The following is a 288,358-nucleotide window of genomic DNA, read 5'->3' as shown; positions in this document are numbered from 1 at the left end:
GAGTTGATTGTTAAATGTTTTACTGTGAGCATTTACATGCCAGAAATCAGCAAACAATTAAATTTCACAATGCTTAAATGTTTTTCTGATTGTCTAGACTTAAGAGTTTTAGCAGAAATTTTTAATAATGCTGATTCAGTTTTTTCCCTCTTTTAAATCATAAAAGTATTTTATTACTTTCCAGTTATGTGTAAAGATAGTTTTCAACATTTGCTTTCATAAGATTTTTAGTTCCAAGTTTTTCTCCCTCCTTCCCTTCCCTCCCTCCTCTCCAAGACAGAAAGTAATTTGATATAGGTTATGGATGTACAATCACATTAAACATTTCTGCATTAGTCATGTTGTGAAAGAAGAATCAGAACAAAAGGGAAAAATCTCAAAAAAAGTAGAAACAGTATGGGTCAATCTGTATTCAGAAGCTACAGTTCTTTTTTCTGGATGTGGAGAACATTTTCCATCAAGAGTCCTTTGGAATTTTTTTGGATCATTGCATTACTGAGAAGAGCCAAGTCTATCACAGTTGATCATCACATAATGTTGCTGTTACTATGTACAATGTTCTCCTGGTTCTGCTCACTTCATTCAGCATCAGTCCACTTATGTTTTTCCAGGTTTTTCTGAAATCTGCCTGCTTATCATTTCTTATAGCACAATAGTATTCCAATATATTCATATACCACAACTTGTTCAGCCATTCCCCAATTGATGGGCATTCCCTTGATTTCCAATAATGTGGATTAAAATTAAAAGTGTATGTGCATACATTGTCCCCCACAACCCCCTCTCTGCCCAGTTGTTAAACATTTTCCAGCACATTCTTGCATTTCACTATAAGGGCCTGGTTCAGCAGGTGTATAGACTTAGGAAATAAATTATCACCAGATTACAGTCTTGATGGTTGATAATAATAATAATTAGTAATAATAATAATTTATATGGTGCTTTAAGGTTTGCAATGAGTTTTGCTCCCATTATCTCATTTGAGCCTGTAGTATGCTTCATCATCAATCCTTTAGAATCATGGTTAATCATCGAGTTGATCACAGTTCTTAAATCTTTCAAAGATTTATGTTTAGCATGTTATTGTTATTCTTTAAGTTGTCCTCCTGGTTTTTCTCACTTCACTCTTTTTCAATAAATACTAGCCTTCCAAGGTTTCTTTGATAACATATATCCCTTTCATCATTTCTTACTGCACAATAATATTCCATTACATCCACGGTACTGTATTTGTCCAGCTATTCCCCAAATGTTAGAGCTATACATGTCTGCATAATTAAGTGTTGGCTATGTTGCTATCATTTCAATGGACAATTTTTTTTTTTTTGCTGGGCAATGGGGGTTAAGTGACTTGCCCAGGGTCACACAGCTAGTAAGTCAAGTGTCTGAGGCCGGATTTGAACTCGGGTACTCCTGAATCCAAGGCCGGTGCTTTATCCACTGCGCCACCTAGCCGCCCCCTCAATGGACAATTTTTAAAATTGTAATTACAGAGATGTTTCAAAGAAAGTGAAGGAGACTAGGACCACTTGAATAGGACCACCATCTTGCCACATGGCTGTATTCCACTTTTAATGGCTCCACAATGTCCACTAAAACAGGAAGATGTTCCATCTCTTTGTGAATTCCTTGCTCTAATAATAGCTTGGCTTTACCTGCAGCTTGACTTTTCTGTGACGTTACTACAAGTATTGGCTGGGAAGGTTCCAATTATCACCTTTTACAGTCAGGATTTAATTAAAAGACAGCCTAAGATAATTGTCTTTTGGTTTGTTTTTGAGGAATTAAAGTCTTTCCTTTTTCTGCCCTCACTCTAAATCCCTGTTGGCCAAACTTCCTAGGCTAGGATTTTTCAATGTTCATTTGAACTTCTTCATAGTCAATGATCCATTAAAAAGTGTACTCACACCTTGCATTGCAAACACCTGACTGGCAAGTATTTTAGACTCTGAACAATGCATGACATCAAGCAGAGAAAGATATTCATATTTTTACAAAGTGAAATAAAGAGTGACTTTTAAGTAAGTCCTGGTTATAGTATAATGTTATATATAATTATACCATATATTGCCTAAAGAGATATTTAGGATTCATGGACATGTAGGAGTTTAAGTAGAATAGGGGTTCTTAACATGTCACTGGGTCTATGAACTTGCATGGGGGAAAAGTTGCATCTTCATTTTCACTAATCACTAAAATTGTGAATTTCCTTCAGTTATGAATGTAGGCAGGGGCAGCTAGGTGGCACAGTGGATAGAGCACTGGCCCTGGAGTCAGGAGGACCTGAGTTCAAATCCGGCCTCAGACACTTGACACTTACTAACTGTGTGATGCTGGGCAAGTCACTTAGCCCCAATTGCCTCACTAAAAAAAAAATGAACGTAGGCAACAAATTATAGTAGTATTCAGCTTCACAAGACTCCTAGAGGTGTCCATGAAAGAAAAGATTCAGAACTTCTGATCTAAAATAAATAAATCTCAATCTTCAGTAAATATACTAGTGGTTGCAAGGAATCAGGAATAGGTATATAAAAAATCATAGAGGAATAAAAAGTCCCTAGGGGTATGCCTCATATTCTGGGAAATGAGTTTCTATTAATCAATTCCCATTTTCCTATTTATTACCATTATATATGTATATGTATGTGTATATGTATGTATATGTATAGTTAGAAAGTTCTTAGAAAGTTTTTGAAGGGTAAGTTTTTAAGCATTGTTTATGGGTTAGAAAGTTTTGAAGACTCATTTTCAAATTCAGACACTTGACACTTATTAGCTGTGTGACCCTGGGCAAGTCACTTAACCCCAATTGCCTTACACACAAAAAAAGTACTATATAGATACTACTACTACTACTACTACTACTACTACTACTACTACTACTACTACTACTACTATAGTTCACTTAAGGGAGCCTGGGTCCAATGTGTTGTGCCTCTCAGAGCTATAGTTTCACAGGACATCAATCAAGAGGGAAATCCCAGAGCAATGTAATTGAGGGCACTGAACCAAAGCTGGACACCAAGGTCTAGGGTGGGCAGTGAAGAAGTCCCTTGGTCCCTGGCCCAGGCAAAGGACTTCTGAGAACATTTCCCTCTCTAACTGCAAGGAAAACCAGAGCAGTGAGGGGACCAGACTGAGACATTGTCTAGTAGAGAGGAGTGGAAGGAGACAATCGAATTCATTAAAGCAGAATCATGGAATTTCAGAGTTGAAAGAGACTTTAGTGGCCAACTAATTGAGCCCATACATAAAAGGAATCCTAACATATGCAACAAGTAGGCATCCAGCCATTACTTGAAGACCTCTATCAAGGAGGCACCCACCACCTCCTGAGGCATCCCATTCCACTTTTATCAAACTGCTCTTGTCTGGAAAGTTATGTTTCTCCTTGAAATCAAGTCTAAACTAGCCTCTTTACAACTTCCACTCTTGTGCCTGCTTCTTCCCCCAAGAGCAAAATAGAACAAATCTAATGCCCCTTCAAAGAACCGCTTTTCAAACACTTAAAGACAGATATCATGTCCCCCTTGAGTCTTCTCCTCTTGTGGCAAACAACTTCCAGTTCCTTCAAATAATAAGAAGTTGAGGTGAGCCTTCAGGACACATTTCATTGGATGAGAGCTGAGGAAATCAGGCTGAGGAAGTAGATGGAGGAAAGACAACTGGAAAACAGACCATGATACCTAGAGAGGAGGCATTTTCAGTGGGAGCCCTACCCATTGTGGGCTGTAGGTGCCTGGGACTCTACTGGATGCTGAATGAGGGTTGCTCTTTTCCTATTATGCTATTTTTGAGGGGCTCTGATGGGACTTTATTTGCTTTCCATCACCACCACCACCACCATCATCATCATAACTTTAAGGCCAGATTTGCACTAAGGTCTGTCTTGACTCAAGTATAAGCACTCTATCCACTGAGCCACCTAGCTGCTTCCCTTATGGCTGTCCATTTATTTGGCCTTGTGAATCTGTATGCTTATACAAGGCACTGGTGAAGTTCTTAGGTTATCTGTGTGGGAGCAAATGAGCCAGAGAGAGAAGTTCCCCAAAGTGTATCTGGGCCCTATGTCTCATAGGATGCTGCTGACACAGGGTACATTAGCTATGGAAACTCCACCTCCAGTGCCTCCTGGAACATGTAGAGTTCTCCAACAATAGTCTAAAATCTGGCAATGACCAACAATGAGGAGATCTCTGCTCTGCACTGTGTTTCCACCCTAATGATAGTTAATGGATGATTGATATCTTCATTAAGGCATATCAAGTCTATCCTTGTTGAACCCTACCGAATGTCTGTTATTGTTAGACACAGAATGCCCAGACGTAGGGTCAATTGAGATATGGGCAGCACAGACAAGTTTGAGTGGATGATAAAACTGTACCATTTTATTATTTGCCCCACAAATCTCCTAAGATATATTTTGGTTAAGAGCGGTATGTGGCAATTGTCAATTCATATAAGTCTTAAAGTTGACTCACTCTGCATCTCACTTCCTAGCATGATAAACAAGTGTGTCTGAATTTAGGCAAAAACATATTCAAATTCTCTCAATGTTCTCTTCTCTATTCAATAGGGTTAATAAGTTGGTAAGTTCCTTTAAAGAATAAACAAGTGCGGGGGCAGCTAGGTGGCACAGTGGATAAGGCACCAGCCTTGGATTCAGGAGGACCTGAGTTCAAACCCAGCCTCAGATACTTACTAGCTGTGTGACCCTGGGAAAGTCACTTAACCCCCATTGCCCTGCAAAAAACAAAAACAAATGAATGTTGAAAATTATCTTTACATGTAATTGGAAAAAATAAAAATACAAAAGGCCATGATAGAACTTAAAACAAAAAATAAACAAGTGATAGCAATTGAATAAACAAGAAATTTTTTCTTGCTTTTAATAAAGTGAGGTCAAGACTAGGAGCATATTGCCTACTATTTCTCAATTTTTCTCTTTTTCCACTACTTCTCTTCTCCTGCTGTTTCTTAAATATGAAAGAATCCCTGAGTCCAAGCATTATCTCTTCCTTCTGGCATAGCCTTTTGAAAATCCATTTACTCTTAGAATACTATTGTGCTATAAGAAATGATGAGGAGACAGATTTCAGAGAAACCTGGAAAGACTTATATGAACTGCTGCTGAGTGAGATGAGCAGAACCAAGAGAACATTGTACACAGTATCAATAACATTGTGTGATGATCAACTGTGATGAACTTGACTCTTCTCAGCAATACAATGGTCCAAGATAATTACAAAGGACTCACGATGGAAAATGCTCTCTACACCCAGAAAAAAAAGAACTGTGGAATCCGGATGCAGATTGAACCATACCGTTTCTACTTGTTTTTGTTTTTTGAGTTTTTTTCCCTTTTTTCTGATTCTTTTTTCACAATATGACTAATACAGAAATAAATTTAATGTGATTATACATATATAACATTTCAGATTGCTGTCTTGGGGAGGGGAGAGGGAAGGAAGGGCAGGAGAAAATTTTGGAGCTAGAAATCTTACAAAAACAAATGTTGAAAACTATCTCTACATATAACTAGAAAGTAATAAAATACTTTCATGATAAAAAATATCCATTTACTAAATTAAGTCAACTGTCTATAAATAAAACACACTCACTCATCCCTTCAGAGCCTGAACTACAAGAGAGGGGATTTGCAATTTTTAAAGCTTACATTCTTTAAATAATTTAGACAAAGTTCACCAAATCTGGTGAATGGTCTACTCCATACATACAAGTCATTCCGTATGGAGGCAATAAGACATGAGGGCTGGAATATTGGACTGGGAGCCAAGCCTTTGTCTTATGTTTTCTAGATGTCTAACCCTGGGGGAGTCACTTAACATCTTTGTCCCTCAGCTTTCTCATCTGTAAAATGGGACAATGGTAGTATGTCTGTGTGTGTGTGTGTGTGTGTGTGTGTGTGTGTGTGTGTGTGTGTCTCCTTATCTCTCTCTCCTCTCTCTCCCATCTCTGTGTCTCTGTCTCTCTGTTGTTGTGAGGAACAAATGAGATAATAATAGTGAGGATGGGTGATAGCTAGCATTTACTTAGTACTTTAAGGTTTGTAAGTAGTTCTTATAAAATATTTATCTCATTTTATCCTTATAATAGCCCTTGGAGGTAAGTGCTATAATTATCTCCATTTTACAGATAAGGAAATTCAGTCAGACAGAATGATTGACCCAGAGGCACAGAGGTATTAAATATCTCAGGCATTATTTGAACATGGATCTTCCTGATCTTAGGTCCAGTGGCCTAACTCCTGCACTACCTTGTTACCTGTAAAGTACTTCAAAACCACATCAATATAGTAACTATTTTAAATTATTATAGCAACAAACATGGTGTGATGAGCATGTGGCATTTAATATTGGTGATTTTTTACAATTCAATATGTTGCTCATTTCTAAAAGCTTCTTATAAAATTGTTCCCAGATATTGAACTTTTCATGAAAGAGGTAATTTTTTAAATCACCAGATAACTGAGTCAATATGAAAACAAAACTTGAAATAACTGGGAGTTTCTTGATGATACCCCAATAAGAAAACTCTGATGATACCCAAATTGTAAGAATATCATGGAGTACTGGCAATTCTTTTCCTATAGAAAAAGGAAAAATTAAATAATACCAGAAGATGATAGATAGATAGATAGATAGATAGATAGATAGATAGATAGATAGATAGATAGAAAGAAAATTAGTGGATGGATGGGTGGGTGGAAGATAAATAGATGATAGATATAAGTAGTTTTATATATATATATATATATACACACACATGAGATAGATACATGATAGATGGATGGATGGATAGATGGATGGATTTGATAGATAGATAGATAGATAGATAGATAGATAGATAGATAGATAGATAGATAGATAGATACAATGTATATAAATGTGTAGTTATTCTACACACATTTTTTTTTTGAGCAACAAAACAAGTCCCAGTTCTTATAAAAAAAACCCGTCAAACTTGGCAGGTCATAAATATCCCTTCTTTGAGTAAAGGAAGTCAACCCAGAAATGTCCTCACTTGTCTAACATTGTTTCTCTCAACCATAACAACCAGGCAGGAGGGCTATAAAAGAGTTCACTTCCCTTGTGCATTCCCTATCCTGTGGCACCTCAAAGCAGCAGCTGACCAAAATTTACGTGAAGAGTATTAAGTCTTGAGAAGAAGCCATTCCCACAGGTAGGCACAGGGCAATCATCTTCAACTTGGGTTCTTGATCCTTAACAGTGGTGGGGGGGGGGTTGTTTCCTGTCACATTTGGATTTTCATAAGGAACACTCCTCAACAAATGCCCAAACACATCCCCCTTTACAAAGAACATTCACTCCCAAAGAGCTTATCAATTGTTAACTGACTAAAGGAGGGTACTCTTTAACTTGCACAGCATAATTTCTAGTAGGACTTTTATAAAAGGATTCCTCATAACTAGACAGGCACCAAATTTCAGAGTTCTAGGCTTGGAATTGGGAGACCCGGATTCATGTGCAGGTTTTGCCTTTACTAGCTGCGTGACCTTGGGCAAATCCCTTAACCTCTCTGAATTTCCGTTTCTCCATCTGCAAAATGGGGAAATGGAGAAATTGATACTTGCTTTCCAGGGAGGAAAGTGCTTCATAAAACTTAAAGCACTATAGAAATGAGTTCTCTCTGTCTGTTTTAATAGCAAAATTTGGAGCATAATCTAATGGATTTTGCTTTTAATCTTCAAGTTATCTGTAAAACAGAATATATTGAAGAAAAGCATTCATGATGGATTTTGAGGCATTTTTACTAGATAGCTTTGTCAAGATTATATTATATCACATACAGACTTCTGGTACTACTCATATTCTGAAATATTTGGTTAAAAAGAAAATAGGCAGAGGGCAGCTAGGTGGCACAGTGAATAAAGCTCTGGCCCTGGATTCAGGAGGACCTGAGTTCAAATCCAGCCTTAGACACTTGACACTTACTAGCTTTGTGACCCTGGGCAAGTCACTTAACCCTCATTGCCCCGCAAAAATAAAAAAGATAGTAGGCAATGATAGACACAGATCCTAAATCCTTTTAGGAGTCAGTCAGTCAACTAGCACTTATTACTCTCCTATGTGTCAGGCATTGTGCTGGAGGCAACAAAATTGAGTAAATTGAGTGCTAAGCCAGACATCAGGCAAAGAGAGGTTGAAATCCATCTCTAACACTAACTACCTGTGGCCCAGACGAGCCACTTCACCTATTAGAAGATCATTTGCTTTAGCCATAAAGCAACAATGATCATGATCATGATCATGACAAGAGCTAACACTTTAAAGTTTGCAAAATGATTACAAATATCATCTCATTTTATTCTCACAATAATGCTAGAGGTAATTGCAATCATCAAGGGTGAATCAAGAAATAAGTCAACTATTTGTTAAGCTCCTACATGATCATTTTCTTACTCCATATATTGTTTTAAGTCACAACCTAATCAAGGAATAGGAAAAAAAATCTGTCAGTTTCTCAGGGCAGCTAAGTGGCTCAAGTGGATAGAGTGCCAGACCTGGCATCTTCCTGGGTTCAAATCTGGCCTCAGACACTTACGAATTATACGACCCTGGGCAAGTTCTTTAACTCTACTTCACTTTCCTCTTCTATGAAATGAGCTAGAGAAAGAAATGGCAAACCACTCCAGTATCTTTGCCAAGAAAACTACAAATGATGTTACGAAGAGTCAGACGACTGAAATGGCTCAACAATCACATCACTCTCTCAGCTTAGATAGTCATGGCAATAGGGGAAGCTTAAACTGAGAATCTTGGAAAGGCTCCAAGAGGGGACACTTTAGTAGATTCTGTCAAAGGAAGGTCACCTTTATGTGACTCTGACCCCACAAGACATGATTAGGAAGAGAGTTACTTGTCTCCTCTCTTCTAGAAGGATGGCTCTACTGTCCTGTAAGGTGAAAAGCTGTCTTCCATTTCATTGGAAGGCATGGAGCTGTTGACATCCATATCATTCAAACCTGTAAGGAGTCAAACAGCCCAGGCAGGTAGGAAGACCCCAGTGGAAGGACGGCTGCTGCCCAGGCACCTTGGGTGAGTTCTAAGAGAGCTCAACCCGCTATGGGGTTGGGAAGAGTAAGGAGATTAGGCACTGCCCCCAACCACCCACCACTTCCTGGGCATTTGCATCATCCTGGGATGGCTTAGCCCCAAGAGGAGAAGAAAAAAAGAAGCTACAAGTATAGTTGGTACATTGTAAATATTTGGAAGCTATATAACTGTGAGCTGTTGCTAGTAAACAATAATTGTTTAAATGGAGAACCCAGATTGTGAGTTTATCAGTAGAAGAAATATTTTTCATATGGAAATTCCTTTTATCGATGAAAATCAGCAACTTGTCTATACCTTAGAGGCTCAGGAAATTGCTTGGGGACTTCAGAGGGTAAATGCTTTTCCATGGTCCCATACCACAGAGGTGGAATTTGAACCTGGGTCTTTCTGCTTCCAAGGTCAGTCACTAAAAATTATGCCACACTGCCTCTGTCCTCTAAAAAGAACCTTATTAGTGATAATAACATAATAATTTGCTTTCACTATCTTGTATAAGAACTTAAATGAATTAGGGAGAAAATTGTCTGTTAAAAGTTTCCAGGGGCAGCTAGGTGGCGCAGTGGAAAGAGCACCGACCTTGAATTCAGGAGTACCTGAGTTCAAATCCGGCCTCAGACACTTAACACTAGCTGTGTGACCCTAGGCAAGTCATTTAACCCCAATTGCCTCACCAAAAAAAACCCCACAAGAAACAAACAAAAAAAAGTTTCCATAAATATCTCTAACCATGAATAATCTGTGTACTGGATTTCAGGGAGAGGGGGAAATGAAGATGGCATCATCACTGATTGTGGTCATTGTGACTCTTGCTGCTTGCTTCTTGGTATGTACTATCCATTCTAATTATTTGTTATCTTAGATCATCTTAATACATGTGATATGATCCTTTATATAAAACAGTTAATAGGTCACCCTAAATATTTAGTCTCACTTTTTTACATTGAAATCAAATGTATTTATCCAGTAAATTAATTGATTTATAGTATTATAATCTCATTTTTAAAAAATATGGAGCTTTTACTCATTTGTCTCAAGCAATCTAGCCAACATATTTTGTGTTTGAAGCATCATTTTCCAATAATAATAACAACAGCTAGCATTTACAGAGAACTTTAAGGTTTGAAAAGTGGTTTACAGGCATTAACTCATTTTATCCTCACATCCACTCTGGGAGGTGGATGCTGTTATTATCATGATTTTACAAGAGAAGAAACTGAGGCAGACAGAGGTTAAAGTGACTCACCGAGTATCATACAAGTAGGAGGTCTCTGAGGCCAGATTTGAACTTAGGTCTTCCCAACTCTTCACTAGATAAAAGCCAAGGAGGCAAGATTCAGAGAGAGTTCCCCATCAATTAATGAATACACATTTATTCAACACATACTATGTGCCAGACACTGTGCTAAGGGCTAGTTCTCAGACGAAAGTGGGCAAACTTTCCATGAGGGAGACAGAGGGGTAGAGTGGAATAGAACTCCTTTTTACTCAGACCTACCTTGTCCTTTCTCTTTTGCAAAAGTTATAAACATCGGAGGGCAGCTAGGTGTCATAGGGGATAAAGCATTGGCCCTGGATTCAGGAGGACCTGGGTTCAAATCTGGCCTCAGACACTTGACACTTACTAGCTATGTGACCTTGGACAAGTCACTTAACCCCCAAAACCCTACAAAAACAAAAAACAAACACAAAAAAGTTACAAACATCAAATATTCACAGGGTGGGGCAATGTGTGTCAATGGAAGAGCATGTTTTCTTAGGATTTTCTTAATTTACTTCAAATCTTTCATGTTTGAAGCCAATGAAACATTAAAATTGAAAAAGCATGCTTTTTTGAGAAAGATAATTGATTCATATGAATATATTAATATATGTTCCTTAAGGAATAAGAGAGACGTGATCCTGAAAATTTTCTCATAAAAGGGATTTCTGTAAAACAAGTCATATATTTTTTTTCATTGATTCATACTATAATTTCCAAGGCAGTGAGGTGAAGTGGATGAAGCTCCAGGCCTGTGGTAAGAAAGACTCACCTTCATGAGTTCAAATCGTTTCAGACACTTATTATCTGTGTGATTCTGGGCAAGTCACTTAACCCTCTTTTCGTCAGTTTCCTCGTCTGTAAAATGAGCTGGAGAAGGAAATGGCAAACCATTCCAGTGTCTTTTCCAAGAAAACCCAAAATGGGGTCATGAAGAACTAACTGGCCACGACTGAACAACATACTATAATTTCAGAAAAATTTGGCCCAGGAGAAAACATCTAAAATACATTGCTTGCTAATAAAATAAATTACTGTAGGAAGTAATTCCACTAGCCTTTCGAGATCAGGAAAACATCTGCATGCAATGGTATGGATTGGGGATCATCACTACATACAGGGGTTATCCTGAAAAGCTTTGTCTGGGGCACAGATGGCCTCTCCAACCTATATTTCCTTATGTATTATCCTACGCCCCACGCTTTTCTTCAGATTATCAACGTCTCGGGGGGTGTACCCACTGCAGAGATATCTCAGTATGTAGGGAGGGACATCCTAGTCATGAATCTCTCCTGTAATTGAGAGATTCTCCCTAGGCTTCTGACCAAGGCATACATGGTACTTTACGGCATGCCCACAATGACCTATTAAACTGAACATATCAGTAGATTCGCCAATTCCTGAATGAACCTGTAGTTTTCTCCCAAGATGTACTCATGGACTGAGATGACTTGCTCAAATAATAACAACAACAACAACAACAACAATAAATAATATTAATACAGCACCTACTTTTGCCAAGTACTTTCTAAGCACTTTACAAATGTCGCCTTTTATCCTCACAACACCTTTGTGAGGTAGATGTGGTTATTTCCCCTCTTTTATAATTGAAAGAACTGAGGAAGATATAGTTTAAGTGACGTGTCCAGGGCCACAGTATCAGTAAGTGTTAGAGACTTAATTTGAACTCAGGTCTTCCTGACTCCAGGCCCAGCTTTTTAAAAAAATTTTATTTGTGATATATAATTCAATTTTATACATATATCAAACATAGATAGAATATACACATATATGACATATAAAATGTATATTTTCTATGTTATTACATTTAGATATAACTAGATATATTCTAATAAATATAACTTAGTAAATTGTATCTTTCCTCTTCCTTTTTTTTTTATAAACAGGCAGTTTTCTTTTTTTTAAGTAGGTAAATAACTGTTTTATAAATAACTTATACATATCAATTTATATAAACAATATATATGACAAATTTGTTTAAATATTATTACTATATAAATAATACCTAAATAACTCATATGCATAACATATATATTTATGTGCGTATAGAGATACATCCTGTACCCTTCCCAGCAACCACCTCCCCAACCTTCTTTTTTTTCAGATTAAACATTTTTGTTGGGTTTTTTTGTTTGGTTTGGTTTGGTTTGGTTTGGTTTTTTGTGGGGCAATGAGGGTTAAGTGACTTGTCCAGGGTCACACAGCTAGTAAGTGTTAAGTGTCTTAGGTCAGATTTGAACTCAGGTCCTCCTGAATCCAGGGCCGGTGCTTTATCTACTGTGCCACCTAGCTGCCCCCCAGATTAAACATTTTTATTTCTATTTTTCTATTCCAATCTCTGTCCCTCCTTCCCTTGCAGGATCATATATGTATAACCCATATTGGATTGTTTGCCACCTTGGGAAGGTGGGAAGGGAGGCAGGCCCAGCTTTCTCATATCGAGTTTCTCTTAATGCAAGGGCTTTGTGAATCAGAAGACTTAGAAATATACATGACAGAATACTTTGCTTGACAGCTTTTTCTGCCACTACCAAAAAAAATTTAACACTTTCAAGACCAGCATACTTGTCTGCATTCAAAAACATTAAATGTAGAGAAGGGGTTTGTTTTTTTAAAATAATCCCTAGATTTGGATCTCCATATTTCATATTGCCATCTTCTTCTTTCAGAGATTATCTTCAAGGGAAATAAGGAAGGGAATCTCAATTTTCAAAAAGTCCATTCCCAAAGGTCTCATAGCAACTAACATTTCTTCAGTACATTAAGGTTTTCAAAACAATTTACCTGCATTATCACTACTGATCCTAAAAACAATCTTGTGAAATTGGTCTCTATTGTCAATTCCCTTTTATAGATGAGGAAACTGAAGGTCAGAGAGGCCCAATGACTTGCCAAGGGCCATACAGTTTTCATGTGAATTAAACTTTCCTCAGTGTCATCAAATTTAAATCTCAGAATTGGAAGAAACCCGAAAAGCCATCTCATCTGACCAAAACACCTGCCCTGAAATCCCCTCTATCCCCAACATTCCCACAAAGTAGTCATTTGATCTGTACTTGGAGACCTCTATAGATAGAAAACCCATTATTCCTGAAGACAGCTCCTTATGTTTTAGATAGAACTAATTAGGAAACCTTGGTTTTCTTTTTTCTCATATTGAATCAAAAATCTACCTCTGGAAATATGACCCCATTCCTCCTATTTCTGTTCTCTGGGACCAAGCAGAACAAAGTACAACACTCTGCCACCTTTTTGTTGTTGTTCAGTCATTTGAGTCATGTCTGACTTTTCTGTGATCCTATTTGGGTTTGTTTTTTTTTTTCTTTTTTGCAAAGATACTGCTTGCCATGTATTTCTCCAACTTATTTTATAGATGAGGAAACTGAGGCAAACAGGGTTAAGTGACTTGCCCAGGGTCACACAACCAGGAAGTGTCTGAGGCCACATTTGAACTCAGGGAGATGTCTTCCTGATGCCAGGCTTCAAGCTCTATCCGCTGCAACCTAGCTGCCCCTTTTCTATCTTATAGTCTTTCAAATACTGAGGGTCAGAGTTTATATCACCTTAGGGGCAATAAATCATTGTGGCAAGAGACTTTGTGCTCCCTCCATCTCATCTCATGAGCTGGTAGGACTCTCAAAAATTTATAGTCTTGCAACTCCAGCATGTGTCTCCTGCAGATGTGTCCCACGCCAGCAGCATGGACTTCCATAGTGCTGCCACACCTGCTACAGGTCTGAGTTGTAGCTCTGGTCCATGCTTCCCCACCCCCCTGAGTATGGAATCACTTATCTATCAGATTTATGGGCAGAGTAAGAATTTAGTACTAAAGAAAATATAAAGAGCAAAACAAAATGTAAAACAGATCATTTTGATTATATAAAAATAAAAAGCTTTTGCACAAATAAAACTAATGTAGCCAAAAATTACAGGGGAAACAGAAAACTGTGAAAGAATTTTTGAAACAAATATCTCTGATAAAGGCCTCATTTCTCAAACATATAGAGAACTGAGTCAAATTTATAAAAATACTAGTAATTCTCCAATTGATAAATGGCCAATGTATATGAACAGGCAGTGTTCAGACAAAGAAATCAAAGCTATGAATAATCATATGAAAAAATGATCTAGATCACTACTGATCAAAGAAATGCAAATTAAAACAACTCTGAGCTATCATGTCACCTATAAGAGTGGCAAATATAACAAAAATGGAAAATATTGGATGTTGGAGGGGATGTGGGAAAGCTGGGACACTAATCCATTGTTGGTGGAGTTGTAAAAAGATCCAACCATTCTGGAGAGCAATTTGAAATTATGCCCAAAGGGCTATAGAACTGTGATCCAGCGATAACACTGCTGGGTTTATATACCAAAGACACGCTCAAAAGAGAAAAAAGACCTATTTGTACTAAAATATTTCTAGCAACTCTTTTTGTGGTGGCTAAGAATTGGAAGTCAAAGGAATGCCCATCCATTGGAGAATGGCTAAACAAACTATAGTATATGATGGTGCTCTAAGAAATGACAAGCAGGATGACTTCAGAAAGGCCTGGAAAGACATGTATGAAATGATGTATAGTGATGTGAGTAGAACCAAGAGAACATTGTGCACAGAGACAGCAATATCGTTTGATGAAGAACTGTGAATGACTTGACTTTTCTCAACATGACTATAGAAAGGGTCATAGAAATATAAGAATTTTCTACCATATAACTTTAAATAATCACGTTATCCTTGATGGATGATTTTCTTTTTCTTTCAACAGTCCAGTGAATGTCACAGAAGACATGGGGGTCCACACCACCATGGGCCTCGGGGCCCATTTCCACCACCACCAGGAGGAAGGCAGCCACCAGGATCATTCCCCTTTCATTCCCATCCTCCTTTCCATTCTCCTCCCAATGCACCTTTCCCAGACAGATTCCCTCCCTTTCATCGGCCTCCCTTTCCTCCTTACCCTTACCCTAATCCCAATGGGCCTTACCCTCCAAGACCAGGCCCATTTCCATACCCTGGACCTCCTGTCTCTCCTCCTCCTAATCCTCTTGTTAATAACACTTCTCCACAACCCTCCAACAGCACCACCGCTGCCAACAGCACCACCGCCGCTAACAGCACCACCGCCGCTAACAGCACCACCGCCGCTAACAGCACCACTCCTGCTCCCACTAACACCACTTCTGCTCCCACCCCAACTACTTCCTCCATTAATAATCTAACAATAAGCCAAAATGAAACGACTACTGCCACCCAAACTATAGCAAATGCCACTACTATTAACCCTTTTGTGGATTTCTGGAATAAGCTAAGTGCCCTTTTTGGAAAATAATGAGTCAATAAAGTGAAGGAGGATCTTATCTCTTAAGATAAATTATCTGCAAAGGAAAAGTACAAAACAATCACCCTTTCTCCAAACATCATTCCTAGTAATTGCAAAACCAGATCTGCTTTGTAACCGAAAAAATTTATTCATCAGCATTGCTATTCACAACACTATCACAGAATGCTAACTGATATAAATTGTAGACAAGGTTTCACTCCTACAGTTACATGAACGCATATAGCCAGATCTCTGGGGGAAGCAGAATGCCAAGAAATGACCACCAAAATGGAAGTTGTATCCAAGGCTTAGATGTGGGGCAAAATAGCATCCCACTTCAATTTATCTAGTTTCTCCCTAGTTCTCCAAGAAATTACCCATATTTTGGCAAAGACTATGCAACAAATACAAAATATCCTTGTGGGTAATGTAATACGACCTTTGAATTTAAAAAAGTTTAAATTTTATTTTAAAATATAAGAAAGGTAATTCTAAAAGGATGAAAACTTTAAAAAGAAAATGGATGGAATTTTGTGTCATGTCAAAAAAAATCTGCATTTTATAAATAAGTGATGGATTTTGCCATATTGGATAGAGTTCTGGCATCAAAATCCAGAAAACCTGTGACAAATAATGGCAAAGCTTTTAATCTCTTAAGCTTTGGGGACCTCTAAGATGGAACCTCCTCTCTTCTTGATATAAGGAGGAACCCTATATCAATAAAACCACAGATCTAATTCCTACCCCTATCCCTAGTGAACCCTGAATGCGATCTCACTTTTTAGAACTGAAAGTTATTCTAGCTAATCTAAATGAGAGAGGAAAAATGATAGCTTTTGGTTCATTGCAGTGCAATTTGATCAACAGAACAAACAGCTCTACAAATCTCCACTCAGGAGAAATAGATCTGTGATTGTCTTAGACATCAATAATGGTACCCATGTTGATCCTACTGCAAAGTTGCATTTGTTCCTAAACCTGAAGAAACTCTTTCAGAGGAGTACTACAAGTGCTCATGTATGACTGAGAAATTATACCCTTGTAGAAACAAATGTATCACTGAATTCTCTGTCCCAAAGCATATTACATCACGGTATACCACCAAGCAATGAAAACTGACCTGTTGAAATTGACATTTACCAATGATAAATCATAAAGTAAACCTTGATTTTGCATTGTACGATAAACGCAATCTACCTTTGATGTAAGGATAATACTGAATTGAGGAACTTGACACCATTTTTCCTTTCTGTCAATACATCTAACAATTGTGGTAAAGGCTGTCTTGATTATTCCTACCTAATAAATGTTTAAAGCATCTACTTCTTTCCTTTTTTTTTTTTTTTTTTTTTTTAGTGAGGCAATTGGGGTTAAGTGACTTGCCCAAGGTCACACAGCTAGTAAGTGTTAAGTGTCTGAGGCCGGATTTGAACTCAGGTCCTCCTGACTCAAGGGGCGGTGCTCTATCCATTGCGCCACCTAGCTGCCCCACATCTATTTATTTTCACTTGACATTTCAGTGGTGATAGGCTCTAGGAAGGAGATATTTACATATTTCACTACTTGAACATTTGGGTGGATTTGGATGAAGTGCCCACAGATTAGAAAAGCAGTTTAAAAGTCTTCATGAAGGACTCCAGAACCTGTAATCTTTTACAAACTGAGAAAAAGACTTCAACTGACCCAGAAAAGTCGGGACTGGTTGAACTCATACCAAAAGTGAGCCATCAGCTATGGTGGCAGCAGGAACAAGCAGCCATGGAAGACATTTTTCCTTAGAAGGATTGACCATGAGTCGTGAGCAATTGCTAGCTGCATGTCTTTGTGGTATATCTTAAAAAATCAAACTAATAACTGACATTTATCTGTAAGCTTCCATAAATAGGAATATTCTGGACAGACAGTTCTCTTCTCATAGGGAAATTGAGTGACTACATTGAGTAGGAGAATCAGGGGAATAGAACAGAAAAGAATGAACCTCACATTAAAACCATATAACCTTTAAAAGAAAATGCCAAGACAAATGAGACACCTAAATAATGGATACCCAAAATCATTCCACTGAATTGATCAGATCTAGAGTCTCACTAAGGATAATTGTGGATTTTTTTATAGCTAGAAGAATCATAATTTTCGAAGAACAGCCTGACATCCTTGGACAATCCTGAAATGTTTTGAAACAGTGTAATACTGAAAAGGATAGTATTAATAATAATAATAGAGGGGCAGCTAGGTGATGCAGTGAATAAAGCACTGGCCCTGGATTCAGGAGGACCTGAGTTCAAATCTGACTTCAGACACATGAAACATATATCTATGTATAAATCTCATTTGATCCTCACAACTCTGTTATGTGTAAGATTATCATCCCCATTTTAGAGATCATGAAATTGAAACTCAATGAAGAATGTCACACAAATCCTTTTAATAGTATTTTATTCTTTCCAATTACATGTCGAGAAAATTTTCAGCATTCATTTTTACAAGATTTTGAGTTCCAAATTTTTCTCCCTCCATTCCTCCCCTCCTCTCTTCCAAAAATGGTAGCCACCTTGATATGTTATACATGTGCCATCATCTAAAACATATTTCCATATTAGTCACAGTTATGAAAGAAGAAACAGATCAAAAGGGGAAAAAATGCACAAAAAAAGAATAAGGTAAGTGAAAAAAATGTGCTTCAATCTGCATTCAGAGTCCATCAGTTCATTATCTGGACATGGATACCATTTTCCTTCATGAAGTCTTAGTACTTGTCTTGGATCACTGTGTTGCCAAGAAGAGCTGAGTCATTCACAGTTGATCATCATACAATCTTGCTGATACTGTGTACAATGTTTTCCTGGTTCTGCTCATTTCACTTTGCATCAGTTAATGCAAATCTTTCCAGGTTTTTCTGAAATCTACATGTTCATTATTTCTTATTTCACAATTGTATTCCATTACATTCATATACCACAACTTGCTCAGACATTTCTCAATTGAGGGGCATCCCCTCAATTTCTCATTTTTTGCTGGCACAAAAAGAGCTGCCACAAATATTTTTGTGCATATGGGGCCTTTCCCCTTTTTTATGATCTCTTTGGGAAACAAACCTAGTGGTAGTATTGCTGGATCAAAATGTATGCACAGTTTTATAGCCCTTTGGTCATGGTTCCAAATTGCTCTCCAGAATGATTAGATCTGTTAACAACTCCACCAACAATTCATTAGTGTACCTATTTTCCCACATCTTCTCCAACATTTATCATTTTCCTTCTTTGTCATATTAGCCAACCTGATAGGTGTGAGTTGGTGCCCTAGAGTTGTTTCAATTTGCATTTCTCTAATCAATAGTGACATATGTTAATTTATTTGATCTGATTATATATTTGGTTGTTTTTAACACTCACAGACTTACTAATTGAGCCCTCAGCTCTGATCTAACTTCATCTGGTCTAGCTGAACATCTCCAGCTAGATTCCTCATCGGTGGTTCAAACTCATTGTGTACGAATAAGAGTTCATTCTCTTTCCCCCTCTTCCTAACCCCACTCTTATTCCTAACTTCCTTATTTATGTACATTTGCAACTTTAGAGTTATCCTTGACTTTTCCTTTATCCCTATATGCAACCAATTGGTCATTCTTGATAAAGTTACCTCCACAACCAATCTCACATCTATTACTTTCTCTCCCCTGGGGAAATGGAACCTTGTCTGAGCCTCAGATACTACTTGGTGAGTGGTGTATGTCGGTATCCCTTCCCTGGGGGATCCAGGAAGGTAGGGCACATGAGGACTAAGAGATCTAGGAACCAAAAGATTCAGAAAGTCAGTGTTGAGTAGGACAAAAGAGGGTTTAGAATCAAGCTGTGGGGGGGCAGCTACATGGTACAGTGGATAAAGCACAGACCCTGAATTCAGGAGAACCTGAGTTCAAATCTGGCCTCAGACACTTGATACCTACTAGCTGTATGACCCCCTGGGCAAGTCACTTAACCCTCATTGCCCCACAAAAAAAAAGAACCAAACTGTGGCCTGATTTCAAAGTTTAGCATCATCTCTCCACTGCTCCAATGTATGAGTCCATTCAAGTTGCTGTATGATATGATTATGGATTTGAGTCAGATTAAACTCTGAGGATGGGGTCTGGAAGGTACCCAGCCCTGACCCAATATAGTTGTTTAGAAGTTTATTGCTTGTCAAATTCTCACTGTCTCCTTTAAGTTTAATTGCCAATTATTTCTTTGACTTCCCAACATAGCCGAAGATAAATTTTAACCCTGTCATCCTTATCTTTAGAGACAGGGGCCTGGAGAGGGGAGTCAGTGGGAACTGTGAGCTTTGAAACATCTGACTCTCACTCCCCTGTTTCCTTTTCCTTCGGTTTGACCTTGTTCCCCCTCCCCTTTTCCCCCTTGCTCCTGGAACACGTATGCATGTCTCCATACATTGATCACGAGCTGAACACGCACCTTGGATGAGACAGGATTGGATGTTAGATTGTGAGCTCATCCACCCTAGGTGTACGTGGGGACAGTCCTTTTCAAGATTACTATAAAAGCCTAGAGGATTGGGCATATCTTGGCAAGACTTCAATGTGTAATTGGGTTTTGCCCATCCTCATGAGGATGTAATAAATCTGTCTCTGCTTGACTTTGTGGTCTCCTCGAGTTATTTGGGTAAACTGAGGCAGTTTGCTCCATACAGATGGGGGCGCGTCCGGAATCTCTTTGGGGATCTTTGGAGACTCCCAGGAGCCTGTCCTTCTGAACAAGGACGTCCCTGCTGAGTTCAGCAGGTTCAGGGGTCTGGCTCTTGGTGAGGCTTCTCAGCATCCATGCCCGGAAAGAGAGAGAGACTTAAAAGTCAACCAGACACAGGGATGCCAGCTAAAGTAATGAGGAGTATCCGGATTGGTTCGGTCACAACGTGTGCACAGACCCAGACTGGTGAGTAACTGGGTGACCATTCAGGGGGATTTCTAGGAAGAAATCGGGAACCCCTAGTTATCATCCTAAGGTCTGTTGAAGTTTTGCAGGGTTGAACAGGTCACTAGGACTGAATAGACACCCTGATACGAGATACAGAATTAACCTTAGGGTGCCCTCTAGGTCCTATTGAGTTTGCGGGGTTGAAAAGGTCTGGGGACGCCCAACCAACAATAGACACCCCGAACAAAATATAGGAACGCCCCTAGGGGGGGTTTAGTACCTGTTGTTTGTGGGATTGAAAAACCAGCTAGATGGTAGAGACCTTTTAAAGGTGGAGGTCCATGCTGAGCCAGGGTTGAATAGACATCCCGAGCAAAAACAGGAGCCCGGTGAGTTCAGGGTTAAAAAGTCCAGACCAGGCTAGGATCTTGAACAAAATATGGGTAGAACATCTAGAGTAGGGCAAGTTTAAAGAGCCAGAGGAGGCTGGAAAAAATCCTGGATTAGATAATTGGAAGGAGACCTTTTCAATTGAAATTAAAAGTAGAGGTCCAGGAGCAAAAATTCCATCAAAATAACTGTATTGACAAAAGAAGAAGAAAGGGAAATTGATCCTTGCAGTCTGGGTTAGAGAAGGGACTGAGAAGGGGATTGTAGAATTGTAAATTACTCAGAATTTGAATTGAGCCATTGGAATGTGACCTGTCTGCAGCCTTAGGTAAAAGGCTGCTGACCACAAAGGAGAAAGAGTGAGTGTGAAGTCTGTTCTTAGGGAACACCTAAAGTTTGTAATAGGAGATTAAAGAAGAGAATCCCCTGGGTCTATCTTAAAATAGATAAATGGGGTTATTTGGTGAGATATTGGCTAAGCTGCCACTTTGCTAGTTTCAGATGGTTTAAGTATGTTGAGAAGGTACGAGGAAGTTTGATTAAGTGAGAAGGAGGAATGAATGGTTAGGAAGTTGTTTGCTAGCCTACATGGTCTACCCTGTCTGCATTGACTGTGATCAGGGGTATGAGAGTGAATAGTTGGGATTTTTGAGAGAGAGAAAGAGAGGAAAGTAGAAGGAAAGAGAGAGAGAGAGAGAAAGAAGAAAGAAAAGAAAGCCCCCCCCCTTTTTTTTTCTCTTTTTCTGCTGTGGGGGAGGAGAGAGCATAAGTCTGTGCTTGGAATTTAGAAGGAAAAGTTTTGTTTAATTGAAGAAGCTACCCTTAAAAAAAAAAACTGGCTAGGTTAAGGAAGTGGGGGAAGAGCAGAGGGAATCTTGCTGCTCTGGCATTGTCTTTCAGATTGAATTGGAGGACTAAATGTGGCATTAAAATATTCCTTTAAACTAGCAAAAGAAAAGTTTGTGTTATTAGGGAATCAAGAAGGGTAATTGAATTTGATTGGGCTATCTATTTAAGAAACTTTGGGAATCATACAAACTATATACTGCCACTTTAAAAATTTTCTTTTGTAATGGAACTGTTTAAGGAGAAACAAAAACAGGAAAATAGGAAGTGTTTAGATTAAGTGATTATGGGATGAATTAATACTAATATGAAATTATCAATGAGGTTCTATATGATACCATTCAGAAAACAAATTGAGGTTTAATTGAATTAATTCTGATTTAATTCTAAGTGAAATATATACTGTTCTATTTGTGTAACTTTAAGCTGACTACATCAAGGTGATTTGCAATATGTAAAGGAAAAGTGCCCAATAGTTTAATAGTCTATTGTATTAGAGATATGGTCAGATTTGGATTCTCTAAATTACTTTGGGTTATGAATTTAATTGAATGTGATAATGGTTTTTTGTGAAGTGGGCATAGTAAGAATATTCTTAGCTGTATATTAAGGCTTTAAGATCTAACAGATCCTCAGTAAAGTAGAGTCATTTGCTTTTTTCTAAAAGTTAGAAGCTTGATGGGATCTCTTTGTGAAATGTAATTTGGTATTACAGGGGGATGGGACTTGAAATCCTTAGTGCAGTCTCTTACCTTGAAGGACAGAAAGAAATGAAATCTAGAGATAAAAAAAAAAAAACTGGCAAAAGAAACTGCTGGATTACTTTAAGTTGTATTGTGATCTGGTATACTGTTAGTTTGAAAGAACAACAACTACAACTACAACAAGAGATAATGAGAGGATTTAAAAAGGGGCCTTTAAAAAGGGGCCTAGTAAAATTTGTTATTATAATTGGAATGGGTTATTTGAATATTTCCTCTTTGGTTTGGAAGAAGCTGAAATTCCTCCCCACTGCAAACACTTTAGATGAGAGAGAAGGGGAGCAGAGATAAAGTTAAGCTAATTTGTTGCAATGGTGATTTGATATTGATAACAATCATGTTCAAACTTACTGTGATTTGTGAAATTGTGTTAATTAATGGAAAAAGCTTTTCTGGAATCCTGAATATCTGAATATTTGAGTTTCATTCTTAAGGTTTGGTGTATATTTCTATTATGAGAATGGACAAAGTAGAAGTTTGTCATTGTAACATTGAATTAATTGGTTATTGAATTAATACTAGAACATCTAAATAATTAGTAAGCTATGAGAAAGATCTTGCTGTTTTGATCTGGATTTATTGGTGCCTGAACTTGTCATGTATGACATGTTAGTGAACAATAAGTAACTTATGAGCTATCTTGTATCATCTTAATAGGGAATCTGAAGTTTACTTATGTTTTTAATTAATTGGAATTAGAACATGTGTGTAGAAACACATGCAAACTAGTTGTCACTTTAAAGATGTTCCCATTGTTTAGGGGAATTCTGAGGACAGTATCTTATGTTTAACATCTAAACCCATTTTACCATGTGCTATTGTGTGGGGCATTTTCTAGTTTGTTCCCAGTATGCAATTTGGGATTGCTTACACTTATTTCAACCATTGCTTGTTATTGAGCATCTCAAAGCAGATTCGTTTGTGTAGTGCTAATCTGGGGATGAAAAACCTATTTAAGCACAAGAATAGTTAATACTTGCTGTCTAGGATATGTGATCCTTGAGAAGTGAATTCACTTTTAGTGCTGATTGTTGGGACTTGCTATTTAAGATGTTATGGGACTATTAATTATTATTGTTCTGAGTTTGACTCCAGTTATTACTATTAAGGAATGGTGAGCCATATGATTCATGATACCAGCAACCCTATAGGGTTTTACATGTGTGCACTGCAGGTGGAGTTCTCTTGGGAAAGGATGGGAGACCGACTGTTTGGCAAAGGCTGAGGTAGGTGTCTCCTGACTCGGTTTCCCCGAATATTACATATGGAATGTAAACTCTCCCACCTGGCTGATGTTAAGTCTGACATATTGCATTGGTTGTCTATAAAACTTCTACTGGGAGTTGGGAAGTACCTTTCCCCCAGAGCTTTGTTCTTTTTCTTTTGTGGCAAGTTCCTATAATCATGTCACTTGATAAGCATGAACACAATATTGTCTCTTCATCCCTAGATTAATACTGTAATATCTGGGTGAGATGCAGGTTTAAGATTCAAGCTATTTGGCTTAGAAATTCTAGTCCCTTTCAGAATCCGAACAACTAGAATGTATAAGCATTTAGCCTTGTCATCTGTCTGTTATTAGTTATGTATGTTAAAACTGAACCAGAGACATCTCAAGCCTGTTTCAAGAAAACAGAGAAGAGTAAAATATAGAATGTTTTGTTATATAAGTTTATTGTGTAATGTAGAGATAATATCTGTCTATAGAGCATGTCCTGTAATACAAACATGGTTTATTATGGACAACTTATTTGACATGCACTGTTTTGAAATTAATTGGTTAAATGTCATCCTAAGTCTTTTATTAGAATTGAAGTTAACTTGGTAACTCTTATGTAAGTTCATTTGTGGTCATCTTCTTACAAAGGTATTTTGTAACCTAAGTTTTACGTGAGGATTACATCTTAAACAATTGAGTGAAAACTTTTGGAGAAATAAAGTGAAATGGATATAGATGTAATTTGGAAAGATTTAAGGGTTCTGCCTTCAGTGGCATTTTGAAACATTTAGATTGTATGGCTTGCATGTAGCAAGATAGTGGTAACCCTTTGATTTGTTGTTAATAATGTCTGTCAGATACAGAACTAGGTAAAGCTTTGAACAGCACGGGGCATTCATGACACCTTTCACTGGATGAAGGACATTTGTGAACAGCTTTTTGCTCCTGATGCAGGATCTGGGGGTTCCTGGATTCACTCTTTTGGTTTGCCCCTTTTCCCTATTGTTGTCTTTTAAAATTTTTTGTCTTTGTCTCTTTAACCTCTTGATAGTTTGTTTTATCTAGGCTCAAGGCTTTCAATTTTATGTTAGCAATTCCAGACTATATACACCCTTCACCATCTGGACCAGGCCTGCAAGGATTTCTGCACCTTCCACTGTCAACTCTACACACATATTCAGCTTGAAGCAGCTACAAAAGAAGAGATCTTCGCCCTCTTTTCCCTTAGCTATTGGAAGGAGGGGTGGGGGGATGTAGTGGTAGCCTGGTGAGCCTGAGTCTAGTTGGGGATACTCAGGCCTAGAAGGGGCCAATTAGAAATTACTCTTTCCTTGGATGAAATGGGAAAACAGTTGTATTTGCTATTTAAATTTGTTTTGTAAAAGGTTCTAATAGGGGCATCTGAGATCAAAGATGAAAATTGCTAAGTGAATGGACACTGGGAGCACATCACTGAAATTATAAAGAGGTTTTAAATCATATTTGTTGTTATAATATTGGTAGTTATTGACATGTATATGGTATATTAGGATAATTAATTAGACCCCAATTTACCTCCTGAAAGATGCCTATGGGACAGGATTAGGTATTCATTTATAATTTTGGAGTTCTCCTTATACTTGTCCCTGTTTAGTCCCTTGCTTTATAGGTTTGATACAACGTGCAGTTCAACAGATGCAGCTGATGGTGACTCAGCAGTTCACTGAGAAAAGATTAAAGACCATGATTCTGAAACTTCACGAAGGAGAGACTGGTGATGAGTTGGACTTGGACTGATGGGCTGAAATCCTGCATGGCTGAAGGGCTCAACGACAGTGACTCAAATCCAGAATATGCTCTCTGAGCATAAAAGAAAAATGGAGGATTGTATGATATGATTATGGATTTGAGTCAGATTAAACTCTGACCATGGGGTCTGGAAGGTACCCAGACCTGCCCCAGTATAGTTTGTTAGAAGTTTATTGCTTGTCAAAATTCTCACTGTCTCCTTTAAGTTTTATTGCCAATTATTTCTTTGACTTCCCAACATAGCCGAAGATAAATTTTAACCCTGTCATCCTTATCTTTAGAGACAGGGGCCTGGAGAGGGGAGTCAGTGGGAACTGTGAGCTTTGAAACATCTGACTCTCACTCCCCTGTTTCCTTTTCCTTTGGTTTGACCTTGTTCCCCCTCCCCTTTTCCCCCTTGCTCCTGGAACACGTATGCATGTCTCCATACATTGATCACAAGCTGAACACGCACCTTGGATGAGACAGGATTGGATGTTAGATTGTGAGCTCATCCACCCTAGGTGTACATGGGGACAGTCCTTTTCAAGATTACTATAAAAGCCTAGAGGATTGGGCATATCTTGGCAAGACTTCAATGTGTAATTGGGTTTTGCCCATCCTCATGAGGATGTAATAAATCTGTCTCTGCTTGACTTTGTGGTCTCCTCGAGTTATTTGGGTAAACTGAGGCAGTTTGCTCCATACATTGCCATAAGAAACTATGGAACTGGGGGCAGCTAGATGGCACAGTGGTTAAGCACCGGCCCTGGATTCAGGAGTACCTGAGTTCAAATCCAGCCTCAGACACTTGACACTTACTAGCTGTGTGACCGTGGGCAAGTCACTTTACCCCCGTTGCCTGCAAAAAAAAAAAAAAAAAAAAAAAAAAAATATATATATATATATATATATATATATATATATATATATAAAAGAAACTATGGAACTATAGTAGCCAGAGAAAACAGCATCTGTCCCTTTGAATACAAGCACAGCATAAGCCCCCACCCTTAGAACTAGTAACCTAGAAAGGCCCCTAACAAATGCCTCCAGCTGCAAGACAACTTTGAGCACCTTGGCTTCCCAATATTGCTTTAGGGATTAGATCATGGTTGCAGATAGCCTATATTATTGTCCAGTCATTTCAGTTGTCTCCTACTTTCTGCGATCCCATTTGAGGTTTTCTTGGCAAAGATACTAGAGTGGTTTGTCATTTCCTTCTCCAGCTCATTTTTCAGGTAAGGAAACTGAGACAAATAGGGTTAAGTGACTTGCCCAGGGTCACACAGCTAGGAAGTGTCTGAGGCTGGATTTGAACTCAGAAAGATGAGTCTTCCTAACTTCAGGTCCAGCACTCTATCTACTGAGCCACCTAGCTGCTGCTATTTATCATAGCCTTCTTTGGGCCAACTTTGGGTAATACTCCCCCTGACCTTTGTTTCTAGAATGACTTTGACCCTCCATTATACAAGGCTTAAGGAGCACCTTTGGGACATAGTTCAGATGACATCCCTAGCTTGAAACAGCCATCTCACATACACGTCCTACTGGTCACAAGGAAATTTGGGAAAGAGAGGATAGAAACACATTAAAATTGATGGGTCACCACAATTGAGAAAAGGAATAAAAAGGAGAGAGAGAAAGTCATTCAGCAGCAACATGACCAAAACTTACACTGAGATACTGGAAGGGGTCAGTAACAGATAGATGAAACTGATGAGGGAAATGGCCCTAAAGACCTCCAGTCTAAGGAAAGTACAGGGAGCAAACCACCGATTCATCCTTCTTGTCATTATTCCTGACCCTCTCTAAATCCCTGAGGAAACTGAGAAATGGGGGATGATCCCTGCAAGGAATGTTTCAATTAGACATGTTGGGCATAGATTTCTCCTGCAATGACTTTGACCCAAAGAATCCAGGTGAAAGGAGGGACTAACATAAAATAATGTTGAAAATCAGGAGACCAAGGTTTTGCTAGAGCAGAATAAGAAATTAATAACAAAGGCAAAAAGAAATTCTAATTCTAAAGCCTGAAACTATTTTACAAATACATAGCAAAGCTCAAAAGCATGTAGAATTCCCCCAACCCAAATAACCTCCTTCCAATTTTAACCTTGAAAAATTTAAGTTACAGCTCTTCATAAGAGCATTTCTGTTTAAGCCAACAGAGAAGTAAAATTTACTGAGACAGACTGAAAATCCCAAATGAGCCATGCCCTTCAAGTTATAAACTGTTTGCCTAACCTTACCCATGATCCATAGGGTGACAGATAGTGAGATGGTTGCAATGTTAACATTGTATTCTGTTAATCCCCTGACACTGCTCTTAACAAAGAGGCACTAAGAAGAGGTTTAGCAGTTGCCCTTGGGGTCTGGAGATGAGGTTATACTCCTTCTTGTGCCATACTAACATAGTAATTTGACCAATTTACTTCCCCCAATTTAGTCCCCATTTTCTTTATTTATAAAAGAGCTGGAATAGAAGAAAGGCAGAATGGAATAATTGAGACAGCTGCACTTAGAATCAGAAAGACCTGAATTCAGATCCCACCTCAGACACTTTTTAGCTGCATGTCCTTTCCCAGTTCTTTTAACCTCTCTGTGCCTTAGTTTACTCATATGTAAAATGAAGAGGCTGAACTCAATGGCTTCTTTGGTCTCTCCTAACTCCGAATCTATGATCGTATGACCTCTCAATACCTTAATGGTTCTAAAGTTCTGAGACCAGAATGTTGCATTTGATAACTACAAATTTACTGAGAACCGACTGATCCCCACTTATTCCCCCTTCCCAGGCCAATGAATTGCCTGGGGCTAACCAATCTTTGTCAATTCCAGACTCTTGATTGATTTTTGGATCTCCCCTAAGAAAACTATACCCTCCCAATGATTCCCCACCATACTCCCTGGACTTTCTGTTACTATGACATTAAGTAGTTTCTATTTAGAGTTAAGTAGCATCTATACTTAACTCAAGAGCAGTTTACATTTACATTTACATTTACATTTACATTTACATTTACATTAAGTAGTTAGTAGTTTCTGTATAGGACTCTGGAGCCCTCTTGGCTCCCTCTTGTTCTGTTACCCCATAAAAACCCTGTCCTCAGTTCCCATCTTTGGGTATTCCTAGCTTCTTGCTTTGCAACACCATGAGCTATAGTTCCTCTGCCCTGACTAAAGACCTTATTTTCTCCTATATTGATTATTTCCTTAATTTCCAGATTAACACACTCTATAAAATTACGTTGGCTCAGCATGTCTCACCCCGGTCCCATGTCACCCTTACTTCTAATTGCTTCATTTGAATTTTATCTAGCTTCTGATTAATAATATAATATTATATTATTATATAATTACATGCATAGTAAATTTGTGCAATTACAATTCATCGACGAATGTTTTGTTGTTGTTGTTCAGTAGTTTAGTTGTGCCTGACTCTTTTTGACCCCATGGACCATTGAATGCCATGTTACAGGATGATATAATTAGATTGGAGACAGTAAGTGCTTCTACCTTTGTGGCTTTCAATTCTCTAAAACTATACATAGGCTAGAAGGAGTTTCTTCACCCAGGAATTCCCTATATCAATGGAACCACAAGTCTAATCTCTATTCCTATAATATCTGCTATATTTATTACAGAGAGAGACATATAGACACACACATAGCCTGATTCTCTCTCCCTCCCTCTTTCTTACCCTCTCTTCCTTTCTCTGTGTCTCTCTCCCTTCTTCCCCATCTCTGTCTTTCTATGCCTGTCTCTCCCCCTTCTCTCTCCCTCATTCTCTCTTCATCTCTCTCTCTCTCCATACACAGAGCCCATTTATGCATGCATATACAGAATATATGTGTCTATAGCCAATGCACAGCCATATGGATGGTGTGTAAGTGTGTTGTATGTGTGGATTTATGGAAGAAGCATCACTAAAATTTTCATCCTCTTTGACACAGAAATCCTATGCTGGCCACAGAGCCTGAGAAAGTCAAAGACCAAAGGAAATAAATAGATGACAAAATATTCATGGAAGGACTTTTTCTGGTACTGAAATCTGGAAGCAAGCGAGTGCACAGTGAGTGGGGAATGGTCTCCAGGGACGTGGAGCTGGGCCTTGTGCTAGTTTTTATTTTTGTCAATGTTGTGGTATAGACACAGGTAAAATGTGTATCAGCCTTGTGATGGCTCCAAGCTGGGCACGAAGGCTCATATACATAATAGATGGCAAAGGCAGGATCCAAAAAGACCTTGAATGGCTGCTGTTCATCTCAATCTAATAAGACTGAATTCAATTGGGAAAAATATAAAATCTCCTACTTGGATTGAAAACATCAACTTCATAAGTTGAAATTGAGAGGCAGCTGGGTGGCGCAGTGGATAGAGCACAGGCCCTGGATTCAGGAAGACCTGAGTTCAAATCCAGCTTCAGACACTTGACACTTACTAGCTGTGTGACCCTGGGCAAGTCACTTAACCCCAATTGCCCTGCAAAAAATAATAATAATAAAATAAAATATGTTGAAAAACTGGGGTTATTTAGCCCATACAAGATTCAGGAGCTGGGCATAATAAATGAACCCTAGAATATGATGGGCTGCCTGTAAAAGAGTGATTAGGCTTGTTCTATTTGGATCCAAAAGCAATGCATGAAAGAGAAGAGGGACAAATGTGGGCTTATTAGGGAAGACATCCTGACATTCAGCACTGTTCACGGTAGAATGGGCTTCCTAAGAAGCTTCCCCAACACTGGGAGCCTTCAAGTAGACACTGGATGATCCTGTATTGGGCATGTCATAATGGGCATTTCTTTACAAGTATGGGCCAGACTATGTGGCCACAGGAGTCCGTTTAAACTTTAAATTTTGTGATTCTGCTAAACTGTGGTACATCGATAAGAAACACACATGAGGAATTTGGAGAACTATAGGACGACCAGACTTAAATGAACTCATATTAGCTAGTATTTATATAACACTTTAAGCTTTGCAATATAGTTTACAAATTTTATCCTCACAAGAGCCCTGGGAATCAAGTGCTGTTATTAATCCCATTTTGCAGTTGAAGAAACTGAGGCAGACAGAAGTTGACTTGCCCAGGGTCACACAGCTATTAAGTGTCTGGAGCAGAATCTGAACTTAACTCTTTCTGATTGTAACTCTGGTGCTCTATCCATAGCACCACCTAGCCTCATTTACCTGAACTGATGTAAAATGAAATGAACAGGACTAGGAAAGCAACATTCACAAAAATTACAATAATATAAGCAAAAGGAACACAAAAATGAAGCAAAAAAGCTACACAACTGCAAGAATCAATCCTGGCCCCTCAGATGAGTTGAAGAAATTAACCTCATTTCTTGCAGAACTGGGAAACTACAGGTATGGAATGTTATATACCTTTTCTTTGTTCAGTAGCCACACATAACAATTTTCCTTAATTAGAAAAGAAGATTCTCTTGGTGGATAATATATATATATATTTTGCAGGGCAAAGAGGGTTATGTTACTTGCCCAGGGTCACACAGTTAAGTGTCAAGTGTCTGAGGCCCAATTTGAACTCAGGTCCTCCTGAATCCAGGGCCAGTGCTTCATCCACTGTGCCACATAGCTGCCCCTGGATAATACATTTTAAAAGGACTACACTTTAAAAACAAAAGGCATTATTAATTTTTGTTTAAAAGTAACAAAGGCTTGAAGTTTGGAGGGTTTTTTTTAGCTTTTTAACTTCTACTAGTTGAAAGAAGTTAATTTAGTCAACAGAGAATTTCCATGAATAAAAGAGAATGCGCATAAGATGAATAATTATAAAATGTGTGAGAAGTAGGAAAGTTGAACTTAGGAAACCCCCATTTGTGAGCAACCCCCATATTACCTGAAATCAAGAAAAAGGTAGAAATCAGAGAGCTGGAATCATAGAAACACTGATTTTGAGAATTCTAAGGTTCTTTAAAGATCACCTAGTATAACTCATATGTTTTGTAAATAAGAAGACTAAAGGTGTATAAAGATTAGTAGTGGAAAAGTTAGTACTAGGATTCATTTCTCAACTCTCAGTCCCAGGTACTTTCAATTAACACTGTAAGGGCCAAATTTATTATGGAAGAGTTAATTGGGTGGCTCACCATAATATTGGGGTTCAGAAAATAATGAGGGACCTCTAGGTCCAAAGTTTCCTCCCTTCCAAACTGCCTTTGTAAGTTATTTCTCCCAGGACAATAAGAAAGGAGATTAACAGCCTCTTTTTCACAAACACATCAGGTTTTATTAATGGGAATAAAATATACAACAAAGATGAAGTTAATAAAGCCCAGCAACAAGGGAATAGGGGATCAGAAAAATGGATAAGATCCCTGGCTCTAGCAAATACTGACTCAGTCCCCAAACTTGCTTCCATCTCAGCTAATTCGAGGAGCTGGCCTTGTTTCTATTAACTCACCACCTGGGGTCCGTAGTTTCTATGAGAGTCAGCTGTGCAGCCCCTCGCCAGTCCGCTCTTAGAAGCTCACCAACAGGAAAGAGAGCTCCCTGCCTCAGTGTTCTCTTTTCTACCTTTTCTCTCCCTCCCCCAAAAGGGAGGGCCTTCAAGTTGAATGGCTGAGAGTGGTCTCCCTGCTTACATCAGCAGTATACGTCACTCAGGGCAGGCCAGGTTTGGCCTATATCTAATCATTCCTAAGTAGGTACTTAGTTTCTCAAACAATACTAAATCAATCAGATGGGACCTCTGAGCATCTGCCAAATTCCAATATTTTATCACAATACTATATATAACAGGCACATCAGATAATATTATCATCAATTTAAAAATAAGAATGTTGACACAAAATTAATGTCTTTTTGTTAAATTTATTTCTATTTTTGTTGCTTTTACATAGTCTAGGTTTCCTCTATATTTTCCCCCTCTTCCTTCCCAGAGAGCCATCCCTTATCACAAAGAATGAGAAACTGTCTTAAGGAACATCCGTATATTTGAATGAGTAAATCACGGAACAAAACTTTTCTTAAGCACCTACTCTGTACAAAACACTCAAATTAAGCCAAATGTAATGATTTGGTGATGTTGTCAAATATATTGGCATAAATTGGACTGTAAATAACAGATACCTGCACTCTTGTGGATAATATTTCAAAGTTCCATGAGACCACATAGCAAGTTAGGGGTAGAGTAAGCCAGATCTCATGATTCCAAACTCCACTCTTCTTTCTACACTTCAAAAATACAGTATGACATCCCAGTATTCAATGACCTTAAAATCTTGCATACGTAAGATAGCTTCAAGCCAAATCCCTAAGAAGAAAACATATCCCATAGAGCTAAAGTGTGGGTTCCAGACTCATGGGGCAGCTAGAACTTGATCTCATTCTGGAATCCAGACTCATGGAGTAAGTAAGATTTTAGGTCATTCTGGAAGGATGATTAGACAAAGACAAGTTGAAAAGGGGCCAATGAGGATAAGAGGTCCAAGGTCCCCCAGCCCAGTGGGTATTAGTAGCCCTATATGACAACTCTTCCCAAATACAATTTGAATAGAGGTCCAAAATCTATATTCCAAGTATTTCCTGTTTCTCATTCCTTAGAGCAGTGGTGAGAGTTCAAGATTTCAGGGAATCCATGAACTTGGATGAGAAAAAATTATGTCTTTTCTACTACCCTGTACCTGGGGGCAGCTAGGTGACACAGTGGATAAAGCACTGGCCCTGGATTCAGGAGGACCTGAGTTCAAATCCGGCCTCAGACACTTGACACTTACTAGCTGTGTGACCCTGGGCAAGTCACTTAACCCTCATTGCCCAGCGCAAAAAAAAAAAAAAATCTACTACCCTCTACCTGAAATGAACATTTCCTCAATTATTTGAAGAATACTATCCTGAAAAGGAAGGGGCCCTTAGACTTCACTAGATTGTCTAAGAATGATCCATGACACAAGTAAGGTTAAGAATGCCAAACTTAGAATCAAAATTAAATGCTACCTAGGAGTGCTGGGTTGTGTTTGGGATTGGGCAGGGGGGGCTTAGTGACCCATCTGTACAATGGAGTTAAAGTAGATGACTTCTGAGGCCCCTTGCAACTCTAACTCCTATGGTCCTAAACATGTCATTAATTTTTCTAAAGGGAAAATAAGGTCTATTTGAGCTGAAAAAAGAAGCAAGGTGGAAAAGGCATCACAATTAGACTTCAAAGTGATTATATTATTAAAGCAGGAATCAGAGAAAAGCATGAGATCAGTTTCATGTGTATGCTATGCATATATCCATGCACACCTGTATATGTGTATATGTCGGTGCATACCTTATCTAATCCTCACAAATATATGGGAATTTATTTTTTTCAAATTTCTAAAAGAAATAATACATATTGAGCTAGATTTTTTCATGTAAATCACACCTTGGAGAAATTTAGCAACAAGAACATAGGGCTACTCAAAAGAGTTAATATATCTACCAAAGCATGCTCTGAGGGAACACACAATTGAAGATTCTGCCTCATTGAGTCAAGGTCTTCTTCAGGAAGAAATTGACATATAAGGATCAGTGCCAACTTTAGCAAACTGCCACTTTATTCCTTTGTTTGAGTAAGAACCCAGAAGTGACATTATTTTCCTTCAAATTGTTTTCCGGTCTCCAGAAACAATCAAGTAAGAGACTATAAGAAATGCTACTTCTCAGGTGGGTACTTCCTATAAGCCTCTGTCTTACCCATCAGTTATCATCCTTAGGACATCACAGCACAGAAGGTGACCAGGATAACTGACAATTTGACCAGACTACAAAAGAAGGTTCCTCTACCAGGGTAGGTACTTGAGAATTCTCATCTTACATCTCCTGAATATTGACATCTAATAAGTTTCTTGAGCTTTGCACTTTCGTGGGCTTTTAATGAATATGGAACTTTAAGTATATGTCTGAGGAAGGATTGCAATATCAGATGTTGACTTTAAAGTCAGCATTCAGTCCACCATGTAGGCTAGCTGCTTCAGATTAAGAACTTCATAAGGAGAGAGGGATCTGTATTATTATTTTTTTCTTCTTTGTTTTGGGGTTTGACATCAATGCATTACATGGACCCAAATCAGAATGCATGGAAATAAAGTGTAAACCACTCTTTGGGCAGTTTTTTTTTTAGTACAAAAGGGAAATTAGATACAAGATCAATGATGTTCTGTCTTTTGTCTGTCCAGGGAGCATCCCAGAACCTTAAGAGGGCCCTTGGAAATGTTTCCACACTGTAGAAATTGAAAGGATGTGACCATTCACTTAATAGATTTTCTAGAAGCCTAACCTGTTATCTCTTATAGACTTCTATGGAAATCACCACCACTCCTCACCTTTCATGCAAAAGTACATCTAAGCCAAGTGAACATGGGACATCTCTTAGTTGATTGATTGAATGAATCATCCTTCAAACAGTGATAATAATAGCACTTACTTCTAGGGTTGCCTTGAAGATCAAATGCGATATTTGTAAAGCATTTTATGAAACTTAAAATTCCATAATCATTTAACTAGCGTGGATTAGGCCCCTTTGTGTCAGACACCTCTCTCAGCTTCAATTCTTCAACAGTTCAGTCTAATGAGACTGTGAGCTCCTTGACTGGTGGCCTCCAATTTATCCTGTATGTATCTTATCTGTGGGTACTTGTTTGCATGTCATCTCCATCATCAAACTTGGAGCACGGACTGACTTTTTGCCTTTCTTTGTATCCCCAGTGTCTGACACAAAGAGGCCTAATCCATGCTAGTTAAATGATTAAATGAATCCTCCTCCAGGGTTGCTCTGAAGATCAAATGAGAGAATATTTGTAAAGCACTTTGCAAACCTTAGAGTTCCATATAAATGTTTCTTGTTGCTGTTATCTGCAGTTAGGTCTCTAACAGAAATGTCTTGGTAAATAGGTGACCTGAAAGAATAAAAAGTAGTAGAGAAGGCACACTAAAATGGGAATGTTTTCTCTGCGATGATAATGATGTTGCTTGTGTCACAAAATCTCCATTCTACATGTAACATCTCAAGGAAAGAAAATACTTAATAAATAGATGGTTAATACAGTATAGAAAGGGGAGAGGGGACTTCCAAGATACTGGATTATGTTGATTTTATTGTTCTGGCTCAATACTTTCATGGGAGTGAGGAACTCCTGGCATGGGAATTTCCTCCCCTGAAGCAGATCCGCCACTCTGGAACTCATAGTCTTGGGAAGTACAAGGGGTACTGAGAAGAAAAGGGTTACCTATGACCACAGAGCTAATACGGGCCAGAGTTAGGGTTTTAACCCCTCTCTAAAGTGACTCTATAGTCAGTTCTCTACCCCCTAACTCTTTCTCTCTATATATGAAGAAACCATTGAAATACATTACTTTCCCAACTTCATACTTAGAAAATTTGGGGATTTCTAATTCACAAAACAAAAGGCTTTTTAAAATTTCTAATAATGGAAAGTTATTTGATATCAAAACTACATTAATCATATTATGTTTCCAATAGTTTATAATCCTAAAGTTGGAAGGAACCCCCAAGGTCCTCCAGCTAACCCTACCCCACCTCATTTTACAGAAGACAAAATTGAGACCTAGAGAGGCTAAGTGACTTCCCAAAGTCAACTAAGTAAGGGTCAGATGTTGGATTAGACCTCAGGATCTCTGACTCGGGAGGCAGTCTGCTATATCACACTGCTTCTCCTGGCATTTACTTAGAAGGTTTAGAACATCCCCAAAAGCTTTGCACCTTCATAGTAATGTTGCTTTCCCACCATTCAAAAAACTACCTTTCATGGCTAACTCTTTTGTAAATTGCTCCTTTCACAAAGAAAATGCTACTTGATCAATGTAGTGCTCAGTAATGGAACTAACAGTCGGAAATCATTCTGCCTGCTTCCAGGGAACACCAAGCACATAAAGGATGAACCCACTGTGCCTGACCTTGGGTCTTTTGGCTCTTATGACTTACTTCCCGGTAAGCATCCTTGAGGATAATCACTCTGCTTTCTGCCATTGTGTCTTATTCAAACTTATAAAAATCTATTTTTTAAAAATCTATTTCAGAGATTTTAAAAATCAACATATATATGTGTATGCATATATATACATATACATGTGTATGTGTGTATACATATATCCATATGTATGTACATGCATGTATGCATGTGTGTAAATGTCCTTCTTGACATCAGAACAGCCTGACCAAACTACTTTCAGCTCTGGCCAATATATTCCTATTCTCCTTCATTCTTCATTTGACAAACCTTTCTTCACCTTTGCTGTTTAGCATTGCCCAAAGATCCCTGAAATTGACTGGGACCAGGCTCTTCCATCCTACTGCTTACATGGGCGTGTATGAGTTCCTCTGTTGAAAAGCCTCAGTAGTTTTTTGTTCTTCAGTCATGGTCAGTTGTGCAAGACTCTTTGTGACTCCACTTCGGTTTTTCTTGGCAAACATACTGGAGTGGTTTGCCATTTCCTTCTCCAGCTCATTTTACAGATGAGGAAACTGAGGCAAACAAGGGTAAGTGACTTGCCCAGGTTCACACAGCTAGTAAGTATCTCAGGCCAGATTTGAACTCAGGGAGAGGAGTCTTCCTAGGCACCTAGCTGCCCTTAGTATTTATGGTATATTTTCTTAGGTATATTCACCCTTTCCCCCTTTCATTGTGACTTAGGTACAGTGGATTTAGGTACAATGACTCAAATTCAAATTTTAAAGGTGGTTTTTAGAGCAAGAAATCCGCTCTTTGACCAAACTAAGTTTTGGAAGGCTCTCAGATTGACTTAAAAAGTCCATAATATCTTTAGTAAAGGGCCAGAGATCTGTAAATTTAGACTCCCAAAAGTTATTTGTCACCAGAAATAAAACTGCTGTGACATTGCTCAATTTCTGGTTCTGGTTCTATCAGCATGGGAGCATAGGATTTAGACATTAGAGGTCCTTCTCTCTGACAAGGCAAACCCCTTGTCAGTTTGTGAGGGGCGACGTAGTATAGTGAAAACATGACTGAATTCTTTATCAGAGAACCTGAGGTTTGTTTTTTTAATGGCAGAAAGGAGAAAGAAGCATTTACTACTTGCTATGTGGCAGGCACTAACTGCCAAAATTAAGTGACTTGCCCAGGGTTACACTGCTGGCAAATGTCTGAGTCTGAATTTGAACTCAGATCTTCTTGCCTCCAGGCTCAGTGCTCTATTCACTATACCACCTAGTGGGCACTGTTTTTCTCCCAGCTTTGATACTCATTTCTTCTGTGACCTTGTGAAAGTTGCTTTAAATCTCTGGGATTCAGTTTCTTCACAGATCAAAGTGAAAATGGTGGATGAGCATTGATTAAATACCTACTGTTTAGCATTTAGCACAAGCGATTCCATTCCATCCCACCTTCTCCAGCAGATTGCCCTTTCTATATGCCCACTTCTCCCTTATTATCAAGCTCTCCTTATCTCAAGTGGATGCTTCTCTACTGCCTACAAACATACCAATGTATCCCCCAGCCTTGAAAAACCTCTCTTGATCTGTCTATGCCCACTAGCTCATATCTTGCCTGTATTTCCTGGCTAAACTCCTTGAGAATGCCTTCTACAATCAATGCCTTCATTTCCTCTCCTCTCCCTCCCATCTTAACTCTGTGTGGTCTGGCTTCCCACCTTACCATTTAATTGAAACTCTTCTCTCCAAAGTTACCATCGATATCTAGATTGCCAGATCTCACACTGCAACACCCTAGTACACTAGGCCCTCATCAGTAGTTATTTGCATGTTGGCTTCTCCATTAGACTGTGATTTCTTTTGCCTTTCTTCATATTCTGAGTTCTTATCAAGGTGCCTGGTAAACAGTAAGTGCTTAATAAATGTTTCTCCATCCTCTTCATTTTTATCTATAAAGAAATCAAGTTCCAGAAAAGTTAAAGTTATTTCCACAAAGTCACGCAAGAAATAAGAATCAGAGCTGGGCTTTGAATCCAAGAAATAAGATAGTTAGTCTGGGTCATTTAATCCATGGGATCTTCATAAAAGGTATGAAAGGTTCAATGATGTTTCCATTACACTCTACTCCCTCCCACAACCACAAAGAATGAAGAAGCACCTGGCCCCATTTCTCCTTCTCTCTCTCTCTCTCTCTCTCTCTCTCTCTCTCTCTCTCTCTCTCTCTCTCTCTCTCTCTTGTTTGTTTTTTGTTTGTTTTTTGTGGAGCAATGGGGGTTAAGTGACTTGCCCAGGGTCACACAGCTAGTAAGTGTCAAGTGTATGAGGTCAGATTTGAACTCAGGTCCTTCTAAATCTAGGGCCCATGCTTTATCGACTGCACCACCTAGCTGCCCCCCTTTTTGGTCTTCTTACACATTACTCCCCCCCCCCATGCACTCTACAACTCTATTTGTTCTTCTTCAAACATGCTATAACATACAGTCTCTCTGCCTCTGAATTGGCCTCCTCCATGTTTGGAATGTTCTCCACCCTCACCTTGTCTTTTGAGTTTCCCTGACTTCTTTCAAGCCTTACGCTATATTTCACCTTCTTTGGGCCTTTCCTGGTCCCCCAGGATGCCGGCGTATTCCCTCCTTACTTTGCATTTGTTCTGTGTTTATCTCATATGTGCCTAGTTATTTCAAGGTGTCTACCCCTGTTTGAATGGGAGCTCCTTTAAGCAGAGAATGCTTTGGCCCTTCTTAATCTACCCAGTGCTTAACGTTACCATGCTGATTGTTAAGCACATAGTAAGTTCTTAATGAATGTTTATTGAGTGAATCAGTGATCAGAGAATACCAATATCAAGGTTTCCACACCTTCATTTACACCTATACATCCCTCTTGGTAATATTCAGTGTGCAGTGCTCCATTCCTGAACTTGTACATGGTCACTCTAGAATTTGGGGATATACAAATGCAACATGAAACTGCTACTTTGTCCAGTCATACGATATGGTAAGAATTAAGGGAGCAAGAAAGAACAATGATGTTTTATAGACCATTTGGATACACAGAGAAATTAATGAGGAGTTTGGTCAATATACCACCAATCTGTCACCAAGACATGTTATTGTAGTGTTGGGAAACCTCATTTCTCCAGCTTCAGAGCTTGAAAGGGTCTCAGAAGTAATATAGCTCAACCTGCCCATTTTACAGATAAAAGAACTGAGTTCCAAAAAGGACAAGGAACTTGCCCAAGATCTTAGGGATAATATGATTTGAAGTCAGGTTTCCATCCTAGATTCTCTCATTCCAAACCCAGCATTTCTTCCCCTATACCATGCAGATGGAATTCCCTTTCTGCCCAAAGCAGAACAGATAGTTAAAGTGTGTATTTCTTTAATGGTAGTTTCATTCTTTAAAAGGTGGAGGAAGCAAGAAAGGACACAGGTTTACTGAAACTCCGTAGGTGCAACTATGGTTCTTTGTCTGCTGGTGTGAAAATAACAGGAAACAGTGGAGTAAGTAATGACCTCATCATACATTTTTTGTGGTAGAAAAGGAGAGCTGGAAAGTATGGCATTTGGGGAACACACACTTTAAAGGGTTGAGAGAGGGGATAGGAAGGCTCCAATGGTATAATATTTCACAAGTAAGGTCACACAAGAGTCAGTCAACAAACATTTATTAAGAATCTGTGTTGTATAGAGATATATAGATATAACCTATATCAGATTACCTGCTGTCTAGGGGAGGGGTGAGGGAGGGGTGGGAGGGAGAAAAATCTGAAATTGTAAAGCATGTATAAACAAAAGTTGAGAAGTATCTTTACATGTAATGGAAAAAATAAAATACCTCATACATAAAAAAAAAAGAATCTGTGTGTCAGACTGTGCTAAGCACAGGCAAAAAGCAGTCCCAGTTCTCATGAAACATGTATTCTAATGGGAAGATGACATGTAAATGACTACATGGATTATGCAAATAACTTAGCTATTTATATAAGTTATGTAAAACTTACATAACTAAATAAGGTACATGCCAGATAAAGATAGATGGTAGTTGATATAAATGAGGAGAGAACAATTTGGGGCAATGGGAAAGTCTTGAGGAAGGTGGGGCTTGAACTAAGTCTTGAAGCAAGCCTGGGAAACTTAAGAATCTGAAGTGAGGGGACAGAGCATGGGAACAAGCAGTGTTATGTGTGAGAAACTACAAGCTGGACCGTAAAGTGTGCCGAGAGAAATGAAGTGTAAGAGCATTGGGAAGGTAGAAAAGGGCCCATGATGAAGATCTTTAAATGCCAAACAAGGGACTTTAAATTTGATCCTGGAAGAAACAGGGCACCACAGGAAATCACTGGGAGGGTTGAGAGGCCACATGGCCAGACCTACAAATTTTTTTACCTATGGGAGGAGCAAAAGGAAGATCAGAAAAGGTTCTAGGACTGTTCCTACAGGTCATCCAGGTGATGTTAATGAATGACTTTTGTGAAAGCTAAACTACTAGGTGGATCAGTGAGCAGGGCTTGGAGTCGGGAAGACCTGAGTTCAAATCCAACCTCTGACACTTACTATCTGTATGACCATGGACAAGTCACTTAACCCTGTTTGTCTCAGTTTCCTCATCTGTAAAATAAATGAGCTGGAAAAGGAAATGGCAAACAACTCCAATATCTTTGCCAAGAAAACCCCAAATGGGGTCAGAAAGAGTCAGACACAACTGAAATACTATTCAACAACAAAAACTAAACCCTTATCTGACTTCAGTTCTTTTCCAACACTGGCTCCTTTCTCCTTGCTTTCCTGTTTTGACACTTTGGTGAACCATTTCAGCTCTACATCATCATCTACGCTCCTCTATACTTTACCTTTTTCTTACCATTAATTTTAACTTCCCAGGACCCAACATTGGATTATTCCCATCATCCACTGCTTTTGCTCCTATTCATATGCTGTAGGACAGAATTGAATAAAATAATGAAAGAATACCTACCAATTCCACTACAAATTTATATTAGAGAAGCAAAAGTCTGCCCTCACTACAGCAAAGAAATTTTTTTATTTCCCTCTCTCCCCAACAAAAAATTTCCCTCTCCCATTTACCACAGTGGCTCTTTCAAAGCTATTCCTCCCTCCTCGGCACCATCTCTATCTCTAGTGGTATTTTTGGGTTAAAAGGTATGCACAGTTTTATAGTTCCAAATTGTTCTTCAGAATGGTTAGAGCAGTTCACAGCTCCAACAACAATGCATTAATGTATCTATTTTTCCCTAAAACAAACAAAGATTAACAAATCAGATTCATCTCTCCCTAAAGAGGGAATAAGAGGAGGGTAGAAGGGGCTTAGAATAGAAATGTGGAATTCACTAGGTTCTATCTCGAAGACACAGCAAGCACAGCATTCTAGATCACTGTCTAGCTCACATTCTGTCCTGATCACACAGTGCCAGCACCTATATGGAATGAAAATATCCTTCTCTCTTCACTCCCCTAATATTGTAACCAAAGCTGCTTAGCAGTAGATGGGTCTACTGTCTCCCTTCCTGATGATATTGGTCACTAAACTCCCCCTTACAACATTCCTAGAGCTCCTGATGTGGTTCCCCTTCTTGAGAGATTCCTGATCTCCCCTTCTCTTTTAGGACGAGAAGGGGGGCATCTGCCCTTTAAGACAGCAATCATTGCTTTATTCCTTGAGTTAGAATACACTGAGGACACAAGCATCTGCCTTGTGTCTGCTCCAATTCTTTTGCCAAAGGGCACTACACCAACTTTGAGTTTTAGTTACTCTTTTTATTCTATTGGGAAATGACTGGGAACCATATGCTCAATAAGACATGGAAAGGTTAGCACTTCTTCAGAATGGAATAACCAGCATAGCTGAAAGCCTGGAGAACACGCCTCATCAGGATGAGTTGAAAGACCTAGGGACATTTAACTTGAAGAAGAAAATATAAGAGGTGGCATGATAGTCATCATTTAGTGTTCAGATGGCTGTTGTGTAGAAGGGGATTAAATTTGTTTTTCTTGGCCCTACCCATCAGAATGAGGATAATGTAGTGCTTCAGTGTAAAGGGGAAAATCCTACCCATAGGAGCTGTTCAAAAATAGAGCTACTTCAGGAAGTAGAGAACAGGGCTCACTCAAGGTCTTTAAGCAGCAACTAGGTGAGCACTTTTTTTGTCACATACAAGTTAAAATAAATCAGTTCTTAACCTGCTGCCCATGAATTTGTTTTCAAGATATATATTGTTAATTATTTTGATATTATTGGATTCATTTGCAATCCTGTACATCTTATTTTTGCACTTTAAAACTTTATTCTAAGAAGAGGTCCATAGGTTTCCCTAGTCTGTCAAAGGAGTCCATAACCCCATCCCCCAGAAAAAGGTGAAGAAGCCCTGGACCACATGCTATCTGAAGTCCTTTCCAACTCTTCAATTCTTTGACTCAGTGAAGTATGTGCAAGGGCTGAGGTGCCCTTAGTACTTTAGTGCTCCCTAAGTGAGGTGACCAATATGGCGGTCAGTAGGCAACCCCTGCTCTCTACTTCCTGAAGTCACTTCCTATTGGCTGAGAAAAACACTAGATTTCATGAAAGAGCTTTCCCTATCCCAGGAGAATAATGCAGCTTTGGTGATGATAGACACACTGACCAAGATATTTCATTTTCTCTGCTATGTTGGATCTCCCATAGCAATCTAATTCATCTACCTCTCTCTGTAGCATAGTTTGGGGGCTCCATGATATTCCCTTTCATGCCACTTTCTGATGTGGGCCACAAATTTACCTCACATTTTGGGAGTAATCTATTCACATCCCTCCAGTTAAAGACTGATCATTTGACTACATATTGCATCCTGTCTAGTAGGCAGATAGACCATATAATCTGAACCCTGAGACAGTATCTTTGATACCACTACACCAATAGCCAGGATAATTGGGCCACACTACTGTTCATTCCAGATTTGCATCATAATATCTCAGGACACTTTTTCATCCAGAATATGCCCTCAGTCTTTTTTTTTGCCCTTATTCTCACTATGGATACCACAGTTTACAAAGTCAGGGACTACCTAGGGCAATTTGCAGTACTGCCTTATAAGCAGCCAGTGGGATGTCAATCAAACAGGAGATCAATCATAATCACAACCACAGAGAGTCATCAACCTCTACACCAAAAGAATCACCCCAAAACTGGCAGAAAGGGGACTGTTCCCTAGCAGTAACTAAGCCTTAAAAGCTATATTCACTTTGTATTCCAATTTTGTTTTGTAATAATTAACTCACTTCAACCATAAATTATGCTATTTGAAGCCTCAGGTATCACTATTAATTAAGGATAGGTAAAAAATACAAATAGTTCATAAGTTTTTTTATAAGTATAGGGAATACAAGCACATGCAGTAGAAGACTAAGGCATTAGGAAAACTTAATTACACAAACATTCAGCTTCTTCTACATGATCTAATCTTTTTTCTTTTTTTTAAAATTTATTTTATTTATTTTTTTGCGGGGCAATGGGGGTTAAGTGACTTGCCCAGGGTCACACAGCTAATAAGTGTCAAGTGTCTGAAGCCGGATTTGAACTCAGGAACTCCTGAATCCAGGGCCGGTGCTTTATCCACTGCACCACCTAGCTGCCCCCTCTAATCTTTTTTCTTAATCCAAAAGGGAACTGGAATGGTCTTGGCCAGTCATGTGTAAGATAGCAGGGGAGCAAAGCAAAGAGTTTCTATGAAATCCTACCTGATCTTGGTTCTGATCTCAGTGGTCATAACGAATGGTAAGGATACTGGATAATAAAGGAGATCAGGAAGGTATGAGATCAATGCTGGCAGGATTATTGTCAAAGTCTTCATGGAAAACATGTCCTATTGTGGGCTAGAAGTATAATCCCGTGACCCTACTTCATAAGTATTGGGTTTGGTGGCAAAGTTAACAGTCTCCTTTCTGAAAAGAAAAATTTACTTGCTGACCCCTATCTGGGGTCACCTGGAATGGAAAAAGGGAAAAAGGGACAACCCAGGGATTCCTTTTAAAGGTTTCCTTACTGATGCATCCCCAGAACACCTCTACTTAAAATGTGCTTGGCCTTCTAAACTGCACCATCAACCTTCACTTGGGAGCAGCCATTAGACAAAGGTATTTTCTGGAAGAGGAAGGATGAACGCTAAAACTGGGGCTATTGGGTAGCATCAGAAACATCCCAGGAAGGTCCCAGTATCATTTGGGACCTAAAAGTAAACCTGTGGAGATCCATGGTCCCTCCCACTGTGGCCAGCAGATGAGGCCACCTTCAATTCAACTTAATTCAACAAGCAGTGATTCATCTCCTACTATGTGCAAGGCAGAGTGCTAGAGTCTAGGGATTAAAAACAGCAACTAAAACCATCCCTGCCTTCAGGAAGCTTATGTCATTTTGCCGCAAGGGGTGTGGGGTGAGAGTGCAAAATCTAAACAGATAAGGACAAGATAATTTAAGGATGAAGAAATCACCAAAGTGAGGGTGATCAGGAAATCTTTCCCATAAGAGGAAGTGTCCTGTTGAGCCCTAGAGAAAGCTAAGTAATGTATTCTAGGCTTGTAGAACAGCTAGTACAAAAATATGGAAATAGGAGATACAATGCCAAGTTCATAAAATAGAAAATAGGTCTGGATCATAGATTGTGAATGGAAGTCATGTTAAATGTCTAAAAGGATATTCTATTGTCAGAATTTGAAAGGTGTTAAATGTCTTCTTGTTTCTATTTTCTTCTCAATCTAATAGGAAGCCTCTAAAGGTTCTTTAAAAAGGGAGTGACTTGGACAGCCATGTATGCTTAGTAATATTATTATGGAACTTTTGTGAAGGATAGGTTGGAGAGAAGAGAGACCGAAAATAGCAATAAAATTATTTAAAATATCCCCCAAGTTCAAACCCTTGGATTTAATTTGTTAGCAAGTGTTTAGATGCAAATAAAGCAGAGTTTATGTACCTCCCATAATTCAATAGTACTGAGAGTGTCATAAATCAGGAGATGGCATTTTTTATTTAAGGTTTGAAATATTAGTCTGTTTTATTTTTATGTGATAAAATTTAGCCCCAGAGGGTTGACCATCTAATTTTAATACTGATTTTATATATATACACATATGTATGTGTATGATCCTATGTGTATATGTTTACATATATCTAATTCTTTATTTCTACAGTCAAGTATAATGCAAAAAAGACAAGACAGTACAAAATCTAGACCAAAGACATCTTCACATCAAGCTTCATCTTCCAGCACATCTTCTCAGATAGTAATTGATCTAAATTCATCAGGTCAAAAAAACCCTAAGCCATCCAAATCATATGTTCAACAAAATCATGGTGAATCACATTATTCAACGGTGATTCTTTACCCACCTGATCAAAGGCAATCACAAGAAAATGTAGCTCCTCAACAGAGAAAAGGAATGTCAAAATTTTCTTCAAATAAAATGTCTTCAAAAGGACATGATTCAGCCAAGTCTACTATAAATACACCTCAGAATGAAGGTGAGGGAAGATTGAACCAAATTCAAACAATATTTGGGCTATCAAAATTTCACTCAAATGCAGCTGTTCAAGGAAAAGGTGTGCAATCTACAAATGACCACAATGTTCCACAAATGTCTGGTCAACCTCAATTCGGTTCAAGATTATCAGCTCAAAAGAAATTTGAGTCTATCAAATCACAGCACTTTGGTCAGTCAAAATTCCAGTTGGATGTACCCAGTCAGCAAAAGCTGAGTAACCAAAAACTGCAACCAAAGACTCTGGCCAAAAGGAAAATTTGTCAACATAAAGCCCATCCCCAGATACCTACAAATGGAAGACTAAGTCAACAACATAATTCCCCCCAAATTATATTACAGAAAAGAATTAATCAAAGAAAAATGCATAAAAAGACATTTGGTCAAGTACCTAGTCAAGGAAAACAGACTCCACAAAAATCTTCACAAAGGAAACAAGGTCAAAAAAAACTTCATTCTCAGAAACCTACACAGAAAACCCTAAACCAACACAAAAAACAGCCCCAGACTTCTGCGCTATCAAAAGTTTATCGACTCAAACATCAGACAAATGCAATCTATCAAAAAAGACCCAGCCAACCAAAGATTCATTCAAATATAATTGGTAAGCAAAGACCCAGTCAAGGAAAATCACATCGACAAATCCTTGTGCAAGGAAGTTTTAACCAACACAAAGGTGGCCCACAGATTGGGACAAAAAGAAGAACCCACAAACACAAATATTACCCAAAGAAGTTTGTGAAAGGGAGAACTGATCAACCAGCACTTCAGCGAAAAAGACCCAAATTTAAACTACTCAGCCAGCATGGATGTCACCCACAGAATTGTGTGCCAAAAATACAGAACTCTATCCATTTTTCTCCCCCTCAAATCTTTCCTGACTCATATGATTTTGGTGAAGCTTCATTGATGGAGCGGAGCAGTACCTCTCACCATTATGATCCAAAGCCAAGTGTTCATAATCAGCCTAATTCATATCATCCAAGAGGAAATCCTGAAACCCCTAAGACTAATGAAACTGCTACCACCCCATCTTCTGCCACTGAGACTGCTATTAATACCGCTGCTGCTGTCACATCTGCTTCCCCTGTCACAGCAGCTGGAGATGCTATACATTATATCCCCACATCTAACCCCACTAGGCCTCCAGCTAACATCCCTGATGCCCTAAGCACATCTGCTTCTTCTCATCCAACACCTGGAGAAGCCATGTTTTCTCTAATCTCACCTACCCCTTTCATTCTTCCTGCTTCTATCTCTACTGATGCTCTTAACACTGCACCTGCTTCTGGAGTCACTAACTCCTCATCTGATCCTTCCATACTTGCTGCCACCAGAAGGATCCTTCCTGGCGCCTTACATGCTGACCCCAGCATCATGTCTTCCAGCTCTAATGAATCAGCTTCATCCAACTCAGGGTATTCTGCTAGAAGATACACCTCTAATGTGCTTGCTCCCTCTAACATCACCTCTGATGCCTCTGACATAACATCTGCAGACACATCTCTTGCCATTACCACAGTCTTTACAACTACCACTCCTGGAACCTCAGTAAACTCTGCTGACACTAGTGATGATGATACCACCAACACTATATCCGTATCCGGTGCCTCTACAGATAGAACTTCAGGTGCCCAATCAGCTGCCATCCTTAATTTAACAAAATCTGATGAGGTTAGTACCATGTCTGTTACTACCATACCTTCCTACACCAAGCAAAGTGGTACTACCTCACTCTAATCCCTACCAAACAAGCTGACACAATGATTCATCTTCCTCTGCCACCATTCCTGTAGACATTATGTCCATTATCACCAAAGCTGATCCTCCACACCTATAGCCATTAATTCTCTAGCTTCCTTAACAAAACCTTTTGTTACTGCCTCTTTTGTCTCACCTGTTACTTGTATTTGTACTGCTTGATTCCACTGCCACTACTAAGCATTCTCCTACTGTCCCTACACTTGATAACACACAATTGTTGAAATAACCTTTTGGTTACCATTGGAGAAAAGGCCATATCTCAGGAAACTACCTTGACTGATGAAACAAGTATTAGCAAAACAACCAGGGTCATCAAAATTGATTTGTTTGCATCCAATCCTCATGAAATTACTAAAGTTAATACTTACTTAATAGTTAAGTTACTTAATATTAATTTAATTGATAGTTATAGAAGTTACGATTATGGGTCTACCATAGCTGATAGAATTTACTGCATCTTTGCCACAAATGCCAAAAATGCCAATATTATATCAGGCACCGCTATACTCTAGGACTGTGTTCCTTTGGCCACATCTATACCACAACCATACCTGACATGATCTTCCCATTATCATACCTCTAAAATAGAACTGCTCCACTGGACCATTCATTATTATATTAATTACAATACTGCACCTCTCAGTATGGATATCTAAATACTACTAACTCCAAGATCAATATTTTGCCCAATTCTAGATCCCTCACAGTTCCTTTCTCTCCTAATATACTAGCTTTCTTGTCCAACTTCAATAACTTTCATTTCTAATGTGAATATCCTTGGAATTTCGTGGTATGGGCTAAAGGTTTTCATGATTTTAGAAGAAAAGAGCTAATTAAAGAAAAAGAAAGGAGAGCATCACCAATCTTTTAATTCCCCCACTATCTGTGAAATCATGAGTGGATGCACAATGATATTTTAGAACTGCTCTAGTTACTACTACCTTTACATGGTCATCACAATCCAGCAAAACAATTCAAGGCCTCCACAAAGAATTTCAAAGAGTGAAACACTCTGCAATGACTCATATCTTTCCTAGCTTCTTGGGGAGCTCAAATAGTGTAAGGCCAAGATCTAACTAAGCAACCATTATTCTTCCAATCTCCACCTGTTCTCCCCAACCAAAGAGACAGAAAGAGAGAGAGAGAGAGAGAGAGAGAGAGAGAGAGAGAGAGAGAGATTTTGCTTTCCAAGTAAATGTCACAAAGCCTTATCAATTAAGATAAGGATCATAAAACTAATAAAGAGGGTCCTGAGAAGACAGGCAAAACAAACCCTACTGGAGCTTGAATTCATGGAGGAAAGTTGAGATGACTGGTCATCAGTTATAGTTTTGAATAATTAATGATGCATTCATAAACTAATTATTTAGAGGATCTTTTCCATCATCTAACAAGTAAAGTTACATGCTTAGAAGTCTGGGAAAAATGAAAGATAATTTCTTTTGTTTGGTGGTTAAAAGAAAGGACTCTGCCTGAGGGATATGTCACGTCCACAATTCTACTCTATGAAACTAGACCATAAAAAGACTAATGGCATATGATGATGGCTTACAGAGAAGATGAGACTGATATTTTCAGAGACTTAAATACAAGAGTGTTTTCCAGATAGGCAGAGCAAGAAGCAAGAGGGTGTGAACCAAAAATAAGGAATGATCATAACAGTTTGGAAGAGGACAGAGAATTTACCTGCCATTTTCCAAAATCATTGGCCTTTGAAATAATTTATCCTGGCCTTTTGAGACAGAAATTTCCACTAAGTGATCAAGGATTGCTCTGGAGGATTATGTGAATTATGTAAGAAATGCACATTTGTTTCAACAATTATAGGTAGCCAGCTTTACACAATCAAGGTATTCCTAGTTTGCAAGTAAATTGACATTGAAAACCCTCTAATCATAATTGTCATTTGAATTAATCTCATAGCAAAGAGAATAATTGTCTTCTATTTTATTAGCTTGTAAAAATCAACTTTCATAGGCTTAAAGTCAAAGTGTTAAACAGTACAATTATGAATAAATGCACAAATATACAGCACGGCTTCTGATTTCTTTCAATGAATTGCTTTCTCAAAACATGTACTGGTCTAGGGGCAGCTAGGTGGCACCCTAGATTCAGAAGGACCTGAGTTCAAATCCAGCCTCAGACACTTGACACTTACTAGCTGTGTGACCCTGGGCAAGTCACTTAACCCTCATTGCCCTGCAAAAAAAAAGAGCAAAAACAAAAATAAAAACATGTACTGATCAGGTTCTACACAATTCATACCCAAATCACAATTTCTTAAAGAATCCCTTGGAAGTGAGCATAAATTTCCAACTGCTAGACCATCCACTCTGTCTAACTCATTAGTAGAGGACATGAGTGGGCATGTGGTCATATTTCTTTTCACTCAACACTTCCAACTACTCTCAACAACCGCTTTGATATGTCTGCATTTAGTGTTATTGATTCTACATTTTCATTGTATGTGTAAATATAGAGGAGAAAGATATTTAAATATTCCTTTATCAAATACCCTTAAAATCAAATGCATCTTATAGAAATATCAATTTTTACATTAAAAAAATCATATTGAATGCAATGTTTAGTACTCACAATATTAACTTTTAAGTTCCATGAAGCAAGGGCTGTGTTTTTACCTTTGACTCATCCCTAGCACCCAACTCAGATCTCCATACATAGAAGATATTTAATAAATGTCTATCAAACCTCAAACAGAGAAATAGAGCACCCTGAGAACACCTCATTCAGAAATACCTGTATTTAAATGGAAGCAAAACAATACCACAAAATTGAAAAGAACTTCTTTTGTGATGGGTGGGTGATGGATGGGTCAGCAACAACTCACTGTTTTGAATTGTCCACATCCCTTCCCCTTTCCCTTTGTGTACATTATCAAGAGTTTGACATACAATCTGCAAGTTTGTGACTTGACATTATATTTCTATTAATGCAACCTAGGATTACACCAGGTTTTTGGTAACCAAGACACCTGACTGACTCACATTGAGTTGGTAGTCAATTGAAAGCCGTATTTCTTTTTCACATTAACTACTACCCCAACCAAACTCTGTATTTATTTGATTAACCTCTAAATATCTAAATGGAAGACTTAAAATTCAACTTTATTAAAAATGATTTTCTTTAGTTTGGATTGATGGTTCCTGCTTGTAGAGAGATTTCTGAATATTTCTTTTGTCATATAGTGCACTATTTCTCCCAGCTTTGTGTCAATTAGATTTGGTTAGCATTGTTTTGCCATTTTAACATCAAAGGGATCAAAGGGGAAACTTCATAGCACTCTTTCCAAGCTGACATCAATCAACTAGTTAAAACTTTAGATGTGTTTACTCAATCATCAGTTCATCACACATTTCTCCACCCTCTACCTAGGATATAATAAGAGAGAATTTATAGTATATCTTGCTAAATCCAATATGTACTGTTTGCCACATTCATTCATATACTAGTGCAAAACTCACTGGTTTTATGATTTCAGCAATTCCCATCAATGCCCCAATGCAAGTCACAAACACAGGCAAATCATCTTCATGAAAGGCTCTGGGTAAAATAAACTCATCATAGCTCCCTTTTTCCCACACACTCTCAGCTCAAAATCTTCCATGAGAAAATTGAAGCCACCATCTATAAATTCCATTTTCTTGCCCCCCACTCCATGAAAAGGTCTCAAAGCCCCTTGATATCACCATTTTCTCTTTCTTTAGAGTGGGTCCTCTTTCCTTTTCCCCCACTATCTCACCTAATGGTCTCATACATTCCCATAGACTCAATGATCATCTTTCTGCAGGTCATTTCCATTCTATATATCCTGCCTTATCTTTCCTGAACTCTGGTCCCTCATCACCAAGTGCCTATTTGACTGTTGGTGGCAGTTGGCCAGCTAGAGTTGATGGTATTGGTGAAGGTAATGAAGAAGGTGGGCCCCATCTCCACAATTTTTTCTCCCCTTGGTGATGGCTGTGGGAGCTGGACTACAAAGCAAGTTGGTCTAGTGGCTTAGGGAAGGGGAGAGTGTCACTGCTACTCCCAAGGCTCTTGGGTTCAGAATCCTGAACCCTTCAAGGTCTGAGAGGGGATGGTGGTCAAGGTAGTTGTGGTAGTTTGACTTCCCTAACACATGGTATTTCCTGTGTCTCCTTCAAAGTGCCTTGTTGCTTTAGCTAGGCTGGTTTGCCTGCCCAGAGTTCTTCATCAGCCATAACACTAGGTAAAATGAATGGTGATTAAAAACAGAGCTGGCAAGATTAGCTAAAATGATTTTGAACTTATCAAGAAAATTATTCAATATATGCATGCACCTCCACTCTCATGAACAATGAGCTTTACTCCAAACATATAATATATATATACATATATATATGTATGTATGCATGTGTGTATATGTATACGTATGTATATTTTATTCAGGGAGATATTAATGAAAATACAAAGCTATCACCAGTAGAAAGACAATTAAAAATAAATGTCTAAAATCATATTTTTTTATCTATAAAAGTTTCCTATCAAAATAGCTTATTCTTTCTTTCTTTCTTTCTCTCTCCTTCCTTCCTTTCTCTCTTTCCTATTATAAAATGATGGTTATCAGCTCCTGCTGTTTGTAGCAGTCAGATGCATGGAGTAAGAATGAGAGAGGAGAAGGAAGAACCTATAAAAGGGAAAGGTGGCATTTTCCCAGTGCTTCTTGATCTGACAAACAAGGGCATCCTGGGAGAGAAGCTGCAGAAAACTGCCTCTCTGTTGTTTTTCATGAGCTACTCTGGCCTGGTAATAAGATCAGCACCAAGGATTCAGGAAAAATGAGGGTAGGTCAGAGACTTAAATAAATGGCAGGCTGCAGTGTTAACACTGAAAATCAGTAGATGTATGTTTGACCAGGTCAGAACAAGAAATGAATGACAAACAAAATGGAAAAACTCTCATTCTAAAGTATACAAAATTCCCAAACTAAATGACCTCTGTACCTTTAACCTTGTAAAAACTGAAGCTATCACTCCTCATACAACATAAGAGCATATCTATGTCAACCAACCGTGAGACCAGCTTTCATGAGAGAGACTGAAAATCCCCAGTGAGCCACATCCTGCCAGGTACACACTGTGTCTAACCTTCCCATGAGCCACCAGGTGGTAGTAATTGAGGTGGTTGCCCTGCCAACCCTATACAGGGCATTCCAGAAGGCTTAGTGAAGTCTTCAGCTTTAAAATGCACTAAGATATTTGGGACACTTCATATATTATTAATCCCCCAATACTGCTCTTAACAAAGAGACAGCAAGAAACAACACAGGTATGTAGTGGAAAGAACACTGGATTGGAATTCAGGAGACCTGCGTTCTACTACTAACTGTGCTACTAACTAGGGCTGTGATTTAACCAAACCACTCCCCAAATTTAGGTCTTAGTTTTCACTTCTGTAAAATGGTTAGACTAGATCATCTCTAAGTGCCTTTCAGCTTCTGAATTATTGTGACCCCAAATTGATTTCCACATAGTTGTCGATTGTCCTACTCCCACATCATACTCATTTCTAATGTTTTCCTTTGAACTTCAAATCATGACTTGATAGTAACTAATTAAGGGAAAGGTATCAAAGCATAGTGGAGAGGGAGCCAGCTGCAATTAGGAAGATCTGAGTTCAAATCCTGCCTTTGACACATACTGGCTGTGGACCTGGACAGGTCACTTAACCACTTAGTGCTCCACATAACTCTAAGATTTGATTGTTCAATTGTTTTTCAGTCATGTCTGACTCTTCATGACCCCATTTGGAGTTTTCTTGGCAAAGATACTAGAACAGTTTGCCATTTCCTTTTCCAGCTCATTTTACACATAAGAAAACTGAGGCAAACAGGGTTAAGTGACTTGCCCAAGGTCACATAGGTAGTAAGTCTGAATCAGGATTTGACCTCAGGAAGACAAGTCAGGCTTGGTGCTCTATCCACTGTACCAATTGAATTACTAATTAGAAAGTGATATACATTTGTAGGAGGAGTTTCCTCACCAGTTCCTTTTACCAATAAAACCATGTCTGGTTCCTCTATCCCCAAGTTGTACACATACACATGTACATACAGACATCCCTCCTAAAGTAATAACAATATGAGAAGACATTTAATTTGGGCCAAATGTATATTCATTTACAGAAGTTACATGCTGACATTGTCTGGCTGGTAGACAGGGAAAACTTTCACCAAACTGTGACATTTGCAAGGTTATGCCATCTGGGGAGTCATGGACATTGGGCACAGTGATTACTGTGATGCCATAGAAAGAGTCCAAGATTTTGAATTCCGGGACCTAGGTTCAAGTCTCGGCTCACTAATGACACATGTGACCTTGGATGATACTTTAACTCCTATTACCCATAGTCTCATCTATACAATGAGAGTTGGATACTGCATACCTTCTCCAAGCCCTTCTATCTCTAAATCTAGACTTCCACGACCCATCCAAATCACTGGGTCTTTCTGGTTCTACCAGAAAGATCTGTTGATCCACCATTTCTTTGGAGAAGAAACATCTGTGTTCTCTGGAAAGGGAGTCTCGAGGTCAGTCTGTGCTATGCTCTTCCATCCTGGGCCTAACATAACTCAGTGGGTAGCTGACAAGAGCCAATGGATGCCCAGTCACAATAAAAGAATGAATAGGCATTGAGCCCAGAAACAGCTGCCAGCTAAGAGAAGCCAACTCCTCCTTTAGCCAAGCTAAAGGAATGCCCATGAATATAAAAAAGGCAATAAGTTTGTAGGGATCAAAAATGGCTGAGAAACTTGAAGGCAACAGCTAGATGTCTCCTGTTGGTAAGCAGCCCCAAACTTCCTCCAAATGAAGAAATGAGAGAATCACAAAAATGATCAATTTTGAGAACACAAAGGGACTTTTAAAATTATAATAACCAGGGGGCAGCTAGGTGGCGCAGTAGATAAAGCATCGGTCCTGGATTCAACAGGACCTGAGTTCAAACCCAACATCAGACATTGACACTAGCTGTGTGACTCTGGGTAAGTCACTTAACCCTCATTGCCCCGCAAAATAAATAAATAAATAAATAAATAAATAAATAAATAAATAAATAAATAAATAAATAAATAAATAAATAAATAAATAAATAAATAAATAAAATAATAGTAACCAGAATTTATATGGCTCTTTAATGTTTGCAAAATGTTTTACATATATAATTTCATTTGGTCATCTAGTCCAACTCACCCAGTTTCTAGATGAGGAATTTTAAGAGGTAGAGAGTAAAGAGGCATGTCCAAAGTAATTGTGGGAAAGGTATGGGAAGTGCCAGGATAGTTAAACCTAAATAACTCCCAGTGCAGGGTCAGGTAGTCAGTCATTCAATGTACTTTTATTAAGTGCCTACTATATACCAGGAATTATGTCAAACACTGGGATTACAAATACACCTTCTCAACCCTTTCAGTTGTTTCTCCCCTTTGGTTAGAGGGCTGGAGGGTGGAGCAGTAAATGCTTCTCAAAGCCTCCCTTTGTAGAGGGCTCAGAACTTTCAGAATTGTCCATTTTCCTTCAGCAACTCACCTTGGATTTAACTCCATGAAACATTGTGCCCCTCACTGGGCTCTCTCTGGTGAGTTCCCTCTCCCCCTGCTTTTTGTGTGTTGTCTTCCTCCATTAGATTGTAAATTCCTAGAGGGCAAGTATTGTCTTTCTTAAACAGAGACTTTTGCCTCTTTTTGTGTGCCCAGCACTTGGAACAGGGCCTGGAACATAGTAGGCCCTTAAATAAATGTTTATTTAATTGACAAATATGAAAAAACAACAGTCTCTGCCCTTAAGAAACTTATGATCTAACTAGGGAAGACAACACATGAAAGGAAATACATGAGGGTTAGGAATATGGAAGGTACCTGGCCCAGAGGCATGATAGAAAAACCCAAAGGAGTACAGCCAAGTGAGAAATGAAAAGATGGCTGAATATCCTTCTCAAATGGGAGGTTTGGGGGAGCAACTCTTCCTAAATTCTAACTGCATCACATGAAATAAATAAAGCAGATCCTTGTTTCATGAATGAGACGCCCAAGAAAGATTTTATTAAGTAACACACACACACACACACACACACAGAGCAAAATTAGGCTAAATGCAAAATGATTTGCTGATGCTTATATGTTGGCATAAACAGGACTACACCCCTAAAACACTTGTACAATTATAGACAGCAAGCCTTTATAAAGCACTATACTTATATTATGGCATTTGATCATGGTTACTTCCAAGTTATCCATGGCCACTTAGCAAATTAGTAGAGTAAACCAGATCTCATGGTCCTTAACCCATTGGATTCTCCATACTTGAGAAGCATGAAACCTCATCCCAATATTCAATGTGTTATCTGGTTAGAGAAAGACAGACAAACATACATGAAAGAATGGCAAGAAAAGTAGAGAAGTATCACCAAGAGCTAGATTCATGGAGAACGTAGGATGAACTCAGTCTAGAATGATGGGGTAACAACAACATCAAGTTGCAAGGCCCAGTGGGGACAACAGGTCCATGAACCCCAACATGTGGATTAATAGTGCTATATGGCAACTTTTCAGAAAGGTAATATAGTGATGATTTCATAGCCTTCACTACAATTATTTTTCTAAGCCTCTCAAAAATATCAGTATTAGAGTAAAAGATAAGTGCAGTGAGTGGGATATTGTGGGGGGGGTTTTGTTTTGCTTTTTTTTATCATCTGTCCAGTGATAGGGTTGGGAGGAATACTCCTAAGGCCTCTTCCAACTTTAACTGCCATGATCCTAGGCCTCTGATTTGTTAATCCAAAGGAAAAATAAGATCTATATTATCTGGTGCTTAAAAGAATAACAATATGAAAAAGGTACCATTGTGATACTTCAAGGTAATCATACATTTAGCAGAAATTATAGAAAGGAATGAAGTTAGTTCTGCAGGGAAATGTTTTAGATATATGAAGGCACTTATGTGTATATATATATATATATATACATATGTATGTACATACATACATAATTACTTTTCAAATACTTAAAAGTAATAATAAATATGGAGTCATATTTTCCCAGTGTGTAAGCAATTTATCCTGAAGCAATATATCAATAAGACCACTGGGCTACTCCAAAAAATAAAGGTTATCTTGGTGATAAGTATCCCTAGAATGCTAAAGAATGAATGAACTTATTGAAGCACACTCTGAGCAAACAACATACACTTGGAGATTCTGCCTCACTGAGTCAAGGTCTTCCTCAGGAAGAAATTGACTTGCAAGGATCAGTATCAGCTATGGGAAACTGCCCCATCCTCCCTTTGTTTAAGAACTCAGAGGGACCATTGTCTTCCATCAAATGATTTTCCTAAACCCAAAAGCAATCAAGTAGAAGATTATAAGAAGTGTCCCTTTTCCAGTGAGTCCTTCCAATCAGTGTCAGTCCCGTCAGTTACCATACTGAAGATGTCAAAACACAGAAGCTAACCAGAATTACTCTGAGGAGCAAACCAACCAGACTTTGGAAGAAGGGTCTCCTACCAGGATAGGATCTTGGAAATTCTCACATTAAAACTCCTGAATCCTGACTTCTGCTTGGATCCCGGAGATTTGCACTTTCATGGGCTTTTAATGTGTCTCCATCATGGATCCACATGGTTTAGTTGTGCCTATGGAGGAAAATATGGAGAGGGATGGTAATTTTTCAGAGAAGTCTATAAAATAAAAGCTATTCACGTTAAGCTCTTAGCTGATTTGTTAAATGAATGGCCATGACCCAAGAGTGTTCTACAAAGTGGAGTATCCTCACCCAGGATCTCTTAATACCTTTTTTTTTTTTTTTGGTGAGGCAATTGGGGTTAAGTGACTTGCCCAGGGTCACACAGCTAGTAAGTGTTAAGTGTCTAAGACTGGATTTGAACTCAGGTGCTCCTGACTCCAGGGCTCTATCCACTGCACCACGTAGCTGCCCCTCTTAATACCTTTTGATGATCACTTGAACAAAGGGCATTATGCCAATTGTATATTTAGAGGAATTTCCCCTCAGACCTAAAATACAACTTCCCAAAGAACGGTCTGCTCTTTATTTCTGTCCACTATTCTGAAAACATTCATGTTCTATATCATAGGGAAACCCCAACTCAAATTTTTTAAAAAGCAGCAGTACTTGTCTGTCCTTATGCAGTCATTAGAATACAGTCACATCTCTCACCCAAGTATTTTGATGTACAGATGGCTCTGGAAAAAGGAAAGAGTAATAGAAAAGACACATACATTCCCAAATCTATGCTGTGTCCCAATTTGGTACAGAAATGGCCAATACTATACATAACTGGGCACTTCCATCATACTCTACTATGTTGTTGTTCTAGACCCAAGCTTTCTTGGCTCTGAGGAGCTTCTGGTGCGGGATTTCCCTTCATCAACGAATATCAGCCCCTCTGGAACTTACTTAAGGGGTCATCTGGGGCACAGAGAGTGTTAGAGACCTGTCTACAATCACACAGCTAATAAATACCAGGGCTAGGACTTGAAGCCTGGGCCATGTTGATTCTAAAGCCACCCCTCTTTTTCCCAAGTCATTCTTCCTCTTTCTATACTGTATACATGGAACAAATCTGAAAAATACATTACTTACTCAACTTCATTCTTACTGAATTATTGGATTGGAGTCTTGATTTACCTCCCCCTCTCCCCCCAAAAAAGTCTGTTTTTGAGGAATGGAAAATGACTTGATGTCACATTGACATTGTACTCCAACAGTGCTACCTGGTATTTATTTAAAGGAGCACAGGCCTCCCTAGAAACATTCAAACTTCTTGCTTCATTGCAGCAATATTCATTGCAGCCATCATTCAAAAAGTCACCCTTCCTAATAAACCTTTTTTTAAAATTGTCCTTTCAGTAAAGAAAATTCTTTTTCCAAACCATGCTTCTCATTACTGGAACTAACAGTGGCAAATCATGTTACAAGGAACACAGACAATGGAAAGGATGAAATCATTGTACCTGACTGTGGGCCTTCTGGCTCTCCTGACTTGCTTCCCAGTAAGCCACCTCTTACACAACCACTCTGCTGTTATGTCTTATTCAAATTCACAAAGAACTGGTTCAGATATTTTTGAAATATTTATAACTTATTAGCTGCTTTTAAAAATCAAAACTGTCTGACAACATGGTTTATATTCCATCCAGTCTTTTATTTTTCTCGACCAGCCTTGATAATTGATATTTTTATTTTCTTCACATTTGGTGTTTGCAGTAGTCCTTGAAATAGGCTTGGACTGGGCATCCGAGTCCTGGTGCCTGCAAGGACATTTCCCCCTTCTTTAGGATTGAAGAGTCTCTGGGTAAGGTGTTAATAATTATAGTATACTTTCCTGGGGTAGCTAGGTGACACAGTGGATAGAATGCCAAACCTGAAGTCAGGAGGACTCATCTTTGTAAGTTCAAATCTGTTCTCAGACATTTATTAGCTGTGTAATCCTGGGCAAGTCATTTGAGCCTGTTTGTTTCAGTTCCTCATCTGTAAAATGAGATCCTGGAGAAGGAGTTCAAACCACTCTAGTGTCTTGGCCAAGAAAACCCCAACAACAACAATACATTTTCATAGGTATATTCACCACATCCTTCTTTCAAGGATTGTATACTAAAGCAGAATTGAAGGTGCTCAAAAGAAAAGCAAGATGAACTAATTTAGAGAATCCAACCCAAAGTTTCACATGAATTATTTGTGCCCTACCTGTAGTAGAGCATTCCTATCTCATTTTGGTCTGATCAGCCATAGTTAGACACACTGTAATTTGACTCTAACACAGTGATGTCATTTTGGTCCTTTTGGAGAATGAAGAAAAAAACAATTGGCATCTGGGTAGGATGGCTCAGGTCCAAATTATAAAGGCAGTATTAGCTCAAGGGATCTGCTTTTCATCTTAACAGCCTACAAAGAGTCATTGATAATGGAGGGGGGCAAGTATCAGAAGGTCTTCGATAGGTGCATCAATTTAGACTCTCAACCAAGTAGATCAAGAAGATGCTATTAATCACCAGTAATAAAAGAGTAGTGACCATGTTCACCTTCCCAGGTATAACTCTATTACTATTGGATCATAGGGGTTAGAATTTAGACATCATCTCCATGCTCTTCTTTTTTGTCTGTGGGAAAGCTGAATCCCTAAGAAATAAAGTCATGTACACAAGGTCACATCCTATGTAATTAGGTAAGTAGCAGGGGCAGCTAGGTGGCACAGTGGATAAAGCACTGGCCTTGGATTCAGGAGGACCTGAGTTCGAATCCAGCCTAAGACAATTTACATTTACTAGCTGTGTGACCTTGGGCAAGTCACTTAACCCTCATTGCCCTACACCCCCCCCCCAAATAGTATATAGGTAAGTAACAGAACTGGGATTCCTTGATGACATATTCCATTGTTTCCATTGCACCACATTGCCTCTCACAGAGAATGTGGGAGAATTCACAGAGAAAGAAAAAGGCCCTGTCCCCTCCATCTCCTAAAGTACACATACCACAGGCAATAGAGGAGATATAAGTCATGGCATGGATTCAAGGGCACCTGGGTGAACTGAGCTGAACGGAAAAACAACCAAGACTACTTAACAAAAACATACAAAAGCAAAAAAAACCCAACAACAATAACAACAACAAAAAAAAAAACAGACAGAGCAGGGCACAACTTGCTTTTGTCTCCTTATAAAGCATTAAAATATCTTAATCAGCTGTGTGACCCTGGGCAAGTCACTTAACCCCAATTGTGTCACTAAAAAAATCTTAATCAATTGAGACAAAGCTGAAAGTCTTGGATATTATTTCTTTATTTGTTGTTCCTTTAAGGATCCGTAAAACTAAGATTCCAAGGAGACACTTTTTCAAAGGTTGCATTGAAGTAGGAGAGGAAAATATAAAATTATTCTTGCACGAAAAAGTAAAACTGTGTCAGTGAGCTCAAGGTCAGCATTAGCTAATGTTAATACATGTGAAACACTTCATTTAAGGAAGAGGAAGCTTCTGGTCTTACAAGTATTGCTTGGCACTCTTGCTATTTCTGAACATAAGTAGAAAAGCAATGAAAAAAGGGCATGAAAATTTGTGCCTTTTGGAGCACATGTGGGGATTTGTATTGCTTGACTATGCATATTTAATACAAGGATTTTGTTTGTCTCTTTTTCTTTTAAATTGGGAGGTTGTTCATTTAAAAATAAAATTTATAGGGGGCAGCTAGGTAGTGCTGTGGATAAAGCACTGGCCCTGGATTCAGGAAGACCTGAGTTCAAATCCAGCCTCAGACACTTGACACTTACTAGCTGTGTGACCCGGGGCAAGTCACTTAACCCCCGTTGCCTTGCAAAAAAAATGAATAAAATTAAATATATTTTAGTGGTTGTGATTTTATTAATAGAAATGACACCAAAAATGATAGTATCTGCTTTGCCCCTGCAGTCTAAAGGACCATGGAACCTTTTCATATGACTTGTAAATGAAGTCTCCTATGTGAATTGTCATCTCCACTACAAAGTGAGGTCCTTGAGAATAGGAACTACCATATTTTCCTATTCATAATCTTCAGTACTTGGGATTATGCTTTACATATAGTAGGTAACTGCTTTTCATTCATTCATTCATTTATTCATTCATTCATTCATTCATTCATTATTCATTTTTTGTAATCAACCCCAAAACAATGCCAGGCCTCCACAACCACACTGATCCCATCCTAAATCATGTTCTAAGTAGCTGGAATGGTGTAGGGCCAAGGAATGAGAAGCAGCCATCCATCTCTTACTCCTCCAGTATTCCCTCTCCCTTCCTTCATCCCAAAGGAATAGCTAAGTGCTCTCCAGTTCTCCAAATAAATACCCTATGTTTTCTGAATTAGCATAGTGCTGCCTAGAAACTTAGAGAAGTTTTTAAAAAGCCAATCAGTGAGAAGATACAAATTGGGAAAAATCTTAATTTTCATATTCTCTATTTGGCTGAAAATAAAGTCAAAGAGCTAAACAGTAGAATTATGATTAAGTATACAATGATGTAGCATTTCCCTCAATTCTCTCATTAAATTTTCCTCATAAAACATCTACTCCACCAGCATTCTACCACTGACTCTACACCATTCAAATCCAAATCAGGGGCAGCTAGGTGGCGCAGTGGATAGAGCACTGGCCTTGGAGTCGGGAGGACCTGAGTTCAAATCCAGCCTCAGACACTTAACACTTACTAGCTGTGTGACCCTGGGCAAGTCACTTAACCCCAATTGCCTCACTAAAAAAAAAAAAAAATCCAAATCAGTTTGTGAAAGAACCCCCTGAAAGTGAGCATCCAACTTTAAAACTGTAAGACTATCAATGCTGTCTGCTTTGGTAGTAGAGGAAGTGAGGCACACCCATTTTGCTTTTCTCTCAACACTTGCAGTTACTCTGGACAGCTTTGTTTCGATATTTATACATTTAAATTGACTACATGTTTTCAATATGTTTTGTTGTATGTATACACATGGAGCAGTGAGACATTTCAATGTTTATAGAGCACTTGTAAAAATCAAACCCACTACACAGAAATCTCAATTCTTACATGAAAAAATTTCATGCTACAAATTAAATTCAGTTCAGTGTTTAGAACTACCAATCATCTCCTAGATTATAAGCTCTGTGAGGCACTTTCCATGCTTGAACATGAAGCTGGACCGACTTTGAGAGATAGTGAAGGATAGAAGGGTCTGGCATGCTCTGACCCATGGGGTCACAAAGAGTTGGCCACGAATGAAAAATGACTTAACAAAAACAAAAGCCTATGCAAAGAGGATTGTCCAGTAAGAGACCAAAAAGCTTTTCCATCAAGAAAAGTTCTCTCAAAGATCCTTAGGACCTTGGTGCCATGGGATGGTATATAATAGGATCATTATCCACCACAATTGCCCTCCTTTCCCTTCCCCTTTCAAAATGGATTTGACATTTTTTTTCCTAAAAGGTGACAAAACTGGGACTTTACTGGGCTTAGAGGAGGGGAGTAAGGTTTGAACTGTGCCTCCCTGTATTGTTTCCCAGTAACCTCTCATTTTTTTTTTTTTAGTGAGGCAATTGGGGTTAAGTGATTTGCCCAGGGTCACACAGCTAGTAAGTATTAAGTGTCTGAGGCCAGATTTGAACTCAGGTCCTCCTGACTCCAGGGCCGGTGCTCTATCCACTGCGCCACCTAGCTGACCCAACCTTTCATCTTAATAAAGTACCTTCCTTTTCACTTAAGGACATAAAAACACCTACACACATCGATTCATTTCGTGGATATTCCAAGACCATAGGAATCATTACACTCTGCCTTGTTGACCAGATACATTCACATGGGAGCTAGAGGCACCAAGTCCACCTGAGCTAAGTGCTACTGTATCTTTGTTGAATACCTTTTCTATGTTAGGGTTGCCAACCTACTTTTGTGCACTGTTGAATAAAAGTAATTAAGACCAGATGTATTTAAAAATGAATGACTTATAGGGGGCAGCTAGGTGGCACAGTGGATAGAGCACCGGCCCTGGAGTTAGGAGTACCTGAGTTCAAATCCAGCCTCAGACATTTAACACTTACTAGCTGTGTGACCCTGGGCAAGTCACTTAACCCCCATTGCCCCACAAAAAAAATGAATGACTTATGACTCCTTTCATCATAAGTTATAATCACCAACATCATAATCAATCACAAATCAGAATTTGGGTTTAACAACCTAAAGGGCATAGGTAGCACTATTGCATACCCCTGCCCCAGAGAAACTCATGCATCATCTTGATCTTGGATCATGGCTGAGATTGGCTCCTGCTTTCCCTGGAAGTGAGACTCGAGCATCTCCATGTTTGTGTGAGGTAGTACTGATTGACTGATGGGCATTTTATGACTTTCTAGGCAACTAACTTGGAGGGAGACATATAGCCTCTGCTTGGGCAGATGGAGAACCTTATCGCTGAGTACCAGTACAAGACATGTTTTCTGGGAGGCCCTAAGAAATTACACTGGCCGTTTGTTCCTGATGGGTTTAATGTTAGGATTGTCTAACAGACAATATAAACTAATGGTTGTACACCCTTGATTATAAAGTTTTATTGCTAACATTAAGAAGAGTAAGTCTATTCATGTTTCCATCATACTTTTTGCAGGTTGACTATGGTTAGAGCTAAATGGAAAACTTTGGAATTACCTCAATAACTTGTATAGTTAGTATCAAAAAATACAAGTCCCTATGGGACTAAAAGAGTTTCTTCTCTACTGATGTAGATGACGGAAGCTGGAGGAATTCCTCACACCAGTTCTTACAACAATACAATGTGGCTCATGAGGAAGTCAGACAAATGGAAGCTTTTATTTCTCTATTCCTGTGGTCAATACTAATGAGAAGCACTTTGCTTTCACCTGAGAATAAGTCCTGTATACTTTCATTGTCCTTCCCCAGAGCTACCTGAACTCTTCTTTGTACTATTACATTATGATGAACAGGGACCTGAAAGAGGCTTCTCTTCCTCAGTGCATTAATGTACACCACTACAGAGATGGCAAAAGATTGACTGATCTGGGGGCAGCTAGGTGGCACAGTGGATAAAGTACTGGCCCTGGATTCAGGAAGACCTGAGATCAAATCCGACCTCAGGCACTTGACACTTACTAGCTGTGTGACCCTGGGCAAGTCACTTAACCCTCATTGCCCTGCAAAAAAAAAATTAAATTAAATAAAAAAAATTTTTAAAAAGATTGACTGATACAAGTGAGGGCACAGTAGCTGAAGCCCTGCTACATTACATGGTGATCCATATGAGGGAAAAGGTATATAAAAGCAACCCTAGGAAATTCAAGATCTAGCCCACTCAGTCATTTTGGGGGGAATATATTGAGTGGGGAAAACCCAAAAGATTCCAGGCACAGTCTGTAATAAATTGTGGACATGGGCAGCTAGGTGGTGCAGTGGATAAAGCACCAACCTTGGATTCAGGAGGACCTGAGTTCAAATCTAGCCTCAGACACTTGACACTTACTAGCTGTGTGACCCTGGGCAAGTCACTTAACCCTCATTGCCCTGCAAAAAAAAAGGGGGGGGGGCAAAAGTAGTAAAAGATCTTAAGCAGGTTGCCCACCATTCTTTCCTCTTTGAAAGAAGTCAGTCAGGCACAGTGCCTGGCATGAATAGGCTTTTGATAAATGTTTATTGACTGACTGATTGACAAGAGGCTTCTACAACTAAATGGAAAGAATGAAATAAAAATGACCCTTGCCTGGTTCTCTCCAGAGTTACTGCCTTTTGCTAACAGATTGTGACTATGCCAGACACTGAGGACTGCTGTCTAGGCACTGGAACTCTGCTTCCTTTGTTAACCCAATGGGTACCTAGCTCCTAAGGACAGCCATTTTGTTACTTTACCAATGGCTCCATCTGCTGCAAAAAAGAGGCATCAGGGCTAAAGTGGTAAGACCTACGTTCACTCCTAACAGCCATCCTGGATAGCCTCAGTGAAATCATCCTCGGTGCAAATGCAGATCCAGACACAATGACAGGGACAACAGCCAGTTAGTTCCACATGATTTCCATCTCCTCTGCCAGATTTCTGTATTTTAAGCACTTGGAGCCGATGAAATTTGGAATTTGGAGATCACATAGATATGATTTTTTCTACATCAGTGATACATGATACAAATGTGGGCAACAGTTCAGACTGTGATAATGGCCTGGTGCCAGTACAGTTTATTCATTGAGTCCTCAAGGATATTTTAAGGTCTTTATTTGTAGTATGCCAGCAGAAGCTCTTCCGTTAGATATTTCTCAATCAACATTTCAAACATAAAACATTTCTCTCAACATTCTATCTTCGTTCATTCTCTTAAATGGACAATAACAATTTGTATAACTTCTATAGGAGAGGGTATTTTGAATCAGATTATAGTTGTAAAATATAGGATGATCACTAAGTTTGGGCTCCTTACAGGTATTCCTTCTGTAGTTTATAACTTGATCCTAAATTGTCATCATAAATCCCTCTCTTTCCACGCAAAAAAAAATCACACAAGTCGGTCACTTTTCATACTTCTTCAACATCCAGGAGATCTTATAAAATAACTAAAAACTAAGGCCTCCCAAGAATGACAACATGGCGTAGATAGAGCACCGGCCCTGGAGTCAGGAGTACCTGAGTTCAAATCCGGCCTCAGACACTTAACACTTACTAGCTGTGTGACCCTGGGCAAGTCACTTAACTCCAATTGCCGCACTAAAAAAAAAAAAAAAAAAAAAAAGAATGACAACATGACATTGAAGAAGTATGAAAAGTGACAGACTTGTATGATTTATATTTTATCTTCCCCAATTCAAATGTAAGCTCCCTGAAGGTTAAAATTATATTATTTCCTTGTATCCGTATTTCTCAGCACTTAGCAAGTATCTGGTACAAAAAAAAAATAGTGCTTAATAAATAGCCTGGCTAGCTGGCTATGTCTATCTTTCTAAATACCTACCTACCTATCTCATATGTGCCAATTTATACATCTGTCGTCTCCTCCATTGTATGGGTGGATCCTTTTGATTATTTGATTATTTGATCTCTTAGGGGTATTGGTTTGTTGTTATTTGCAGTTTTGGGCCTCCCTTCTCAGAGTCCCAAAGACATCAGGAAGGCAATGTCTCGACTTGTGATCCAATTCACTAGTACTGTTATTGCTATGTCAAGGGATATGAACAATTTAGTGACTTCAGGGACATAATTCTAATTGTTCTTCACAGTAACTAGACAGGCTCACATCTTGACAAACAGTGCATCAGTGTGTCTATTTTCCCACAGGTTTAAGTATGGAGACCAGATTTGCATCATAGAAAAATTTGATAGAATTCCTACTTTTGCTACTTTCGCAAACAGCTTTGCAGTATCAGAATTTATGGTCTTTTGGTTCTAAAATAGAATATGTTTCTAAATCTAACTGGTCCCTTTTTTTCTTCTTTTTTTGAGGGAGATAAGTTATGGCTTGATCAATTTCTTTTTATGGGATTGGGTTGTATAGATTCTCAATTTCATGTTCTGTTAATCTGGGCATTTACATTTTTGTAAATATGCATCTATTTTGTTGGTTACCTGTTAGTATATAGTTCAGGAAAATAATAATAATATCATTTTTGGTGGGGCAATGAGGGTTAAGTGACTTGCTCAGGGTCACACAACTAGTAAGTGTCAAGGGTGTGAGGCCAGATTTGAACTCAGGTCCTTCTGAATCCAGGGCCAGTGCTTTATCCACTGCACCACCTAGCTGCCCCCATATCATTTATTTCTTCTTCATTTGTCTTTAAATCCAAAATCAAAGGGGCTTGGGACACTGTGGCTTATTGTGTGCCCATGTGTAGACATGGACAAACATGTTCAATGTTTTCCATTCTAATGCATCTGGACAAGAGTGACCCTAGGATTGCATCTATATATGTGCATGATTATAAACTTTTTAGAGCAGGAAATATTTCAATTTTGTCTTTGCTAATGCCTAGGATTTGACCAGCGAAGGAATCCCAGGAGAAAAGCCTCAGAAATCTGCCCAGCAACTGCCTCTCAACACAGAGGGCTTAAGAATAATATGGGGATGGGGGCAGCTAGGTGGTGCAGTGGATAAAGCACTGGCCCTGGATTCAGGAGGACCTGAATTCAAATCCAGCCTCAGGCACTTGACCTTTACTAGCTGTGTGACCCTGAGCAAGTCACTTAACCCTCATTGACCTTCAAAAAAAAGAATAATATGGGGAAAACACTTATATAAATGGTAGGCTGTGTTTTTAATGCCAAAAATCAGTAGGTAAAGACTGAACCATAACAATAAATGAATGACATAATGGGAAATTTCTAATTCCAAAGCATACAGAATTCTAATACCCAAATACCCTCTATACGTTTAATCTTAGAAAATTGAGGCTACAGCTCCTCACATGACATAAGAGCATATCAGTATCAAGCAACTGTGAGGCAAGTTTCAGTTAGAGAGATTGAAAATGTCCAATGAGCCAAGTCCTGCCAGGTACAAACTGTTTGGCTAACCTTCCCATGAGCCAATGCCAATATTCTATATTACCACTGTCCTGACTTTGCTAATAACAACTAACAGAATGAAAACTAGGAGTGTAGTGCCAGAGGGCTGGCCTTGGAGGCTAGAGGATGGGAGTTCAAGTGTAGCTTCTGACACTGATTGGCATATCAACCACTCAGTCAATAAGCATTTATTAAAACCTAGGGTGTATGGGGTGTTCAGGGGGACTAGCACCTCTGATGTTAGGGGTTGCCAAGTCCTTTTTAGGGTTGCTTATCCACCTTTGGTGTCCACCTGATTCATGCAACTCTCACCTGTGGCTCCAAGAAGCTGTAACATGAACAGCAGCCATACCCCAGTAAAACCATTTGGCAGACTGGCTAAACCAGGTTGAGAGTAACTGACAGGCCACAAACACATCAGTGAGTTAGGGTGGTGCCTTCCCCAAGCATGTGAAGACTTCTCCCAGAAAAAATGGGTGAGAACAATTTGTTCCAATGGCCATGGAGGCAGCTGGAGGAGGCACTGTGGCATACTTAGAGCTTGGCAAGGCATCTTTGATGCCAAAGTAATCCATTGCATCCTGAACCATCAACAGTTGTCCTGACTTTTGTTTTGGCCTGGACTTCCAAGACATTGATGATTTCATGCAACTCTGCCTCAATGAAATCCAAATCATGAGCAAGTCATAGCAAACAACAACACAACAATATTAAAAGCCTACTATGTGCTAGGCATTCTGCTAAGTGCTAGAGACGAGCACTTAGTAAGTCACCTAACCTGAAGGAGTCTGTTTCCTCATTTGTAAGATAAGGATAATAATAGAACCTAGATTACATAGTTGTTATGAAGCTCAAATGAGATAATGTGCATAAAGCACTTTGCAGACCCTAAAGGAAGATATAGATGTTTGTAATTGTTATGACATATTATTAATCAGGTGATACTTGTCTTAAAAAAGAGATAGCAAGAGGAAGCGCATATGGAATATGGAATGAGCACTCAAGGAGAATTCAGGAGATCCAGGTTTTTGTTGCTAAGAAGCTCTGTGATTTGACCAAGTCACTTCCCCAGCTTAGACCTTAGTTTTCTTATCTGTAAAATGCTTGGAATAGTGAAATGAGCTGAGGAAGGGAATGGTAAACCACTCCAGTGTCTTTGTCAGGAAAACCCCAAATGGGGTCACAGAAAGTCAGACACAATAGAAAAATAACTGAACACAACATACACAACAACAAACTCCCTACTGCCACTAAAGTTCTAGGACTTCATGATCATGTTCCACATTGTTTTCCCAATAGAAAATGTCTTATTCTATTCTTACATCATTCTTACTTGTATTTATTTCATTTGAACTTTGGTAATTAAATAATAAGTACTTTGTTGTTGTTGTTGTTTCATTTCAGTTGTGTCTTATTCTTCATGATCCTGTTTGGGGTTTTCTTGGCAAAGATACTGGAGTGGTTTGCCATTTCCTTCAACTTATTTTACAGATGAGGAAACAGAGGTAAACAGGGTTCAGTGACTTGCCCAGAGGCACACAGCTACTAAGTGTCTGAGGTCAGATTTGAACTCAGTTCCTCCTGATCCCAGGCCCAGTGCTTTATCTACAATGCCACTTAGCTGCCCAATAATCACAATATTCATTAATTAAGGGAAACCTTGTGAACCACCCCGAAGAGTCAGAAAGACTTGAGTTAAAGTCTTGCTTCTGACACATAATGGCTATTTGATCCTGAACATGTCACCTAACCTCTAGAACTGAAATGAAATGCATTTGGAGAGAGAATTTCCTCATTAGCAATCCCCTAGGCTAAAGAATCACTGGTCCAATCCTCCACACTTCCCCTCCCCCACACACACACATAGACACAAATTTAAAAATTGGCAGGATAAATATCTATTTGAATTGGGCTCAAGGTACATTCATTAACAGAAGTTACAGGCACTTTTACCATTGTGATTCCTCCAAGCTTCTGCCATTTAAGAAGTCACAGGCATTAAGCATAGTTGTTGTTTCTCCTTCCTTCTCAAAGAGGACCATGACATTAGGTAAGTGATGTCATGGCTAGCAGTGAATTGGATTTAAGTGAGACAGAGCTGTACAAAGTCACAATGATCTGTAAGAAGTAACTGTCCCACTGAGGACCAATTGGCTAGCTCCAGTTAGGCAATGCAACTCGCTCTTTCCTTCCTTCCTTTCTCCATTTCCTCCTTCCTTCTCTTCCTCCTTCCCTCCTCCTCTCCCTCCTTCCTCTCCCTCTGTCCACATAGGGAATTATGCTCAGTCCAAAGGAATATAAATTTGGGTCATTGAAACCTCCCACGATATCTTGGGGCTTATGGATCAGATTTCTTTTGTAAGGATCATGCCTTAAACCCAAAACTGAGCACAGTGGTCAAAATGATGCAGTGGACAAAACACTGGACTTGGGAGCTTAGGGCCTGGACTCAAAACCCAGTTCTTCCACTAATGACCTACATGATCTTGGGAAAGTCTAAAGACAGAATGTGGTGAATCATATTATTTAGGAGAAATTCACCAAGTCTGAAGGGCCCTGATCCTCAGGAGGTCATTGATTTTTGCCCTTAGTTGACCAGGTAGCCATATCAATATGGCAAGAGGCTACTTGGCAACTGTGCCCAGGGGGGCACAGCTTGAGCCTTTCTCTATCCCCAGTCAATCCAACCCCCTGCTTTGTCACCTCCAGATGGAGATATCTAGATGGATAGATGGGTGGATAGATAGATAGATAGATCGATAGATAGATGATAGATAGATAGACAGATAGATCGATAGATAGATAGATCGATAGATGATAAACAGATGGATAGATAGATAGATAGATAAATAGATAGATAAGCTGACTCAGTGAATAGAGTACTACTCCTGGGTTCAAATCCAGCTTCCTAAACTTAATAGCTGTGTGATTCTGGAAAAGTCGCTTAGCTTCTGTCTGCCCTAGTGCCCTCCTCTATAAAAACTGGACAATATTATCACCTACCTCCTAGAGCTGTGAAGATAAAATAAGATAACCTTTGCAAAGATTTTTCAAGCCTTAAAACACTATAGAAATATTATTGTTTGTGATCTCTGTGGTCTTCAGTCTCTTCATCTGTAAGATGAAGAGGTTGAGCTGCAAAGTTTCTAAGGTCCGTTCTAACTCCAAATCTATGATTCCACAACCCATCCAAATCAGCAGGTGTTTCTTGTTCCATTTAGTCTGTAAACCCATTATTTGTTTAAGGAAAGTGCAGCTACATTCTCTGTAAAGGGAGCCTCAAAGTCAATATGTGCCATGCTACTTTGTCCTGGATCTAACTAAACCCAATGGGGAACTGACAAGGATGCCCATCTACAGCGAAAGAAGAAATAGAGGATTGTAGATTTGTAAGCCTATGAATATGCGCTAACTACAGAAAGCCAGGTCCTCTGAGGATGCCCATGAATGGTAAAAAGGCAATGCCATACCCCAAGTGTGTGCAAGTTGGTCAACATGATGATTGCATACCCTGTCTCCAAATATTTCCTTAACTTTCTAAAAAATTACTAGTAGAATAAAAGATAAATACAGCCCCCAAGAGTGCTTTGTTATGGATTTTTATGTTGGGTTTTTCTTTTTCTCCTCAGTTTGCATACTTTATTCTTGGTAAATTTTCAGTCTTCTGATTTAAAAAACAAACCCCAAAATGGGACAGAAAAGGCCCTGACATCAATCAAATGGATAGTCAGTGCTCCCAAGAGTGCTGCCTAGCATTTATTGAAAGGGGCAGAAGCCTCCCTAGAAGATTTTGCAGCAATTCACTTTGCGATAATTCACAGAATCATCCTTCATAACAAACATCTTTATAAAATCTTTCTTTGGCAAAGAAAATGCCACTTCATCCAAAAAGTACTATTTTCACTAGAACTAACAGTGGGAAGTCATGTTGTTTATTACTGGGAATGCCAGCAACCTAAAGGATGAAACCATTGTAGTTAACCTTGAGCCTCCTGGCTCTCATCTCTTACTTCCTGGTAGACCTCCTCTTACACAATCATTCTGCTGTTGTCTTACTGAAATTCACAAAGAATGATTTCAGATCTTTAAAAAAAAGTTTTCATTTCTACGAAGTCTTGAAATCAAGACATTCTGACTGACTGTTTTACATTTTGGCTGATCTCTTCCTTTCTCTGCCCTTCCTCATTTAACCAAGGGCAGCCAGCTCTCATATCTTTTCTTCACATTTGATATTTAAGGTACTCCCTGAAATATATTAAGGCAGGACATTTCAATCCTCCTGCTTTCAAGAGCAATCCATGGGCTCTTCTGTTGGACTGAATGATCCTTAGAGAAGGCCTTAGTCATTACAGCCACTTTCCTAGACATATTCATTAATTCCACCCATACACACACACACTTCAAGGCATGAACACTGAGATTTGGGTACAAGGGATCAAATGCATAAAAATGGCACATGGGAAAAGGAATCTTTGCTTCATCCTAACTGAGTTTGGGAAGGATCTCTGATAGGTTTGGGGTGTCCAGAAAATCTTCAAGGAGGGCCAGAGGTATCTAAATTTAGGCTCTCAAACATAGCTCTCACAGTGGTTCATGGAAATGTCAAATGATATTAATCACCAGAAATGAAACAGCATGGCTGCCATTTTTATTTTTCTTGTCTAACTTATTACCAAAAGATCATAAGATTTGACCATGGACATCATCTCATGCAACCTCTTCATTTTTATGAAACGGAGTCCAATGGAGGGGAGAAATAACTTTCACAAGATCACACAGGTAGAAAGTAGCTAGGTGGCACAGTGGATAAAGTACCAGCCCTGGATTCGGCAGGACCTGAGTTCAAATTTGGCCTCAGACACTTGACACATACTAGCTGTGTGATGTTGGGCAAGTCACTTAACCTTCATTGCCCTGCCAAAAAAGAAAAGAAAAAAAATGAGCAGAATTGTGTCAACTAGCTGCTCCTAATATATACTTTCAAGAAACTGGGTACTGGGAGACTGGGTTCTCTTTCTGATTATAGCACTGTCTCCACAACCCTAGAGAAAGTTCTTAACTTCTTTTGGTGTCAGTTTCCTTCCATTATATTAAACCAAATTGAACTAGAAGATTTCAGCATTCTCTCTTCAGTTCTCTAATGCTGTGAGTCTCCCAAAAGGATTATACCTACCAGGATAAAGATGCTGGAGTGATTTAGCTATTTCCTTCTCTGGCTCACTTTACAGATGAGTAAACTGAGGCAAACAGAGTTAAGTGACTTGCCCAGAGTTATACAGCTAATAAGTGTCTGAGGCTGGATTTGAATTCAGGAAGATGAGCCTTTATTATTCTTAGCTCAGTGTTCAATGCATTATGGTGCCACCTATCTGCTCTTCTATTAGGTCTAATGGTTCATTTAAATAGCCTGAGGATGAGAAGAGAACATCAATTCTGTTACCAGACAGTCCTTTCCCCCTTTAATTTGTGTGTTGAGTGGTAAGGACACTCAACACATAAATTGTGACATTATGTCCTATGTAAAGCTATGGAAAACCTAACAAAAAAATGGCAAAGTTGCTTGTATTCATCTCAACAATAATGTATTCCAATTCTATATTTTGCAAAGAGGCACATTCTCCTTTTAATTCTATAGCATGTTTTCAATTGGTATGGACAACATATTAAAGACAGAATAGCTCCTACATAGACAGTGATTTTTTAAATGATTAAAGTAGTACTCATTGCAAACAGTCTAAGATTTTCTTTCTAGCATACAACTTCCTGTCAAGATGGAGGAGTGAGTGGGAGAAGAGCCCAGCTGTCACACAAATTCCCCAGCAAAAATCAGAAAAAGAGTCCCTATTGACTGAATTGTTGGGAAAGTCTTTTTGGAGAACATGGAAGTTAAACTTCCAAGATGAGAAGTATTGGGACAAACAGGTAAAAGAAGTAGGCAAAGGTTATCAAAAGGCAAGGGGAGAGGCAGCTAGGTGGCACAGTGGATAAAGCACCAGCCTTGGATTCAGGAGTACCTGAGTTCAAATCTGGCCTTAGACCCTTGACACTTACTAGCTGTGTGACCCTGGGCAAGTCACTTAACCCTCACTGCCCCACAACCCCCCCCCAAAAAAAAACAACAAAAAGGCAAGGGGAACATCTCAAGCAAAGGTAGAACTAAATATTGCAGATATAGGGAGAGTGAAGAGAAATTTGTGTTTTAAATTGTCCTTTTAAGTCTTTAATTTAATTTTATTTCATGTAAACTATTTTGATATCAAAATTCTTTTTAAAAGAAAATCTATTTGCTAACTTATTCCCTTAAGCCTGTATGAGATCACTTGGGGCAAATGGACCAAACAAATGAATAAGGAACCGATAATTTGAGGAGGGAGAGAGCATTAACAACTAAGGTTAATTAGGAAAGCCTTCTCATCGGAGGGTGCACCTGAGGTAAGCCAGGGATTCTAGGCGAAAATGAATATCAGTGCACTCTAAACATCCAGGATGTACAAAGTCATCAATGGGGATATGAACTATCAGGTTTGGGTAACAGTAAGTAGGTCTGTTTGGCTGGAACACAAAGCATTATCCAGAGAAATATGAAGTAATCCAGAAAATTTGTCTACAGGCAGAATGTTAAGTGGCAAGCTAAGCAGTTTATATTTTATTCTGGAGGCAATAAGAAGTCAATGAGACTTCATGAGCATGGAAGTGGCATGGTCATAATTGTGATTTAGGAAGATTAATCTGGCAGATATAGGAGGATGGATTGGAGAGGGGAGAGACCTTTGAGCTAGAGCAGTTATGTCTAGAAAAATAAAAGTGTACATATGAACAACTGGGTTCTGCTGAATTAGGAAATGATATTTCCTATTGGAAATGATGAAGAAATTTGGGGCCCTGAGAGTTCATCCTGCAACTCTAAAATCTGGTTTTATACCTGTTTGATGTATGTCGAACTCTTCATATTTCTTTATTTATGCAGTTAAGTAGGACAGAACGAAGACAGGATGAGTCAAAAAAAGAAACCATTCCTGAACACTTTTGTCCCTGATATAACTGATCCAAGTATAATTGATGATATGGACACACCTGATTACAATTTTGCCTATGATACTTCCACTCGGACAGACACCTCCTTCTCTACTGACACTTGACTTCAGCCTTGCCACTGGACTCTGATGACTCTGGCTGAGAGAGGGAGACTGATGACTTCACTCAGCTCTGCCTCACTTAAATCCAATTCAAGCACAGATGAACACATCACCCTTATGGTGTCATTGGTCCTTTTTGAGAACAAAGGATGAATAATAAAAACAACAAACAACAATCACACATGAGACCCACGCACATCCTTCTATTCTAGCACCTGCTGCAATTATATATTTTGAACCTATCACCTCCACACTTTGTTGTCCCCAACCCTTTCCCTACTGCTTCTATAACTCCTGGAACCTCTGCTGCCACAGCTGCTGTCCCTGACACCACTTCTGTTGCCACTATTAATTTTATTACCACCACTACTACTTTACTCATCACTGCATCTGGTGCCACAAAGACATGTGTTTCATTAATGACATCTGTTGCTTCAACCACAGAACTTGCCACAGTGATATCTACCCCTGCTAAATCTCCTTTTGTTGCCACAAAACCTGCTGCCACCACTGGTGCCACTAGTCCATTTGCTTCCTCTACCGCAACCTCTTAAATAAATCACCTCTACTCCTTCCATACCTACAGCCATTAACAAATCTGTTTTCTCTACTGCTGCACCTATTACCACTATCTACTATAGTTGCTCCCACCCACTTCTGCTGCCTTGAAAACAACAATGGCAGGCACCAAATCTGCTACCATTAATACCAACTGTCATAAAACAACCTCTGTGATAGTGAGGACCAATCTGCTATTCCCACATGTACTGCTGCCACTACCTCTTCTGACACCTCAACCACCACACCTGCTTCCACTAACACTACTCCTACTGTAACCACCTCTGCTACTATAGAGCTGCCATTTCTACAACTAAAGCATCTTCTTCACATACCACAGCTCTTTCCTCTACCACAACACCTGAAAGCACCATGTCTATAGCCCGACCACATCTATTGCCACTATCACATCTGCTAGTACATCTTCTGTCATTAGCACAATTGCCCCTACCACACCTAGATCCACTGATTCTCCATCCTCTCCAACAATTCATTTTGCACCTATATTTCTGCCACTGTCACCCTTGCTACTCTTACTTCTGATGACATTTCATGCACTGTCCTACATGTGATGTTACTATCACCCCATGTTAACACGACTACATTTGGTGAAGTGGCCACCACTGATGCATAATACACTACTGATGAAATGACCACTGATCTTGACACAAGCATACCTGATGAAATGGCTATCACTTAGAAAATGGTCACATATAATGAAACCACCATCTTTGGTGATATAGACCCTACTGGGAAACCATCATCACTGAAGAAGTAGTCAAATCAGATGAAACCACCTTCCCTGGGAAAACAAGTACTACTTAAACTGTCATCACAACTGATTTCATTACATCTAATGCCAATTAAATTGAAGTTAATATGTAACACTGAAGTTAATACAGTGACTTGTGACTGTACCAAACCTGATAGAATCAACTGTATCTTCACTGCTACCACTAGACCTGATGCTACGGCATCATCCGCTACTATATCCTAAAAGGGACTTGGTTCTTTCTACCACTCCTGTACCTGACCCAATCAGCACAATTAGTACAAGTTCTTCACTTTATATTCAATCTGAGTTCTGTTCTAAGACCAATATCTTAGCCAACACTAGAATCTTTTCAATGATCATTCTTTCTAACAAATAAACTGGGTTCCCTCATGACTAGAATAATGTTTGTAAAGCAGTAAAAGGGGGTCTTGGTTAAAAGATAACCATAATGAACCCTATTGAAGTCTAAAATAATACTGAAAAAATGAATGTGACTCTAACTAGGAACAGGTATTTTTTGTTTGTTTGTTGGTGAGGCAATTGGGGTTAAGTGACTTGCCTAGGGTCACACAGCTAGTAAGTGTCAAGTGTCTGCTTCCAGATTTGAACTCAGGTTCTCCTGAATCTAGGGCTGGTACTCTATCCACTGCACCACCTAGCTGCCCCAGGAACAGGTATTTTTTAAATTAATTATGAATTAGCTAATAAATGTCTTTAATGATCATCTCAGCTGTCCTACCAGCAAAGTTGTATTCTTATATGTTTATGCAAAATAAGAGAGAATTCTTTTTTGTTGCAGCTGTTTTTGTTGCTGAAAGGGACTCTACCTAGGAAGTATATCACAACCAGAATTCCACATCATGAGAATAGATTGTTAAAAGAAAAAAGATTACTGTGCCTGACATGGCAATGGGTCATCAAAGGAAAGCAAGTGATATCTTCAAAGAGTTAGCAACATAAATGTTTTCCATTCATGTACAGCATAAAACAAAAATGATAATTTGCAGCTTGCAGGAACCCAGTGGGGACGTATTAAGGCTATTTTTATTATTCCCAATGTCATTTGGCTTTGAAATAATTGATCCTGGCCCTTTGACTCAGAAGACTAGTAAGCAACTTTCCATTAAATGACCACATAATACTCTGAGAGACTATGTGAATGAAATAACCAATGTACATTTGTTAGAATCATTTCAAATATACAGTATCTGGCTTTAAATACAAATTCCTAAACTGTTACATGATAAATTGACTTTAAAAAATAAAATCATAATTGTTATCTAAATGAATCCTATGGAGAGAACATCCCTATTCTCTGTTTTATCACTTAGGTAAATCTAAATTTTCACAAGTTGAATTAGCTGAAAATGAAGTCAGAGGATAAAATGGTAGATGTACAAATTCATGCGGGCATACAAATATATGCCACTGGTTTCTGAGTTCTTTCACTGGATGTCTTTCACAGCATTTTCAACCCACCAGAATTCCATCATGTCCTAAACAATTCATATCCAAATCACATTTTGTTTAAGAGCCTCCTAAGAGGGTATCAGGGGCATATGGTCATTTTTCTCTTCTCTCAACACTTCCAACTACTCTGGACAGTTATACTGTTATTTTTTATAGTTAATGATATTGACAACAATCCTATCTATTTTCTTTTTTTAAAATAAAAGTATTTTATTATTTTCTAGTTACATGTAGAGATAGTTTTCAGCATTTGTTTATATAAGATTTCCATTTTAAAATTTTTCTCCCTCCCCCCCCCTCCCCTAGACAGCAGGCAATCTGATATAGGTTATATATATTCCTATCTATTTTCAATTCAACTAACAAGTTAATCATACCTCTCACTTCTGTTCAATAAAAACTTTTCTTGTTCAGTTGTTTAAGTCATGTCTGACTCTTCATGGCCCCATTTGGGGTTTTCTTGGCAAAAATAGTGAAGTGGTTTACCATTTCTTTCCCCAGCTCATTTTACAGATGAGGCAACTAAGGCAAATGGGGTGAACTGACTTGCCCAGGGTCACCCAGCAAGTAAGGGTCTGGGGCCATATTTTAACTCAGTTCCTGATTCCAAATCCAATGCTCGACCCACTATACTCTACCTCTTCTTCAATAAATATTAGCAGTTCCCTATTACCTCCAAGATCAAACAAAATCTGTTTGGCTTTCAAAGCCCCTTATAACCTGACCTCTCCCTACCTTTCCAGTCTTCTTATACCTTACAACACTCTATATACTGTGCAATCCAAAGATACTGGTCTTCTGGCTGTTCTTTGCATACAAAACTCCATTTTCTCCCAACTCCAGGTACTTTTCACTGCCTGTCCTTCATATCTAAAACCCTCTCCTTCCTTATTTCTGCCTTCTAGCTTCATGTTCTTCCTTCTCTTTCCCAGCTAAAGTCCCATATAAAGTATCTTTTTCCCAGTCTTCTTTAATCCTTCTGACATTTTCATCAATTTATCCTGTATATATCATGTTTACACACAATTATTTTCATGCTATCTCCCTCATGAGAATGTGAGCTCCTGGAGGACAAGCGTGGTCCTTGGCCTTTCTTCATTTCCCCAACACTTAGCCCAATTCCTGCTACATGGCAGTTGCCTAATAAAAGCCAGCTGAGCTCCTGACTGGCTGATTAATAGATAGAGAGGAGCCCAGAAGGGCTGGGTTAAAGTCTCAGCTCTTATTCATACTGACTGTGTGACCATGGGCCAATAACACAATTTCTCAGTCACTAGATATTCTCAAAGCCGATGAGTTGTAAAGAAAAGGCTGGCCTGCATTTCACAAGCTGCCCCTCTGCTATTCTGTGTGCACAATTAGCAATTTGGAAGAGACCCTAGCAAATGCCCCAGCTTCAACACAGCTCTCAAGCATCCTGCTTTCTAAATATTGCTCATGGTTGCACTCAGCCTAAACACTCTACTGCTGTTTAAAATAACCCTTTGGAGGCCATATTTTGGGTAATATTCCAGTGGATCAAGAAGCCATTCATGCCAAGGATTTCGAGATGGCCTTTGGGATGGACCTCTGAGGACATTTCTGTCTTCAACCAGCCTTCAAACAAATATGGAGTGGAGTCGGAGAGAGAAAATGGGAATGGATTGGAATCAATGGATCATTGTTACTGGAAAAAGTAAGGAAAAGGGAGGAAATAAACATTTATTAAGTGCCTTTTATATGCCAGACACTGTGCCAAGCACTTTACAAATATAATTTAATTTGATAATAAAATATAATAAATTGTAAATAAATTGTAAAAGGGACTAGGGAAAGTCATTCATTAGCATCATCTAAAACCTTCATTGAGGTATTAGAAGGCACAGGCAACTGGTAGGCAAGAAGGATGACAATTGAAAACAGTGTCCCAGGATCTCCAGCCCAAGGAAAATGCAAGACCCATAGCCTCGGTTCATCCTTCTTATCACCCTTTCTACACCACTGAAGATAGAGAGCAAGGCATCTGTGAGGATTTGACTCTGCCTCTGAAAGCTTGGGCAAATGGAGTTTTCAAGAGGATGATCAAGATGAACTCTGCCTCTGTGTTTGGCATGGGTTTCTCTGGCAATGACCTTGACACAGAGAGTTTGGGTAAAAGAGTAGGGAAAACTTATATAAATAGTGGGCTGTGTTTTTAACCTTAAAAATCATTAGTTTAGGGGCAGCTAGGTGGTGCAGTGGATAAAGCACCGGCCCTGGATTCAGGAGAACCTGAGTTCAAATCTGACCTCAGACCCTTGACACTTACTAGCTGGGTGACCCTGGGCTTAACCACAATTGCCTCACCAAAAAAAAAAAAAGAAAAAATCATTAGTTTTATTGGACCTGACTAAGAAATTAATGATAAACATAATGGAAAAAGATTAATTCCAAAGCATACAAAATTCCAAAATCCAAATAACCTCTATTTAACTTTAACCTTAAAAATTAAAATTATAGTTCCTTTTATTACATGTCTGTATCAACCAAATGTGAGGCAAGCTTCAAAGAGAGAGACTGAAAATCCCAAATGAGGCATGTCCTTTCAGATACAAACTGTTTGTCTAACCTTCCCATGATCCACAGGGTGACACACATTGAGATTTTATGAATACCAACATTATATATTATTAACAAAGAAGCAATTAAGAAGCAGCATGGTGTAGAGGCAAGAGTCCTGGCTGTGGAATCTGGAAAATCCAAATTCCAGTACTTCCCCTGATAATGACTGGGCATGTGACATTCAGGAAGTCACTTAACCTCTCAGTGGCCTAGACAACTCTCTAAGACTATGCTCATTAGGTACTTGTCTGTTTCTTCACTAGAAGTTCCTACTGAATTCACAGATCTTCTTCCTCTCCATCTCATCCCTTCCCCACTCCCTTTAAAAAATTCATAATATGCATACATTTGAATTAGGTAAGATGTTACATGTTGCCATACACTGGACTCTAGAAAGTAACTTACTGTAACTATTATCACTATTTATAAGTTGCTGATATTGAGGAAGTCATGGACATTGGGCACAGCAGATAACAGGATGCCCTGGAAGGAGAACAAGGTATAATGCTAGATTGGCATTTAGGTTTATGACCTGGGTAATCTTGAAAAATTCCAAATGAGAGTCTCAGTTGTCTTCCATCTCCTTATCTATGAAATCAATCAACAAGTATTTATTAGGCACCTACTGTGTTCCAGGCACAGTACTAGGCTCTGAGGATACAAGTACAAGACTAAAATGATTCACATTCATAATGAATTTACATTCCAATGGAGGAGCCCACAACTACACCTAAAATATATAGCATGAATTGAAAATTAATAGATTTAGATGTATACAAAAAAATTTGAAAAGTTAAAATAAGAGGGTTTCTCTGTAAGATTCCTAAAGTCTCTTCTGACTTTAAGCCTATGACACTAAGACCAATGAAATCATTGGTTCTTTCTGCTTCCTCTACTCCCAATAGAAGCATCATTTGTTTAGGGAAAGCAAAGTTAGAGTTTCCTGGGATCAGTCACTGCCATGTGACTGATTGGGCCTATGTCAACCCAATGAGAAGTTGACAATAACCAATGGATGCCCAACTCAATAAAATGCAATTTGTTATTCGGTCATATCAGTCATGTCCAATTCTTCATGACACCATTTGGGGTTTTCTTGGCAAAGACACTGGAGTGGTTTGCCATTTCCTTCTCCAGCTCATTTGACAAATGAGGAATGGAGGCAAACAGGGTTAAGTGGCTTGCCCAGGGTCACTCAGCTGGTTTCTGAACCCAGATTTGAACTCAGGGAGATGAATCTTCCTGACTCCAGGCCCTTCACTCTATCCACTGCACTACCTAGCTGCCCTGGGAAACAGTACAACAGAATAAACTAAGGAAGCAACTGAAGTGGTAGAGCCATGAATGTGTCCAAAAGAAAAACAGAAAGAAATTTAGTTTTATGCAAGAAATCTCACTGAAATGTTCCTACTTTTTGACCCAGAGATTGTGATAGTTGGCATATACCCCAAGGTGGTACATACTTATTATTTGCAGTATTTTTGTGACAATAAGAAAATGCAAAGTCAAGTTAAACAAAGTGGGTACCAATGCATTGAGGAATGGTTGAACAAATTGCAGCATATGGATTTAAAACATGTATTATTATCTTGATTATGTAAATGAGGCACCCAAGAAATATTTTATTAAGGCACATGCATGTTCTTGAATTAAAGAAAATACAAAGTGATCTGTTAATTTTATATGGTGGCATAAAGTGGGCTTTAAACAAGAAATATTTTCACAGAAAGCTAAAGATGTACAAAGTTTTCCATTAAGTAAGTCAGTTGTCATGGTTCACAGCATTGGTCTTTGCACAGTTGAGAAGTGTAGGGTGTCATTCCAATGCTCAAAGACTTTGGAGTCTAGTTAGAGAAAAACAGAAAAGCAAGCAAAAGCAGCAAGGAATATAGAAATATATTACTAAGAGCTAAACTATGTGTTCCAGACCTATGGAGGAGATAGGACTTGAGCTTGGTCTAGAAAGATGGGGAGACAAAAATATGAAGTTGTGGGGACCAAAAAGGACCCCAAATGTATGTAACATAGTCAATATCAAACATGGTTTGAAGATGATGTCATATCCTATGCTCCAAGTATTTCCCTAAGTTTCTCAAAAATATGCTACTGGTATAAAGAGTCAATATAATCCAAAAGTGGTATTGTTGTTGTTGTTGTTGTTGTTGTTGTTGTTGTTGTTGGTTTGTTGTTGGTTTTTTTCAGGGCAATGAGGGTTAAGTGACTTGCCCAGGGTCACACAGCTAGTAAGTGTCAAGTGTCTGAGGTCATATTTGAACTCAGGTCCTCCTGAATCCAAGGCCAGTGCTCTATCCACTGTGCCATCTAGCTGCCCTGTGTTGTTGTTGTTTTACTTTATTTCCCCTCTGTGTGTTCATTGGGCAGATAGGATTTGATGATTTCTAAAGTTCCTTCCAGTTCAAATTCTGATGATTCTAAGTCCCAAAGGCTATTGTTTGAAATCAAAATAGATTTATTTTAGCTATAGCCACAAAAAGTAGCAATATGAAAAAGGCATCATTTATGAGATTTCAAGGTGACTTTACCATTCTAGAAGAATTTTTTTAAATGAGGGAAATTGGTCCTGGAGAGAGAGAAAGAGAGAGGGGGGGGAGGGAGAGAGAGAGAGAGAGAGAGAGAGAGAGAGAGAGAGAGAGAGAGAGAGAGAGAGAGAGATGTGTAACTATTTTTATTTTTTTAAATGATAAATATGGAGTAAGGTTTTTTCCACTTTGTGATGTCCTGATGCAATTTATTAATAAGACCACTGAACTACTACAAAAATAAAGTTTGTCTTAGTGGTATTTAGTGAAGCAGGAACACAAAATGGTAAATACACCTACCACAGTGCACCCTGGGGAATATAAACTTGGAGATTCTTTTTCATCTAGTCAAGGTCTTCTTCAGGAAGGAACTGAAACTCAAAGATCATTGCCAACTTTAGCAAACTGCCACCATCATTCCTTTGTTTGAGTAATAACCCAGGAGTGACATTATCTTCAATCAAATTGTTTTCCTATCTCCAGAAGCAATCAAATAGGAGATTATAAGACGCCCAGCTTCCTAGATTTGTTCTTTCCTATCATTTTCTATCTTAGTATTCAGTTACCATTTTCAGAATGTCAAGACACAGAAGCTGACTGGAACTACTCTGAAAGGCAGTCACACTTGAATTTGGAAGAAGGTTCCCCTACCAGGGTAGGTACTTGGGAATTCTCACTTAAAACTCCTGAATATTCCCTGGAGCTTTACACTTTCATGGGCTTTTTAATAGTAGATGTCTTTGCCCCAGATCCACCTGGTTCAATGTGCTTTTTGGATGAAAAAGTAGAGAATGGTGGGGATGTGTAGTGGAACCAGTAAGAAATAAGCTATTCAGGGATTTTCTAACGAACAAACATTCTCCATTCTAATGTACGATGTGGAGGCTTGTTTTCTGGGCATCTCTTAATGCCTTCCGAGGCTCACTTGGACAGAAAAGGGCATTATTATAGTGAATGAAAGGAATTCTCCCATTATCCTAAAATATAGCTTCCTGAAGAGTGGTTGGCTTCTCACTTCTGCCAATAACTCTGATTTCTGTGTGCATGTTATACTTCACTGTAGAAACCCAAATCCAAACAAGAAAAAGCAGCTTTATTCGTCAGTCAGTCTGCAAGAATTTATTAACCACCTACTATGTGTCAAGAGCAGTGATAAGTGCTAGGGACACAAAGAAAGACAAAAGACAGCCCTTAGTCTCAAGGAACTCATATTCTAATGGGAGAGACAACAAACAACTATGTTCAAAGCAAATACATAGGTGTAGGTAAATACGTGTGTGCCTATACACATATATGTCTATATACATAGATAGACACACAAAAGATGCATTGGCCAGAATGTCAGAGTGAAGGCACTACAATTAAGGATGATGGGAAAGGATTCTTGTAGAAGATGTCATTTTACCAGGAACTTAAAGGAAGCCAAGGAGGTTAGGCAGCAGAGACAAGAAGGGAAAGAATTCTAGGCATGAGGGCAAAGCTAGTGAACAGGTACATAGTCTTGTGCAAGTGATAGAGAGGTCAGTGTCAACATGACTAATATGGAAATATGTTTGACATGATTGTACATATATAACCTATATCAAATTGGTTACCATCTTAGGGAGGAGGGAGGGGAGGGAGGTAGGCAGAAAGAAAATTTGGAACTCAGAATTTTATAAAAAATGAATGTTTAAAATTGTCTTCACATGTAATTGGAAAAAAGAAAATACTATTTAAGGGGTAAAAGGGTCAGTGCCACTGGATGAATTATACAACATGTGTACATTATTAAGGTGCAAGAAGATTGGAAAGGTAGGAGGGGGTCAAGTTGTGCAAGGCTTTGAACACTAAACAAAGAATTTTATGTTTGATTCTGGAGGCCACTGGAGTTTATTGAATTAGGAGATGATATGGTAAAACCTGAGTTTTAGGAAGATCAATTTGCTTTTTGGGTTTTTTTTGGGGGGGGGTGGGTTGGGGTTTTTTTGTTGTTGTTGTTGTTGTTTGTGAGGCAATTGGGGTTAAGTGACTCGTCCAGGGTCACACAGCTAGTAAGTGTTAAGTGTCTGAGGCCAGATTTGAACTCAGGTACTCCTGATTCCAGGGCCAGTGCTCTATCCACTGTGCCACCTAGCTGCCCCAGGAAGATCAATTTGACAGCTGAAGGGAGGACAGACTGAAATAGGAAGAGATTTGAAGAGAGAAGCTAACTGAAATGCTATTGCAATAGTCCAGGAGTGAAGTGATAAAGGCTGCAGCAAGGTGATGGTAGTGTCAGGGAAGAGAAGGGAGTATATGAAAGAGATGCTATAAAGATAAGAAGAACAAGACTTGGCAACAACAGATTGCAGATGGAAGATAAAGAAGAGGAAGGAGTTAAAGATAACACCTGGGCAGCCAACCCAATATGACTGGGAAGATAGTGGTGTCCTTAATAGTAACAGGAAAATTAAGAACAAGGGAGCATTTTGTGAGAGATGAAAATGAGTTCATTTTTGAACATTTTTGAGTTTAAGTTGCCTGTGGGACATCCAGTTGAAATTGCAAGACTGTAGATCAGGATGCTAGTTATGGCTAGATAAGTAGATAGATTTGAGAATCATTTGCATGAAGATAATAACTGTATCTAGAGGAAGCTAGGTGGTACAGTGGATAAAGCACCAGCCCTGGACTCAGGAGGATCTGAGTTCAAATCTGGCCTTAGACACTTGACAGTCACTAGCTGTGTGACCTTGGGCAAGTCACATAATCCTCATTACCCTGCAAAAAAATAGAAATTTAATAAATATTTAAATTTAAAATAAATATAAATAAATAACTGAATCTGGGGTAGATAAGTGTCTCAGTGGGTAGAACTTCAGACCTGGAGTCAGGAAGACCTGAGCTCAAATCCAGCCTCAGTCACTTACTAGCTGTGACTCTGGGGAAGTCTTTTAAGCCTGTTTACCTCAGTTTCCTCAACAATAAAATCAGCTAGGGGCAGCTAGGTTGTTCAGTAGATAGAGCACTGGCCCTGGATTCAGGAGGACCTGAGTTCAAATCTGGCCTCAGATACTTGACACTTACTAGCTGTGTGACCCTGGGCAAATCACTTAACCCTCACTGCCCTGGAAAAAAAATGAGCTGGAGAAGGAAATAGCAAACTACTCCAGTATCTTTGCAAAGACAACCCCAAATGGGGACACAAAGAATCATATAAGACTGAAACAAGTGAACAACAAAAATCATTAAATGCATGAAAGCTGAGGATATCATGAAGTGAAATAGTACAGTGGCCATGACAGAGCCTTGTGAGAAACCCATCGATAGTGAGTGTGATCTAGATGCAAATCCAGCAAAAGTGACTTATAGGGGGCAGCTAGGTGGCACAGTGGATAGAGCACCGGCCCTGGAGTTGGGAGTACCTGAGTTCAAATCCGGCCTCAGACACTTAACACTTACTAGCTGTGTGACCCTGGGCAAGTCACTTAACCCCAATTGCCTCACTAAAAACAAAACAACAAAAAAAAGTGACTTATAAAGTGATGTCATGGAAACCTATTGAGAAAAGAGAACCAAGAAGATTCAAGGGACTCAAAAGAAGAGACCAGTGCGGGGATCAACTGATTGACCAAGGGGGTAAGATAAGGAAGTAAGGAGAGTGTAGCCAGTGCAGGGTGATGGCCTGGGACAGATCTGATGGAGCAAATGGACTGGATGTCTTAGAGAGGATGAAGAATAGGGTCTGGGATTGCGAGGCATAGGGAGAGGTGGAATGAGAAGCAAATGAGATTAGATCAAAGAAATTTCAAAGTTTATGAGTGTGGAAGTGGTACATTTGTGGGTGATAAAAAAAATTCAAGAGTCTGACCATTTCTATGCATCGTTGAGGTGGGATGGAGTAGAAGATTATAGGAACTGAGTAAATGGAAGGGTTAGGAGATTGTGGTGTTGGAGGGAGTATTAATATGTCTGGTAGAGTCCTCTACTGAGTAGAAAGGAGTTGGGGAGGAAAGGCCTTAAACCAGGCTCTGGTGGTAGAAAAGAAAAAAGCATGGGTCCTTAATATTCAGTCAAATCTCTCCTTCTAGAAGAAGGAAAAAGTAGTTAGATAGGATGCCTTGCAATGGAATTATTCTGTCTGCAACAAAAATTGTACTTCATGTGTTCCCAAACCTCCGATCCGGAAAGATGCACCTGAATTTGATCATTAAATGGTTAATACTATGCATAAAGCAGCACTTCCACAATATTGGATTGTATGTTTCTGGATCTGGACTTTCACAGGTTGGAGAAATCTCCCCCAATGATGCACATCAGCAACTCAGGAATTTACAGACTCAAGGCACTGTCTGAGGCACTGAGAGGGCAAGAGATTTACCCATGACCACCTAGCTAATAAGTGCCAGTGGTAGGACTTCAGTCTTGAGTCTTCCTGACACTAAAGCCACATCTCTACCTACTAAGCCCTATATGTGTGTGTGTTCGATACATGAGACAAACATGAAAATATATTCTTTTCCAACTTTATTCTTGGTAAATTTTCAAATTTCTGATTTTTAGAAGTGGACTAGAAAAGACCCTGTCATCAAATCTACATGAAATGCTTCTGAGAGTAACATGGAATTAAAGTCCCCATGCCTCCCTAAAAGCATTCAAAGGTCTTGCATCTTTATATCACTTAACCATCATTCAGTCATCCTTCATGATAAACCTTTTTGTCAATTTTTCCTTTGGAAAAAAAAATGCCACTTCATCCAAAACATGCTATTTATTACTGGAACTGACAGTAGGAAATTGTGTTACTTGTTACAGGGAAGACCAACAAGATAAAGGATGAAACCACTGTACTTGACTTTGGGCCTCCTAGCTCTCGTCATTTATTTTCCGGTAAGCATCTTCAAACACAATTACTCTGCTGTCATTTATTATTCAAATTTATAAATTACCATTTGAGATTTTTTTTGTAAAAACAAAATCAGTTTAAGCTTATATAAAGTTGTGCGTCTTGAATTCAGAATGATTTGGCTCATCTCTTTCTTTTCTCTGTTCTTTCTCATTTAACCAAGGGCAACTGATCTTCATATTTGAAATTTTAATTTTCTTCACATTTAATGTTTGGAGTAGTCCTAAGGGTCTTGAAATGGAGTGGAACATGGCATTTCCATCCTCCTGCTTACAAGGAAATGTATGGGTTCTCTAAGAAGGCCCAAGTAACTTTGCTGCACTTTCCTAAGTATATCCACCCCACTCCACTTTCTTTTTTTGTTTGTTTGTTATTGTTGTTTTGTGTGTGTGTGTGTGTGTGTGTGTATGTGCACACGCATTTGAGGCAATTGGTGTTAAGTGACTTGCTTAGGGTCATACAGCTAATAATTGTCAAGTGTCTGAGGTCAGATTTGAACTCAGGCCCTCCTGAATCCAGGGCTGGTGCTTTATCCGCTGGTTCCAGTGCCAGTGCTCTATCCACTGTGCCGCCTAGCTGCTCCCCACTTCACTTTCTTTTTTTTTGTTTGGTTTGGTTTTACAGAGCAATGAGCATTAAATGACTTTCCCAGGATCACACAGCTAGTAAATGTCAAGTGTCTGAGACCAGATTTGAACTCAGGTCCTCCTGAACCCGGGGCTGGTGCTTTATCCACTGCACCACCTAGCTGCCCCCCACTTCACTTTCAAGGAGTATACACTGGTTTCTGAGTATGATGAATCAAGTTCAAGACATATAGAGAGGAATAAAAGAAAGGGACCTGCTATTCTTCCTAAGTTTTGGAGGACTTTCCAAAAGGTTTGGCTGGTTCAGAAGATTTTCAATAAAAGACAAGAGGTGCATAAATTTAGACTTTCATTGAAATGCTCACAGTGGCTCAAGGAGATGTCAAATGACATAAGCGGCCAGTAGGCAAAGAGCAATGACCTTTGCCATCTTCCTGGTTTTGCTCTATTGGAATAGAATCATGGGATTTAGACTTTAGACATCAGTTCATCTACTCTCTTCATTTTTCTCCATGAAGAAATTGAGTGACTTCCACAAAGCCACACAGATAGCAGGGCTCAGTTCCCTGATGACAGATTCAATTATACTTCCATTACATCACAGTCTCTCCCACAGCCACTGAGAATGAAGAAGCCCCTGGTCCCCCTCTCACCCTGAAGTACATAGACCACCAGCAATGGGCCATCACAAAACAATAGAGGAAACATAAAGAGTGATATGGGTTCAAAGGCAACTGATGAGCTGAGATGAAGAACAGAAAGTCAACCAGACACTATCGAAAAAAACTACACCACAGCCAAAGGGAAGACAGAGCCCAATGCAACTGTCTGTACAAAAACCTATTTCTTGGTGTGTGGTTTTTTTTCTTTTTGAAGATCACTGAAACATTTTCATCAACTGGAACAAAACTGGAAGTCTTGGACATTATTTCTTTTTTGTCTTTTCTTTATATGTGGGCCTTGAAGGTTGGACTTCAAGGGCAATGTTTTAGAAAAAGTTGCATTGATGTACAAGAGGAAAATTTAAAATTATTCTTTCACAATAAAATAGTGAAATGGATTCATGAGCTCGAGGTCAACTTTAGCCAACATTAAAACAAGTTAAATACTTCATTTAAAGAAGGAGGAAGCTTCTGGCCTTACAAATGTTACTTGGCACTCATTCTAATACTAAAAAAAGATAGATGGGGCAGCTAGGTGGCACAGTGGATAAAGCACTGGCCCTGGATTCAGGAGGACCTGAGTTCAAATCCGGCCTCAGACATTTGACACTTACTAGCTGCGTGATCCTGGGCAAGTCACTTAACCCCCATTGCCCTGCCAAAAAAAAAAAAAAAGATAGAAAAATAATGAATTGAAAGGCATGAAAACTTGTGTAATTAAGGGATACCCAATGTTCTCTATCTAGAAAGTATTGTTACTTTGGAATTTATTAAGCAACTAATATTTAACTGACAAGAATTGTTTTTAAGTGACTATTCATGATAGAAATCATTGTTACATTGGATTTTATTAAACATCCAAAATTTAACTGGTTAGAATTACCTTAAAGTAACAAGTAGCAATTCATTATAGAAGCTGCTGTTACATTGGCTTTTTACTAAATATCTATAATTTAACTGGGTAGAAATTATTTGAAGTGGTAATTCGTGCTACACTATGAAGAAACCCTGGACTTGGTGATAGGGCCCCTAAATTCTAACCCTGATTCTACTACAGACTACCCACACAGCCCTGGAGAAAATGTTTGCCTTGAGTTTAAATTTCTTCTTTGTACACAAAAAGAAAGTGAAAGAAGGGACATAAACTAGAACAAGGGTTCTTAACCTTATAGCCATAGCCTTGTTTTTTAATGTTTTGACAAATGTATTTCAATAAAATTGGTCTCTTTGTAAGCCCACATATTTTATTCCATGCATTTAAAAATATAATTTTGAGAAGGATTTCATAAGCTCCACCAGACTGTCAGGTGGTCCATACCCTTGAAGAACAAGAACAAGAACAAGAAAAACAAGCAGAACAAGAACAAAAACAAGAACCCAAGCTAGAAGATTGCAGTGGTCTCATCTAGCTCCTCAATCCTGTGTATCTGCCCAAAAAGGATTGTCGCTTGTACAATCTATCTATTTCTAGGGAAAATCTGGATTTCATTGCAATCACCCTTTTGAAAATTCACAGAAGTTACTCAGTAGATCAGCAAGCATTTATTAAGTGCTTACCATGTTCCAGGTACTTACTAAGCAGTGGGAATGCAAAGAAAGGCAAAGTAAGTCCCTGCCCTCAAGAAGGTTAAATTCTAAAGGGGAGATAACAAGTAAATAACTAGATATATACAAGCTATATGTTAGGTAAATGTATAATAACCTTCGAAGGGGTAGCTATTGCAGCTGGGGACCAAAAAAGCCTCTTGAGGCTTCCTCTGAGTTTTGAAGGAGATCAGGAGTTCTGAGTAAAAAAGTGAGGAGAATTCTAGACCTGGGGTAGGGCTAGAGCACAAAGACAAGTGATGGAATTTTCTGTGAGAGGAACAGCCAGCAGCTCAGTATAACTGGAAAGCAGATGGTGTGGTGGGATGGATGTGACATGTAAAAAGACTGCAAGTGTAAGAATGGACCAGGCTGTAAAGAGTTTTGAATGCCAAATGAAAGATTTTACAAGTGATACTGAAGATAACAGAGAAATCATTGGAGTTTCTTGAGTAATGTATAACATGGTTGGACTCAGAGACTGATGATAGGAGGGGCAGCAAATAAATTCAGACTAGAAAAATACACGAATCATTTCTTTTCAGCTCAGTGGTGCAGATTTTTTACTTATTCTTGCTTCTGATATACATAAATTCCAAACACTTCAAGCCAAAGAATGAAGCTGCATTGTTAAAACTAACTGGAAAGCTGGTGCTCCACACTTCCTCCCTGTTCCCAATCCCATTCTTAGTACATGCAGTAAATGTCCTCATCTGTATCAAAAGGTTGGGGTTCTGTTAAGGAAATTATTAAATGGCTTGTTTTAAATAGGCTGAAAATGAGAAAGAAATCTCAGTTTTGTTTCCTGGTAGTTCTTTTAACTCAATGAATATTTGAATAAAACTAGTCAGAGAAAGGTATCATGACAACAACACTGTTGAAAAACCTAGCAGAACATTGCCAGCAAGATTCTGGCCAAAGACCTCCTTAACTGACTGTTGGAAGATGGTCATCTTTCAGAGAGCCAGGGTGACTTCAGAAAGGGTTGAAGAATGGTTGGTATGGTGTTTGCTGACCAAATTTCCAGGAGAAATGCCAGGTTCAGAATAGAGGTCTGTACACAACATTCATTGATATGACCCAGGCCTTTGATACTGTCAGTCATGAGGACTTGTGGAAGAAAATGGCAAAATTTGGTTGCCCCAAGAAGTTCGTCTGTATTGTACATCAGTTTCATGATGACATACTCTCAGTGAGTTCTGGTTAATGGTCAATGCTCTCACACTTTCCCAGTCACCAATGGAGTAAATGTTTGCTCCCATGCTTTTTTAGCATGATGGGTGTTTGTTTTTTACCTTTTTTTCATATAAATAATTTATTACTTTCCAGTTACATCTATAAATAGCCCTCAACACCCACTTCTATAAGATTTCCAGCTTCAAATTCTTCTCTCTCCCTCCCCTCCCTCCCCCCTGCCCAGGACAGCAAGCAATCTGATATAGGTTATACATGTACAACCACACCAAACACCTCACTACGCTAGTCATGCTATATAGCATGATTAGTGTAGTGATGTTGTCAGACGCCTTCAATGAGGATGAAAACAGCACCAAAATCAGCTACCACTCTGATGGTAAATTATTTATTCAAAATGGATACAAGGCAAAACTAAAGTGGAGGGAGTGTTAGTATGTAACGTTTTGTTTGCAGATGGTCATGCACTCAATACAGCCTTTGAGGCTAAGATGCAACAGAGTATAAATTGATTCTCTACTACTTGCACTCATTTTGGCCTTACAATTAACAAACAACAAGAAGACAGAAGCCCTCCACCAGCCAGTACCACAGCATTCATACATGGAACCATCAGTTACAGCAAATGGATAAAATGTTAATGCTGTGGATAATTCATCCATGTTGGCAATATACCTTCCAGGGATCTGCACAAAAATTAGGAGGTTGATACATGCATTGCCAGAGCTAGTTCATTGTTTGAGAAGTTCCAAAGGAAAGTGTGGGAGAGAAGAGGTATTAGGCCACCTGCTAAACTGAAGGTTTATAGAGCTGCTGAGATGACCCATTGTTTTATGCCTGTGAAACCTGGACAGTATACCAGCACCATACAAGCAAATTTAATTGCCTCTATTTGGATTGTCTTAGGAAGATTCAAAAGATCACCAGGCAAAATAAGATCCCAGACACTGAGGTGAATTTTGAGCCAAGCATCCAATGGACTGCCACATTGTTTGAATGTCAAATGTACATTTGACTATTTTATGGAGAATTTGCACAAGGCAAGAGTTCACATGGAGGTCAGAAGGAGCAATGCGAGGATACTCTCAAGGTCATACTGAAGAACTTTGGAATAGATTGTAAGACCTGGGAGACATTGGCACAGGACCACCCAGCATGGCATGCCTGCATGAAAGGTGTGTTCGATGACCAAAGCTGAATTGCAGTAGATAAAAAGAAAAGAAATGTGAGATGCACAAATTTAGATGTCTCCATTCCAAATGTTCATATGGATTACTTATGCCTGACCTGAGACTGTGGTCTAATGAGCCACAGCCAGATGCATTATACATTGACCCTAACATAGTGATATCACATTGATCCTTTTTGAGTACAAAAGACAAAAACCAACCAACCAAACACCAATGATATCAAATGGCTTGCCTTCTCAAAAAAGGGGTGGGGAGGAAGGGAAGGAGAGAATTTGAAACTCAACAAATTTTAAAGAGTATTTAAAATTGTTTTATATGCAATTGGAAAAAATAAAACAAAAAAATTCACATTAAAAAACCTAGCAGACATGATCACGCTTTGAGAACCAATTCATTGGTGAGAAATATCAGCAAATTGAAAACTGGAGAACTCCCTGACAGAAAATTACAGAGTTATCTTTACACATATGGTCAATAATATACTTTATTTTGAAAGTCTCCATAGGAGGCACATTTTTCTTCTGATTCTATACCATTGATGCAAGTGACATAAGAAAAATTAACAATATCTAGCATTTATATTTAGCACTTTTGCAAAGCACTTTACATGTTATCTCATCTGGTTCTCACAATCCCTCTGTTAAGTAGGTGCCATCATTATTTCCATTTACAGTTGAGGAAACTGAGGTAGACAAGTTAAGTGATTTGCCCAGGATCAAGCAGCTAATGTCTAAGGCAGAATTAGAACTCAGGTCCACCACTTCACCCACTTCACCACTTAGCTGCCTAAAAGCATAATTTATCAAAGACAGCACAGCATCATGGACAGGTAATAAATATGAAGACAACTAATGTGATATAACAATCTGCAGCACAGTAACACTACATGGTAGCTGAACTCCTTAAGAAGGCTATCTGGGGCAGCTAGGTGGCTCAGTGGATAGAGCACAGGCCCTGAAGTCAGGAGGACCTGAGTTCAAATCCGGCCTCAGACACTTAACACTTACTAGCTGTGTGACCCTGGGCAAGTCACTTAACCCCAATTGCCTCACTAAAAAAAAAAAAACACAGAAGTCTTTCTACCATTGATGCCTCCCCTTCCTCTCCTCACAATCCCTTCTTAACTTTCTACAGTATAGCTTCTGACCTCATCTTTCAACTGTCTCCAAAGTAATAATTTTATAGATTTGACAAAGTTCTTTATATATTTGAAATATGAGACCTTTATCTAAAAAACTGTCTAGAAAAAAATTTCCCCAATTTTTTGCTTTCCTTCTGATCTTAGATACATTTGTTTTATTTTTATAAAAAAATTTAATTTAATATAATCAAAATTATCCATTTTAAACTTAACAGCTCTCTTGCTTATTCATAAATTGTTCACCTATCCTTAAGTCTGATAAATACTATGTTATGTATCCTAATGTTCTTGTAAAATCTCTATATCTAGATCATGTATATATTTTGTCCTTATTTTGGTAAATGACATAAGAGATTGGTCTATACCCAGTTTCTGACATACTGCTTTTCAGTTTTCCCCATTCTTACCAAATAATGAATTCTTGTCGTAAAATCTTGTCTTTACACTTGTCAAATACAAGGTTACTATGTTTATTTGCAGCCGTAAATTGTATGCCTACTCTATCCCATTGATTTACTTAGCCAGTACTAGATAGTTTTGATAATTAATGCCTTAGAATATAGTTTAAGATCTGATACTGTTAATTCTCCTTCCTTTATACTTTTTTCATTGTTTCCTTTGATATTCCTAACTTTTTGTTTTTCCAAATGAATTTTATTATTTTTTTCTAATTCAGAAAAAAATTTTTGTTAATTTAATTTGGATGATATTGAATATATAAATTAGTTTGGGTAAAATTGTCATTTTTATTACACTGACCCTGCCTACCATGAATAATTAATATTTCTCCAGTTATTTAAATCTGATTTTGTTTGTATAAAATTTTTTTTAAACAATTTTGTTTATATAGTTCCTGGGTTTGTTTTGTCAAGCATACTCCCAGTTATTTTATACTGTGTAGAAGTATTTTAGGCAGGGCATTTTTTTACTATCTTTTTTTAGAGTTTTGTTTGTGACATAAGAATGCTAATGATTTATGTTGATTTACTTTATATCCTGTTACTTTGCTAAAAATTTTTATTATTTCAACTAGCCAAAATTATTGTTCCAAAATTTTAGTTGAGCCTTTGAGATCTACCAAGTATATCATCATATGATCTGCATGAGATCATCTAATTACTTCATTCCCTATTCTGATTCCTTCTATTTCTTTTCCTTCTCTTATTGCTATTGCAAGGATTTCCTACACAATAATGAGTAATATTGATGACAGTAAGCATCCTTGTTTCACACCACATCTTACTGGAAAGGCTTCTTCTAGATTATCCCCATTACCAATAATGCTTGCTGATGGTTTTAGGTAAATGTCTTTTTGTTTTTAATCAATTTAAGGAGAAGTCCATTTGTAACAATACTTTCAAGTATTTATATTCTTTTGGGGGGAGGGTAGGGCAATGAGGGTTAAGTGACTTGCCCAGGGTCACACAGCTAGTAAGTGTCAGATGTCTGAGGCCAAATTTGAACTCAAGTCCTCCTGATTCCAGGGCTGGTGCTTTATCCACTGTGCCACCTAGCTGCCCCTCAAGTATTTTTCATAAATATGAGTGTTGGACTTTATAAAAAGCTTTTTCTGCATATATTGATATAATCATTTATATGTATATTATCATATATACAATATCATATAGACATATAGACATGCACAGACACAGAGAGAGAGAGATACCTACATTCCTGATATAAATTCCAGTATCATAATGCATAATGCTTGTAATATTTTGTTTTAATATTTTAGCTAGGATTTTATTTAGGATTTTTAGACTTACATTCATTAATAAACTGGTATATAATTTTTTCTGTTTTTACTCTTCCTGGTTTAGGTATCAGCATCATTTTTGTTTCATAAAAGGAATTTTATAGGATCCCTTCTTTACCTAGTATTCCAAACAATTTATTTAATATTGAAATTAGTAGATCTTTAAATGTTTTATAGAATTCACTTGTAAATCTATCTGATTCTGGTGCTTTCCTCTTATGAAGCTAATTTATGGACTGTTGAATTTCTTTTTCTAAAATAGATATATTTAGATATTCTATTTTTTCTTCTGCTAATCTAGGCCATTTATATATTTGTAAATATTCTTCCATTTCACTTATATTGCAAAATTTATTGGCATATAATTGGGCAAAATAATGCCTTATGATTCCTTTAATTTCATCTTCATCAGTAGTATATTCATCCTTTTCATTTTTTATATAAGTGATTTGGTTTTCTTCTCTCTTTAAATCAAATTAAACAATTGTTTATATATTTTTTCATAAAGCCAATTCCTAGTTTTCTTTATTAATTCTATGGATTTTTAATCCAAATTTTATAAATCTCACCTTTAATTCTGAGGATTTTTAATTTAGTGTTTAATTGGGGATTTATAATGCATTCTTTTTGTTTTTTTAATTGCATACCCAATTCATTCATCTGCTCTTTCTCTATTTTATTGATGTAAGCATTTAGAGATATAAATATTCCCCTAATCAGTGTTTTTGCTGTATCCCATAGGTTTTGATATGTTGTCTCATTTTTGTCATTCTCTTTAATGAAATTATTGATTGTTTCTATGATTTGTACTTTAACCCACTCATTTTTTAAGATTAGGTTGTTTTAGTTTTAATCTATGTTTCCTTGGTCCCATATTAAATATAATTTCATTGCATTATGATCAGAAAAGGATACTTTTAATATTTCTGCTTTTCACTACAAAAAATTTATGCACTAGGGGCAGCTAGGTGACACAGTGCATAGAGCACCAGCCTGGAGTTTGGAGGACATGAGTTCAAATCTGGCCTCAGACATTTAAGACTTACTAGCTTTGTGACCCTGGGCAAGTCACTTAACCCATTTGCCCTGCCAAAAAAAAAAAAAGTATGCATTACTATATGATCAATCTTTTTAAATATACTATAAACCACTGAGAAAAAGATACATTCCTTTCTATTTCTATACAATTCTCTCCAGATATCTATCATATCTAGTTTATCTAAAATTCTGTTCATTTCCTTTATTTCTTCCTTACTTATTTTTGGGGTTGATTTATCTAGTTCTGAGAGGGTACAATTAAGTTTCCTACTATTATAGTACTACTATCTTTCTCCACCATTTAACTTTTCTTTAAAAAATTTAAATGCTATAGTATTTGGTGCATATAAGTTCAATATTGATGGTGATTCAGTGTCCATGGTACATTTTATTAAAATGAAGTTACCCAATTTATCTCTTTCAAATCAAATCTATTTTAGTCAGACTTTGTCTGAGATCATAATTTTTATCCTTGGGTTGTTATGGGTTTTTTTGGCATCAACTGAAGCATAATAAATCCAACCCTTCTTTTTAACTCTCTTTACATTTCTCACTCTTAAATGTGTTTCTTGTAAACAACATTGTTGGTTTCTAATTTTTAATCCATACTGCTACCCATTCCCATTTTATGGATGAATTCATCCCATTCATATTCAAAGTTATTATGCTATTTGCAAATTTCCCTCCATCTTATTTTTACTCACTATTTTCCTCCTCAGCCTCTTTTTATCCTATTCCTGTTTCCTTATCTTCTCCCCTTACCTTCTTATTCCTCATTTTCCTCACCCCTCTAAAAGTCCCTCCCTTATCTTCTCTCCTCATCCTCACCCCCACTTATTTCCTCTGTACTAGTTCTTTATTTCATGCCCTGTTTTTAAGAGATTATTGCTCCTTTTTACCTTTTCTCAACCAATTTCATTTTTTAGAATCATTGTTCTATACAACTTGGCTCCTACCTTTCTTCAAACTACACTAGCAATGATAACAGGTTTTTTGTTTTGTTTTGGTTTGGTTTGGTTTTTTAGTGAGGCAATTGGGGTAAGTGACTTGCCCAGGGTCACACAGCTAGTAAGTGTGTGTTAGGTGTCTGAGGCCAGATTTGAACTCAGGTACTACTGACTCCAGGGCTGGTGTTCTATCCACTGTGTAAGAAAGAAAGAAAGAAAGAAAGAAAGAAAGAAAGAAAGAAAGAGAAAGAAAGAAATATACTCAACTTTGCTGGGTAAGTTATTCTTGGATTCAACCCAAAATCCTTTTCCCTTTGAAATATAAAGTTCCAAGACTTAGAGTCTTTTAGTGTGGAAGTTGGTAGGTGTTATGAAGTACTGATTGTTTTCCTACAGTATTTAAACTGGCTTTTTTTCTTGTTGCTTATATGTTCTATTTAACCTGGGGATTTTGAAATTTGGCAAGATATTCCAAAAAGTTTTCTTCCTGGAATCTCTTTCTGGTGGTAAACAGTAGATTTTTTTCTATGTCTATTTTACCTTTTGGTTCTATAACTTTAGAGCAATTTTCCTTAATAATTTCTTATAATATTGTATCCAGATTCTTTTTTAACATAACTTGCAGGTAGTCCAACAATTCTTATATTGTCTCTATTCGATCTGTTATCCAGATCAGTTCTTTTTTCTAATGAGATGTTTCAGATTCTCTTCTATTTTTTCTAGTTTTATTATTTCTTGGTATCTTATAATGTCATTTGATTCCACTTGTCCAATTCTAGTTTTTAAGGAGTTATTTTCTTTCTTAAGATTTTATATCTTTTTTCCAATTGGTAAACTTTCTTTTCATAATCTTCTTGGATTGCTTTTATTTGACATTTTAATTCCTTTTTAAATTCTTCTGAAAGTCCTTTGTGGATACTCTTCACATTTAGAAAAAAGATCTATGTAGTCTGAATGCAAATTGAGGCATACTATTTTTGCTTTTGTTGTTACTTTTTTGTTATTGTTCTTATTTATTCTTTCTTGCATTTTTTCCTTTTGTTCTGATTCTTCTCTTACAACATGACTAATGTGGAAATATGTTTAACAAGATTGTAATGTATAACTTATAACAAATTGCTTGCTGTCCTCAGGAGGGTTGAGAGAATGGAGGGTGGGAGAAAAATCTGGAACTCAAAAAAAAATTTATATGTAATTGGAAAAAATAATTAAAATAAATAAGTTTTTAAAAAACAAAAGTTAGAAAAAAATTAAGTTCTTTTTGGGTTTGTGACCATTTGATGTTATTCTTTGGGGGTAAGAGTGGCTTCTTTTACCTCACTATCTTCCTCTGAATATGAACCCAGATCTTTTTTTAAAACCAAAGTAGGTATCTATGGTCAAGTTCTTTTTCCTTTGATTACTCATTTTTATTGTTTTTTTTTCTTTTTAGCAGCTTATCATCATCAAGTTTTAATCCCTAGTTGTAGGTAATGTTATCCTAGGCTTCTGATCCTCCTTACTGTTGTTTTCTAAATTCTGAAGGGATGCTCAACCTGAGGGACTCCTCTCCTCTTCCAAGCCACAGCTAGGACTCCAACCATGCTGTCCTGAAAATGTTCTTGTTCCTTGTGGTACTGCACTCACTGGTTTTATGCTTCTTCTTCTTCACCCATAGCCATAGCCAGGGATTATGTCTGCTCAGCACTACTAGACCTGACTTTCAGAAACAGCAAAGGGTCTTTCAATCTTCCCCCACTCAGCCTCTGCAGTTTCTTAGATGAAAGTTCATGAGGTAAAAGTTGCAGAGGTCATTGTATTTCTGTGAAGAGTTAAGTTATTCACAGTTCTTTATTAAACAATATTGCTGTCATCATGCACAATGTTTTCCAGGTCCTCAAATAACAATTCTAACAATCATCAATATTGCTTTACCAGTGCGTGATCTTACTGGAAAAGTCTCTGCTATTTCTCCATTACAGATAATGCTAACTTTTGGCTTTATATAGATACTATTTAGAGTATCTATATACTATATAGATACTATTTATAATATTATGGAATCGTCTATTTATTTTTAATGCCTATCTTTTTTTTTTTAATGAGGCAATTGGGGTTAAGTGACTTGCCCAGGGTCACACAGCTAGTAAGTCTTAAGTGTCTGAGGCCGGATTTGAACTCAGGTACTCCTGACTCCAGGGCCAGTGCTCTATCCACTGCGCCACCTAGCTGCCCCAATTCCTATCTTTTTAAACATAAATGAGCATTGTATTATGTGAAAGTCTTTTTCTGCATCTATTGTTATACCCATGTGACTTCATTGTTTTGTTAAATAATATTATCTATTATGGTTAAATTTTTTTAAAATATTGAACCAGCCCTGAATTGCTGGTATCAATCCATCCTGACGTTAGTGTATAATCTTTTTCATTTGTTTTGCTATAGTCTCTTTGCTAGTATTTGTTCAATAATTTGCTTTGATATTCATTAAAGATACTAATACACCATTTTCTCTTTTGCTTTATCTCTCTTTGGTTTAGTTATTAGGACCATATTTGTCTCATGGAAGAAATTTAATAGAATTTCATCTTCCCATATTTTTTATAATTTATGATAAATTATAATTGTGGTTTTTTAGTATTGATAGAATTCACTTATAAATTGATCTGGTTCTGGGTATTTTTTTCTTTGGGGGGGGTCCTTTATGGGTTGATTTTTTTTCTGTCAGTTTGTTATTTATACAGGATATCCCAAAAGGCCTGGTGCATTTTTGAGCTTTAATAATCTTTTTGCCCCAACAAAGGGTATATACCAAAATGTATAAAATAAATTTATATCTATATTTATATATCTATGAGCATATTCTAGATAGATGATAAATAGTGTCCTATGATTTAATGAACATCAATGTTACTAGAAAACCATTAAAAGACATCAATAACTATTTAAAATGTCAATTGTGAGAAAAATCACAGCTAAAGTTACCTTTGACCATCATAGCTGCTGACTTTTCCTCAAATCTGCAAACATGCCAATTAATTTCTACCCTCAAGATTCCTTTTGGGGGGAAGCTAAATGGCACAGTGGATAAAGCACCCACCCTGGATTCAGGAGGACCTGAGTTCAGATCTGTCCTCAAACCCTTGACACTTACTAGCTATGTGACTCTGGGAAAGTCACTTAACCATCACTGTCCTGCAAAAAAAAAAAAAAGAAGATTTCTTTCCAAGTTTCTTCCTATGATAACAAATTTGATTGTCACTGAACATAAGTTCCCTTGATCCTTCCTTAGCCACCATAGTTAAAAATGTCATGCAAATGACTGTTGAAACTTGCAATCTGTTCAAACTCCTTACAGAAGATACTTAAACTATTTTTGGACAGTATTTGATACCCCCAATAAAATGGTTGATTCTGGCTCCATTCCCTCTGGCTCAGGCCTCATACATTTTAATTTGAATAAGATGGAGAATTTTACATCTTCCATCTACTTGAACCCCCACCAGCTGTCTGTTCCCACATTTCAGGGGGTCATAACCAGTAGCCCTTTTCCATTTAACCATTTAAACATCTGATTAGTTTTTATACAGAGAAATTTGTTTCAAAGATATAGCTAAAATAAAGTACAAAATTTCCCCAACATCACAGTGGCATAACCCCTTTCTAGTACATCACTGAAAGTTAGGGGGAGAGGTAAAGGAAAGGAGAAAGAGATGAGGCAAAAGAAAAGGTAGAAGACCCCTGTCTTCACATGCACAGACTTTATCAGGTTATAAGTGTTTTAGAAAAATAAAACAGCACATAAATTTCCCTAACCCAAGAGAAATGAAATGAACTAGGAAACAGGGCAAATTAGGAAATACCATTTCCTTATTTAAGATCTAAAATATTGGGGCAGGTAGGTGGCACAGTGGATAGAGCACCAGCTCTGGAGTCAGGAGTACCTGAGTTCAAATCCGGCCTCAGACACTTAACACTTACTAGCTGTGTGACCCTGGGCAAGTCACTTAACCCCAATTGCCTCACTAAAAAAAAAAAAAAACCCTAAATAAATAAATATATTTTTTAAAAGATCTAAAAGATTAGTCCTGCCCTCTTATTTTTAGATTAAAAAAAAAAAACCTTTAGCCCTGACAGTTGATAGTCATCATGATAGTCATTGCTGTTGTTGTTGAGTCATGTCCAACTCTTCATGACCCTAATTTGGGGATTTCCATTTCCTTCTCCAGCTTATTTTACAGATGAGGAAACTGAGGCAAACAGAGTTAAGTGATTTGCCCAGGTCACACAGCTAATAAGTGGCTGAGGGCAGATTTGAACCCAGGAAGATGAGTCTTCCTGATTCCAGACCTGGCTCTCTATTCACTGCTAACTCTAAAATCTGATTTTAAAAATGTTTAACTCTACATGTGTCTTTCTCTACATATTTATTTCTGCAGTTAAGTAGGACACAGCAGAGACAGGCTGAGTCAAAGAAGAGGCCAAGGGCATATTCACCTCAGTCATTGTCTCCTAGTTCATCTTCTGCTACAGCAGTTCATCCAAATTCTGCATTTCAACAAAGAAATAGTCCATCAAAATCACTTGATAAGAAAAGGGTTAATCAGTCACGACATGTTCAAAAGCCTGGCCAAAAACAATCACAGCAAAATTCCCCTATAAAACAAACATCTAGCAAGTCCTTGTCTCCTTCCAATTTATCTACTCCAAAAAGGTATAGCTCCACTCAATTTCATTCAGTTCCACTTAAAAATCAAAATAGACAGTCAAAAGCTCAGGGGATTGCACAAAAACAGAGTCAGCAAAAAAACCAGTCAAGACAACAAAAACAGAGAAGCAAACCAGCAAAACAAAAAAGACGTGTCCCACCAAAAGCCCAAACCAAAACAGACCCAAAAGGAGGGTCGACTCTACAAAAACCTCCAAGAAAAACAGTAGCACAAGAGAGAACTCTTCAACAAAATCCTCAGCCCAAATCAGCCCCCAGAAAGAAGCCTGTTTCACAAAATTCTCAGACCACAAAAGCCACCACAAAGAAGTCTGTTCCACAAAATCCTAAGCCCAAATCAGCCCCCAGAAAGAAGCCTGTTTCACAAAATTCTCAGACCACAAAAGCCACCACAAAGAAGTCTGTTCCACAAAATCCTAAGCCCAAATCAGCCCCCAGAAAGAAGCCTGTTTCACAAAATTCTCAGACCACAAAAGCCACCACAAAGAAGTCTGTTCCACAAAATCCTAAGCCCAAATCAGCCCCCAAAAAGAAGCCCGTTTCACGAAATTCTCAGACCACAAAAGCCACCACAAAAAAGTCTGTTCCACAAAATCCTAAGCCCAAATCAGCCCCCAGAAAGAAGCCTGTTTCACAAAATCCTCAGACCACAAAAGCCACCACAAAGAAGTCTGCTCCACAAAATCCTAAGCCCAAATCAGCCCCCAGAAAGAAGCCCGTTTCACGAAATTCTCAGACCACAAAAGCCACCACAAAGAAGTCTGTTCCACAAAATCCTAAGCCCAAATCAGTCCCCAGAAAGAAGCCCGTTTCACAAAATTCTCAGACCACAAAAGCTACCACAAAGAAGTCTGTTCCACAAAATCCTAAGCCCAAATCAGCCCCCAGAAAGAAGCCTGTTTCACAAAATCCTCAGACCACAAAAGCCACCACAAAGAAGTCAGCTCCACAAAATCCTAAGCCCAAATCAGCCCCCAGAAAGAAGCCCGTTTCACGAAATTCTCAGACCACAAAAGCCACCACAAAGAAGTCTGTTCCACAAAATCCTAAGCCCAAATCAGTCCCCAGAAAGAAGCCCGTTTCACAAAATTCTCAGACCACAAAAGCAACCACAAAGAAGCCTGTTCCACAAAATCCTAAGCCCAAATCAGCCCCCAGAAAGAAGCCCGTTTCACGAAATTCTCAGACCACAAAAGCCACCACAAAGAAGTCTGGTCCACAAAATCCTAAGCCCAAATCAACCCCTAGAACGAAGCCTGTTTCAAAAAAACCTCAGACCACAAAAGTCACTACAAAGAAGTCTGTTCCACAAAATCCTAAGCCCAAATCAGCCCCCAGAAAGAAGATTGTTACACGAAACCCTCGACCCAAAACAGCAACCAGAAAGAAGCCTGTTTCAAAAAAACCTCAGACCACAAAAGTCACCACAAAGAAGTCTGTTCCACAAAATATTAAGCCCAAATCAACTCCCAGAAAGAAGCCTGTTTCACGAAACCCTCAACCCAGAACAGTCACCAGAAAGAAGCCAGTTACACAAAAACCTAGACCCAAAAGAGTCGTCAGAAAGAAGCCTGTTACACAAAAACCTAAACCCAAAAGAGTCATCAGAAAGAAGCCTGTTTCACGAAACCCTCAACCCAGAACAGTCACCAGAAAGAAGCCTGTTACACAAAAACCTAGACCCAAAAGAGTCGTCAGAAAGAAGCCTGTTACACAAAAACCTAAACCCAAAAGAGTCATCAGAAAGAAGCCTATTACACGAAACCCTCAACCCAGAACAGTCACCAGAAAGAAGCCTGTTACACAAAAACCAAGGCCCAAAAGAGTCGTCAGAAAGAAGCCTGTTACACAAAAACCAAGGCCCAAAAGAGTCGTCAGAAAGAAGCCTGTTACACAAAAACCAAGGCCCAAAAGAGTCGTCAGAAAGAAGCCTGTTACACAAAAACCAAGGCCCAAAAGAGTCGTCAGAAAGAAGCCTGTTATACAAAAACCTCGACCCAGAAGAGTCATCAGAAAGAAGCCTGTTACACGAAAACCAAGGCCCAAAAGAGTCGTCAGAAAGAAGCCTGTTACACGAAAACCAAGGCCCAGAAGAGTCATCAGAAAGAAGCCTGTTACACGAAAACCTAGGCCCAAAACAGCCCCTGGACGTAGGCCTATTCCAAAGAAACCATCACCCAAAAGAAGACCCAAACACAGACCTGGTTCACAAAAGCCTCCCAAAAAAGGACCTGGCCAACACCATTGTGAACCAAATCCAAATGTGCACCATAAGCCTAAGCCAACAACCAAACCTTATACTGATACCACCAAACAAACCACCACAACTACCCAAGAACCCACAACCATCAGCTCTACCATCATTATTAAACCTACTACCACCACTACCACCAAATATACTACCCATAAAAAACCCATTACTGCTACCCTCAAACCTGCGAATATCACCAGTTCAACTACTATCAAAGCTACTCCCACTAAACCCAAACCCACGACTTCCATATCTTCTACCTCAAAGAAAACCAACATCACCACCAAACCTTCTCAGGTCACCAAATCTACCACAAAATCCACTACCACAAAATCCACTACCACAAAATCCACTACCACTACAACCACACCTACCACTGTCATGAAAACCACTAGCACCAAAAAACCTACATCCAAAACAAGTACCTCTGTAAAATCTACCACAACTAAAAGGTTTACTTCTACAGCATCCAGTACCACAACCAGCAAGTCTACCACTATAATTAAATCCAATAGCACCACTGGTACCAAATATACTAGCCAAAAAATACCCATTACAACTACTACCAAACCTGCTAAAATCATCAGTTCAACTACTATCAAATCTACTACCACTAAATCCAAACCCACTACTTCCATATCTTCTACCTCCAAGAAAACCAACATCACCACCAAACCTTCTCAGGTCACCAAATCTACCACAAAATCCACTACCACAAAATCAACAACCACTACAACCACACCTACCACTGTCATGAAAACCACTAGCACCACTCCCTCTGTAAAATCCACCACCACAACTAAAAGTCCTGCTTCTACTGTGTCCACCACCACAAGCAGCAAACCTACGATCCCATCTACTACTACCACTGTATCTGTTGCTCCTACCACGAGAGTTTCATCCACCCTAACTGACATTACTCCAGCACCAATTGTTGCCACATCTGCTGCCTCTACCACAAGACCTGCTCACACTAGCACCACAGCAGCCACTGTTGCTACATCAGCAAGGACTACCTCTGCCTCCACCTCATCTACTACTCCTACAACTCTGGCTACTTCGTCCACTATACATGCTGTTAGTAAGGGTACTATCACAAGCACTATATCTACTACCACAAGACCTGCCTCTACCACGACTGCTTCCACTGGCAGCACATCTACTATTTCTAACACAACATCTGCAAGTACCAAGTCCCTTACCACTACCAGAACTGTGGCAACTACCACTTCTGCCACCCCTACCACCACCCCTCTATCAACCACCTCTGTTACAAGTACCACATCAGTTACTTCCACCACCCTTACCACTGGGTCCACAACTACTTCTCCTATATCTACCCCCACCACACAAGATGCCACTACCACTTCTGCCTCCCTGACCACTATACCTGCTTCCACAACCATTACAACCATTCCTGATACTTCCCCCCTGGATACAACTACATATGATTATTCCACCACCTCTGGTGAAGACACTGACACTACCACTCTGACTGACACCTCCTTCCCTACTGACACCACCATACCTGATGTCACTACTTCTATCCCAACTTCTTCTGCCACCAAGCCCTCATCAGCTACTTCTACCACTTCTGCAACATCTGTGACTACATCTGTGGCTGCTACCACTGATGCCTCCAGCTCATCAGCTTCCTCTACCACAGCCTCCTCAAAAACTATTTCTACCAGTCCTTCCACAACTACTGCTACTTCTATCACCACTTCCACAAGCCCTACATCTACAGCTGTTAACAAATCTGTTTCCTCTACTACAACACCTGTTACCACTGCATCTTCCTCTACTACCTTAAGCACAACTCAAGGAACCACATCTCCTGCCACTACCACAACTGTGGCAACTACCACTTCAGCCACCTCTACCACCACCCCTCTATCAACCACCTCTGTCACAAGTACTACATCAGTTACTTCCACCACCCTTACCACTGGGTCCACAACTATTTCTCCTACACCTGCCCCTACCACAAAAGATGTCACTACCACTTCTGCCTCCCTGACCACTACACCTGCTTCCACAACCATTACAACCATTCCTGATACTTCCCCCCTGGATACAACTACATATGATGATTCCACCACCACTGGTGAAGACACTGACACTACCACTCTGACTGACACCTCCTTCCCTACTGCCACCACCATACCTGATGTCACTACTTCCATCCCAACATCTACTACAGTTATATCCATTGAACATACAACCCCTGTATCTTCTACTGCTGCCATTGCTACCTCTGGGGCCACTTCTGCTGCCACCAAGCCCTCATCAGCCACTTCTACCACTTCTGCAACATCTGTGACTACATCTGTGGCTACCACCACTGGTGCCTCCAGTTCATCTGCTTCCTCTACCATAGCCCCCTCAGAAACTACTTCTACTAGACCTTCTACAACTACTGCTACTTCTATCATCACTTCCACGAACCCCACATCTACATCTGTTAACAAATCTGTTTCCTCTACTACACCTGTTACCACTGCATCTTCCTCTACTACAGCTGCTCCCACCACCACAACCTCTGCTACCTTAAACACAAGTCAAGGCACCACATCTCCTGCCACTACCACAACTGTGGCAACTACCACTTCAGCCACCTCTACGACAACCCCTCTATCAACCACCTCTGTCACAAGTACCACATCAGTTACTTCCACCACCCTTACCACTGGGTCCACAACTACTTCTCCTACATCTACCCCTACCACACAAGATGCCACTACCACTTCTGCCTCCCTGACCACTACACCTGCTTCCACAACCATTACAACAATTCCCGATACTTCTCCCCTGGATACAACTACATATGATGATTCCACCACCTCTGGTGAAGACACTGACACGACCACTCTGACTGACACCTCCTTCCCTACTGATACCACCATACCTGATGTCACTACTTCCACCCCAACTTCTGCTGCCACCAACCCCTCATCAGCTACTTCTACCACTTCTGCAACATCTGTGACTACATCTGTGGCTACTACCACGGGTACCTCCAGCTCATCTGCTTCTTCTACCACAGCCTCCTCAAAAACGATTTCTACCAGTCCTTCCACAACTACTGCTACTTCTATCATCACTTCCACAAGCCCTACATCTACAGCTGTTAACAAATCTGTCTCCTCTACTACAACACCTGTTACCACTGCATCTTCCTCTACTACATCTGCTCCCACCACCACCTCTGATACCTTAAACACAACTCAAGGCACCACATCTCCTGCCACTACCACAACTGTGGCAACTACCACTTCAGCCACTTCTACTACCAACTCTCTATCAACCACCTCTGTCACAAGTACCACATCAGTTACTTCTACCACCCTTACCACTGGGTCCACAACTACTTCTCCTACACCTGCCCCTACCACAAAAGATGTCACTACCACTTCTGCCTCCCTGACCACTACACCTGCTTCCACAACCATTACAACCATTCCTGATACTTCTCCCCTGGATACAACTACATATGATGATTCCACCACCTCTGGTGAAGACACTGACACTACCACTCTGACTGACACCTCCTTCCCTACTGATACCACCATACCTGATGTCACTACTTCCATCCCAACTTCTTCTGCCACCAAGCCCTCATCAGCTACCTCTACCACTTCTGCAACATCTGTTACTACATCTGTGGCTGCTACCACTGGTGCCTCCAGCTCATCAGCTTCCTCTACCACAGCCTCCTCAGAAACTACTTCTACTGGCTCTTCCACAACTACTGCTACTTCTATCATCACTCCCACAGGCCCCACATCTACAGCAGTTAACAAATCTGTTTCCTCTACTACAACACCTGTTAGCACTGCATCTTCCTCTACTACAGCTGCTCCCACCACCACAACCTTTGCTACCTTAAACACAACTCAAGGCACCACATCTCCTGCCACTACCACAACTGTGGCAACTACCACTTCAGCCACCTCTACCACCACCCCTCTATCAACCACCTCTGTTACAAGTACTACATCTGTTACATCCACCACCCTTACCACTGGGTCCACAACTACTTCTCCTACACCTGCCCCTACCACAAAAGATGTCACTACCACTTCTGCCACCCTGACTACTACACCTGCTTCCACAACCGTTACAACCATTCCTGATACTTCCCCCCTGGATACAACTACATATGATGATTCCACCACCTCTGATGAAGACACTGACACGACCACTCTGACTGACACCTCCTTCCCTACTGCCACCACCATACCTGATGTCACTACTTCCATCCCAACTTCTGCTGTCACCAAGCCCTCATCAGCTACTTCTACCACTTCTGCAACATCTGTGACTACATCTGTGGCTGCTACCACTGGTGCCTCCAGCTCATCAGCTTCCTCTACCACAGCCTCCTCAGAAACTACTTCTACTAGCCCTTCCACAACTACTGCTACTTCTATCATCACTCCCACAGGCCCCACATCTATAGCTGTTAACAAATCTGTTTCCTCTACTACAACACCTGTTACCACTGCATCTTCCTCTACTACATCTGCTCCCACCACCACCTCTGATACCTTAAACACAACTCAAGGCACCACATCTCCTGCCACTACCACAACTGTGGCAACTACCACTTCAGCCACCTCTGCTACCAACTCTCTATCAACCACCTCTGTCACAAGTACCACATCAGTTACTTCCACCACCCTTACCACAGGGTCCACAACTACTTCTCCTACATCTACCCCTACCACACAAGATGCCACTACCACTTCTGCCTCCCTGACCACTACATCTGCTTCCACTAACACTACTTCTACTGGAACCACCTCTGCTGCCACTAGCACTACCAATCCTGCCACTACCACATCTCCTTCCTCTACTACAGTACCTGGGAGCACCACATCTATAGCCAGCACATCTGCCCCAACAACTATCACATCTGCTAGCACATATGTCATTAGCACAACTGTCCCGACCACATCTACAACCACTGATGCTCCATCCTCTCCAACTCCTTCTGTCCCTACATCTTCTGCTAGTGTTACACTTGATACCTCTACTCCTCCTAACACCTCACCCATTGTCTCCACATCTGATTCGATCACCCCCACTGACACAACCATAGTTGATGATGTGATCACCACCAAGGCATTGGCTACTACTGATGAAACAACCACTAATCTTGACACAAGCACACCCGATGAAACGACCACCACAGTGGTCACATCTGAGGAAACCACCTCTGTAGTAGCTACTACTTAGAAACCATCACCACTGAGGAATATGAAACCACCTTTCCTGGGGAAATGAGTACTGATTAAACTGTCATCACAAGTGATTTCACCACATCTAATGCTGATTAATATGGCACTGCCAGGAACCATAAGGCAGAAATAAAGAGGGTCTTGGTGAGGATATATAAAATAAATCCTAATTCACTTGAATTCAAAGGAAAAATCAATGGGACTCTAACCAATTAGAGACAGTTATTCTTAATTAGTGATAATTATATAATGACTAATAATAATTACAATTAGCAAAATGAGAAATAATTCCTTGTGTGTCTATAGTTGAAAGGAAAATGACCTGATGTATTTATCAAAGCCAGAGTTCTATTTCATGAGACAAGATTTTTAAAAGATTGACTGTACATGACAATGTTCGTCATGAGTTGCATCAGAGAATTAAATGTAAGAATGTTTCCCATTAAACACATCATGAAACAAAAGGAAATGAAATAAAATTAAAGAAAACAAGGACCACATTGAAAAGATTTCTGCTTTCTCCAACCATCATTGGACTTTGAAACAATTGATCCTGATCCTTTGAGGCAGAAAATTAGTAGGTGACCTTCCATTAAAGGACCACTCTTCAAGTTGATGTGAATTATGTAACACACATTTATTGAATTTATTTAAATAAAAGATGTCTGGCATTTCACTAACGGGAAGTTCCTCATATGTTACATCTAAATTGCTTTTAAAAATCAAATCATAATTGTTTTCTATATGAGAATTTCAGGTTGAATCTTTTAGAGAAGATAATAATTGTCCCTTAGTCAATCAATTGAAAAAGAATTTTTAAAAGTTAGCTTAAAGTCAAAGTATCAAATCATAAAACTATGATTAAATGTATAAATATGGATTTACCTGTTCTTTCAGGGGACTTGTTTTACACACAAAAAAAACATATCTCACCAGAAATCCATCCATGTTTACATAATTCATTAAAAAACCTCTTCAATATGAGCATCACTTGCAAACTATAATGATGTAGATACTATCTGCTTTAATGGCTGAGGAGTTGAAGGCCATGGCTTCATTTTTCTCTTCTCAATGCTCCAAACCACTCCAGACAACTCTTTCAATTGTTCTGCAACTGATGATATTGTACACATTTTCATGGTGTATTGTGGTGTGCATTAATGTGGTTGTTCTTAAGTCCAACTGTTCACGACCCCTTATGGGGTTTTCTTGGCAAAGATACTGGGGTGGTTTGCTATTTCTCTCTCCATTTTCAAATGAAGAAACTGAGGCAAAATGGCTTTAGTGGCTTGCCCAGGGTCACACAGCTAATAAGTGTCTGAAGCCAGATCTGAACTCAGGAAGATAAATACTCCCAGTCCTTTCCCCACTGCACCATTTAGCTGCCCTTATGTGTATTAATACAGAGAAGAAAAACGTTCAAACATTATTTTATAAAATACATTTAAAATCATACCCACCACATAGAAATCTCAACTCATGTTAAATATATATATATATATACATATATAAAGATTACCAATTCCTCTACTAGATTGTAAGATCCCTAATTTTTCTTTATTTTTTTTTATCTTTCCTAGTACCTAGCATAGTGCTTTGTATCCATTAGATAACTGGGAAATGTCTGTTCAGCTTACCACAAAGGACCACAAAGCCCTGAGAACCTTAGCTACTTCACTTCATACTGATAAGTGACTCCAAGCTCAAGAGCTAAGAAACCTTGCCTTCTAAACATTTATTAAGTTCTTAATACATATGGGTCACTGTGCTGTTTTTCACAAATATTTTCTCATTTAATTCTCACAACTTCCCAGAGTTTGAAATCAAGTCTAACTGACCCCAGGCCCATTGAGCCACCTACCTACCTACAGGGGAAAGAAGATTGTCCAAATGGCAACTACTACCCCACTCCACATTGACCAGAGAAATCAAGTGAGCCAAAGACCTCCTGAAGCAAGGAAGCTCATATTGGCACTACAGCACCATATTGCACCCCCTTGAGATGTTACAGTGATTGAGACAGTGCAGATTCAATGGCAGGGGCATTGTTTTGGGGGGGGTGCAAATAGTTGCCTTCAGGCTAATTGTGTTGAAGTCACTGTGGGGATCTTGGCCAGAGTCTTTTCCTCTTCCCCCAGTTCTTGCTTTTGTTGCTGAATCATTTTCAGTTGTGTCCATCTCTCCGTGTGTGACCCATTTCAGGTACTTTTGGCAAACATACTAGAGTGCTTTGCCATTTCCTTCTCCATCTCATTTTACAGATGAGGAAACTGAGCCAAATAGGGTTAAGGGACTTGCCCAGGGTCACACTGTTAGTACTCGTTTGAGGCCACATTTGAACTCAGGTCTTCCTGACTCCAGGACTAGCACTTTAACTGCTGCCATCTAGCTGCCCTACTCTGCTCAGTCTAAGGATTTACACACTAGAAGGTTTGACTTAGCCTTGGGGAGAAGGAAAGGTGTGAAAAGTTATTCTGAGGTCCAACTTCATGCATGTCACCTTCCTGAGTTCCTGGTTTAGTGACTGAGGAAGTGAATAATGGTTTTTTATTATTTTTATTTTTATTTTTACTTTTTTGCAGGGCAATGGGGATTAAGGGACTTGCCCAGGGTGACACAGCTAGTAAGTGTCAAATGTCTGAGCCAGATTTGAACTCAGGTTCTCCTGATTCCAGGGCCAGTGCTTTATCCACTGAACCACCTAGCTGCCCCTCAAGTATTCGTAATAAAAATGAGTGTTGGACTTTATCAAAAGCTTTTTCTGCATCTATTGATATAATCATATACATAATAATATATATAATATGGTATATATACATATATACATAGACAAGCACATATATGTTCATATATAATATAATAATATCTAATACAAATAATATATAGTTACACAATCCCTACATTCCTGGTATAAATTCCAGGATCATAATGTATAATGGTTGTAATAATATTTTAGCTAGTATTTTATATCAGATTTTTAGATTTACATTAATTAACTAGTCTATAATTTTCCTTTTTTCTGATTTTAGTCTTCCTACCTTAGGTATCAGCATCATATTTGTTTCATAAAAGGAATTTTATAGGATCCCTTCTTTACCTATATTCCAAACAATTTATTTAATATTGGAATTAGTTGATCTTTAAATGTTTTATAGAATACACTTGTGAATCCGTGCTTTCCTCTTTGGAAGTTAATTTATGGAGTATTGAATTTCTTTTTCTAAAATTGGCGTATTTAGATATTCTATTTTTTCTTCTGCTAATCTAGGCCATTTATATATTTGTAAATATTCTTCCATTTCACTTATATTGCAAAATTTACTGGCATATAATTGGGCAAAATAATGCCTTATGATTCCTTTAATTTCTTTTTTTTCTTTTTTAGTGAGGCAATTGGGGTTAAGTGCTTTGCCCAGGGTCACACAGCTAGTTAAGTATTAAGTGTCTGAGGCCGGATTTGAACTCAGGTACTCCTGACTCCAGGGCCGGTGCTCTATCTACTGAGCCATCTAGTTGCCCCGATTCCTTTAATTTCATCTTCATTAGTGGTATATTCATCCTTTTCATTTTTTATATAAGTGATTTGGTTTTCTTCTCTCTTTAAATCAAATTAAACAATTGTTTACATATTTTTCATAAAGCCAATTCCTAGTTTTATTTATTAATTCTATGGATTTTTAATCCAAATTTTAAAAATCTCACCTTTAATTTTTAGGATTTTTAATTTAGTGTTTAATTGGGGATTTTTAATTCATTCTTTTTCTAGTTTTTTTAATTGCATACCCAATTCATTCAACTGCTCTTTCTCTATTTTATTGATGTAAGCATTTAGAGATATAAATTTTCCCCTAATCAGTGTTTTTGCTGTATCCTGTAGCTTTTGATATGCTGTCTCATTATTGTCATTCTCTTTATTGAAATTATTGATTGTTTCTATGATTTGTTGTTTAACCCACTCGTTTTTTAAGATTAGGTTGTTTTAGTTTTAATCTAAGTTTCCTTGGTCCCATATTAAATACAATTCTATCACATTATGATTTGAAAAGGATACTTTTAATATTTCTGCTTTCACTATAAAAAATTTATGCACTGTGGACAGCTAGGTGGCTCAGTGGATAGAGCATTGGCCCTGGACTTTGGAGGACATGAGTTCAAATATGGCCTCGAACATTTAGGACTTACTAGCTTTGTGACCTTGGGCAAGTCACTTAACCCAATTTCCCTGCAAAAAAATTAAAAATGTGTATATAACCTATATCAGATTACCTGCTGTCTAGGGGAGGGGGAGGGAGGGGAGGGAGGGAGAAAAATCTGAAATTGGAAGGCTTGTATAAACAAAAGTTGAGAACTATCTTTACATGTAATGGGAAAAAAATAAAATACTTTATTAATTTTTAAAAAAGAATTAAGAAACTGAAAGGTATTTCAGAGAGCCACACCTCTGAGTCACGCCTTCTTCCCATAAGAAGTGCAAGGACTTCTCTCTTGGTTTCAGTTCCCTAGTACCTAAATAAACTATTATTTTATTCTAATTGGAAAAAAAATATATGCACTAATATGTGATCAATCTTTGTAAAGATACCATGAACCACTGAGAAAAAGATATATTCCTTTGTATGTCCATACAATTCTCTCCAGATATCTATCCTATGTAGTTTATCTAAAATTCTGTTCATTTCCTTTATTTCTTCCTTACTTATTTTTGGGATTGATTTATCAAGTTCTGAGAGGTTACAATTAAGTTTCCTACTATTATAGTACTACTACCTTTATCCACCATTTAACTTTTCTTTAAAAAATTTAAATCCTATAGTATTTGGTGCATATAAGTTCAATATTGATGGTACATTTTATTAAAATGAAGCTACCCTATTTATCTCTTTTAAATTACATATATTTTAGTCAGACTTTGTCTGAGATCATAATTATTATCCCTGGCTTTTTTTTTTTTTTTGCATCAGCTGAAGCATAAAAAATCCAACCCTCCCTTTTAACTCTCTTTATATTTCTCACTCTTTTTTTTTTTTGGTGGGGCAATGAGGGTTAAGTGACTTGCCCAGGGTCACACAACTAGTTAGTGTCAAAGGTCACATTTGAACTTGGGTCCTCCTGAACCTAGGGCCAGTTCTTTATCCACTGTGCCATCTAGCTGCCCCCTATATTTCTCACTCTTAAATGTGTTTCTTGTAAACAACATATTGTTGGTTTCTGATTTTTAATCCATTCTGCTAACCATTTCCATTTTATGGATGAGTTCATTCCATTCACATTCAAAGTCATAATGCTATTTGCAAATTTCCCTCCATCTTATTTTTACTATTTTCCTTCTCAGCCTCTTTTTACCCTATCCCTGTTACCTTATCTTCTCCCCTTACCTTCTTTTTTTTTGTGAGGCAGGTAGGGTTAAGTGACTTGCCCAGGGTCACACAGCTACAAAGTGTCAAGTGTCTGAGGCTGGATTTGAACTCAGGTCCTCCTGAATCCAGGGCTAGTGCCACCTAGCTGCCCCTCCCCTTACCTTCTTATTGCTCTTTTTCCTCACACCTCTAAAAGTCCTCCCTTGTCTTCTCCCCTCATCCTCACCCCCACTTGTTTCCTCTATACTAGTTCTTCCTTTCATGCCTTGTTTTAAAGAGATTATTGGGGATACTAGGTGGCACAGTGGATGAAGTACTGGCCTCAGATTCAGGAAGACCTGAGGTCAAATCCAGGGCCAGACACTTGACACTAGCTGTGTGACCCTGGACAAGTCACTTAACTCTCGTTGCCCTGCAAAAAGAGAGAGGGGAGAGAGAGAGAGCGAGAGATTATTGTTCCTTTTTGCCTTTTCTCAACCTATTTCATTTTTTAGAATTACTGTCCTATACAACTCAGCTCCTAACTTTCTTTCATACTACACTAGAAATAATAACAGTTTTAAGAAAATTGATAACATTTTCATATATCATAAGTAAACACTTTGCCTTTATACGTGTTTATAATTAGTCTTTAATGATTTTGTTCTATTTCTTCTGGATGTTTTATATTGAATTTTCCATTGAGTTCTGGTCTTTTTGTAACAAATACCTGAAAGTCTTTCAGTTCATGAAATGTCCTTTTTTTCCATTCAGGATTATACTCAACTTTGCTGGGTAAGTTCTTCTTGGATTCAACCCAGAATCCTTTTCTCTTTGAAATATGAAGTTCCAAGGCTTAGAGTCTTCTAGTGTGGAAGTTGGCAGGTGTTGTGAAATACTGACTGTTTTTCCCCAGTACTTAAATTGGCATGTTACTTGTTGCTTACAATATGTTCTATTTAACCTGGGGATTTTGAAAACTGGGAAGACATTCCAATAAGTTTTCTTCCTGGGATCTCTTTCTGGTGGTAAACAGTAGATTTTTTTCTATTTCTATTTTACCCTTTTGTTCTATAACTTTAGGGCAATTTTCCTTAATAATTTCTAATTGTATTGTATCCAGATTCTTGTTTAACATTACTTTCTGGTAGTCCAACAATTCCTATATTTTCTCTCTTTGATCTGTTATCCAGATAAGTGCTTTTTCTAATGAGATGTTACAGATTCTCTTCTATTGTTTCTAGTTTTATTATTTCTTGGTAACTTATAATGCCATTTGATTCCACTTGTCCAATTGTAGTTTTTAAGGAGTTATTTTCTTTCTTAAGATTTTGTATCTCTTTTTCCAATTGGTAAACTTCTCTTCATAATCTTCTTGCTTTTATTTGACCTATTCATTTCTTTTTAAGTACTTCTGAAAGTTCTTTTTGGATGCTCTCCACATTCAGAAAAAGAACTATGTAGTCTGAATGCAAATTGAAGCAAATTGAAAGAACTTATGTTGTTACTTTTTTGTTATTATTCTTATTTATTTTTTCTTGCATGTTTTCCCTTTTGTTCTGATTCTTCTCTTACAACATGACTAATGTGGAAATATGTTTAACATGATTGTAATGTATAACTTATATCAAACTGCTTGCTGTCCTCAGGAGGAGAGAGGGAAAGAGGGTGGGAGAAAAATCTGGAACTCAAAAAAAATCTTTACAAGTAATTGGAAAAAATAATTAAAATAAATAAATTTTCAAAAAAAGTTAAAAAATTTTGAAAGTTCTTTTGGGGTTTGTGACCATTTGATGTTATTCTTTGGGGGTAGGAGTGGCTTCCTTAAGATCTTTTTTAAAAACAAAGTAGCTATCTATGGTCAAGTTCTTTTTCCTTTGATTACTCATTTTTATTGTTATTTTGTTTTCTTTTTAGTATCTTATAATTATCATCATTATTACTGTCATCATCATCAAGTTTTAATCCCTAGTCATGGGTAATGTTACCCTAGACTTCAGATCCTCCTTACTGTTGTTTTCTAAATTCTGAAGGGAGACTCAACCTCAGGGACCCCTCTACTCCCCTAGGCCACAGCTAGAGCTCCAACCATGCTGTCCTGAAAATGTTCTTATTCCTTGTGGTACTGCACTCACTGGTCTTATGCTTGTTCTTCTTCATCCACAGCCATAGCCAGGGATTATGTCTGCTCAGCACTACTAGACCTGACTTTCAGAAACAGCAAGGGGTCTTTCAATCTCCCCCCACTCAGCCTCTGCTGCTCCTTAGCTGAAAGTTCATGAAGTAAAGGGTGCAGAGGTCATTGTATTGCTGTGAAGAGTTAAATTATTCACAGTTCTTTATTAAACAATATGGCTGTCATCACGCACAATGTTCTCCAGGTCCTCAAATAACAATTGTAACAATCAGCAATATTGCTTTACCCATGCATGATCTTACTGGAAAGGTCTCTGCTATTTCTCCATTACAGATAATGCTAACTTTTGACTTTATATAGATACTAATAATCCTATTATGGAATAGTCCATTTATTTTTAATACCTATCTTTTTAAACATAAATGAGTATTGTATTATGTTAAAGTCTTTTTCTGTATCTATTGTTAGACTCATGTGACTTTATTGTTTTGTTTATTAATATTATCTATGATGGTTATAGTTTGGGGGGTTTTTAATATTGAACCAGCCCTAAATTGCTGGTATCAATCCATGGTGATGTTAGTGTATAATCTTTTTCATTTGTTTTGCTATAGACTCTTTACCAGTATTTGTTCAATAATTTGCTTTGATATTCATTAAAAATACGAATACACCATTTTCTCTTTTGCTTTAGCTCTCTTTGGTTTAGTTATTAGGACCATATTTTCCTTGTGGAAGGAGTTTAATAAAATTCCATCTTGCCATATTTTTATAATTTGTGTTAAATTATAATTAATTTTTCTTTGAGGATTTGATAGAATTCACTTATAAATTGATCTGGTTCTGGTTTTGTTTTGTTTTGTTTTATGTGGGGTGGGGGGACTTCCTTTATGGGTTGATTTTTTTTTCTGAGAGTTGGTTATTTATACAGGCTATCCCAAAAGGTGTAGGGCATTTTTTTTCAAGACAATGAGGGTTAAGTAACATGCCCAGGGTCACACAGCTAGCAACTGTCAAGTGTTTGAAGCTAAATTTGAACTCAGGTCCTCCTGAATCCAGAAACAGTGCTTTATCCACTGTGCCAACTAACTGCTCCTGGCCTAGTGCATTTTTAAGCTTTAATAACCCCTTTGCTCCAAAAAAAGGTATATACAAAAATCTATAAAATATTTATATCTACATCTGTATATCAATGGGTGTATCATAGACAGATAGTGTCCTATGAATAAATGAACATCAATGTTACTAGAAAAACCATTTATCCAAAGTAGATTTTAAAAGACATCAATAACTATTTATTAAATCACAGTTACCTTTAACCATCATAGTTGCTGACTTTTCCTCAAATCTACAAACATACCAATTAATTTCTACCCTCAAGATTTCTTTCCAAGTTTCTTCCTATGATAACAAATTCAATTCTCACTGAACATAAGTTCCCTTGTCCCCTCCTTATGTCATGCAAATGACTGTTGAAACTCTCAATCTGTTAAAAACTCCTGACAGAAGATACTTAAACTCTTTGTCCAGTATTTGATTCCCCCAATAAAATGGTTGATTCTGGCTCCATTCTCTCTGGCTCAGGCTTCTTACATTTTAAACTCAATGAGTTGGGGAATTTCACAACTTCCATTTACTTGAACCCCCACCAGCTGTGTGTTCCCCACATTTCAGGGGGTCATGACCAGTAGCCCTGCTCCATTTAACCACTTAACATCAGATTAGTTTTGTACAGGAATATTTGTTTCAAAGATATAGCTAAAATAAAGTACAAAATTTCCCCAGCATCTCAATGGCATAATCCCCTTTCTAGTACATCACTGAAAGTTAGGGGGAGAGGTAAAGGAATGGAGAAAGAGATTAGGCAAAAGAAAAGGTGGAAGACCCCTGTCTTCACATGCACAGACTTTATCAGGTTATAAGTATTTTACAAAAAATAAAATAGCACGTAAATTTCCCCAACCCAAGAGAAATGAAATTAATTAGGAAATGGGGCACATGAGGAAATACCATTTCCTTATTTAAGATCTAAAATATTAGTCCTGCCCTGTTATTTTTAGATTAAAAAAAAATTTAGCCCTGACAGTTGATAGTCATCATGATAGTCATTGCTGTTGTTGTTGAGTCATGTCCAACTCTTCATGACCCTAATTTGGGGATTTCCATTTCCTTCTCCAGCTTATTTTACAGATGAGGAAACTGAGGCAAACAGAGTTAAGTGATTTGCCCAGGATCACACAGCTAATAAGTGGCTGAGGGCAGATTTGAACCCAGGAAGATGAGTCTTCCTGATTCCAGACCTGGCTCTCTATTCACTGCACCAGCTAGCTGACCATCTAACTCTAAAATCTGATTTTTAAAATGTTTAACTCTACATGTGTCTTTCTCTACATATTTATTTCTGCAGTTAAGTAGGACACAGCAGAGACAGGCTGAGTCAAAGAAGAGGCCAAGGGCATATTCATCCCAGTCATTGTCTCCTAGTTCATCTTCTGCTACAGCAGTTCATCCAAATTCTGCATTTCAACAAAGAAATAGTCCATCAAAATCACTTGATCAGAAAAGGGTTAATCAGTCACGACATGTTCAAAAGCCTGGCCAAAGGCAATCACAGCAAAATTCCCCTATAAAACAAACATCTAACAAAGCCTCCTCTCCTTCCAATTTATCTACTCCAAAAAGGTATAGCTCCACTCAATTTCATTCAGTTCCATTTAAAAATCAAAATAGACAGTCAAAAGCTCAGGGAAGTTCACAAAGACAAATTCAGCAAAAAAGCCAGTCAAGTCAACAAAAACAGAGAAGCGAACCAGCAAAACAAAAAAGACGTGTCCCACCAAAAGCCCAAACCAAAACAGACCCAAAAGGGGGGTCTACTCTACAAAAACATCCCAGAAAAACAGTAGCACAAGAGAGAACTCTTCAACAAAATCCTCAGCCCAAATCAGCCCCCAGAAAGAAGCCTGTTTCACAAAATTCTCGGATCAAAGCAGTTGCCACAAAGAAGTTTGTTCCACAAAATGCTCGGTCCAAATCAGCTGCCAGAAAGAAGCCTGTTTCACGAAATCCTCAAACCACAAAAGCCAACAGAAATAAGTCTGTTCCACAAAAGCCTAAGCCCAAATCAGCCCCCAGAAAGAAGCCTGTTTCACGAAATCCTCAAACTAGAAAAACCAACACAAAGAAGTCTGTTCCACAAAACCCTCAGTCTAAATCAGCTGCCAGAAAGAAGCTTGTTTCACGAAATTCTCAGACCACAAAAGCCTCCACAAAGAAGTCTATTCCACAAAATCCTCAGCCCAAATCAGCCAGAGGAAAGAAGCCTGTTTCCCAAAACCCCCGACCCAAAACAGGCACCAGAAAGAAGACTGTTTCACGAAACCCACGACCTACAAAAGTCATCAGAAAGAAGCCTGTTACACGAAAACCTCGACCCAAAACAGTCATCAGAAAGAAGCCTGTTACACAAAAACCTCGACCCAAAACAGTCATCAGAAAGAAGCCTGTTACACGAAAACCTCGACCCAGAAGAGTCATCAGAAAGAAGCCTGTTTCACAAAAACCTAGGCCCAAAACAGCCCCTGGACATAGGCCTGTTCCAAAGAAACCATCACCCAAAAGAAGACCCAAACGCAGACCTAGTTCACAGAAGCCTCCCAAAAAAGGACCTGCCCCACATTCATCTAAGCCACAGAGACCTGGACAACACCATTGTGATCCAAATCCAAATGTGCACCATAAGCCTAAGCCAACAACCAAACCTTATACTGATACCACCAAACAAACCACCACAACTACCCAAGAACCCACAACCATCAGCTCTACCATCATTATTATACCTACTACCACCACTACCACCAAATATACTACCCATAAAAAACCCATTACTGCTACCCTCAAACCTGCGAATATCACCAGTTCAACTACTATCAAAGCTACTCCCACTAAACCCAAACCCACGACTTCCATATCTTCTACCTCCAAGAAAACCAACATCACCACCAAACCTTCTCAGGTCACCAAATCTACCACAAAATCCACTACCACAAAATCCACTACCACTACAACTACCACTGTCAGGAAAACCACTAGCACCACTCCCTTTGTAAAATCCACCACCACAACTAAAAGTCCTGCTTCTACTGTGCCCACCACCACAAGCAGCAAATCTACGATCCCATCTACTACTACCACTGTATCTGTTGCTACTACGACATCTCTTGCTCCAACCACGAGAGTTTCATCCACCCTAACTGACATTACTCCAGCACCAATTGTTGCCACATCTGCTGCCTCTACCACAAGACCTGCCCACACAAGCACCACAGCAGCCACTGTTGCTACATCAGCAAGGACTACCTCTGCCTCCACCTCATCTACTACTCCTACAACTCTGGCTACTTCGTCCACTATACATGCTGCTAGTAAGGGTACTATCACAAGCACTATATCTACTACCACAAGACCTGCCTCTACCACGACTGCTTCCACTGGCAGCACATCTACTATTTCTAACACAACATCTGCAAGTACCAAGTCCCTTACCACTACCAGAACTGTGGCAACTACCACTTCTGCCACCTCTACCACCACCCCTCTATCAACCACCTCTGTTACAAGTACCACATCAGTTAATTCCACCACCCTTACTAATAGGTTCACAACTGCCCCGACCACATCTACAGCCACTGATGCTCCATCCTCTCCAATTCCTTCTGCCCCTACATCTTCTGTTACTGTTACTCTTGATACCTCTAATCCTCCTGACACCTCACCTATTGCCTCCACATCTGATTTGTTCACCCCCACTGACACAACTATAGTTGATGATGTGACCACCACAGATGTATGGGCCACTACTGATGAAATGACCACTTATCTAGATGAAACAATCACCACAGTGGTCACAGCTGAGGAAACCACCTTGGTAGAAAATTAGCTACTACTTAGAAACCATCACCACTGAGGAATATGAAACCACCTTTCCTGGGGAAATGAGTACTGATTAAACTGTCATCACAACTGATTTCACCACACCTAATGTTGATTAATTTGGCACTGCCAGGACTTATAAGGCAGAAATAAAGAGGGTCTTGGTGAGGAGATATAAAATAAATCCTAATTCACTTGAATTCAAAGGAAAAATCAATGGGACTCTAACCAATTAGAGACAGTTATTCTTAATTAGTGATAATTATATAATGACTAATAATAATTACAATTAGCAAAATGAGAAATAATTCCTTGTGTGTCTACAGTTGAAAGGAAAATGACCTGATGCATTTATCAAAGCCAGAGTTCTATTTCATGAGACAAGATTTTTAAAAGATTGACTGTACATGACAATGTTCATCATGAGTTGCATCAGAGAATTAAATGTAAGAATGTTTCCCATTAAACACATCATGAAACAAAAGGAAATGAAATAAAATTAAAGAAAACAAGGACCACATTGAAGAGATTCCTGCTTTTTCCAACCATCATTGGACTTTGAAACAATTGATCCTGATCCTTTGAGGCAGAAAATTAGTAGGTGACCTTCCATTAAAGGACCACTCTTCAAGTTGATGTGAATTATGTAACACACATTTATTGAATTTATTTAAATAAAAGATGTCTGGCTTTTCACTAACAGGAAGTTCCTCATATGTTACATCTAAATTGCTTTTAAAAATCAAATCATAATTATTATCTATATGAGAATTCCATGGTGAATCTTTTAAGGAAGAGAATAATTGTACCCTAGTCTATTAATTGAAAACAATTTTTACAAGTTAGCTTAAAGTCAAAGTATCAAATAATAAAATTATGATTAAATGTACAAATATGGATTTACCATTTCTTTCAGGGGACTTGTTTTACACACACACACAAAACCCCATACCCCACCAGAAATCCATCCATGTTTACATAATTCATTAAAAAACCTCTTCAATATGAGCATCACTTGCAAACTATAATGATGTAGATACTATCTGCTTTAATGGCTGAGGAGTTGAAGGCCATGGCTTCATTTTTCTCTTCTCAATGCTCCAAACCACTCCAGACAACTCTTTCAATTGTTCTGCAACTGATGATATTGTACACATTTTCGTGGTGTATTGTGGTTTGCATTAATGTGGTTGTTCTTCAGTCCAACTGTTCATGACCCCTTATGGGGTTTTCTTGGCAAAGATACTGGGGTGGTTTGCTATTTCTCTCTCCATTTTCAAATGAAGAAACTGAGGCAAAATGGCTTTAGTGGCTTGCCCAGGGTCACACAGCTAATAAGTGTCTGAAGCCAGATCTGAACTCAGGAAGATAAATACTCCCAGTCCTTTCCCCACTGCACCATTTAGCTGCCCTTATGTGTATTAATACAGAGAAGAAAAACGTTCAAACATTATTTTATAAAATACATTTAAAATCATACCCACCACATAGAAATCTCAACTCATGTTAAATATATATATATATATATATATATACATATATAAAGATTACCAATTCCTCTACTAGATTGTAAGATCCCTAATTTTTCTTTATTTTTTTTTATCTTTCCTAGTACCTAGCATAGTGCTTTGTATCCATTAGATAACTGGGAAATGTCTGTTCAGCTTACCACAAAGGACCACAAAGCCCTGAGAACCTTAGCTACTTCACTTCATACTGATAAGTGACTCCAAGCTCAAGAGCTAAGAAACCTTGCCTTCTAAACATTTATTAAGTTCTTAATACATATGGGTCACTGTGCTGTTTTTCACAAATATTTTCTCATTTAATTCTCACAACTACCCAGAGTTTGAAATCAAGTCTAACTGACCCCAGGCCCGTTGAGCCACCTACCTACCTACCTACAGGGGAAAGAAGATTGTCCAAATGGCAACTACTACCCCACTCCACATTGACCAGAGAAATCAAGTGAGCCAAAGACCTCCTGAAGCAAGGAAGCTCATATTGGCACTACAGCACCATATTGCATCCCCTTGAGATGTTACAGTGATTGAGACAGTGCAGATTCAATGGCAGGGGCATTGTTTTGGGGGGGGGGGTGCAAATAGTTGCCTTCAGGCTAATTGTGTTGAAGTCACTGTGGGGATCTTGGCCAGAGTCTTTTCCTCTTCCCCCAGTTCTTGCTTTTGTTGCTGAATCATTTTCAGTTGTGTCCATCTCTCCGTGTGTGACCCATTTCAGGTACTTTTGGCAAACATACTAGAGTGCTTTGCCATTTCCTTCTCCATCTCATTTTACAGATGAGGAAACTGAGCCAAATAGGGTTAAGGGACTTGCCCAGGGTCACACTGTTAGTACTCGTTTGAGGCCACATTTGAACTCAGGTCTTCCTGACTCCAGGACTAGCACTTTAACTGCTGCCATCTAGCTGCCCAACTCTGCTCAGTCTAAGGATTTACACACTAGAAGGTTTGACTTAGCCTTGGGGAGAAGGAAAGGTGTGAAAAGTTATTCTGAGGTCCAACTTCGTGCATGTCACCTTCCTGAGTTCCTGGTTTAGTGACTGAGGAAGTGAATAATGGTTTTTAATTCTTTTTATTTTTATTTTTACTTTTTTGCAGGGCAATGGGGGTTAAGGGACTTGCCCAGGGTGACACAGCTAGTAAGTGTCAAATGTCTGAGGTCAGATTTGAACTCAGGTCCTCGTGATTCCAGGGCCAGTGCTTTATCCACTGAACCACCTAGCTGCCCGTCAAGTATTCTTTTTTTTTTGTTTGGTTGGTTTTGTTTTGTTTTGTTTTGTTTTTAATTGTTGTGGTTTTTTTGTTTTTGTGGGGCAATGGGGGTTAAGTGATTTGCCCAGCATCACACAGCTAGCAAGTGTCAAGTGATTGAGGCCAGATTTGAACTCAAGTACTCCTGAATCCAGGGCCAGTGCTTTATGCATTGCGCCACTGTCAAGTATTCTTAATAAAAATGAGTTCTGGACTTTATCAAAAGCTTTTTCTGCATCTATTGATATAATCATATATATAATTATATATATATAATATGGTATATACACTTATATATACATATACAAACACATACATGTTAATATATAATATAATAATATCTAATACAAATTATATATATATATATAGTTAAGCAATCCCTACATTCCTGGTATAAATTCCAGGATCATAATTTATAATGTTTATGATATTTTTTTAATATTTTAGCTAGTATCTTATATCAGATTTTTAGATTTACATTAATTAATATACTAGTCTATAATTTTCTTCTTTGCTGTTTTTACTCTTCCAACCTTAGGTATCAGCATCATATTTGTTTCATAAAAGGAATTTTATAGGATCCCTTCTTTACCTATATTCCAAACAATTTATTTAATATTGGAATTAGTTGATCTTTAAATGTTTTATAGAATACACTTGTAAATCCATGCTTTCCTCTTTGGAAGTTAATTTATGGAGTGTTGAATTTCTTTTTCTAAAATAGGCATATTTAGATATTCTATTTTTTTTTCTGCTAATCTAGGCCATTTATATATCTGTAAATATTCTTCCATTTCACTTATATTGCAATATTTATTGGCATATAATTGGGAAAAATAACTCCTTATGATTCCTTTAATTTTATCTTCATTGGTGGTATATTCGTCTTTTTCATTTTTTATATAATTGACTTGGTTTTCTTCTCTCTTTAAATCAAATTAAACAATTGTTTATATATTTTTTTCATTAAGTGAATTCCTATTTTTATTTATTAATTCAATAGATTTTTAATCCAAATTTTATAAATCTCACCTTTAATTTTGAGGATTTTTAATTTAGTATTTAATTGGGGATTTTTAATGCATTGTTTTTCTGGGTTTTTTAATTGCATACCCAATTCATTCATCTGCTCTTTCTCTATTTTATTGATGTAAGCATTTAGAGATATAAATTTTCCCCTAATCAGTGTTTTTTTTGCTGTACCCCCTAGGTTTTGATATGTTGTCTCATTATTGTCATTCTCTTTAATGAAATTATTGATGGTTTCTATGATTTGTTCCTTAATGGACTCATTCTTTAAGATTAGGTTGTTTTAGTTTTAATCTATGTTTCCTTGGTCCCTTATTAAATATAATTTTATTGCATTGTGATCTGAAAAGGATAATTTTAATAATTCTGCTTTTCACTATAAAAATGTTATGCATTAATAAATTAATAAAATCCATGCATTAATTAATTTATGCAATTAATATTAATTAATCTTTGTAAAGATACCATGAACCACTGAGAAAAAGATATATTCCTTTCTATTTCCATACAATTCTCTCCAGATATCTATCATATCTAGTTTATCTAAAATTCTGTTCATTTCCTTTATTTCTTCCTTACTTATTTTTGGGGTTGATTTATCTAGTTCTGAGAGGGTACAATTAAGTTTCCTACTATTATAGTACTACTATCTTTCTCCACCATTTAACTTTTCTTTAAAAAATTTAAATGCTATAGTATTTGATGCACATAAGTTCAATATTAATGTTGCTTCAGTGTCTATGGTACATTTTATTAAAATGAAGTTACCCTATTTATCTCTCTTAAATTAAATCTATTTTAGGCAGACTTTGTCTGAGATCATAATTTTTATCCTTGGGTGGTTGATTTTTTTGGTTTGGGGGTTTTTTGCATCAGCTGAAGCATAATAAATCCAACCTTTCTTCTTAACTCTCTTTACATTTCTCACTCTTAAATGTGTTTCTTGTAAACAACATATTGTTGGTTTCTGATTTTTAATCCATTCTGCTATCCATTCCCATTTTATGGATGAATTCATCCCATTCATATTCAAAGTTATAATGCTATTTGCAAATTTCCCTCCATCTTATTTTTACTCACTATTTTCCTTCTCAGCCTCTTTTTACCCTATCCCTGTTTCCTATCTTCTCCCCTTACCTTCTTATTCCTCATTTTCCTCACCCCTCTAAAAGTCCCTCCCTTATCTGCTCCCCTAATCCTCACCCCTATTTGTTTCTTCTGTACTAGTTCTTCTTTTCATGGCCTGTTTTTTTTTGTTTGTTTCTTTAATTTAATTTTATTGTTTTCCAGTTACATATTACGTATAAGGATATTTTTCAACATTTGTTTTCACTGGATTTTTTAGTTCCAAATTTTTCTTTTCTCCCCTCCCCCCTTTTCTCCCTCCTCCCCAAGCATGATTCAATCTGCATTCATAATTCACAGTTCTTTTTTCTGGATGTTGAGAACATTTTCTATCACATGTTCTTTGAAACTCTTTTGGATTGTTGCACTGCTGAGAAGAGCCAAGTCTATCCCCATTGTTCAACACACAATATTGCTATTACTGTGTACAATGTTCTCCTGGTTCTGCTCCTCTCAGTCAGTATCAGTTCATGTAAGTCCTTCCAGGTTTCTCTAAACTCCTCCTGCTCATCATTTCTTAGCAACAAATATTTATTTTACTTTTTTCCAGTTACATGTAAGGGTACTTTTCAACATTCATTTTCATAAGATTTAGAGTTCCAAATTTTTCTCCCTCCCTCCCTCCCTTTCCTCTCCCCTCTGCAAGACAGCAACCAGGTTATATATGTACAATCCACAAGTGTTCTTTTTATCAGTTCTTTCTATAGGGGTGGATAGTAAGCTTCATCATTAGTCCCTTGGGATTGTCTTGGATCATTGCACTGCTGAGAGTAGTTAAGTCATTCACAATTGCTTATTGAAAAATACTGCTGTCACTATGCACAATGTCTTCCCAGCTCTGTTCACTTCACTATACATCAGTTCATAAGTCTTTCCAGGTTTTTCTGGGATCATCCTGTTTGTCATTTCCTATAGCCCAAGACCATTCCACCACAATCATATGCCACAGCTTCTTCCATCATTCCTCAGTTAATGGACATTCCCTTGATTCTCAATTCTTAGCCACCACAAAGAGTTGCTATATTTTTTGTACAATTTTTCCCCCTTTTCTCCTTTTCATGATTACTATTGTTAACTGTTTCCCTTCCATCCTATTCCCTTCCCAATAATATTTATTCTATTATCCATCTTCTTTCATCCTATCCCTCTTCAAAAGGGATTTGCTTCTGTCTGTCCCCTCCCGCAATCTTCCCTTCCTTCTTTTGCCCCTCTCTCTTTATCCCCTTCCGCTCCTATTTTCCTGCAGGGTTAGAGAGATTACTCCACCCAATTGAATGTGTACATTATTCCCTCCTTGAGCCAATTCTAATGAGATTGTGGTCTTTGAGCCAATTCTGATGAGTGTTAGGCTCATTTACTGCCCAGATTAAATAGATTACTCCACCCAGTTGGGTATGTGTGTTAATCCCTCCTTGAGACAATTCTGATGAGTTTAAGGTCTTTGAGCCTTTTCTGATGAGTGTAAAATTCAATTACTGCCCTGCTCCTCCCCCATCTATTCCCCCACTCCATAAGCCTTTTTCTGTTTCTTTCATGTAGGATTTCACCTCTTCCCTTTCCCCTCCCCCAGTGCATTCCCCTCACCCCTCAATTTAACCCTAAAGATGTCATCATGGGGCAGCTAGGTGACACAGTGGACAAAGCATCCACCCTGGACCCAGGGGAATCCCAGCCAAAACCTGGCCTCAGACACAAGACAGTCACCCACTGCACAACCCCAAGTATGTCTCCCAACACTAATATTTTATGGCTCTCTAGGGTCTTGTATTTGAAAGTCAAATTTGCCATTCAGTTCCGATCTTTTCATCATGAATACCTGAAATTCCTCTTTTTCATTAAAGTCCCATTTTTTCCTCTGAAAGATTATTCTGAGTTTTGCTGGGTAGGTGATTCTTGGTTGTAAACTCAATTCCTTTGCCCTCTGGAATGTCATATTCCATGCCCTCCAGTCCTTTAATGTAGAAGCTGCTAGATCTTGTGCTATCCTGACTGAGGCTCCACAGTACTTGAATTCTTTCTTTTTGGCAGCCTGCAATATTTTCTCCTTCACCTGAGGGCTCTGAAATTTGGCTATAGTATTCCTAGGAGTTCTACTTTTGGAATCTCTTTCTGGAGGTGATAAGTGGATTCTTTCAATTTCTATTTTATCTTCTGCTTCTAGAATGTCAGGGCAATTTTCCCTAAGAATATCTTGGAACATGATGTCTAAGCTCTTTCCTTGATTATGCTTTTCAGGTAGACCAATAATTTTCAGATGAACTCTCCTGGACCTATTTTCCAAGTCAGCAGGTTTTCCAAGAAGATATTTCACATTGCCCTCTATTTTTTTGTTCATTTGGATTTGGTTTATTGTGTCTTGGTTTCTCATAAAGTCACTAGCTTCCATTTGTTCAATCCTAATTCTTAGGCAATTATTTTCATCAGAGAGTTTTTGTACCTCCTTTTCCATTTGGCCAATTTTACTTTTCAAGCTGTTGACTTTTTTCTCATGTCTTTCCTGAATCACCCTCATTTCTCTTTCCATTTTTTCCTCTAACTCTCTAACTTTATCTTCAAAGTCCTTTTTCAGTGCCTCTATGGCCTGACACAAATTCATATTTTTCTTGGAAGCTTTACATATAGGGGCCCTGATGTTGACATCTTCCTCTGAAGGTGGACCTCAATCTTCCTTGTCACTGAAGAAACTTTCTATGGGCCTCACCTTTCTCTGTCTGCTCATATTGCCCCTTTTTTGCTTGATTTTTTAGCTCCTTAAAGTGGGGCACTGTTTTCAGGCTGTAGTATCCCAAGCTTCAGAAGTCCCAGGTGGTATGATTTAAGGAGGATCAGGTTCTTCTCTCACCTGGCCTGTTCCCTGGTCCATAGATGACCCCAGGCCAACTTGCTAATCAACCAGCTTTGTGTGTTGTGGTTGTTAGCTCAGATGAGCCTGTGCCCCTCCCCCACCAGAGCCACTGCTACTCAAGGCTACCTCCTGGTTCTTGGCAGGGGTGAAAAATCCAAGTTCTGCTTCAGCATGAGCATAGACCCATGTAGCCTCCCCCCTGCCCAGGGCTCAGCCCTCTTACCAGACTGTAAGCTTAGTTCCAGATGACACTGGTACTTCAGCTGATTCAGAGGCTCTGGGGGTCTCCTTCTCTGGTGAGGCCTTCCTGGGACTGGATCTGTGTCAAGGTTACTGTGGGTTTGGGTTCCACTACTGTCTCAGCACAGCAGCTCCCTCCTTCTGACCTCATGCCCTGTATTTAAGAGACATTTGCTCGTTTTTTACCTTTTCTCAACCAATTTCATTTTTTAGAATTACTGTCCTATACAACTCAGCTCCTAACTTTCTTTCACACTACACTAGAAATAATAACAGTTTTAAGAAAATTGATAACATTTTCATATATCATAAGTAAACACTTTGGCCTTTATACATGTTTATAATAAGTCTTTAATGATTTTGTTCTATTTCTTCTGGATATTTATATTGAATTTTCCATTGAGTTCTGGTCTTTTTGTAACAAATACCTGAAAGTCTTTCAGTTCATGAAATGTCCTTTTTTTCCATTCAGGATTATACTCAACTTTGCTGGGTAAGTTCTTCTTGAATTCAACCCAAAATCCTTTTCTCTTTGAAATATGAAGTTCCAAGGCTTAGAGTCTTCTAGTGTGGAAGTTGGCAGGTGTTGTGAAATACTGACTGTTTTTCCACAGTACTTAAATTGGCTTGTTACTTGTTGCTTACAATATGTTCTATTTAACCTGGGGATTTTGAAAACTGGGAAGACATTCCAATAAGTTTTCTTCCTGGGATCTCTTTCTGGTGGTAAACAGTAGATTTTTTTCTATTTCTATTTTACCCTTTTGTTCTATAATTTTAGGGCAATTTTCCTTAATAATTTCTTATTGTATTATATCCAGATTCTTTTTTAACATAACTTTCAGGTAGACCAACAATTCCTATATTGTCTCTCTTTGATCTGTTATCCAGATAAGTGCTTTTTCTAATGAGATGTTACAGATTCTCTTCTATTTTTTCTAGTTTTATTATTTCTTGGTAACTTATAATGCCATTTGATTCCACTTGTCCAATTGTAGTTTTTAAGGAGTTATTTTCTTTCTTAAGATTTTGTATCTCTTTTTCCAATTGGTAAACTTCTCTTCATAATCTTCTTGCTTTTATTTGATCTATTCATTTCTTTTTAAGTACTTCTGAAAGTTCTTTTTGGATGCTCTCCACATTCAGAAAAAGAACTATGTAGTCTGAATGCAAATTGAAGCAAATAGGAACAACTTTTGTTGTTACTTTTTTGTTATTATTCTTATTTATTTTTTCTTGCATGTTTTCCCTTTTGTTCTGATTCTTCTCTTACAACATGACTAATGTGGAAATATGTTTAACATGATTGTAATGTATAACCTATATTAAACTGCTTGCTGTCCTCAGGAGGAGAGAGGGAAAGAGGGTGGGAGAAAAATCTGGAACTCAAAAAAATATCTTTACATGTAATTGGGAAAGACATTAAGCTCACAGGGCTCCTGATACAATAACCCCAAAAATAGCAATAAAAGAATCCTTGGGGCAGAAAAATACACAAAAATACAGGCTGAGAGTTTTCTCCAATTATAGATAGATTTCAGGGGGCCGTGCTGGACCACGAATAAAGCCTAACCCCACAATTGGGCCGACACACCAGACACCCACCAGAGGAATTTGCCCCAGTGCCTCTGAATAGGCTGCAGCACCGGCGTCTTCTGGAACCGAGAGCATGGTTGGACTGAACTGCTGGCCTGGGGGGGGTTAAGTGCAGGGATACCAGTGGATTGGGGGGAAGGATTCGACTGTCCCACCCCAGTGGGCAACCAGGAAGAAATCCTGAGCAGCAGGAGACCCAGGTGGGGGAGGGCAACAGGGGAGCAGTCTCATCGGAAGCTGAGAAACACACCACAGAAAGCTTTGCTGGTTGGTTTCTTAGTAAATAGGTCTGAGGTTATTTCCATACCTGAGAACAGGCCAGGTGAGATTAAAGCCTGCCCCCCCTCAACCCAAAACACCTGGGACCCTCTGAAGCTGAGAACAGGAGCTGAGCCGAGAAGCAGTCCCCACCCACCCCCCAGTGGAGAGTTTAAAATCAAATGAAAGCGAGGCCAGGCAGGCTGAGAAGAAGCCCAATCATCCCCCAGGCCATGCTGTAGCTTGAACAGTGTGTCCTGGAAGCAGCACCACACTTAAAGAAGAAGTTAAAAGCCAAGAAATAGTAAGCCAGGATGAGCAGGCAGAGAAAGCAGAAGACCATCGAAAACTTCTTTGGGGGTAAGGTAGACCACAATACAACCTCAGAAGAAGAAGATAATAACAGGGTCAAAGCTCCAACATCCGAAGCTTCCAAGAAAAATATGAACTGGTCTCAGGCCATGGAAGCTCTCAAAAGGGACTTTGAAGAGAAAGGAGGAGAAATAGAAAGAAGATGTAGAGAAAAGGAGGAAAGAATGGAAAGGGAAATGAGAGCAATGCAGGAGAGTCATGAGAAAAAAGTCAACAGTTTGAAAAGCCAAATGGAAAAGGAAATTAAAAAACTGTCTGATGAAAATAACTGCCTAAGAATTAGGATGGAACAAATGGAAGCTAGTGACTTTATGAGAAACCAAGACACAGTAAAGCAAATCCAACTGAATGAAAAAATAGAGGGCAGTATGAAACATCTTCTTGGAAAAACAGCTGACCTAGAAAATAAATCTAGGAGAGATCATTTGAAAATCATTGGAGTACCTGAAAACCATGACCAAAACATGTAATTGGAAAAAATAATTTAAATAAATACATTTTTAAAAAACAAAAGTTAAAATTTTTTTTAAGTTCTTTTTCAGTTTGTGGCCATTTGATATTATTCTTTGGAGGTAGAAGTGGCTTTTTTTACCTCACTATCTTCCTCTGAATATGAACCCAGATTTTTTTTTTGGTTGGTTGGTTGGTAATGGGGGAGTTGGGGTTGGGGTTTGGGGGGGTTGTTTATTTGTTTTGGCAGGCAATGAGGGTTAAGTGACTTACCCAGAGTCACACAGCTAGTAAATGCCAAGTGTCTGAGGATGAATTTGAACTCAGGTCCTCCTGAATCCAGAGCTGGTGCTTTATCCACTGAGTCACCTAGGTGCCCCCCAAACTCAGATCTTTTTTAAAAACAAAGTAGCTATCTATGGTCAAGTTCTTTTCCCTTTGATTACTCATTTTTATTGTTATTTTGTTTTCTTTTTAGTATCTTATAATTATCATCATTATTACTGTCATCATCATCAAGTTTTAATCCCTAGTCATGGGTAATGTTACCCTAGACTTCAGATCCTCCTTACTGTTGTTTTCTAAATTCTGAAGGGAGACTCAACCTCAGGGACCCCTCTACTCCCCTAGGCCACAGCTAGAGCTCCAACCATGCTGTCCTGAAAATGTTCTTATTCCTTGTGGTACTGCACTCACTGGTCTTATGCTTGTTCTTCTTCATCCACAGCCATAGCCAGGGATTATGTCTGCTCAGCACTACTAGACCTGACTTTCAGAAACAGCAAGGGGTCTTTCAATCTCCCCCCACTCAGCCTCTGCTGCTCCTTAGCTGAAAGTTCATGAAGTAAAGGGTGCAGAGGTCATTGTATTGCTGTGAAGAGTTAAATTATTCACAGTTCTTTATTAAACAATATGGCTGTCATCACGCACAATGTTCTCCAGGTCCTCAAATAACAATTGTAACAATCAGCAATATTGCTTTACCCATGCATGATCTTACTGGAAAGGTCTCTGCTATTTCTCCATTACAGATAATGCTAACTTTTGACTTTATATAGATACTAATAATCCTATTATGGAATAGTCCATTTATTTTTAATACCTATCTTTTTAAACATAAATGAGTATTGTATTATGTTAAAGTCTTTTCTGCATCTATTGTTAAACTCATGTGACTTTATTGTTTTCTTTATTAATATTATCTATGATGGTTACAGTTTGGATTTTAAAATATTAAACCAACCCTGAATTGCTGGTATCAATCCATGGTGATGTTAGTGTATAATCTTTTTCATTTGTTTTGCTATAGACTCTTTACCAGTATTTGTTCAATAATTTGCTTTGATATTCATTAAAAATACGAATACAGGGGGCAGCTAGGTGGCACACTGGATAGAGCACTGGCCCTGGATTCAGGAGGACCTGAGTTCAAATCCAGCCTCAGACACTTAACACTTACTAGCTGTGTGACCCTGGGCAAGTCACTTAACCCCAATTGCCTCACTAAAAAAAAAAATACGAATACACATTTTCTCTTTTGCTTTCTCTCTCTTATGGTTATTAGGACCATATTTGTCTCGTGGAAGAAGTTTAATAAAATTTCATTTTGCCATATTTTTATAATTTCTGTTAAATTATAATGTTCTTTGAGGATTTGATAGAATTCACTTATAAATTGATCTGGTTCTGGTTTTGTTTTGTTTTGTTTTATGTGGGGTGGGGGGACTTCCTTTATGGGTTGATTTTTTTTTTCTGTGAGTTGGTTATTTATACAGGCTATCCCAAAAGGCATAGGACATTTTATTTCAGGACAATGAGGGTTAAGTAACATGCCCAGGGTCACACAGCTAGCAACTGTCAAGTGTTTGAAGCTAAATTTGAACTCAGGTCCTCCTGAATCCAGAGACAGTGCTTCATCCACTGTGCCAACTAACTGCTCCTGGCCTAGTGCATTTTTAAGCTTTAATAACCCCTTTGCTCCAAAAAAAGGTATATACAAAAATCTATAAAATATTTATATCTACATCTGTATATCAATGGGTGTATTATAGACAGATAGTGTCCTATGAATAAATGAACATCAATGTTACTAGAAAAACCATTTATCCAAAGTAGATTTTTAAAAGACATCAATAACTATTTATTAAATCACAGTTACCTTTAACCATCATAGTTGCTGACTTTTCCTCAAATCTACAAACATACCAATTAATTTCTACCCTCAAGATTTCTTTCCAAGTTTCTTCCTATGATAACAAATTCAATTCTCACTGAACATAAGTTCCCTTGTCCCCTCCTTATGTCATGCAAATGACTGTTGAAACTCTCAATCTGTTAAAAACTCCTGACAGAAGATACTTAAACTCTTTGTCCAGTATTTGATTCCCCCAATAAAATGGTTGATTCTGGCTCCATTCTCTCTGGCTCAGGCTTCTTACATTTTAAACTCAATGAGTTGGGGAATTTCACAACTTCCATTTACTTGAACCCCCACCAGCTGTGTGTTCCCCACATTTCAGGGGGTCATGACCAGTAGCCCTGCTCCATTTAACCACTTAACATCAGATTAGTTTTGTACAGGAATATTTGTTTCAAAGATATAGCTAAAATAAAGTACAAAATTTCCCCAGCATCTCAATGGCATAATCCCCTTTCTAGTACATCACTGAAAGTTAGGGGGAGAGGTAAAGGAATGGAGAAAGAGATTAGGCAAAAGAAAAGGTGGAAGACCCCTGTCTTCACATGCACAGACTTTATCAGGTTATAAGTATTTTACAAAAAATAAAATAGCACGTAAATTTCCCCAACCCAAGAGAAATGAAATTAATTAGGAAATGGGGCACATGAGGAAATACCATTTCCTTATTTAAGATCTAAAATATTAGTCCTACCCTGTTATTTTTAGATTAAAAAAAAAATTTAGCCCTGACAGTTGATAGTCATCATGATAGTCATTGCTGTTGTTGTTGAGTCATGTCCAACTCTTCATGACCCTAATTTGGGGATTTCCATTTCCTTCTCCAGCTTATTTTACAGATGAGGAAACTGAGGCAAACAGAGTTAAGTGATTTGCCCAGGATCACACAGCTAATAAGTGGCTGAGGGCAGATTTGAACCCAGGAAGATGAGTCTTCCTGATTCCAGACCTGGCTCTCTATTCACTGCACCAGCTAGCTGACCATCTAACTCTAAAATCTGATTTTTAAAATGTTTAACTCTACATGTGTCTTTCTCTACATATTTATTTCTGCAGTTAAGTAGGACACAGCAGAGACAGGCTGAGTCAAAGAAGAGGCCAAGGGCATATTCATCCCAGTCATTGTCTCCTAGTTCATCTTCTGCTACAGCAGTTCATCCAAATTCTGCATTTCAACAAAGAAATAGTCCATCAAAATCACTTGATCAGAAAAGGGTTAATCAGTCACGACATGTTCAAAAGCCTGGCCAAAGGCAATCACAGCAAAATTCCCCTATAAAACAAACATCTAACAAAGCCTCCTCTCCTTCCAATTTATCTACTCCAAAAAGGTATAGCTCCACTCAATTTCATTCAGTTCCATTTAAAAATCAAAATAGACAGTCAAAAGCTCAGGGAAGTTCACAAAGACAAATTCAGCAAAAAAGCCAGTCAAGTCAACAAAAACAGAGAAGCGAACCAGCAAAACAAAAAAGACGTGTCCCACCAAAAGCCCAAACCAAAACAGACCCAAAAGGGGGGTCTACTCTACAAAAACATCCCAGAAAAAGAGTAGCAAAAAAGAGAACTCTTCAACAAAATCCTCAGCCCAAATCAGTCCCCAGAAAAAAGCCCATGTCACAAAATTCTCGGATCAAAGCAGTTGCCACAAAGAAGTTTGTTCCACAAAATGCTCAGTCCAAATCAGCTGCCAGAAAAAAGTCTGTTTCAAAAAATCCTCAGACCACAAAAAAGACCGTTCCACAAAAGCCTAAGCCCATATCAGCCAGAAGAAAGAAGCCTGTTTCCCAAAACCCCCGACCCAAAACAGTCCCCAGAGAGAAGACTTTTTCACAAAACCCCCGACCCAAAACAGTCACCAGAAAGACTTTTTCACAAAACCCCCGACCCAAAACAGTCACCAGAAAGAAGACTTTTTCACAAAACCCCCGACCCAAAATAGTCACCAGAAAGAAGACTGTTTCACGAAATCCACGACCCAAAACAGTCATCAGAAAGAAGCCTGTTACACAAAAACCTCGACCCAAAACAGTTGCCAGAAAGAAACCTGTTACACGAAACCCCCGACCGAAAACAGTCACCAGAAAGAAGACTGTTTCACGAAACCCACGACCCAAAACAGTCATCAGAAAGAAGCCTGTTACACAAAAACCTCAACCCAAAACAGGCACCAGAAAGAAGACTGTTTCACGAAACCCACGACCTAAAAGAGTCATCAGAAAGAAGCCTGTTACACGAAAACCTCGACCCAAAACAGTCATCAGAAAAAAGCCTGTTACACAAAAACCTCGACCCAAAACAGTCATCAGAAAGAAGCCTGTTACACGAAAACCTCGACCCAGAAGAGTCATCAGAAAGAAGCCTGTTTCACAAAAACCTAGGCCCAAAACAGCCCCTGGACATAGGCCTGTTCCAAAGAAACCATCACCCAAAAGAAGACCCAAACGCAGACCTAGTTCACAGAAGCCTCCCAAAAAAGGACCTGCCCCACATTCATCTAAGCCACAGAGACCTGGACAACACCATTGTGATCCAAATCCAAATGTGCACCATAAGCCTAAGCCAACAACCAAACCTTATACTGATACCACCAAACAAACCACCACAACTACCCAAGAACCCACAACCATCAGCTCTACCATCATTATTATACCTACTACCACCACTACCACCAAATATACTACCCATAAAAAACCCATTACTGCTACCCTCAAACCTGCGAATATCACCAGTTCAACTACTATCAAAGCTACTCCCACTAAACCCAAACCCACGACTTCCATATCTTCTACCTCCAAGAAAACCAACATCACCACCAAACCTTCTCAGGTCACCAAATCTACCACAAAATCCACTACCACAAAATCCACTACCACTACAACCACACCTACCACTGTCAGGAAAACCACTAGCACCACTCCCTTTGTAAAATCCACCACCACAACTAAAAGTCCTGCTTCTACTGTGCCCACCACCACAAGCAGCAAATCTACGATCCCATCTACTACTACCACTGTATCTGTTGCTCCAACCACGAGAGTTTCATCCACCCTAACTGACATTACTCCAGCACCAATTGTTGCCACATCTGCTGCCTCTACCACAAGACCTGCTCACACAAGCACCACAGCAGCCACTGTTGCTACATCAGCAAGGACTACCTCTGCCTCCACCTCATCTACTACTCCTACAACTCTGGCTACTTCGTCCACTATACATGCTGCTAGTAAGGGTACTATCACAAGCACTATATCTACTACCACAAGACCTGCCTCTACCACGACTGCTTCCACTGGCAGCACATCTACTATTTCTAACACAACATCTGCAAGTACCAAGTCCCTTACCACTACCAGAACTGTGGCAACTACCACTTCTGCCACCTCTACCACCACCCCTCTATCAACCACCTCTGTTACAAGTACCACATCAGTTACTTCCACCACCCTTACTACTGGGTCCACAACTACTTCTCCTACATCTACCCCCACCACACAAGATGCCACTACCACTTCTGCCTCCCTGACCACTACACCTGCTTCCACAACCATTACAACCATTCCTGATACTTCCTCCCTGGATACAACTACATATGATTATTCCACCACCTCTGGTGAAGACACTGACACTACCACTCTGACTGACACCTCCTTCCCTACTGACACCACCATACCTGATGTCAGTACTTCCATCCCAACTTCTTCTGCCACCAAGCCCTCATCAGCTACTTCTACCACTTCTGCAACATCTGTGACTACATCTGTGGCTGCTACCACTGGTGCCTCCAGCTCATCAGCTTCCTCTACCACAGCCTCCTCAAAAACTATTTCTACCAGTCCTTCCACAACTACTGCTACTTCTATCACCACTTCCACAAGCCCTACATCTACAGTTGTTAACAAATCTGTTTCCTCTACTACAACACCTGTTACCACTGCATCTTCCTCTACTACCTTAAGCACAACTCAAGGAACCACATCTCCTGCCACTACCACAACTGTGACAACTACCACTTCAGCCACCTCTACCACCACCCCTCTATCAACCACCTCTGTCACAAGTACTACATCAGTTACTTCCACCACCCTTACCACTGGGTCCACAACTATTTCTCCTACACCTGCCCCTACCACAAAAGATGCCACTACCACTTCTGCCTCCCTGACCACTATACCTGCTTCCACAACCATTACAACCATTCCTGATACTTCTCCCCTGAATACAACTACATATGATGATTCCACCACCACTGGTGAAGACACTGACACTACCACTCTGACTGACACCTCCTTCCCTACTGCCACCACCATACCTGATGTCAGTACTTCTATCCCAACACCTACTATAGTTACATCCATTGAACATATAACCCCTGTATCTTCTACTGCTGCCATTGCTACCTCTGGGACCACTTCTGCTGCCACCAAGCCCTCATCAGCCACTTCTACCACTTCTGCAACATCTGTGACTACATCTGTGGCTGCCACCACTGGTGCCTCCAGCTCATCAGCTTCTTCTACCACAGCCCCCTCAGAAACTACTTCTACTAGTTCTTCCACAACTACTGCTACTTCTATCATCACTCCCACAGGCCCCACATCTACAGCTGTTAACAAATCTGTTTCCTCTACTACAACACCTGTTACCACTGCATCTTCCTCTATTACAGCTGCTCTCACCACCACAACCTCTACTACCTTAACCACAACTCCTGTCACTACCACAACTGTGGCAGCTACCACTTCAGCCACCTCTACCACCACCCCCCTATCAACCACCTCTGTCATAAGTACCACATCTGTTACTTCTACCACTATTACCACTGGGTCCACAACTACTTCTCCTACATCTACCCCTACCACACAAGATGCCACTACCACTTCTGCCTCCCTGACCACTACACCTGCTTCCACTAACACTACTTCTACTGGAACCACCTCTGCTGCCACTAGCACTACCAATTCTGCCACTACCATATCTTCTTCCTCTACTACAGTACCTGGGAGCACTACATCTATAGCCAGCACATCTGCCCCAGCCACTACCACATCTGCTAGCACATATGTCATTAGCACAACTGCCCCAACCACATCTACAGCCACTGATGCTCCATCCTCTCCAACTCCTTCTGTCCCTACATCTTCTGCTAGTGTTACACTTGATACCTCTACTCCTCCTGACACCTCACCCATTGTCTCCACATCTGATTTGATCATCCCCACTGACACAACTATAGTTGATGATGTGACCACCACCGATGTATTGGCCACTACTGATGAAATGACCACTTATCTTGATGAAACAATCACCACAGTGGTCACAGCTGAGGAAACCACCTTGGTAGAAAATTAGCTACTACTTAGAAACCATCACCACTGAGGAATATGAAACCATGTTTCCTGGGGAAATGAGTACTGATTAAACTGTCATCACAAGTGATTTCACCACATCTAATGCTGATTAATATGGCACTGCCAGGAACCATAAGGCAGAAATAAAGATGGTCTTGGTGAGGAGATTTAAAATAAATCCTAATTAACTTGAATTCAAAGGAAAAAATCAATGAGACTCTAACCGATTAGAGATGGTTATTCTTAATTAGTGATAATTGTATAGTGACTAATAATAATTATCATTACAATTAGCAAAATGAGAAATAATTCCTTGTGTGTCTATAGTTGAAAGGAAAATGACCTGATGCATTTATCAAAGCCAGAGTTCTATTTCATGAGACAAGATTTTTAAAAGATTGACTGTACATGACAATGTTCATCATGAGTTGCACATTGATTGGTACCTTCAGAGAATTAAATGTAAGAATGTTTCCCATTAAATGCATCATGAAACAAAAGCAAATGAAATAAAATTAAAGAAAACAAGGACCACATTAAAGAGATTCCTGCTTTTTCCAACTATCATTGGACTTTGAAACAATTGATCCTGATCCTTTGTGGCAGAAAATTAGTAGGTGACCTTCCATTAAAGGACCACTCTTCAAGTTGATGTGAATTATGTAACACACATTTATTGAATTTATTTAAATAAAAGATGTCTGGCATTTCACTAACGGGAAGTTCCTCATATGTTACATCTAAATTGCTTTTAAAAATCAAATCATAATTGTTATCTATATGAGAATCTCATGGTGAATCTTTTAGAGATGAGTCCCCTATTCTATTAATTGGAAAATAATTTTTACTGGTTAACAAAGTCAAAGTATTGTGGAAAATAATGGAATTTGGTAGATGCCCAGGGGTCCGACTTGATTGACTTAGAGTTTTTGAATTGGGTGTGAATGAGGAACTACTAAGTACCCATTTAAAGGTGATTAGATCTTGAATTTAAATTTAGCCAGTCCTGAGGAGAGTGTGTTCTCAGAGGCTATGGACTGCTTCATCAACCGGAGACTGCTCTCAGCCATTCAACTTGAAGAACCTCCCATTTCTTGGAGGAGTACAGGAAGTAGGAAGCTGAGGCTGGTGGATGGGATCTTCCTCTTTTGATTAGAGACATTAGCGTGGTGGCAGGACTTCACGTGGGCTGTTAGGAAGGCTAGGATTTCCATGCTATAAGGAATCTGTTCTCAATTTTTCTCGATCTTCACTATCTTATATCTTTTAATAAACCCTTAAAAGCCTAAACTTTTGGTGAATTTCTCAGTGATTTTAGCCAGTTTTCCCCCAAAATTGGGGGGGGGGACAGATTAGAACCCACATTTAGATTTTTAAACAACACAGTATCAAGTAATAAAACTATGATTAAATGTACAAAAATGGATTTATAAGTTTTTTCAGGGGACTTGTTACACACACACACACACACACAAACATACCCCACCAGAAATCCATCCATGTCTACATAATTCATTAAAAAAAAAAAAAAACCTCTTGAATGTGAACATCACTTGCAAATTATAATGATGTAGATACCATCTGCCTCAATGGTTGAGGAGTTGAAGGCCATGGCTTCATTTTTCTCTTTTCTCAGTGCTCCAAACTACTCTAGACAACGGTTTCAATTGTTCTGCATTTAATGCTATTGTACACATTTTCATTGTGTATTGTGGTGTGCATTAATGTTGTTGTTAAGTCTGACTGTTCATGCCCCATATGGGATTTTCTTGGCAAACATACTGGAGTGCTTTGCCATTTCCTTCTCCAGCTCATTTTACAGATGAGGAAACTAAGCCAAATAGGGTTAAGGGACTTGCCCAGGGTCACACTGTTAGTACTTGTTTGAGGCCACATTTCAACTCAGGTCTTCCTGACTCTAGGACTAGCACTCTAACTGCTGCCATCTAGCTGCCCTACTCTGCTCAGTCTAATTAAGGATTTACACACCAGAAGGTTTGACTTATCTTTGGGGAGAAGGTAACGTGTTAAAAGTTATTCTGAGTTCCAACTTCCTGCATGTCACCTTCCTGAGTTCCTGGTTTAGTAATTGAGGAATATTTTTTATCCTTTTCAAGTGGGCTCTTTTTTATTTTTAGTTAATAAAGTGGTTTTAAATTTAGTTTTATAGTCCGCAAGTGCTTATCACATTTTAAAACTTGAACCTGCTAGAAAGGCTTGTTTTAGGCCTGGTCAATAATTCCTACACAATCAATCAATATTCAATCAATTAACATTTATTAAACACCTACTTTGTACTAGACACTGTGCTATGGATATAAAAAGAGGCAAAAGATTGTGCTAGTCCTCCAGAAGCTTAAAATCTAATTGGAGAGACGATATGGAAATAGGTACAAACAAGGCTTATGTAAGATAAATAGATAATTAAGAGCAGGAAGGCACTGGAAGTAAGAGGGGTTGGCGGAAGCTTCCTGTATATGATGGAATTTGAGTTGGGACTTAAAGAAAGCCAGGAAGGTTGTTATTGTTGTTTGTCCTTCATTCTCAAAGAGGACCCTGATGTCAGGGTGGTGTCATGACTTGCAATGAATTGGATTTACATGAAGGAGGGCTGTACAAAGTCACCAGACTCACTCTCTTCTCCAGAGCCATCTGGGTCCAGTGGCAAGATATAGATGAGGAGAACTATAAAGGCCTTGATGCAGTGGGAAACCTTGGCCTTTTTAAGCTAAGGTCTTTCCCAGGTCTCAGTTTGCCCATTCAGTGATTAAGACTAGGTAAGAAGTGAGGCAAAGAATAGCCTCCTTTACCTAGAAGGAAGGAAGGGAGGGAGGAAGGAAGGAAGGAAGGAAGGAAGGAAGGAAGGAAGGAAGGAAGGAAGGAAGGAAGGAAGGAAGGAAGGAAGGAAGGAAGGAAGGAAGGAAGGAAGGAAGGAAGTGAGGGAGGGAGAAGGAGGGAGGGAGAAGGAGGGAGGGAGAAGGAGGGAGGGAGGGAGGGAGAGGAAGGGAGAAGACCCTCAAGTTTTCTGCCCACAAAAGAAGAAATTGTTATTTATACTGACTCTGAGCCATTAAGAGGCCAAACAATGGCGAATGAGGCTAGGGGTGGAAATTATTATTAGCCAATCTATGAGAGTCAGAGTGATTTGTGGTTAAGGCTTGGTCCTTAAGAACTCTAGGCCCTAAAAAGGAAGATATCTTGTGAGGAATTAAGGCTAAGTGAAGTGACACATCCAAGATCACACAGCTTGTATCTCAAGTGACCCCCCCAAGCTCATGCAGCAGCTAGCATTTGGGAATAAAAGGAATTTCAGAAATGGGCTTGTTGTTCTTGTGAACTGACAAGACCCTCACCTTACAACTTGTTGTACAAACCTGGAACAAATATCTCAGTCATGAACACAAAGAGAAACACAGGGTGAGTATTCACTAATTGCAACTGTTATTAGGATCAATTTTGTATCTAATATCTCCTGGGAATCCTCAGTAATGGAAAAAATTAGCATTATAATCTCTGGGGATATTAATTCTAAGCCATACTGGGAAGCTGGAACTCTGAAAAGCAAATTCATTTGCATAGCTAGCAGTGTTCTGCCCCCCAAAAGATTCTTTGTCTAGGAAAGGGGGTGTTGATAAGAAAGATAATACTCAGGGCAGCTAGGTGGTGCAGTGGATAAAGCACCAGTCCTAGATTCAGGAGAACCTGAGTTCAAATCCGGTCTCAGACACTTGACACTTACTAGCTGTGTGACTCTGGGCAAGTCACTTAACCCCCATTGCCCTGCAGAAAGAAAGAAAGAAAGAAAGAAAGAAAGAAAGAAAGAAAGAAAGAAAGAAAGAAAGAAAGAAAGAAAGAAAGAAAGAAAGAAAGAAAGAAAGAAAGAAAGAAAGAAAGAAAGAAAGAAAGAAAGAAAGAAAGAAAGAAAGGACTCTATGCTTACCTGGCTACCCAGATGGTACTAGAGCAAGAATCCATGGGGGGGGGGGCAGCTAGATGGCACAGTGGATAGAGCACCAGCCCTGGAGTCAGGAGGACCTGAGTTCAAATCCAACCTCAGACACTTAACACTTACCAGCTGTGTGACCCTGGGCAAGTCACTTAACCCCAACTGCCTCACTAAAAAAAAAAAAAAAAAGAATCAATCTGGAGGAATCCCAAAAGGTCTTCTATTGCTCTCAAAGTAGTTAAGAGACTCAGCTCCTTTTACAAGAAGTTGAAGTGGGAGGGAAAGCACAATATCAGAATACAATTTCATAGCAATAAAGTGGTACAGTAGATGAGTGCTGAATGGAGAGTCAGGAAGACCTAAGTTAAAATCTGGCCTCAGACACTCCCTAATTGTGTGACTCTGGGAAAGTCACTTCACTGCTTTCAGCCTCAGTTTCTTCACTTGTAAAATAGGAATAACAATAGTACCTACTCTCCCAGATCAAGGAGAAAGTACTGCAAGCAGTCAAAAAGAAACACTTCAAATATTGTCGCGAAAAAATTTTAAGTCCGACGGAAAAATGAAAATAACAAAGTTTCCAGGCTGAAGCAAATGGGTTTATTGAGAGAGAGCTTGTCCCTCAACAAAACCGGTCATCCAGGCTTTGGGCCTGAAAGACCCAGAAGTACAAACTACATAGGTTTATATACCCTGGGGGGGGGGCATTATCTAAAATTAGGACATGTTCTTGAGTAATAACAAGGGATCAGCACTATGATATCAATAGGGTGGATCATTGTTAGGCCAGTGTAAAGCGACGTGAACAGTGGGCCAGTGTAAAGTGGCGTGAACAGTATTACTGATCACCTACAGACCCTGTGACATTTCCTAGGGCAGATATCACAAGATCTACTACACTATGTCATATGAAAATTGAGAAACATGGAAAAAGGACTTGACCTACTAACCTTATGCAATCTATATGAATCACAATTATTTTTTGTTAATATATTGAATATTATTTTAATTAAAGCACTTAAAACTATAGTAAATCTCATAACTAAGGGACGGGGAAAATCTCACTCACAATATCATGGAGCTACAGTCAGGATTACACAGGATTTGGCAGCTTCCACATTAAAGAAGCAGGTGACTTGGAATGTGATGTTCCAGAAGGCAAAGAAGTTAGTATTATAACCAAGAATCACCGACCCAGCTAAACTGAATAGAATTCTTTGGGGGGAAAAAATGGACATTAAAAAAATAGAGGACTTTCAAGCATTCCTAATTAAAAGACCAGAGCTGAATCAAAAAATTTGATCTCCAAATACAAGACTCAAAGGAAACATAAAAAGGTTTAAAAAAAAAGAAACAAGAAAGAGAAAATATAAGAGATTCAATAAGGTTAAAGCTTATATTTCTATATGAGAAGATAATATTTATGACTCGATAACTTTATTACTTTAAGGGCAACTAGAAAGAATATGTATAAATAGAACATATGGATATAACATGACTTTGATGGGATACACCAAAAGACAAAATAAAAGGGTAAGACAAGGGGCAACTAGTTGGCTCAGTAGATAAACCACCGGGCCCTGGATTCAGGACGACCTGAGTTCAAATTTGGCCTCAGACACTTGACACTTACTAGCTGTGTGACCCTGGGCAAGTCACTTAACCCTCATTGCCCTGCCCAAAAAAAAAAAAAGTAAGAAAGAAGATTGCATTGACAGGAGGGGGGGAGATAGAATGGGGTAAATTATGTCACATAAAAGAGTCTGAAAGAGCTATTATAATGGAGGGGAAGATGGGAGTGGATAGCCAAAACTTAAACCTCATTCTCATCAGAACTGACTAAAAGAAGGAATGTTATATACAAAGTGGATACAGAAAATTTACCCTATAAGAAAGTAAAAAGGGACAAAGATAAAGAGTGGAAAGCAAGACTGAGAGAAAGGAGGGCAGATTGGGGGAGGCAATGATCAGAAGTAAAACACATGTAAATTAAGAGAAAATGGAGAATAAATAAGTGAAAAGTTGCATGGAGGGAAATAGTTATCATAAATATAAATGTGATTGGGATGAACTCACCAATAAAACAGAAGGAGCTAGCAGAATGGATTAAAAAACAGAATCTTGCAATGTGTTATTTACAACACATTTGAAGCTGAGAGATACACACAGGGTAAAATTAAGGGACTGGAGCACAATCTATTCTGCTTCAGCAGAAGCAAAGAAACAGGTGTAGCAACCATGATCTCAGACAAAGAAAAAGCAAAAACAAATATAATTTTAAAAGATAAGGAAGGAAACTATATCTTGATCAAAGGCACCACAGATAATGAAGTCATAGCAATATTAAACATATATGCACAAAATGGCATAGCATCTAAATTTTTGAAGAAGTTGATTGAGTTACAAGAGGAATTAGACAATAAAATTATACTAGTGTAGGACCTCAACTTTCCCCTCTCAGATAAATCTAACCAAAAAATAAACAATAAAGAAGTTAAGGGGGTGAATAAAATTCTGGAAAAGTTAGATATGATAGATCTCTGGAGAAAATTGAATGGGAAAAGAAAGGAATATACCTTTATCTCAGCAGTATATGAAACCCACACAAAAACTGATCATTTATTTTGACATATTGACATAAAAACCTCTTAACCAAATTCAGCAAAACAAAAATGATAAATGAACCTTTTTCATATCATAATGCAATAAAATTATATTCAGTAATGGGCAGTGGTGGGGGGCAGCTAGGTGGCACAGTGGTTAAAGCTCAGGCCCTGGATTCAGGAGGACCTGAGTTCAAATCTGATCTCAGACACTTGATACTTACTAGCTGTGTGACCCAGGGCAAGTCACTTAACCCTCATTGCCCTGCAAAAAAATTTTTTAAATAATAATAATAATAATGGGCAATGGAAAGACAGATTAGAATTAATTAGAAATTATTCTTATCCTAAAAAAACAAGTGAATCAAAGAACAAACCATAGAAACAATAATTTTATCAGAGAGAATGACAATAATAAGACAACATACCAAAATTAATGGGATGCAGCCAAAGCAGTACTTAGGTGAAAATTTATATTTCTAATTGCTTACATCAATAAAGTAGAGAAAAATCAGATCAATGAATTGGGCATGCAACTAAAAAAAACTGAAAAGAATAAATTAAAAATCCCTAATTAAACACCAAATTGGAAATCCTGAAAATCAAAGGTGAAATTAATAAAATTAAAAGTAAGAAAACCTGGGGCAGCTAGGTGGTGCAGTGGATAAAGCACCACCCCTGGACCTCAGTTTAAATCTGACCTCAGATACTTGACATTTACTAACTGGGTGACCCTGGGTAAATCACTTAACCCTCATTGCCCCACCAAAAAAAAAAAAAAAGTAAGAAACCCATGGAACTAATAAATAAAACTAAGAGCTGGTTTCATGGGAAGAGGGGGAAATAAAATAGATAAACCATTGGTTAACTTGATTTTCAAAAAGAAAACCAAATTCCTGGGATCAAGAATGAAAGGGGTGAATTCACCACCAAATGAAGAGGAAATTAAGACAATTATGAGGAGCCCTGAGTCACACAGCTAGTAAGTGTTTGAGGCTGGATTTGAACTCATATCTTCCTAACTCTAGGCCCGGTGCTCTCTCACTGTACTAACAAGCTGCCCCTCAATGAAACTTTTCAACGTATCAACCTTCAAAATGTGAAGCATGTGAAGCAGATAAATTAGGAGGTAATTATTTCCTTTCCCAAAGGATTCAACATCATTTTGTTTTAGAAAGCTAACTTTCCTCATACACTGATTGTGCAATTCAATTCAAAAGAGTTGGTTTACATTCAACTTTCAGAAACAAGTGTATAGTGTAAATCAAACTAGGTCTGTCCTACATGGTGCTTTGTAAAAAATAAATATAAAGTTGTCCTGTATGCTTTTTTAGAGAAATGATAATTGCTAGTTTCTCCTAGTAACCAGAAAAAAAGTGAGGCAAGTTTGGAGTATGATCGAGTCTTATTAAATCACTTGGCTGGCAGTTCTCAAAATGTAGTCCAGGGACCCCTGGGACCATTTTAGGGAGTCAGGTCAAAACTATTTTCATAACACCATTAAGATGTCTTCATTTCTAATATAGTAAATATCAATAGATATAATCCATATACAAAAAGTTCATTGTGGGGAGGAGGTCCTCAACAATTTTAAAGAGTCCTGAAGAAATAAAGTTTGAGAACTGATGTACGAGACCATCTTTACCTATCAAATATCTTACCCAGTAATGGCTAATGGCCCTCCAATGGCTAAAAAGAATTTACCGAAACCTAATCCCAGGATGTGACTAATAGGAGAATTTAATCCAATGGGTCACAGTGTTCCTCAGAAAGGACTAGCCCCACAGAAAGCTACCAGCCTTAGCAAATAAAAGTTCTTTGTTTGAAGAAAGCTTATCAACCCGAGGGTGGTCTTGCTTTCTACCGAACTGTCCTTTTAGCCAAGAGACACCGGCAAGGAGGAGAGCTATAAAAGTGGTTTCCCTTGTAGCATCTCCTCATTAGTCTTCCCTTACCAGTCCAAGGAAGGAGAAAAGCATTTGCTCATCACATCCAGCTTCTACTAATGGTGTGAGCAGAGCTGAGCCCAAGGATCCCCTCCAACTGAGTAAGTACCTCTCTCTTTATCTGGACACAGCACATCCCTTTTTAAGATGCTTTTAATTTTGTGTTCGGAACAGACCATAGACTCTGCATTGATCGTACATGTAGGTAGTTTGATATGTAACTCAATTGCACAAGAAACATGGAGACACTGCTGGATTTGAAATGAGGAAGAGCTAGGCTTAGATTGTGTCTCTTATACTAGCTGGTACAGTGATTAGAACACTAGACCTGGAGTCAGGAAGATCCTGAGTTCAAATTTGCCTTCTTAATGTGTTTTTTGCATGACTACACATGTGTAACCTATGCCAAATTGCTTGCCTTCTTTGGGGGGCGGGGTTTGGAACTCAAAATTTGAAAGGAAAAAAGAATGTTAAAATAATGTTTACATGTAATGTGGGGGGGGTAATTAAATTACAAATTTGCCCTCCAACACTATGATTCTGACCTAGTTGTTTGCTTCACTTTTCTCATCTATAAAATAAAATGGGGAGAAAAAATTAAAAATAAAAAAATAAAATGGGGGTAGCAATAGCACAATTGTTGTGAGCATGAAAAGGACTAATATTTGTAAAGTGCTTTGTAAACCTTAAAGCTCTATGAATGCTAATGATTATTGTGGTTTTGTTGTTCAGCTCCTTGAGTAACAAACGACACTCTGACCCCATTTGGGGTTTTCTTGGCAAAGATACTGGAGTGGTTTGCCATGTCCTTCTGCAGTTCATTTTACAGATGAGGAAACAGGCGTGACTTGCCTCGGGTCACACAGCTAGGAAATGTATGATGCTGGATTTGAACTCCAGATGAGTCTTCCAGATTCCTAGCCCAGTGTTCCCTGTACTATGGCGCTGCCTAAGGGGCATAATTATTATTGCATACCCTTGGGTAAATCACTTAAGCTCAGATAGTTCCTACCTACCTCCCCAGGCTGTTAAGGAGGCTCAAGTGAGGTAAGGTACCTAAAGTGTTTGCAAATTTTATGGTACCATATTCTTATTGTAATTATATTGGGGGGGGGGTCAAAAGGTAGTATTTGTATGTAGTAGTAGTAGTAGTACCACCACCACCACCACCATAATTTTAGAGTCAGTCTCAAAAGCCAGAAAGGACCTGAGTTCAAATCTCACCTCAGACACTTACTAGCTGTGTGACCTAAGCAAGTCACTTAACCCCAATTGCCTTAAACATCCAAGGTCATCTCTAGTTGTCCTGATGTATATCTTGTCACTGGACCCAGATGGCTCTGAAGGAGAGAGTAAGGCTGGTAACCTTGCACAGCCCTGCCTCACTTAAATCCAATTCAGTGCAAGTCATGACATCACCTCCTGATGTCATTGTTGTCTTCAAGAACAACAACAAAAATTAACATTTACCAGCTATATTATCCTGGCCAAGTCATTTAACCTCTGTTTGCCTCAGTTTCCTCAACTATAAAATGAAGATAAAAACAGAACTTACTGTCAAAGGGTTAATATGAAGATTAAATGAGATAATGTTTGCAGAGCACTTAGCACAATGCCTGGCACAAAGTCAGTGCTACATAAATACTTACTCCCTCTCCTCCCCACTACATCATCCCACAGCAATGAAATTACAGGTCCAGTCTTTAGTCGCCATATTTTTCATATCCAGTTCTTTGAATTCCCCTCATCATTTCATTCTTGAACTAGTATAAGAATTTCCTGTTTCCTCTGCCTCTGTTCTCTCACCCTCCAATTCCCCCTACACAACACGACAGATTAATTTTCTTCAACTATCACTTTCCATAATAACTTTCCTGCTTAGAAACAACAAATGGCTCCCATCTCCCTGTACATAATAGTCCAAATTCCTCAGTCTGGCATTCCAGGAACCCTTCAATCTGACCCCTACCTATCGCCCCAATTTTCCCGCTACTCATCTAAAATGCATTCTGCTTGATCAAGTACAATCTTCTCATTTATGGAAGAGGAAATTGAGGCTTTGGGAAGTTAAGTTGAAAACCTCAGAAGTGTTTGAGGTGTGATTAAACACAGGTCTTTGTGCCTCTGAGTCTAGCTCTCTCTATCCACTACACCATCTTGTCACTCATGCTAACTGCCCCACAGCTTAGTGACCCTGTCACAGGGAAAAGAGATGTGGGGGTCCTTAGGTATTCCTCTGTAAAACATTACACTCTCCCACACAGTCCAAGAAAGTACAGAAAGTAACTGAGAGTGAAGTGGAAGACTTAGCCTCAAGGGGAGGAGATGGCTTAGAGACATCTTTCTTCTCGAACAGAAGAAAGGCCAAACAAAGCCAAAACAAAGAAAATTATATACCAATTTCTCTAATGAATATCAGTTCAAAAATGTTAAACAAAATATTATCAAGGAGATTACAGCAAGTGATCACCAGGATAATACACTATAACAGGTGGGATTTATACCAGGCATGCAGGGCTGGTTCAACATTAGGAAAACTATCAACATAATCAACCGCATTAATAACAAAACTAACCAGAATCATATGATTATCTCAATAGATGCAGAAAAGGCTTTTTGACAAAATACAGCACTCATTCCTATTAAAAACACCAGAGGTGGAGTCCTCGGCAGCACCACATTTGGGCAAAGCTTGCACAGGTTCTGAACCTACTTTGTTCATAGGAGCCACTATGAGGAGGGTCCGGGGTGGGGGGTGGGGGAACCTGCTGTTTTCAATAGAAAACAAATGGCAGTTGCTGGCAATAGTAACTGTGTACTTTGGATCTGGATTTGCTGCACCTTTCTATATATGAAGACATCAGATGCTTAAGAAATAAGATTCTCCTCTAAAGGAATCAGACAAAGAACAACCACCACCTATAGAAGCAGTTCAGAAGAATGGAGTAAGCAAGCTATTTACCATAACAGATGTCTTTATAAATAAATGAAAAAAACCAACAACACTAGAGAGCATAGGAATAGGTGGAGCTTTCCTTAAAATAATAAGCAGTATCTACCTAAAACCATCAGCAAGCATTATATGTAATGGAGATAAGTTAGAGGCCTTCCCGATAAGATCGGGGTGAAACAGGGATGTCCATTATCACCTCTATTGTTTAATATTGTACTAGAAATGTTAGCTCTAGCAATATGAGAAGAAAGGGGAAATTAAAGGAATTAGAATAGGCAAGGAGGAAGCAAAACTATTATTCTTTGCACATGATATGATGGTATACTTAGAGAATCCTAGAGAATCAACTAAAAAACTACTTAAAACAATTAACAACTTTAGCAAAGTTGCAGGATATAAAATAAATCCATATAAATCATCAGTATTTCTATACATGACCAACAAAGCTCAGCAGGAAGAGATAGAAAGAGAAATTCCATTTAAAGTAACGGTAAACATTATAAAATACTTGGGAGTCTATCTGCTAAGAAAAATATCAGTTGCTCATGGATAGGCCATGCTAATATTATAAAAATGACAATTCTATCTAAATTAATTTACTTATTCAGTGCCATACCAATTAAACTACCTAAAAATTATTTTTAGAGCTAGAAAAAATAATAACAAAATTCATCTAGAAGAGCAAAAGGTCAAGAATATCAAGGTAACTAATAAAAAAAATGCACAGGAAAGTGGGCTAGCTGCACCAAATCTGAAACTATACTATAAAGTGGTAGTCATCAAAACTATTTGGTACTGGCTAAGAAATAGAGTGGTGGATCAATGTAATAGGTTAGGCACAGGAGACACAGTAATAAATGACTATAGTAATTTACTTTTTTGATAAACTCAAAGACTCTAGCTTCTGGGATAAACACTCACTATTTGACAAAAACTGCTGGGAAACCTGGAAGATAGTATGGGAGAAATTAGGCATAAACCAACATCTTATGCCATATACCAAAATAAGGTCAAAATGGATACATGATTTAAACATAAAGGGTGATACCGTAGCTAAATTGGGAGAGGAAGAAATAGTTTACCTCTCAGATCTATGGAGAGGAGAAGAATTTATGACCAAACAAGATACGGAGAATATTATGAAATGGAAAATGGATGATTACATTAAATTTAAAAGGGGTTGTTGAAACAGAAACAATGCAGCCAAAATTAGAAGGGAAGCAGAAAGCTAGGAAACAATTTTTTCAGCCAGTGTTTCTGATAAAAGCCTCATTTCTAAAATATATTGGGAACTGAATCAAGTTTATAAGAACGCAAATCTTTCCCCAATTGAAAAATGGTCAAAGGATATGAACAAGCAGTTTTCAGATGAAGAAATCATATGAAAAAATATGCTTTATGCTTTGCCATATGAAAAAATGCTTTAAATCACTATTGATCAGAGAAATGAAAATTAAAACAACTCTGAGGTACCACCTGACACTTATCAGATTGGTGAGTATGACAAAAAAGGAAAATAATATATGTTGGAGAAGCTATGGAAAAATTGGAACACTAATGCATTGTTGGTGGAGTTGTGAACTGATCCAACCATTCTGAAGAACAATTTAGAACTATGCCCAAAGGACTATAAAACTGTGCATACTCTTTGACCCAGAAATACCACTTTTAGGTCTATATCCCAAGATCATTAAAAAGGAAAAGGGACCCACATGTACAAAAATATTTATGGCTGCTCCCTTTGTGGTGGCAAAGAATTAGAAATTGAGAGGATGCCCATCAATTGGGGAATTGCTGAACAAGTTGTGGTATATGAATGTAATGGAATATTATTGTGCTGTAAGAAACAATAAGCAGATGGATTTTAGAAAAACCTGAAAAGACTTACATGAATTGATGCTGAGTGAAATGAGCAGACCCAGTAGAACATTGTACACAGACAGTATCAACAACATTGTGTGGTAATCAATTGTGATAGACTTGGCTCTTCTCAGCAATACAATGATCCAAGATAATTCCAAAGGACTCATGGTGGAAAATGCTATCCACATCCAGAAAAAAGAACTGTGGAATCAGGATACAGATTGAACTAAAATGTTTCTACTTTTTTTTGTTTTTTTTTCTTCTTTGAGGTTTTTCTCTTTTGTTCTGATTCTTCTTTCACAACATGACTAATGCAGAAATATTTTAATATATATATATATATATAACCTATATCAGATTTCTTTCTGTCTTGGGGAGAGAGGCAGGAAGGAAGAGAGGGAGAAAAAATTGGAACTAGAAGTCTTATAAAAACAAATATTAAAACTATCTTGGGGCAGCTAGGTGGCATAGTGGATAAAAGCACCGGCCCTGGATTCAGGAGTACCTGAGTTCAAATCTGGCTTCAGACACTTGACACTTACTAGCTGTGTGACCCTGGGGAAGTCACTTAACCCCCATTGCCTCACTAAAAAAAAAAAAAACTATCTTTACGTGTAACTGTAAAATAATAAAATACTTTTATGGTTAAAAAAAAGAAGAAGAGGGACAGCTAGGTGGTGCAGTGGATAAAGCACTGGCCCTGGATTCAGGAGGACCTGAGTTCAAATTTGGCCTCAGACACTTGACACTTACTAGCTGTGTGACCCTGGGCAAGTCACTTAACCCCCATTGCCCCAACCAAAAAGAGAGAGGGAGAGAGAAGAAGAAGAAGAAGAAGAAGAAGAAGAAGAAGAAGAAGAAGAAGAAGAAGAAGAAGAAGAAGAAGAAGAAGAAGAAGAAGGAGGAGGAGGAGGAGGAGGAGGAGGAGGAGAAGGAGGAGAAGGAGGAGAAGAAGAAGAAGAAGAAGAAGAAGAAGAAGAAGAAGAAGAAGAAGAAGAAGAAGAAGAAAGGTCAAAGGTTTTATAGAGGATAGATGGGGTGACCACCTGACAATGGACAGTTCCTTTTGGGAGTGGGGTGGGGAAAGCTCTCTGAGAGTCAAAGGAATTTTTCTCTTGGGAGGATAGTCCTGGCCTCTAGAGTTATTTCTGTCTCTTAGCTCAGGTAGTAGCCACACCTAACTGACTTTCCTACTATAGAATTTTATCTCCCCTTACTTCTTAGGTGTGTCCATCCTGATATCTAGTTGACCAGTTTAAACTTTAACAGTCCCTTAATTCCTCCTAAGCCCCATGTCAAAACCCCAACCTTAACATTTATTGCACTGATTAATTGCCCTACTCACTAGCTGCTAAGGACATTGGAACTTTACTTCTTATGCATATATGCTGTCTTCGGCAGCTGGACTATTAGCTCTCTGAAGGGCAAGAAATATATCTACTGCTTTTTTTGTATCCCCAGTATCTAGATTTATGTTCAGAAAATAATAAGCATTCAGTAGACATCGGATCGGAATAATATCATAAACCCCAATCCAAAAACAAACAAATTTAAAAAAACAAGAAAAAAGTCCCTCCCTCCTTCTCTTCTTCTCTGTCTCTCTGTCTCTGTCTCTTCTGTCTCTCTGTCTCTCTCTTCTTTCCTTCTCCCCCATCTCTCTCTGCATTTCTTTGTCATTCTTTCTCCCCTCTCACTCTCCCCTCTTCTCTCTCTTTCTCACTCTCCTTTCCCTCTCTTTCCCTGTCTCTTTGTTCCCCTTCTTTCCCCACCCCCCAGCTCTGTCTCTCTCTCCTCTGCTCCTCTCCCCTCTTTTCTCTCTCTGTCATTTTCTGTCATTCTCTGTCTCTCTCTGTCTCTGTCTCTGTCTCTCTCTGTCTCTCTGCCTCTGTCTCTCTCTGTCTCTCTCTCTCTGTCATTCTCTCTCCCCTCCCTCCCTCCCTTCCTCTGTCCCTCTCCCCACCTTTCTCTCTCTGATAAAAATTAAAATTCAAAGAATGTCTTCTAAAAATCTAAAGTAATTCCCCTTCCATCTTTCATTAGGCATCCAAATACCCTTAAAATTGTTATCGTTCAGTCAAGAAAAAATAATGATCTGATTAAAAGCACCCAACCGTGTGTTGAACAGTGCACAATTTCTCTGCTTCTTTTTAGGAAACACAGCAGTAAAGAATGAGAGCAGTACCCTTACTGGTGGGCCTCCTGGCTCTGATCACCTGTTTCACGGTAAGTTGCACCCATCAAAATCACTATTCTTAATTTATTTAAGTTCATAAGATGTCTTCAGATCATTCCTTCAAGTATCTAATGTGACCTAGACACTAGAATAGATGATTATGCATTTGGGCCTAAGTCTAAGGTTCCTATCCTGGAGGTTTGTGAACTTCTAAAAAAATATTTTGATAACTGCATTTCTTTTTTTGTTTTTTTTCGGGGTTTTTTGTTTTTGTTGCAGGGCAATGAGAGTTAAGTGACTTGCCCATGGTCACACAGCTAGTATGTGTCAAGTGTCTGAGGCTGGATTTGAACTCAGGTCCTCCTAAATCCAGGGCCAGTGCTTTATCCACTGCACCACCTAGCTGCCCCCTGATAACTGCATTTCAATCCAGTTTGTTTTGTGTTATGGGGGAACTGGTTGGTGGGGTATTGGGGTAGGGGTTTTTAGGAATTCCTCTTTACAGAATTACACCCTCTCACACACAAATCCAATTAGAATAAAATAATATTTTATTTAGGTGTGTTAACCTGGAAATTAAGGAAGTAATCAATCTCTAGTTCTCTAGATTGCTAAATGTTTCCATTACATTTTTAAAAAGGCAAACAACTTCTAAGTTTCTATTATGTCTTCCAATTAACTGAGGAAAGCTTTTAATATTTTTCTTACCTTAATTTGCCACATGGTGACTATTCTGTGCTTTTAAATATATTTTATCTTTGCAAAAATCTGAATGTCTATCTTTAATGTTGATCTAAAGAGAGAGAGAGTACACAGACAGGATTTTAATATTTTTATGTTATTTTAACTTTAGTCTCAGATGAAGATAATTTATGATGAAAACATCTCATCTTAATTTTAATGATCTAGGAAGGGGGCAGCTAGGTGGCTCAGTGGATAGAGCACCAGCCCTGGATTCAGGAGGACCTGAGTCAAATCCGGCCTCAGACACAACATTTACTGGCTGTGTGACCCTGGGCAAGTTACTTAACCCCAATTGCCCCCCCCAAAAAAAAAATAAATAATCTAGGAAGGTTTCCTAAAAGAAGTAGGAGTGGAGAAGTGTTGGGGGGAGTGTTGAACTGTTGTTTTCAGTCATTTTTCAGTCACATCCAACTCTTCCTGACCACATTTGGGGTTTCTTGGCAAAGATATTAAGGTGGTTTGTCATTTCCTTCTCCAGCTCTTTTTACATATGAGGAAACTGAAGCAAAAAAAGGTTAGGTGACTTGCCCAGGGTTACACAGCTAGTAAGTGTCTGAGGTCAAATTTGAACTCAGGTCTTTCTGACTCTAGGCCCAGAACTCTATCCACTGAGCCATCTAACTGCAGCTCATGATTCCTTAATCCTCAGGCAGACAACTGGGAGGCTGAGAGACTACTAGCTTCACCTATAGTAGAAAATACAGGTGCTGCAAGCTCTACCGTCACCCCTCCCATTTCATCCCTTTACTCTCCTTCCTTTCTCTTTCCTACACAGGTATTTGACTGTAATAAGGAAGGCAAATTGATTCAGTAGTCAAGAAATATTTTTCATCATGTTTATTTAATTCTGTTCTAAGTCTCACTGAGAAGGAAGGTTTTCAAAGAAGAACAAAGGGGCTGTAATTTCATTTTGTCTGGTAGTTTTTGCAATATGAAGCATGATGGTATACCCCTGCAAACTTGCTCCCATAAGGACTTTGAACCAAACCACTTTTTGTAGTCATGCACAGTGTTTATTGTCTTCTTTATTCCCACAGGGCAGTGAAAGTCAAAATGAAGAGAGAGTCTTTCCGCCTCAAGTTGAAGAAGATAGTGAGAATGCAAAAGACCCTGGCCACCTCAGACAAGTGCAATCATCCAGAGATGAGGAGCACTATATAAATAGAAATTTATTTTCTTGGACAGGTGAGTAATTGAAATCAGAATCTCAATATCCCCTCAATGATCCAAAGCGTTGTCCAGTTACCTCTAAATCAATTTTTCCTAACAATTTGCCTTCTAAATTAGAATTCCATTTAACCTCTGACAATCTGATCCCATCTCTAGGTACTCCTTTGAATAATCGACAAAAAAGGCAATATGATGAAAACACTAACCATGTTCCCGCCTATAGCGAAGGCTCTGAAACTATAGAAGCAGAATACATGCCAGTCCCTGAGACTCCACCTTACAATCAAGCTAAGCCTAAACATCCTTCAAAACTCTCCAAAGTCTTTTCTAAACTGAAAAATCTATGGCATCGCATCATTTCCATCTTTCAAAAGAAAAACCATGAAAATTAACTCTAAAATTCCAAGAGCCCTAAAGTATAAAGTGTTTCTGAGTTTTTAATAGGAATGACCTATAAATGCCGCACTCTATTACCTCCCTCTCCTCCAGAGTCAACCAGAGTGTTTGCACATCCATCCCAGCTATGTTATCACCGCCACTATTTAACAATAGCATTCACACAACTGAAAACAATACCCATGACCGCTACCAACTACTTTCAAACTAATATGCTGTAATTCAATCAGCCAAGATTGAGCTACTTCTGAAGAAAATGGAAAACATAATACTGTAATACCAATTTCCTGGCCAAAACTTTGGGAACAGAACATTCCCTTCAGGTTTTCCCTCAGATTCCCATTTAAGCACAGGGTCTACTCGGAAGTCAAACGTCTATGTTCCTTAGAATTTGGGGACAAAACAAAAGCCTTTCCAGTAAGGCCATGTGACCTCCAGTTCAAATATTAAGAATTATCTTAGTGAATAATAAATCTCAAATCTGTGATATTCTGGATTCATGGGGGAAAGTCAGTATCTACTGCCAATCAATAACAAATTTAGAGTATTAAAGGAAAAATTCATTCCTACCAGTTTAAACATGGCGGAGAGATCATGAAACTGTCAGGCCAATGTCTAAAGCATTCTAATGGGGAGGTGGTAAAACAAGAAGCATGCCAAGATGATAGGGTCAGCCTTTATTAAACATAACTTGGAGAGGGGGTGTACTATCTTCTTTCATCACTTAAATAGCTAATTCTGTTGTCTGGCAAAAGATCTAAATGATTCTAACCTTCTTGGGAAAATGATGTCATGCTATTTTAAATGTTGTAGAATAGGGTCCACTGAACCTGGTTAAGGACTAGGGAGGAAAACCATTTCTAATCTCGGTACATACATTTGACTTCTATTGATCTATTAATGACATTCTCTCCCAAAGCGTCACCAGAGCAAACCACTGCCATGATAGAATTTCTAAAGTTTCCATCATTCAAAAACCCTCCTTGAAAGTGAACCTTAGAACAGGTAGGTAGAACTGTGGATAGAGCACCAGCCCTGGCGTTAGGATGGACCTAAGTTCAAATCTGGTCTCAGATAGCTGTGTGACCCTGGGCAAGTCACTTCATCCTGATCAACTCCCCCCCCCCAAAAAAAAAGTGGACTTTGGTTTTATATTTTAGAAGAATAAATTCTGCCTACATCTATAGTAATAACAACTATGTTCACTTGAGAGAAATAATCATGGTTTTCTTTTCTGACAATACTTCTGAAAACTGTGGAAATATTTGCTCCAAATTACTATAGCTAATAAATGATTTTAAAATGCATTTTTCTTCATGTGGTACTGGGTGAACTGGCTGGGGGGAGGGGGGAAGGGGGGAGATGAGAAATAATTCAAGTCCATAAAGAGGAGATACTGACATCTGCCACCATGACAGGTCCACAGAAGCAAATTTGAGGAAAAAAAGAAAGACTTACTGTAGAAGATGAGATTTTAACTGGCAGTTAAAGGAAGTGAAAGAAGCCGGAAGATGAGAATGAAGAGAGAGAGAATTTCAGGATTAGGTAATTGCCAGTAAATATGCTGGGAGTTGGCAAATAGAGTATCTCACTCAAGGAATAGCAGGAAGCCAGTGTCACTACATCACAGTGTTTGAGTGAGAGGGAAAGATGGCGTAAGTTGCAAAAAGACTGGAAAGAAGGTACAGGTTATAAGGATGCTTATTAGAAGATATTCAGGGGCAGCTAGGTGGCACAGTGGATAAAGCACTGGCCCAGGGTTACACAGCTAGTAAGTGCTATATAGGTGGCACAGTGGATAAAGCACTGGCCCTGGATTCAGGAGGACCTCAGTTCAAACCCTGCCTCAGACACTTGGCATTTACTAGCTGTGTGACCTTGGGCAAGTCACTTAGCCCTCATTTCCCCCAAAAAAAAAATCCAGGAGAAAAAGGATATATTCTATTTGATTTTAATGTTTTAGGGAGCCAATGGAGTTTATTGAATAAGGGAGTGAGATCATTAACCTGTGTTTTAGGAAGATAACTTTGGCTGTTGAGTGGAAAATGGGCTGAAATGGGAAGAGACTTGCGCCAGAATGATTAACTAGAAGGTAACTTTAATAGTCCATCTGTGAAGCTATGAGGGCCTGTACCAGGATGATAGCAGTATACTGAAAGAGAAGGGAGGGAGTGTATCAGAGAGATGATACAAACAGTAAAATCCAATTAAACATAGCTTGGAATTTTCCCACAATATCAGAGAATCAAATTTATTCCCAATCAAAATTATGCTCTCCCTCAAAACTTTGATTTTTTGTGTGACACTATCCTAGCAGCCAAAACTCTGGCCTTCATAAATCACTGACCCCCCCTCTTAACCTTACTGTCATTGCTGTCTTTGACCCTGCTTCAGTTATCACTGTCCACATCTGACACTTACTAGCTGTGTGATCCTAGGTAAATCATTTAATCCTCATTGCCCCACCAAAATAACAAAAATTAGAATTGAGTAAATGGAATCTAATGACTTTATAAGAAATCAAGAAGCAATAAAACAAAAGCATTGGAATGAAAAAATAGAAGATAATGTTGGAAAAACAACTGACCTGGAAAATATATCCAAGAGAAATAATTTAGCAATTATTGGACTATCTGAAAACCATGATCAAAAAAAGAGCTTAGACATCATCTTTCAAGAAATTATCAAGGAAAACTGCCCCTAATAATCTAGAACCAGAGGGCAAAATAGAAATTAAAAGAATCCAATAATTTCCTGAAAGAGATCCCCAAAATGAAAACTCCCAGGAATATTATGACCAAATTCCAGAGCTCCCTGGTCAAGGAGAAAAGATTGCAAGCAGCCAGAAAGAAACAATTCAAGTATCATGGAGCCAAAGTCAGGATAACACAAGATTTAGTAGCTTCTACATTAAAGAAAAGGAGGGCTTGGAATATAATATTGCAGAGGGCAAAGGAGCTGGGATTACAACCAAGAATCACCTACCCAGCAAAACTGCATATAATCCTTCATGGGAGGGGGGGGGGAGAGAGAATGGACATTCAATGAAATAGAGGACTTTTAGACATTCTTGATGAAAAGACCAGAGCTGAATAAAAATTTGACTTTCAAATACAAGACTTGGGAGAAGCATAAAAAGGTAAACATAGAAAGGGAATCATGAGGGATTTAATAAGGTTAAACTGTTTATATTCCTACGTGGGGATATGATACATGTAACTCATAAGAACTTCCTCATTATTAGTGCAGTTGGAAGGAGTATATATAGACAGAGGGCACAGGTGTGAGTGGAATATGAAGGGATGATATTTTTAAAAATAAAATTAAGGGGTAAGAGAGAAATGCACTGGGAGAAAGGGAAAGGGAGAGGTGAAATGAGGTGAACTATCTCACATAAAAGAAATAAGAAAAAGCTTATATGATGGAGGGGAAGATGGGGAAGTTGAGGGGGTAGGTATGAGTGAATCTTACTCTCATCAGAATTGGCTCAAAGAGGGAGTAACATACATACTCACTTGGGTATAGAAATCTACCTTACTCTGCAAGAAAGTAAGAGGGGAAGGGGATAACAGGGGAAGTGATAGAAGGGAGGGCATATTTGGAGAGAGGGTAATCAGAAGCAAAGCACTTTTGAGGAGGGACAGGGTGAAAGGAGAGAGAATAGAATAAGGGGAGAAAATAGGATAAAGGCAAATACAGCTAGCAAAAGTAGCTAAAAATAAATTTGAAGCAAGTTTCTGTTAAAGGCCCCATTTCTCAAACATATAGAGAACTGTGCCAAATTTGTTTTAAAAAGAGCCATTCTCCAATTGATTAATGATTAAAAGATATGAACAGTTTGTAGATGGAGTAATCAATGTGTGAGATTTAAAATTGGATATAAGAGCATTAAACTCCCCCTTTAACTTTTCATATATATATATATATATATATATATATATATATCCCAGACCACTAAGAAAAAGAAGCCTCTGAGCTTTAATCAGTGAGGGATTACCTTTTATTGTTTGGGAATTAATTAGACAACAAAAAGGTGATACCGCTTAGGGAAATAGGAAAGTAGAAATACAAATGAATAATCTTAGATCTAAGCTTAGGCTATATTCCATTATAAAACTCACTGAATCCCAAAACTGCCTGCCAGGCTGAAAACCAGAGCTGACCACCAGACATATCTACTACCCTGGCTAAACTGAGAAGCCCAAGTGAGAGAGCAAGAACTTCCATTCCACTGTCAGTTTTTAAACTGCCATCCAGAAGCATGGTGTGCTTGGCCAGATCTCTGGGCAGCAGCAGGTGCACAGCCATTCATCGTGGTCTCCTCCCCAAAAGGGTGGTCCTTCAAAAGCCGCTTCAGTAGCATGCGCTCAATTCTCAAATGATTCAGCTAAAACTTCCATTTTTTACCACAAATGCTTTTTATAGCCATATGAAAAAATGCCCTAACTCACTATTGATTGGAGAAATGCAAATCAAGACAATTCTGAGGTACTACCTCATACCTATTTGGCTAATAGGACAGAAGAGGAAAATGACAAATATTGGAGGGGATATGGGAAAATGAGACATTAATGCACTGTTGTTGGAATACTGACATGATTCACCCATTCTGTAGAGCAATTTGGGACTATGCCCAAAGGCCTGTAAAACCATGCATACCTTTGACCTTGCAACCCACTACCAGGTCTGTATCCAAAAAGAGATTTTTTTTTTAAAAAAAGGAAAAGGAAAAGGACCTATAGGTACAAAACTATTTTAGCAACTCTTTTCTGGTGGCAAAGAATTGAAAATTGAGGGGATGCCTGAACATGTGGTATGGGATTATGATGGAATACTATTGTGCTATAAAAAATGATGATCAGGATGCTCTCAGAAAAACCTAAAATAACAGCAATATTGTAAAGATGATCAGTTGTGAATGACTTAGCTATTCTCAGCAATACTATGATTCAAGAGAACTCTGAAGCAAATGATGAAAAATCCTATCCAGCCCCAGAGAAAGAACTGATGGTATCTGAATACATATTGAGACATACTTTTCCTTTACTTTAAGAGAAAGATTCAAGGAAGACAGGAGACAAAGAAAACCAGAAATAAAAAACACTGACATGTGGAAGGAGATTGGCTTAAAATATACTTCCTGAAAAAAAAATGTAAGGGTTTTAGTCATATGCAAGCTAAATTTGAGACAAATGCAAGATTCATTGTGGTATCACTTTTGTCATTAGTGCTTTGAAGACTATAGATATTTCCTCCACAAGTGCAGATCACTATCCACACACACACTTTATCATCCTGTGTGACTGTTGGCCACGTCCTCATTCAAAAAATATCAATTTATGAAGGGCCTACTATGTGTCAGGCACCGTGGTAGGAAATGCATATACAAAGGCAAAAGTACAACAGTTCCATGAAAAAAGAGGAGGCAATTAGAACCCTAGGGATATTCAAAGCACTACATAGAATAGAATATCTGACCTTTTTTCATATAATGCCCATCTCCACCAATGTGGTTTATTCTCCTTAGTATGATAACTTCAATACTTACAAAGTATTAAATTCCTAACATCTTCCATTATCTGGTGGAGAAATCTGTACTCAAAGGAGATTAAAAACTACTTTGTTCCTCCAGGTAGAAGTTTCTTGATGCTTCATTGGAATGCCTGGTACATAGTAAGAAATTGACTGATTTATTCCTTCTTGTTGTTTACAGAAGGCAAGAACAATTCAGAATCCAAGCAATGAAGATAATGGAGAAGTCCCAGTACACGTAGTATGAGCAGCTCCCAGGACAAAGAACTCATTTCTCAAGCTTACTAGAGCGGTATCATTTATCAAAAAGAAAAATGAAGTTCATTCTCCAAAAATCACATACTCCAAAAAACCCTTGCCCTGTGGTACAAATGAATTAGTGGTCTGGAATATATTCTTTTTTCAGTAATAAGTGTATTGACTATACCTAACCCATTTTTCTCCAGGCAACTGAATAGTTTTTCAGGAGCACAAAGCCCCTTCCACACTTCCTAAGCCCTGGGTCAATAGTAATAAAATTCATGAAGGTCACACTACCAGAAGAGAGACATGAGACCACTAATATCTCCAAGACATGAATTAGTCATCTTGGAGGACTTTGATAAGAAGATTCAATAGCCAAGAGGAACAGTCAAAATCCAGCAAGTCCAAATTTGTTCTGGAAATTGCTGGAGTATTTCAACTGTATTATGGAAAAACTCAAGGGGGTGGAGCCAAGATGGTAGAGGAAAGACAGAAATCTCTTGGAGCTCCTGACACAATTACTCCAAAAAACTCCAAATAATGCCATAAGACAATTTCTGGAGCAGCAGAATGCCCAAAAGGATAGGCTGAGATAATTTTCCAGCCAAATATGGTTTATAAGGTTAGCAGGAGAGGGTTGCTGTTCTGGGCTGGGGGTGGAGCCCAACCCCACAGTCATGCCAACACAGATCCAGCCCTGGGCAGGCCTCACCAGAGAAATTTACCCCCAGAGCCTCTGAATCAGCTGTAGCGCTGGCTTATTCTGGAACTAAGTTCACAGTCTGGTGAGAGGATCAAGTGGTTGGCTGAAGGGAGATTACAGGGGTCTCTGCCAGAGCTAAAGTAGAATTCAGTTGTTCTACCCCAGCAAAAAACCAGGAAGCAATTTTGAATGTCAGCCCAGGTCAGGGAGGAGCACAGGCTCACCAGAGCCATAAACTACAGCAAACAAAATTTTGTTGCCTGGTTGAATAACAAGTAGGCTTGGGGTTATTTACAGACCAGAGCACAGGCCAGGCGAGTGAAGAACCTGCCCCTCCTTAAATTGTACCACCTTGGGCCCCCTGAAGCTTGGGACAGTACATGCTGAAAACAGTGCCCCACTTTAAGAAGGAGTTAAAAGTCAAGAAATAGGCAGGCAAAATGAGAAGACAAAGAAAGATGCAGACCATAGAAAGTTTCTTTAGTGACAAGGAAGATTGAGGTGCAACCTCAGAAGAAGATAGCAACATCAGGGCTCCTACATCCAAAGTTTCCAAGAAAAATATGAATTGGTCTCAGGCCATAGAAGCACTCAAAGGGGACTTTGAAGATAAAGTAAGAGAGGTAGAGGAAAAAATGAGAGTGATGTAGGAAAGTCATGAAAAAAAAAATGTCAACAGCTTGAAAAGCCGAACGGAAAAGCTCTCTGAAGAAAATAATTAGAATTGAACAAATGAAAGCTAGTGACTTTATGAGAAACCAAGACACAATAAAGCAAATCCAAATGATTATTTTTAAAAATAGAGGGCAATGTCAACTGTATTGTGAAATATGAGCCACACACCCCAGAGAGTGCAACCAACCTAAGTCACCATCTAAGAGTGATCATAGTTTATTGACATAGCCCTATAGTCTAAAAGCAAAAGAAATGTGCTTGGGGGCAGCTAGGTGGTACAGTGGATGAAGCACTGGCCCTGGATTCAGGAGGACTTGAGTTCAAATCCAGCCTCAGACACTTAACACTAACTAGCTGTGTGACCCTAAGCAAGTCACTTAACCCCAATTGCCTAAAAAAAAAAAAGTGCAAAAATCAGGGAAAGACAACCTGGGTTTCATCCTTAGTTAAGGGTTAAAAGTTACTAAAGTTAGAAAGTGCCAAATCTCAAGGCTCTGACAGCAATGTAGAAGCAGAGCTTCTTTAGCAAGAACAATTAGTTAGAATAAAAAGCTACCAGATGCTGGGTTGCAGTGACCTTCTCCTTTATGCCTCTTCAGCAACATCCCCATTATTCTTGGGGCAGTATCCCAGAGTTTCTTCCCCATAAGTACCCAACATGCTTTGTGGACTTGGTTTGTAGTACTTGGCCTGCATGCAAAAATTCCTAGTTATGGTCCTGGAAATGGACAAGGTCAGATCTACTTTCAAACGCATCACTACTAGTCAGCTAAAAACACAGTCTCATGTATTGTTATTCTAGATTCATTTAAATGGGAGAATGGAGAGAAGGGATGGTATCTAACCTGGCATTCCATGAGCAAATAATCGATTTACAGAAGAATTTAATTAAAAGGACTTCAGTCCTGACACTTTCTCACTCTAATGGTCTTATTGTCAAACATTTTCAAAGTTTTGGGTTGTCCGTTAAAGCTCAGAACACAGCAAGATCCAACTAAACACCAGCACTAAATACTGACCAAACCATTGGCCCCATGGCAGTTCCAAGGCTTTCACATCTGCCAGATTGGCAGGGACAGAGTTCTAGATTGGGGTGGAGCCAAAGTATATAGTTACCAAGAACATCTCCTCCCAGCAAGGAGAATGCCATCAGGACTGGCAATTTCTAGACTTCCCTCCCACCTAGAAAATTAACTGACTTTAAAAGTTCTTTAGAAGGGGGCGGCTAGGTGGCACAGTGGATAGGACACCGGCCCTGGAGTCAGGAGTACCTGAGTTCAAATCCGGCCTCAGACACTTGACACTTACTAGCTGTGTGACTCTGGGCAACTCACTTAACCCCCATTGCCCCGCAAAAACAAAACAAAGAAAAGTTCTTTAGAAGCTGCAGAGGACCAAAAAAGATTAGGAATTATCTGGAGCATCAGAAAAGTCCCAGAATTCAAGGATATCAAACCTACCATGCCCAAAAAATAATTTATTGGGTCAGGGTTTTTTTAATTAAGTTTTTTTAATTTTTAAATTAAGTTACTTAACTATTTTGTTCACATTTCCCTTAGGTGAAAGATTGTGTTTGTTTACATGTGTGTCTGTTTTGCTTGTAATTTAAAATACAGACACCAAACTCTATAATTATACTATGGTTGCAAGTTATTTAACTCCAGACATAAATTTTCTTGTACAAGAAATTACTCATCTTTGACAATTTCCCCCACATAGGGCATGCAGCCTATTTAGATTCCTAGCTAGGACAAGTCCTAATTCAACTGTGGTGGTAGTGGTGGGGATGGGAGGGGGGAAGAAACAATTCTGCACCATCATTAATTAACTGCTAGGACTTTGTTGTGTTTACTGCCTACATAGGCAAAGAAAATGAATCATTAACTCAGGATCTTTTCATGAGCAAATATTGTGAGATGGCAAGGTAACTTGTCATGGGGGAAATAGGCTGCATGGGGGTCCTTAGGTATTCCTCTTTAAAGAATGACAACTCTCACACACAATCCAATTTGAATAAAGATGGTCTTTTACTTGGGCGCTGGAGAAAGTGACCAAGAGGGAAGTCAAAGACTTCACCTCAAGGACGGGAGAAGGCTTAGAGACATCTTTCTCCTTGAATGGATAAAAGACCAAGAGCTTTTACTGAGGAGAGATGAGGTGACCACCTGACAATGGAAAGTTCCTTTTAGGGGTGGGGTAGGGAAAGATTCCTGAGAGTCAGTGAGATTTTCTTTTGGAATGATAGTTCTGACCTCTGGAATTATCAGTCTCCTAGTTCAGGTAGTAGCCACAAACAACTGACTTTCTTGCTATAGGATTTAATCTCCCCTAAACTTCTTAAGTGTGTCCATCCTGATAGCTAGTTGACCAGTTTTAACTTTAATAGTCTTATAATTCCTCGATATATACCAACCCCTGTGTCATAACTCATTGGATTGTGGATTTCTAACTAAAAGAGATTTGAGAAATCATTGATTCAACACACTCATTTGACACATCAGGAAAGAAATGCACAGAGCAGTTTAATGACTTGCCCAAAGTCACACACGGAGTAAATAAAACAGCCAGGATTTAAGGTAGCTGGTGGCATAGTGGATAGAGTGCCGGATATGGAAACAGGAAGATCCAAATTTGATTCCCACCTCAGAGACTTACCAGCTATGTAACCTTGGATAACTCATTTAAACCTCATATCCTTCTCTTCAAATAAGGGATAGTAACATCAACAACAAGATTGCTATGAAGATCAAATGAAATAATATGTGAGACGCAGCTTTCATATCTAAAAATACTCTATAAATTCTAACTACCTGTTTTGACTCTAAATCTAGTCTTTCCATTATACCAAATGAGCTCTTACTATTTCAATGGAATATGAACTCCTAACAGTTTGGGGGAAGAAGTTTAAGAGACAGGTCTCAGAAAGGAAGCAGTATTTGAGACAGAGCTAGAAAGATGAGTAGACTCTTCAGAAGCAATGATGAAACAATTCCAGGAATACAGAACAACACAAAGATACACCTGTGGGAGAAAGGGCAGGTCCCGGAAATTAGATCAGTTAATATATGATGATCATCATAGAGGAACTCAACTCTCTCATGTACTATATACTCCAGCCAAGAGATAAAAATGGCACTAAATGATAAAGGCAAAGATTAGCAATAGAAAGCCCCTTCATCTAGCTCTGAATTACGCGAAAAGAAGGCCAGAAACCTACAAGCATAGGAAAAAAACATGTAAAGAATTGTTATTTGAGGTTTTTATGCGCGCACTAGCCTGGGGCTACACGAACCGCATGTTGCTCCACCCACCGGTTGTAGCTGTTGCCATGGCGCTGGCACCTCACGGCATCACCACTCGCTGACGCCTACATGGGCCTGGCAAAATTATAATGATTGGAAGCCTAGTGAGGGCAGTCATGTGACTGTCAGAGAGGCCATCCCATTGGCTGGGGCTGTGTGGGGGTTTTTCTGGGATTGGGGGAGGAGAATTGGGCATTCTAGCTGGACTCTGGAACGACAGGAATTTTGCTGCATATTCTCAGCTGATTCCTGGGCGGTGGTATCTTTTGAGGTTGTATAATTTCCCTTTCCCTTGATCCTACTGATCCTGTTTGTGTGTGTGTGTGTGTGTGGCGGGGGGGGGGGGGGGGGGGGGGGGGGGGGGTTAAGTTCATTCTTGTTAAAATAAATCCTGTTCTGTTTTGAGGGAGGCTGCCGGTCTCCTTCCTTGCCCCAATATTGCGGCGAGCCGCTTAGCTAACACTCCCCAATTAAAAATTGGTCCCCACAAACCCTTCCAAGGAAGCCAGAGTAAGTTCACATGAGCAGACCAAATGACTGCCCACTCAGATCAGAGATCCTCCGGGATCCCTTAAAGCATGGAGTATTCTGTACCGTGGAAGGGGAGGAGATGCAGAAGCCCAGAGTGCTCTGACAAAGAAATTCCAGGGAGGTCTGGGAACACTCCTGGAGGGCTAAAAGCCATTGAGACTTAAACCTAGATGGGGTGGGGGGTGGGGGAGCAGTGAGGAGGCAAAGATGGGGGAGGGGAAGAGGAGTGCGGTGGGGAAGGAAAGGAAGGGCTGAAGATCGATACAGTCTGACCCCACTACAGTGGGAAATCAGAATTTGAACTCTGCCAGCACTCTTAAGTGATTCAATATAAGAAGAAGTGCAAGCTATGACAGGAACTAAGTAAATTGAAGTCAGAGCCAAATAGGGCTTGACCATCCCAACCAACAGTTCAAGAAATGGAACAGCCAGGCCCTGGTACAAAGTTCCGAAACACAAACTGAGTCTGGCAATGTAAGTAAATAGAAGACAGTGAATACAGTGATGATGTTCCATGGGTCAAGGAATGCAAATTCCATAAGTAAAATAAACAAAACCTGAAGGAAAGAGGTGAATGGCTAAGCCACAAAAACTTTGAGGCATCCCTCAAAGAAATAAAATAAGAAATGAAAAACTGAAATAAGAGTTGATGTTGTTTGGTTGTGTTTTGTATTCAGTCATTTCAGTTATGTCTGACTCTCTATGTCCCTATTTAGGATTTTCTTGGCAAAGATACTGGAGCGATTTGCCATTTCCTTCTCCAGCTCATTTTACATATGAGGAAACTGAGGCAAGTAGGGTCCAGTGACTTTCCTGGGGTCACTCAGCTAGAAAGCATCTGAATCCAGATTTGAACTCAAGAAGATTAGTCTTCCTGACTCCAGGCCCTTCACTCTATTCACCGTACTACCTAGCTGCCCTTGTTGTATATAGATATATTTTAAAACAAGTTGATCAGAATACAGTTTCACATATGTAAGCAATTGCCCCCCCCCACCCCACTTAATGTAAGTAATAAGATACCAAGTCCTGCTATTCATAATCAAGGAAAAATTCACATCAATCAAAGTCTATTTGGGGGTAAGATTAAGTCTCCCTGTCTCACCCAGGCTGGAAGTACAATGGCTGTTCAAAGGCCAATCCCACTGCTGATCACCATGGACTCTTTGATCTACCTTTTTCTACAAAGACTTTAGCCTAAGTATGGAAAGCCCTTGATCAATTAAAGATGTATTTGAAAACGATGAGAAGGACTGAAGTGACTTTGGAAGAAAAACAGTTCTGATTGGCTGAGAGTCTTGGTCACACTTTCTGGGGCTCTACAGAATTATTGAGCTACTTGAAATAAGAGTTTCCACTGAGAGGTAAACCAGGAGACAGCCAAACCCCTGATGAAGAACCACTTGAGGAGCCATGATAGTATCTCAATCTCATTATCCCCCTTCCCAAGCTGAAGAAAGATGAGATGTGCTTCAAAGGGAACAAAATGTTTGCATTCTCCCCTAGCATCCTAGCAGTATCCCCAGGACAGGAATAGTTGGTCGCAATGTCTCCAGGGGTAGCCAAGAGCAGACTGGTAGATGGATGAATAAAAGTAGATTCAAAATTCTATCAAAAACCCAGAAGAAAAACTTTTCTATACCTAAGGAAAACATCTTTAGAGTTTCCAGGAGCTGTTGATTACCCTTTTGACACATGTTCTCTCTAATAATAGTGATAATAATGATTATAACAATAGTAATAGCTGACATTACTTATGCTTACTATGTGTCAGGTACTATGCTAAGTACTTTATAATTATCATCTCATTTAGTGATTTTTTTTTTTTGGTTTTTGGGTGAGGCAATTGGGTTTAAGTGACGTGCCCAGGGTCACACAGCTAGTAAGTGTCAAGTATCTGAGGCCGGATTTAAACTCAGGTCCTCCTGACTCCAGGGCCAGTGCTCTATCCACTGTGTCACCTAGCTTCCCCATCATTTAATGATATTTCTAAGCTTGAGCCCACTCTCCCATGATCTCTGTATGTACTTGTTGGAGAATGTGTCACAGACTTCTGAGAGATGTTTTATGTCAACCACTCTTACTATAGTACCTTAATAAATGCTCCTCACTAGAAGCTAATTATGCCTGGCTAACTGGTATCAACTGGTAATCATGAGGAATAGCATTAGAAAGGTAACCCCAACTCCTAAGAATAACACTAGAGTCCTAAGGAAATATAGTAGTCATACTTTAGGCACCCAAATGGTCAATGCAAGTGGGAAATGGGATTGTGGCTCCAGAGTCTAGATGTACCATGCTTTTTTTCTGTTGTTGCTGTTTTTTAATATAGAAATGTCCACGTTTGTAAATGCTTGTCAAGTTCAAAATAACAAAAAAATTAAATTAAGATTAAAATCCTGGGGAAAGATGGGAAAAAATTGCAGGATTTCTTCAGGGAATGGTAAGTAATTCTACTTGACTGGGACAGAGAATACGTGAGATGGGAGAAGATTCTAGACAAAGGAGATGTCCAGTGAAAATTCACAGAACTGAAAGATAAATTCCCTGCCCTCTAGGAGTTTACAATTTAGTTAGGAAAAGTAGCATGGATGTCCATACACAAGACATACTTCAATACCAAAACAAGATCCCAAGACAGTATATGATTAAGTAATAAGTAAATAAATAGAAAATAATTGCTGAAGGAATTCACTGAAGCAGGAAATCTGAATCAGTGGGGGTAAAGTTTTAGATAGAAGGATAAACTTAGACTGAAATAGGTCTTAAAGGACAAATAGGATGAAACCAAAGGGAAGGGAAAGGGAAAGTCATTCAAGTGCTATCATATAACATTGCTTGTTTTTTTTTTCCCAGATGGCAGTCCAACCACAGGTGTAGTTCCATAGGCAGCCCATCCAATAGAGAAGGACAGAGGAGGGTGGACTGCAAGACACAAATTTCTGTGGAGAGAAAAACAATTCTATGCCTACATGTCTGAGTTTCCTAAAGACATTGACTCAAAAACATATGGCATTATTTCCTCTTGCCAAAAGAGAGGCTATATTGCAAGAGAGATAAACACAATTGGACAGAATGCTGGGAAGATATGTTGAATGTACAATTTGACTGGGAGTCATACAAGTGAGAGTAAGAAGGTGAAATAGAAACTAAAGAGAGAGAAGGAGTAGGGGGCAGCTAGGAGGTGCAGTGGATAAAGCACCAGCCCTGGATTCAGGAGTACCTGAGTTCAAATCTGGCTTCAGATACTTGACACATACTAGCTGTGTGACCCTGAGCAAGTCACTTAACCCCCATTGCCCTGCAAAAAAAAAAAAAGAGAGAGAGAGAGAGAAGGAGTAGAGAGGGGGAAGCTGATGTATCTACCGTTTGAGAGTGAGTGACTTCACCTTTATCACCACTACCTTTTCCCACTTAAGTTGGATATCTGAGGCTAGAACAAGAGGTATAACTGATCAGTGGTGAGCTTCCCCTAACAGAGAACTCAAGCAAGTGATGAATGAGAGAAACTCTTTTGGGGCGGGGGGAGGGGGGGCCGGGGCACGAGGCAATTAGGGTTAAGTGACGAAAGAAAGAAAGAAAGAAAATTTTTTCACTTCCCCACCTCAACTGGGGGCTCCTGACCTAAATGACAGAGAATTTTATAGATTATCATATTCAACAAATTTCCCAAAATAGCACAAAAATTGAATTCAGCCTTTTCCCTTGAAAAAAGAATCACAAGTTAGCAGATTCTAAGGTGGAAACAAACCAAGAGAGTAAGAAAAGGAAATGTTTCCTTCTGAGGCAAGGAAGGAAACTTTATTCCTCCATTGTTATTTCCTGTCAGTCACTGCACCTTTCCCCCCCTGACAGTAGGTATCAACTTAGGTAACTGTCATATGCTTCCCAGGATTGGCTGAAGGGAAGAGTGGGAAAAGAGTAATTGACCCACAAAATGTTCAAGTACCAACTAAGGAAGAATAGCTAGTTTTCCTGTCAAGCTCCAAGCCCACACACTGCCACACTTAGATCATAGTCTTTTTCTTTTCTTGACTTAATTAGGCAAACTATCATGAAGCATTCTCTTTTCAACCTGACAGACACCAAGTGATATCATGCTGTCTGCACCTAATAGCCCACCTAATGAAATGTTGGAGAATGGGTGAAACCAAATGATTTCACATAGACTGCTGGGTCCTGATTGGTCTTTTGGTAACCAGTCTCTTGAAATTGTACTTAAATTCCTTCCACAACCAGTGACAACTCAAAGGGCAAAAAGAAAAAGAGAAAATCCAGAAAATCAATAGAACTCAGCTCAACACTTCTGTACAGCCTTGCTGAAGAATATAGAGGTAAAGATATTTGTCTCACACCAAAATAGTCAGGTGTTTTAATGGTATGTTATTTGGAAATGGCAAAATAGTAAAGGATAAATAGTAATAACTTAATTTTGTTTTTAGGTACCAATTTGAAACATGAAAACAGCAATTCTTCTTTTTTGTCTCCTAGGGACAATTCAGTCATTGCCAGTAAGTACAGTTTCTCCCTAATTCTTGTTTTTAACTGATCCAACTTGGAAAAGAAAACCAAAGAGGTATAAAAGTCCTGAAAATGTGACTGATTTGCCTGTAGAAATCACTGATGGAAATGATAGATATTTGATAACTAGAGTTATTGACATGGGCTTGTTTCCATTGATATTGATATGAGTTGGGCAGCTAGGTGGCGCAGTGGATAGAGCACTGGCCCTGGATACAGGAGGACCTGAGTTCAAATCCGATCTCAGACACTTGACACTTACTAGCTGTGTGACCCTGGGCAAGTCACTTAACCCCAATTGCCTCACCCAAAATTTAAAAAAAAAAAAAAGATGGCTGAGCAAGAACCAGGTTTAAAACAATGGCTATGTTTTGTTGTTGCTGTTGTTGTTGCTGTTGTTGTTGTTGTTGTTGTTGCAAAGGCCACCATTGCTCTTGGTTTGGTAACTCCTCAACCATGTTGCTGGGCACTGTCTCGAGATGACCTTGTGGAAAACAAAGTTTAAATAGTGTATAAAGATGGCTATTCTCCTTTTGATTGCGCCTGGAATATGGCCTGTATCTTTTGGCAACTTCTGTGTTCTATGACCCCCAAAGTCCAGTAGACACATTTACTCTTTCACCATTATATAAGCCACAATAGTAATTAATTTTCCCTCCTGCTTCATTGAACAAACTGAGATTTATTAAGACATAGCTGGTGAAAGCCACTCAGCAACAATAGGCATTGAGTGGATACAGTTGATGAAGCTGAATGAAACATCCTTGCCTGAGTTCCCCATGGTCTACCAAACATGGGAGAGAAACTGGAGCTCATCATGGACATTTTTTATAATAGCTCATCATGGTGAGCTACTAGACCACTGTGCCAACTAATTCTGGAGAATGGCTTCAATACATTTTTAAGGAAAAAGAAGCCTAACTTGCATGGGGGAAGTAGCTAGAACTTTGCTCCTACCACATAGAGATTGTAGCACTGAGTTTGATCTGGGGCATTGAAAATCAGAAGAGTTTTCAGAGGAAGGCAACCATGGTGGTGAAAACCATCAAGCCTGTGTCATATGACAATGGGTTGAAGTCGCTTGGCATGTTTAGCCTGGAGAAGAGAGGATGGAGGTTATGGGGGAGGGAGTGTGGTGGAGACATGGATGTGCTTTAAGAACTGATATGGAGAGGAAAGAGTAGGCTTGTTCTATTCAGATTCAGGGAGCAGAATTATGAGGAATGGGTAGAAGTTGCAAAGAAGCTAATTTAGAAATTATACCTCAAAAACTTTCCTAACAACTAGAACTATCCCCAAGTGGAATGGACCTCATCAAAAGGCAGAGGGTCCTCCATCTTTGGAGGTCTTCAAACAGAGCCTGGATGGCCCTTTCTCAGGAATCTGACCATTGGAATTTCTTGGTGTAGGGGCCACTGAGGTCTCTTCCAGTTCTTGAATTGTGTGATTCTCTGACTCATTCTAACTGGAAGGCAGCTAGAGAGAAGTATGATAAATGAAAATAAATGTAGGGTGGAGTAAATTCTAACAAGCACTTATAACTGTGTTCATAGAGTGTCAGAGCTAGAAGAAATCTTAGGCATGTTCTAAGCCAACTAATTCCTTTGTTTTACTAATAGGGAAACTGATTCTGGATGTACTTGGGTTTTACTTCATTAATAATAACAGCTGGGACAGCTAGGTGGTACAGTGGATAAAGCATTGGCCTTGGATTCAGGAGGACCTGAGTTCAAATGCAGCCTCAGACACTTGACACTTAACTCGCTGTGTGACCCTGGCTGGGCAAGTCACTTAACCCTATTTGCTTCAGTTTCCTCATCTGTAAAATGATTTGGAAAAGGACATGGCAAATCTCTCCAAAATCTTTCCCAAGAAAACCCCGAATTGGGTCACAAAGAGTCAGACACACATGAAAAACAACTGAACAACCACAAAAACATTTATGTAGCAATTAAAAGTTAGCAAAACACTTTACAAATAACTCATTTGATCTTCACAACAACAAAAATAACTAGCATTTATACGGTGCTTTAAGTTGTCAAATCACTTTACAAATATCTCATTTTATCTTCACAACAATCCTGGGAGGTAGGCACTATTATTATCTCCATTTTGGAGATAAGGAAACTGAGTCAGACAAAGGTTAAGTGATTGTCCCAAAGTGACGCAGCTAGTGTCTAAGACAAGAGTTGGACTCGGGTCCAGCTCTATCCACTGGGGCACGTAGCTGCCAAGATAAAATTCAACAGCAGCCTTCTTTCTGCTATAAAAGTCAGAGAGATAAAAGAATATTTCACATCTTTGATACAAGCCAAAGTTCTGTCTAGTCTCTTTTCTTATCTGTTTTCCCCAATTCTACAAGGTGTTTGTTTTGCCAAGGAAGCTACACTCAATGAACAGGGCAGCTATGTGGTGTGGTGGATAAAGTACTGGGTCTCAAGGCAGGAAGACCTGAGTTCAAATGTGGCCTCAGACACTAGCTGTGTGACCCTGGGCAAGTCACTTAACCCTGTTTGTCTCAATTTCCTCCTGTAAAAAAATGATCTAGTGAAGAAAATGGGAAACCACTCCAGTATCTTTGTCAAGAAAACCCCAAAATCAGGTCACAGAGAGACAGACATGACTGAAATGACTGAACAACTGAAAAATAAGGTGTGAAAACACTGGAAAGGTAGGAAGAGACAGATCACAATGAGCTTTGAACACTAAACAGAGGGTTTTACATTTGACCCTAGAGGCAAAAGGAAGCCTCTTGAGTTTATTGACTATATAGTGTTAGAGATGATGTTCTTAGTAATGTACTATAATACATGGGAACACATTGGTTCAAAAACTACTTGCCTTTCATATAGATGGTCTAACAAATGTACGAGGGGCCTAAGAGTCAGGCAACCAGGCCCCACCTCTGATTTACTCACATTGCACATAAAAATTTTTCCTACTATAAGGTTCACTATATGAATAGCTTCATTTCCCTCATCTCACAAGAAGATTGTGAAAGAAGTTAAGATAAATGGGAAAGTGTGTTGAGATCTTAGAAGAAAAACTCTAAAAAATCTCAGCAGCTCTTCCTTATTTCAGATACTACAGCTCATGAGAATGTATCCAGTACAAGACCTTGGTCAACAGCAAGCACAGGTACTGTCCAAAGAGGGGGAGGGGAGGGAAGGGAGGGATGTTGGTCACATAACATCAGCTTTCATTTAAGCCTAGAAAGTTAATTAACTTGTTAGTTAACTTGTGACCTTTACTTTATATGATTTCAGATCACTATATAGTTGAGAATGATTGATCAGCCCACATGCACAAACTGACAAATTTCTAAAACCAAAGAGATGAAGGATGTATTAAAATGGACCACTGGAAATTTGGTGCACCTGTACTTAAGAGGGAGTTCAATATCTCAGTGTCTCTTTTTAATAAAGATACTAGGTTGACTTATTTGACCCCCAAAGTCTATTTAGACATTTAGGGTTTCCTTGGCTCCCCCTTGAGCACTGAGCAGAGACAGTCCTTTCTCCCACAACTTTCTTTTATAGGTCAAAGCAATAAGATCCCTAATTCTTCTAGAGACTTTTCAGAACTCTAATAGACATTTTGGCATCCAGTAAAAGTAGCACAGTTTTGATTTTTTAAAAAAGGAAACTTTCCCTTACCTCCCAACCTAAGGTAGAAGCAACGGAATGGACCAATAGCAAGTTAGAAAACTTCTTATTGGTCAACCCTGATGTTGCTATCACCCCACTGTGTCTGGCACATAAGTAGGGCTTAATAAATGCTTTGTGGTAGTGGTTGATATAGCATCACCTGGTATGATTCTTAAAGAAGGCAGTGAGAATAAGACAATCTACCTAAAAGTCCTAAGTAATAGGCACACAACAAAGAACATCGAGAGAGAATTGTGTATAGACAGAGGAGAGAGATAGACAACATTAAGAGAGATGAAGCCAGGGTTGCCTAGGGTTAAGTTTCTCTACTCCGACCTTCCACTCATCCGAATCTTTCTCTAGTAATTGATTCCATTTTCCTGTGGACACAAGATGCCCTGTTCTAAAAGGCTGCTCCATCACATGTGTTTCCTGTCCCCTAGACACACACATTTGTGCATTTAGTAAAACCCCACTTCCTCCTGAATATAAGCAGAAACAAAAGCTGAAATGTGTTTTTCTGCTGACTCATCCAATGTGTGTTACCATGACAGCAGGTTTATCCTGGCATGGGATTTCCTCCGGCAAACCTGGTTCTGGATCAGCCAACATTACTCACCCCACAGCAGCCAAACCAGGTAAACAATCTATACAGTAACCTACAACAGCCTTAACAGTGCAGCTAAGTGGCATAGCAGATAGAGTGCCAGGCCTGGAATCAGGAAGATTCATCTTCCTCATTTCAAATCTGGCTTCAGACACTTATTAGCTATGTTATCCTGGGCAAGTCACTGAACCCTGTTTGCCTCAGTTTCCTCATCTGTAAAACGAGCTGGAGAAGAAAGTATCAAACCACTCCACTATCTCTGCCAGGAAAATCTCAAATGTAGTAAAAAAAAATTAGTCGGACATAACAACAGCAACTTAACAACCTTTGCAAAGGAGCAAACAAAACTGATTAAGACAAGGGAAGGTTTAAACAAGGTTTCATGCATAGGCTAGATAGAAGTGGGGAAAGTGGAGGACTGATGGCAAAACACACCCTCTTCCTGGCAGAGAGGTGGTGAACTATAGGTGAGGAATGAGGTATACATTGCCAATTCAATTCAGTTCAACTTTGTCCAGGAATCACATTAAAGGGAAACAAAAAGAAAACTGCATAATTCCTGTCCTCAGGTAACTTATATGCTCCTTTTATGTGCACATATAAATTTAAGGGTGAGACCTGGTACCAGAAAAACTGATTTCTCCCAGTTAATGGGAGAAAATGAGATGGTAAGTTTTAAATGTGAGACAGAGCAATCACAGGAAGTAAAGGAATGAGAAATAGAGAAGGTGAGGTGTGAATGTGTTAATAAGGTGTGAAAACACTGTTGTCCCTCCCACCCCATGAAGTTTCCCTGATGGAACTAGAGGGGCAGATTGCAATTGATTGGCAAAAGATTGCCCTTGTCCCTGATCCCATTTAAAAAGCAAGCTTGCTATCTGACTCTTCAGTTAGTTCAGGCAGGAACCAACAGTCATGACAGAACAGAGCCCATGAAAGATAATTGTTCTTTATTTCTTGGGAGGGAAGAGGGATTTTTTCTCTCCTTCCCTTACTTTATATGCCATGGCATGTGTAATAGTCACAAAGTTGTGTGGGAAGCAGGGAAACACACTCTCCAGACGTATAGTCAGAGGTAGGCAGCATCCAAGGCTAGAAACATTTTCAAGGATCAGGGCTTCTGGCAGCAAAGAAAAGAGCCTATGGTGGACTCAAGAATGAAGTAGTCCTAACAATAGAGAATTGAAATGCAAAGAATAGGAAACACTACTAAGCTATCTGCTCAATAGAGATAGTGTGTCCAAGGGGCAGAATGCTGACAAAGTAATTTTTCTTAAGCACTTTTGTTGATATGATTCCCCTACTCAATCAAACCAAGAGGCTTCCAGGCCTCTAAGCATAAATATAAACTCCTTTGTTAGCTTTTAATGTGCTACACAACCTAGGCTAAATCTATCTTTCCAGGTTTATTGCACATTACTTCCTCTCTCACATTCTTCAATTCAGCCAAATTGGCCTTCTCTCTATTTCTCACACAAGACCTTCCATCTCCATCTCCATGCCTTTGCACTGGTCATACCAATTCATAGAAAGCATTCTCCTCATTTCTTGACCACTTGTCTCTATCTTCCCTTAAGGCACAGCTGAATTATCATCTTTGGAATGAAACCTTTCTTGCTTCCCCAAACTGCTGACATCCTCCCTCTCAAAGTACCTGATTTTTATTGTTGTTTAGTGTTTCTCAATTATGTCTGACTCGTTGTCCCCATTTGGGGTTTTCTTAGCAAAGATACTGGAATGGTTTGCCATTTCCTTCTCCAGCTCACTTTACAGATGAGGAAACTGAGACAAAGATGGTTAAGTGGCAGCAGCTAGGTGGTACAGTAGATAAAGCACCAGCCCTGGATTCAGGAGGACCTCAGTTCAAATCTGGCCTCAGACACTTGACACTTACTAGCTGTGTGACTCTGAGCAAGACACTTGACCCTCACTGCCCCACAAAAAAAAAATTTTTTTAAGGAGGTTAAGTGACTTGCCCAGGGTCACATGGCTAGTAAGTATCTAAGGCTGGATTTGAACTCAGGAAAATGAGTCTTCCTGACTCCAGGTCTAACACTCTATCTACTGTATCATCTATCTGCCTCCACCTTACATTTAGAGGCTTTCTAAATATTTGCATTGATTTACTTTATATTTATAAAGATGTAGTTTGATTACTCAATCAAATCAACCTACCCAACTTAAAATGACTGACAAGATACTACCGCCCAATACCTGTGTCAGATGAGAATATCTCAAGTGTGAGGAAAGTCCTTGAAAGAGATTTGATGAACTAGAGTGAAGTAGCACCAAAAGGGCATCTTGATTGATTGAGGAAACTCAGTTATTCCTTTTGGGTCAACTACAATTATCAGATCAGTCCAGAACCTAGAGATTTGAATATCTAGCAGCTTAGGGCAGAAGCTTTGCAGCCAAGCCCCTAAGAAAGAATCATCTGGGAAGGAAAAGAGGCGCTCTGCTGTCCACCTTGGTCCTGGTCTTGGCTTTCTCTCTCACTCCCCTTGATCTTGTGACCACTGGAGGATCAGAAAGCCTGGGACTTCCCATTGGCATCCTAGCCTTAGCAGCATCCCCAGTGCAGAGTCTACTTGGGGAGCTGTAGAAAAACTAGACACACTGAGAAAAAAGCAGCTCAGGATTGTAAAGAGCCCAGCAGGCAAGCTGCACATGCCTAGGGGGAGTATCATGAGTTTAACACAAAGGGATTTCCAGCAACCAACAGTTGTGTATTATTCCTTCACAACAACTCGCTAAGCTTGAGCACACTCTTCCCTGAACTTTGAGTGCGTGCATGGGGGACGTTTTCTAACTAAGGAACCTTAGTCAAATACTCGTTTCTGAAAGCTTATTAAATCCAGTTTATTAAGTTAATATCAGCTGATAATCATGGAGGGAAGCACACCAGTTGAGGATTTCACTGATTGCTGAATAATTAAGTCCCAGCCCAAGCCTCACTAGGTTATTGTTTGGGTTTTGATGGCTCAGAGTGAGTGTAAATATCAATTGTTTCTGTTCTGGTCAAAAACCCTGAGAGTCTTTCCCTCCCAGATTTTTTTTTTTATGAGTAGGCAAACTAGGCCATCTTTTGCCTCATTTCTTACCTAGCCTTAAATCAATGAATGGGTGTAGCCTCAGGCAAACTGAAACCTGGTAAAGACCTTAGTTTACAAAGGCCAAGGTCTCCCACTGCATCTAGGGCCATCTCCAGTTGTCCTGACCTATGTATTGCCACTGGACTCCAATGACTCTAGAGAAGAGGCTAGTGATTTTGCACTCCTCTGCCTCACTTAAATCCAATTCACTTGCAAGTAAAGACATCACTGTTCTGATGTCACTGATCCTCTTTAAGAATGATGAACAACAAAGGGCAGCTAGGTGGTGCAGTGGATAGAGCCCCAGCCCTGGATTCAGAAGGACCTGAGTTCAAATCCAGCCTCAGACACTCAACACTTACTAGCTGTGTGACTCTGGGCAAGTCACTTAACCCCAATTGCCTCACCAAAAAAGAAAGAAAGAAAGAAAGAAAGAAAGAAAGAAAGAAAGAAAGAAAGAAAGAAAGAAAGAAAGAAAGAAAGAAAGAAAGAAAGAAAGGAAGGAAGGAAGGAAGGAAGGAAGGAAGGAAGGAAGGAAGGAAGGAAGGAAGGAAGGAAGGAAGGAAGGAAGGAAGGAAGGAAGGAAGGAAGGAAGGAAGGAAAGATTAGAGAGATATTAGATTAGAAATTAAATTAGAGCGATAACCCTCAGCCTTAGAACCTTGAAGGGAGACATAGCACCCATCTTCTTGGGGCCCAAATGGTAAGTGTGGGTGTGAGGTGAGAGAGTGACCCCAGAACACATACTACATGTTTATGATTAAATACTGATACATATATGCTTGCATGCATGTGTATGTATACAATGGGAAAATATTAAGCAGGAAAGGCAATATGGTATAGAGGAGAGGTTGTGGAAAGTGTATTCAAAAAGAGCTGGGTTCAAATCCCACCTCAGATATTTACTAGCTATGAGATGTTGGTTAAATCACTTAACCAGCCTTTGTCTGAGTTAACTCCTTTCTAAGTGTGGGGCCCCTCTCAGATCTAAATCTATGATACTGTCATCTTCAGAAGCTATGTGAATTCTTTGGACACACACACACACACACACACACACACACACACACACACACACACACACCATCCTTTCCTTAATACAATCTTTAGGGAAAATTACTATTAGAGAAACCTGGCGACTAAATTCTTTTTTTAAATTTAATATAAGACATAGATTGTCTGAAAGGGATCCTAGTTGAAGATATAAGTAAACTAGATGTTCTTTTCTTTCATACGCCATTTTCTATGCTTTTCAGCTCTTTCCTCCTTTGGGTCAAATACCACTGACACAAATGTTCTCACTGGGGACAGACATGCAACTGGTAAGTGTCCTTTTGTACTAATTTAATTGTACCTATTAATTTTTTAATATTAAGATGGGAGAACCGGTGAAATGCAAAGAGGAAGGAATATTCAAAGATTCAAAGATAAAGGACTTTCTCATAGAAAATCTCTTGAAAGAATTCAATTTGTTCTCTAGACAATTCCTCCCTTCTCTCCCCTTGTGGACTACTTCATAAATATACATATATAGACGTAACTCTATGTGTCTTTTTCACTTCCTATTCTATACATAAACTTCTCATTAAGTAAGTTCTATCTGAAAATCATGTGTTTTCCAAATGGGCATTTGGTAAATGGAATTTATTATGCTACAGATAAATCCAGCTACAGGACTAGTACCTAGCATCCAGATACTCCCAATGACCCTAACAGATACAAATACCGCACAGCAGACGCCTCCACAACAAGTAAGTCCTTTGTCCCTCGCCAATAATTCATTTTTAGATGAATGAAAGGAAGTTTTCCTCAGAACATTTTCTCTCAATACAATACAATGTTTTCTCAGGATTCTTTAGAAGTTTACATAGAAATCAATCTTTGGGAACAAAAATGTTTCCTATCTCAGAATCAGAGAATTTCAGAGCTAAAGGAGACTCCCGAGCTCCATGTCATTCCTGAACAAAAACTTAACCCTGTTTGTAAAATGAGCTGGAGAAGAAAATGGCAAACCACTCCAGTATCTTCACCAAGAAGATCCCAAATGGGGTCGCCAAGAGTCAGACATGACTGAAAAGACTGACCAAAACCTTTCATGTATTTGTCTGGCCATCAGAGAGAGCACATGAGCAAATTGGTTTTTACTCTAGGATTCTAGGATAAGGTCACTCACTACATTAACTGTGTGTGTATAGATGATGTCCCCCATCAAGGATCCTGACCCTACCCAGCGTTTTTCTTCAACCCTCTCCTCTAGAGCTTATACATTTGCACAACTCATGGGAAAACCAGACACTTCAAGGCTCTCAGACATAAATAGCAGCATTTCTCCACCCACCCCCAATGAGATGCATTTTGATTACTGTCCTTTTACAACTGGAAAGAAAAACAGTGGATGATAGAACCAGCTCCCTCCCTTTGCCCCCTACAGCTCCAGCCCTCAGATATACTTGTCAAATGTATTTTATCTCTAAAAGAGGAAATTCCTCCCCTTCTTATTACTGTCAATAAATTAGTTAATACATTGAACAGACTGTGTCTGTTACTGGCCAACAACTTTATTAGAGAGCAAACAATTACAGAGAGTAAACTTTTGGGGGGAAAAAAAAAAGCCGTTCGAACCATGGCTTCCTCTCAAAGGCCTGGCAGGGTAAAATGAAAGCAGATAGTAAGACAGAGTAAATAACATTTATGGACTTTTGGAAAGGGACAAAGGGAGATGGAGAGAGTCCCAGACTCCAAGTCAGTAAGTCAACAAGCATATTAGCTGCCTTCTGTGTGCTCAGCTCTGAGACCATGAAGAAAGGCAAAATGTAATTGCATTATTTTTTAAGGTAAAATCCTAATTTTAAGCTTACTTTTAAAAATAAAAGTAATCCTAATTCATTTTATTTTTCAGATGCTCCCCATCATTGTAGCACAAATTGGAGCCCAGGTAAGATGCATTTCTCAGGTCTATACTTCAAAATTCAGCTGTCTTTTTGTTTTGTTTTGTTTTGTTTTTTGTTTTTGTTTTTTTTTTAGTGAGGCAATTGGGGTTAAGTGACTTGCCCAGGGTCACACAGCTAGTAAGTGTTAAGTGTCTGAGGCCGGATTTGAACTCAGGAACTCCTGACTCCAGGGCCGGTGCTCTATCTGCTGCGCCATCTAGCTGCCCAAAATTCAGCTGTCTTTAAAGGGGCAGGGGGTGTCATTATTTGCCTGAGTACTCTTATTCTTATTTACTTCATTAAATACATGGATTCATGATTTCATTTTTGTGGTTACTCATTTTACCATTATCATAATAGAAGCAATTTCTTTCCCCAAACCTCAGTGTAATCTTTAGTGGAAGGGAAGTCTTTATGAATTGCTATGGCTGCCAAATTTTATCAGATGGTGATACAGCTGCACTAGGTGAACCTCCACATTCTTGGTGCTCCTGGTCCTCAGAACATGGGCATAGGTACTTATATGAATTCTCACTCCGATGCCTCAGATTGACAAAGGTGTCAGAGCTCTCAAAGCCTATGATAGCATGAGCACAGCCTCTGTGGGAAAGGGAGCAAAGGTTAGAAAGTCTTTGATTAGGGGACTGGTGACCAATATATATGGTGCTACATATATCAATAGAATTAGGCAGCTATACTGGTGGCTTGAAATGGCTAGGAGTCGTAGTGCATAAATTGTTAGACTTGGAATCAGATCTGAGTTGGAATCTTGCTTCAGACACTTCTTAGCTGTATGACCTTAGGCAAGTCACTTAACCTCTTTCATCTTCAGTGTATTTACCTGTTAAATGGAGATAATAATAGTATCTACTTCCCAAGGTTGTACAAATGAAATATACAGCAGATTGAAAACCTTAAGACCCTGTCCAAATGTGAGCTATTATTATAGTAGCACTACTTTGAGGACCAACTGCACTAAGTTCATGACTAGAAGATGTCCACCAACCGGACAAGTGTTTTTGGCCATAGCAATGCATAAGGACCATCAAATAAGACATGAAGAGTTAGCTATCTGGGTCAACATAGGAAGTACCCACTAAATGAAATTGTGAATTCTTGAAAGATGAAATAAAGTATCTGTGGCTATACTGTTGTTGTTTTTAAAAGTCATTACTCTTACCCTAATTAGCCAAATAAAGACTTCTATATCGTTGTGCTGCATTGATGAGGCACCCCCAACCCTTTAATCAAATACTATGATGTCATTTATATAATACTCAATAGTCTGGTGGTATGTTGTTGTTTTTTCCCACAGTCTTGAACTTATTCTTTTTAAATTATATTTTGCCCAGAAATCTTTATATTATACTTTGTTTCTCCTAATGATCTATAACATGCAAACAGTCAAGAATCCCTTTTGAATGATAATTCTTATTTTTGATACTAGAATTCAACAAGGGTAGAAAATAAAATATCAGAGTCAGATTATGATTTGCATAATTTGCAAAGTAAAATAAGATTTGAAATTCTAATCCACTTAACACCTCCTGCTCTTCTGTTTCTGGATTTCGGAATTAGAACCAGGTTGTGTTCCTGGGCCTTTTGGATGGAGGCACAATAAGTTGTATGATAGGAACAAGAAAAGTTGATCAAATTTTGAGAATAGAAAAAATCTCTCTTTGTAAAAGTCTGAAAACATATTTGTTAGCCCATATGTGTTTTGTCTTAGCCGTATTAAAACACGCCTAATGACTTGTTTTTGTTGTTTTGTTTTTAGGGTGCCTTGCTAAGCTCAGAGGAATTGGTAAAAAAAAAAATCTAATATTTAAAATTCTCTTTATTTCTATAACAGTGATTTCTTGGGTCCTCATGTCTAAAGTCTCACATTTATAGTAATAGACTCTGAATGTCAATGTATCCCATAAAAAGCATTAAAAACTCAGTAGACCTGTTAAGTTATCCTTCCCCTGAACTCAGATGTTCTCATCCTGTTCCAATACTAATTCCACAAGCTCAGTTGCTTGACTTGTACCTAAAAATTATCAATGCTCAGTGAAGACTGTAGAACTGTTGCAAAGCCTTGATAGCAATACATGCCTTCATTGGCAGAGAGATTACCTCTGTTGGCACAGATCTTCATAAGGAAAAAACCAACCTACATGGTTATAATTGTATCCTTTGATATTGGTGATCTATTACCCATATATTGGGCCAATGGAACACCTGTCATTATTGTTCAAGTCTATTCAGGCTTATTGATGCTCCAAAGGGCAAAACCTAGCTAACAAGAAATATTTAATCACCCCTACTTTACCTGGTGTCCAATTAAGACAAATGAAGTGGAGTAAAATTGACAAACATTTATTAAGCATGAACTATATGCCAGGCATTGTACCTCAATGATGACTTGAGGCAAATGTTTTTTATTGTTGATTTGTTTCCAGTCATGGCCCCATTTGGGCTTTTCTTGGCAAAGATACTGGAATGATTTGTCATTTCCTTCTTCAGTTCATTTTCTAGATAAGGAACTGAGGCAAATGGGGTTAAGTGACTTGCCCAGGGTCACACAGCTAGTATGTGTCTGCGGCCAGATTTGAACTCAGAAAGATAAGTCTTCCTGATTCCAATCCCAGTCTCTACCACTGTGCCACCTCGCTACTGGCAAGTGTAGGCGGGGAGGGTGAGAGGGATAATTTTTATGCAATTGAAAGAGGGATTTTAGACTTGAAATTTACCAGAATTTTTTTAATAATCAAATTCATCAAAAAATGACAATCATCATTCGTGTCATTGGCTGCTACTGGCAAAACAGAGATTGAATGCTGATTAGTATTTTATTTTCTGAGCAATGATGCCTGTCTTTAATGGCCTTTCCACCAGTACTTTCTGCTCTATTTGAAATTTGCTACAGAAGCACATAGGCTGTTGAGGGTGCTATCCTCCATAAAACTAAGCCCAGAGATGTGGCCCAAGGTTGGGTAGAGAATCCCATGAAATGGTGTGTGAAATTCTTCTTGCAAAAGGAGATCCATCCATAACACACCTCTCTTTCTATAGATGGCACCAGTAGGCATGATTAATCACAACTGTGTAAACTATAGTCATTAGAACTGGATAACAAAAGGGTTCTTTGAGTGAATCAAGGAAAGTACACATGGCCATGTCCCTAGGAATAAGGTTTCAAGCAAAATATTGCAATGCCATTGAAAAATACATCAGAAGGAAAAAACCTAGGAACACAGAAGACAAGAGAATTACACATCTCATTGAAATTCATATTTTTCCCATTAATTTTACTTTAATCTTTTTCATCTAAATTTTACTATAAATAAATCCTTTCTGAATCACCTGCAGTTATATGGATTATGTAAATGTAAGCTCCTTGAGAGAAGGAACTTTAAAATTTTTTTCTTTCCCTAGTGGTTAGCATAATGCTTGGCACATAGTAGGTGCTTAAATAAATGCCTATTTAATTAACCGATTGAATGATTTTTCTACCATGAAGTAGCCTGGACACTTAATGCTTACATGACCTTGGGCAAATTATTTAACTTACTTGGGCCTCTGTTTCCTCGCGTGTAAAGTGAAAGGTCTAGACTAGGTGGGCTCTTAGGTTTCTTTTAGTTCAAAATCTATGATCTTATGATTTTATAACCTTTTACTTGATAAGGGCAAGTTCCATAATGTTTTATTTGAAATAAGGCTGCTAGATTATGGATTTCCTTTTCCTAAAAGTTGCTCAGCAGTTAGCCAATCAACATGCATTTATTAAGCACTTACTTTGTTCCTTGTGCTGTGTTAAGTGTTATGGATCTTCAGTCAGTTTTTGAGTCATGTCTGACTCTTCGTGACCCCATTTGGGGTTTTCTTGGCAGAGACACTGGAGTGGTTTGCCATTTCCTTTTCCAGCTTATTTTACATATGAGGAAACTGAGGCAGAGATAAGTGATTTGCCCAGGGTCACAAAACTAGTAAGTGTCTGAGGTAGGATTCAAATTCAGGTCTTCCTGACTCTAGGCCCAGCATGCTATCTTGATGCCCCAAGTGTTAGGGATGCAAAGAAAGAAAAAGAAATCCTCTCCTCACATAGATGATGGGGATTTTTTTGGTTAGTTTGAGGGTTAAGTGACTTGCCCAGGGTCACACAGCTAGTAAGTGCCAAGTGTCTGAGGCCAGACCTGAACTCAGGTCCTCCTGAATCCAGGGCCAGTGCTTTATCCACTGTGCCACCTAGCTGCCCCATAGATGATGTTCTAATGGAGGAGATAAGATATAAATAAATAGATATCTATAAAATACACAGAGAGTAAAAACCTTGGAGAGGAAAGTTCTAGCAGCTAGATTGTAGATTAAGAGCTAGAAGGGGTCTTAGAGATCCTCTAGGACCCTGCCCTCATTTTACAGATGAAGAAGCTGAGGGCCAAAGAAGGTATGGTTTGCCCAGCATCACCCAGGTAGTAGCATCCAAACTCGTGATTTCCCAATCCAGCTCTCTAAATTCTGAGCTCTTTTCATCATGGGATGCTTAAGGAGATAGAACAGAAAATTCAATGAAATCAGCATTAGACTTGGCTCAAGTAAGCAAGGCACATTTGATTGAAATGACCACAGTTGTGCTCTTTTCCCTCTACCATGCCCCCACTCCTAGCCCAAAACCTTGAGAAAATGCTAATGTTTTCTTATATAACCAAATAGAAAATTTTTCAAGATATTCTCTCTCTGTGTCTCTATCTGTCTTTCTGTCTCTGTCTCTCTGTCTTTCTGTCTCTCTGTCTCTCTCTGTCTCTCTCTGTCTCTCTGTCTCTCTCTGTCTCTGTCTCTCTCTCTCTCTGTCTGTCTCTCTCTCTCTGTCTCTCTCTTTCAGCCAATGGCCCCACAGATCTTCACAGGACTTCTCATCCAACCTTTGGGTACCGGAGTCATGCTCCCAACTGGCCAGGAAAGGACAGATGCTAATACCCAAGATGCAGCTCTTCCTGCAGGACAAATAGGAGGAAACCCCATCATCTGGGGAACCCCAGAAGGGCAGCTCCCAACACCCAGTGGTCCAGATGATGTATTTGAAGCTACCATTCCAGTGGGAATTCAGAGAACAACTGAGGGAAGCACCACCGAAGCACCAAACGGTGGGTTTTTCCCAAGACATAAAATGTCCCTTGGCCCTAAAAAGCCAGCTGAAGGCAGTATGAGGGAGTTCTTGGCTGATCCCTCTGCCTTGGCAGATATGAGCGCCAGTAACGCCAGGGATCTTCTTTCTTCTGCTTCAGAGCTGACTCCAACAGGAGGCAATCTGATGAATCCTCTTGTAGCACCTCAGGATCCAGACTCTGCCACCAGTCCTACCATATTAATACTGAGAGGAGACAGTCACCTGCCAATATAGGATGGTGCCAAACTTGCAGTGCACTGTGGGAATTACTGTAGTAGATAGTGCTTCCAAGTCTGGGAATGAAAATCACCAAGCAAAATGTAACAATAGCCAAGACACAATTTTTCATGAAAAGCCGTAGTACCTGTAGAATTCTGCTTAGATAGTTTTCAACATGTTTAGAAAGTGGTTACAGAAGAGTATTGGACAAAATATTTCTACCTTTGAGAAATGGTGCCCTTCCCCCTTCTGCATTGCCCCCCCATCTTGCCTCAATTGAAAAGGCTTCAAATAATTATCCTTTAATCTGCATAAAAATAATGTTCTATTTGCTTCCAGGAACTGATTAAGAGGCTAATTTTTTAAATCCTCTAACGTGCCACTCAAGTTTCGTGATACAGTTGGATATGTTTCATTGTTGATATAATGGAATGGATTCAGTCCTACTGAAGCTGGGCCTAAGAAGATACAACTCTTCCCTATCCCCCACCTCAATAAATCTTGGGAGACTATATCACACCCAAGAGAGACAAAGCTCTGGACAAGGAGGAATGTTAGCCATGACAGAATGGATTAAAACCTTCTTTGAGAAATCACAATCACCCTCGTGTTATGGGCCACCTTCTGATTGGGTAGATAGATATGGATGTCAATAAACATTTCAATAGTGAACTTGTCATTTAGTCTCAATTTTTTCAAAAGGTCAACAGCTTAATTTAACTTATTATCAACAAAAGCTTCAGAGAGAATTGAACTAATTCAGAAACTCCCTTTACTCAGACCCCTACATGTTGCAATATTTCATAAGTTCTTCAATTATCTTCTAGTAATCTACTTTGAAATAGAGGTGTTTATTTAAGCAGAGAGTGTCTAGGGCCCTATGGCACTGAGCAGACAGGACAGCATGGGCCCAAGTGCTTGCCTTGACTTCCTGATAATCATTCTAGGATCCCTTCTATCCCAAAGAACTGTGATCACCATTTTTTAGTGAACAAGTATTTATTGGAAACAGTACATTGAAGACACGCTACTCAATGAGCTATGAAGGATATAGAGAATTACAAGTCATTCCCTTTCATACTCTCCTCCATCCTCATGGAGCCTAGGAGCTGAGTTAGTCACATGCCACAATTGTGGCATTTAAAGTCTAGTATTGGGGGCAGCTAGGTGGCACAGTGGATAGAGCACCGGCCCTGGAGTCAGGAGTACCTGAGTTCAAATCCGGCCTCAGACACTTAACACTTACTAGCTGTGTGACCCTAGGCAAATCACTTAACCCCAATTGCCTCACTAATAAATAAATAAATGGATGAATAAATAAATAAATAAATGAAAGTCTAGTATTGAAATATTTGAGAGAGGGTAAGGGAGCTAATGAAAGTCATCAAAGACTTGATATCTGAATGATATTCTCTGCGAAGGTGAACTTAAACCTAAATAGCTACAGGTTTGAAGCCTAGAATAAAATAAATAAATAAATTGCTAGCATCTTATAATGCTTTAAGGTTTGCAAAGCACTTTATAAACGTTCTCTCATTTGATTCTCCTAGCAAGCCCTAGGAAGTAGGTGCTATTATTATCCCCATTTTACAGATAAAGAAACTGAGGTACACAGAGGTTAAATGACTTGCCCAGAGTGACATAGCTCTAAGTGTCTGAGGCCAGATTTGAACTTGGGACTTCCTGACTCCAAGCCAAATGCTCAATCTACTGGGCCACCTAATGGCCTCTAGAGTACTAGAGGAACTAGGATTCAATTAGGCAAGAGGGAAAGTACAACTCCCCCCAATATATAAACCACAAAGGAAGAAATATTTATTACCTAGGAGTAAACAAAAACTTCTTGCTGCCTTAGACTCATGTCTTTCTTTTTTAAGTTTATGTAATTTTTAATTTATGGAATAAAACAAGCATTTCCATAACATGGTGAAATAAAAAAGATGATTATACATGAAACTGCAACTCTATTATGTGCAACCTGCTATTCCTTTCAAACATACAACAAAATTATCATGCAAATTTCTTTTTTTCCTTTTATCTTCCCTACCCTCCCACCCATAGAAAGAACGAATAAATAAAAGTATGTACAGACTAATTGTGCATATATAAACATACATATATACTTATTGTCTGATGGTAGCCATTTCATTAGACTCATTTCATTCCATGTTGTTGTTGTTATTCAGTCATTTCAGTCATGTCCAACTCTTCATGACTCCATTTGGAGTTTTCTTGACAAATCCTGGAGTGGTATGCCATTTCCTTCTCCAGCTCACTTTACAGATGAGATGCTAAGGCAAACAAAGTTAAGGGACCTACCCAGGGTCACACAGCTAGTAAGTGTCTGTGGCCAGATTTGAACTCAGGAAGATGAATCTTCGTGACTGCAAACTGAGCACTCTATCACTTTGCCTTCTTGCTGCCTTATTTCATTCAATACTAAAAATTAAACTGTATATGGGAGATGGGTCCTATATTGGGAGATGTCCTGCCTATTAGAAGATGGCTAGCTTTTTTTGGAAACAAAACTGCAGGACCCCAGATTTTCATTCAGAGTCAGAATTATTTTTGATAAAATTATTCAAGGTTCTATTGATTAAGAAGTTCAGTCAATCACCAAATCAACAATGCAGAGATAGTGACCTGCACTCAGAGTAATAGACTCAATTGTATACAGGTCAGTGAGCCCATAGTGTCATCTTCAGCAGCTTGATATAGAATGTGAAAACCTAAGCAGCATGGAAAGCAGAGCTTTACAGAAAGCAGGAACAGAAGATAAGGGTGTATGTGTCTGGACATAAGTAGCAGAAGGGGAAGAAATGGGCATCTGACAGCTGCTCGGAGCAGGACCTGTGCCTTATTTCCCAGCCTTAATTTGGCAGGTATCATGACCTCTTTGCTTCCAGGAACAATGTCCGCAAGCTCAAATTAAGTTTCCCAGAGACTGGGGCAGTGTCACCTCTTACCAAAGTAGCATCAAGAACTCTGAGTCATAGTTTCTTTCCCATCACAGTGGCAGCAAGAAGCCTGAACCAGAAATACCTTGTCACCAATGGAGATAGACATTTACAAATTGCCACAAATTTTCTTGGCCAAATGAAACTAGAATAGGCTGCAAATTTTTTATCACATATGTTCCAGATGAAATTAGTAAACTGGCAGCTGGATGGCACATAAGATAGAAAGAACAGCATAGCCTTAGAGTCAGTAAAGACCTGAGTTTAAATCCTGCCTCAGATGATTACTCATTATGTGTCCCTGGACAAGACATTTAAAGCCTTAGCTTCAGTTTCCTCACCTGTAAAATGGAGAGAATATTTGCACTTGTCTCCCAGGGTTGTTTCAAGGATCAGAAGAGTTAATAATTATAATGCAGGGGGCAGCTAGGTGGCGCAGTGGACACTTGACACTAGCTGTGTGACCCTGGGCAAGTCACTTAACCCTCATTGCCCTGCAAAAACAAACCCCCCCAAAAAAAAATTTGAAAAAAAATTATAATGCATTTCACAAAATTTAAAATGCTATAAAAATGTTAACTATAATTTATATCATGATTATCTGTGAGTAAAGGCATTGGTTGACACTGCAATCTAGGAGCTTCTCAGATAAAATAGATACAGTGAACTTACCCTTTTCATCTAACTATTAGAACTACAATCCCCCCAAACATACCCAGCTTTAGCTGCCCTCCTAGTCTCACCCTATGAAATCAATCAATTTACCAGCAAGTAATTATTCATTTATTAAGTATGCACTACAAGTCAGATGGTGTTCTGAAGATCTGGGGGTGCTGACCCAGCCTCTGATGCTGCACTGCCTAAGATATAGTTGCAATAATTACATGGTAGTATAACCTATATTGAATTGCTTGAGTTCTTAAGTGGGGTGGGGAGAGAGGGAAGAAGAGAATTTGGAACACAAAGTTTTAAAAATCAACATTAAAATTTGTTTTTACATGTAATTTGGGAAAAAATTATAAATAAATGGTAATTTTAAAAAAATAATTACATGGTAAAACAAAAGAAAAGTAATTCAAGTGAGCTGATGGAGTTATGGGATGGCAAAAGTAATCATGGATACAGAGAAAGAATAATCAGACTTCCATAATGTTCATACACTGGAAATCACTTTTATATTCACTTTTATATAGATTAATTAATCTCCATCATCATTTTATGAGGTATCAGAATACCCACTCTACAAATTAAGAAATTGAGGATCAATGGAACAGAAATATAAAATGGCAACACCATGTTTAGAAACTAGGCCTTCTGTCTCCTGGAACATTATTCTTTCTCCTAGAAGTAGTTGGTAACACAGTAGGTAGAGTGCTAGGTCTGGAGTCAGGAAGATCTGAGTTCAAATATAGCCTTAGACACATAATACATGTGTGATCCTGGGCAGGTCACTTACCCTATGTCTGATTCAGTTTCCTCAACTGGAAAATGGAAATAATAATAGTATCTACCTTCTATGGTTGCTGTAAGGATTTGGAAAGTACTTGGTTGCAGTGCCTTGCAAATAGTAGGTGCTATATAAATGTTTATTATTAAATGGATTGATATTTGTAAAGTAAGTGCTATGAGCACTTAAGAAATTATTGATTTGGGGGAAGCTAGGTGGCACAGTGGATAGAGCACCAGCTCTGGAGTCAAGAAGACTTGAGTTCAAATCTGGCCTCAGACACTTGACACTTACTAGCTGTGTGACCCTGGGCAAGTCACTTAACCTCAATTGCCTCACCAAAAAGAAAAACAAAAAAAAGAAATTATTGATTCTTTTCTTCTTACCTCAGTCATGAATAAAATTTTCTATATCTTATTATCCCTTTTACTACTGTAACAATTGGAATGATGCCACATGCTGGAGACTTACTGTAGGAAAGCTCCACCAAGAGGAGAAGGCATCTGAGGGCAAGCCATGTGGTCAAGGTCCTTGACATCAGGAAGTGATGTTTGCTCGTGGGTGCTATCTATCAAAGCTGCCAGCCAATTAGTTTGGAGCTGTGTGTGCGTGGAGAGGGGAGGGGATGTTCCCAGCTTCACAGGAGGTGTTGGGTCCTTTTTGTTCCTGACCTCATCATGGCAGGTCAGATGATGGGGTCTCTTAGAAATAGTTAGATTTTTACCTTTCTCTCTGATCCTAATGCTCTTTAATAAATACTTAAACACTTAAACACTCTTGCTAAAGCTTATAATTTATTGGCGACCACTCATTAGATTTTAGATAGTATAGCTAGAATTTTAGCGCCTTACACCACCCTATCAGATAAGCTGATGGCTGCTTAAATTTGAATCACAAGGTGATGGAAAAGACTTTATGAGAGACTTATAATTACATGACTGGAAGTGTTCATTGAAACACTTGAAACATTGAAAGCAGAAAACGGCACCCAAGCTGGAAAGCAGTGGGGTTGGGAGGGTGTGGTGCAGCAGAAGGGCAGATAACAAGGTCCAGTATTCCAGGGTATGCAGTAACAGACAGATGGCTGTCAAGGAAATGGCCAGGGAGAAAGAGTAAGGTGTGTACACTGGCCACATTGTCAGTTAGGAACTCGGACTTTGCAGAGCAGTCTATGGGTTTCAAACCATCTCAAATCATCAATACCATCATCATTATCACAGAACCATAAAACCAAAAATTCTGTATTTTCCTTATTAAATTCCATCTTAAGTTCAGGTCAGTGTTACGGTTAAACATTTTAAACATGTTAATCGATGTTAAACCAATGATTTGATTCGTTCTACTTAGCCAAAAGGAAGAACTAAGAGCAAATAGGGACAATGGCAAAAGAGAACCTATTGCTTGATTTAAAGAAAAATTTCTTAATAGTCAAGAATATCCTGATGTAGAACTGGTTCTCTGCCTGACTCTCAATAGAGAGATAATGAATTCATCCATCAGTGAAGGTCTTGAACAAGGTGGTCACATTGCTAATTAGTTAAATCTTGAATCCCAGCCTCCAGAGTCCCAGTCCTAATCCCACTGTGTTATACCTTTTTAATATACCCAATCACTTGTCAGATAAATGTACCAGGAATTGTTTCTTTCAAAATGGGTTTGATCTGTTTAGGTCTAAATGTTAAGGCTTATTAGTATGTTAAACTTCACTGTAAACCCATTGTGAATTAATCCACAGAAGATAAAGGAAGTCAAAATAATACTAGGACTGCAATTAAATGGAGATTTGAGGAGAAAGGGTAAGTCAACACCATTGAACACTGGAGTCTTGGTAACTCTTTAAATCAACATCAAAAATAAATCTAAATGAAATGACACATCTTGATTCCAGAAAACCAATGATGAAAAACATTTCCGATGTCTTAATAGAAAAAGTGATAGCTTATGGGTGTGGCATTTTGCATACCCTATCAGAAAGAGGCGGCTAACTGGCTCATTGGTATTGATTGATTTTCTTTGGTATAAGAGAAGATTCTATTGAGGAGGAAGGTATTGGGAAGTGACTGCGTATAACAAATGAACATCATCCATAAAACACTTAAATTAATTAATTCTGATGACCAGCTGGGCCCTGGGATACCCCTTTGCTTTTCCTTTCCCTTTTTCCTTACTACTTCTTTCTGGGAGATATTTTTGCAATAAAAGATGATAAAAGACCTACTTCACCTTAACAGCTGTTCGTAAGTTGATGTTTTGGGGAAAAAAAAGTATAGACACATTTATCCACACCTAGTGAGTCAGACTTTTTTTGCCTCTACAAGCTTTGCCTGGCACATTGTGAATAGTCTCCCCTGCTCCAATCCTTGTCTGCTCCCCTCCTTGAAATTTGAGTCAGCTTTACTTTTCAAAGTAGTGTCTCCCCAACCTAATTGAAGCTGGTGGTAACAGCGTCTTAAGAAACTTGCTCACAAATACTCCCAAACAACCCAAAACAAGTAAGTGCAGGATGAGTGGGCTCTCAGCTGTTTGCTTTCATCATCATACTGCAAGTGAGGAAAAAGAAATCATTTCTGGTTTTCAGAACCCAAATGTCAGTCATAGAGCCTTGAGTCACTAATATAACAATATATTCAAACAGATACATTTGTCTGGGTTTCTCAAAGTAGAAAGTAGACACACCACAAAATTGGCAGTGGTGACACAGTCTGACATGGTGTAGTTTGTAAATCTCCTTAAGGACAGGTAAAAAGGTTTCTAGACAGCTTGATTATCTGTACCTGGAGCGGGGACAGAAAGGAGGGAGGATGTGTACCCAACTGGCTTCCTTCTGTTACCCAGAATACTTTGGTTCATCTCTTTTCATTAGTCCTTAGGGATAGATAGAATAGGCAGGAGCCTATTTGGTATAACATAAGAGGCACCCCAAAGATCCACCTACCACCAAGTATCTTCCCCCTATACTTCAAAAAGTAATTGTTATGCTCTTATTTTTGTAACCTCAGGAGAGATTGCCCCTGCCAGCAATGGAGCTGTCCAGAGTGGCTTGAGAGGTCCACAAGGGAGAAGACAGGGATCTTGTGTTCTTTGGAGAGCTCCATGATGAGCAAAGGCAATCCCTGGCCTTATAATATTCATGGGGCAATATAGGCACCACAGTAAAGCTTGGAGAAATAATTTGTTAGGGAAATGTGCGGTCTGGGGTACCTCTTACTGAACAGCAACAAGAACTAGGGCTAAAAGGCACAGATAAGAAAGGAGCTACATACAGAGACTCGGCTCATTTTCTCCAAGGAAAATCCTAAACATCCTTTCTAAGGAACTTCCAGCAAAAGCACATGGCCCCAGAGCTGACAGTTAACAAAGGCAGCATTGGTGCAACAATGGAATATGGGAGCAAGGTGGGAATGACGGGACAAAGAGGAGGAGCCCCCAGAGAACACCAATCAGAGGAATACTAAGATCAAGTGGAAGCAAGAATCATGATACAGCAAGTGACAGAGCCCCAGGGCTCCAGTATGAGTTATGCCTGTGCATGTCCAATGGGAAGGGTTATCTACCGTTCACTTCTTTGTCCCTTTGGGAGTGAAGAGATAGGCATGGGACAAGCTAGGTCTCTAAGTGTGAAGGATAGGATAGGCCCTTTAGAGGTGGGCTCATGTTGGGAGAGAGAAAGGATTGACTCTATAAAGGCCACAAGACCCTTCTATGGTGGGTGGGTACTATATTTTCTGTTCAGTGAAATGAAGCCTATCTTGTATTCAATGTATCTAGCTTAATGGCTTGTATGGGAACTTAGGGTCAATTTCCTTTCCAGAAGCAGCCTAGATATAAGCTATGTTATAACATTAATTGACTAGGTATGTTTTTCCTCCCTTCCCAACCGACATGGTTTGATTTTGATGTGTTTAAGTGGATCTTGCATGCCCTCTGCTGGCTGGAGAGAGAGATGTTTCTGCAGCCTGAGAAAACATTCTTTGGAAGATGAGGACCGATTGGAGGAAATGAAGTACTTTATCGACGAAGTAGCATGTGCACACCCAACCAGGAGGAACTCATCAAAAAAAAAAAGGTTTCTCTGGATAATGTAACATGAACGGTATGGTAAATGCCCTGAGCTTGTCCCTGGCATACAGTCATTTCAATCAGTCAGTCAATAAATGTTTATAAAGCAACTAATATGAGCCAGTAACTATGATGAACTGTGGGGATACAAAAAGAGGCAAAAGACAGTCCCTAATTAGAAAAAAAGGTAAAGAAGTATGTACAAACAAGCTATATTCAGCATAAATAGGAAATAATTAAGAGTGATAAGGCTCTAGAATTAAGAGGCATGAGGAAAGGCTTCATGTGGAAGGAAGGATTTTAGTTGGGACTTAAAGGAAGCCTATCCAGTAGGCAGAGGTGAGGAGGAAGCACATTCCAGGCATGGGGGACAGTGAGGCCAAATGGCCAGAGCCAGGAGGTCAGTGTCACTGGGGAATAAGAAGACTGGAAAGGTATGAGGCGGGTTAGGTTATGAACATCAACCAGAGGATTTTGTATTTGATCCTGGAGGCAATAAAAAACCGATGAAGTCTATTGGGGAGGGGGCGCATGGTGAGGCCTGCATTTTAGGAAATCATTTTAGTGGCTGAATGGAAGATGGATTGGCATGGGGAGAGACTTGAGGCAGCCACACTCACCAGCAACAATTGTAAAAATCAAGGCATGAGGCAATGAGGACCTGCCTTAGATTGCTGAAAAGGGGGCATATTTGAGAAATGTGGCAAAGGTGAAATCGATAGGTCTCGGCAACAGCTTGGATATGGGGTATGAAAGAGTGTGAGGATTTGAGGATGACTCCCAGCCTGAGGGACTGAGAGGATGTTGTCCTTCACAGTAATAGAGAAGTTAGGAAGGGAAAAGAGAATGAGCTCAGCTTGGGGCATGTTAAATTTTGTTTTGTTTTTTGGTGAGGCAATTGGGGTTAAGTGACTTGCCCAGGGTCACACAGCTAGTAAATGTCAAGTGTCTGAGGCTGGATTTGAACTCAGGTCCTCCTGAATCCAGGGTCGGTGCTCTATCCACTGCGCCACCTAGCTGCCCCATAACATTCTTGCGGGGGAGGGGGGGCATGTTGAATTTAAGGCAACTGCTAGACATCCAGTTTGGAATATCTGAAAGGCAATTGGAGATGTGAGATTGAAATTCAGCAGAGAGGTTGGGCAGGATAGGTAGATTTGAAAATCATTCACACAGAGATAGTAACTAAATCCTTGGGAGCTGATGAGATCACCAAGTAAAATAACATAGAGGGAGAAGAGAAGAGGATCCAGAACAGAATCCTACAGAACAGCTATGGTTCGGGGGTATGATCTGGGTGAGGATCCAACAAGGGAGATAAAGAGAATCAGGAAAGTGGTTTTCTGAAAACCTAGAAAGAGAAGATTATCAGGAAGGGGTGGGTGATAAACAGTGTTAAAGGATACAGAGAAGTCAAGAAGAATGAGGATTGGGAAAAGACTATTTAATGGATTTGGCAATTAAGAGATCACTGGAAAAAACAAAAAACAAAAAGAGGGCAAGTAGGTGTCGCAGTGGATAGAGCACTGGCCCTGGATTCAGGAGGACCTGAGTCCAAATGTGGCCTCAGACACTTGACACTTACTGGCTGTGTGACCCTGGGCAAGTCACTTAACCCTCACTGCCCATCAATAAATAAATGTGTGTGTGTGTGTGTGTGTGTGTGTGTGTGTATGGTAAAGTTCTCAGTTGAGGGAGACGGGGAAAATCAGAGGTTTAAGAGGGATCAAAAGGTTTGGAAGAAGAGTTGTGGAGAGTAAGATAGTGAGTTGATAAGGCAGGTATTGCCTAGCAGAAGTGAAGTCCCAGTTGAGGTTGAGTAACAAATCTTTAATGGACCCAATAAACAATGTTGAGTGATTTTCCCCACCTTTATTCAGCAGCACATTGATAGGAGTGAAAATGATGGTGGGAGTGATCCAGGGTTGAGACTTAGCAGGGCACAATTGGCAAAAAGGTAAGGGGACCAAGGATTCAAGAGAGAAACGCAATGTATGTTGAATTGTTTCATCAAGTAGTCAAGATCAGGGAAAGAGGAGAGAGTTATTACTGCAGATGAGATGGACTTGGAGAGAACCGAGTGGCCAAGGGATTGGAGGTCACAGTGTGGACAAAGAGTAGGGTTTGGCAAGGGAAGGCAGAGGGAGAATAGAAAGCTAATGGATTCTGTTTGGATAAGGAGATTTCAGAAATTGTGAACATGAAAGTGGTGAATTTGTGGGTTATGCCAAGATCAAGGTTATGACCATCTTTATGTGTAGCTGAGGTAGAGTGAAGGAGTAGGTCACAGGAAGTGAATACGTTGAAGAACTGTGTGGTTAGGGTGTTTGAGAGAGAATCAACATGTATGTCGAAGTCTAGTATGAAGGCAGTTCATGTGGTTAGTCATGTTGTACAGAGGCAGAGGGAGGCAAGGACCCTTTAATATTTGTAAAACACATATTATCATATTTGAACCTTACAACTCTATGAGGCAGATACAATTATTACCCCCATTTTACAGATAAGGAGACTGAGACTCACAAAGGTTACATGCTTACCCTGTGTCACACCCTGGCAAGCATCATGGTGTAATGGAGAGATGAGTGTACTAGCTTAGAAATAACAGCAGCAGTGCACATTTTTATAACTCTACATCTTGAAAGCACTGCAGAGTGCTAGAGGAACACAATGTCAACTAGGCTTGCATCCACAGCACCAAGTTACTCACAGGTAAAAACTATACCAGCCCTTTCCCCCATTTTCAGATCATTTCTTTATAAACTTCAATATTTCTCTCTGGGCTCAAAAGAGTGGGGGGCAGGAGTCCTTAACCAAATTTGTGTCTTGGCCCCCTTTGGCAGCCTAACGAAATTTCATAGAATGTTTTAAATGAATAAAATAAAATACATAGGATTTTAAAATAAACTAATTATATTGAAATACTGTTTTAAAATACTGTTATCAAATATTAAAAGAAAAAAACAAGTTCATGCCCTGGGCTATGGTATGAACTGAAGATGGATAGATAGATAGATAGATAGATAGATAGATAGATAGATAGATAGATAGATAGATAGATAGACAGGCAAACAGACAAATAAATAGATATAGACATAGATGATATAGGTATAGATATATACTCTAGAAAATTATTAGGAATATCCCAGACATCCTCTCCAATTTTTTTTTTTTGTGGGGCAATGGGGGTTAAGTGACTTGCCCAGGGTCACACAGCTAGTAAGTGTCAAGTGTCTGAGGCCAGATTTGAACTCAGGAACTCCTGAATCCAGGGCCGGTGCTTTATCCACTGCGCCACCTAGCCACCCCCCCTCTCCAATTTTTAAACCCTTCCTAAACTATTCTGGTGGTGAAGGGATCTCCTTTATTCATTAGATTTGGCTTCTTCTCTTTCAATTACACTCTATATATACATAGTGAGACAAACTCATGCTAGGTGACCGCCAAGTATTTTTTAAATACTTGTTTCAAATAGTATGATATAGACATATACATAGATGATATAGATATACACTAGAAAATTATTAGGAATAGCTAAGCCATTCTCTCTAATTTTCTAAACCCTCCCTTGCCTATTTTGGGGTGGGGGGGGATCTCTTATCAAAAATACTTCTCCCTATAAATTTGAATATAACCCCCCTTCTGACCAAACTTGAAGTGTTTTGTTTTGTTTTGTGGAGTGAGGAATCCTATGAACTAGGTGCTACATTATTCCTAATTAACTAAGAGTTGCTGCATACCTGTCTACTAGAATAGAACTTTTGTAGAACTTTGAGATGGACGATAAAGGGAGACAAATACAGATTTTTTCATCACTTCTAGGAGCCCTCAGAACACACACACATAAGGGAAGCCAGCACCCTCATGCTCCTTGACTTCCAGTATTTGTGACCCAAGAGAATGCTAACTATAAGCTCCTGTTGCTGTAGGTATATTGAATGAGCAGGACCCATGAAAGAGTTCCATAGACCATGTTGCCTGGGGACCACAATGCCTTGCAAGCCTAGCACCAACAGTACCAAGATACACTCAAGCAAAGAATGGAACCAATTCTTCCCTCCTAGCATGTGCAAGGAATTTGCTTATAAATCTCATTCTACCTCTTAAAGGTAGAGACTGTTCAAAATGGATACATGATTTAGACATAAGAGGTGATACCATAGGTAAATTAGGAGAGAAAGGAATAGTCTACCTATCAGATCTTTGGAAAGGAAAACCGTTTTTGACCAAACAAGAGATAGAGTATATTATAAAATGCAAAATGGATGATTTTGATTACATTAAATTAAAAAAATTTTGTACAAACAGAAGCAATGCATCCAAAATTAGAAGGGAGGCAGAAAGCTGGGAAACAATTTTTGTGGCCAGTACTTCTGATAAAGGCCTCATCTCTAAAATATATAGGGAACTAAATCAAATTTATAAGAATCCAAGTCATTCTCCAATTGAGAAATAGTCAAAGGATACAAACAGGCAGTTTTCTGATGAAGAAACCAAAGCTATCTATTCCCATATGAAAAAATGCTCTAAATCTGTAATGATTAGAGAGATGCAAATTAAAACAACTCTGAGGTACCACCTGACACCCATCAGATTGGCTAAAATGACAAAAAAGGAAGATAATAAATGTTGGAGAAGCTGTGGGAAAATTGGAACACTAATGCATTGTTGGTGGAGCTGTGAACTAATCCAACCATTCTGGAGAGCAATTTGGAATTATGCCCAAAGGGCGATAAAGCTGTCCATACCCTTTGACCCAGCAATACCACTTTGGGGTCTTTTTCCCAAAGAAATCATGGAAAAGGAAATGGGACCCACATGTACAAAAATATTTATAGCTGCTCTTTTTCTGGTGGCAAGGAACTGGAAGTTGAGGGGATGTCCATCAATTGGGGAATGGCTGGACAAGTTGTGGTATATGAATACAATGGAATAGTACTGTAAGAAACGATGAGCAGGAGGAGTTCAGAGAAACCTGGAGGGTCTTGCGTGGGCTGATGATGAGTGAGATGAGCAGAACTAGAAGAACATTGTACACAGTATCATCAACATTGTGTATTGATCTACTGTGATGGACTATATTCTTCTCACCAATGCAATGGTACAGAAGAGTTCCAGGGAACTCATGATAGAAGAGGATCTCCAAATCCAAGAAAAAAAAAAAGAACTGTGGAGTATAGATGCTGAATGAACCATACTATTTCTTTTGTTTTGGGTGCTGTTGTTTTTTCTATTTTGAGGTTTTTCATCATTGCTCTGATTTTTCTCTTATAACATGACTAATGCAGAAATAGAATTAATGTTATTATGTGCATATATATATATATATATATATATATATATATATATATAAAACCTATATCAGATTACCTGCTGTCTAGGGGAGGGGGGAGGGAGAGGAGGGAGGGAGAAAAATCTGAAATTGGAAAACTTGTATAAACAAAAGTTGAGAACTATCTTTACATGTAACGGGAAAAAAATAAAATACTTTATTAATTTAAAAAAAAAGGTAGAGACTGTTAAAAACAGGAGCAAAAAGCTTGTCTTCCTGCCACATTGCTATCTGTGACCTTGGTTATTTGGGGCCTCAGTTTTCTCATTTGTCAAACTAGATGACCTCTAAGACCCCATTCTGTTCCATGATGATATAAAATGGCCTGGAAGACTTTTAGCAATGTTGGTAACAAATTTCCAAAAGACTCTGAATTCACTCTCTGAACTCTTTAGATAGCTAGTTCATGTCCCCCCACGTGATCCCAAGGCCCCAGAGGGTTCTGGAAAGCTTGGGAGGCTTCTAGGATGTACTGAATGCCACTCCTGAAGAGGTACATTCAGTGGCCCTTAGGAGAAATGGTTGGCATTTAGTTTACAGATCTACTTCCAAGGGATCACCATCTCCCTTTGTCATGGGATTTAGCAGCAGCAGCAAAAAGAAATAACCCACCTAGAAAAGAGAGACCAATGACTTAGAATTATCAGGAGTCTTACTTGGAACATACAGCTGCTTACCACAGGAAGAATTAGGAACAGTCTGGATTACCTCATAGACAAGACCTAATCTTCCCGTTGGTTTCCAAACTATGGAATTATCCTAGTCAAATGTTCTTGCAGACACTGTTCTTACCTGATCTCTCTTTGATGTGGTGAGCAGATATGACACTTCAGGAGGTAATGCTATAATTTTAGGAATCAGTGTTCTCCATCACTGACAGTCTCCCCCCAGAATGTTGTGCCCCCAACAGCAAAGATTTGTGGCTTAGATTCAGATAGACTTTAACCAAAGTGGTTTTTTAGACCTTGAGAGCACAGCAGTTTTGTTTGTGCTTGTGCAAGCCCAAAAAGACTTGCCTCTGATGTGCTAAGAGATTATATCATGGAGAAACTGCAAATGTTTGAGTCTTGGAATGAGGTCAGAAACTAAAGACAAATTTCCCTGTATGGTATTCAAGATCTTTTAGCTTTTTCCCCCCTATTATACACTGTATTTCCTTCTGCTCATTGGAACAGGTCTATCTCAACACTCTCCCCCAAGACACTAGTAGTCATGACTTTAAGCCTTTTCTCATACTGAACCCCCCATTCCCATCTAGGATTTGTGTTTAATTCAATTTACTTAAACAAAAACCTACAAGCTATTATTATTGTGAAGTACTGTGCTGCAGCAGCAGCAACTAGGTGGCACAGTGGGTAGAGTGTCAGGCCTGGAATCAGGAAAACTTACCTTTCTGAGTTCAAATCTGGTCTCAGACACTTCCTAGCTGTGACCCTGGGCAAGTCACTTCACCCTGTTTGCCTCAGCTCCTCAACTATAAAATGAGCTGGAGTAGGAAATGGCAAACCACTCCAATATCCTTGCCAGGAAAATCCCAAATGGGGTCACAAAGAATCAGACATGACTGAAAATGGGACATGATTGGGAAAATGTAAGGAGGAAGAGAATGCTTTCTAATGATGGAAAGGGACAGAGGAGGCTTTATGGGAAAGATAGCATCTGAGCTGAACCTTGAAAAAAGAAAAGATGCTTGATCAGCAAGATGGCAAATGAGTTGCCCTTAGCCCTTCAATCTCCAAAGGAACCATGTGCCTAATGTAGAATAATTAGAGTTAGTTAAACCAACAAGATAAAAACACAGAACTTCTTCAGGAAGTATGAAATATTATGAATTAACACTAAAAATCCAATTACCCAGAATTCTTACTCAATACTCCTCTCCTCCAAGATTCCCTGCCATGTAGGATAGGCAATTGATTTTTCCTTAAAAGATACAGTAACTGCACCCAAGACTTAGTGGACTCTGAGAATTGAAAACTCAGGTTGTTGACACAGTTTCCTGGTCATGCTAATGCAAAAGGCACGATGAGCTCCCTCATACTTTGGATGGAAGACCAGAAGAACAACCAACAATAGAACAAGGAAACTGTGTTCAACTGAGTCAAGGTTCCATCATTACTAACTAATGCATTTCCTGCTTTGAATGCCCTTCCCCTACTATGTCTAAGAAAGCCTCTTTTGTGTGTGTGTGTGAGGTAATGAGGGTTAAGTGACTTGCCCAGGGTCACACAGCTAGTAAAGTGTTAAGTGTCTAAGGCCGCATTTGAACTCAGGTCCTCCTGAATCCAGGGCCAGTGCTCTATCCACTGCACCACCTAGCTGTCCCAGAAAGCATCTTTTTGATATCCGATTTTCTACCAATGTCTCATTTTGTTCCAATCTTGAACCTGAGGTACTAGACTGACCTGGGTCAGAACAACATGCCTGGGTCAGAAACGCATCCTAAATTTCAAGCTTGTGCTGCTGGCCCCAGGGTAGGAACTCCCTGTGGTGACTTTACTCAAATCCCATCTCACCCCTAGGAATAAATTGCAGGTGTTGACTCTACCCAACCATAAGAAGGAAAGGAGTGTGGAGGGAGGCCTTATGCAGGTAGAAAATGGTAGAGCTATGGGACCCAGAGAGAAATATGCAATACTAATAAATGAGGAGGAGCCAGAGAGTGAACAATGAGGAATACATGAAAAAGTTAACAACAGTAATAATAGCTAGCATTTAGGTAGTGGGTTTTTGTTTGTTTTTTTTTTTAGTGAGGCAATTGGGGTTAAGTGACTTGCCCAGGGTCACACAGCTAGTAAGTGTTAAGTGTCTGAGGCCAGATTTGAATTCAAGTACTCCTGAATACAGGGCTGGTGCTCTATCCACTGCACCACCTAGCTGCCCCCTTTAGGTAGTGTTTTAAGGTTTGTAAAGTGCTTTGCATATGTTGTCTCATTTGATCTTCACAGAACCCTGAGAGGTAGGTGCTATTTATTATCCATATTTTATAGTTGACGAAACTGAGGCAGAGTTTAAGTGACTTGCCCAGGGTCACACAGCTAATAAGTGTCTAAGTAAGGCAGGATTTGAACTCAGGTCTTCTTGACTGCAAGTCCATCAAAACACCAGAAATACCAAGGAGAAGACTCGATAAAAACTCAGACACACTAATAGAAAAGGACATAAAAATCAGATATAAAAAGGTGGGGAGGGGAATCAAATAAGCAAAATGAAAAATGAACAGGGTAAAATCACAACAGAAAAGAAATTAAAAATATTATCAGAACTTCTATATAGAATTATGTATCAGCAAATCTGAGAAGTTAAAGGAAATGGAGGAATATATTCAGAACTTAACAATAGCCAATTAATAGAACGTGAAATAGAAAAGAAGGGAAGGGAAGGAAAAAAGAATAAGCATTTTTGTAGCACCTGGTAGGTGTCATGCACCGTGTTGAGTGCTTCTTACAAATATTATCCCATTTAATCCTCACAACAACCTTTCAAGGTAGGTGCTTACATTATCCTCATTTTCCCATGAGGAAACTGAGGCAAACATAAATTAAGTGACTCACACAGATTCACACAGGTAATAAGTGACTGAAATAAGCTTTATACTCAAGTCTTCCTGACTCCATACCCAATGCTCTATCCCCTGGGTCACCAGCAGGTTTGATCTTAATCAATCTAAATCCAGAAAAAGAAATCTAAGTCATTATAATGGAATTAACAAAGAAAAGGAATCTGGATCTAGATGGATTTACAGAGGAATTCTATCAAAACTTCTTTTGAAACAACGCCTATTCTATACAATTTAGTCTTTAAGGTTGAGGGGCAACACTCTAAGAAGTCTCTTTTATGAGATAAATATGGTTGTAATACATAAATGAGGAAAGGACAAAGCAAAGATGGAATTATGGACTATTATCATTAGTTAAAATAAATTCAAAAAATCTTAGATATCATCCCGGCAAAGATTGTGGAGATATATATATAATGATATATTGATCAAGTTATGATCAATATTATGATCAAGTTGGGTTTATATCAAGAATACAGGAATGATTTAACATTAGAAAAACAATTTATATAACCATATTGAAAATTAAAATGTCCAAAACCTCATGATTTTATCAATATATTCAGAAAAGAACCTTTGACAAAGTACAAAACTGATTTCTGCTAAATATTCTAAAAGCAAAGGTATAAAAGACACTTTTAAAAAATTTTTGTAACTATTCATTTAAAACCAAAGGATGCATAATGGTTGACATAGAAAAGACCCAAAAAAAATCAGCAAAGACACTAATTATGACAGTAGCATCTGTAAAATAGCATGATAAAAATAAGCCATAAAATCAATAACATTTATATATAGCAATTAAAGAAACCTAGGAGGAAATGATAGAAAAGAAAGTCCCATTCAAAACAACTACAAAATGCTGAAGATATTCTCTAAGATAAATTCAAAACCTGTATAAATAAAATTGCAGCTCCAAGAAATAAGGCAATTAGGTTTTACAGTGGATAGAATGCCAGGCCTAGAGTCAGGAAGGCTCATCTTCCGGAGTTCAAATCTAGCCTCAGACACTTACTAGCCATGTGACTCTGGGCAAGTTGCTTAACCCCATTTGCCTCAGTTCCTCATGTGTAAAATGAGCTGGAGATGGAAATAGCAAACCCCTCCAGTTTCTGCCAACAACACCCCAAATGTGGTCACGAAGAGTCAGATATAACTGAAATGACTCAACAACAACAAAAGAAAGAAATACTATTTAAAGAGGACCAAAATATAATAAAAATGATAATAAAACCTAAATTAATTTATAGATTTTGTGCAATAATAATCAAACTGCCAAGGGATATTTTATAAGGCTAGACATAATAATAACAAAATTCCTTTGAAGAGACAAAAGGTCATTCGGTTCTTTGGGCTTAGAAAATGCATCATTTATTGCTGTCTCTGACTCCATAAATTCTTGACAAAGAAGCCAAAAACCAAAGTAGAAACTGAGTAGAATAAAGGTTCATCCAGCCAAATATTCAGTCCCTGAAATGGCTCCAAGGAAAATTTTGTGGGAGAAAATGATAATTATATGACCTAACCCTCAATGACTAGGGATATACCTTGTACCCAGAAACACTCTCATCACAGCTTACTACTTTGTAAAGCTTAGTGGTTTACAAAGCTTTTTCCTCACAACAACCTTATGAGGTAGAAAGTGCAAGTATAAGCATTCCTATCTTATAGCTGATAAAGTTAAATCTCAGAGAGGCAAAATTATTTTACATGAGGTTCACAGCTAGTCTAGTGTCACTGCTGGTTCTTGAACCCAGATATCTTTATTTGAAGTTAAATGTATTATATGGCAATCCTTTTGTTTAAAAAAAATTATTTTTTCCCTTTAATTCCCTCTCAACATAAGAAATAAATAAATAAATTGTCACAACAAATTGCATAGTCTAGCAAAAACATTGTCAGTGTCTAAATATGCATGTTTCATTCTGGATTTTAAGTCTGGCAGGAGGTCAGTGGCATGATTCATCTTCAGTGCTCTGCAATTGTGGTTTAGCATTTGATTAATCAGATATTTAAGGCCTTACAAAGTTGCTTTTCTCAATAGTGCTGTCATTGTGTAAGTTGTTTTATTTCTGCTTACTTCATTTTGTATCAGTCAGTAAAGGTCCTATTTTCTTCTGAAACTTTTCATTTGATCATTTCTCATGGCACAATTACATTCATATATCACAATTTGTTTGGCCATTAGTTGAACACTCCCTTAGTTTCCAGTTTGGGGCTACTGTGAAGAGTTGTCACAAATACTTTTTGTCCTTTTCTTTCATCTTTTTTGGGTTATGGTCCTAGCAGTGGTCTATCTGGGTCAAAGGATATGTACAACTGAGTACCTTTGATGGCATAGTTTCAAATTGTTTTCTAGAATACCTGTACCACATTTACAATTCCAACAACAAAATATGTGCACCTGTTTTCCCACAGCCCTTCCAAAATCTGTCATTTTCCTCTTTTGTCATCTCTGTCAATCTAATGGGTGTAAGATGAAACCTCAGGGTTGTTTTAATTTTAATTCCTCTAATTATTAGTGATTTAGGGCATTTATATAGTTATTGATAGTTTGGATTTCTTCCTTTCAAAACTTTCTTTTCATATTCTTTAACCATTTAGATATGGAGGAATGCTTCTTAGGCTTATACATTTTAATCAGTCCCTTCTATAACTTGTATTTGAAGTAAAAGATCTAGAATCTGAAGGAAAATAAGTCACAACAAAGGACAGATAACAATACTAAATTTCAATTTATATTATAAAGCAATCATCATCAAAATAATTTAGTACTGATTAAAAACAGAAAACGAAATAAAGATCAGAAACAACTAGATTCAATTGACTAGTGTTTAACAGAACTCCCAAATATAAATCACTTAGGAAAAACTCACTGTTGGGAAGAACTGAAAAGCAATTTGATAAAAATTAGATTTAGACCAATATCTAGACTGGAATAAAAGCAATCTCTTCTAACCCTTTATTTCATAGATGAGGAAATTGAGGCCCAGAGAATTTAATCAACTTATCCAAGGTTATACAACTATAAACATCAGAAAAGGTATTTGAACTCAAGGTTCTGGAATCTTCTCTAGAGTTAACTATTTTCCCCGCTGCCATGATAATAAGGTCAGATCTATGCTTTAAGACTCTCAGTTCACAGCTATGGAGGATGGGAAGAAAAGGGAGAGACTAGAGGCAGAGAGAGAAACTAAGAGACTATTTCAGTAGTCCAGGTAAGAGTTTATAAGGATCTAAACTGAGGTAGCCAATGTGAGTACAAAGAATAGGACAGATGAGAAAGATGATATGGAGATAGGATTAACAAAACTTCAAAACCAATTAGAAATAAAGGAGGAAGGGCAGCTAGGTGGCGCAGTGGATAGAGCACCGGCCCTGGAGTCAGGAGTACCTGGGTTCAAATCCGGCCTCAAACACTTAACACTTACTAGCTGTGTGACCCTGGGCAAGTCACTTAACCCCAATTGCCTCACGAAAAAAAAAAAAAGAAGAAAAAAAAAAGAAATAAAGGAGGAATGAAAGGGAAGAATCAAGGATAATTCCAAAATTATGAGCCTGGATGTTATTGCCCTTGACAAATAGAAATTTGAGGAAGTGGGTTTAGGAGAACATATAATAAGCTCTGTTTTAGATGACTGGAATTTATCAAATTGGAATTTGATAGGCTTATGAGATATTCATGAAAAGATTCATAGCACTTGGTAAAGCAGACCTGAAGATTTTGGGGCTATGTATGTAATTCTGGGAGTTGTCTTCATAGAATAATGAGATGGCCAAGGGAGAGAATGTAAAGAAAGATGAGAAGGCCCAATACAGTCTTGGGGTACTCCCCCACTTCACAGTTCAGAGCAGGATAATAATGCAACAAAGGAGACCAGAAAGAAATTGTCAGAAAGATGAAAGGAGAGAGAGAGGTCTGGGTAACAAAAGTCAAGGAAGAAGACAATATCTAGGACAGGGGTCACCAATAGGGTCAGAAGCTACAGAAATATTAAGTGAAATGAGGAGAGACCATTGGATTTATCAGTTAGAGGTCCATGTCCCCATCTGTCGATCTAAGAAGTCCAGAAACCCTTACAATTGGCCAGTATTCTATAACCAAGATACACAATATCAATATACACCAAGAGGGATCTTTGCTAGGCATGCCATGTTACAGTAGCACAGGCATTCACAAACCTTGCTGGAAAAGAGTTCTCTGAAGTCTCCAATTACAAGGTGTACTCAGGTACCCAACATGCAAATGGATTGGGATCTCATTAATGTAGATAATACCAATAGCAATACTACCTACATCAACGTATGTTGCAAACCATCTCTGCCTACCCTTCCTGTGTAGCTCCTGTCCATGTTTTCCCATAAACCCATCACAAAAGAGCCCGCCGAAGTACTGGAACCCTTCCTCATTTAGTCCTAATATCACCAGGGTGTCAGTGTGCACAATGTCTAGTACACTATGAGTGCTTAATAAGTGCCTTTTTTCATTCATTCATCACTGGAGCATAGGGCTATCCCTTGCTCTCGGCAAATGGCCAGCCTATCTGTCACAGGTCCTGCAAAACACCCTGTGAATGGTATTATAATTCAAGCCTTGGCAAGTTTACAGCATGTCTATGGACACCAATGATAGCTACATTTTTAAAAATCTTAATAGTATTTTTTCCAGTTACATGTAAAGATAGTTTTCAACATTCATTTTTATAAGATTATGAATTCCAAATTGTTCCCTTCCCCCTCCCCAAGATGGCAAGCATCTGATATAGGTTATATATGTACCATCACATCAAACATTATTTCCACATTAAAAGAAGAATCCGAACAAAAGGGGAAAATCTCAAAGAAAAACAACACAAAAAGTAAAAATAGTATGGTTCAATCTTCATTCAGATCCCACAGTTCTTTTTTTGTGTTTAATATTTAGAATTTTATTTTTCCCCAAGTTACATGTAAAAACAAATTTTAACATGAATTTTTTTAAAACTTTGTGTTTCAAATTCCCTTCCTCCCTCCAACCCCACCCCCACTTAAGAACTCAAGCAATTTAATATGTTATATATGTGTAGTCATGCAAAACATTTCCATGTTAGTCAGGTTGTCCCACAGTTCTTTTTCTGGATGTGGAGAACATTTTCCATCATGAGTCCTTTGGAATTATCTTGGATCATTGTATTTCTGAGAAGAGTTAAGTGATAGCTACATTTTGATGTTTGATAGTCTCTCATTTTTCAAGTGCTTCTGGTTCAGCTCTTTGCCTCAAGTTTCTCTCCACTCCAGTCCATTCTCTACCCAACTATCAAATTGATCTTCCAAAGGACAAAGGTCTGATCATGTCAACCCCCACCACCACTCATTAAATTCCAGTGGCTCCCTATTACCTCCTCTGTTGGGCTTTTAAATCCCTTCAAACTTTTCTAGCCTCCTTAAAACTTATTCCCCTTTGATCCAGTGACACTGGCATCTTTGACTTTCTTCATACAAAACACTCTACCTTCCAACTCTGCTCATGGATTCCTCTCTTTTTCCCTTAAGCCCCAGCCACGCTGTCCAGAAAATGTTCTTGTTCCCTGTGGTACCACACTTACCAGGTTTGTGTACACTTCTCCTTACCCACTGCCACAGCCTGGGATCACGTCTGGTTAGCACTGCTAGGCCTGGCTTCTGGAAACAGAGGGGGTCCTTCAAACTTTCCTCACTCAACCTCAGCTATTCCTTAGATGAAAGTGTGTGATGTAGAAGTTTCTGAGGTAAAATTTCTTAAGGCCTAATCTGTTTCCCTCAGGACACACTGTTGATTCAGTGAAATGGCCTAGAGGTGTCTACACTTCACCCAGACCACACCTCAGCCCCTGCAGTCTTCTCTGAGTTCCACTCAAGATATCTTAGGAGGAGAAATGCTTTACCCCTTTATTTTTGCTGTTTCATGTTCATTTCATGGTGATTCTCTGTTTGTGGAGGAAATCTAAAAAGCCTAGAAATTTCTGACCTCCTCTGCTGTCTTCCCAGAACGCATTTCCCAACCCCATGCATTTTCACTGGGGATCCCCATGCCTAGAATATTCTTTGTCTGTGTGTGTGTGTGTGTGTATGTGTGCGTCTGTCTGTGTGTTTCTGCATCTCTATCTATCTCTCTGCATCTCTCTTTATCTCTCCATCTCTTTGTCTCTGTGTCTGTCTTGCTCTCTGTCTATATTTTTGTCTCTCTATCTCTCTCTCTATCTCTCTGCATCTCTCTCTATCTCTCCGTCTCTCTTTGTCTCTGTGTCTCTGTCTATATTTTTGTCTCTCTATCTCTCTCTGTGTCTCTCTGACTGTCTCTGTATGTCTCTGACTCTCTCTTCTTCCCCCCTTTATTTCTGCATACTAACTTCCCTGGGTTATTTCAAATCCCATCTAAAACCACACCTTCTATAAGAAGTCTTTCCCAGTCCCCCTTAATGCTTGTTCCTTTCCTCGGGCATTATCTCCATTTTATCCTAACCATATGTTGAATGCACATAGCTATTCACATGCAGGCTCCCTGAGGGGAGATTCTTTTCCCCCCTTTCTTATGCCCAACACTTAGCATGGTGTGTGGCACATACCAGGATCCTAATAAATGCTTGCTGATGTGTTGACTTGACAAGAACTCACAGGGACCTTCAGTTCGGCCCTAAAGAATGGTAGAACATGGAAGGATTTCTAAGGCACATAGATAAACTCATTAAAGAATTGAAAGAATGGAATTCATTTTGATAAGAAGAAACTGTTAGCCAAGTACAAGGCTACTTCATGTCTACAAGAGGAGTGCTGATGAAGTTGACCAATGACAGTCATTTGAAAAATATAAAACTATACTTGTCCTAACCCTTCCTGACTTCAAATCCAGCTCTATAGGGGCAGCTAGGTGGCACAATGGATAGAGCACCAGCCCTGGAGTCAGGAGGACCTGAGTTCAAATCTCACCTCAGACACTTGACATTTACTAGCTGTGTGACCCTGGGCAAGTCACTTAACCCCAATTGCATCATCAAAAAAAAATTTTTAATAATGGGATACCACCACCACCCCCAAAAAAGACAATGGACTTGATTTGCCTCATAGGCTTCCATTATTTCATGATATATATTTAGTTTTCTAGTATTTTTCTACTTTTCCTTTTAAAATGTTTCTTTCTGATAAAATTCAAAGCAAACTGACTGTGCTGACACATTTTGCATTTTGCTGATATATTCACTCTTTTGATTCCTGGAAGAAAGAAAATGTGCCCCCTTTCTCAGTTTTCTTCCCTTTGCTTTTGCCAGATAATTATACCACTGGCGCCTTCAGATTTTGCCTACCAGGCAGACACGTGAGCTAAACAGAAGATGATTTTCTTCTCATGGGTTAAGGCCTGTTAAATCTTAGAGTCTGCTGACTGACCAGGTACCCTGGAGAAATATTGGTAGGTCAGCTTGCTTTTGAGGATTTGTTGAAAGGTTATGCTCAGGGAGACATTATGTAAAAAGTAACACAAACACACACACCTGAACTTGAAATAACAATGTTGCATATAGCCAGAAACATAATTTCTTTTGCATGAGATAGAGGGAGGGCCCAACCCAAGACAGAAAGGGAGTTTTTCTCCCTCCTTCCTTTCCCTCCCCCCTCCCCATGACAGCATATGTTAAACATATTGCTGCATTAGTCTTGTTGTGAAAGAAGAATCAGAACAAAAGGGCAAACCCATGAGAAAAACAAAAACAAAAAAAAGTGAAAATAATCTGCTTCTATCTGCATTCAGACTCCATTGTTCTTTCTCTGAATGTGGAGATCATTTTCTATCATGAGTCTTTTGGAATTGTCTTGGGTCATTGCATTGCTGAGACGAGCTAAGTCTTCCATAGTTGATCATCACACAATGTTGCTGTTACTGTGTGTGTTGTTCTTCTGGTTCTGCTCACTTCATTCAGTATCAGTTTATGTGAGTCTTCTAAAATCTGCCTGCTTATCATTCCTTAAAGCACAATAGCATTCCTAAATTATTTATTTTAAAAGATTTTTTAAAAGACTTTTTTCCTTTGATGACACCATTTGCCTTTATATCATTTTAATTTCTAGTTGGGATAGAGCTCCAGGTCTGGAGTCAGAAAAGCTCATCTTCCTGAGTTCAAATCCAGCCTGAGACACTCACTAGCTGTTGTGACCCTGGGCAAGTCACTTAGCCCTATTGGCCTCAGTTTCCTCATGTATAAAATAAACTGGTGAAGGAAATGGCAAATTACTCCAATATCTTTGCCAAGAAAACCCCAGATGGGGCATGGGGTCATAACTAAAATGACTCAACACCAGAGGAAGCTAAGTGGTTAGTGAATAGAATGTGGGGCTTGGAGTCAGAGACCTGAGTTCGAATCCTACTGCAGACACAATATGTGTGTTACCTCAAGCAAGTCACTTAGTATCTGTCTGCCTTAGTTTCCTCACCTGTAAAGTGAAAAGACATCAGGGGGCAGCTAGGTGGCACAGTGGATAAAGCACAGACCCTGGATTCAGGAGGACCTGGGTTCAAATCTGGCCTCAGACACTTGACACTTACTAGCTATATGACCCTGGGCAAGTCAATTAACCCTCATTGCCCCAGAAAAAAAAAATCTGGCCTCAGACACTTGACACTTACTAGATGTGTGACCCTGGGCAAGTCACTGAACCCTCATTGCCGTGCAAAAAAAAAAAAAATGAGAAGACATCTACCTCTTGGGGTTGCCATAAGGCTCCAATGAGATAATGTATGTAAAGAATTTTGCAAACCTTAAAGCGTTATATAAACTATTATTATCCATTCTTTTTCCACATGACAGCACTTCCAATCCTTGAAGACAGCTATCACATCCTTCCCCTCCCCCCCAACCATGACCAGTTCCTTCAAGCAGTTTATGCATGTCAGGGACAAAAGACCCTTTATCATTCTAATTGCCTTCTGGATCCTGCCCAGCTCATTAACATCCTCCCTAAAATAGGATACCCAGAACTGAAAAAAAAAAAAAAAAACGCCAGATGAAATCTGATGGGGCAGAGGACAGTGGAACTATCATCACTATTTTATTTTAATTTCAGAAAGCCTTGCTTCTCAATGCAGCCCAATATCTCAATAGCTTTCTTGGGTTCCATATCACGCTGTAAACACATATCAAATTTGCAATGCACTAAAATCCTTATCGCATTTAAAGACAAATTGCTGACTAAGCATGCCTCCCCCCCTCTTGTATTTATGAAATCGATTACTCAAACACCAGTGTAGGACTCTTCATTTTGTCCTTATTCAATTTCACCTTATTAGATTCCATCCAAGATTCTAGCCTAGTAAGATCCTTTTTGAATCCAAAATCCATCTTCCATGTTGTTAGCTATTCCTTCTAACTGTGTGTCATCTGCACATTTGACAATGATGCGATCTATCCCTTTATCCGAATCAGTAATAAAAATGTTCACTAGTGCAGTGCTAAGCAGGGGTCCCAGGGACACCCCACTGGAGGCTTCCTCCCAAGTTGACAGGAAATCATTAAAGTCTGTTAAGTCCAGTCAACAAACCATTTCCAATGCACGTAAAGGCACTCTCCTCTAGCCCACATTTCCCTTTCTTTTCCCTATCAAGAGCCTAAGATACTTTATCAAACACTGCTAAAATCAGGGTAAACTACATCCACAGCATTCTCATTATTGAGTAACCTTGCCCTGCCCTCGCCAAAAAAAGAAAAACAAAAAGCATTAAGGAATGTTGGTTTGACGCGATCAGTGCTCAAAGAAGTCATACTGCTTTTTATGATCACTACTGCCTCCCTTATCTCAATGTCCCCTGAATATCTCTTCCATAACACATTCTAAAAATATTCCAGGAACGGATGTAAAGCAATCTGGTCTAGAGCTAACAGAATCTATTCTCTTCCTGCTTTGGAAAATCAGGACACCTGTCCTTTTCTGGTCCTGTACAGTGTTTACAATGTTTACAATGTTTGCAATGACAGAGGCTTAGCAGTCCCAACTTCTAGGTCTCTTAGTACCCAAGGATGTAGTTTATCTGATTCAGGGCACTTGAATTCATTAAAGGTATCTAGAGGTTTAATTGACAATGGACAAAGAGGCAGCTAGGTGGCACAGTGGATAAAGCACTGGGCTTGGAATCAAGAAGACTCATCTTCCTGAGTTCAAATTTAGCCTCAGACACGTACTAGTTGTGTGACCCTGGGCAAGTCACTTAACCCTGTTGGCCTCAGCTTCCTCATTTATAAAATGAGTTCGAGAAGGAAATGGCCCACCATACCACTGTGTTTGCCAAGAAAACCCCAAATAAGGTCAGGAAGAGTGGGACACAACTGAAATGACCAAACAACAGGCTGCCTCCATCCATGAGGATCGAAAACCCTTCACATGTTTTCACCTTGTGCTATTCTCAGACATCTCTTTCCACAGATTTTATAGAAAGATTCCTCTCTATAAGGGCTTCTCCTAGTTCTCCAGTTCACAGTGAGCTTCTCCTAGTTGTTTTACTATCTCAAGGAAACCAAAGCAGCTCGAAGGCTCTTCATCCGTTGTCTGCTATGCTTGATGCTAGCTCACCTCCTTTTTGCACTCCTATCTGAACTCAGGAATGTCTTTATACCATGTCTTGGATAAATTAATTAATTCACTAGTTAATTAATTAATTAATTAAAAAGCATTTGTTACATGCTTACTATGCGCCAGGCACTGTGCTGAGAATTTCTTGTACACAAATCATCGTTGGTAGCATGCCATAACTTAATTACATCTCCCCAGGGAAAAGGGGAGAAAAAGAAAACAAGCATTTATTAAGTACCTATTGTGTGCCCGGGCACTGTGCCAAGCAATTTACAGATATTTTCTCATTGGATCCTCACAACAATCCTGGGAAGTAGGCTCTCTTATTATCCCCATTTTATAGTTGAGAAAACTGAGGAGATAGAGTTAAATTTTTCTTGAAGTCACACAGCTAATAAGTGTCTGAGGCTAGATTTGAATTCAGGTCTTGCTGACTCTGGACCCAGCCTTCTACACAATTTACCTATAATTTTTCAACTCTACTTTGGGTTACATATAGCTTTTCCTGGCACACTTTTTTTCTTCTGTGTCCAGAGAAAAGTTCAAATTCACCCATGGGGGGTGGGGTGCCCTGAACTGAATTGGGAAAGACTTGGGGGGGCGGGGTGGACAGAATACCTTTTTCTCTCTTTCTCCTTTTAGACTCTGGCTGGTGCTTTTGTCTTGTTTTCTTTCATTTGTTCTCAGTTTCAGGTGCCAGCAATGATCCCCACTGGAGCCCAGAGTTGGAGTGATGGTGACCTTGGAGCCAACATTCCAGGTTGCTATGGCAGCCAGCCCAGCCTGGCAGGGAAGCCCTGAGAGGCCGGGGGTGCCTGGAACTTGAACCCAAAGGGAGTTTTGGACTTGGAACTGGGACTGCACTAAAAAGGAACTGAATTAAACTGTTTGTATAACTCTTTTATATCTTTGAAATAAATATTATTTGTAAAGGCTCAGTGGTTAAATGGTACTTAAATGGCATTGGGGTGCAGGGGAGCCCCCCTACATTTGACAGAACATTGTCAATGACAGCTAGAGCCAACATCAGAGAACCTAGACACCCCTAGTTCCCCTTAGAGGTACCAGAGAACCATGGGGAAATGGGGACATGCTTTAAGGCGGGGTAGGGGAGAAGGAGGCTAGGCTTACATTTGGGAACTTGTTTGTAATAAAATGGATTCTTTAGCTTTTTCAGGGACCCTTGGAGAGATTCGCTGCCCAGTATTCTAGTCTTTTAGATGACCCTAAACTTCTAGGTCCTAGAGAAATCAAACAATTGTTTTAGGCACTATATGTAGTCATTTTTTTTCTGGTGAGTCTTCCCTCACAAGTCAGTTCCATTTTGATCATTTTGGAAACGATACAAATTTTGCAGATGATATAACTTTGCCGACTCTTCATTTGGTGATTGCTTGGCTGTTTAAGTATTGATACTTTTGTATTATTGAATGAGGTGTATAAGAACTGATATAATACTATGTTCTGTATTGCCAAGTCCCACATAAGTACTGATATTAAGCTTAACGTGAGAGAGCTAGAAGCATTAGATAGCGACTGTCTAATAAAAATGATCATATTGTTCTTTTTGTATTTAAACAGAGCCAGACTGTTTGCCTATAGGAACTAAGTTAAGCTGTTTGTCCATTTGTTTTATATCTTTGAAGTAAATATTTCTTTGTAAAAGCTGGGGGAAAAAAACAACATATAACTTGGTAATTTCAAGGTCATTGTCTTCTATAATTCATAACCAGGTAACACCACCTCGAATAACAATTCTCAAAGTATGGTCCAGAGAACTTCAGGGGTCCTAAGACCATTCCAGGGAATCCACATTGTGAAAAGTATTTTCATAATGATATTAAGAAATTTTAATTTCTAATATGGTAAATATCGATAGATATAACTCAAATAAACAAAAGTTCTTTGCAGGAAGGTCCTTAACAATTTTTATGGCTCTAAAGGAGTCCTAAGAGCAACAATTTTGAGAATTAATGATGGAGATCATTTTTTTTCAGTTAGCTCTATGATTTCATTTGGTGTAGAAAACTCCAATGAGGAAACACCCTCACCCAAGCAGGTCAGCAGCTGCTTTGCAGCCTATTGGTCAGGTGATCGATACTACTGTGTGTCAAGGCACAAAGCTAAACATTGGGTTTATGAAGAAAAAGGTAAAACAGTCCCTGTCCTCAAGGAGGACTGGGTCTCCCTATTTTGCACAGGCTAGAAGTGCAGCAGCTGCTCACAGGCTTGATCCCACTACTGATCAGGTAGCCTTAAACCCCTCCAATTGGCCAGCCTGGGTTGCTTTGTCCCTCTTTCAGCAGCCTAGCCTTGCTGGCAAGGGTGTACCATATTGGTATCAGACCACTGCCACTCAGAACTCCTGAACTCAAGTGATCCACCAGCTTCAAGTTTCCCAAAAGTGAGGATTACAGGAGTGTACCACTACCATACTAACAAAGAACTTACTTCTGGTTGGGAAACATGATGTGAAAATAAAAAGATATATACAAGATACATGGAGAGTGCAGAGTATAGAAAGATACCTGGGGCACTGAGATTGTTAAATGACTTACCCAAGGCCACACAACTATTATGTGTCACGTCTTGTTCTTCAGTTATTTCAGTCATGTCCCACTCTTCATGACCCCATTTGGGGTGTTCTCAGAAAAGATACCGAAGAGGTTTGCCATTTCCTTCTCCAGCTCATTTTACAAATAAGGAAACTGAGGCAAACAAGGTTAAATGACTTGCCCAGGGTCACACAGCTAGTCTGTGTCTGAGGCTGGATTTGAACTAGGGAAGGTGAGTCTTCCTGACTCCCAGGCCAGGCACTCTGTCCACTGTACCATCTAACTGCCTTAGTGTGTATTATAGGTAACACCTTAACCCAGGTCTTCCTATTATCCAAGCCAGCTTTATATCTACTATGCCACAACTGGTTATCACTAAGAGAATATTGGTACTGAAGATAGACTTTTATAACAACGGGCCATTGGGAATCACTGAAAACACTCTGCCATCTCCCAAATGGGATCCTGCCTAATCTCTTCCCACTCCTTTCTGGAAGATTTCATTCATTTTCCAACAGTAGCACCTGCCCAAGATAAATGTGTGAATGGGCTAACCAGCTTCCAATCATCACCCAGGCCATCGTATAGTCTGTGTCTACTTGGCCTTCAGGGACATATCATAGACATGACTAATTGTACTGTGCCATAACACACCGAGGTAAGAAACTAAATGACCCAAGGGGGCTGCACTTTAAGGGTTAATCTGTTTTTTCCTTGCAGGTGCCCTGCCTCATCCCTGAGATCAGATGGTCAGCTGCCATTTCTAGTGCTGTCTTTTTCTAATTTCCACTGATGCTCAAGGAAATCCGGTGAGAAGAGACTGTCACAAAACCCAATCTGTCAGCAAACATTGATTAAATGCTTACCATATGCCAGCAACTATGCCGAACGCTGGAGATACAAGGACAAAAAAACAGACCCTGGCTTCCTGTTCTAACAGCAAAGAAGAGGTAGATAACTGGGTATATACAAGATAGAGAAAGAAAGGAGAGGAGGAGGGAGGGAGGGAGAAAGACAGAGAGAGACAGAGAAGGGGAAAGGGAGGGAGTCAAGTGGAAACAGAGTGGAAAAGTAAGAAGGCATAAAACTGTAAAAAGTATTTTTTTTAAAAGAATTTCTATTTGATCCTGGAGGAAATGGGATCCAGGAGGAGAGATAATATTCAGAGGAGATTTGCCAAGACATAGCTACAGGAAAGGGATGATCCACAACACACACACACACACACACACACACACACACACACACACACACACCCTTCATGTTGAGTCACTTGCAATAGAAACATGACCAGAGCTATGCAAAAGGGACACTGTCTATGTTTCAGCTTATTTAGACTTGCCTTTATTCAGAAGGTGAATAGTTCCAGAGCTCAAGAGGTGAGCACCCAGAATTAACCTGACCAGTGAGGAACAGATTTTTTTTTTTAAAGACCACAAGCAGAGTTCTCCAGAATCAGCTGAGTATTTGAAGCTACTAATGAATCCTGTTCCAGATCAGTTTGGTGAGCCAGGGGGAGGTCTCCTTTGTCTCACATTCTCATATTCATGAGTTTGAGGTGATAAGATGACATGGCAGAGCTCAGATTTCAACAAGGATATTATTTGAGCACAGTGAGCTGATTGAGCTAAACAAGTTTCTTGCCTTTGAGTTGCCCATATTGGTCTGATAGCCAGACTTCTTCCCTATTCCTCATGTAAGTCTTAGGTGCATATGCACAGGGACCTTTCCCCATCTATATTGAATATCTGGGAAGGAAGCAAAGATGGTGGTAAGATGTAACTAGTGATAAGCATCTCCATCCATACAGATTGTTTCACCTAATTGCCTTTACATTTTCTTCTGTGTATAATACTCTGCCATGATCACTTAACAAATGTCTAAATCTATGTATATTAAGGAAAGAACTGAAAGAGAAAAATCACACCAAATGGAGACAAAAATGAAGGCACAGGCCTATTACTGATGTTGCTCACAACTAATGTACTAAGTTCCTTATTTTAATAATTTATCAATATTTCATCTCCCAAGTTGCACTGTATACAGCAAGAAAAAGTTGGTTGTGAGAGCACCAACAGTTAGGACAGATTTTAATTTGTTGTACATTTAAAAAGAAAAGCAAGGGGGCAGCTAGGTGGCGCAGTGGATAAAGCACTGGCCCTGGATTCAGTAGGACCTGAGTTCAAATCCAGCCTCAGACACTTGACACTTACTAGCTGTGTGACCCTGGGCAAGTCACTTAACCCCCATTGCCCCGCAAAAAAAAAAAATAAATAAAATAATAATAAAAAGAAAAAGAAAAGCAAGCAGGGGCAGCTAGATGGCACAGTGGATGGAGCACTGGCCCTGGAGTCAGGAGTACCTGAGTTCAAATCCAGCCTCAGACACTTAACACTTACTAGCTGTGTGACCCTGGGCAAGTCACTTGACCCCAATTGCCTCACTAAAAAAAAAAAAAAAAGCAAGCTATATATAAAGAAGATGCATAGTTTCATATATAATCCACTTTTCTCTTCTATTATGTATATAAAAATGCTCATTTAATTTTGTATTTGTTCAATTTGGGGGGTCTTGGGGTTTGTTGTTGTTGTTGGGTTTTTGTTTTTTGTTTTGTTTTTTTAGTGGGGCAATGAGGGTTAAGTGACTTGCCCACGATCACACAGCTAGTAAGTGTCAAGTGTCTGAGTCCAGATTTGAACTCAGGTCCTCCTGAATCCAGGGCTGGTGCTTTATGCACTGAGCCACCTAGCTACCCCAAGTTTGTTTGGGAGATTTGGTTTTTGGGGTTGGTTTTTTTTTTTAAAGAATAGACTAAAACTCCTTGAGAGCAAAGATTGATTCATTTTTGTCTTTGGATTTCCCCTCCCTCCCCTTAGAACAATGCCTGGCACACTGTAAGGACTTAATAAATGTTTGTCATTAATTAAAAAAAAAAGGTTTTTTTCTGAGCAGAAATAGAAAGGGATTTTTTTCAAATTTCATCTGAATTTCTTAGAGTCATGTAAACTGGGCCAATTTGTTCACCATCCCACACACAGTCATATCCCATCTTTGCTTTTCTCATTCCTCCCATTTTCTTTTTTTTCAAACAGAATGAATGTCAAACCCAGTTTCAAGTATACTTTTATTATTCTTTTATTATTCTGTTCCATATATTTACTTATTTATAGGCAGAGAGATTAAGTGATTTGCCTGAGGCTATACAGGCAATACATGGCAAAAGCAGGATGTTTACCGGAGTCCTCTAATTCCAAATATTGTACTCTTTTTTTTTCTTTTTTTGGTGAGGCAATTGGGGTTAAGTGACTTGCCCAGGGTCACACAGCTAGTAAGTGTTAAGTGTCTGAGGCCGGATTTGAACTCAGCTCCTCCTGAATCCAGGGCCGGTGCTCTATCCACTGTGCCACCTAGCTTCCCCAAATATTGTACTCTTTACACTATATTATTTTTCCTAGACTACTGTAAAACATTTGACAATCCATCATTCTATCATTGTGTGCAAAATGGAGAGATTTGGGCCAAATTAGAACATAATTAGATGGTTTCAGTCTGACTAGACACCAAGAGTGACTTGTCAATGGCTGATGTCAAAGTGAAAGGGTATCTCTCATGGAGTGTCCCAGGGATCTATCCTTGGCCATTTGGGGGTTTTATTAGCTTTAGCTTTGAGGCTGGTATAAATGGCACACTTATCAGTTGTGTTGATGTTACAAAACTGAGTGAGATAGTTAATGCATGGAATTACGAGTCCAGAACCAAAATTATCTCAAAATATTTTTAAATACTCAATCATAGGATCATAAATTTAAAGCTTTTAAGTACCTTGGAGGTCATCTAGTCCAATTTAAACATCTACACAAATGGGGAAACTGAGGGTCCAAAATGTTAAGTGACTTGCCCAGGGGTACACAGCTAATGAGAGTCAAAAGTAGAATTTGAATCCAGTTCTTTTTGGCTACAAATTCAGCCACTGTCTCAAGCCAATGGCTTTTTCTTACTCTTAATTCTACTAGATATCTCTGCAGGTTTACATACCATTGACCATGCCCTTCTCCTAATACTCTCCTCTCTTGATGATACTGATGACATTAAGCTTCCTGGGTTATCCTCCTACATCTCTGACTGCACTTTCTCAATCTCCTTTCCTGGATAATCATCCTTCTACAATTCATCATGAATATCACTCAACACGGTATCCTAGGTCCTTTCCTCTTCTCTTTCAATAATCTTTCCACTGGTGATCTTATCACAAACTCACAAATCTATCTATCCAGTTCTAATTTCCCTCCTGAGCTCCTGTCATTACAAACAAATTTCTGGGTATCTCTTCTTGTATGTTCCATCAGAGCCTCAAATTCACCATATTCAAAATGGAACGCATAATTTTTTTAAAACCCTCTTCCAAACTTTCCTGTTTCTGCTGAAGACACATCCATCTTTCTAATAACTCAGATTATCAACCTGAGATTCATCCTTGCTTCTTTCCTCTCCCTCACCTTTCCTATCTAAAGACAATGCCCATGTTTCACTTCCTTAAACACTGCTCCTCTTCTGAATCCTCAATTCATTACCAGGCTAGAGATGCATAATACTGACCTTCTCTGGCTAATTGGTATAAGTTAGCCTCAAGTTCCCAAGATCAATGTCTATGAATCAAACCTTTCTTCTCACTAGAATAAGAAACATACTCTCTCTGTTTATAAGCCTTACAGAAAATAAACATGTAGCATTTCTGCCGGCCAATAGGGTTTCATAGTAGGTAAATGACTTCCAAAGTCAAAGTAAGGAACAAACAAGTTTTCAAGCTTTCATAATAGTTAGAAGGAAAATCAGCTTTGCTAAGAGGTCACCCAATCAGTCTTATCCCTTGGACCAAGTCTTATCTGCCCAGATTTGTGGATCCCTGATATTGCTGCTCCTGTTGTATGATAACACACAATTGGCCCAGAGCTTTTGATTGGCTCTAGTGTCTTATGTCTGTAGCAGCTCACTTCTATTTTGGGCTCTCAAATTCCCACTTCCTGCTTTTTCAGTTCTGGGGGCCCCAACTCCTTTTATAAGTATTCAATATTAACAGTATTGAAAATATTTCAATCCGGCCTCAGATACTTGACACTTAACTAGCTATGTGACCCTGGGCAAGTCACTTAACCCTCATTGCCCTGCTTTAAAAAAAAAATATATATATATAGTGCTTATCAACTACATACATAATCTTTCTAAAAGTTTTTTATCTTCTTCATAATTTGACACATTCTGATAAAAACATCACTGTGTGACCCTGGGCAAATCACTTAACCCCAATTGCCTCACAAAAAAAGAAAAAGTAAAATCAATCATCAGTAATTAATAAAATAATAGTCTAGGATTTTACACAGAAAAGAAATGCAGGATAGTTGTTTTTTAAACCAAAAAGGCCCTGGTTACAGTTAATCTAGTGGCTTGATGCAAAAGTGTTTTAAATTGGGTTCTATGGATCCAAGGTTGATCATCAGTGCTCATGGTCTCTGATATTGGGTGAGGTTCCCTCCTCTCAGAGCTTCCGGGCTCTCTCCTTCCTCAATGTCCTAAAGTATAGAGATTCTAGGCTTAGAAACAGATAACATTTTTTCAATATTACATCAAAGTCTCACCACAACTGACAAATGCACCATACTCAGAGATGTAAAGTTGATCTGTTATTTCATTATTTTGCCTCATTTTTCAAGATTAGCCAACTAACAGGTGAGAGAACAAGAAACTATGGTATATGCAGTGACTGGCAAACTACACCCAGGGCTAAATCCGATCCACTTGGACAGTACAAAAACAGGCAACAGTGGGCCAGAGTTAGCCTGTGGGCCAGGTTTTGTGGGTGTATACTAATCAACTTAAAATTTTTTCAGTTAATTTCCATAATGACAAATCACCAAATAATGTCTATATTCTCTAAGCAATTTTTTATCATAAACGTATTTTATTATTTTCTAGTTACATGTAGAGATAGTTTTCAACATTTGTTTTTATATGATTTCTAGTTCCAAATTTTTCTCCCTCCCTCCTCCCCAAGACAGAAAGTAATCTGATATAGGTCATGGATGTGTAATCACATTAAATATATTTCTGCATTGGTCATGTTGTGAAAGAAGAATCAGAACAAAAGGGAAAACCCTCAAAAAAATTAAAAAGGAGAAACAGTATGGTTCAATCTGCATCTTGATTCCATAATTCTTTTTTTTCTGGATGTGGAGAGTGTTTTCCATCATGAGTCCTTTGGAACTATCTTGGACCATTGTATTGCTGAGAAGAGCCAAATCTATCATGGTTGATCATCACACAATGTTGTTAATACTGTGTACAATGTTCTGGTTCCGTGTCTAAGCAAATTTTAAACTATCCTTGTAACAAATAGTCAGAGGGGGCAGCTAGGTGGCACAGTGGATAAAGCACTGGCCCTGGATTCAGGAGGACCTGAGTTCAAATCCAACCTCAGACACTTGACACTAGCTGTGCGACCCTGGGCAAGTCACTTAACCCCCATTGCCCTGCAAAAAATAAAAAATGATATAACAAAAAAACAAAAAACAAAAAAAAACAAATGGAGTCTCCCATGTATACATACTTAAGTGTCATGGAAAAATTATACTGTCATGTATGAAGTTGCCTGGATTTTCATGAGTCATACTTTTTCTATTCATGAGTAATTTTAGGAATTTGAAGCCTGAATAACAATAATCATTATTGTTTCTCTTTGTACTTTAGCAAATGAATCACTTTTAAGTTACCTACTTTGTTCAAATGAAGATTATATGAAGATTCTCTTCACTTCTCTTTAGCTCATCAAAGATAATTAATGCATGAGAATGTATAGACAGTGAGAAGTAAAAAGCCACAGTACAAAGAGTTCAATGAAAGTATCACATTATGGGGCAGCTAGGTAGCACAGTGGATAAAGCACCGGCCCTGGATTCAAGAGGGCCTGACTTCAAATGCAGCTTAGACACTTGACACTTACTAGCTGTGTGACCCTGGACAAATCATTTAACCCTCATTGTCCCCCTACCCCCAAAAAAGAAAAGAAAAATACTATCACATTATGAAAATTTAAATTAATTTACATGGGCTAGTTTTCAAGCAGCCTAGACAAGGCTCATATAAAAAGTGTTATCGTTTGGATGTGAGCTGTACAGAAAGCTCTTGTAAAAAAAAAAATCACAATTTTTCACTCTATTTTGTAGTTCCTCTTTAAGGCAGTTTTCAAATTACTCTAATATCAGGTTAGAATTAACGCTCATTATTTGCATAGCACACACATTCTTATAGTTTCTTCTATCAGGTTTAAGGGGATTCAGTTTCAACGTGAGTGGTGGCTTTGAACTCGATGATCAAATATCAAATTACAAATGTTCCTTTAACATTAAAAAGGGGCCAAACTCCTATTTCAGAAGTTGAAGGAAATCTTTTGTCATGGCAACATGGGCTTGGCTACCATTACTTCCCAATTAGACAGAAATAGATCCAGCCATATATGGAGCCTTCCACTGAGTCTGAAGCTGCTGCAAGGCCTAACCCAGAGGCTGAGAGGCAGCTAGTTGCCTAACAGGACTTAGTGAGGGCAAAAACTCACAAGCTTTGCCTCTCGTCCTTACCCCAGAGGCCAAAGACAACAGAAGCAGCAATACCTTGTCTTGCCAGCACCTACAAATGTACCATTTCCATGTTTGTGACCTCTGAAATTTTCCTATCTAATCACAACACCTCTCCCTCTGCTTGCAACCCTAAACTTTATTCTTTTACCTCTCCACGATCCCCAATTTTTTCTTAGTTTTTTCCTAGATCATCACCCCTACACATGTCCAAAGCTGAATTATTATTTTTATTTTCTTCTCTTTTTTCCTTCCTTCCTTCCTTCTTTCCTTCCTTCCTTCCTTCCTTCCTTTCTTCCTTCCTTCCTTTCTTTCTTTTTTGCAGGGCAATAAGGGTTAAGAGACTTGCCCAGGATCACACAGCTAGTAAGTGTCAAGTGTCTGAGGTCAAATTTTAACTCAGGTCTTCCTGAATTCAAGGCCAGTGCTTTATCCACTGTACCACCTAGCTGTCCTCCCCAGCTGTTTTTTGGGTTTGGTTTTTTTTTAATAATAAATAATAAATTACTAGCTGCATAACCTTGGGCAAGTCACTTAACCCTCATTGTCCCGCAAAACTCTAACAAAAACAAACAAACAACAACAAAACTATGCCTTTTTCCTCACATCCCTATTACTTTTGGAAGAGCTACCATCCTTCCAATCCCCCAGGTTCACATTCTAGGTCTCAGTGTCTCACACCTCTAATATCCAATCTCTTGCCAAAGGCAATCAATTTCTCCTTAGTAATATCTCTCAAATATGCCCCCTCCTCTCCTCTGACATTGTAACTACCTGGGGGCAGGCCTTCATCACGTCACATCTGGACTATTGCAGTGGCCTGCTGGTTGGTCTCTCCCCATGACCGTCCATCTTTCACTCAGCCGGCAAAGTGATCTCCCTAAAGTACAAGTCTATGTCATCTGCTTTCTCAATAAATTCTAATCACTTCCTATTACCTCCAGGATCAAATAAAAATCCTCATTCAAAGCCCTTCATAACCTGGCCCCCTCCCACCTGTGCAGTTTCCTTACACGTTACTTCTTTCAACACACTCTGGGATCCACCGACATTAACCTCCTTGTCCTTCCCCAGACAAGGTGTCCCATCTCCATGGATTTTCATTGCCTTGTCCCACATGCCTGGAATTCTCTCCCTCCTGATCTCTGCCCCCTATATTCTCTGATTTCCTTCCAGTCCCCACTAAAATCCCAACTTCTACAAGAAAGCCTTTCTCAATTGCTCTTAATGCTAGTGCCTTCACTCCACTGATTATTTCCAATTTATCCTGTTTATATCTTGTTTGTACATAACTGTTTGAGTATCTCCCCCACTGGACTGTGAGCTCCTTGAGAGCAGGGAATGTGCAGTACTTAACATATTGTAGGCCCTTAATAGATGTTTGTTGATGGAGTAATTGATTTGCCGGTATTCCTTTATCTTCATTTTTGTCATAGAAAAGGTCAAATTCATGCCTGCTCATTCACTAAGCAGCTCTGTGAAAACCTTCCCTGCTGCCTACAAGCAGGCCCAGGTCTCCCCTTCCTTAAAGAAAACCTTCATAAGACCCTACCTTCCCTTTAAACTATCATCCTCTATCTCCTCCCTTTGCAAACTTCTAGAAAATGCTGTCTACTGCCTGTCTCTACTTCCTCTCTTCTTGCTCACCCCTCAAACCCTTGCAGCCCAACTTTCAACCTCATCAATTCAATTGGAAATTAACTCTGTGCTATGAAAGAACTCTTAATTGTCAGATCTGGCGGTCTTTTTCCAGATATAATCCTTTGAAACCTCTCTGCTTCATTTAACACTTTTAACCACCCTTTTTCTCTTGAGTAATCTCTCCTCTCTGGGTTTTGATGATACATATCTCTCCTGGTTTTCCTCCTACTTGCATAATCACTCCCCTTCTGCCTCCATTGCTGGTCCATCATCCATAACACACTCCCTAACTGCCAGTTTTCACCAAAGCTTTGTCTTAGAGTCTCTGTCTCTGTCTCTGTCTCTGTCTCTGTCTCTGTCTCTGTCTCTCTCCCTCCCTCTCCCTCCCTCCCTCCCTCTCTCTCTCTCTCTCTCTCTCTCTCTCTCTCTCTCTCACTTCATCAGGTCCCATGGGTTTGATTAGAATCTCTAAGTCGATGACTCAGAAATCTAAATATCCATCTTCAGTCTCCCTTGAGCTTCAGGCTTATCACCACTCACCCATTAAATATTTCAAACTGTATGTCTTGGAGGCATCTCAAACAAAACATGTCCAAAATGGCAGTCATTATCTTTCCTCCAAAACCCACTGCCTTCAAAACGTCCCTGTTTCTGTCAAAAGACACCATCATCTTTTCGATCATCCAGATTCATAACCTGTTATTGCCCTCACTTCCTCACTTTCCTTAGCCCCACATATCCAATCAGTCACCAATTTTACCATTTCTACTTCCTTTATATTTCTTATATCTGACCCCTTCTTTTTGTTCATCCAACTACTCCCCTAATTTGCACCCTCACCATTTCTTGTCTAGATTATTGCAGTGACTTCCTGATCGGTCTCTCTAATTCAAATCTCCCTCCACTCCAGTCCATCCACCACCCTACTTGTCAAAGTAATTTTCCTTAAGTACAAGACCATGTTACTCCCCCACACAGTAAACTCTAGTGGCTCCCTATGGCTTCTAAGATAAATTGTAAACTCTTCTTTTGAGCTTTTAAAGCCCTACACAATAGGGCTATACAGAACCTTTCTATCCTGCCTCGCTGGACACTATTCCTCCTCCCCTACACTGTAATTCAGCCAAACTGGCATTTTCTCAATTCTTCACATTCATTTCCCATCTCAGTTCCTCAGGAATGACTGTGCTCCATGCCTGGAATGTGTACCCTTGTCACCTCCATCATAAAGAGTTCCTCTCCCTCTCTCTTCATGATTCAATCCCAACACCACTTTCTACAGAAAGCTTTTCTTGATTCTCTCAAATACTAATGCCCTCCCTCATTACTTTGTATTTAGTGACCTTTTGTTTATTATATCCTTGTTAAATATATATATGTATATGTATATGTATATATATGTATATTCATTCCAAGTACATTTGATATGTATGTGTTGTCTCTCCTGATAGATACATATTTTCTCTCCCATTAAAATGTAAACTTCTTGAGAATAAAGATTTCTTTTTTATCTCTTTCTCCATTGCCTACTGCTAGGCCTGGTGCATAGTAGGTACTTAATAAATGCTTGCTGATTTATTGATTGATTTAGAGTCTGAAGAGACTCAGATTTAAAATCTGGCCATTTAACTATGAACAGTCACTTTCCTTTTCTGAGACTCAGTATCTTCAAGAATAGGGCAGCTGGGGGGAGCTAGGTGGCACAGTGGATAAGGAACTAGCCCTGGATTCAGGAGTACCTGAGTTCAAATCCAGCCTCAGACACTTGACACTTACTAGCTGTGTGACCCTGGGCAAGTCACTTAACCCCCATTGTCCTGCAAAAAAACAAACAAACAAACAAACAAAAAACAGGAATAGGGCAGCTAGGGGGCATATGGATAGAGTGCCAGGTCTAGAGTCAAGAAGACTCATCTTTTAAGTTCAAATATGGCCTCAGACACTTAGTAGCTGAGGGACCCTGGGCAAGTCACTTCACCCTGTTTGCCTCAGTTTCCTCATCTATAAAATGACCTGGAAAAGGAAATGGCAAACCACTCCAATATCTTTGCCAAGAAAACCCCAAAATGAGGTCCCAAAGAGTCAGATACAACTGAACAACAACAAGGACAATAATTTGTACCACCTACCATATAAGAAGTAACTTTGTAACTCTAAAATTACTATGTTACTGGAAACTATTATCAAGATTGATGGGAAAATGTCCTTTAAACATTTAGAGATGGCGGGAAGGATGTGAATCCCATTATCAAGTACTAATCCATTTGTCCTCACCCAGCACACCCTACTAAGCCAATGAAGGAAAAAGAAAAATACATAAATCCCTTGTGATGACCAGCCTCAATCAAGGGATTAGTGATGATGCTCATTGCCCATCCCATGACAAAAAAGGTAATAGACGAAGACACAGACTGAGACAATATTTTTGAACTTGGTCAATGTGGGAAGTGATTTTGCCTGACTAGGCATATTTGTTACAAGTGTCTGGTTTCCCTTTGCTTTTTCCCAGGGCAGGGAGAGAACTTGGGAGGGACAGAAAAATAAATGTTCAATTTAATGTTAACTTAATTAAGACAGAGCCTGTCTTATCCCTCTTTTTGAATCCCCAGCACTTAGCACAGTGCCCAGCACATAGAAGGCTTCATAAATGTTCATTGATTGATTAATGTAAATTAATGTTGAAAAGATTAAAATTAATTGAAAATTAATTGAAATTAATTGAAAAGATTAAAAAACAAAAGTTTTCAAGATAAATAAATAATAGTGGGGTGTCCTTTGCTTTGAATTCAAGTGTTGGTGAAATCACAGTTCCCTAAGATAGAACCAGCATTCATTTCAATAGCAACTTCCAGGTGACCCCAAGTCTCGGGCTGTGGCTTCCTACTGAAAATCCTTGGTGAATGGACAATAGCTTCTCCTGGACCCATTGAGCACAGATTCTGCCAGCTTTCTAAAATGATTGTCTTCAGAGCCCCAGTGCAAATGTCTGTTATTCACTGACTTTCTTCCTGACTTTATTTTTCAAATAAATACAGGGGCTGAGAGATAATTAAAAATAATGAGACCATATGGGCCAGGGCCTTGCGTGCAATGAGAGGGTGTGGGTGCTAATTGAAGGAGAGCCTTCTCACCCTTTCTGCTTCAAGTTCATTGGTGGACTGGTACTTTAAATACAGGTTTCTATTCTCCCCCGAAAGAGACAAAGAGAGACAGAGGCCCAGATGATCTGAAAAACTTTTTAATTCTTCTCTTTCTTAGAGGTCTCTTGACTGGTATCTCCAAGCTCTGGGAACAAGGCACAAGCCAGCAGTGAAGGTAAATTGGATTTTGTTTCCAAGTGTGTGTGTGGGTAGCGGCTTCTGCTGCCTTCGGATGATTTTTACAAAGGGGAATTGGGATCATTGTAGGAGTCCAAGAATGATTAGTATTACCATCCATTAGCTTAATTGTCCATTTCACCAGGACAAGACAAGATCCGGCATGAGCCTATTGATGGCTGTCTCTACTTAAGAATGTTATTGGAAAACAAACAGTTCTCTTGTCAGTCTAGCTCTTTATGAACTTTTTTTTTTTTGGCGGGGTACTGAAGGTTAAGTGACTAGCCCAGGGTCACACAGCTAGTTGGTGTCAAGTGTCTGAGGCTGTCGCCTCCTGAATCCAAGGCCAGTGCTTTATCCACTGCACCACCTAGCTGCCCCTTTATGGGCTCTTAAGATCAGAGTTAGAGCTGGAAGGAACTTAGAGACTATCTCATCTAGTCTCTCCATTTTATGGATGAGGAAGTTGAAGCACAGTTGGGAGTAGGGGGAGATAGTAAGCGCCAGGGTCCTACAGCTTCTAAGTTTTCAAGGCAGGTTTTGAACCCTGACCTTCAGTGTACTATCCTTTACTTTATACACTCTCCCTTCTGCAAGACCCTTTCCCAGTCCTCCTTAATCTTAGTTGCCTTACCTCTGGGACTAACCTCATTTTACACAGTATGCAGGATGTTGCAAAAGTCTTAAGGAGGTCTTTTGGTGTAATGCCTAAAATAATATATAGATTTAACCTGAAAACCTCTCTAAGGCTTTGGGGACATCCTGTTCTATCCTGTTGGCAGGTTGTCCCTCCCATTCATCTGTGAGCTCCTTGATGGAAGGGACCGATTTTTGTTTCTCTTTGTATCTCCAGTGCTTAGCATGGTGGCACAGAGTGAGCATTTAGCAAAAGCCAGACTCTTACAACACTGAACAAAGTTTTCATTAGTCTTTGAAGTTACTTTCTTCCCAGCCTCTTGAACCCACAATACAAAGTCAAAGAGGTCATTTGAGAAAAAGGAGATGCTTTTCTATGAGAGGATTTTTTATTGAAATGAAAATGGACAAAATGTTCCCAAAAAAGCAGTGTGTAAGGCAGTTGGTTTTGTCAGCTGGTTTAGAGATTTGGTGGATGGAACCTCTTGGGGCTGGCTAGCAACTGAACCAGGGGTGGTTGAAGTAGTTAAGGTTTTTCTATTCTTTCAGAGACACTTGTTATCTCTTTGTTAACCTCTAATATATTTTAATAAATGTTTAATACCTAAACTGTTAAACTGTTGTCCTAGTTAGCTTTCCCCACAAGGGGACAGATAGGGTAACCACACACATTTAGTTTTACCCATCACACTAGAGAATGTTGTTTTCTAGACCTGGCAAATGTAACACAAATTTTGCCTTATATCTCTGTGCAAGCATTCTATTGTTACACCTATAATTCATTTGTATTTTATAATTTGTTACCCTGTTATGGGCAAGTGAGATGCTTAGTGGACCATTTGGTACATTTTTGTGGAAGGAATTAACCAAGCCATCTTACGTTGCACCAAGACATACTTTGTACCAAGTGAAACCTACACCAGCGGTGACCAAAGATGCTGATGCTGTTAGATAACTCCCTTGGTTTACTTGGGTTTTATACGAATAGTTCAACAATTTGGACCTAGTTGATCTGCCCCTTCCCTTTTGTCAAAAGCAAATTCATCATTTGGGCATCAAGACTGAATTGTTCATCTTTCAACTGGTTACTTTGTCATAATGTAAATGCATTCTCAGTTAAGCTGATTTTTAACTAGGCTGAATTCAAAGCTAGACTGACCATGATCTCCCAACGCAACTCTTTTCCAGAAATCATTTTTTTAAAATGAAGGACTTGCTACTGACGCTATGCCTTTTGGGGACAAGCTTTGCAGTGCCAATAAAACAGGTAAGTTGGTTCGCACTGAGCCTTTCTCCAAATCCTGGCACTTTCCTAGTGGATGAATTTCAAAAATCCCTGCACTGACCTCTCTGAATTAACATTCAATAATACCACACTTAAATGAACAGCACAATGAAATAACAGGATTTGGTATAATCATATAGAAAAAAAACTTCATTGAAGCAGCATCATTTTGAACAAATATTGAGTAAATATATTGAAGATATATGTATTTAAATATAATTATTCAATTATATCATTATTGCTATTAATTATATTAATATGATTAGGCTTTAAATATATTCACAGAATAGAAAATTAAAAGGGTAAGCAATGAGCATTTTTATATAGTACCTACTATGTGCCAGGTATTGTGCTAAGCATTTTGCAAATATTAATAATAATAATAATAATAACAATGTTCAGTCATTTTCAATTATGTCTGACTCTTTATGGCCCCATTTAGAGTTTCTTGGCAAAGATACTGGAGTGGTTTGCCATTTCCTTCTTAAGCTCATTTTACAGATGAGAAAACTGAGGTGAACAGGGTTAAGTGACTTGCCTAGAGTCACACAACTAATAATCATCTAAGGCCAGATTTGAATTCAGAAAGAAGAGTCTTCCTGACTCCAGGCATTCTATCCACTGTGCCACTTAGCTGAAGTAGTAATAATAATAATATTAATAATAATAATAATAGCTAATATTTATGTTATACTTTTTTGTGTCGGACATTGTGCTAATACTTTATGATTATGATCTCATTTTATCCTCACAATAGCCATAGAAGGTAGTTTTATTATCCCCATTTTACAGATGAGTAAACTGAGGCAGACAGAGGCTAAGCGACTTGCTCAGGGTCACTCAGCTAGTAAATAGGTGAAAAATGAAAGCCAACATTCTATCCACTTCACCACTTTGTTTAAGGTAGGAGGAACCTCACACCATATCCTTTTTGCCTCCCTATGTCATAGACTTAGAGATGGGAGGGCTTTTAGAGACCATTCCTTCCAAGTCCCTTATTTTACGGAGGAAATTGAGGCCCAGACAGAGGAACTCAAAGTCACACAAGTGGAAGAGTCAGGATTCAAATCCAAATTCTCTAATTCCAACCCCAGCCCACTTTCCACTGTATCACATCTATCCAATTTTGTGTCACTGCATTCTCTTATTTCCCCTTATTGTCATTTGTTTTACTGAAATTATTTTAACTTCAAGCAAAACAGCTCCAGGATGAGAAGGAAAACTATCAAAAATTACATAATTGTAGAGTCAGCTAGATGGAACAGTGAATAAAACACTGACCCTGGATTCAGGAGGACCTGAGTTCAAATCCAGCCTCAGACACTTGACACTTACTAGTTGTGTGACCCTGGGCAAGTCCCTTACCCCTCATTGTCCTGAAAAAAAAATTACATGATTGCACATGGGTAACCTATATCTGATTGCTTATCTGGGGTGGGGAGCAGAGATAGAATTTGGAACTCAAAACTTTAAATAAAAAGGTTTTTAAAAATTGCTAAAGATATGAAGTCAAAAAAACAACACCCAGTAGGAAACTGACATCTATTGTGATTTTTAAAATAATGCTTTCTCATCGATTTGTAATTTCTGAATGAGATTAAACTCAGCATTCTGCAGGAAAAAATGGCATTTGGGTGATTTGCATGGTAAAAAAATCATAAACTCCTACAGAAATTCTTCATATCAATCAATCGATTTATTAAGCACCTACTACATACCAGGTCATCCTAGCTGCTGTACATTCAAATACAAAGACATAATCAATCCCTAATCCCAAGGAGTTTACAAACAAAAAAGGGAGACAAGTACATGCATAAATATAATCAGAATGAATATGAAGGGAATAAATACAAAATATTTAAATTGAAAGTAGATAGGGAGGGAGGAAACTTAGAAAGGAAAGAGGATAAGGAAAGGTTCCAATAATTCACATCCTCATTATCTTTCATCTCCTTCTGCCCAGTATCTAATCCATCTCAGATACCCCTCTACCACCCCCAGCAATAATTCTTCATCCTTCAGTCACAAAGGTTAATTCTAATGACTTTTGTCTCATTTCAGGTATTTCCTCAGCAAGCTGCAGCAACTGGACTGGGGAGCTTAAGCCTTGAGGTATATCTTTTCAATGTTCACATTGCAGTTAAACTGTTCTATTTCTCAGGCAAGAAACATAGTGGCCCATTCACCAGGTGTCCTTAACCAAAGTATTCAGCGGCCATTTGTCTACTCCCGGCAAAATGTAGTCAATAGATGGAGCTATTGCATCACACCTGCCTCTCCATTTGTTCTTGCCTCCTGCATAGCCTGTGAGGAAATGATGGAACTTTCTTAGAGTTCTCTCAGCCTGCCCCGTTTTCTACAGCCTGAAATAATGAACAGAACTCACCAATTTATTATTTCACACAGCAGTGAACCAAAGTGGTTCTGATACAGAACTGAAGATGCCTGGTAGATATGAATGGACCCTTCAAAACAGATTTAAAACATAGATTTACAGCTCTTCTTTTTTTCAGATGAGGAAACTCAAAAGAAGGTTTGACTTCCCTAAAACCACGTGGGTAGTAAATTACAGGGCAAGGACTTAAACCAGGTCCCTCTGGATACAAACCAAGGACTTTCCTATTGTACTAAGCCGTCTATCATATGCCTCATGGTCCAAAGAAAAGACAAATAGACACAGAAAAACACAGAGGGGAGGGAGACAGAGATACAGAGAGGGCAGAGACAGAGAAAGAGAGGAGAGAGACAGAGAGGGGAGAGGAAAAGTAGAGACAGAGAGGAGAGAGGCAAAGAGGAAAGAGTCAGAGACAGATAGGAGACAGAGGAGAGAATGAAATGGAGAAAGAAAGAAGGCAAAGAGAGAAAAAGTGGAGACAGAGAGAAGAGCCAGAGAGGAGAGAGGCAGAGACAAAGAAGAGACAGAGACATAAAGGAGAGAGAGAAAGGAGAGACAGCGAGAGAAAGAGAAAGAGAAAAATAAAAGAGGAGAAAGAGAGACAAAGAGGGGAGACACGGACAGAGACAGAGAGGAGAGAGGAAAAGTAGAGACAGAGACAGAAAAGAGACAAAGAAGAGAGAGGCAGAGACAGAGAGACAGAAGAAAGAGAGAAAGGAGAGAGACAAAGAAGAGAGAGGAAAGAGAGAGAGAGAAAGGAGAGAAAGAAAAACAGGAGGGGGAGAGGGAAAGAGAGAGAATGGAGAGAGACTGTACTGGTTTTTCTCTATTAAATCATATCTTCTTTAAACTTCTGTAAACAAAACTAGTTTTCACAAAATTCACTCTCTAAAAACTCTCATTCTTAGCATCAAAACTATACTATAGGGGGCAGCTAGATGGCACAGTGGATAGAGCACTGGCCCTGGAGTCAGGAGTACCTGAGTTCAAATCCAGCCTCAGACACTTAACACTTACTAGCTGTGTGACCCTGGGCAAGTCACTTAACCCCAATTGCCTCACTAAAAAAAAAAAAAAAAAACCTATACTATAGGGGGCAGCTAGGTGGCACAGTGGATAGAGCACTGGCCCTGGATTCAGGAGGATCTGAGTTCAAATCCAACCTCAGACACTTATCACTTACTAGCTATGTGACCCTGGGCAAGTCACTTAATCCCAACTGCCCTGCAAAACAAAACAAAACAAAACAAAACAAAACAAAACAAAAAAAACAAACATAAAACAAAAAACTATACTATAAAAGCAGCTGATAGCCTGTGCTCTTCTGCTGGTGGCCTTCCTAGCTCAATACAATCTGAGTTTGTGAAATATGGACTTAGTAGAATATTTGACATGACACAGTTTAAGGAGATAGAGACTGGACCTATGAAAGGGAACTCAGCAGTGGGGAAACTCCCTCTACCAAAGCAGATGATTGGTACCTTCTCTGCAATTTCTATTCCGAGAATGATAGTGAGAACTCAGAGGTTAAAGGACTTGCCCAGGGTCACACAATCAGAACATGTCCGAGAAAGTATTTGAACCCAGGTCTTCCTGGCTTTAAGATCAGCTCACTCTCTGACCCTGGGCGAGTCACAGCCTCTGTGTGCTTCAGTTTCTTCATCTGTAAAATGGAGATAATAATAATAGGACCTACCTCCCAAGATATGTGTGAAGACTCTTTAGGACAACATATGTAAATCACTTTGCAGACAATGAAGGACTATGTAGATGTTAGCTCTCTGATGGCTTTCTCCAGTTAACCCTGTATATAGCTTGTTTATTCATAATTGTATGCATGTTGTCTCCCCTGTTGGACTGTGAGCTCCTGAGAGAAGGTACTAGCTTTTTCTTTTCTTTTCTTTTCTTTTCTTTTTTTTTTGGGGGGGGGGCAATGAGAGTTAAGTGACTTGCCCAGGGTCACACGGCTAGTAAGTGTCAAGTGTCTGAGTCCAGATTTGAACTCAGGTCCTCCTGAATCCAGGACCCCAGTGCTTTATCCACTGTGCCACCTAGCTGTCCCTAACTTTTGCTTTTCTCTGCATCTCCAGCTCTCACCAAAGTAACTGGCACATAGTAGGCACTTAATAAATGTCTGACTGACTGACTGAAATTATTATTAACATTATTATCATAAATATCCTATCTTTCCCCATATAATTTCTTACTTAGCATGAGGAAACTAGTTTAAACCCATAATTGTTTTGATTGTAATATTTATAGGTAATAATCCTGGTTTGTAGGACACTTGGGTAGAGCAAAACTTCTTAAATTGTTAAACTCCATGAATGCAGGGGTCACGAAAAATTTGGCAACAGTAAAAGGTTATGTATACCTATTTTATATACCTATATACCTGGAATCCCATAAAAATTTCTCAGGGAGAAAAGAGGTCACAAATGGAAAAAGTTTAAGAAGTCCTGGGGTAAAAGACTGTGAGACAATCTAATTGGTTTGAAATCATCTACTTGCTTTTTTGAAGTAAAAACAGCCTAATGTCATTTATTTCTAAGGGGTTTTTATCTTCAAGCTGAATTTCAGCAAATAAGAAAACATGTAACTTTTTTTAAAAAACTATCTGAAGACGCATAAATATATATTTCCCAAAGTGAATGCATTTCCACTTAAATATTTTAATGAATTTAATGTATTTCAACTGAAAATATTTTCGCCCATCCAGTAAATAATAGAAGTTTGTATAAGATATATAGTTTTCCTTCCACATCATGGTGGGGGGCGGAGTTGGGACTTGGCACCCCCACAATCTGGAAAATCCACATAAAATTTTTTGGCCTTCCCTTTGTACCACAGAAGTCTGAATTTTTTCTTTTTCTTTTATGGGGTGTTTACAGTACCTTATTATAAAGTTTGGTGATAGGCTCTGTGTTGTCTGCTAACCTTTGCATATAATCTGCGGGTTCTACAAAACTCCCCCAAAATCCCATTTAATTTCTTATGCTGACCAGCAATATATCAAAACTGGGATGGGGAAAGTCATGATGTGGAAGGAATAACTATTTAAGCAAGAACTAAGTTATCAGCCCTCACAAAGCTTGTGCCATGGGTCCCCTTTTGGTTCTTTTTAAGCAGACCATGCTGGTTTGCTTTTAGTTTGTGATGAGATCATACAAAGAAAAAAGAAAACAAAGCAGGTTCTAACTCTCATTCTCCCTCAACAGACAATGAGACAGTTGGGGAATCTGAATGGACTGGACCTGCTTTCTCAGGTAATTGCTTTCAAACGTTTCCTCTTACTCACAGTTGTAGCAATACTATGGTTATTGTTAATATAAGTGCCCTAAATATTCCAAATACAGATGAGCAAATAAATCACAAAATCCAAAAATAAGAGTCAAAGAAGTCTCCTCTCATTCCCTCTCTCTTTCCCCTCGACTAAAACAAATAGGCATTTGAAAAACTAGATCTTGGCCAAACTTAGGAGAATTTCACAGTCTACTATTTTTTTCAGGGCAATGAGGGTTAAGTGACTTGCCCAGGGTCACACAGGTAGTAAGCGTCAAGTGTCAAATGTCTGAGGTTGGATTTGAACTCAGGTCCTCCTGAATCCAGGGCCGGTGCCACCCAGCTGCCCCCCACAGTCTACTTTTAACAGTTGTTGAAAATAACAGTTTAGCTGAGTAATGATAGTGACCAATCTTAGTCCCAGAGAGGGAGGAAGCACCCTTGCCCTGGAAAACTGTGGGTAGAGAAAGTTTCATATACTCTTAGGCTCAAGCACTGTCTCCATTTGCTTTTGCTTAATTATTTTTCTTTGTTGCAAGGAAACCCCATCTAATCAAGATGGGGTTACGGAAGGTGGTATACCAGGAGATGGCTGTATTGTAAAGCCAGAAATGATTAGTAAACTTTTTTTAAGAAACTAAATCAATATTTAGCAACTAATTTTGAACAAGGAGCAGCTAGGTGGCACAGTCAATAGAGCACTGGCCCTGGAGTCAGGAAGACCCGAGTTCAAATCTCACCTCAGACATTTACTAGCTGTGTGACCCTGGGAAAGTCCCTTAAATCCAATTGCCTTAAACATGCTGGGCCATCTCCAGTCATTCTAATGTAGATCTTGCCACTACACCAACATGGCTCTGGAGGAGAGAGGCTAGTGACCTTGCACAGCCCTCCCTCACTTCAATCCAATTCACTGTGCAAGTCACAACATCACCCCAATGTCATGGTCTTCTTCGAGAATGAAGGACAACGACAACAACACTTTTGAACATAAATGTGGTCCAGACCTGTGATATTCTAGGTGTATTGTGTTGGCACAAATCACAGTAGCTTGTAACTTATAATCAGAGTTGCTTGGGACACAGATAGACAAATAGGTTAATTAAAATAACAAATTTAAAGGGCTTTGCACTATTCCATGCTGCCCCTAATGAAAGGATACATAAATGTTGATGTTTAAATAATCCAATTTTAACATTGCTCCCTATATTTTCAGTCCTCCTATGGCCTTCTAGGCCTGGAATCAGAAAGACCAAGTTTAAATCCAGCCTCAGACACTTAATAACTGTGTGACCTTGGGCAAGTCACTCCTCTGTCTGCCTCAGTTTCCTCATCTGGAAAATGAGGAGAGTATACATGTAAAATAGTACCTATTTCCCAGGATTGTTGTGAGGATAAAATAAAGTAATATTTGTAAAACACTCTATAAGTGCTAGTTATTATTATTGCAGAAATAAGATGATGTCCCTTTCTACCTCATCCCCTTCCTTAGTTCTCTAGGTTTGGTTATGGGAAACCATTTACCTCTTTATGGATGCATGGACTCCTTCCACCCCACTCCTCCTTCCCATGGATGCAGCAAAGGGAACATGAGACACAACAGGTAAGACCCTTGCTTCCACTCTTTCTCCATGACTTTCCCAGGGTCACACAACTTTTAAGTGTCTGAAGCCAGATTTGAACTCAGGAAGATGAATCTTCCTGACTCCCGGTCTGGCACTGTTATCTACTGTGCCACCCAGCTGCCCCGGTGGAAAACTTTGTTTGCCTCGGTTTCCTCAGTTACCAAAGAAGAGGATTGAAGTAGATAACCCCTGCATTCCCTTCTACCTCTCAATCTGTGATCCTGAAATCATGGTGAGCTTTGAATAAGAGCAGATTAAGGCATTAGCAGAAGGGAGTCACCGCAGATTTTTTAGGAAAAGCAGTCTGGAAAAAGACAGTCTTTTAAAGAGGAGGGCTCCGGGTGGCTAGGTGGCGCAGTGGATAAAGCACTGGCCTTGGATTCAGGAGGACCTGAGTTCAAATCCAGCCTCAGACACTTGACACTTACTAGCTGTGTGACCTTGGGCATGTCACTTAACCCTCACTGCCCTACCAAAAACAAAAAACAAAACAAATAAAGAGGAGGCCTCCAACATGGAAATTTATGCAGGACTGGGTGTATTTGTTGGGAGGATTTCAATTTTCTTCTTTTTTTAAATGGGAGTGAAGAAGGTATACATGGAAATACATAGAGGAATAGCTTGTAAACTGACTAAAAGAAGGTCATGGAAGCTTTTTTGTAATGTCCAAAAGAGAACAGAAGTAAACATAGACAAACAGGGACGGTTTTGAAAGTTGCATTATGTACTTCAAAGGAAAAACAAGATGCTTGTAACAGATTCAAGCTTCGTGTATAATCCTTTTTTCAGCTCTACTTAGCAAATGGAAATGTTCGTTTCATTTGGGGTTTATTAAGTTCAGAATAAAATGTTTTATAATTTTTACAATTTTATAATTTAAATAGATGATATAAAACAAATACAAAGAGATAGAGAGGAACAGGGAAACGCAGAAAGTGAGACAGAAAGACAGAGACACAGACAGAGAGACAGACAGAGACAGAGACAGAGACGGAGAGATAAAGAGAGAAATAGGAGACTGTGTGCTGATGGTAATTTATGCTAAGAACACTCTACAGCAATTGGATTTGGATTCATATGACTAGCACCTAGGACAATGCCTGTTCATTTGTTGTTCAGTTGTTTCAGTCACTTCGGATTCTCCATGATCCCATTTGAGGTTTTCTTGGCAAAGATACTGGAGGGGTTTGCCATTTCCTTCTCCAGCTCATTTTACAGATGAAGAAACTGAGGCAAACAGGGTTAAGTGACTTACCCAGGGTCACATGGTTAGGAAGCATCTGAGGCTGGTTTTGAACTCTAGAAAATTAGTCTTACTATCGACTTCACCACCTAGCTGGCCCATCCGGATCATACTAGGTGTAAACCAATGTTGATTGAATTGTGTTAGTCAATCGGCAATCTTGTATTAAGTGTTTTCTGTACTAATATTCCATACTAATAATTCTATATGTCAGAAACTGTTCTAAGTGCTGAGGAACCAAAGAAAAACAAAGCCACGTCCCTGCTCTCAAGGAGCTCGCATTCTAATTAGAGAGAGATGAGCAACCAGGGACATAGGCGGTATGCGGACGAGTCTGCTGCTCTCAGAGTGGGCTAAAATTGTGGAGCTGGATGAGGAGGGTGGCGCTGACCCCGAGCAGACGCCGGCCCCAGGAGCATGGCTGGGTGCTGGCCCGGCTGGCCTCCCCTGACCCCTTTCATGCACTCTTCCGTTTTCCTTCCTCTGCAGTATGAATACGCCTTGCCGGTCCATCCGCCTCCTCTACCATCTCAGCAGCCCCAAAAGCCAGGCCAGAAGCCATTTCTCCAGCCCAGCCCAGCACCGGATGCCACCCAGCACGGGGCACCTCAGCCTCCGCTGAATCAGGGACAGATCCACGTGCACCCAGAGGACAGAGCAGTGGGCCAGCAGCCCGGGGGGCCCTTGGGCAGGGCAGGGAGGCCCGAGGTCATTGCATGGTTTCCTTATTCAATCAAATACCATCTCCCAACAGCTGCTAAAATCCCAAGAGAAAACAAGCCCCAGAGATTCACTTAAGTCATTCCCATCATAGCATATGCAGTATGCAAACATCTCCTCCACACAGCCTGACAACTGTGAAACTTTAGAAGTAGCAGCATTAACGCTAACTGCAATGATTTTATTGATATTAACAATACTAATAATAAAGCACAGTAGGAGTAGCAATTCTATTAATACTGCTGTAGTATTGTATAGTAATAATACCACAGCAGTATATTATTAATGTCAATAATAAAATGTGTAGTAGTAACAGTAATACTGTAGTATTGCTATAGGAATGATACTTTAGTCTCCCATCACTATTGTAATAGTAATAATGCTGTAGTAGTTTATAAATACTAACAATAGAAACAAATGTGTAGTAATAATATTAATAATAATAAAGCATGTAGTAGTAATATTGATATTGTATGGTAATAACATTATAGCTATATTATTACTATTGTAATAATAATGATATAGTAGAATATTAATACTACTACTGAAAAATATTGTGGTGATAATAATAATAATAAAAGTATAGTATTAATACTAAAATAAAATACATAATATAAATATATAATATACAAATACAGATATAAAATATATAATAATACTAATAACACCATAGTGATGTTATAGTAATGTTACTTTAGTCATACATTACTATTGTAATATACTAACAATATTGTAGTACTTTTTAAAACTAATAGTAAACCATGTAGTAATATTACTACTAATAATTGCAGTATTTTATATTAATAATAAAGTGTGTAGTAATATTAATACTAATGATAATTATAGTACTTTTAAATAGAAATAATAGTGTAGCAATATTAATTCTAATAATACCAAGTATTATATAGTAATGATACTGTGGCAGTATATTACTACTCTAATAGTAATAACATTATAGTAGTTTATTAATACTACTAATAAAATATATATCAGTAACATTAATACTAATAATTCTGTAGTCTTATATAATAATAATACTTTAATAAATAGTGCATTACTACTATAATAAAATAATAGTATATAAATTTATTAATACTCATAATAAAGTATGTAGTAATAGTAATACTAAAATTATTGTATAGCAATGATACTATAGTAATATATTACTACTGTAATAGTAATAATGCTGTAGTATGTTAATACTACTAATAAAGTTGTACTAGTAATAACACCCATAATAATGTCATAGTTGTCAAGCTGCATGAAGGACATATTATTAGTAATTCTACTAATAACAATTTGTCCTAGGAGCATTTGTATCTGAACTCCATTGAACAAATTGGCATTTGGTTTTCTTTATGCATTCTTTCATTTTACTTATTTCTTTCTTTATTTATTTGTGTATGTTTCTTTATTACTGCTTGTTCCTGGAGTATATCTATCTGACCTCCACTGAATAAGATAAGAATGTTTATTGTTGATAATAATAATTACTATTACTTGTCCCAAGGTCATTTCTATCTGATGAGAATTATTTTTGTTAATGATAATTATTATTGTTATTATTACTATCCCAGGCACATTTCTTTCTGATCTCCACTGAAAAAAATGATATGTTTTATTATTATTACTGACATCCTTGGGGCATTTCTATCTGTCCTACATTGAACAAGACAAGAACTTTTTATTATTGTTCATTATTCTTATTATTACTATTGCTTGTCCTGAGATCTCAACTCCACCAAAAAAGATGAGAACTATTTTTTAAATAATAACAATAACTTGTTATTATTACTATGACTTGTGACTACCATTGAACACAATGAGCTCTTTTTATTATTATGCATTAATACTATTACTATAACTTGTCCGGGGGACATTTCTATCTGACCACCACAGAACAAAATAAGAAGAATTCATATTAATAATGACAACTGGCGATTCTCTAAATGGTAGACCAGTTCTTGATCTGTATTGGTGGAATGAGTTTCCTCACTAGCCCTTCCCAAACCCAAGGATATCCTAGGTCTGGACAAAATAAAACCAAAACCCTGCCATTTATACAAGTGACAGACGGCATGAAGGAGTGGGGAGAGTACTAGGTACTATGTCAAAGGATCTTGGTTTGAATTCTAGCTCTGCCATTTGTCTGTGTGACACTAGCAAGTCCTTTAACCCTCCTTGACCCAGTTTCCCAATCTGTACAATGAGCAGATTGAGAGAAGCAGCATGCTGTGGTGGAGAGAGTTAGGAGTTAAGAAGACCTCAGTTTAAGTTCTCCTTTTGCCCCCATACTGGCTGTGTGATCCTGGGTAAATCATTTCACTCCTCAGAGCCATAGGCAGTTTCCTAGACAATTAAGTGAACTACATAACAACCATAGAATCTGCACTGGTAGAGGGAGTTTCCTCACTGGGAGTTTGCTGCACCAATGAAATCACAGCCTTTATTTGAAAAATGCAAAATGAAAGAGTTAGACTAGACAGCCTCTAAGGTTCCTTCCAGCGAAAGATCTACAACATTGTAGAGAGAGCTTGATGGTTTGCAAAGCATTTTTTTTTTTTAGTGAGGCAATTGGGGTTAAGTGACTTGCCCAGAGTCACACAGCTAGTAAGTGTTAAGTGTCTGAAGCCGGATTTGAACTCAGGTACTCCTGACTCCAGGGCCGGTGCTCTATTCACTGCGCCATCTAGCTGCCCCATTGCAAAGCATTTTATAGACATTATCGCACTTGATCTTCCCAATGCTATGAGGCAGGTACCAAAGGTGTCATTAGTCCCATTTTATGGATGAGGAAACTGAGGTTCAGAGAGGTTGCTAACTCATTTGCCCAAGGCCACACAGCTAGTGAATGTTAAAAGCAGGATCTCAACCTAGGTTCCTTGGGACTCTGAGTCCACAGCTCTTTCCCCTACATCATGCATCAACATGGAGCCTGGTGGTGGCATAGACTAGGTCCTCTTCAACCCCAGGTGGTGAGATGGAACATGAGAGTCAGAAATGCCCAAGAAAACCAAGGTGGAGGCTCAACCATAATAGAGTAACCCAGTAAAAATCCCTCCTGGTTCTCTCTGCTCAATTGTGTCACCAAAGTGAAGGGACTGAGCAGAGTTGCTAATGACCTTGCCCCAGACTAGAGGTCACTCCATCTGACTGTAGAGAAGAAATGGAGCATCTGAGAGCAACTTCTAGAAAATAAAGGGGGAGAGGTCTGGGAGAGTCAGGAGAAAAGAATCCTCCTATTCCTGACTCTGTTCACTGACTCCTTATGTGACCTCATACCTCCCTGGGCCTCAGTTTCTTTATTTGTAAACATCAGAGCATGGCACTTGAGGATGGCTAAGATCATTTCCAATTCTCCCACATTCTATGGCTGGGATAATAAAAATTCCCAAGCCTTATTACTAGTATCATATTCACATTTATGATGTTAATAAAACCTATGTGATACTTTAAAGGGTGCAAAGCACCTTTTACACATTCTCTCCTTTTGAAAATGCTCCTTCTGGAACTCCCACATGAAGTCATTCCTTCTACCAATGAAGGTTAGTGCCATCTTTGCAATTTATAATCTTAGAGAGTTGGCTGGAGAACTTCAAAGGGAAGTGACTTGTCCAGAGTCACCCAGACAGAAATTGAACTCAGCTCTTCCTGGCTCTGAGGTCAGATCTCTAGCCATTATATCATACTGTCTCTAGGTATTATTGAGCTGAATTTCCAGGGGGCTGGTCAATAGGCCTTTGTGGTTAAACGACAGTCTTGAAAATAAGATGGTAACTTTTTTCACTTTATTTTTCTTGCTTTTTTGCAATATAGTTAATACAGAAATGTTTTGCATGACTTCACCCATATCATGATTATCATATTGTTTGCCATCTCAATGGGTGGAGGAGGAGCTGGAAGGAGGGAGAGAATTTGGAACTGAAAATAAACATTTTAAGAATAATAAAAAAATAAGATGGTAACTCTAAGACCTGGACCTCCATTTCCCCAACCCCAAAATGAGGGGGTGTGATGAGATTGGCTTCTGGGATCCCTTCCCATTCTAATTCTAGATGTAAGAGACAAAGCCAGACAAGAAGGGGGACACTTTCCAATTTTTCTAAAGAGGTCTATTTGCAAGCAGGAGTGATTATTTGCATGCTTAATTCCCTTTGCTTAGAATTTTGACTGTTCTGTAATTTAAACATTTATTTATGATGCAGCTACCAGAACTGGATTTTGCAGGTCAACTGGGTCATTCAGTAAGTACACATTTTAATGGCACAATTTATCAAAGTGTATCCCTATTGAAAGAGGGAAAGTAAAGAGTTTTAAATGCTCGTTGAATGACTCCCATCCCCCACAGTCTGCAATCAAGCAAAATTATTGTCTTTGCTTTGCTTTAAAGTTGTGTGACTATTTGTCATGCCTTCATCCTGGCCAGTTTGTTTTATCTAACTTTAAAAGTGTTGTTAAAAGCTGTGTTACATTAAACATTTATTCTGCTTTCTGTAAAGATATTTCCAATGGGACGTTTGGTCTCTGAAGGACCAGCACAAAAAACAGAGAAAGCCCCAGTAAGTTTTGTTTTTGTTTTTGCTACTGTTTTGTTTGTTTGTTTGTCCTCTGCCAGAGCAGCTTAACATTTTCTCCTTGGAAAAGACTTTTCTAATGACTGTTTCATTTATGTCTAGCTTTACCCAAGAATGTTTTACGTGCCCTATGGAGCAAACCAATTGGTAAGTACAAGTTACATAGAGACACCAGCCCAAGTAGGAGCACCATCACTATTTGTTGAATGTCTTCATAGTGAAGGTGAAGTAGAAGGGTCTGTTGTTTCCACTGAGCAGAGGATCAGAAGTCAGGAAGATCTTAAGTTCAAATCCTGACTCAATCCTTACAAGCTATGTGATCCCAGACAGGTCCCTTAAAAACTTTGAACTTCACCTTCCATATATGAAAAATGTGCATGACAATATCTCTAGTAATTCCTTCATAAGGTTATCGAGAGACTAGAATAAGATAATGTGTGGAAGGCCTTTGGAAACCTTAAAGTACCAAATGAATTTTGATGAATAATTTAATAAATTAATTATTTCAATTTAATACACCATAGATAATTTTTATGTATTTTATTTTCATATAATACATCATTATTTTATATCTTTAAATATTACATATTCTATTGTATAGAAAATATATTATCGTATGACATTTCTATTATTGTATATAATTGCATTATTCTTATAAAATTTCTGTATATTATAACAATTTCTCTCATTCAGCTAGCATTTATTCATTAAACTCCCACTCTGTGCCAAGAGCACTATGATGGACATGGAAAGAGTTGCAAAGTTTATATAAAATAAAGTCCCCACCCTCATCACTCAATAAGCACCTATTAGATACTTAGCAAAATTCCTGGAACATAGTAGGTGCTTACTAAATGTTTGTTGAAAGACTTACTGGTTGAACTGACTACTATGTGTACTAGGCTGGAGATACAAATATAAAAGTAAGTGCTCTTGTCCTCAGAAAGCTTAAAGGCTACTCAGGTAATAATTCAGAAACTCATACACTAAAGCATATGAAATGTAAAATATGATATATTAATAAGTATAATAATTGCATTCAGAAGCACCAGATAGATGATAGATAGATAGATAGATAGATAGATAGATAGATAGATAGATAGATAGATAGATAGATAGATAGAGCTCCCCACGGAGTTTGCAGGCTATTCAGAGAATAATACATAAACTCATACAACTAAAGTGTACAAAATATATTATGTGTGTGTGTGTGTGTAATTACATTAAAAAGTAACCAAAAAGTGAGGTCTGAAAAGACATCAAGGCAAAAGTTAACATTGGGTTCTAATTTCTTGAAGACTATTGGGCAGATAATTTCTCAGCTCCTACTTGGCTTTGCCGCTATACTCAGTGCATCAGCTTATCAACCCAATCAATATATTAAGTGCCTACTCTCTATCCAGAGAGAAAGTATAAACCTACATTGATCGAGAGCATTCCCTCACCTGGGAATTCCCTGGACCAATGATTTACAGGTGAATTACCAATAAATGGCCTAGTGTTCCTTATCATTAAACTACTACACATGAGGGGCAACTAGGTGGCACAGTGGATAGAGCACCAGCCCTGGAGTCAAGAGGACCTGAGTTCAAATCCAACCTCAGACACTTGACACGCACTAGCTGTGTGACCCTGGGCAAGTCACTTAACCCCAATTGCCTCACTAAAAGAAAAGAAAGAAAGAAAAAGAAAAAAAAAACTACTACACATGAGGCACTGGGGATACCAAGGTAAAAATGAAAGAGGCTCATTCCTACCCTCAAAGAACTGAGCCTCTATTCTAGTCTACCTATACAACCTTGATGTTAAAATCTGAGCAAAAAGCAAAATAGTTTCCCATTTTCACTCCTCAGTGACTAAAAAGATAACCCTTGACTGGGCTAGCTCTTGTTTCACCATTTCATTATTTTCTTTGAACAGAATGCCCCAGGAAGATTCGGCATACTAAGCTCTGAGGAAATGATGGTGAGTGATTCCCTGCTTCCTAAGGCAATATTCAGATGAGCCTGCTCAGTAATTTGGGACCACAGACCATGGCCATGGTTTTCCATTAAGCCTCAAACATGCAGCTATGGGAGTTTAGCCATGTTTTTCCACTCTAGACATGAGAGTCCATGTCAATGTACAGGAGACTTAGCAACAGTTCTTATGTTGCTATTTGGTTAAATATCCTGATGTTAAATCTCAGGCAGGTGCTTCAGATCTGTGACTATATTTAACCCTCAATCAGAATCTTAGACAGCTCGGGTTTTAGGTATTTTCTTGATGAAAGATATTTTCTTTATAACCAAAGGAAAGACTTGTCATGAAGATGAAAACAGAAAGATGGAGATCCAGTCTTTAAAAAAAAAAAAAAAGTTTAAGGCTTCCTGTCAAGTTGCGAGCATTGGTTTACATGATATGATACCTGTAGTTAAAATGTCGCAAATGGGCAAACTCCAGCTTGCTTCATCTGAGAAGCCAAGTGAACAACATTTATGAAGCACCAACTAAGTTCCAAGCACCGTGCTAAGCCATAGGCTTAGCCAAAGGCAAAAAACAGTCTCTGGTGGCAAGGAGCTCACAGTAAAATGAAGAAAATATGATGCTAGATGAGAGGTTTCTAACCTTTTTTGTGTCTTAGGACCTTTTGAAAGGATCAAATGAGAGAAAATTTATGAAGTGCTTTGCAAACTTAAAAGTTACATAAATGCTAACCATTATTATTATTACATCATAGAAAAAGAAAATGACTCAAAAGAATTAAAATCACATAATTTTGCCTTGAGCTATTAGTCCAATTTGGTTTAATTAATTTGAATCCATTATTGTAGGCCCCTGAAATTAGATTTCAACACTCTCACTAAAGTTAAAAGATATTTTACTAGTGAGGGAGAAACACTGAAAGAATCAGTGTCTTTGAGTATAAGCTCAAATTAACTTTTCTATAGAGTTTCTTTTATCCTAACAAAAACAGAAAAACCAAAGAAATGTTTAGTCTCTTCCGAAGGGTTACATTAACAAGGTATTTTTCCATAACAAAACATTTTACTAAAGGATGCATGAATGCAAACATTCTCCTTCTTAAGAAACATCAGAAATAGGGCAGCTAGGTGGTGCAGTGGATAAAGCACCAGCCCTGCATTCAGGAGGACCTGAGTTTAAATCCAACCTCAGACATTTGACCCTTACTAGCTGTGTGACCCTGGGCAAGTCATTTAACCCCCATTGCCCTGCAAAAACAACAACAAAAAAAAAAACCATCAGAAATATCCAGGAATCAAAATATTCTCATCATTAAGAAAGTTCTGCTTATGAGACATAAATGATAGATTGGGTTCAGACAATAATATCAGGCTATATATGATATATCTCTGAGTGATTAGCTAAGAAATATCTATTTGAATGGGATTTGGGGTTGAGTAAGTTTTCTGGATATAAACTTTGTCATTCTTTTCAATTTCCCCAGCAAACTACTGCAGTCTTCTGATTTCTTAAAAAGCAAGATTGTTGCACTTGGGTCCAAAGTTAAACTCCATTTCACCATTAACTTCCAGGCATAAAGAAAAACTGGAGAGAAAATTTAAAAGTAATGCTGCATTTACAGATTCCAATTGATAGTAACAACATATAACAGTATAATACACACACACACACACACACACACACACACACACACACACACAGAGATATGTGGGTTGTATGCATAAACCCAAGTTCTGATTGCTCTGTTCCTCACTAATAATATTCTTCTCCCTCCGAACTAGATGTTGTATTTTAATGAGGATGAAGGAGTCTATGACCTTTGACCCATATTCACTGGATGGTCAAGTCACTTAACCTCAGTACCCCCAAACGATGTTCTGTGTTACAGAGGAATTATCAGTCTGCATTGGTGTGAGGAATCTCTATAATCTATGAAATCACAATCTAGTTTTTTTGTGTCTTGTTCAGTGGTCTCTGCCAGGCTCTTTCTAAATATTGTGTATACCTTCTATTTCGGTGGGAAATGCTCTTTGCAGAGCTCTTCATTAGAAAATCTAAAGTGGGGGGCAGCTAGGTGGCACAGTGGATAAAGCACCAGCCCTGGATTCAGGAGGACCTGAGTTCAAATCCAGCCTCAGACATTTTACACTTAACTAGCTGTGTGACCCTGGGCAAGTCACTTAACCCTCATTGCCCTGCAAAAACAAAAACAAAAACAAAAACAAGAAAATCTAAAGTGACCTCAGGGTTTTGAAACAGAACATTTATTGTGCTTTTCCAAATGGACTTCATGGTTTTCAGATTGGATACTAGCCAAGGTATGGGGTGGTAGGTAGTATGTGATACAGGTATCTCTATCCTCTGATTCTTTCCAGGGAGGAAGAGGTTCCCCCATGGGGTATGGTGCCATGTTTCCAGGAATGAAGACTGGCTTTGGGGGGATGCCCCCAAACCCAGCCATGGGAGGAGACTTTACTCTTGAACATGACCTACCGACTGGTGGCAACAAAGCCCCTGGCCCATCAGAGGGTGGTGCCCAAGGCTCCCCTGTGCCTGAAGCCAATCCAGAAAATGTTGAGAATCCAGCTTTCCTTCCAGAAGAAATCCCGTGGGCCCAAGGAGGGATCCTGTCTTTCCCTAAGGGGAGCATTTCCAACTTGGGGGGAGGCCCAGCTGGGCAGATCAAGGGACCCCTCAAAGGCACTCCACCAACTTCTGAACCAGGGATGACTCTGGGAACAGCTGACATTACCGAGACCTTTGGCACTGATGTAACTACTCCCCTGGCCATCCTAGATGAAGGTCCTTTGGACATTACCGTGGAACCAGATACCCACCACACATCAGTGCAAGGGAACGAGGCCCACCAGTCACAGATTACGGAAGATGTATGGCATTTCCAAGAACCCTGAAAAGCTTCAGAAGTCAATTATCTTCTGTATTTATGGGCATGTTTCCCAGCTGTGTCTGATGGAAGATCTTATGGCTAAAACATTTATTATTCTACTGCTATGGTAACTAGCAATAATGGAATTAAATATCCAAATAACATGCAAATATCTAATGATAGCTGTAGGCTGAAGGGATTTAATGATCTTTGTGGTTCACACCAGAATGAATAAAAGGGCTCTCTCTTTAATATTTACTTTTGGTTTTCAGCTATTTGAAAATACGACGATTTCTGATGCATTATAGAACTCTTATTAGTAGAATGGCATTCGCTATCATATCCAATTACAATGCTGCTTTTAACATTTTTACCGTAAGCAACCTGGAATATTCTCAGAAATACAGAATATTTTTTCCAAACCCCTTTAAATGGGGATTCATGGGAATTCTTTTACTGGTGTGGTGGTTTAGGTGTATTGTACGGATTATAACACAACACTTCATAGAATATCTCATTTCGTTGGATTAAAGGTGCCTTACTCATTTAAAATAAAAGTTTTTCTCACTGAACACAGAAACGTGTTTTCATTTATCTAACTCAAAAAGCATTTACTCAGCAGATACTTTGTTCTAGCTGCTTGGGATATAAAGACTAAAGACAAAAGAATAGAATGCCTGCCCTCAAGGAGATTACAAAAAAGAAAAATCATATTTTACATAACAGAAAGCATTGCATGTAAAAAAAAAGGCAAGAAACAATTAGGGAGAAATCTTTGTGAGAAATGTGGTAGGTAGCAGCTCTCTGTTGTTATTAAAATTAAGACATAATATCATATATCCTTGGTCTTGAACTTCCCTTTAAAAATTTGAATTTTAGGGCAGCTAGGTAGCACAGTGGATAGAGCATTGGCCCTGTATTCAGGAGGACCCGAGTTCAAATCCAGCCTCAGACACTTAATACTTACTAGTTGTGTGACCCTGGGCAAGTCACTTAACTCCAATTGCCTCACTAAAAAAAAAAAAATTTTTAATTTGAATTTTAGATTATATCAAGATTGGGTGTGATATCAACAAGCATTAATTGTATAATTAATTCCCAACAGAAATAAGAACCACTTGTTAGATAAAGTAAATGTCTTTATGTTAAACTATTAAAGGATATGTCCCTTAGTTTATTTACAAGCTTTATTATGTTATTATAAATATGTAAACATTATATTGTTAAGTGACATATAAAAAAGTTTGAGAGACACAGTTTCTGGGTAATTAATCATTTTATTAATCATGCTAGCAGATAATTAGTAAAAGGGGCCATGGTTGTCCTTCATTCTCAAAGAGGACCCTGACATTAGGGTGATGTCATGACTTGCAGTGAATTGGATTTAAGAGAGGGAAAGCTGTACAAAGTCACCAACCTCACTCTCACCTCCAGAGACACCTTGGTCCAATGGCAAGATATATGCCAGCTCACCTGGAGATGGCCCTGGATATTTGGGGTTGACATGCCCAGGGTCACACAGCTAGTAAGTGTCTGAGGTGAGATTTGAACTCAGATCCTCCCAACTTCAGGGACAGTGCTCTATCCACTGTGCCCTATAAAAGGAGTGAGTGGCACTTTGAAATGCCAAAGATTCCTCATGGAACCCACTCAGTGCTTATATGCCCTTGGAAGAGTAGGTATTCCTGAGGGTTGCAATCAACTCTGGTTAACAATTAATGAGAAGGAATATTTTAAGGAGAGGTGGTCTTATTCTAATGAGGGGGTAGGGGACTTGACTCTGATCACTCAATCTTGGGCAAAAAGATATTTCTAATCCAGACTCCCCATCTAAGACAATCTAAACAAAAGGGAGTCCACCTCTGCTTAGACCTGGCTGAGTGGAACACAATAAGCTGGAATTCACCTTAGATTAAATTCTGTTTAAGATTCTCTAGTTGGGTGGACTCTCCCACCTAGGATCATCAACAATGTCCTTTAGCTGTTGGCTTGGCCTAGTAAAGAATAGGATCTAAGAAGGAGGAAAAACCTGGATTTCTCCAATAATTTTTATTTAATAATCATTTCTGTCAGTTTTAATGTTTATTATTGTTCCTTAGTTTATTTATGTTATGTTATATCATTCTCTCCAGGGTTACTTCCCCAACTCCCACATACAGAGACCATCCAGGGAGCAGCTAGGTGGTGCAGTGGATAAAGTACCAGTCCTGGATTCAGGAGGACCTGAGTTCAAATCTGCTCTCAGACACTTGACACTTACTAGCTCTGTGACCCTGGGCAAGTCACTTAACCCTCATTGCCCCACCCAAAAAAAAAAAAACATAGGCCATCCCGGTTCTCAAAAGCAATTAATACTTCTCCTCTCAGGGTTCATAGGGTAATGGTAAAGGAAAACTACTGTAAACTGGAAAATACTGTAAACATCCAGAAAGAAAGAATTCAAGTACCAATGAGTAGCAGTCATGACGCTATCCATCTTCAGAGAAAGAATTGATGGAGTATGACTACAGATTGAAGCATACTTTTTGAAACTTTATTCTCCTTTTCTAGATTTATGTCATCTCAATTCCTGGCATTTAAATAGCTTTTAATTTTTTTGTTTAGTCATTCTTGGGGTTGCATCACTACCTCACTTGGGGACTGAGCCCCAATTATCCTCTATTCCAGGGGCCTGGATCAGAGCCACTGACATGAGGCCCTGTTTCTTGTTTGAGGGTGGATCCCTTGACTTCCAGTACCTACAATCTTAGAAACTGCTAGCAAGGATTCCCCTTTTCAGCTGGACTGTTTTATCTTTCTCCCAAACTAAGGGGTTTATTTCTTCTTTTTTCTTTTTCATTTGGTCTGTATTTTCTTTCTCAACATGACTGATATGGAAATATGATTTGCATGACTGCTCATGTATAACCTATATCTAATTGCCTTCTAAGGGAGGGGGGAAGGTAAGGAGGAAAGAAGGGAGAGAATTTGGAACTCAAACGTTTTTAAACTTATGTTAAAATTGTTTCTATTTGTAATTGGGGAAAATAAAATATTAAACTAGAATAAAAGAAATACAAACAATAGAATTGACAGGAATATATATAGGTAAGTATAGGTGAACAATAGTCCTCTTTACATTCTTTTCTTTTTTTTTTTTTTTTTGGTGAGGCAATTGGGATTAACTGACTTGCCCAGGGTCACAAAGCTAGTGTCCAGTGTCTGAAGCCGGATTTGAACTCAGGTTCTCCTAACTCCAGGACCAGTGCTCTATCCACTGTGCCACCCAGCTGCCCCCTTACTCTTTACATTCTAATGGAAGGAGAAAGAGACATGGGTTCCTTTAATAATCTTAAAATCGGAGAAGCTAGATGGCACAGTGGTTAAAGCGCTGGCCCTGGATTCAGGAGTATCTGAGTTCAAATCCAGCCTCAGACACTTAACACTTACTAGCTGTATGACCCTGGGCAAGTCACTTAACCCCCATTGCCCCGCCAAAAAAAAAAAAAAGAATCTTAAAATCATAGTAGTCAAAAATGGAGTCAAATAAGTCCAGGGATATGGGAATATTTTTGATCGTGAAAGAAGAAAGCAAATGGAAAGGGAAAGCATTTACATTAGGACAAAAGAGGGAGAAAGGGCAAAGAATATTATCTCATATAATCAGGGTATATGATTTAAGAAAAAATGGGAAGGAAATGAGAGCTATGAAAGAGAGATTGGAAAAAGAATGAACAGTTTGGCACAAAAGGCACAAAAAGTCCTACAAGAAAAGCTTCAAAGAAAAAATATCACCTTGCCACAAGATCGATTATAATTCCTAGAAGAAATGATGAGGGAGCTAAAATAAAAGCATTTCAAATGACATCCTAAATGATATGAGTAAGATTTAAGGAAAATGGGAAGGAAATGAGAACTATGAAAGAGAGATTGGAAAAAGAATTAACAGTTTGGCACAGAAATTTATAAAAAGAAGGAGGGAGGAGGGGGAGGATGCATCACTTGAACCTTACCTTCTATCTGAACTGGCCAAAGGAGGATAGAACAGACAGACAGACAGACACATGCATGCATGCACACATACATTGGTATAAAAATACATTCCATCTACTAGGAAAACAGGAGGGAACAAGAAAAGGGGAAGATGTGAGGATGAGAAAGAAGAGATTCAGGAAGGGATTTTGGAGCAAGAGGTTTTGAGAGGGGTTGAAAAAGAAAAAGGAAAGGCTGTAATGTAGAGGAGGTGGGAAACAAAGATAGGAAAAAATATAAGAGAATAATCATAACTGAATGTGAGTGGAATGAACTCATTTATACAACAGAAAAGGGTAGAAGAATGGGTTAGAAAGCAGAGTTCAACAATATTTTACATACAAGAAACACACTTGAAATATGAAGACTTACACAAAGTTAAAATAAAGGAACAGAGCAAAGTCTATTATGCTACAACTGATTTCAAAAAATCAGAGGTAGCAATTATTATTTCAGACAAACAGTAAAAACAGACTTAATTACCAGGGTCACATAGCTAGTAAGTAATGTACATATTTCTGAGCTGTACATGGCACTATTACAAAAATTGGCTATGTATCAGGACATAAAATCCTTCACAAACAAATGTAGAAAAATAGAAATATTAGAAACATCTTTTGCAGACCATGATGCAATAAAAATTATGTTCAACAAAGGACCTTTGAAACAAAGATTAAAAATTAATTGGGGACCAACAAAGTCCAGCAGCAAGAGATAGAAAGAGAAATTCCATTTAAAGTAATGGTAGATAATATAAAATACTTGGGAGTCTACTTGCCAGGAACTCTATGAACACAACTATCAAACACTCTTCACACAAATCAAATCAGATCTAAATAATTGGAAAGATATCAATTGCTCATGGATAGGCAGAGCTAATATAGTAAAAATGACAATACTGCCTAAATTAATTTACTTATTCAGTGCCATACCAATCAGACTACCTAAAAATTATTTTATACAGCTAGAAAGAATAATAACAAAATTCATCTGGAAAAACAAAAAATCAAGAATATCCAGGGAAATAATGAAAAAAAATTCACAGGAAGGTGGGTTAGCAGTACCAAACCTGGAGCTTTACTATAAAGCGGCAGTCATCAAAACTATCTGGTACTGGCTAAAAAATAGAGTGGTAGATCAATGGAATAGACTAGGCTCAGGAAATGCAGTAGTAAATGACACTAGTAATATAGTGTTTGATAAACCCAAAGACTCCAGCTTCTAGGATAGGAACTCAGTATTTGACAAAAACTGCTGGGAAAACTGGAAGATAGTATGGCAGAAATTAGGCATAGACCAACATCTTACACCTTATACTAAAATAAGGTCAAAATGGATACATGATTTAGACATAAGAGGTGATACCATAGGTAAATTAGGAGAGAAAGGAATAGTCTACCTATCAGATCTTTGGAAAGGAAAACCGTTTTTGACCAAACAAGAGATAGAGTATATTATAAAATGCAAAATGGATGATTTTGATTATATTAAATTTAAAAAATTTTGTACAAACAGAAGCAATGCATCCAAAATTAGAAGGAAGGCAGAAAGCTGGGAAGCAATTTTTATGGTCAGTACTTCTGATAAGGGCCTCATTTCTAAAATATATAGGAAACTAAATCAAATTTATAAGAATCCAAGTCATTCCCCAATTGAGAAATGGTCAAAGGATATGAACAGGCAGTTTTCTGATGAAGAAACCAAAGCTATCTATTCCCATATGAAAAAATGCTCTAAATCTCTAATGATTAGAGAGATGCAAATTAAAACAACTCTGAGGTACCACCTGACACCTATCAGATTGGCTAAAATGACAAAAAAGGACAATAATAAATGTTGGAGAAGCTGTGGGAAAATTGGAACACTAATTCATTGTTGGTGGAGCTGCAAGCTGATCCAACCATTCTGGAGAGCAATTTGGAATTATGCCCAAAGGGCGATAAAGCTGTGCATACCCTTTGACCCAGCAATTCCACTTTTAGGTCTTTTGCCCAAAGAAATCATGGAAAGGGGAAAGGGACCCACATGTACAAAAATATTTATAGCTGCTCTTTACATGGTAGCAAGGAATTGGAAGTTGAGGGGGTGCCCATCAATTGGGGAATGGCTGGACAAGTTGTGGTATATGAATACAATGGAATACTATTGTGCTGTAAGAAATGATGAACAGGAGGAGTTCAGAGAAACCTGGAGGGTCTTACGTGAGCTGATGATGAATGAGATGAGCAGAACCAGAAGAACATTGTACACAGTATCATCAACATTGAGTGTTGACCTACTGTGATGGACTATATTCTTCTCACCAATGCAATGGCACAGAAGAGTTTCAGGGAACTCGTGATAGAAGAGGATCTCCAAATCCAAGAAGAAAAAAAAAGAACTGTGGAGTATAGATGCTGATTGAACCATACTATTTCTTTTGTTTTGGGTGCTGTTGGTTTTTTTTTTTCTATTTTGAGGTTTTGCATTACTGCTCTGATTTTTTCTCTTATAACAGGATTAATGCAGAAATAGGATTAATGTTATTATGTGTATATATATGTGTGTGTGTATATATATGTATATGTATATAGATATATAGATATAACCTATATCAGATTACCTGCTTTCTAGGGGAGGGGGGAGGGAGGGGAGGGAGGGAGAAAAATCTGAAATTGTAAAGCTTGTATAAACAAAAGTTGAGAACTATCTTTACATGTAACGGAAAAAATAAAATACCTTATATGTAAAAAAAAAAATTAATTGGGGCAGCTAGGTGGTACAGTGGATAAAAAGTACCAGCCCTGGATTCAGGAAGACCTGAGTTCAAATCTGACTTCAGACACTTGACACTCACTAGCTGTATGACCCTGGGCAAGTCACTTAACCCTCATTGCCCATCCAAAAAAAAATTAATTGGAATGGGGTGAAATCTCACATGAAAGAAGCAGGAAAAGGCTTTATGGAGTGGGGGGAAGAGATGGGGGAGGAGTGGGGCAATGAATGAGCCTTACACTCATCAGAATTGGCTCAAAGACCTTAAGCTCATCAGAGTTGGCTCAAGGAGGGAACAACATATACACTCAATTGGGTGGAGTAATCTATCTAACCCTTCAGGAATGTAGGAGGAGAAGGAGATAAGGAGGGAGGGGTGAAAGAAGATAGAAAATAGAGTAAATATCATGGGGAGGGAATAGGATGGGGGTAAACAGTTAACAATAGTAACTGTGAAAAAAATTTTGAAGCAGAGGCAAGAGTAATATAAAATGATGATGATGATGATTGGATGAAGATGAGGGTTGATGAGGAGGATTGTTGAGGAGGATTGATTGGTTGATGAGGATTGATTGATGATGATGATTGATGAGGAGGAGGAGGATTGATTGACGATGACAAAATGTATGGTACTTATTTTGCTGGTCTATTGTGAAGAAAATTCTTTGTCAGGTATAAGGTACTATATAAATGTTATCTATTACTGCTGTTGCAATAATCAACCTTATTGTAAGGAAATCTCTCTTTAGAGTACTATATAAATGTAGCTTATTATTTAAAAAATGATGAGCAGCATGCTATCAGAAAAACCTGGAATGACCTACATGAGTTGATGCAAAGTGAAATGTACTCTATACAAAATAACAGCAATATTGTAAGATGATCAGCTATGAATAACTTGGTTATTTTCAGCAATGCAATGTTGTCTTGGATAGACAACTCTGAAGGACTTATGAAAAATGCAATCCATCTACAGAGAGAGAACTGATGGTATCTGAATACAGATCGAAGCATAATTTTTTTGTTAGTTCCTTTATCTGAAGTTTTGTTTTTATCTGTTTTCTTTCACAAACTAGTTAATGTGGAAATATTTTGCATGACTGCTCATGTATAGCTTATATTGAATTGTTTGAGTTCTTGGGGGGGGCAGGTTGGGAAGGGAAGAAGGAAGAGAATTTGGAACATAAAGTTTTTAAAAATTGATGTCAAAATTTGTATTTTACATATAATTTGGGAAAATAAAATTCTAAATATTGAAATACAAAAAAAAAATTAATTGGAGACCAAATTGCTTAATCCTTAAGAATGGGTAGGTCGGGGCAGCTAGACGGGCGCAGTGGTTAAAGCGCTGGCCCTGGATTCAGGAGTGCCTGAGTTGGGATCCGGCCTCGGACACTTGACACTTACTAGCTGTGTGACCCTGGGCAAGTCACTTAACTCCCATTGCCCCGCCAAAATAAAAAAACAAAAAGAATGGGTGGGTCAAAGAAAAAAATCATAGAAACAATCAGTGATTTCATTAAGGGTAATAACAACAATGAGATGGTATAACTAAATTTGTGGGATGCAGCCAAAATAATTCTTAAAGGAAAATTTTTATCTCTAAACACTTTCATCAGAGAGAGAGACAGAGTCAGAGACAGAAAAGAAAAGATAATGAAATTAAATGAGCATGGAACTAAAATAATACACAAAAATCCAATAAATTAAAACCCCCCAATTAAACACCAAAATAGAAAATTTCAAAATCAAAGAAGAGATTAACAAAATGACTAATGAGTAATGATGCAAAAATTTTAAATAAGGAGACTATAGCAATAGATCACTAGATACACAAGGGAGGTGTGGCCTGTTGACTCACCCTCAGGCAAGAAATAGGGCTTCACTTTAGTCATGCTGATCCTGGCTTGGGTAAATTTATATCAAGAATGCAATGTTGGTTCAGTATTAGAGAACTACGAACGTAATTGAATATATTAACAAAAATAACAAAATCATATGATCTGTAGATACAGAAAAAATTTAGGCAAGATATATATATATTAATATGGGGAAATTATTAACTTCTTAATATATTAAGTACTAACTACTTAACACCAAAAGCAAGCATTGCTATAATGGTTATAAACTAGAGGCCTTTCCAGTAAGATTAAGGACAAAGCAAAGATATGCATTACCATCATTACCATTCAATATGGTGCTCAAAATGTTAACTGTACCAATAAAACAAGAAAAGGAAATTGAGGGATAAGTGTTGGTAATGAAGAAACAAAATCATTACCTTTTGCAAATATGATGGTTTACTTAAAGAACCCTAGAACGTCAACTGAAAAAACCAACTAATTAAAACACTTAAAAACTTAAGCAAAGTTTCAGGATATAAAATAAACTCTTGTAAATCATCAGCACCTCTGTCTATTACCAATAAAATCCAACAGGAGGAGATAGAGAAACTCCATTCAAAAGTACTATAGAAAGTATAAAATATTGAGAGTGTCCATGTTAAGACCCACATGTGAACTTTATGAAAAAAAAAACTACAAAACACTCTGTACACAAATGAAAACACCTAAATATTAAGACAAATATTAATTGCTCACGGGTAGACTAAACCAATATAATAAAAATGATGATGTTACCTAAATTAATATACCAATCAAACTGCTAAAAGCATTACTTTACAGAAACAATAAAAAAGGATAACAAAATTTATCTGGAGGAATAGCAAAGGAATTATTGGGAATAAAGGCGGGGGGTAGGGAAAGAAGGGAACCCAGCAGTACCAGATCTTAAATTTTACTACAAAGCAGTAATCATCAAATCAACTTAGTATTGAGAAAGAAATAGAAAGGTTGATCAGTGAAATATATTCAACATATAATACCTATAGAAGCAAACTAGCATTGCTATAATGCTTATAAACTAGAGGCCTTTCTGGTATTTTATAAACCCAAAGATTTGGGGCAAGAACCTAAACAAAAACTGTTGGGAAAAATGGAAAACAGAAAGAAACGAAGTATAGACCAGTATATGACACTATATAATAAAAGAAGCTTCAGGGGCAGATAGGTGGCGCAGTAGATAAAGCACCACCCTGGATTCAGGAGGACCTGAGTTCAAATCCAGCCTCAGACACTAGACACTTACTAGTTGTGTGACCCTGGGCAGGTCACTTAACCCTCATTGCGAAGAAGAAGAAGAAGAAGAAGAAGAAGAAGAAGAAGAAGAAGAAGAAGAAGAAGAAGAAGAAGAAGCTTCAAATGGATACATGATTTAGACACAATGATGACATTATAAACAAATTAAAGGAACATAGAAGAAATTAACTGTCAGATCTATGGACAGAGAGAATATTCATGAGAAAAAGAGATAAATTCACAAGAGACATTCTGGACTATTTTGATTACATTAAATTTAAAAGTTTTTGCACAATCAGAAAAAAATCATCTAAAATTAGAACAGAAGCAGGTAAATGTGGAAAAATCTTTGCAGCAAGTTTCTTTGGTAAAGGTCTCATTTCTAAGACAATCTAGGCAACATTCAAATTTATAAGAATAAGAGCCATTCCACAATTGATAATCAAGTGATATGAATAGACAGCTTTCAGAGGAAAACAATTCAATTTATCATATATACAAAAATATTTATGGCTGTACTTTTTGTTGTGGCAGAAAATTGGAAACTGAGGGGGAAATGGTTAAATAACTTGTGAGATATGAATGTGATAAAATATTATTGTACTATAAGAAATTATAAAGAGGATGGTTTCAGAGAATCCTGGGAAGACTTGCATGAACAGATGCAAAGTAAAGTGAGGAGAACCAGGAGGACAACTTAAACAGCAACAGCAATATTGTAAAGACAAACAATTTTGAAAAATTTAGGAGCTCTGATCAATGCAATGTCCAACCAGTTCCAAAGAAAACTATGATGAAACAAATGATTTGCCTCCAGATTGAGAAGTGATGTACCCTAAGTGCACATCAAGACCTATGGTTGTTTGGAGTGTTTGGACATGGCTAATGGGGGAATTTGTTTTGCTTGACTATACATGCTTGTGACAATTTTTTTTCTTATTTTCTCCATGGGAAAGGAAGGAAAGTAGGTAGGGAGGTGAGGCCGAAAATGGAAACCTGAAAAAAAAATTTTTTTTTTAATTTAGGAAGAAAAACGATGAGATTTAACCAAGGCTACAGTGAGGAAAACAGACTGTTCCCCCAAAGTATACTTAATATACAATAAGATCACAGTATGGTTTCATGATAAAGAATGTGTCAAAACTGATGAATCCAAATTGCGCAAAGCAAGTGATTACAGCAAAAGGAGGACATATTGCATGTGAAAAGTTTATTGGGGGGGAGGTGTGTTTTTGTTTTGTTTTTGTGAGGTAATCAGGGTTAAGTGACTTGACTAGTGCCACACAGCTATGAAGTGTCAAGAGTCTGAGGCCAGATTTAAACTCAGGTCCTCCTGACTCCAGAGCCAGTGCTCTATCCACTGTGCCATCTAGCTGCCCCTGAAAAGTTTTCTAAAGATGTAAAAAAGGTGTTAAGGTTTAATTTGACTCACCAGGCTTATTCTGCTTCTCCTCCTCTACTCAGATGCCTCTCTCCTCCACCCCTAATTTCCAGCTCCCCTTTATATGTTTCCTTCCCCCATTAGAATACTAGCTCCTTGAGGCTGAGGCTGTGGGCTGTCTTCTTTGCTTGTTATTTCTATCTCCCCAGTCCCATAGCACTGATCATCGTATGTGGCAAGGAGCAAGAACTTTAAATGCTTTATCTATCTACTTTTTTTCCCAGTTAACTTACACACCTCTGTAAACTTCTTGAGGGGAGGAACTGTTTCATTTTGTCTTTGCACAATCCCTGGAACATAGCATTTAATCAATATTCATTGATGGGCTGATTGCTATCATTTTCTCCGAGGTACTATCTTCTCTTTCCTCCATATACTCTCTCCCTTGTAAAACTCATCCACTCTCCAACTTTTCACCTTAACTTCTACGTGAAAAATACTACAAGGGTCACCATGGCCAAGTGACTAAAGCTCTCTACATCCCAAATACCACGTGAGGTGGTCAGACTGGATGACACTGATGTCATTTCTACTTAGAAATCTAGTGAACCACTCCCTCTGTGTGCTGTATCAGCCATTAGAACATATGATCCTTGATGACAGAAGCTGTTTTTGGATTTCTAACATCAGTGTTTGGCACAAAGAGAGTGCTTAATAAATTATTTTTCATCCGTTCATCCGCTCATTCACTCACTCACTTCTCCTGGCTAAAATTTGTCCCCATAATTATTCATCACTGTTCTTTTTTGCTATAATATTGTTCTCCTGCTGTTCCTTATTTCACTCTGGTTCATTTCATTCAAATCTTCCCAAGTTTTGACATATTCTTGATATTCCTTACTTCTTCCAACAAAATAATATTTTTGAAGAGAGATTTGGTCATAAAAGCGGTTCTCAAACTTTTTGATATCAGGAACTCTCTTATTCTCTTTAAAGTTATTGAGGCAGTTTATGACCAAACAAGAGATAGAGAATATTATGAAATGCAAAATGGATGATTTCGATTACATTAAATTAAAAAGCTTTTGTACAAATAGAAGCAATGCATCCAAAATTAGAAGGGATACAGAAAGCTGGGAAACAATTTTTATGGCCAGTACTTCTGATAAGGGCTTCATTTCTAAAACATATAGGAAACTAAATCAAATTAAAAGAATCCAAGTCATTCCGCAACTGAGAAATGGTCAAAGGATATGAACAGGGAGTTTTCTAATGAAGAAATCAAAGCTATCTATTGTCATATGGAAAAATGCTCTAAATCATTATTGATTAGAGAGATGCAAATTAAAACAACTCTGAGGTACCACCTGACATCTATCAGATTGGCTAATATGATGAAAAAAGGAAAATAATAAATGTTGGAGAAGCTGTGGAAAAATTGGAACACTAATGCATTGTTGGTGGAGCTATGAACTGATCCAACCAGTCTGGAGAGAAATTTGGAAGTATTCCCAAAGGACTATAAAGTTGTGCATACCCTTTGACCCAGCAATACCACTTTGGGGTCTTTTTTCCAAAGATATCATAAAAAAGGGAAAAGGACCCACATGTACAAAAATATTTATAGCTGCTCTTTTTCTGGTGGCAAGGAACTGGAAAGCGAGGGGATGTCCATCAATTGGGGAATGGCTGAACAAGTTGTGGTATATGAATGTAATGGAATTGTATTGTGCTGTAAGAAATGATGAGCAGGAAGAGTTCAGAGAAACCTGGAAGGACTTGCATGAACTGATGATGAGTGAGATGAGCAGAACCAAAAGAACATTATACACAGTATCATTAACATTATGTCTTGATCAACTGTGATAGACTAGATTCTTCTCACCAATCCAATGATGCAAGAAAGTTCCAAAGGACTCATGATAGAAAAGGCTCTCCAAATCCAGAAAGAAAAAAAAAGGAACTATGGAATACTGATGCTGATTGGACCATACTATTTCTTTTGGTTTTGGTGCTGTTGGTTTTCTGTTTTGAGGTTTTTCCTTTTTGCTCTGATTCTTATAACATGACTAATGCAGAAATGTGTTTAATGTTATTATGTATATATAACCAATATCAGTTTACCTGGTCTCTAGGGGAGGGGGGGGAGAAAAATTTGAAATTTGAAATCTTATATAAACAAATATTGAAAACTATTTCTACATGTAACTGGAAAATAATAAAATACTTTTATTTTTTTAAAAAAGTGATTGAGGATCCCAAAGAGCTTTTGTTCATGTGGGCTAGAGTGAGAAGTATTTATCATATTAAAACTTAATATGTTTTAGTATTATTATTATTATTATTACAAAAGTAGCTCTGACCTTGTGGATCCTCAAAAAAGGGAGTCCTTGTACCACACTGAACTAACCTTGCCCGCCTCCAGAAGCCATCCCCCAACCTCTGGGTGCTGGCCCAGATTCTACCTAGGGTCATGGTGAATGGGATGACAACACTGGTCTAGAAGAAACAGGCCAGGCATTAATGCCTGTTTTCAAAAATTGCCCTGACAAATCTTTGATGAAATGAACAGTACATTAAGTGTTTAACAGTATATTCAACAGCATATATGGGCAAATTGTTCCAACATTGACAAATTTCTTGAACCACCTAAAGACCAAGGTGAAGGTCAATGGAAATATGAACATTTAAGTTCATAGGCAAATGAACTTGCTGTCAAACTTCATGTACTCAGATGATGACAACTGAACAATGCATTTTTCTTTGTGTAGCTCATAAAACTCCAGAGGAGTTTCCTGCTATAGACTATACCAGGCACATACTTGATAGTGTTCACACTCCATGCACATACTTGATACCATGACTCCCGAAGAGCAATAAATATTTCCCTAGCAGGGCTCCCATAAAGGACTCCTATGTAATCAAACATAGATCAATATCCCATAGGATTTATAAAATATTTTAATCATTGGCAAATATTTGATGAAAATGAGAACAAAACATTTTAGTCATCAACTTACCAAATATGTGATGAAACATAATTTTATGTCTAAGGATAACTTGATTGTACCAATTTTGGAAGAGGAAGTCCATAATTCAGTGTCTGGGGAAAGTGAAGCATGATGGGAGTTACACATAAAAATCTACTCAACACATGATTAACATTAATTATGTACTGTATACTTCATTTTAGACACTTCAATCATGTATTTATATTATGGCTTCTTTGTTTAGGGTAGTTGGGCATACCGTGTGTTGACTTTAAAATGGAAAATACTTGATTTGTGAGCTGTACATTCACCAGTGTAACACTCATGACTTTTTTTAAAAGATTATTATTGGGGCAGCTAGGTGGCACAGTGGATAGAGCACCGACCCTGTAGTCAGGAGTACATGAGTTCAAATCCAGCCTCAGACACTTGACACTTACTAGCTGTGTGACCTTGGGCAAGTCACTTAACCCCAATTGCCGCACTAAAAAAAAAAAAAAAGATGCAAAGACCAATAAATTCTTCTCCAAATGAGAACCCCTGGACTAGAGTATTGAAATCTGCATTCTTTGGCTTCCATTTCCACTATTGTCCATTGACCTGAGATATTTCACTTATTTTGTAATACTTTTTCCTTACAAATTGCATATACTATGATAAGTGTTTGAGTTTCCTCAAAGTGCTATTTAATTATTGAGAATTATTTATCAAGGGGCAACCTGGACTAGGTTGCTTTTATTTTCTTAAACTTTCACTTTATCAAACTCAGAGAACAAAATCTATTTCAAAGTGAAAAGCATCTTATTGTTAAAGTTTGTGTTGTTAAATTGGATACAAAGTCAGGCTCAGAATCAGAGGAAGAGCTGGGTTGAAGTCCCATGCCTGATAAAAGTTGGCAATATGACCCTGAGTAAGTCACTTACCCTCTCAGTGTCCTAGGTAACACAGACTATATAGTGAGTCAAATCAAATCAACAAGCTTTTATCACCACAGTGCTAAGTGTTAGAAACACAAATATACGCAAGTAAAAAGACAGTCCCTTCCCTCAAGGATCTTACATTCTAATGTGAGATGACAACACACAAAAGGAAGCTGAAAGAGTTGGGGGAGGGAAGGGGGGAGTGAACAGGAACCCACTCAGGGACCCAGTGGAGAAAACCTGGAGACTCAAGAGTAGAGCATGGGGAATGAGAAATGAAACCATGTCTGGCCTGGGCACTTTCCTTAAAATGGAAATTCCGGGGCTACTAGTTGACACAGTGGATAAAGCACTGACCCTGGATTCAGGAGGACCTGAGTTCAAATCCGGCCTCAGACACTTGACACTTACTAGCTGTGTGACCCTGAACAAGTCACTTAACCCTCATTGCCCTGAGCAAAAAAAAAACCTAACAAACAAAACAAAAACAAGAAAAAAAATGAAAGTTCTGGCAGCAGTCAGCTAATCAGAGGAAGGGGCTTCAGGGCAGAGTGAACTTCCAGGGAAAGAAATGTAATTGTAATGATCAGTCTTAGCCCTCAAGAGGAGATGAGGAAATAGGCCTGCCCTTCCATTGGAGAGGTGGGGGACTATGGATAAAAAAATGTCTCATGCCCCATCAGCCATATTCTCCATGTTAGTTGGTTTTAACTGTTTTTCTTTTGCGACAGAGGAAACCTCATTGGGAAGAGAATTTTCTTCACTGGAAGCCCCTACACAAATAACATTACAAGTCTAAATTGTTTTTAAATGTTGAACTCATTTTTTAACTCACCACATGGGAAGATGGCATGTTACAAAGGGATGGGTGATATCATCATGTTTTCCTCTCCAAAACTGCCCCACCTAGACATCAAGATCTCTACCATATCCATGAGACTTTAATGAGTAGTTACATCATACCTAGCATATTTCTGTGAATACTGTGTTTGTGAACAGAATACATCTGCTCTCTGCAAAGCAAATCATCCCAGACGTTTGAGACATTGCTCTATAATTCTTAGCTGTCGATTTCTCCTTCTGCCCCCTTTCCTGCCAAAACCTTTGCAAAGATTAATTCTGAATGAAAAATTAATTCTGGGATGATGACTCAAAGCAAACAACCAGCCAGTCTGCTCTTTTGAGAAGGAATGAGCTATAGTTTACTGGGCTCCTCTGAGCCATAACAATAGAGATGGGAGAGAAAGAGGGGTCAGAATCAGCAGCAGCCTAGCCCCACAGAAGCCAGACACATAAATTACAAACAAACATTCCCGGTTTCAAGAAATCATCATTCCCAAACATGTTTGTTGGGTACCTTTTGCTGATGCCTTCGGTTCCTCACTTTGATCTTTCCCCAAGTTTCAGCATCTTTCTGACTACCAGGATGGTGGTTTAACTATCACTTTTGTAATGACTTAACAACAAGCTGGAGGGAGTCTGCTCAAGGAAATAGCTGTGGGCTTGCTAAAGCCCAGGAGGATTTGCTTTCTAATTTATTCACAAACTAGGAAAGTGTAGGTGTCATCCTGAGCCCGGTTTTGCAAATCACACAGAAAAGAATTAGGTGCAAAACTACAGTTGTGTCTCAGTGGTTCTGTCATTATCTCGGTGTCTGCCTTGGGTTGGACAGACTCTATAAAGCAGGCAGACAAATTCCCATGATGTCAGGGATGGCAAAGTACCACAGTGGATAACAATGGTGGGCCATTGCTGTTCGCCCTCCAACCAGTCCAAAAAAAGGTGGGGGGAGGGGAGTTTGGGGAAAGGGTTGTCTGTATGTGCTAAGCCACTATCTGCCTGCCTATCTTCTAATTTTAATTTTTTTTAAATTTTTTAAAATTTAATTTAATTTTTTTATTTTTTTTCTCAGCATTTTATAATAGAATTTTATTTTTCAAAATATATACAATCCAATACTATATGTATTGAAAGATACTATGATATAGGGGATAGGGCACTGAATATGGAATGAGGAAAAAACCTGGGTTCAAATCCTACCTCAGATACTAGCCCTTACTGGGTCAAATAACGTCTCTCGGCCTCAGTTTTCTCCTTTGTAAAAAAAAAAAAGAGGGTATTTTACTCAATGGCCTTCTAAGGTCCTTTCCAACTCTAAATCTATAATCCTGTGATCTTTCCCCCCACAGAGTAGGGATCTTGGAGATCTTTATACTATACTGATTGACAACATCATCAGCTCCCATGAGTTCAATTATCATTTTTATGTTAATAAATCCCAGAACCTATTTACCTTTCTGTGATGTTTCCAATAGGACTGAGAAAATATCACTGGATTCAGCAGAGAAGAGAGCACAGGGCACCTTGGAGAAAATAATTCTAGTTCAAAGTTCACGTCAGAAGCCAGACTAAAGGGTATTGAGGACTAGGAAGTAAAGAAATGGAGGCAAATATTATACATATTATAGAATTTGTCTCTGAAGTGGAGAAGAAATACACAAAGGGATTGGGATAATCAAGTGAAAGATTTGGAAAGATGGGAGGGAGACCTGGGCAGCGTGGGGAGGGACAGATGGAAAATTAGAGAAAGGCCATCACCTTTGCTCTGCCTATACTCTCTTCCTTTCCCAATCTCAACCCCTTGGTGAACCAGGTCATCTCTGCACTATCGGATCCCTAAGGATTTTTAATGATCACATTTTATCAAGCCCAACATTTGATTACTACCACCATGCATCTCTTTCACTCCTCATATACTAATGAATGGAGGTGAAGGAAGTCACAAAACAGTGCTGACAGGGTCCAATACAGATTTTTTTAATTTTATTATTATTTTTCTTCTTTTTTTTTCTTTTTTAGAATTATGTTACTTAATCTCAATGAAGGTGGAGCAGTGAGTGGAAAGAACCCCAGACCTGGAGTCAGGAAGACTCATCTTTCTGAGTTCAAACCTAGCCTCAGCTGTGTAACCCTGGACAAGTCACTTAACCCTGTTTGCCTCAGTTTCCTCATCTGTGAAATGAGCTGGAGAAAGAAATGACAAACCATTCCAGTGTCTTTGCCAAGAAAACTCTCCCAAATGGGGTCACAAAGAATCAGAACTGAAAAAGACTAAATAACAACAAAAACAATTTCAACTGAGTCCTTACAGCATCAAGACAATCCTTCTATCCCCCTTCTCCAATAAATTCTCCATCCCACTATTTTTTTTTTGGCAGGGAAATGAGGGTTAAGTGATTAGCCCCGGGTCACACAGCTAGCAAGTGTCAAATGTCTGAGGCAGGATTTGAACTCAGGTTGTCCTGAATTCAGGGCCACTACACCACCTAGCTGCCCCTCCATCCCACTATTGAAAGCAGCTGTCTCAAACCTTCTCTTCTCTCCTCCAGCTTCAAATGAACATTTGCTGAGAGTCTTCTTTTCTCCTCTTCATCTCACATCCTTTTGACATAAGAGAGTGACCCCCTCTATCTCCTCCTTTATTGCCCCCTCCTTAAAAGAAAAAAAAATCACTAAATCAACTATTATCTTTCTCTCCTATTACTATTACCTTTCTCTCCTCAGAGATGGATGAGTCCTCAGAGACTGTATGGTTTAACCCCCTAATTTTGTAGATGAAGAATCATAGGTTCATAAAGGTTCATTAACTTCCCCAAGATCCCAGTTATTAAGTGGTAGAACTTGAGTTTGAACCCATGTCTTCTGGCTCCAAATTCCACACATTTTTCATTGCATCAAGTTGCTAAACTCGAAAAAGCCATTTATCCCTTGTGCCTCTACTTCCTTTCTTGTCATGCTTTTCTCACACCTCTACAATCTATCTTGTGACATCAACATTCAAAAAGAAACTTCTATTCAAATTCACCAGTGATATCTTAACTGCCAAATCTAATGGCCTTTTTTCAGTCCTCATCCTTCTTAGCCACTGTCCAGCCACTGACAGTGCTGATCACCTTCTTCTTCTGGATACCCTCTTTGGGTTTTCATGATGCTCTGATCCCTTGGTCCTCCTCCCTGCCTAGCCACTCCTCCATCTCCTTGGATGAATTTTCAACCACATCACACCTGCTAAATGTGATTGGCCCCCAAGACCCTCTTCTCTTCTCCCTTTATACTATACTGATTGACAACATCAGCAGCTCCTGACTTCAATTATAATTTCTATGTTAATAAATCCCAGATCTATGTATCATACCCTCCTATATCTCTTGAGTTATACTAACATCTTTAATAGCTTGCTGCCAGACATTTTGAACTGGATATCCCAGAAGCATATTGAACTCAGCATGCTCAAAACAGAGCTCATTATCCTTTCTCCTCCACCACCACCACCCATTTTGGTATTTAGGCAGCTAAGTGGGGCAGTGGATAGAGTACCAAGCCTGGAGTCAGGAAATCTGGCCTCAGATATTCACTAGCTATGTCACCGTGGGCAAGTCATTTAACCCTGTTTGTATCAGTTTCTTCATCAGTACGATGAGCTGGTAAACCACTCCAGTATCTTTGTCAAAAAAAAAACCAAAATGGGTCATGACGAGGCATTCAGGATTGTAAATGACTAAACAACAACAATATTTTTATTATGTTTTATAATATTCTCCCAAACTTCCTTATTTCTGTCAATGGCACCATCCTTCCAGTTACCCAGGTTCACAACCTCAAGGCCACTCTCACTGATTCTCTTTATCCAATCATTTGTCAGATCTCATCATTTAGACCTCCAGATCATCTCTCAGACCTGCCCCCTTTTCTACTGACATAGCCACCATCCTTATAAAACCTTTATCACCTCTTACCTGTACTATTTCAATAGCCTCTTTCTTGGTCTCCCTGCCTCAAATCTCTCCACACTCAATCCATCCTCCACACATCTACTCAAGTGATTCTCCAAATATGTAGATCTGACCATGTCACTCTCCTACTCAATAAATTCTAGTGGCTCCCTATTGCCTCTAGTATCAAATATAGAATCCTGTGTTTGACATAGAAAACCCTTCACAACGTGGCTCCTTCCTGTCTGTTCATTCTTCTTACCCATTACATACTTCCTGGCCCCGTGAGCTGTATGGTCCAGCCATCCTGGGCTATGTCCTGTTCCTCACACACAGCACTCCATTTCCCATCCTCATGCCCTTATAATGGCTCTCTGCCAGGTCTGTCATCCTCTCCCTTCCTCGTCTTCACCTCTTGGAACCCCACATTTCTTTCAAGACTCAGCCTAAATGTAAAATTCTTTAGAAGGTCATTCCAATGTCTCCAGTGCTGGTGCTTCCCCTCCAAGGTTACCTTCTATCCACTTGATATCCACCTACATGTTGTCTTCATCATTAAGATATAAGTCCCTTGAGGACAGGGACTGTTTTTCTTCTTCTTTATATTCCCTGAGCTTAGTATAGGACTTGGCACATGGTAAGGGCTTAATAAATTCTTAGTGATCTATAGGGCCGACCCCCAAGAAGGAGATTCAGTAGCATCAATAGAGGGCCACTTCTTCCTCAGAGAGAGACAGGAGAGAAGAGAGGATGTTGAAGGGGGTTTCAGGTGTTCCGTAGGGAAGAAGCAGCAGCTCAGGAAAATGAGTCTCCATTTTCTCTGTAAGGATGGAGCTAAAGTCCTCTTGTGTGAAGGCCCAGGGAGAGATGGCATATAAGAGATGGGAAAAGAACCCCCAGAGGAGAACTGATGAACTCTAAGTGCAAATTAAAGTATAATTTTCTCACTTTATTTTTCTTGCTTTTTTGAAATATGGCTAGTATGTCTCACATGATTTCACATGCATAATTGATATTATATTGTTTGCCTTCTCAGTGGGTGGGAAGGAGGGTAAGAATTTGGAACTCAAAATTTAAAAAAGAAAAGGATATTAAACATAAATAACTAATAAGTTTTTTAAAGAAATGGAAAAGGAGTGAAGGGTTTAGGATAGGTACTGTGTAAAGTGTAATAGAGTCAAGCAGGGAAAATAGAAAGTTGAAGATCAAATTAAGATATGAGAACATAAACTTATAATTAACTTGATTCACACATCGGTATGACTTTCTCCAAGAGAGTTCAGGAGGGAAAGCTAGGTGGCGCAGTGATAAAGCACCCGCCCTAGATTTAGGAGGACCTGAGTTCAAATCTGGACTCAGACACTTTGGCACCTTGGGCAAGTCACTTAACCCTCATTGCCCAGCCCAAAAGGGAGAGACAGACAGAGAGAGAGAGACACAGAGAGAGAGAGATTTCAGGAGTCCCTGACTAAAAATGAAGAAAACTCTTTTTGAGTTTCTGAGATCCTAAAATTAACATTCTGTACCACCCCCCTCCTTCTCTCTTGCCCCCACCACAGGCCTAGTGATCTTTATCAATTGTACCACCTAGCTACCTCTAAAAAGATGGGGAGAATCTTAATGCTGGGTAATTATAATGACCAAACTTATTCCCTCCCCTCCAAAAAAAGAAAAAATAAGAAGATATATTTCCCTTTCTCCTTTGTGGAGAAAGAGAATTATGAGTGTGGAACATCATATAACTTGCCCAGATTTAGTTAAGGTATAAGTTAAAGAAAGGAGGTAAATATATTTTCTTCTTTTTTTCTTTTTTTTTTGTGGGGCAATGAGGGGTTAAGTGACTTGCCCAAGGTCACACAGCTAGTAAGTATCAAGTATCTGAGTCCAGATTTGAACTCAGATCTTCCTAAATCCAGGGCTGGTGCTTTTTCCACTGTGCCACCTAGCTGCCCCTGTAAATATATTTTCTCATCTCTTATTTGGGGATAAAACTCTGCTGGCAGCATGAATGACAGCTAAGACTCAAGCACATAGAAGAGAGAACATGTCATTGCCTAGGTGACAATGGGACCAGAATATATCTTTCTTTGTCTTTGTAGCAACCCAGGCCTACAATCATCGTTAAGTTTTTTTTCTATCACCTCACTTCAGTAACTCAAGTGCTTTGATTTTATACATGTACATATTTCCTTCACTGGCACTGGAAGTGGCAATGAATTTTAGAGTCAGAGGGATTCTGGATCCAAATCCTGGCTCTTTTATTCATTTAGCCATCCAATGACTTAGGAGAAGACCTAAAAACAACGTGGCTGAGAAATTGATTCCATGGTCATGAGACATCAGTGAAAATGGCACGAGTTTGTAGTCTAACAACATGGGTTTGAATTGTGGCTCTGATACTGCCTATATTACCTTGAGAAAGTCACTTAACCTTTCTAGGCCTCAGTTTTCTTATCTATAAAATAAAGAAGTTGGATCAAACAGCTTATAAGGCTCCTTCCAGCACTAATTCTGTGATTTGGCAGTGATTCTGTGAGCCTTCCTGAACATACCTAGTCTGGTACCTGAGTGAAAGATATGCGGTCATCACTGGACATGTATTCAAAGCCTTTCCAACTTGGTAGAACCATTCAGAGCTTGGTCCCAATGGCAAAACATAGAGTCCCCTAAGCACCATGATGAGACATCGATGGAGAGCATCTATGATGTTCTAGGTCACCACAAAGGAAGGAAGGAATTCTGTAAGCCTTAGGGACCAGAGACCAGCAGCCTGAGCCCACCAAAGACAGTTTTATGGAGAGGTCAACAGAGAAATATTTGGGCCATGGTAAAACCATAAGCAAGTGTAAAAGGAGGCCATTAGCAAAGGCACTAGGTGGGGTGGATAACTTGAAGTAAGAGAATTTCTTAGAACAAAGACATTAGCAGCTCTGGAAAAAAAAATGATTAGATGCTGTCTGAGAGAAATGATGGGATAAGCTTAGCCAGGTTAGACTTACTGTTATTTAGTAATCTGCTCTCAAGGAAACAGACTGACTGTTAAAGTTGATTCATCCATCTAGGTCTATGCTGTAGACCAACTCCAAGTAAACAGTTCTTCTTCCAAAGTCCCTCCCACTTGTATTCTACTCACCACTTTACAAAATGTCATCACCTGTTTCAGAGTTGAGGAAATCAATGCACAGAGATGTGAAGTCATTTACCCAAAGACACACAGCTGATTTAAGGACAGAGCCAAGTTTTGAGGAAAGAAAGAAGGATAAGTCCTTGTGGGAATCTTTTTATTTTGTTTGACTATGCATACTTACTATATGGGCTATCTTTTTTATTTTTATTGTTTAATGGGGTAGTAGGTGGGCAAGAAAATAAATGTTGATTAATGACAAAAAGTAAATTAAATTGGGGAGGGGAGTAAAAAAGGAAGGATGAGAGAAGTTACTGTAGAGGTTGCAATGACTAGAGTTTCACTAACTTGATCTGGAAAGGCCCTGTAGAAGAAGTGAGCCTTCTGGAGACTGGGATTTGGTTTGTTTTGGTTTGGTAGCCTGTATACTGTACTACTATAATACCTTTAAAGCAATCAAAACAACGTAGAGAAATATGTGGAACTCTTATAACAAAGTGGGGGGGGGGGATACTGCCTTCTCAATAGCTCCTGAGTTCATTTACCATGTACTTCTAGATAAAGATGATTTAAGCCATTGAAACGGTCTCCTTTTTACCATGATCCAACCAAGTTGTTTCCTTGACTTCTTTTCAGAATCTCCTTCACTTCCTCCAGTGTAAGTCTTTGTCCCCATCAAACCCAAGTATGCACATTCATAGAGCCATGCCTGAATTTGGGACCAGTCATTCCAAAAAATGGAGTCAATGAGTTGTAGCACCACTTTCCAGGTTTTCTGGCCCACACCATAGTTCTCCATGTGGCAGAAGTACACTCAAAGCATTTTGGAAAATGGAAAAAATACATATACATGTACATATACATACACATACACACATATACATATACATATACATATACATATACATATACATATACATATACATATACATATACATATACATATACATATACATATACACATACACCCACCATTCCCTCACAAGATTTCCCTAATCCAAATATCTCACCTGAATTGTGGACGTAAAAATATCTGTTGCTTAACAGATAGTGGAAACCAATGATGAAGCTTAGTAGCAAAGGTTGATCTATGCTGGGTTGACAAGGCCAGGAAAAAAGATTAAGCTATGCTGTCATCCCCAAGGCATTCCTAACAGCATTTGGGAGGCAAGAAAGCAGTAGAGTTTGCAGCTATCTCTTCAAGGAGAGATAAGAGGTCCCAGGTAAAAGATAAACCAAACCACCACTACCCCTTCCCCCGAAGAGAGCCCAGGAAATAGCAGCACGCACCAGACCACCAGCAAATGCCTACAATCATCATCCAGGGAGCTCTTGGCACAGGGATGCAGCCTGCTTTTGAAGGTGCTGTAGCCCCCACCTCCTTGACAGCCCCAGTCTCTAAATGATTGAACACCAGAAATAAATATGATTCTAAGTGTGGAAATAACATTAACAAAGATTCACTGCCATCTGCTGCCCCTGTGCCCTAAGGAAGGATCACTAGGACTCTCTATCTGCCTTGCAGGTGAACTCTCCTCTGTGTGTGGTCTGCCCTATTAGAATGTGAGCTTCCTGAGGGCAGGGAAAGCTTACTTTTCTCTTTCTATGTCCAGTGCTTAGCCCGATGCTTCAAACACAGTAATTGCTTAATAAATGCTTTATTTCATTCATATATATATATATATATATACATATATATGTATATATACATATGGAGGAATGGTTTGCATAGTAAAAATGATTCCCATATGCTTCACAATCCAGCTACACCAGCCTATTTGCGGTCTCACCCACAGGACACTGTCTCCTACCTCCATGCCTTTGCATTGACTGTGCCCTATGCTAGGAATTCTCTCCCTTCTTACTAGCCTCTCTTAGTTTCCCTAGCTTCCTCAAATCCCATCTTTTCCAGGTTGCCTTTTCCAGTTCCTCTAGCTGTTGATGCCATCCTCTCTAAGCCCACCTTCCATTTACTCTGCATATATGTGGTATATATATATATATAATTATTTACATGCTGTCTCCCCAACTAGAGTGTGTACTCCTGAGGGCAGGACTTTTTGCCTTTCTTTGTATCCCCAGAGCCTAGAATAGTACCAAAAACATAGTAAGCACTTAATAAGTGCTCGTTGGCTGACTGACAATTGGCCAAAAGATAGAAAGCATACAAGATCCTCAGGCTTGTTGTTGACAATTTTTCAAAAGCATTTGATTCAAGAGAGCAAAACTCCATGTGAAAGGTTCTCCTACTAGGTGTCTCTACTGAGTATGTTAAAAATCATTCTGTTTCCTTGGAAAATATAGCAATAGAAATACCTTTGACAAATCTCACCTAAAGAGTTTGCTACCACCAAGAAAGATGTCTACAGGAGCAACTAGGTGGTGCAGTGGATAAAGCACCGGCCTTGAATTTAGGAGGACCTGAGTTCAAATCTGGACTCAGACACTTGGCACTAGCTGTGTGACCCTGGGCAAGTCACTTAACCCCCATTGCTCAGCAAAAAGAAAAAGAAAAAGGAAGATGTCTACTATAGAATCCAAATGGAATGAGGATTACCAAAAGATGATGAGATCTTTAAGATGCTCTTGTCTGTGAATGGCATGGTAATGATCACACCAAGTCCCAGAATATCTCATAGTTCCTATATGAGCTTTGTAGTCACATGGAAAATTTCAGCCTAACCATTCACAATATAAACACAGCTACAATGGTATAAAAATGGTATTGATACTGCCATAGGTGTATCTATATTGTGTTCCTGTTTCTGTTAACTTCATTTAATAAACATTTATTAAACACCTACTATGTGCCAGGCACCGTGCTAAACCCTGGGGATACAAAAAGAGGCAAAAGGCAGTCTGCCCTCAAAGAGCTTATAATCTAATGGGAGAGACAACATGCAAACAAATATATACAAAGCAAGCTATATACAGAATAAATAGGTAATAATTAAAAGAGGGAAAACACTTCAATTAAGGATTCAGAAAGGTCTCCTATAGAAGATGGGATTTTAGTTGGAACTTAAAGGAAGCCAGGGAGGTCAGTAGTCGGAACCAAGCATGGGGAGCATTTCAGGCATAGGGAACAGCCAGAGAAAATTCCCAGAGCAGTTCCATTCATATAAGTCTTCTTATACTTCTCTCTATTCATCCTATTCCCCATTTCTTAGAACACAGTAATATTCTATTACATTCATGTACCATAATTTGTTAAACAATTCCCCACCCGATAGGCATCTACTTTGTTTCAGTTCTTTGCTACAACAAAAGTGCTGCTACAAATATTTTGGTACATAGGGAGTCTTTCTTTTTGTCATTGCCTAGACAGTGTCTGATATAGCATATACATTGAAAATCCAAGCTCATCATCTGGTATCATCATTGAGATGTTACTGCTCTAAGCTCATTTTCCTGGCCTGTTATTACACATAATAAGAGACTTGATTTGAGAATGCTTATAATAACACATTGTCAACCTTACATAGGTTGGATTTTCCAGCCCTAAACCCTTGGGAGGGTAAAACGATTTTCCTCAATCCCTATTGGTTGTGTGAGTCCTTAATGGTGCTTTAAATTTGACCTTGCTAATCCAAATTTTCCAACAGGGAGAAAACTATCTAGGTTTTAAGACTTTTCTTATATAACTCAACACCTGTATGAAGAACACTTTATTAAGAATTAAAGATCATTCATTCCTCGAGTTCTCCCTGGCTTTTGAAATTGTACTCTTATATACCCTTGAGTGTATTTCTGAACAAGATCAAAAAAAAAAAAAAAGCTCACATCCCAAGGTATACCATTCATATTGCAGCTTCCACCTGGCTTTTGGTGAGTATTAGAAATTAAACAAGAAAATGATTTGGTGTCTTTTCCTAGGATCAATTCGTGACTGTGTTATTGATTTAATTGATATAGCATCTTTATTGCCAATAGAATAATTATTTGGTAAAGCCTTTAACTCCAAGTTTTTATAGACATTCTTTCTTTTGAACTTCTTTCCTTCCAGATCATTTAGAAATCACCTTCCTCTAAGTTTCTCAAAAATGATAATGGTCAAGACTTTCCAGTGTTGCTCGGAAAAATGTCTTCTAACATAGTGACTGTCATTTTTTTTTTCTTTTCACCTTAACAATCACTCTACAATTCAAAATTTAAGATTATATGTGATGTGGGGGCTTCCTCTATGAAATAGTCCTTGACAAAATGGAATACAAGAATCTTAAAAAACTGTCTGTGTAGGTAATTGGGAAAAAAAAAATAAGTACTGGAAAAAGAGAAAAAAAAATACATGAATCTTGAATTTGCCTGAAGTGGTCCCTACTGAGTTCTGTGTCATTCATGAATTTCTTTATTTCCAATTCTTCTCATTCTGGGTCTGTATTTTTTTTTCTCAAGGGCTTATGAAAACTTTTCTAGAGAATGTTGCTGCTTCAGGGCAATCACGGAGCATTTTCTTCTGAACTAGATGATGTGGTGAGTTTTTCCATTTGCTTTCTCAAATGAGAGAATATGTCCAGACTAAATATGACCAGAATTACACTTAGAAAGCTAAGATGCTGGTTATACATGACAGGGACACAACTAGTAAGAGAATGCATGGAAAAAATGGGAGAGATGGCCCCTGCATCTTCATAAACTAAAAGCATGGCTACTGCTTTTGATTTAATAAAAATAAATTAATGACACAGCAATGTCTATAAAATAAAAACGGTAATCTTCATATATGTTAACTGTATACTGTTAGTATATAGTTCTTATAAAATTATAGAAATCCTAAAGAAAGAAAACCTATACCTGAAGAGTGATGAGATATGAAAACACACTTTATTTCTCCTAGTAAATTATAAGTTCCTTAAGGGAAGCAGTCACTTAGTCAGTCAACAAACATTTATTAAGTACCTACCATGTGCCATTTACTATGTTAAGGATAGAAAAATGTAAAATACAATCCAAGCTTTCAACGAGCTCAGAGTTTAATAGGGTAAATAACATGCAAAAAACTATATACAAACAAGATAAATAGATAGATAGACAGACAGACAGACAAAGAGGGAGGGAGGGAGGGAGAGGCAGAGAGACACAGAGACAAGTAGGTAGGAAGATCAATAGATAGATTGGTATATGGATAGATAGATAGATAGATAGATAGATAGATAGATAGATAGATAGATAGATAGATAGATAGATAGATAGATAGATAGATAGATAGATAGATGGATAGATGGATGGATGGATGGATGGATGGATGGATGGATGGATGGATGGATGGATGGATGGATAGATAGATAGATAGATAGATAGATAGACAGACAGACAGACCAAGACAGACAGACAAGTAGGGAGGGAGACAGAAAGACAGAGACAAGTAGGTAGATAGATTAATAGATGGATAGATTATATAGATAGATAATAGATCAATTGATAGATAGATAGATAGATAGACAGACAGACAAGTAGGGAGGGAGGGAGAGAGGTAGATCAATAGATAGATTGGTAGGTGGATAGATAGATAGATAGATAGACAGACAGACAGACAGACAGACAGGGAGGGAGGGAAACAGAAACACGGAGACAAGTGGGTAGGTAGATCAATAGATAGATCAATAGATGGATAGATTAGATAGATGGATAGACAGATAGACAAGTAGGGAGGATGGGAAAGAGACAGAAAGAGACAGAGACAAGTAAGTAGGTAGATAGATCAATAGATAGATGGATAGATAGGCAGGCAGACAGACAGACAGAAGTATGTGGGTAAGTAGATCAATAGAAAGAAAGAAAGAAAGAAAGAAAGAAAGAAAGAAAGAAAGAAAGAAAGAAAGAAAGAAAGAAAGAAAGAAAGAAAGAAAGAAAGAAAGAAAGGGGCAACTAGGTGGCACAATGGATAAAGCACCAACCCTGGATTCAGGAGGACCTGAGTTCAAATCTGACCTCAGACACTTGACACTTACTAGCTGTGTGACCCTGGGCAAGTCACTTAACCCCCATTGCCGAAAGGAAGGAAGGACGGAAGGAAGGAAGGAAGGATGGAAGGAAGGAAGGAAGGGAGGGAGGGAGGGAGGGAGAGAGAGAGAGAGAGAGAGAGAGAGAGAGAGAGAGAGAGAGAGAGAGAGAGAAAGAAAGAAAGAAAGAAAGAAAGAAAGAAAGAAAGAAAGAAAGAAAGAAAGAAAGAAAGAAAGAAAGAAAGAAAGAAAGAAAGAAAATGGGAGATAATCAACAGCAGGAAGGAAGATACTTGCATTAAGGGGGATCCAGAAAGCCTTCTTGTAGGTGAGGTTTTAGGTGAGACTTGAAGTTAGAAGGTGGAGATGAGGGAAAGAATGCCAGGCATCAGGGACAGGCCAGTATCATTAGATCACAGTGAATGGATTAAGGTGTGAGAAGACAAGACAGGTAAGAAGGGGCCAAGTTCTGGAGTTCTTTGAATGGCAGATTATGGCCAGATCCTATATTTGATGCTGGAGCCACTAGAATTTATTGAATAGGGAGGTGACCTGGTTAGATCCACATCTCAGGAAGATCAGTTTGACAGCAGAGTGGAGAATGGACTGGAGAAAGGAGAGATTTGAGGCAAGGATACCCATGAGAAGAGCTGTCTTATTTTTACTTGTTCCTCCCCACTTCCCCATCCCCCCACCCCCAACCTCACACTTAGCCCAGTCCCATGCACATGATAGGACCTTAGACTACAGCTAGAAGGGACCTCAGAGGCCATGTACTCTCTCTGCAAATGAAGAAACTGAAACCCAGCTAGGTCAAAATGACCCTCCCAAGATCATACATATAGTGAGGATGAAAGGCAGGATTTGAACACCTATCCTCTGACTTCGGCATCAGTGTCCTTTCTACCAAGCTTCCTCCTTGTTGTTGAATTTTAAAATAGAGAATTTAAAGGTAAATTTAATCAATGACACTAAAATGCAGGCAAGGAAATTCTTTTCCTACATGAGCTCTGTCCTGGCATCTCTGTTCTGTGCAGTGGAATCATGTGTCTTTTCATTTCAGAGATGCTGGGCTGCCAAGCATATCTGATCATGGGGAGAGTGGAGAATATTGGTTGGTGCTGCTTTTGCTCTATGAGACACTCCCTATTTCTTTAATTGACAGAATTTTATTGATTACTCCAATTTATATTACATAGCCTCACGTTAGACTAGATTATTGGCCTCGGAGTCAAGGAGACCTGAATTCAAAACCTGCCTCTGTGTGGCCCTAGAAAAGGGAAATCTGTGTCCATGGGGCAGCACCTTAGGCACTGCCCCCCACAGGGACTTGCCTTGACTGAGGAGTTTTTGATCTTTGGTGCATTCTTGTGTGTTATTTAGAAACAGTCTAGGGGAAAAAATGTTTAGCAATAGAACTACTGAAATGGATGACCTGGGCTATACTGGTCCTGTTAGGGGGAGCCACCAACAAGACTGGTGATGGTTTAACACCTATAAGAAGTGTGCAAGCTAAGCTGGATTGAATGGTTAGTAATCATCCAGGGACTCTGAGCTGTGAATACCACTAAAATAAGTCATTCAGGATCATAAACACAAGAGCAGCATTTATATGTTTGCAAAATGTTTTCCTTATGTTATCTCACAAAAAATCAAATGACTAAAAAACAAAAGTAGATGAAGATAGCAGAAAAAAGGAATAGAACAGAGTCCTGGAAAGTCAGCCTCTTGAAAAACTGTCCATACATCACTTAAGTGAGTAGGATGTGTTGAGGGGCAGAGAAGTGGCGCAGTGGATAGAGCACAGGCCCTGGATTCAGGAGAACCTGAGTTCAAATCCAGCCTCAGACACTTGACACTTACTAGCTGTGTGACCTTGGGCAAGTCACTTAACCCTCATTGCCCCGCAATTAATTAATTAAACTAAGATTTGGGGACACCAATGGTCTTCCACATTCTCAGGCTTGTGAATGAGGTCCATAAATGACTGATTTGGCTCCCTTTCATTCTAACCCTACAGTCATCCATGGCAATCACTTGGAGTTACCCACATGATCTCCAAGCACAAGAGAAAACCACTGACCATATGGCCTCTTTGGCACTTTACTATGTTAAGAAGGTAGTTTGGTGCAGTGGATAGGGAACTGGCTTTGGCTCTGGGAAGACCTAGATGCAGGTGCTTCCTCAGACCCATCCTTAAAGGGTGATCTTGGACAAGTCACTAGTATTCTGGGTAACTTTCCAGGATAAATGGCATAAAAGGTGACAGCCTTCATTAGTAGAGAGAAATTCCAAAACCAATGAAATCACAAGTCTAATCCCCATGGCATAGCGGAGAAACAGCCTGGGATGGAGAGCCAGCCTCAGGAGTAGATGTCAGTGCAGGTCCCTGACACATCCTGGCTGTGGGACCCTGCTCAACTCTCTAAGATGATAAGGTTCAGAGAAGGCACCGACCCGGAGTAGTAGGATGAGTTCCCTATTATCAACGAAATCCGAGGTCTGGTCTCTATCCCTAGCCGATGATATCAGCATAGGTCTCTCCTCTGCCCGTGCAGATAGCCACCCCACTATAATTCAGCAGATGGCCATCCAGAGCCACCGAGAACAATCCACTCATCCCCCCCATGGTAGGCAACCCAGAGACGAGCCTCTCCAGACTCAGCTAGTCTGGTCTGGATGGCAACGACAGATGGACCACATCCTCTAAGGCTCCACAGATCCTGCCTGAGCTTTTGTTCTTTGAGCATAGCCTTTAAGACCCCAGGCTCACCCCCAGGCTAAGATGAGGCACCAGAGGAGAGCTGCAGAAGAGACCCATGCAAAAGCTAAAGTGAAAGGTAGCCAGCCATCAGAACTCCTCAGTTCTCTGCTTGCAGGTATGAGTCCATTTTTAAGCCAAATTAATCTTTACTATCTTTCTAGAAAACCTGTGTTCAAGTTTTACCTTGACACATGTTAGCTATGTGATGGTGAGCAAGCTTCAACCTCCCAGCACTCGAGGTACTTTTCTATGACTATAGATTGCAGAGAATGTGCTGACCTAAACTAGTGAAGGGAGTTTCCTCACCTGGGAGTCCCTTCTTTCACTGAAATTACAGGTCCAATTCCTCTTCTTATCCCCATATAGAATAACTCACAATCTCCAGGAAAGTATACCCCAAGGTCAGTGTGTTACATTGCTGTATGTGTGTGTGTGTACACACACGTATATATACATATATAAAGACATGTGTGTATGTATAACATATATGTGTACTTATTACATATATGTGCTTATATATAACATATGTGTGTACAAATACATACATATGGAAATTCCCAGTTATTCAAGAATATGAGAAGCAATATAATACAGTAAAAAGAGAACTTGCTTAGGAGTCAGAGGATCTGGGTTCCAATCCTGTCTGTGTGACCTTAGATAATTTAAACTCTCTGGGGCTCAGTTTCCTCAGATGAAAAAAGTAGGGATGGGTTGGAAGAAATTACCTCTGAGGTACCTTCCAGTTCTAAATATGATTTTTCAAGTATGGATTCTCTAGGACTTATTCTTCTCATACTTTCTTCCCTTTTATTTTGTTCCTGGTTGTTGTTGGGTTTTTTTTGTTATTTGATTATTTATTAGTGTAACGATTGGAATGATGCCACCTGCTGGAGACTTACTGTAGATAAGCTCTACCATGAAGTGAAGGTCTTTGAGGGCAACACCAGGAGTCTTTTCTTTGGCGTCAGGAAGTGACGTTTCCTTGTGGGAGGAAGAAAGGGGGAGCCTGGCGCTCTGACTCACGCTCTTTCCTATGGACTCTGGCAGAGAGCGTTGCTAGAAATGCACTCTCCCTTTAATAGATAGATGAATGGGGGGCAGCTAGGTGGTGCAGTGGATAGAGCACCGGCCCTGGAGTCAGGAGTACCTGAGTTCAAATCCGGCCTCAGACACTTAATATTTACTAGCTGTGTGACCCTGGGCAAGTCACTTAACCCCAATTACCTCACTTTAAAAAAAAATAGATAGATGAATGTAGGCCTTTCTCTCTCTCTTTACCAAATTCTTAATAAATGCTTAAAAGTCTAACTCTTGCTAAAGCTTATAATTTATTGGTGACCACTCATTAGATATTTTAGACAGACTAGCTAGAATTTTAGCCTTGACATTAGCAACTCTACCTAATGAGGTCATACCAAAGTGGATACAGCAGCAGGAACACTTACCAGCTGCCTTCTCCTACACCTAGACAGTGGGCTAGTGACTATCTGCAAGGTTTCCTACAACATGAATAACTCACAACCCAAAGATGTAAAAATCACCATTGCTTTATAGGTACCAAGGGGAAGAATGAAGACTCTCCTGATGTTCCTGAGTCTGTTCAGTTGTTCCATTGCTATGCCTGTAAGTAATGAGGTTTACAAATTCCTTTTCTTTGGGTTTTATGTTGGGAAAAACTAGGGCCATGTTGTCTTCATAATAGTATGTTTTTCTGCAAGTGTCACGGGTGCTCTCTGTCTTCCAGATGCATATGCCTCGCATGGGTGGATTTGGCAGTAAGAGTGAAGAGGTATGTTCAGCCTCTCCTTCCAGTAGAGTTGCAATGGGTAGAAGGATTGGGAAGAGAAGGAGGAGTGAAAGGATCACTTTGGAGATGGGAGGAAGTATATAAGCTTCTTGCCCTCCGAGTTCAGAAATGAGGAAGTAAAGGAGACTATCAAGGAAGCTTGCTTTCCTAATGAAATCATCTACAAGCATTTATTAAGTACTTACTGTGTATCATATGGGCAAGTAGGTGGCACAGTGATTAGAGCTCTAAGCCTGGAATCAGGAAGACTCATCTTCCTCAGTTCAAATCCAGCCTCAGGTACTCCCTAGTGGTGTGACCCTGGTCAAGTCATTTAACTCTTGTTTGCTTCAATTTCCTTATCTGTAAAATGAGCTAGAGGAGAAAATAGCAAACCACTCCACTATCTCTGCCAAGAAAACCCCAAATGGGGTCACAAATTGTCATGAGTGAAATGACTGGACAACAAATAAACCATACACTATGCCAGGCACAAGAAAATACAAAGACAAGAGTGAAGCAATTCTTGCCCCCATGTGATCTTGGGCAAGTCACTGAAATGCCCTAAGCCTCAGTTTCCTTATCTGTAAAGTGAGGAGGTTGGATTCAGTGATTTGTGAGGTTCCATCTAGCTCTACATGTAAGGGGCAAGAGTTCTTAACCTTTTTTTTCATGAATCCTTTGTCAATCTGGTGAAACCTTTGGATCCCTTTTCAGAATCATGTTGTTAAATATATAAAATAAAATGTTGTTGAATAAAGTTATCAAAATATTTCTGCCCTCCCCTGGGGCAACTGGGATTAAGCTTCTTGCCCAGGTTCCCACATCTAGTAAGTATCTGAATTTGAACTCAGGTCCTTTGGACTCAAGGGCTTGCTCTCTATCCCCTGCACTACCTAGCTGCCCCTAAAATAGCTCTTAAAAACAAGTTCATGACCCTAGGTTAAGAAATTTTGTTCTAGATAACATAGTGGATAAAGCTCTTTGCCATAGTTTCCTCAACTGCAAAATAAGGGATAACAGCACCTCCCTCAGAGTGTAGTTGTGACGATCAAATGAGATACTATTTGTAAAGCACGTAGCACATAGCAAATAGTAAATGCTTAATATATGTTTGCTCCCTCCCTCTCCTTCCATTAGCTTATGGCCATCCTTCTAGAGATAAGATTCTGACTCCAAATGCTCCTGGAGTCCTTTGATTTCATTTGTTTTGATCCTGCCCTTTTCACAAAATGATGGTAGTCACATGGTGTGGCCACCGCATCTTGAAACCAGGGCACTGTCCTTTTGGAAGACGGGAGGTGGGTCACTAGGTAGAACAAAAGAAAGACTTTACATTGGGCCACTAACAGACCTCTTTGCCCACAGATGATGCGGTATGGACAGTACAACTTCATGAACACGCCACAGGTAAATTCCCCTTAGAAGCATCTCTGACCTTCTGTTGGT

The 288,358-nt window shown here is 38.9% G+C and overlaps 3 protein-coding genes and 1 pseudogene across 3 annotated transcripts; all 4 read left to right on the top strand.

Moving 5' to 3' along the window:
- Nucleotides 1-20,520: 20,520 nt before the first annotated feature.
- On the top strand, nt 20,521-122,477 carry LOC122732285 (mucin-2-like). The gene is made up of 8 exons (XM_043972360.1): nt 20,521-20,632; nt 25,479-25,583; nt 36,473-36,547; nt 46,082-47,709; nt 102,282-105,909; nt 106,010-106,135; nt 106,177-110,048; nt 120,477-122,477. Exons 1-8 carry the CDS (start codon nt 20,521-20,523, stop codon nt 122,475-122,477), a joined length of 11,547 nt encoding a protein of 3,848 aa, XP_043828295.1.
- A 46,688-nt stretch (nt 122,478-169,165) lies between these two features.
- AMTN (amelotin) lies at nt 169,166-190,261 on the top strand. The gene is made up of 11 exons (XM_043973265.1): nt 169,166-169,227; nt 173,930-173,998; nt 177,090-177,146; nt 177,704-177,706; nt 178,210-178,293; nt 182,611-182,676; nt 183,013-183,105; nt 184,254-184,289; nt 186,062-186,088; nt 189,149-189,410; nt 189,992-190,261. The coding sequence occupies exons 2-11, from the start codon at nt 173,945-173,947 to the stop codon at nt 190,000-190,002; spliced, it is 693 nt and encodes a 230-aa protein (XP_043829200.1). The 5' UTR covers nt 169,166-169,227; nt 173,930-173,944; the 3' UTR covers nt 190,003-190,261.
- A 7,127-nt stretch (nt 190,262-197,388) lies between these two features.
- AMBN (ameloblastin) lies at nt 197,389-253,862 on the top strand. The gene is made up of 12 exons (XM_043972359.1): nt 197,389-197,451; nt 199,996-200,072; nt 234,541-234,619; nt 236,699-236,749; nt 240,251-240,298; nt 241,807-241,917; nt 243,672-243,890; nt 248,108-248,146; nt 248,402-248,461; nt 248,579-248,623; nt 250,397-250,441; nt 252,817-253,862. The coding sequence occupies exons 1-12, from the start codon at nt 197,389-197,391 to the stop codon at nt 253,351-253,353; spliced, it is 1,374 nt and encodes a 457-aa protein (XP_043828294.1). The 3' UTR covers nt 253,354-253,862.
- Nucleotides 253,863-267,172: 13,310 nt separating this feature from the next.
- Nucleotides 267,173-267,734, top strand: LOC122733012 (annotated as a pseudogene).
- The last annotated feature ends 20,624 nt before the right edge of the window (nt 267,735-288,358 follow it).

The sequence above is a fragment of the Dromiciops gliroides genome, chromosome 6 (genome assembly GCF_019393635.1).
Source record: "Dromiciops gliroides isolate mDroGli1 chromosome 6, mDroGli1.pri, whole genome shotgun sequence".
NCBI lineage: Eukaryota > Metazoa > Chordata > Mammalia > Microbiotheria > Microbiotheriidae > Dromiciops > Dromiciops gliroides.
This window is presented reverse-complemented; position numbering and strand designations above follow the sequence as displayed.

What these genes read in the sequence shown, in the direction of transcription:
- LOC122732285 (XM_043972360.1), top strand. Translation starts at nt 20,521, where the DNA reads ATGCCCGGAAAGAGAGAGAGACTTAAAAGTCAACCAGACACAGGGATG. An exon ending in GTGTGCACAGACCCAGACTG is followed by an intron (nt 20,633 to 25,478) that starts GTGAGTAACTGG and finishes CTTGCTTTATAG; the next exon opens with GTTTGATACAACGTGCAGTT. An exon ending in CTCTTATGACTTACTTCCCG is followed by an intron (nt 36,548 to 46,081) that starts GTAAGCATCCTT and finishes ACTCAAATGCAG; the next exon opens with CTGTTCAAGGAAAAGGTGTG.
- AMTN (XM_043973265.1), top strand. Translation starts at nt 173,945, where the DNA reads ATGAAAACAGCAATTCTTCTTTTTTGTCTCCTAGGGACAATTCAGTCA. An exon ending in GGACAATTCAGTCATTGCCA is followed by an intron (nt 173,999 to 177,089) that starts GTAAGTACAGTT and finishes TCCTTATTTCAG; the next exon opens with ATACTACAGCTCATGAGAAT. An exon ending in TGGGGACAGACATGCAACTG is followed by an intron (nt 182,677 to 183,012) that starts GTAAGTGTCCTT and finishes ATTATGCTACAG; the next exon opens with ATAAATCCAGCTACAGGACT.
- AMBN (XM_043972359.1), top strand. Translation starts at nt 197,389, where the DNA reads ATGGCCCCAGAGCTGACAGTTAACAAAGGCAGCATTGGTGCAACAATG. An exon ending in TGGGGAGCTTAAGCCTTGAG is followed by an intron (nt 236,750 to 240,250) that starts GTATATCTTTTC and finishes CTCCCTCAACAG; the next exon opens with ACAATGAGACAGTTGGGGAA. An exon ending in GACTGGACCTGCTTTCTCAG is followed by an intron (nt 240,299 to 241,806) that starts GTAATTGCTTTC and finishes CCCCTTCCTTAG; the next exon opens with TTCTCTAGGTTTGGTTATGG.